The 288,358-nt window shown below is 38.0% G+C and overlaps 1 protein-coding gene across 4 annotated transcripts; it reads right to left on the minus strand.

Annotated features, from left to right (window-relative positions):
• Window positions 1-3,334: 3,334 nt before the first annotated feature.
• On the minus strand, window positions 3,335-209,228 carry UBE2E2 (ubiquitin conjugating enzyme E2 E2). Of its 4 annotated transcripts, none has more exons than XM_064673110.1 (6): window positions 208,925-209,228; window positions 204,007-204,195; window positions 196,208-196,258; window positions 40,859-40,991; window positions 26,695-26,842; window positions 3,335-4,105 (listed from the first exon to the last, which is right to left on the minus strand). In XM_064673110.1, exons 2-6 carry the CDS (start codon window positions 204,180-204,182, stop codon window positions 4,008-4,010), a joined length of 606 nt encoding a protein of 201 aa, XP_064529180.1. In that variant the 5' UTR covers window positions 204,183-204,195; window positions 208,925-209,228; the 3' UTR covers window positions 3,335-4,007. The 4 variants fall into 4 exon arrangements, with proteins under 4 accessions (XP_064529180.1, XP_064529200.1, XP_064529190.1 ...); XM_064673130.1 differs by having other exon boundaries at window positions 204,007-204,190; window positions 208,925-209,182; XM_064673120.1 differs by lacking the exon at window positions 196,208-196,258.
• Window positions 209,229-288,358: the final 79,130 nt, after the last annotated feature.

Raw genomic sequence — 288,358 nt, forward strand, 5'->3', positions numbered from 1 at the left:
AAGGGTTACTATGCTCAGGCAACTTCTGGAAGAGCCATTTGAACTGGGATCAGTGTCTTGTGTGGTCTCTCAGCTGTGAGTAATAAATCAGTCAAGAAGAAGAAAGCATATAGAGAGAAGGAATGGGTGAGAGAGGAGGAATAAGTCGGAAGTATTAAAGCACACTGTACCGTCATGCTGAAAGAGTGTTTAGAGCATGCAAAGCACCCAGAGTACATGTCAAGACAGAATTTAAAAGGTTGAGAGGGCTTTGAAGAGGAATCCAATTTTGGGGTTTATGGGTCCGCTAACTGCTCTGGTGTTCCATAGTCACATGCTATCATTGCATAGGATAGCAAGAAAGAAGGACTCTGAGCTGCTGCCCATCACTTGGGCATAGGATATGACTGTGTATCCATCTGGAGCTCACAATATGAAAACCTGAACAAAGATCTTTCAAGAGGAATTACTCCTGCCTTATTCATGGCACAGCAGCTGGTTGTAATGAAATTTAACTGTTTGGCTGCAATCACCCACAATGCATGCAATCAAAAGGGTTATGGCCCTGCTCACTCCTGGAGCAGCTGGGAAATGCTGTCTCTGAAAATACAGGATGGTTTTAGGTACCTTGATTTAAGCATTGTTGTTCTGCAATTTTCTGAAGAGGGAAATCAGCTGGTCACTTGGGCAGTGAGATGCGAAGGCCACTTCAGTAATCCATGAATGAGTGAATACAGTTTGGAGAGTTCCCTGATTTTTTGCTTCATCTGAGTTGAACTCAGAGGGTATGGGACAGTGACATTTAGCTGGGGTTACTGGAAATTAAATATTGTTTACTTGATATTGCAATTGAATTCAGAACAGATGTAAGATGTCTTTATAAAACAAACCCCAGTTTTAGCATTTGTATGTCTCTGGAAAAATACTGATTTGCTCAATTGGTGGCCTTTATATGTGGTTTTAGGACGACTGTATGCTCTTGAATGTTTTAATATGTGCCAGTCATTTGAATTATCTTTGTACCCAATTGTATGAGGGCAGCATGCGGATTTCACCAGCTAGAAGAAATTAGAAAGATGATTTATCACAAAAGAGGAAGCAGGAATCAGTTAAATTTGGAGAAGATCTGAAGAGCAAAGGGGAGCTAGACTAATGTGCACTATTTTCTAGATGCAGGAGAAAAAAAGGGAGAAAAAGAGACCATGCCAATGCATTATGGTTCACTGTGCCTCTACTGGCAAGACTGAATTGTGTTGCGGATGGATCATTTCTTCTAAGCAACAGCAGCAGGTTTCAAATAATGCTTCATATATCCCAGGTTTAGCCCATGAAGAAAAGGAATTACTTGGGAGGCAAATAGAGCAGATTTGCAAATAGAGGAGAATGTTTTATGGCCAGACTTTCAAACATTTGGTTCCTGTAGATGCCAGAAGACTCTGCATCTGCTTTAATCAGCGTAGGTTGATCCTTTCTGATTATTTCTTTGGGATCCTATGGTTATTAAGGCAGTAGTTTCATATTACCTAGGACAATGTGACTGTACAGATTCACACAGAGGGCAAATTCAAACTGCACAGCTTTTAATTGCTAAGAAAAGCAAGTGAGAGCTGATGATCCAAGAATAGATATTTATTGAGAATTCCGTGATTCCCCCTCCAAGGTATCTCAGCTATCTTTCAGTTACATCTTCTTTAGAGAAGAATATAGGCTCTTCTTTATATTTTGGCAGAAGAAAAACAATAGCAGGATAATGGAAATCAAAGATTTCTTTATCAAGTAGGCTTAAAATGTACCTGGGAAATCACTGCATTGTGCTCAGCTGAGTGTAAATAAAGGTTGCAGTATGACAGACTCTGAAAGTACTTCATAAGAAATCTGAAATTGCCCATTAATTGCTGTCTCAGGGGATACAGGTCTTTTATGGCAGGAATCTCTTCAGCAGCTGGGATAAGAGGAGAAGCAATGCCGTTACTGTAGAGGGCAGGGTGCATTTTTCTTTTTAATTCCTTTTACCCCTTTGTTGTACTTTTACAGCAGGAAGGTTCTCTTCAGATCTGGAGTATTCCACGGCAAGTTGCATGGTGGAGGCAACTCACAACTGAAGCACATATACCAGTATTGTCCTGAGAAGGTGGTTCTGGCTCAGAGAAGTCTAGGTTTTGTGTTTTATTTTTGAAATATCGTTGTTCTTTCATGTCTGTATTTAGGATCTGTTGGCCTCAAAATGTTGTACGGCTGGGCTTGTAAACAGTTGGCTTCTACAAACACCAGAAGATTCTCTGTTTGCTCTTATCAAGAGAATCTGATTATTTCTTTGACAGCCTTGTGGTTCTTGGGGTGGTAGTTATCAGACCACCTACAACAACATAAACGTTCAGCTTTTCTTCATGCAGAGGACAACTCACCAGTGGACTGAAGTTGAATGTCTGTTCAGTTTGTTAGCAAATGGCCAAGAGAAAAACAAAAGAGCCTTGAAATGCTGAGCAGTGCAGTGGTGGGTGTAGAGGCCCTACGGTGTCACCTTGACTGCTTTAGTTTTCGTGACAGTTGAACTGGGTTGGAGTATAATGGGATTGCATGTTTATACTGACCCTGTTGTAATGTATCTTTTTAAAGATAAGATCTTCTTTAAACATAAGAGGTAAGGAGAGAGGGGAGAGGGCAGGCAAGCACTGTATAAAGCATCCGTAACGTTTAATTATACGAGACAGGGATTTTCCAATATGCCTTGCAACACAAAGAACATTTAGCTATCAGCATCACAGTATATATTTTCTAAATCACAACACCCACACATTTCCTTAGCCAAGTACAAGTTTTCCTTCCATGGCTGCATATCTAAAATTAGCCTGAAGGTCAAATCTGAATAGAAATAACCCTTACTATTGAACGTGCTGGGAATGATTGGAGCAATGGGCTCAATTTTCCCATCGAAAACCTTCATTTATTTTTTTAAATAACAGTAGCTTTTACAGTCAAAGAGCTTGGAGAAAGGCAAAATGAGGCCTGCTGTATAAAATCAACATCAGTATTCTGCTTTCACTGCAAGGCTATTTTTATAGCCAACTATTTTAAATGTAACAAGATGGATAAAGTGAAGCCATAGTATAAAAGATGTAGCATGAGGCTTCTGAATAGCAAGGCTGAGCATAGGCACGTGAAAGAAAGACCTTAACATTTGGAAAATGTTTGTATGTGACAGATATACACAATGAAGAATTCTGAGTTAAGAAATGCATTGTTGAGGAGAAGTGAATAGTTCAGGTCTAAAAATAGTTGTTTAACCTGCAGTTGTATTATGTGAGGACTGCACAGCCTATACTGCACAAATGCAAAAGCACTGTCTTGCAAGAAGTGCATTTATCAGCCACAGTGTTTTATTGAGTGCTTTAATAATACAAGTGTACATCAACTGATCCACAGTCAAAAGTGGCAGGTCCCTAAGAAATTTACAAGCACTTTTTTTTTGTTGTTTTTTAAGTAAATCAAAATACATATTAATTTGTTCAACGCAATAGCCTTTTGTGTGGGAAACAGAAGGCTAGTGATAAACACAGTCTTAGTAATGCACAGTGATTCTTGATTTTAAGCTTTTATACAAAACTTGTTCCCAGTAGCATGCACCCACCATTAAAGACTTCAGTACAAAAAAATAACCCTAAACACTACATTTAAGTAGAAATGAGATATAATTCTGAATTTTTTTTTCCCCAAAACCACATGAAAGAAAAAAAAAACAATCCCACACATTAATACAAAGCTTTGTGATAAAGCTCTATACTATTACAGATCCAACATTCTTTGCACTGATAACCAAAATTCCCTGTCTACATTTGAGGGAAACAACTTTCAAGTTAACAGAACAAAAAACCCCAGAACAAATAAAAATAAAACAAAAAAAGAAAGTAAGGACAACCTTTTGTCACAAAATGGTTCAAAATTTAATAAAAAATAAGAACGAAGGGAAGGGCTATTGATGCACTTAGTGAATGTGCTTGCACAGGTCCAGCAAATCCTAGAGTAGGTTCCTATGTGGCGTATCGCTTGGTCCACTGTCTGGCCATTCTGTCGTGCTCTGCTCTGTTAGTCATGTACTGAGTGGCAATGCTTCCAACCAGGGGGTCAGCTGAAAAGGAAACACAAAGTGTGAAATACGCATCAGCCTTGAAAGGATGAAAAAGCTATTTTTAGATCCACATTCATTCAGTTCTCTTAGGTTAAACTGTAAGAACAAGGTGCCTACATATGCTAGCCTAATTTTGAAAGCGTGGAAGGAAGATGGGGAGAAGGTGGCTTGCAATTAGCTATACATTTCTGTTAAACATATAACTGAAACAATATTCTAAAATTATACTTCACAAAGAAAAGTTCTGATAATTTCATTTGAGCTAAAATTCACTTTCAGATGATGTAATTTATTTATGGTATTAGATTCCCACAAGTATATATATTCTCACCTAAGAAGAGGATGGGCTCTAATTCTATTATCAGGTTCAATTTTTTTTTAATGCTTCTAGTTTTAAAGCATAAAGAAATATAAGAAATTAAGGCATAAGTACTATTTTCAAAGTGACAGAAGTTAATTCCAAACTTTGGAATTGTTATTTAATTTAAGGGATCTTTCTGAGCATTCATATGGCCAGAATGCTGCATGATATGGTCTGAATCTCCAAATACTTCACAAATAATTAATCAAAACCAATCAGTCCCCTAAGAAAAACAAACCGAGTCAAGACATTCCCATAAGTGATTGCATTTAATCAACATTTTTCTCTTTCAGATACTTTTCTCAATTTAAAGCAGACAAAATGTATAGAGATTTTCCCTTTTTTGAGGGAAACCCATACACTTAATATTTTTGCTGCAACAGTAAATTTTCTGAGATTGTACCATGTAAGTCCAGAGGCACTGATACCACACTTTTTCCTGACTTAGGACAGAGGAATATGACTTCTTCTGAAAGCTAGGTAATAATTAGCTTTGTAGTTGACTGAAGATGGTGCCATTGATCAATATGACTCTTAGCTTCCCTGGTACAGTTGTAATCTGAGTGGGGTGCTTGTACTATTAACCACTGAAACTCCTCGGACAAGACGTCAGATGTTACTCTGCTTCTGTAAAGCAGAGTAAATCTGGGCTTTTTTTTGTTTGGTTGTTAATGATAGGAGTTTATGATAGGAGAAATATGTTGGTTTAGCCAAAAATCAATTGATTGGCATACTGCCAACATCATCAAATATTAGTAAATAATATCTAATAAAAAATCTTTTGGTTTGCATGCATACCCTGCACTTTCAGGAAGAGCATGTGATTTGAATGTCAAGTTTACACTTTCTAAATTAGTAAGGCAAGTTATCACTGTGACTGCAGTGTACTATGTCCCCGTAGTCTCAGTCCTGTGAACACTTACTGCATGTGCTTACCTTTAATATTTTAATATAACCAGGGAAGGTCACCGAGGCCTGAACTTGACTATTTTTACATTCATAAGTGTCCAAGAAGCATATCTGATCTAAGATCCATTTTAAAAGCTGTAGACTAGAAAGTATATCACATTTAACTCCTCGGCCAAGGTGGAAAAACTACGTAGGGGATTACCAGAAGGATTTTGTTCTGTGCAAATAGGAGGCTAATAGTATATGGGCATTTAAGTAGTGAAAAGTTATCCATGGCTGGAACAAGGTTTCAGAAGCACTGTAGGGTAAATAGGGAACTTGGGCCATAGGAAAGGGCAAAATTTTCTTCACAAAAAATTTAGGGAGTAGTCACAGGGAAATGTTGTCATAGTGTAACACTAGTTTGGGGATCAGCCTGACAGCACTGCTGCGAATTCCCACACCTTCCTTGGATGCAACGCCACTGTGTAAAGAAACGCTTTCGGAGACCCCTGGAGAAATGGAGCCTAAGAGATGAACTTGAAAGGAATCCTTGAAGTAAAATTTGACGAATGTCCTGGTTTTCATACTGTTGGGAAAGGTGCTGTTCGGCCTCTGAGGCATCTGGCCGTGATGGGCTGCAGGACATTATAATCTGGGAATGTGGCAAGTCCTTCTTGAGGTTTAGTGCACATTTAAAGTGCTGCGTCTAAGATCTTTACAAAGCCTTGCATGAAAAGTGATGTGCTGTGGTAAAGATTTACCCTGTTCAAATCTGAAGGTTTTTTATGTACAGGATGAATGTTTCTGCGAAAGAAGGTCTTTCACATTGAGAGGTGTAAATCAATTTCTTTGATACACTCCAAGGGTACTGAGGATCACATCATCATCCCCAGTCCTTGATGATAATTATAATTGTTTCCTAGTGTGGGTTTTCATGTATATCTCCTTTTGGGAGGAAATATTTCAACAACATACATATTTAGAAGGCTTTGGAAGGTACAGGCTCTTCCTCTCACTTCCTCACAGCATGGGAAGCTGTCTCCTCTCTTTTAGAGTGAGGGAATCAGTGAGAGGAGTTCTTGATAAGGTGTGGAAATCTGTTGAAGCCCAGTAATGTAGAGAACTGGGCTGTTTGTTTATCCATATGTTCAAGTCTTTGTCTTTGCAGTATTTTGTTTGGCAGTTGGGGAAAGAGTGGAGGTGATGGCCTGCAAGATGTCTGAGGTCTAGAAAGCTTTTATTGTAGGTGTGTAAATTCCCAGAGTGACCTGAGAATCAACTGTCATCTTGGGTAGTTCCCCCAAGCAAGTGTCTCCTTCCATTGTTGTCTGCCTGTATGAAGCAGGTCTGTGGAAGCAAACCACTTGCTTGCTGTAGCATGAGTGGGAACATCTGCACTCACAGCCAGCTGACAAGTGAATGCTACTAAAAGGTACTCCTCTCAGTAATAACAGTAAAGACATTTTTTTTTTAATTTGGTTAAAAGTTTTTTAGGTACAATATTGAATAAAAGAACAAACCTATAATTTGGCAAAGCCACTTGCTTGTTTGAGACCACAGACTGAGGGAATAGAAAAATAGTTACTGACCCTGAGGCCCTGCTATTTCATATCTCTATCAGACAGTCCGAAGGTGTGTTGTCATTACATGTAGTTACTTACGAGGATTTTAAAAGGACTCTTCAAGAGGTGTTTGAAGAGCTGGCTTATTTTAGCAGTTCCCATGAAGGCATAAAGCCATCAGGAGGCACAACTGCTTTGTTTGGGAAGTCAGGACAGATGGTGAGGAGGGAAATTTAAACTTCAGATCAGAGCCACCCAAACGGTGGCACACTGGCCAATTCCATGCAGCATGCTGCATCTGTGCCACAGCATTTAAGGACAGTATGTGAGCTCCAGAAATGCCACGGATTCTTCCTGCACCTGTGTGGGCAGTTTCAGCCAGCTGGCAGTCCTAAGGACACAGATCTCTCAACCCTTCAGGAGTCATGCGTTACTGTTGTTACACAGTTCACTGGGATGGGCCATGAAATGAAGATTACAAGATAAATTGAAGCACCTTAATTAAAACAATTAAAAGATTTAATTCTCAACATGCACGAGCCTTGGTTATAGTGTCCAAGTCCTACAAAATACCAAGTATGAGGAAGAAATCTTACAAAATATCAAGGAAAAAACAGCAGTTATCATTTACCTCCTAAACTGTGTAGCACATGGCTGAGCATCATGTGGTTCTCAGCTGGGCTGCACTGTTTGAGGGGTATTGTGAAATCTCCATTAGTAAGGTCAAATATGTATTTATAAAACAACCACTGCATAAACTATCTAATTAAGACATAAAAAGGAATACTGGATCTCAAAATTCATATGGGCATTTTTCCCATGTTTCCATTTCTCTTTACCAAAAACTATTTCTTATTTTCCATTTGTATATATCTGTGGTTTTATTCTTGATGTTAGAAATTCGTTTCTGTAACTAACAAACTGCTTGAGTTTTATCTTTTTTTTTTTTTAATAAGTAGCATGATCCATCATTGAATCAGGGTTCATTTTACAATTTGACTCCAAATGGGACTGTGTCCAACTGACAACAAAACCAGGTGATAGGAATATAAAGCTATGCCAGAAATGTGTTATCAGAACAACCTAGTGAAAGAAATTAAAATAAACCCAAAGTAAATTAACAACAATAACAGCAAAACTATGCAACTGCTGGCCTGGCAGGAGGAATGCACCAGATGCATGGTGGCTGGCTTGCGAGCCGGGATGGCACCCCCTGTGCACAACTCCTTCCCTGCCGTGTGGGCAGGTATGGGCTTCCCGGCCCTCAGGGTGCCGGTGGCTGTGGAAGCCAGGATGAGGCAGAGCGACTGTGTATGGCACTTGGCAGCACTGGAACCTGGGAGCAGGTTTGTGGGTGGCAGTGGCTGTGTAGCCACCGTAGGAAATCGTGCTGTGGCACACACTCTCAGCCCACCAGAGAAGTTGCTGCAACTCTTTGGACGTTTAAAGTTTTGTAATTTACTGTTCCTCCTAGTCCCAGACTCTAACTTCTGAAAATCTGCCCTAGAATGCCTCTATAAGCTTTAACTTGTGTAAAGAAGAATTTTTATCCCATACTCTGATTGGTTCAATGTAAAATATTAACACAGCAGGAGTTACAGCATGAAATTTCATGTTAGAGGACAGTGGATGAGTAATGGAAATATATAAAAAAAGCACCATATTATACAGGCAAAGACAGAAGCTATGGTTCAGCGATGTAGTTTACATGGAAAATGTCAATCAAAACTATGAAGAAAAGCTTCTGGATGATTTATAGGAAGACTGCAGCTGCTAAATCCCTCCTCACCTCACCATATGTAATCCTCATGTTATATCACAATTCATGAAATTGCCCTGTATTTATGTGGATTTGAAAGCTGGGTGAGCTGGAGCTTGTCCCTAGCTTGAAAAGGTTGGATGTGCTGCTCTATGCCACCTTGTCATTTTCTTTTGCAGCCACTTAGTATGACTGTATAAGGAAGAACATTTGTGTCTCATGTCTGCTGTAAGGCTAATCAAATTTACAGCCCAATTCTAGTAAGTTAATGCTATCGGGGATTTGGATGAGCCGAGGTTTGGTCATTACAAAATTTCAGCTGTGTTTAATGCTAGTTAAACTGCTTTATCATTCAGAAGACAGACTATAATTCTTCTTTAAAACTACTTTTCCCCCAAATAAATGAAAATATATTGCTATACTGTATTTTTCTCAGCTTGTATTTTTATAGCTATTTCTATGTCAGCAAATAGCAATTTCAGAGCAGAATTCATCTCCTGGGCTTTTCAATGCTCTTTTAAAAATACAGCAAACATACTCTAGTGAAATAAAAAATGGAGATGGTGTGTTTAACAGCTCGATTTCAATGTGCCTTCTCCGTCAGCCACACAATATGCAATGAAATTCCAATTGGTAATGCCAACATGGTTAAAGAGACACACATTTAGACTTAAAACATACATTATGGGTGTTTGTATGCATTTTATATACATTTTTATGAGCATTTATAAAGTAGAATCATATTTCTAGTGAAGTATTTTGCAGTCTTAATAGAGAACAGCTGATGGAGCCAGTTATTGCGCTACTACAAGTGGGTTCTCAGAAAGATTTCTGGAACACCTTAAAAACTAAAAAAAACCCCACAGCCCTACAAAAATCTCACAGTTTCTTTAGCCAAATATTTACAATGTTTTTTGTTTTTTTTGGTCCAGGTTAAGATTCAGCTCTGTATCAGGGGGAATTTAAAAGAGTTGGCCTCCAGCTGAAGAGCAGAATTAAAGTGGAAGGATTTCCAAAGGTTAGATGTAATTTAAAAGGTCTTATTCCTTCTGAACTATAAATGACTCCATCCTCATTGCTGTGAGAGGCAACTCATTGCCAGGCTCTAGGGAACTACCTGTACTGAAAAATCAGTCACCAAAAATTAAATGTTAAATTTAGAAGAGCTTTAGGAATACGTAATACTATGGAATACTACATTTTCATTCTTTATAACAGCCTCTCTTTCCAAATATTATGCTGTATTTCTTTTTCAATTAAAAAAATGTGGAGTGCTTGAGGTGTATGTCATCTACAGGATAGCAGCCTTGGAGTCATCTTTATAAAGCAGCACAGCCAGGATTGGTTACCCCAAAAACAAACCTTCCCAAAATAAAAGTTCATATTTTCAGTAACTACATTTTGTTTGGTCATTTCAGTGCAAATAGCAGCGCAGGATGTTCCCATATTGGCTTGCTGTGAAAGCCACGATTTCTGAATCCAATTTTTGTCAGTTTTAATACTGTACCAACTTTTAAGAAATAGGTCCCAAAAGGCAAATTGAAAAAAAAAAAAAAAAAAGATTGGGGCAAGAGAAGAAACTAATAATTCATTGAGACACCAATTTTCTTAACAGCAAACACTGACCACTTGCTTCACATCAAAACCACCCTTAAAATTAATTAAAAAATATTTAATATCTAATTATACTTTTTATGTTGTTTTCAGTGGTATCCAGGCTAGTGTTATAAAAAGACCAGTCAGTAAAAACTGCAAAGGCAGTGTGAGACATGCTATACCAAATACGTCACAGAACAATTTAATACTCTGAGAGGAAGGGATTAAGAGAAGATTAATTGTTTGCAAGTAATTTTATTTATAATGTCACTTTGCCTTGGGAAGTTTTCATAGTTAACCACATATCACCTGTTTTAAACTTAATGAACTCCTAGAAGACCATGTCAAGGATCCTGTCTGTCTTGACGTGGAAAATGAGATATGTGAAATGCATCATAGTGTCCTTCAGTGATCTTAGAGCAGCAGTGTTGCTCTCTTTTGCTATCATTAATAATAATGCACAGACTAAGTAATTCTTTGAAGGCAAAGACAGGTGGAGTAGCACACTGAATTACTCCACTGACCTTTCACCTTTGAAAAGAGTGCTGGAAATCAGGGCACAAGTGAAAATGAGTGCAGCGCAGCACTAATCCCTGTTTGTGCGGCAATAAAACTATCCTCGCGGTTGGGAGTCTGATCAACACACGCGTACGGATGGGAACAACAGAGTGATTCAAGGCAGAACAAAGGGCAGTAGCAGGGCTCTGAATTGCTTTACACAGCCTACAAGCTGAACTACAATTTATTTCTGACTTTTACAAAATCACAGTTCCGACTATCCATATAGAAAGTATTTAACAATCTGCGAGGCTCTTTGAAAGCGATACAGAAGAATGATAAAGTGATCAATAAACACTGTAATAAAAAAGAGAACAAATAAAATGAATTGTTTCAGTAAAGAAAAATAATTATTAGAGAGGAAAGGAGCAAATTCTGGAAAGGTCTAATGTCTACTAGGAAAAGAGTCAGTGAAGCTAATATCAACTTTTCAACAGAAATCATACAATATGGCATATAATGAAGTCTGCTTCTTATTTCATGAACTAGTTTTGCAGATTTGGTTGGTCACATCTTAACATTCAATAGAAAAATTCTAATGAATATAGAAAGTATGTTAAGTGGTCTTACAGTGGTGCTTTAGTTTTCCCATGTGTAAAGCTGGACTAATGCTTTTCAATCACCCAGGCTATTCTGAGAATAAATATTGTAAAAATTGCAAGGTATCTGTATACTTTCGTAAATGTGGCTGTATAGATGTGTAGCACAAAAAGACAACTATCCATGACTAGACTCTAAATTCTGAGCTCTGTAGAATTGTCACAAACACATCTGACTGCTATTAAGTTTGTACAATGATTGCAGTTACACAAATATTAAGGCATGCATGACTTGATTATGATGTCCAAACTGTTGTCTGGAGAAAAAATGCTGCATATCTTCAAAAATAAAAGAGCTCTGCAAATCCAGTTTAGAAAACATCCATTTACTAAAATATCCATTTTGTAAGCATGGAAGGAGAAATTCATTCCTCTCTCTCAACTTGCCTGATTGCTGTCAGGCTACCTACCACAGATCTGTGTGAAATATGAGACTGCCTAAGAAAAAGATGTTTCAGAAATAAGGAGTATTATCTGGCCCAATTTTATTAACGCAGCTCTTAAAGGAAAGTGTTGGCAGTGATTCATCTCTGTATCTTGCCAAGGGAAATCATTCTTGTTTAAAGAGAAAGATTCTTTTTCCAATTTTTAGTCAGATTTCTATAAACTTCAGTGTCTGACTGAGAGTTAGTAGAGGCAATCGTGGATCAGTGAAGCACAGTGTACTGATCTTGAAGAGTTGTCTTTAATTAAGGAAGAACATGCATCTATTAGAAGTACCAGCATGCTGGAACAATTAAAGTTCTGAAATAGCACACTTCACTTTGATGCTTGGATGAGTCTCAATATTAAAAGCAAAGATACATTAGCAATGTATCTGTTCATAATAATGAACTCAATTGAGAAACAGTCATTGCTATTGGAAAAAAAATTATAAAAAGGTGTTAGTAACTATAGAACTTGATTTGAAAGACATTACATGGCATGTGGTTTGATAAAATTTGCAGAAGTTACAGCAATATGCGTTTACCTTGTGGAAGCTGGCCGTGAGTAGATAATAAGGAAACCACAGCCCCCAGATCTCAAAATGCTAAGACTCATAATGTAACTGGCATTTATCCATAGGGTCATAAGTCTTTTTTCAGAAAAGCACTGGATGTGATTTTTTTTTTTTGTGTCTGAAGATTCATTAAAGGAGGGATAGATACTCTATAGGAATGCTAGTGTGTTTAGCATTTCTTTCATCTAAAGATAAAAGAACCAGTTTTCTTCTGGGTTTGTCTCTTATTACTTCCCACTAATCACCTACTTCAGGCAAAGGATTGACCTATGGGTTTTACACATCCTGAATGAACAGTTTAATCACAAAGCAACTATGTGTAAAGCTATTCTCTGTGACCATGCTTTGTGCAATGTTAGGCATCCCATAGCCACAAGCACCAAAGGTAGATTACTCTGCAAGAAAACCAGGAGGTCCAATAGGATTCATTTACCGTGTGGATTCCCAGAGGATAAGGAGGGGAGGAGGTGTTACTGCATGGTATGGTCTTTGATGGCATTTAGACACTGAGAGGAAAATGAGTTGTAAAGCCATCTTCACTCTTAGAAGTGTTTGAATGTGAACAAAAAATCATCAACTTAAACACATCCAGATCATTTTAGGTCAGATGCAGAAGTCATCTGAATCTTGCTTTTTTATCTATCCCTTTATACCTTTATTGCAATTAATCCTTGGAAGCCTACATATGTTATGAATGCTGCTTATTTTGGTTTAATCTGATTTTCTTCTTCTTGTCCTATAAAATCTCATTATTAATTTGTCACATTTAAATCCAAAACTGCTATTAAGAATCCCATACAAAATGTCAAAAGAATACAAGAGGCCTTTATTTACAAAGGAGTGGGTTAGTGAAGAATTTTGTCCCTACTAAAGGTCTACTAAATAGGACTCTTTCATCGCCTAGGGCCTGAAATCCCTTGGCAAATTGAACATCCCTTGGAACAGGAATAGGAACTTAAATGTGCCTTGCATGAACACACCTCTTACTGTTACCCAGTAACGACACAAAAAATAGTCAGGCCTCTCCATTCCCTATCCACCCTTTCTCCCGGGGAACATGCGGAAGGAAGTCACAGCCTGTATGTGGCTCAGACACATCTAAGTTTATATCTTCATCCAGAGGCAGTGGAAGAAAAATGCATGGAAACTAATTTATTCAGAATTTTTGTTGGTATGGCCCAAATGCTGTCTTTGATGGTGATGGCTTCTTGATTTTTCTGGACTGCAGCATGGGTCATTTGAGCCTGTTTATGTGATCCAACGTCGTGGCCTCAATGCTGCCACATCTGTGGTCCATACTGTTCTAGAGAAGGCATCCCAAAATGTTACTGCACTATAAATGCTGGGAATAAGTGCCATCTCTGCAGAGTATGAGACAGGGACTTCTGGAGTCAGTCTCACTGCTAATGTGTACACTTGACAGGTTTCTGACAGTTCAGAGTGGTGAGGTCTGATCTGTCAAGCACTGCAGATTTGCAGCAATACTGCCCTACCAAAAGAGGCATCCAAGGAAGGTGCTTGTACCAACACACACTGGCTAAAAAATTTATGAAAACCAGAGTGCCATCACTTATGGTGACACTTCTGGAGGCTGATCACAGAGGTGACATGGGACACTGCATGAAAGGAGCAGGGTGGTGCGAGCTCTGGCAATGACTGAGGAATCAGCAGGTGAGTGAAAAAATAATCCCATTTTAGTAACCAACCAGACTATCCACTTCCAAATTAACTTCAGAATGTGAATATAATTACATTTAATTATGAACAGGTTCTAATAGGACTAGAAGGAAAAACAGGTTAAACAAAATAACTATTATTCATCATGTAGGCAGGTTTTGCTCCTGGATTAGTTGCAAATGGAGTTACATGACAATGCTGAAAAAAGATTGAATTTGTGATATTTTACAGCAATAATTTCATATTTAGTAACAGGTAAAATAACTTTACTTGGAAATCCTATCTTTCCTGCCTGAGGGGTCACATTGACTCCATTGCCATGCCTGACTAAATGATAATCACTTTGCAAAATGATTCCATGCACTGGCATAAAAAGCCCTAAGACCAAGCTGTAGAAAAAAGCTATACAAGGTAGAGATGGAAAAGACATGGAAGGTCATGAAGGCATTCCTTCTGCAAGTATAATACTGTGTCTTATAGTAAATTCTAATCAATATCTTAAGACCCAAGCAACAAGGATTCCAGCTCTTGAGAATTTGCCTAAATCTAATTCATCTTGAAGTTGGAAATGCTCCGTTCCATAGAAGAGCCTTTTACTAAGCCTTATACGGATGGAAAATTCTACAAACAATTTACTAATCAGAGCTCTATTTCTGTATCCCATATGAATGTGAAATCTTACAGTACAGCCCATCCTTAAATTTGGGACAATTACACCATATATTTTGGTATTTAAGTAGCTGTCTGCAACTCCATCTAATGCACCTGAACTTAATTTGCTGTGAAAATAGGGACTCTGAAACACATGCTGCATATAATTTGTTATATTTGTTGCCTTTGATAAATCTGCAAAACTGTAAAAAACAAACAACCATTTCCTCCTCCCCTGCTGAATAATGTAGAAAATTAGCCATGCAAAATAAGAGAGACTTGTCTTGCAGCAGTGTAAATCATCTCTGAAGGTAGAATCTGAATGACTCAGGAATACTAATTTCTGAAATTTTACTCAAGAAGATGAGAGACTAAATGATTTAACAGCTAGCATACTTATATCCAGGATTCTAAATATTGCTTTTCAGGACCGACTCTATGTTCTTATGGGGAATCTGCTAGCCAAATGCAGCAGACTTCTTTTTACAAGCTTGAATAATGTGGAACAGTGTGATTTCTACAGTGAAACAGGAATAATTCTATTTTAAGAACAGGAAGAATCAGTCTTAAAAATAGTTGTGCTAATCAGGGTCCTGAAGGTGGTTTGTAGGCAGTCAGCAACGTATGGCAAGAAAACTGAAAGTCTGTCCTTGCCTTCACATTAAAAAAGGTACACAGGGAAAAAGAAAAACAGCAATCACACAAAACAAAACCCCCACTTAGTAAAATGGAACAAAGTCTAAATGAGAAATCTGGAGTACAAAAGCTCAGCAGGACTGATGCCAGTTAATTCCACCTGAGATTTGAGCTATTTGTACTAACTGGGAATAACGAATATTAGATTAAATTATTATGACATTAGAAAATTCATGTGATGTCTAAAATAATTTATTTTCTATTTTTATTTATTTTTCCCTTAAATATATACAGTTTTATTAGTGAGAAAAAGATATCCAGTAGAATTGGTTAATCCTGGAAGTGTTGTATCTACTTCATACAAAAAAAAAAAAGATTCCGATGTAATTAAGGACATGTCTGCATTGGCTACACAAAACCTGCATGAAACCAAGAAAACACATTTAAAGACTGTAAATTATTACAGGGTATTTTGAAAGTAAGAGACAGTTTAGTTGGCATCTTGGAACTCATTCAAATTAAACTGGAAGTCTGTATTTTATATATGAGAAATAACTAAGAGCTTTATTTAAATACTTCAGATTATTAAACATTTAACGTTGATGACTTATTTTGGTCTCGGTTCACACAAAGATTTATTATGTGTATGCACCAAATTACCTATCTTCTCTCTGAGGTAATGGGCATAAGAAACCTCCACTGGTACTATTTTAAATTACACATGTTTATTGGAAGGAAAATGAAATGTAACCTTTTGTATTTGTACCATCCATCACTCATGCATTTTTTCAAGTACTCTTAATTTAATGATGGTTGAGCTGAAGCTCATAGAAATTCTGTTTCTTGAGCTGAAATAAACCAACTTCAAAAAACACTGTATGTGTATTTATCATACAGCTTTTATAAGCTTCATTAAAAAAACCCCAAAAACTAAAAAACCAAAAAAGTCAGGTGCATATTTTTCCAGCTTTACTTTTGTTTTGTGATATAACTGTATTTTATATGTTCTAGAACCCCTTTTTGAGGAACAATAAAAATTAGGAACAGTTAAGGGTAGTGACAGGACTCTTTTCTCTCATGAGTGTCAATTACATCCCTTTACATTTATTTCTTGACAGAGATGTACAAAACCTCTTTACTGATTTGTATTTGAGTCAATCTCTGATTTAATCAGATGCCATTTAATAAACTGATAGTTGGATATTATTATGTCTGAAGTTCAATTTTTCCCACATCTTCTTAAATAAAAACAACACAGAAACAGAAAACATGGAAAGGACAAGAAGTCATTAGCAGCATGGTCAAACCTTTCCCACTTAAGAAATGGTTGAAATCTAAGCTTATTTATTCTAGAAGAAACAAAAAGACAAAATAAGATGTGGCAGGTAATTTGGTAAAGAAGATTATTAAAAATAAAGTGGTCTTGCTTATCTTTTCTGTAGTAAGAAAGGAACATAAACGAAATGTCAACATATTAAGCTAAAAGGAAGAAGATGGTTCGTATACCAAATAGTTAGACACATCCAGAAATATAGTGTAGGAATAATAAAAGGCAATTTTGGAAAATTAAAAAATAAATAGAAAACTTAATAGTCATGCATCACCTGAGTCACCATTGCAAAGGCTGTTACTGCTCCTGCTTCAACACATAATCTGATAGTCAGCTGTGGTTCAGAGGGAATTTCCTTTCCTGTATGTAACTGTGTGAGTAAAGTGCTTTGAGGGATTTTTACTCTTTTGTCTGAACCACTGAGCGATGAGCAGCTACAGGCAGTGTACCTGACTGAGCCAAGTAGTACTGGTTTTCTGCTACAGAATGACTGTACTCCTTCTAGAGATTATTCTTTGTAGAGCTAAAGATACATCAGATAAAAAAAAAAAAGAACAGGATAAGTGCATGGGTGACTGGCATCTAGAGCTACAGCTAATGACTGTGTCATGCCTTGGATACCACAAAATCCAGATAGCACATTTTATTTTTAAAGACTAATCTCTACCATTCGCTTTCTAAATTATATAAACCCACCAATTTTCTTTAGTAAATAGTTCCAGACACTTTTCAGGAAAAAAAATTTATTTAAACAGACTGTAGACTTCTGAAACCATAATGGGGGGGTTTAAAACTAAGTATTTCTAAACAATCTTACTCCTATAGTTGTGTTAATCTTTTTAACGATGCCTTGTGAGCTTTGAATAACCTAAATCTAAACACACTAAAACCCTCTAAGCTCACAAATAATGATCTACCCATAAGGTGTTGTCAAAGTGCAACTAAAAAGAGCAAAGATTTAGGCCGACATCAATAGTAATCCTGATCCAAGCCTCCCCCCCTTGCACACTAATTAGGAGATATTCCACGACATATTTTCCTGAGAACTACTAATGGGATGACAGTTCACAAATGTCTTTTCTGCTGTTATAATAATCCCCACAGTCACGGGTTCACGTTGAGGGAACTTAGTGAACTGATAAGAACAAAATCTTGTAACAGTTTCATCAGCTCTTCATGGCAAAGGAAATTAATTCTATTTCAATGCTTACCCATGTGCAATTTTCATAATGTGCTGCTGCATTGCTCGCATTTACATCTGTTTAATTTCATGTTTCCAGATCATGTCCACAGAGTTAAAGACATATAGGTGTATGTGTCTGCAAATATTTAAAGACCAGATGTATAGCAAGTGTCTTCCTGGCAGTGCTGAGAGGCTCCTAGTGGGACTTCAGATGTTTAAATCCCACAGGAAGTACTGAAAACCCTGCCAGCTGTCAGCCGTCATCTTTAGGTGCCTAAATGTCTTTAACATATTGGTACTGTGTGTTCAGCTTGGAATACGAGAAACTGTAAGTGATTCGAACTATAGAATAGCAGTTAGGATTGTATACATATTGGAGTACAGCTAGTACAGTGCAATATCTTTTAAAAGGAATGAAAAGAGAAAGCACTGATAAACTACCAAGAATTTGTAAATAACAGCTCTAGATTCTATGATACAATCAGTGCAAATATGTACATATTACACATGTAGCAGGTTCTGCAGAACAGGTAGGGGAACACACAGTATTTAAGCAAGCACTTTCTTGCAAAAAGAACTTGGTCTCAATTGATGGGATTGCTTTGCTTATGTGAATGAAATTGATGGTGGTGGGTTTTTCCCAAGGCAATCCCAACTTTGACTAAGTCATTCTGTACTCACTGAGAGCAGAACAAAATCCATCAGTTTTATGCTGCATTTTTCTTTCATGCTCCTTTAGGACAATTTATTAGGATGGCCTTCATGCAAAACACCCATTTGCTCTGCTCCCAGCCCAGCAGCACCAAGACAGCAGAGCAACAACGCACGACACTTTGTCTTTCCTAAGCCAAAGCCCCCGGAGTGAGCTCATTTCATTTGGAGACGATTCATGTCAGAGATGTAAAAAGGGACAGAAAGTTTACGTTGCAACTTAGAACAAACCAAAAAACACGACTACCTGGATTGATTCCTTGTTGCTCTAACTTTTGTTTACTGTCTCTTACTTGTTGCCATGCTTGAGTGACATGGCATAGAGTATTTTCCTGCTTCAGATACAGAGAAAACATTTTCCATTGTGCTGAAACAGCTTAGAAACCTGCCTGTTTCCTGACAGAGCAGAGTATAAAAACTATGAAGAAAAGGGAAAAATCAGCTCCAAGCTAAAGAATATAAATAATCTCAGACAACAGAGCAATTTCATTGTTTACAGGACCGTTTACTGCTTACAAAAAGGATATATGGCAAAATGAGATTATTTTGTTGTATGTCTGATAGTACTGTGTTGTGACATTGCACCTGTTAGCCTGTGGGTGCCAGGAAAGAATCAAAGTAGCAGGGCTCAGCCAGCCTCATAAAATTGGACCAATTAATATTGTTTTGCCAACTTTTAAGTATTTCAGTCATTTTCTAGAATATTCATAACATTTGACACATCTACTCAAATATGGATTATTACAGGATGAGTATTTCTAATTTTAATGAGTATTTTAATGAGTATTCATAATTTTACTGTCTTCAGTATTTCTTGACAAAAATATTCAAAAAGGAAACAAAATTTCTTTAGAAACCACAACAGAATATACTTGGACGCAGGAAGGACTGAGTGCTTTTTGATAGACTGAATAAAGCTATTAAAATGCTAAATGAGAAAGAAAAAATCAGATTGGATTCTGAGGCAGTTTCTGATAGTAGCAAAATGTGAAGATTATGGCTTTAAGGAAAAAACCTACAAGAATGAGGAAAATGAGAAGTGGCTCATCCCTTGAACTTGCTGTCATCCAGAGTTTCTAAATTCACTTCACAACTGGGGGTGAGGGGAAAAGAAGGAATGATAACTGGGAAGTCTAAAAAATTGCAGAAGGAACATCTGATGTGCACTGGCACTGACAGAAAGCAGCCTCTGCTATGGGGAAGCACCAGATGAGGAGGAACATTGTACATGCTTCCTGTTAGATAGACATACATAGAATAACTGAGAGAAAAAAAGATACACCCAGGCTTCTGTGTGGTGAGGGGTACGGACCTGTTCTTCATTACTGGGGGTTGGGTAGCTATTTCAAAGTTTGAACATGGAAGCCAAACAGCAGAGCTGTGACCACAAGTCAGCTGAATTCCCACTCGCAGCCAAATGCTCCACCATGGAACAGATTTTATTATTACAGCAATGTTATATTTTCCTTTATTAAGCTGCCTTAGATTTATTTTTAAACTTTTTTTTTTGGACAGGCTAGAGTTTTTAAATATCTCAGTAATACTGAAAATAGATCTTTTTTACTGGTACAGTGAACATCTATTAGTGTATTAAAATGCACACTGGTGTGGCTGAGGCTGACTGGCTGAAAAACAGGGCGATTCCTGTGGAACCTGATGGGTCAACACACACTCGCTCTGTAAGTGGCTGTGGCAATTTTGGCTCTTAGTGCCCCAGTGCCAGAGATGATGAGCCCAAAGCAGTGTCAGGAGAATGGAGTGTGTCAATGGGCATCAAGTCAAAGTCTGGCAGCCTCACTCCAACTTCCAGTGGGAGATGCATTTCCCTGAGAGGGTTCAAGTGAACCTATTGCCCTTTGGCTGGGGTGTGCAGAAGACAATTCCATGGATATAGTACTGTATGTATTCCAGGTATTCCTGTCAATATGCAAATTGGTAGAGGTTACAGAATTGCTACAAAAAAGCATTTGGATGAATTTAAATTTCCCAAATACCAACACAGATTCAAAATGTGGAGGTGCTCAAAACTTTCTAGACATCAGATCTACCCATGTTGCACTTGCAAGTATGGACCTTGCCTGGAGCAATTCCAACAGCCAGCTTTGGGGAAGGCTGCTGAAGGCAAACCTGCCAGTGGACAGGGCAGTAGGCATTGCAGCAGGATACCAACTTTCCTCCAAAAATGTATACTGCTGGCTGAAAGGGAAATGGGCTGAGAAATTGCTAATTCAGTTCTTTCACTTGCATATGTTCTGACTTAAATCTCCCCACCTACTCCTGTTTTGCAAAGGTTCTGGAAACAGCAGCAATTCCAGCAGCTTTGTAGCAGGGCAAATACTTATCAGGCTTTTAGGGCTTTTATGCTTATGTTGAAAAGTCACCCTCTAAAGTGCTATTTTAGATCCCATTGAGGATCAAAGATATGCATTAAATTACACTACTGAATCCTTTTCTGCAAAGGATGACAGAACTGGGATTTTATATCTGCAGCAGCAAGAGTACTGAACCTTGCACACCTTTAGGAAAATGAAAAGGGGGGGGAAAAAAAAGAAAAAAGAGAAAAAAAAAAGAAAGAAAAAAACCCATAATAACTGAATGCCATCTCTAAAGTTTCCTAAATACCAGCACCTTCATGCAGGTGCATGTAAGGGTGTTAATATTTTTTGGCAGAAAATTTAGGCAAACCTAAACATGCCAAACCACATGGATAACTCGTAATTGCAACAGAAAAACAACAGTATGTTATCCAAAATTGCCAGTTATACCTACTCTGTGATAAAACCAAAGAAGTTTCTGGGTAAGATAAAGGCAAAACATAAGGATGACTCATATAGAGAAAGCTTAAAAGCAGGTCTCATGTCCCTTAGTGAGACATGTAAAGATTCCCATAATCTTAGGATCTTGTTTGACTTTGCTTATCTATGCTTAGATAAATGTAAGTCATTAAAATGCACAGCCACATTACTTCATGTGGGTTAACAAAGTATGAAAACATCTAATAAATTCATGATTCATGGCAGTACTTTGAAAAACAGCACACATACTTCTAACCAAGGTACATTTTATTTGAAAACCACAATGTATGTTGCAGACTTTCTTAACATAAATAGTCTACTTTTCAGAGGTGCTGAATAACTGCAACTACTATAAAAATTAATGGGGCTCACACCAAGGTAATGTAGTGTCACTTGTCCAACTCATTTCCTCTTCTAAGTACAGTTACTGTGAAGATATGCACGCTTCAGTCTCAAACTATATTCACAGCAAACTCACAGTTTCCGGTAGGTTTAAAAGGCAACAAGAGACAAGCAGCTTTACACTGCTAATACAATATGTCACTGAAGTATCTGAGAGCAGAGTCAGAGCAACCAACTTGACTAGTGCCGACCCTGGTGAAGCGGGTACTGCAGGCAGTTGTTTGTGCATTTCCTTTGTCAGAGATTAATATCCTTTACTAGCAAAAGCCTATTCTTCCTTTTTTTCCTTTTCCTTTTTCCCCTTTCCTTTTCCTTTTTTCCTTTTCCTTTCTCCGCCATTTCATCTAAAAGCAGAAAAACAGGGAGAATGATGGGGCTAAAACAGAAATAACCTTCAGTGGGGCTGAAGTGAGATAGGGACATCCAACAGAGAGTAGTAAATATTTCCACCCGGATGACGGTGATGATGAGCGGGTTAGTCTGTCTAGCTGTGCCTCACGCCCCAGTGAACTCAACGAGTCAGGCACATTCAGGAAGGATGACTGCAGTGAGGATGAGCAGGGGAACAGAAAGCTTCTCTTACGGAAGGAGGCTAATAGACACAGGTCTGGTCAGTGTGCAGCAAATAAAGACAAAGAGGAAAGAGGATGGTTCTTCATTAGTACAACCAGGAATGAAAACCAAGAAAACGGCCACTTAAGCTACAGAACAAAAGTTGCTTAAAAACAAGCTGGTATAAAATTCTGTGAGTCAGTTCAGGTTAGGAATCAGGCAGAGGTTTCTAAAGAGCAAAGCAAGTGAGGCCCTGTAGAACGCCCCAGTAGTTACTTTGGCTACAGCTGCCAGCCAAGTGTTCAGCCTAACGTTTGTGGGGAAGCAAAATTGTGGCTGTCCCCATCTCAGTCTGCCCCTCATATCCTCTGTCACATCCCCATCGCAGGAGCTCACAGACGGGCACGGCTGTTACACAGGACAGACAGCCAGGAGCAGCACCAAAGCACTGGTTCCAGAACATCAACTGATGATCGTGGAACTTGCATGTGGGAAAAATGGTAAGGAGCCAGAGACAGAGGATGAAACCAGAAGGGAAGAGGCTGATGTGAGGGTGATGTAGCCGGCTTCATTCTGATTTCCTAATCAAGGCTTAGCAGACATGATTTGACTTTAGACTGTTCTGACATCGGGGATAATCAGGCCAGCCAAGTTCAGATCTTGAACACGTGAAGAAGGAAGCCACGCAAAGAATAGTGTTGTAATGTTTCAATTTATTTCCTCTGAAGCATTTGCAAATGACATTTTTCCTACAGTGGGAGAACCTTTGGTAGGGCTGGGGTGGCAATGACTAATGGAGAACAATAAGCATTCTAACCCAAATCAGCATCACCAGCTCTCTAACTATAAAAAACAATTAATTTGTTTAGCACTTCAAGCTCAGTAAAATACAAAACCTCAGAGGCCATCTGCACTTGAAAGCTCTTTTGGATTAAGGCAGTGCAGGAATTTACATTCCCCAGGTTCCCTTTGCATACTTAAAGTGCAGTTGATTTTTACTCCAAGAAAGACAGGTTTTTGTAACTTAATACATTTTCAAAGTGGGGAGTGTCCACACCTGGAGTTACTCTGAAATAACTAACTACCCACATAGGCAAGCCCTAGCAGTAACGCTGGAAGTATTTTCAGTGCTCAAGCACAGAGCCTGTGAGCATTCACTCACATACTCCATTTCATGTAGATGAATGTATCTATCGGGTTTCACAGGGTTGCTCATCCACATGCCAAAACATTTACAGGACTGGAGCCCTCCTTTGTAGAAAGGGATGTGTGTTGTGCCCTCGAGTACCACCTTAAAGAAAAATACTAATCCCCAGATAGGCTGCTAGTGTATCCCACCATCTCTCCCATCTCTCTGATACCATTCCATCTAGCTCTCTCACACTCCCAGATAATGCACACATGTTCACTCATACACAAACCCTACGGCACCCCTTCCCCCCATGAAAAAGTCAGCCAGCTGCTACAAAATTCAGACATTTCATTAACAGAGTTTACTGGATGATACTGCCAAGCAAAATAGAGACAATTAATAATAATCAGGACTGAAGGGTCTGAGACAGCTTATGAGTAAAGGATTGTATTAGTTGTTTAAAAAGGACAAACTCGCTCCTGCCTGGAGTGATAGGGAACAAAGGGCAGTGATGTATAACCAGGGAGGAAAGAGACTCTCTCTGTGGCTTTTGTAGATTACTGTGTGAATGACAGGAGAGGCAGGAGCAAATACCTCTTTTCATTTGCTCAGCCTGCTGGAGAAGAATAGCAGCTCTTGCCAACGAAGCTGCAGCTGTGCTCCAGCTCCGTTTAATCACTGTGTACGACTGAGGGTTAATTAGCTGCCATTCTTACTCCTATTTGTTGTTCTAATGAAGATTTGCATAAATGTAAGAGCAGGGGGTAACTGATACTTGATTCTTCCCTTCAGAGAGGCCAGGGGTGGAACACTTGCCCATCCTAAGTGTTTATGTTTGTGGGAGATTCAGTGTTGCCTTTCCATTTGACCTGATCTGCTTCTGGCTGATGAATGGTGAAAAAAGAGTTCAAAGTTGCTTATCAAATAGAGACCCCTGTTGTGTTTCTGCCTTTAGAAAGGACAGAGGGATTAGAAAATTACTCCCAGCTGACAGAGAGGAAAATACATCTATGTATGTTTCTGTACCTACATATGTACATATACATGATATATTTTAGTGATCTATCTATCAGTGATCTACCTACATATCTATCTATCTATCTATCTATCTATCTATCTATCTATCTATCTATCTATCTATCTGTCTGTCTGTCTGTCTGTCTGTCTGTCTGTCTGTCTGTCTGTCTATCTATCTATCTATCTATCTATCTATCTATCTATCTATCTATCTGTCTATCTACCTATCTATCCATCTATCCATCCACTCATTTAATGGCACATAACCAATCATTTTTAAATGATAAAATATCATAAAAAATAATGAGACAGGTAGTACAACTGTAACATATTAGGCAATAGGATGAAAAGTAAGGACCTGTAGATTTTTGCAAGCTTTCTGTTGTAAATCACTAACATTCAAAGTTCACTTTTTTAATAAAAAAAGTATCTATCATGAAAGAGGAGATCTCCAAGGAAGGCAAAAATGACTCAACAGTTCACATATACCTGCCATCAGTGCCTTGTGAGAGGGCACCACAGAACTTAAGAAATTGCATTCATTCCTCAAAAAATCAAAGGAAAATTTTAACATGAAGCAGTGACAAAATCCAAAACTACTTCATAATTAAAGAGAAGATTTGAAAATGAAAGATCATAAAATTCTTTTATTTACCATGGTCAGGACAATGCTTATGGCTGGTAACTGAAAGAAGCTAAATGGAAGAATTTACCATTTTAGTATGTTAACTTCTTGCACATACTATAATATAGTTAAGTGTTTTCAGTATTCCTCTTACACACTCGGTCTGCTAAAACTGTTGTTTAACAGCTTTGGTAAGGATTTAAGAAAAAGATTGAGAGGGCAGAAATAGTGAATTTCTAAATTTCCAATCACTGCTGGAAAACGTCCAACTTTTGAGATGACTGTATCCCTTCTAAGAGAGGTGATCACCACAGAGCACACACTTATTGCCAGTTTCTCAATCCCACCAGTTTTGCAGTGGCTCTAGCTATTCACCTGTCTCTAAGACACATGAGCAAATATTAATTTGCTTTTCTTTACACTTCTGTCATGAATCTGCCTGACTACCTACAGAGGCACCTCTGCATATTTTGGGGTAGACACTACCAGAAACCAATCTTTCAGAGATGTAAGCAAAGAAGCATTCAATACTCCTGAAATAAATATGCCTCAAATGGTAACACTATCACTCCAGCTCTTAGCTAGAAGGAGCACCATAGGTTTTAAGCTTATATACAGTTAGAAATGCACATGAAAATAAAAACAGTCAAATGTATTTCTGCACATTCTCACCTTATTTTGAGTCTTGAAATATTTCAATATTCTATTACAGCTTTTGATTCAGCCCCTGATTACACCAGAATCTCATATGCTGCCTTTTTCAAAGCAATTTTTAGCCCCTTGGGCAAATTAGAAAGAATATTGAAGTGTACAATAAAAATAAACTAGAAACAACTCTCATGACATATAAACAGATCACTTAATTTTCCTTCAATGTTTCTTTAATAATTTCTACATACTATGATTTTCCAAGGCTACAGTCAGAATTATCCATTGGTAAATAGGGTAAGAGAAAGTGGAAATTACAGATCTAGTGGTCAATGGCAAAAAACAAACAAAAGAGCTGAGGGGAGAGGTTAAGTGCTGCGCTAGTTAATAAGAATGACAGCTTGCTTTGAATACTCATACTGACTGCCCAAGATATTGAATAAACCTCATTTAAACTAATTTTCATTATTTGTAGAGTCTGTGTTAGGCATCTATCATTGTCAGTACTATTAATATTCTTTCCAGAGACCATATTATCAGCATATTTAAAGGAAAACTTTCCTTTTCAATATTTATTAACTCATTAATATTTCTTGGTAGTAATATCCTGGTAGTAATATTCAAATTAGTGCACACTAAGGTATTTTCTACTGATTAAACTTTCTGAACCAGAAGATTTTTATTCTCCAGTACTAAAAATGCACTTGAGCTCCTGGAATTTTGCTTGCTTTCTTTACTGTTTACATGAATGGTACACATGGTCTTATTTATATGAATGGGATTTAATATCTACATTTTTGTCTTTTTTCAGCAGGTTCAGTAAATCAGAGCACTGACCACATCCTAGAAGCTGATCAAATATGAACTGTGAATAAACATGAATATGAAAGTTAATTTGTCTTACCCGGGTTGCAGTCTGTGAGGAGGGAGCAGATGGAGAGGAGAACTTTAGAAATGGTTAACGCTGGACTCCAGTTGTCTTTTAAAATGTCCAGGCAGATGACGCCTTGGCTGTTAATGTTACAGTGGTAGATCCTTGTCCGAAATGTTACCTAGAAAGGACAGTGTGGTCTAAGTACAACAGTGTTCAAGTCAAAGATTACACAGTTATCAATCAATTAAAAAATCATAAGAACTAACATTTTGCTTTCCTGGTTGAAATGAGAGTATGCTGCTACTTTCAGTCAAAAACTGGGCAAGACAAAATAAAGATAATAAAGTCTGTCTGTTGCATCTCTGGCCAGCACTTGGAACTGGTTTGTGCAAGATGAGAATGGGACATATTTCCTGAGCTTCCCCTTGCCTTGGTCTCATCAATCACATTATTTTTGTATGGGGCCAGAAAAACCTGTTCCACCCCCTGATCTGGACAACATTCATAATTCAGGTCCACTGCTCCTTCATGCTTTGAAGGGAGTCAGAAGACAGATTCTTCTGCTGTCTTCATCTGTTTATCATTTGACCCAAACCTTAAGCTGGAAAAAAAGGGGGGAGGCATCACATCAATGACTCCTGAAAAAGATGAAGTGAAACATTTTTGAGAAAGGCCACTCAAATAAAATGCTTTTATTTCCAAATTTTGAGTTACAGTTGTACCAACAGAACAACTTTTAGGGTTTTTCGGTAGTTGATTTTGAGGCTTTCTGCATCCATTTTATACTGTCTCCCAGGTGATCCTATACATAACAAAGCAAAGAGATAAGCACTTCTTTTAGCCTAGAATGATGTCCTTCTGCTTCAAGTTGAAGATACAGGCCTTTTATTTTAAAAGAAGCTTAGCTAAGAAAGTTCACTTCAGAATGAATAATGGGGTTACTGGATAAGGAGGGACAATAAGAAAAAAACACCTCTTGGAGGTCATCAAGGACTAATTTATCCATCACTTCTACCCAAATGACAAGTCAAACCAGATGGTTTCAATGATGAGTTCACAGAACCTAAAATCAAGATGTACATTTTTAGGGGTCTACTCATCAGCAATAACCCTGCCAACAGAAGGGCTGATTAGACAGGAGACAACAGCAGGCAAAGCACACCCTGACTTAGGAAAGCCATGATCTTCATTAGAATTGGACAGTGCTAATAACTGGGAGTCCTTATGCAGCTATCCCTGCTCTACCACACCGATAAACCTGCATCTGGAGAGTAATGGAAACTGATGACAGGGATGCTCCTGTTCTGATTTTCTTCAGTATCAGAGATCTCAGAGGGATTGAGATCAGGCCACTTAGCAGTAAGCAGAAGAGAGAATACAAGTGAAATTATACAGTATCTGGTTTATTCCTATTAAAAAAAAATCATTCTCTAACACACTGAAAAATTCTGTCCCTTTGGATTAAATCAAGAAGCTTTGACAAAATAATGGAAAGAAAAGGTAATAGATTTATGGTATCAAAACACTGCATTCAACAAGAAATACTTCTTTTCATAAGTACTTTTCCACATAAATTTGGGAAAGCACTTTTGGATGCACTGTCATGCATCAGTTAGTGCTATACCAAGGACCCCCCAAAAAGCAAGTTCATCAGTTTTTAAACTGTGTCTAAAGGTATTGCTAATTAATAGGATAATTTCATAGTTTGCCACTCCATATCCTACATATTTATAGGTTCTTTCCTTTTTTCCCCTACACTTGTGGTTTTGCTTCTTGTCTTACAGCCTAAGTGCTTCACTTCTGGGACTTTCATGAGAATTCAAAATATTTCTGGCACAATGATCTGAATTAATCGAAATGCTCTAGCCAGATGATCTACTTTTTCCTCCTCATTAGGAGGTCAAGCACATTCAGCATTTGGTGTGGAGGAAGTCTCCTGCAAAATCAAGAAAATTATTTATTTAAATAATAATTATAATCGAGTGATAAAATGAAATGTTTGTCTACAAAGGGAAGCTATTTTGAACAACGAAGGTTGTTCACAAAAGCAGTAAACTACCTTACACACAAACTGCATGTCACAAATGTCCATAAAGGGAGCTGGTGTGGAGGAGCATCCTGTGAACTGCAGGTCAGTGCTCATAAAGTCCACAGTCAGGTTAACTCCAGGCACTCTTATACTCCAGTTAGAAGCGAATCAGGAAATGATTCCTAGCAGGATGTCCCATGACTAAGGCAAACTTCAGCATCTGCTTAATTTTAAGTATTCTATGCTTACTTTTCAGTACAGTGTTGGAATAAAGTTTTTGCTTAATTCTTTTACCTGAACAAATGTGCTTTTCCTTGATGAAAAATTTGAGGACTTTATTTAGTGGCATCTAAATACACTCAATAATAAGATATATGTGGTCTCACTGAATGTGGGGGAAACACACTGAACCCATTACACATTTTAAATTATACCCTCTGAATTATTTATAGACAGTTCGGTCTGAGTTTGTAACATGCTTAAGGGAAGGTCATCAGTGTGAGCCTGCATTTTAACATGTAACTGTTTTGCCATGAGCTGAGAGGACAGACACATTGCCACATGTTCCTGCCTCAGCTACTTTTGAAGCACTGAAGCAAGGACATTGGGAATTTGGCAGGATTCAGAGAGCCACTGAGATGAATGGACGTAGTTCATGTCTTTCATAACCTGTTCAACACTCCACTGCCATCTCAGACTACCCGGTGTATAAATGTAGATGGGACTACATCTGTTTGCAGTTGGAAGGCTACTTTTAGAAAATGCTTAGACCTGAAATGTAGTATTTTTTCACTATGAGCACATATTAAACCCGTGACATTGAGAAAGATAAGGCTTGCAGCTTACCACTGACAAAAATATCACTGATTAGCCAAACATACCAGCGCACTTCAAAATGCCTGCCTAAGACAGAGGCATTTTTAATGTTTAAATAATCAATTTATGACTTGATAATTATAATGTTATATTTTATTAATTAATTTTAATATTGAAATAATAAATTCAATTAATTAATAAAAAGAATCACAGTTTTCGGAATTTCAAAAGAAGCTGTATTAATGAGAGCCTTAATATGCTGGAAATTGTGGACTGAAGGTGGCAGGTAATGGAGTTCTTACCCCAAGGTAGTAGAGTACAACTGGAATGACACATTGCTTTCCCCATCCAGGTGTTGCCTCAAATTGCTGATAATGTGGGAAATGCTGACATGTAACCTTCTGGATGTTGTGTTTAACCATACCTACATTTTAAGGTTATGCAGGGTCACTCCTATTATACGCATAGAGAGAAACCAAGTGATAATACCATTCCAAGGGAACTGCATTTTCTTTATTATGGTCATATTTTTACCTTTGATGTCACTTAAATGTTTCCTCTAAACAGTGCAGTCTAATTCTATTTATCCCCTAATGAAAACACCTAAACAATCCCATGCAGGGGCTCAAGGGAGTGTGTGGTTGTACAGGCAGAGTTATCCTCAGACAGTTGAAGGGTAGAGGAGTAATTTGTGGGGTTTTTTTTGAACAGTAAGTGTCCTCTATGGATCTATTTTCTTTGATTCTGGAATTTAGAAGAGGGTACCTGATTTTTGTTGAATAAAAGTGTAGGTCGGAAAAATGCGAATTGCAGGAAATAGGGAAAAATTGGACTAGCTACCTTCTGAAAACTGTAAGAGTACTATACACAAGCTTTTGAAAGGTAATGATAAGGAATTTATATTCAATCAGTTTTGGAGGAAAACAATAATAAACTCATCTGTTTTTCCACTGCTGAATGCCAAACCCTTCTAAATACTGTAAATCAGAATAAAACAGATAAAACCCCCCTTTATATAGTCTCTTAGAAGAAAATGAGGTTATCTATTCAAAATGGGGAGAAAAATTATCAGAGAGAAGAAAAAGGACATGAAAAGCTATGTCTGGCTGTTCATTGAATAAGTTTTAGGACTGAAAAAGGTTGTTTATAAAGCTTGGGAAGAGGGAATTAAGATGGATTTTAGTTGAGTGATTGGAGGCAACTGGTTGAAGGCAATATAAATAATTTCTGGATATTGAACACCCATTTTCCAGTATGAGGTAGTCTTAAAATAACTTACTATCTCTCTTTTGGACTGAATGTTCCTCTGTGAGGTCTAAACCCAAGCAGCCACTGTGGTGCTGGTACTCATGTGTGTGATTTGCTTAACCTTCACTGTGAGATTCAGAGAGGCACATAGAGGCACTGCAGCTCTGCAAGGGCAGATCCCTCAAACACATCGCACACACTTCCAGACTTCACTGAATTCAGTTGCAACCTTCTTCAGAAACATATCAGAGGAAGAAATGATTCTCCGGTGTTGCTTATTAGCATGCAAGGGGTTACAGTGTGCGCTCAAGAATTGCCTTCTTCAGCCTTTTTGGGTTCAAAGCCTCACCTCCTGTTTCTCATTCCTCCCACTGGAGCCTGGTGACGGTGTAGGGAGAGATGAAAGATTCCCAGAGCCAATAGGAAAATAAACAAAACCAACCCCCTTTTGCTTGGCCAACACAGGAAGCAGAGCTGGGATCCCAGGGCTCTCAATCCCACGGTTATGGAAAGTTCCTTTCAAGTCCTTTCATTTCTTACAAGGATGGAATCCTGCATGCCTGCCTGAGATGAAACTTCTGTCTTCCTTAAATATTCCCCTGGAGTTCTGTTTTAATAAAACAGTAGTAGCACTACCTGAAGTGGAAGAAGTTGTACTGCATACAGAAAAGGTTATATATATATTAAAAAATATGATGCCATTTATGATGATGTTCATGAAGCTCAGGAGGGAGTAAATCATTCCCATCTCAGTTTGTCAGACTTTATGAGCAATAGATTTGTCTGCTCAAACAGTAAAAAACAAGATCAGGGCCACACTCTTTAGCCATATGAGAAAAATACTCTAAAACAACCTAAATGAAAAATATCTATAGTTCTGAGTGAGACAATGTTCATGCAATAACCTTTACATTAATTAGCATCCTTTAATTTCTTACAGAGTGCACTTCATTTTATCTACACCCAGCACTGAGGACACCTTTCTAAGACAGGGTGGACCATCTCTGGTTTTGTAGCATGCACATGAACAATTCTCGAGATACTTGATGGATTATCACAATAAGTGCATAATAATAAATGACTGGCCATATGATGCTCACTATTAAAGAATACAATTTAAATTCACACCCAGAAATAAAACTTCATCCAATTCTTAAAACACTTGCTTACATCTAATTTTGGTAGGTTTTCAAAAGTTATAATTTATTTTATTGAAGGACAATATTTGGCATCTGCATTAGCAGGAAATAATAAACTGTGATTACTTTTGCTTGACCTACAGAAAAGTCTGGTATGCAAAGTATGCTGTGTTTCTCTGGCAAAATGCACCAATGCATCAGTAGCCAAAAGTGATAACAATTTAAAAGGATGTAATAGCATCCACATGAGTTGACCTTTATATTACTGAAAATCAATCAGTGTGCAATATGAGTAATTATTCATTATATTCGTGGTAATTATGGAACTGAATAACTACTCGCACTGTCTCATTGAACAGACTCTTGCAGGGGAAAAAAACTGAATAAGCACAGCAACACTAAGCATCTTCATTATATAAATGCACTCCTTTTGAACACAGATTTAACAGCAGAAAAAGTAAAAAGGGACTTTGATAATCTTTGATGTATCCAAGAGCGCAAATAAAAAATTGTCCTAAACTGTACAAACTTTTCTAAAAACAAAGGAAGAGAAGAAGAGAACAAGGGAAATGTATTACTGTTTGGGTTAGGGTCAGTCAGAATAGAAACAAGATTTAAGATGCCAAGCATCAAAAGCTTTCTGCAACAAAGTCACTTTGACTTTTTATAAAATGATTTTCATATAATCAGCATAATCTTTCTTGCAATTAATAGTTCCATATGGAAAGTCAGCAAAAAAGTTCTATAGAGAGTGCATTTTTTGAAGATTTACTTGTCATTTAACTTTTATAAAATAAATCCACCCTTCTGAAGTTTAAAGCATGCAGGCTGTATTGCCCTAGATGCACACCTCTCTGAGCTCACCAGTGCTCCTTCCTGTTGCTCTTGGCATGGGTCTGCCAGTTGTAGGGCTGAGTGGGCAGGTTGTGGCAGGCACTTCAGGACCTATATTTTATTCTAAGAAACATGGGCCTTTTTTTACCTTACCCAATTTTAACAGCCTTTGAGTATTTAGGTACTCCCCACATAAGAAGTCCTAGGCAGACTGACCTCAAAATTAGTAGTTTTTTGTCCTGATCAGTTAATCTGCTTTCATTCTATTGTAATAATGTGCATAAAATCTTTCTCTCACATCTATGTATATATACCTCTGTGTGTGTAAAAGAGGACAAGAAATAACATTGACATATGATGTATTTTTAGATCACGTGGATTTTATGGAGTAAAACATGCTTGATACAGCAGAATTATGTAGCTTCTGAAACATCCAATAGACAACACAAGTTGTCTTTTGAAAATATATTTGACAAGCAGCATGAAAACCACTGCTGCAAGGCAGAAGATATTCCCCAAAAGATGCCTCTAAAGGCCTTTTTGAGAAGCTTCATGTACTGGGTATTCATAGGAAATAGGAAGAAATGGTGAACCACCTCAGTTTTGGTGAGGGAAAACAGGAAGAGTTCAGCTGGATAGAGCCAATTTAATCAAGACTAAATAAATCAGTAGAAACTAGTGATATAAATTAGTATATTAAAAACAGAGTGAATAAGAAGGCTATTCATTAGAAGAGTCATTGGCAATTCAATTTGCCAATTACTGGAAGAATTATCAGATAAATGAATTTAAAGGAAATCTCAGAGATCTACATGGCACTACCTTATCAAATGCCTTTTGCATTTATTCACAATAAAATGTAGTTATTGATTCTCTCTTCAGACTAACATATTTCTGCTTGCATCTCCATCCTCCACATTAAATCTCTGTGATTCTGTCATTCTGAGAGATATTGAAAGTTTCTTAAGCAGCCACCTGGGTTTGACCTGTCCCAAGCCCTGTAGCACTGCATGTTGCCCTATAGGTTCAGTGTTCCCTGAAGATATCGTAGACTCATAAAATGGTTTGGGTTAGAAGGGACCTTAAAGATCACCTAATTCCAATCCCCTGCCATGGGAAAGGGACACCTTCCACGAGACCAGGTTGCTCAAAGCCCTATCCAACCTGCCCTTCAACATTTCCAAGGATGGGGCATCTCAGGGATGGGACCTATGGAACAAACTGTTTCACTGCAGGTGGTGCAAGCATGTAAACCACACTCTGCAGTTCACATGCCTGGGAAGAGTAGGATTCAGGCCGATACTGCTGGCTCTAACAATGGTCTGCTGGTGGTAGGTTGTGCATTTCTCCCTCTCAAAGACGCCTGCGCATTTGATTTCTGCCTGCAAACACCCAAAGACTTCACTTGCTGGGAAAACCTGCCAACTCCATTTATTGTCATGGATGAAGGATTCATGGGCTGCTCTCAGCAAGAAGATGTAAATAGAAAGGCTGGGCAAGGAGAACAAGGGAGCGTGGAGGCACAGCAAAGGGGCCGGGGGAGGCAGTGGTGTGGGAATGCTCCAGGCGAGGGTCCTCCAGACCATCAGGAGGAGGAGGATGGGGAGGGCAGGAGGCAGTTGAAAAAAGCTGTTAGCATCACAGCATGGCACTGAGAACTAATGTGATGTGACAGAGGCTATGAGAGAGGTATGACGAGGCAAATGAATGTAAGGGATAACAGTGATAGGAGGCCACTGCATTTGAAGGTTGGTCTTATGATGGCAATATCTATCTGGGACAGGGGGCAAGAGGAGGACTGAAGCCCTGCCTGCACCAACATTGCAGAGATGCTAAAAAGGGATGATCAAATAGGCTGTACTTAAGGTTATTCTGAGTTTGAGAGCTTCAAGTGTAAATTGTATTAATAATGATATATGCAATTTAAAGTGTGTGTCCGCCTTGCAAAGTTCATTTTAACAATTCAGATTAGAAATACCAAGAAATGCTTATTTTTTTGCATCTACTCTTGTAAGCACTGCTTTTCTATTACACAGCAGATAAAAGTGTCCTTAACAGCCAATCACATAGAAAACAAGTATGAAAATGTAGAGTAGAAGCCAGGAACAAAAAGAATTACCCCTCAAACATGAGGCTGAACCTTTGAAATAGATAGAAAGTGTCTACCACAGGAGAAAGATTCCACATAATGATATTTAGTGCACAGAAATTAGTGCTATATGATAATTATGTATAAAAATTAATTATGTATAAAAAAAGAAGACCAGATTCTACACACACTATGCACTATATTTACAAAGGAAAAAGGCCCCCCTTGCAGTCCAACAGCTGATTTAAAGTAGCTAAGATTTCAAATGTTGAGAATAATTTTTCAGTCAGTCAACAGACACATGAGATTTACACAGAGGAAACAGAGTTTTCTGTTATTTTAATTTTGATTTAGAGGTGATTTAGCACATTGCAGCCTTCAAGTCCTGTGAACCATTTTTCAGTCAGCTGAGATTAAAGTCCTAGCAAGATTAATTGTAGAGTTGGGATTAAGAGATTTTATAAATCACTCAAATTCAAAAATAAAGCTTGTACTAGGATAATGATAGATATATCCATATTGTATCAGCTACAGCTAAATTGAATTGACACTGTAATAGAAAGAACGTAGTCAAATATGACAGTAGAAGTTATTAATAAAGATTATTCTTGATGAAAATGCAGACACTATTGCAGTGACAATTCCTGGGGGGAAAGTTCTCTTGAAGAGTATTCATTTTTCTACAAACATTTTTCTACAAACACCTGTGTGAAAGACCCTGGTATGGCTTCCTGATTTGTCAAGGCTTCCTGCTCCAGAGGGACAGTAGGCAGGATTATGAAATTATCGCCATTCCTTCAATAACTGTAGTGTACATAAAGAGGTGGTGTTAACTTCTAGTGATGGCTAACCTTTAAAGGATCTCAGACAAAAAGCTTGCACACTTGCAGAATTCACTGATTTCTTATGAGGACTGAGGACAGAAATTGAGTTGAAATTCTTTCTGTCAGATCAGGCTGACTAAAAGATGTGATACCTTCTACTCATATACACATGTACATATATATATACACACACACATATATGTACACCCACAGATATGCACACACATCCTCTCACAAGTGACATCTCTGCATAGCTATATATCCCATTCAATATCCCAAAGATAGAGAGCTTTCTCTGCTAAAGCCAAGAGGTGAACTGTCTGAATCCATTAAGGATAAAAGGAAGACAGCAGGAAAAAGAAATCTCAAAGGTATTTCTAAAAATCAGGTTGAAGGGCCATTAAGGCACTGAAAAAATGTAAGGTTATCTCCTTAGCAGGTCACCTAAGTATTTTTATTAATTTCTTTAAGCGGTTGCTCTGAAGAGGGCCCACCTTTCTCTATTTTTCAGCCCGCAGCACTACAAGAGAGATGCTGTATTTTGGGGCTAAAGTGAAACCTCACCTTGTGACTGAGACTTAAGCCTCAGTGGCATCTGGCCTTTAGCAGAAAGTGAGATCATGTCCACATCTATGCTTCGCTTTGCCTGTTCCACACCTTCCTCCTGTCTGGCATCTCATAAAACCAACGTGATACTGAGGATGCAGCTGAGAGGAGAACCGTGATTGTGCAGGCTGCCGCTTTCTTGCTGACTCAGCCAACGAGGTGCTCAGCTAATTTCCGCAGTGCTACAGCAGCTTCCTCACAGTGGAGGCGAGGGAATACTTTTAATTGATTAGAGCGTCCCAGAAAACCTAAGCTAATTCGTCAGTTCTTGGATGAGCTGTTCTAAAAATCATGTTTCCTGGTTGTAGAGCTAAACTGAAATTAGCCTGGGCTGGCCCTCCATCACTCCTACTCAAGCTGCATTGGTCACACATAGATAAACTTTTTGGGGAAAGGACAACTCCCTCCTCTGCATGAGTGTGCTGCAGTTGTGAGTGAGGCCAAAAGCCATTGATTTATAAGGAAAGCAGACCTGAAAGGGTCAGTGGCCCTGGCTCAAATAATCTGGAGTCCAGTTTCAAGGCATGAGACAAAGGTGAAATACTGAAATAGACTGACTTCAAAGGGGAAAAAATTAGTAGCATGAGAGCAAATTATACTCTGACCTAACACACAGTATATTCTGTGATGGTTGAGTAACTTAATTTGATAATATGCCTATGGTTTAACTTCAGAAAGACATTGACCGGTAGCGACAAACAAAAAGAAAACTATGGATCCACAGGGAAAAGACTTCATGAAGACTGGAAGAGAAACCTGATGGCAGTGATGTGTGGCTATACAAAACTCAGAATGTGAACTGCACTACACAGTATAATTAGAGGATGTAAAGAATAAAGATAGAACTTCAAAATCTTAGGAGGATGTGATGTTGAAGGCTACAAAGGTGTAAAAACTGAAGAAAAACCTAACAGTGAAAGTTTGGATAGATATGTTTTCTTTGTTAAACAAAACCTGAATGAACGGGTAATCCATATTCTTTTACAAGATAAAGACAAAGTAGAAAAGCAAGTTAATTATCTGGAAAAACAAATGAAAATTACTTTATACATTTCTTAAAAAGAAAAAAGCATAGAATTTTTTCTTCATGTGCAAATTTGCTCTTAGTTTTTAAATTTTATTTTAATTAATGTTTTCCAATGCGCAACAGGGTGCCCAGTAATCAGAATGGGCACTAAAGTGTTTATAGAAGCAATCTGGATCCTTTAGAAAATATTGAGAACTTTGTATAATACAAATCAAACAATGGTTACACCACAAATATATTTAATTATAATAATAATAAAATACTATACATTTATCCAAAACCCATTTTTAATACATTTTCTTTTTTAAAAAATTATTTTACACTCCTCAATGTCCATGTGCAACATAGATATGCATGATAACAGAGTGCACAACATCTGAGAATCGAAAAGGAAAAGGGATTGTGGAAATCTTTCTGCTGATTTTAATACACTGTAGATTAGGCCCTTTAACAGTAACTATGTTATATGACATGGGCATTTGCCTTTGGAACCTCAGGCTGGGTCAAGTAACTGAATCTGGCAAATACAGTTTCTGTTTCTTCCCAGGTCTTTTGTGGTCAGATTTTTGGAAGATCAATTTTGACAGTACTCATTTAAATATCTAGTTACTTCATAGTGAAAGAGGGATGAAAATGGCCCACAGAAATCTCAGGAGTAATGTACGAATTCAGTCGTAGCGAGAAATGTGAATTAGACCCTTTCTGCTATGTTCTTACAGGAAGGTAATCTTGCCAACATTCAGGAATACATTTTATGTCTTTCTCAGCACATTTCACAGTCTTGTACTTTAGATTTTCTAAGATGATAGAGCCGTAAGGAGTGGGACTATAATTAGAAAAAAATCTAAGATGATTTATTCCCATAACCCTAGAACCCATGATTTTGAGAACAGCACAAAATATCACAAATCTCATGGTGAAGTAGAGATGTCAACACCCAGTGACACAGATAGCACCGTACTGTGAGGCCATATGTTATGTTCCACGTACTCACTACCTTTCTTTTGCTAGAAATAAGCTTGTGGAGAACATATTTTTAACCACCCCTTCCCAACAACACTGACTGTGGGCAGCTACCTTATGATAAGCAATCGTCTTCCCATGCTGCTTTATTCAAGGGATTTCCAAGCTATTTTACTTACGAATGAGTTTTATAGGGTCTGGAAAATAGGTGTAATGAAATAGCAACAGTTTGAGAAATCCTACAGCAGGTCTGAAAATAGGGGTCATTTACAACCATGGCTGAAGTGACTAGAATAAGAATCCACGCGTACAACATATGCTTGCAACACAGTTATATCTGACATTAGTCCCTTGTGCACACACACTCATTACTTTCTTACAGATAACAATTTCCCTCATTGTAAATACTGGCCTTTTAGTAATACAATATGCCATCATCAATTCTCTCATCCTTTATCAAGCAGTACATTTTCATATGATTTATGTGCACACATTTCTTACAATGACAACTGGCATCAAGATAAAGGCAGACAAAAGATCTATTACAAAGCAGGACAAGAACCACCTCTTTGCTTGACATTTCATTAATAAGCAACGCACAGCTGCATTCCTCACGTCTCAAAACAACACAGCGCCAAACACAACTGAGTATAGATTGAAAAAGACTTTACCTTGTGGTGAAATAGCAAACTGGATCTCCAACTTCTATTTAAAAGGATGTCTATTGCATATACTGCCTCAAGACTCAAAAGATTTAACAGAGAGAATGACAAAAGATGTCCCTGCAACTTGTCTTTCTGAGCTAATTCTTTACATATTAGGTCTGGATCTCTGAGAGACCTTCGAGCTTTATTTTATAGACAATACAGCCATTTTATCCTCTAAATAACACAGTTTTAATTTGCTGGGGGCCTGAATGTAACCCTTGCATTACAGCTACTATGAACAGACTAAGCCCAGGAAAAAAGCAACCAAATAGGGCCTATTATGACAGACCTTGTACAGCAAGTGGGCTGAGCTGGACGGGAGTCAGGAATAACAGGACATCATCCCAGCTCAGTGTGACCAAAGCTTTAACTTACTGAAGGAAAAGTTATAAAGTTTCAAATTCTTACTTCACTATGTAACAACAGTTGCCTAAGTCAGAAAATGTGCAGTCAGCAAAGTGTAAAACCCCTGTTAGACCTCTCAGTGACCTCAAAGCTTCCCTGAAGTGGAACACTAGAGGTGGGAAACAAAGCTAGATCATCCCTTATCCTGCCATACTGACCCATCTTTAGGTCACTAGCTGGGAAAGTCCAATTTACAGAGTGACAAATGCTTTGAATTCACAGGTCTCTCTTTTTTTTTTTTTTTAAACTTTCCCTGATAGTATCAGTGTTAACTGCTATAAACATTACTACTGTGGCATTAAAATTCTATTTATAAGCACTTATCTTTCAATGGTCTACTCATGATAATCCAAAAGGAATCAGCTACTCTCTCTTTTAATGCAACACCCTTTTATTATGGTCCAACTGATCCTTTCATGAATGTGTCAAAAAGAAGGTAAATATTTTTCATCTAATAGCTCCTTCTGTGGAGTTCTTCCAGACACTTATTCTCTACAGTTGTAAGGTGAATAATTCACCTTTTTTCACTTTGTTTCATGAAAGACAGGCCCATCAATTTATTTGATTCTATTACCAGCCCTGTGGAGTAAATTTTCCCAGTTTCTGTTCCTGTTAGTGAACATGTGTGTTAAGACTTGCATTCAGTCTTGCAAATAAAGTCTTACAAGTGTCTTGTATATGACATTGGTAATTCCTTATCTCTGCAGGCCAGAGGATGCATCTTAAGTGTATATTTGCCTTTTTTATAGATGCATTATGCAGGTGGTTTTTAATAATCCTGCGACCACCCAATAAAGCCCCATTTTGACATCCTCCTCAGCAATTATTACTGTTGGTTATAGATGCCACAATCCATCCCATTTCTATTTTTCCAGTCTTCTTAGATTTTTCCTGTTTGACATTCCAAGTCTCCTTGATCAAGGTAATGTCACCTTCATGCTATTGATACAGTTCTACACTTGTGGTTGTGTCATTATTGACAGCATTATAAAACAAGGAATTCTGTAAATCTCTGTCTACCACTCGAGTTTCTTGACTTTGGCATCATACTCTTCCAGAAAACTGATGCAAAGCAATTCCTTATAACTTCATAACAATCGTGTATCCTGCATCTGCAGAAGTAATTTATATGGGGTGCAAAAGGTGCATATTTTTGTCAAGAGAGCCATAGAGGCCTGGTGAATTATTTGGGTCAACAGGAAAGATTAAGTACCTTCAGCTGCTTATAAAGGGTGCAACTCAAATATAAATGCTTTCACATTAGAAATATCTGTGGGAAATTATGCAATCATTTGCTAAATAAATCCATATCCATTTAGTAATACTGGCAACATGCAAGCAAATTTTAGGCAGTTATTTAAATTCTTTCCATCAAAATACCCAAGTTTAAATATTCATTATTGCTTTGAAAGTTTTATGTTTCATCCTAAAAGGATATACCAACACAGACATTAAAAATATCATAAGGAGAGGACTCCTATAAGACTTTCAGTATCCTTCTACTAACCTTAGGTGGTTTAAAAGGATAGTCCGGTGAAAAGGTAATGTCAAGGAAGAAGACTCCACCTTCATATACAGATCCTGGAGGCCCCAGTATAGTTGACCTCCATTCATAAATGTTGTCTCCTTTGGGTCCAGCACTAAAATAGAAAACAAAAATATACTAACTACATACAATCAAGAATATACTGCATCAGTTACACTTTACTAGTAGTACCACTGGCTTTGTAATAATGATAGAAGCTAAAATTGTGTATCACATTTATTAAGTTAGTCCCTGATAAAACATGTAACTGATGTCCTAAGCTCTGCCAGAGAAGTGATATATTCAGCCAGGAAAAAGTATTAAAATCACATTATAAATTATTCAAATAAGCACAGAAATATTCTCAACTGTCTTATCTCAAATATTTTAGTGGGCAGATATACACTATTTACAGTGCAAGGATATAGAGACTTTGCTGAGATGTCTTGTCACTGTCTTGCTTCACAAGCCATCCTATTTTCACCTTCCTCCTCATCCACCTACCTCATCAGTCAGAAGCAGTGTAATTACACATATTATACAGCACAAACTGTACTGAAGACTGAGCAGGGTACAAACAACCTTGCAGCTGCACTTGTTAAATTACTAACCTAAGGTCTCCAGCCAACAGCACAGAACGCTGCTTTACCCTGCAATCATTACCCTATCTTAAAAATAATATAAACAGGAAGTGGGTTAAACTCTTGGATTATGTTAATTCAAAGTCTTTGGTTAAAAACACAGTACTGAAATAATATTCAAAATGTACAAAACACAGTCCTGCATGAAACAAGAAAAATGTCTCATCCATATGGTGAATTCCTGAAAAAAAAGAAAGAAAATACTAACCAATAAAAGTTCTTGGGCATGACTCTTCCAAAAGCCAACACAGCCTCCCTTTCATACAACATAGTGCTTGTCCATACAAATACATGTTTTACTCAGGATGGACTCTTAAGGAATGTGAAGACTTCTTTACAGTTCACAGCCTGCGGATACCAGTCGCTGATACAGGAATGAATTTTAATTAGGATCAATTGGTATGGTGACCTCCAGATATCTGATTAATATTGTTCAGAGGAAGGCAGTATTGGTAGATATATCAAATAACTGATGTGGTATTGTGTTAAGGCATTTCTTGTGAAACAATTCTTGTTATGTTTGCAATAAAGATTTTCACAGCATACAGGGGTTTGTGAAATAACTCCGTGTGTAGAACAGATGAAAGCTCTTGGCTATGCTCCATGCCTCTCAATGTACCCAAGGCATACAATTATTATACGACATCATGTCATGTTCACTGCTCAACTATTCATTTTGTTCACTGAAAGTTAATAAAACCCTCTTTCACCTGAAATTCCTTGGGCTCCCTTCATTAAAACTTCTGACTGCACAATTCCCTGCATACAACTGCATGACTTAGTACTGTGCAGTGTACTTCATTAGTCATGGTACCTACATCAATTTTCTATAATAGCTGTTAATGCTTCTTTGCTTTCTAAACTACATTGCTTTCTCAACAAAAATGGGTTACACAGACTATAACATTATAGAATATTCATTTTCTATCAGCCATAATAACAAAACTAGCAATTGTTTTAAAGATAAAATATGGCTTTTTAAGTGTCACAATAGCAGAAGTGTTGCCATCCATACTTCAGTGTCTATAATACATCAGGTTGCTAGCTGCCAAACAAATTTAATTTACCTAGTCCTCAGTTTGCATTAACCTTTGAATAATAAAGCACAGCTGAGACTGCTGTAAGAAACAAACCAGAGAATGAATAATTAAAAACACCTCCACTGTCTTTAGAAAGACCAATCCTGAGTCAACAGGGAAGGTTTAATTGTGACTGAACTAGGCATTAAGGGGCTAATTGAACTCTTTATAAGCCCAAACAAATGCGGTCCTACTTCAGTGGTATGGTATATACAAGGTTCAGAGAAAATAAAACTCCTAAGGAAATAAAAAAAAGAATCAGGGAATTATTTCAAATAGAAGAGGCAAGCAGCAGGGGAAGTCTAAAACTTACACCAAAAAAACCCCATAATATGCGAAAGAAATCCCTTCCCATTTTCTGTAGAAAAATGTTCTAACACTTGAAGAAGCAATGACTCAGTTGATGCCAGCAGGTTAAAATGGAAGTCATATAAATGTCGATCCCAGAGAAATGGTTGGAAAAAGCATGTAACAAAGCTAGCCCTGTCTCTTTTAGACCTTATTTAGCCAGGAGGAGATGGCTGGGCCCTTTCTGGGCTTGAGTAAGGCTCAGTTTTTTTTGATTGGAACTCTCTCTGATAGTGGCATTTTCATACCGTATATTATTTTTATTTGTTTTGCCTATTTATTTAATTGCATTAACATTTGAAATGAGCAATCGTTAATTAGAATAGTTGGAAAATGCTCCATCTGCCAGTTGAACTGTTTCGGCACGTCCAGCTACAAGCCCCGCCTGATCACATTCTGAGGATGCTGATTAACATTAATTGAAGGTTTTCTTTGCAAATGAGAAATGAAGCTTTATTAAGTATTATTATTAATTTGAAGAATAGCTTAAATTGTATGGAGTGTGGGAAGACTGCTGTTATTGACACTGCCTGTTAGAGTGCTTGCTGGCAGCAAGGCTGTTCAGCCGATGTAAAATCCCGACCCGTGTGTGCAGGCAACAGCTGGTATTAAGGGCAACAGCATGCACAAGCATAACATTTTTTTCACTTGTGCATTAATAATACAAAAAGTTTGACAGGTGTATTATCTTTGTTTTCCTTCTTTCCTAATTGTTAAGCTTTTTATTTACCAATGTTACTGGCAACCAGAATGACGACTCATCAGGCTTCACCACAGAAAATTCCCATATGTGCAAGACCTCAGCCAGAGTCTTATTCTATAAGGTTTAAAATGCAAGAGGATTTAATTAGCCTCCTCTCTTCATGGATATCTGCCCGACACACTGAAGCCCAAATGTTTTATATTCAGTATGATTTATATTCCAGCTCTACTAAAGTTACTGGCAACCAAACCACAGATCTCAAACAAAGCAAACCAAACAGCTCAGTGCCTGAAGTTCTGTTATCTTTGGAAGGACAGATTCAGATGTGCACCCACTTGATAAAGGGCAGACTAAATCTGTCTTGAACTCAACTGACCCAGGACCAGTACAAACACGTTGCTTGTGACAAACCTACTACTACAGCCATAGGTTCTCTTCAGGGAGAAATAACGGTGGCTGTGGCAGCTACAGGTGGAAGTGGCTGAACTATAAGGATGGTTAGAGGACAAGTCTGCTGTTACACCAGCAGTTCAGTCTCCCATTGTGAGCCCTGATGCTGACACTCCAGCAACTCAGCAGGACGGGGTAATCAAGGAACCAGCAAAAAAGCTGCAGTGTGACTCTGGAGCTGGTGATCCCCAACTTTCCAGTGTTATCTCCCAGGCAGAATATGTAGCATAGGACTGAGGAGGTGCAGCTGAGCATAAAGCCCCTGGAGACTTAAAGTTATCAATGGCTTGTCATTATTCCCCTGTAGCTGATGAGACACTTCACAGAATACTGTATTTTACCCACTGGAGGGAGGCTTTGCTTACCGGAAAAGCTGGAGTGGGAGGATATGTAGCCAGTTTTCTTCCAGAATGACATCAATATGGGTGTATGAAATTCAGGACAAAAGAGTCAGCACATGTAAACTTTATTTCACTCTCCCTTGCTTCTCCTATATTTTAGTTCTGACATTGTTTCCCACATACATACTTGCAGGTGAAATGTATGGGCATCAGTTACAGTTACTAGCACAATACTTTAAATGCTACTAGAATGCAATAATTTTGCTTTAAAGTATGCTTATTGCACTGAGTATTCTCTATTCCCTCAGTATGTTTTAGGCAGGCAGCCACTTGAAAGTACTACTGCTAAAAACTGCCTGTCCAGTGCAATGCATTATAAACACCAAGATTTCCCTGCATTTAGAACATTCTAAAATATGAAAACATTAGCATCTATTAGATATACCAGATGAAAATCTATCTGGAGAAGTTATCAAAGTACAGTTGGATCTTTTAGCTGTCATTCGTATGCAAATTTACTCAATTTGCAGAGAATAACGTGAAAAAATAAAAATATAGAAGGTCAAAAAAAGAGTATCTCCCTTGTTTATTAGGTAGTCATATGGAATAGATTAGTCAAAACAATGTTATCATTTTCTAGTCTAACTCATATTTCTTGATGAGGGGTCACATGCTTTCCCAGTGTCTGTAACTGGAGGTAGCATAAACTCATAGTGTGTTTCTGGTGAGGTGGAAAACGAGGACTAGTTCAGTGCCTTCCATTCTTGGTCTCTGAATCTTGCTAGTATACTCTATTAAAGTAGATATTCTTTAACACAAGGGAAAGACAAGCCTGTAGCACAAAACAAGTAGGAAAATGAATTGTAACTTAAATTGCCTTCTAGATTTGACACATGAACAGTGCATGGGGGGGAAGTGATCAGGCCAAATAAAACAGGAAAGCAGATGGTTGGGAGGCCTTCCCACTCCTCAGGACTCAGAAAGAAATTGAAAGATTCTTCTGGAATGTGTGAGTTTAAGTTCATTTTTATCCTCCTCCTTTATAACAAGGAAGAATAAAGCAGAACCAGGATATTATACTAATGTCCATGAACTCACTTTCCATGGCACTGTCTATGGCATTTCATTCCTCTTATTGCATTATCTAATATGAATGGTCCTAGCACACAGAAACACATCAGAACCGGGCTTCCCCTGCCCTATGAGCAGTCCATGGAGAATGCAGTCCCTCTCAAGTGTCTTTGGTAAGATATGACAGCAGAAAGAAGAGGGATACAAAGCTCTTCCTCTTCCTTTTTTTACACAGAGCGTTGACTTTAATGCTTAAGAGATTTCCCTCTGAGGAAAAAGGCTTACTACAGAATGATCTCCATTTCTAAATATTACAACACAGTTTCTTGCAGTTGCATTTCTTGCACATCTAACAGTTATGCAGGAGCAGATCCTGCCTCTAGCTGCCTTCTGTGAATGCTTCTGGGAAGCCACTTACCCAGAGGGCAAAGTGGATACAAAAGTATTGAAGATTGGCAAAATAATTTAAGCGCACAGCTGGTGAGGGAAGAAGATGGATGTGACAAACCAGAAGACCGCAGATTCAGCTTTCAGTGAGACACATCTCTTGAGAAGTTCATACGAAACCTCATTAAAATAAACCCGGTATACCTTCTGCTCTCTGCTTTGAACACTGTGCCAAAACTGAAATTGGTTCTAAACAAAAGTGCTGCTTTGTCTGCACCACAGCTCCAGGCTGACCCTGTGCTTGGGGACAGCCAGGAGACTAGCAGTGGGGCAGTGCTGGGAAAGTGGTTGCTGGATAATCTCAATCTGTGAAGAGGTAAACCAGAAGCAGCTATGCTGATGCTGACATCACCAGGTGACTCAGACCCACCTGCGTATCCAGCTCAGCCCTATTCAACAAAAGGAAAAACCAGCGCCATTGAGAAGCAGTGGCATCACACCCCCATGAGCCACTGCTGTGAGTCTTTGGCTTTGGAATGGATACAGACAGTGCCAGCAGCACAGGTAATCTGCTGAATTTCTTCTGCTCCTGACCCAGTATTCTCTCTCCATTCTGGAAGCCCACCTCTCAATCTTTATTATTCCCTTGTTACTGACAATTATTCTTTGTAGAATACATATTTTCTAATTCTGCTTTAGGGCGGTTTCTCTCCAACCCTCTCTCTGTTTGGTGACAATTCATTGCTCCATCATAGTGGATCTTTCCTCACTTCAGGTACATGCAGATCCCACTCTTCCTAACATCCCCCCTCTTCTTCTCTCATCAACAGCCATCAACACATCCCGCTATTTTTCATCTTTCTTCAGAAATAAGGATGGAGTGAAAAATGGTACAGGGGGATTTCATTACAGTACAGTAATTTTGTTTCCTTCCTTCCCTGTTGCCCTTCTTCTGAGATGTAGGAAAGGAAGAGCAAGCAGAGCGACTGCTGCAGCAACAGTGGCATAGGGAAGGGAAAAGGAGTCACAGCTGCCTACCCAGATGCTACAGTGATATCAGGAGGTACTTTTGTAATTGTATGTAATAAACAGTTGCCACAGCAGCCAAAAGAATACACTTCTACAAAACAAAAACAAAGAGACAGCAGCAAGCACTGAGACTGCCTGTGCCAGTGGGCACTGTTGTATCGGTTAATAACACCTCCACCATGAATAAAATTAGCAGGCTAGTCTCCAAGCAGTAAAATAAAAGTACAATTAAAGAAACAAACCCTTTCAGAATTAGAGGTAAGTGCTTACTTTGGCTATAACATTGATGACTTAAACTCTCCTCAAGAAATAAAGCCTCCCCAAATTTCTACTTTTGGAATGCATAATCTAATCTTCATTTCATTTTTTTCCTAAAAATCTGCTGAAAACCTCCCAAAATCTTCCTTTTTTATTTTTTAAAAAAGGTATTGCCATCTCAGCTACTTCATCTAGATGGTGCAAAGTAGTGCCATTATTAAAATGCTGGAAGGTGCTCATGGTTCTTACTAGTCATAATCTAGAACAAACATAGAAATTTTTCAGCATTAAATTTGAGTAAATTAACAATATATATTTACATTTTAAAAGAGTTGTTAATTTTACTTTAACTAGACTCAATAGATGATGAAAAAGCTTGTCTTTCCATGACCTAACACTCGAATTTGGGTCTATGCTAGATCCAGTATTTTTGGTCACCCTATAACATAAATGGGAATTTACGTCTTACGCATGTTGGAATATCGACATAATTAGATGAGGTAAGCATGATTTTTGAGTAGGTATCTTTTCTTTGATTTAATTGTTCATAACAGAAACTGAGGTTGAAGTGACTGGGCCACTACTTGTCACTCAGAAAGGCTTTGGCAGAGAGAGACACATCAGACAAATCCCTTACATCACTTAGTTTCCATTACAGCGAGAGAATTCAATTGAAAAAATTGGATCAGACTTTCTTCTAGTTCCTCCCATTTTCTGATTGAGACCACTTTTCCATAGGAAACTTCTTTTAACAAAAGTACTTTTAGGCAAGCAGTAAGGGAAGGAGGATATTAAGACATTTTTCTAATTCATGCTACAATTCCTTCCAAGTGGTTATATCCTGCTCTTATTAAGTGCTTTTTATTGAAGCCAGTTACCATTTTCATCTACACTTTGTAATCAATATGTTTGTGGTATACAAGACTGGAAGAACATCTAGGAAAACTGATCCCAATGAGCTGCCAAAGGAGTAGTAATGTATTATGAGATAATGCTAGATATTGCTTCTTATGCTTATTGAGAGCACTGGAATTCAGTACATTATAGCACTTTTTAAATGCGAATTTTCTCTAGTTTTAGCAAGATATTTCTAGAGGTCCCTTTATCATCCAAAGTGATATGCTGTTTAACTTCAGGGCTTCCTGCCTCTTTCTTTCTTGAAATAAACCCTCAGCACACCAGGTCAGTGTGCCGGAAGTCTGTACGAGGCAAATCCTTTTTTATAGAGATAAACTTTCTCTGCCCTTCTGTCACTGGAACCATTAAAAATTACTGGCTGAAGCTGCTGAAGTCGTGTTGTGTTTAATAAGTTTGGGCCACAGCATTAATAACAAATAGATTGAGACTAAAGTGAGTATCAGTTGATTTTGTTATTCACTTCTAAATACTACTGCTAAAAATTATTAAAAGTATCCTAGAGCTTTAGCAGACTGGTATTATTCAAGAGTAATCTGATGCTTTTATCCTCCAAAGTCCTGTCTTCAGAGCATTCCTGAGATAGAAACCATCATGAAGAGAACTGCTTCTTAATGCACAAAATAGTTATTTATATTATAGTATCTACAGCAATTTATTCACTGCAAACACCATTACACAGTGTATGATCACAGCATGCTGAGTATTCACAATGAGATTTTAAAAATGGCAATTTTGTTAAGTATTCTCCACTTTGTTCAGCTGAACAAAATTACATAAAACCCTTCACAGAAGACTTGCCTTGCTCAGAGTAGGAAACAATTGCTTGCCTCCTATTACACATCTACAGGCTCAATTCCCTTTTGCTACATCTTTTGTTTCTTTTTCTTTTAGAGTAATAACAGTAACTGAAGTTCCAGCTCTTTTAAAACACCAGAAATGGACTGTACAGTTTAAAAAAGATAAAAATATTTTTCAGCCCGATTAGCCTCTACGGAAAATTATATCAAGCATGATTTGTAGCCCTATGTTAGCAAAAGAGAAAAACACAAGTAATGAGGAATGGAAGACACTACAGAAGAATGGACAGGTTCTGTCCTGGGACCTTCTAACATGATCTCCAACCTTGCAACTTGCCAAGTGATATTATTTCCATATTACTCCTTATTTGCTTTTTCTTGAATTTTTTTCTTTCCCAGGATTGTAATTTATTTTTCAAAATGTAACTACTTTTAATTTCACAACACTTCCCTTTACCCACAACAGCTATAATTTACCATTATCTCTTCTCTAAGTTAAATGTAATACATGACATGGAACAGTGGGATGGCACCACCAGGCACTGTGTTTTTAAATTTTAAATCTAATTTAAAGGGATAAGGTGACTAAGTGCAGACAGATAACACAAAAACCCCAGAGCAGCTAGAAGATTTAAGAGGTGTAGTAGGGAAGAAAGCATTCTTTAAAACAGCATTGACTTTTTAGTTTCTGTGGAAACCTTAGAGGCAATGCAGGACAGAGAGGTAGACAGGACTAAAGCAGACCAGCTCAAACATAATAGAAAGACATGAATGGGTGGAATATACTGAAAGCTTTGGATTTCAAATGCATTTGATATGTTGATTTGATCACTTATAAAAAAATGATAGCAAATTTTTGCTCTTTATCAGAAATGATGAAAAATGACCAAAAAGTCACACGCAATGTATTAGTGATGAATGGATCAACTGAACTTCAACTAATGTCTCTTTCACTTTGAGATGATGGACTGCTGATTTCATGTAAGAAATTTTCTTAAGTCTCATCCAAAAAAGACCTCTACAGTATGTCACTTTAAAAAATATTAGTGTAAAGATATTCTGCTGTAATCAGTCATTTCAGTAATTGATAAGGATTTATACAGGATTATTTCTAATATACACATACCCATATTTTCTGATTATTACAAATGCAGCAAGCAAGGCAATAGTTCCTCAGAAAGCTGGTTTTCTCTATAACCACTAGCCATTGAATCTTTCCCCTACTTGGAAATAATTTATCCAACGGCCTCTAAAGAAGTTTAATTTGTTCAAGACTGTAATCTTTAACAGTCCTGTCTATAGGCAATTGTCTAAATAAGAGCCTAGAAATTTTGAAACCTTAAGATAATTTTCTGGGTTTTTTTTCGGAAGGGGCCTGATTCTGAGATTTCCTTTTATGACATTCTAGAGACTTTAGTTTTTACACATTAATTTAATTTATTTATTAATTATTAATGGCCAGTCTTCGCGAGCGAAGATTTTTTGGGAAAGGTCATTAACCCTTCCAGCCTGCGCAGTGGATTTTTTAGGTGAGACACAGCGTGCGCTGAACTGAGCCCACCCTTTAGTCCTGAGGTTCATCTGCCGGGGCCGAGCAAAGCTTGGACAGTGGCAGTGAGGTCCCCAGGATGTAGGTTTGTTTAGAGTGACCTTCTCTTAGGTGGATTGCCTACCAAGGCTGACGAGCTCCACCTGCCCAGGGGGCCGGGAATCGAACCCGGGTCGCAGTGGTGAGAGTCAGGCACTCTAACCACTAGACCACTAAACTGCTTCTAAAACCGTCCCAAAATGTTAATAAGAAAAAGCAATGAGAAGCAAATTTAAAGAAGTTAGTATTTACGGTTTATCTCAAACATACAATACAGCTGTGTAACCAACAAGTCTGCTCGTGTCCATCTTGTAAACATAAGAATAGGCTTAAATACAGATCCCCCCATTTCAGTGGGAGATTCACACATGCCTACACGTGAAATGCTTGCTTACACAAGGAAATAACTCTGTATTATGGCACAGATTAACTAACATGATGTTAAACACATTATAAAACAAGTCATTTCCTCCTGAGTAAACAAGCCTATAAAGCTAACAGGCACAGAAAAAGGAAATTTGATTCTGAAATCCATATACTTCAAAAGCAGATTCCTTTTATTTAGTCAATTTAGTGAAGAGGCTGTCTTATTTCTCCAGATCTCTGGTAAACAGAAGAAAACACACTTGGAAATTGCTGGCAAATGGACACATTTTCACCACTTTTTTTCTTCATTTGAAATGAAATACGGAGACCAGCCATAGCTCCAAAGTGAAAGAAACCTTAAAATGTCTTGACTCTTGGTTGACATTGATTGCCCCACTGCAGCCCACGCTCTGACTTGTCAGAAGAAGCCACCATTTACAGGCAATTTTCTTTGCAGTGTCTGTGGATTGAACTCTTTACACCACTTGACTGACTAGTCAAAATGAATGGGGACATGGCAGATTCTTGTGGAGTGTTTATGTAAGACTGGGATCCAATAACACAGCTTCTTTCTAATTCAGCAGAATACTGTTAAGACTTTTTAATGTCTTTAATGGGATTTATCTGGATACATGACAAGGTAAAGAGAAAATAAAATATAAAGGAATTTCTTGGTTTTTTTATCAGCATAATTTTCTCCAAAGATCTTTTGGGAGAGTCTCTGAGGCTAAGGTTAGGAAGGGGCTTATGTAGGAATGAGCTTTCTGTTCCGAGGTGGCTGGAATCCTCTCAAAATCAAACCTGGAATTAACAAATGAACTTGCTACCACAGGTCCAGAAAATGGTTATGCCACAGACTTCACTATAAGAACAGGATTGTTCCAATGTGTTTTTCACCTTATTTGGGACAACTGAGGCTACATTGTTCTCGGTACACATACCCACACACCTCCACGGTGCTCCCTGGATCAGAACTTCTGATTAGAAAACTATTCCCTATAAATGGCTTTGTTTCATCCCTTCCTGTATTCAGAAGTATTAGGATTGAAAGATGAAAAGTGGTCCTGGGAAAGTTGATGGCAAAACTGGTCTAAGAAAAGGAAGCTTGTTTGCCATATAAAAGCCATAATGAAAGGGGATGGCTGGAAGGAGAAGTCCTCTGCCTTTGTTCTCAGGATACGAAGGCAAACAGCTTGTGTGCAGGTACCTGCTGGTGAAAGCAGTCTTCACCTTAGGGCTGGAGCTGAGGAACGCGAGTCTCCGTAAAACTCCTCTTAAAGTTTCAGGTAACGCTTTCACTGCTGTAGACATCACACATGATCTACTCTAGAAATGATGCCTTGTCTAATGAAGAATCAACATGTCTAATCAGCAAGAGAGAATCAGTATTCTAATCTGTAAGTCATAATCAGTGACTCTGTCATAGAGGAATTAAACTTCACATATGTAAGACTTGGGTTTTTTTTATAACCACTGCATATGTTCCCTACATAAAGATAAAATACCAACAACAGTTGAAATTGCCATTATAATTTCCTTGGCAACAACATCTTGGAATCCTTAGTCATACAGGTGTTTTTTGCATGATAAAAATTACATTTGTGTTCATTTCTTTCCCATTTTCAGTTCCATCTCATCTCTTTAGTTCACCTGCCAGTGATACCTTCTCTCATCATACTTTATTTACTCATAATATTACTGGTAGTCTGCACTAAGTGACAAACAGCTGGTCTTTGAGACAGAGCTACCACCATGAGGAGAACCCCAGAACACTACACTAGTCATGCTGAAATCCACAATGAAAAATTAACATGCAGCTTAACCTATGAACACTAGAGTTATATTACTTATCTTTATAATGCACCACTGATTATCTTTATTATCCTAATCATGCTTGCTTAAATCTTGCAAACAGCTGGAGCAAATGGCTATCAGTTACAGAGGTGTTCATCTTGTAGCCTCTGTTTCAGCCCTAGCCTAGATGGCTTCTATCCAAATTGTTCGTACTTGGAGAGTCTTTGGTGGTCTCCATCTAATAAACAGGTTTTTTACAAATCCATCTCTTACCAGACAAATGTGCAAGTTGTAAGAATATCACTGATGATTACAGCCTTGCTGGCAACGGATGAAGGAGGAAATACTCTTTGGCTGCATGTGCTAGGTCTCGGTTGAGGCCCTGAGAATGCCATGGGAGCAGGTGCCAGGCAGCTGCCTGTCTTTACTGGTTATTCACACGTTAATTAGGGTTGTATCTGTACTAATCGCTGTTAACTAGCTATCAGTTAGTACTCTTCACAAACATCATACCTGGTGTAACAGTTTTAACAGAAAAATGTCCCACTCTTTCTTTTCTAAGGCAAAGGGAAGGTGTGCTGGAGACATTTCAAGACTATTACTGTTTAAATAACTTGGATATGATCAAAGTCAGCAGTGGCTCACCTGTACTGTACCTGTGATAATATAGTAGAAACCTATCTGCCTGAGAAAGACTTAAAACTTACCACTTTATGTATTAAGAGGAAGAAGCTTTCCTCTGTCAGATCATACTGAATCACAACAGTGCGCATATGTATTCTCGTCACAGTTTCTGCACTTTTACTGGTTTTGATGCCTTCAAAATAATCTTTTTTAAAATTAATGTACTTGCCAATTGTATATTCTGGAAGGGAGAGCAGCTGTTTCCTCACAACTGTATGCATAGCCTTTTGAAGAAAATTTTGTTTATTAATAGTAATCTGTTTTTCATAGCTTCGCAATTTCTTAGATAATAGGGTAAAACACAATCTTCCTTTCATGTTCTCTGCATACTGAAGAGACAGATGCAATTGCAAGAGACTACTTATGCTGAGGGCAAAACTTAGTACTGCTTAATGTGACTTAATGACTAAAAAATGTGTATCATTTATAGATGACATCTAGTACTCAGCCAAGATATTATTACGGTCAATGAGTACTCCTCCCTGCTGGTCAGTAAAAGGATTTGGAATTAAATCTGTTTTTATTTTACTTGTTCAAGTAGACGCACTGAAAGCAACTGAGCTACCCACATGAGTAATGCAAATGGGATTTAGTCTTTATTCCCAATCTTTTTCTAAACAGAAGCTCACATATAACAATACAGATATTAACTTGAAATACAGAACTGGGAGAGAGGGAAAAAAACTCAGGACTAAAGAAAGGCTATTTTGCAGCTGTATAGACATGTAAACACCTCCAGGAACTTTGCTTATTAAAGCCAGCTACTTTCAGCTATCACTCCACCGCCTGTGACAATCTTTGAATGAAAGCATTTCTTTCTCCCCCAGGCAACACTATCAAGTAAGTGCGGTTACTTCAAAATACAAAAATGCTGTATTTAAAGCTAAATGTATAGCATATGGAGGACTGGAGCTGTGCTCCGGAGAGCACCCCTCCCCCCCACCTGAAGGCACTCAGGTACACAAACAAACATCCCTATAAAATGTGGTAAATGTGACAGGGAAAATGTCAGAATACAAAAATTTCCTGTAGATTTTAACTCATATCGAGACACACTCTTGTGTAACAGATACCACAGGGTTCACAGCTGATCTTGAATAACCTTGAGACACGATGTACACAACAAAGTAGTCGACTCAGCAGTGTTTAATACAGAAGCACTCTTTCCCTTACGGAATACGTTATTTAGCTTTTCCTAATGATACTGAATTGATTTAGATTTTTTTTACCAAACTAGGTGTATCCGACCCCAATGCAGAGAAGCTGTGGGTGACACACAACTTTCCTGGGAAACAAGGTTCAGTCCTGTGCACTCAAGAGTTGATCTGGGATTCAATGTTGCCAGGGACAAAACTCTCACTGACTTCAGTACATTGAAATGCACGAAAGAGAGCGCTTAGGAGCCACTTGTAAGCACATGAAATGCACATCCTGTTGTGCCTGCAATTTTAAAATCACCTACTTTTAGTGAGTCTTGTTAAAAAAAGTCTTGTGTGTGTAATTGACCTCCCTGAAAATGTTTTCAGTTTATCATGTTAGGAAAAATATTTTAAAACTGTAACCTTGGATGATCAAAAAACCCCCACCCCAAACCTTCAAAATCCAAAAGCAGCATATGGTGGTGTAGTCCTTGAAACCACCAAGCTTTGATCAAGGTTTTTCTGTTACAGCAATATTTCAGAATCACACAAAAATATGAACCAAACTTGTTGGTTGACTTCCACAGTTATCACTTCTGAGGGAGTCTGAGTTCGTGCAGAAAAATTTAAATACAATTTCTCTAACATTTGGAACTGAAATGTCTGTTCCTGTGTGAAATAAGAGAACACAGTAATTTGGGAAGTCTATTAACTTGCTTGACAAAACTAGATGTATTACAGTTTTGGCATATTTTCCTTCATAAGCTAGTATTTCCTATTTAAAGAATATTTCTATTTATTTGCATTTTTACACCTATTCTCAGGTAATTTTATCACTAATAGGAATTATTGTTGGTTTCAGACTCAAATGTAAAAAAGAAGTTAAAACACTTCTACATCAATGCTTTCTCTGTAGAGGTAAAAGGTCAAACTGAGTAGCATTAGACAGGAGAAAATGAATTAGTAAACTGAAGGAAAGATAATCAGTCTGCTTTCAAAATTAAGTTTCTGTTCTTTATTGTAGTGAGCTTTTTTTTTTCCTTTTTTTTAACTTCTAAGGGTATTCCAATCCCACGCTCCAGCTTGCTGCACCATCACAGTAAAAATTACACAAATAGAAAAAATGTCTAGAAGTCATACCGCCTTTCAGAAACCCACCCCTGCCCCTCAGCCTATCCCACTGAAAAAATCTGGAGCAAAGAAATACCCTTTCTGTTGAAAATCAGGAAACTAAGGTTCTGGCAAACTGACAAGTAAAGTAAATTTATCTTCTTCAAAATCACGATTGTGTGAGTAAGAGGTGTTCGCGAATGTGAGCAGCCAGCTGCCTCCCTGTAAATACTGTGTTTAAATACAGAATCATAATATTTACACACACAGCATGTCCTTCAAAATCTCTCTGCCATTGTCTAGAGGTTTTTGTGGTAAACAAACCAGCATAAACAGTGGGTAGTAAAAGTGGTTTAAAAATAATTTTATTTTTCATAAATAAAGCCGTATTAGCAACAGCTACTACTCTTATGTTGAGACTGCTGTCTTATTTCATTCCTTACTCTAACTTCATAAAACCAATAAATACATTTTACTTCATAAATTGAGAGAAACCTGCAAATATCAACTTTTTCTCACTTTGCAAGCTTTGGAGAATTTATCTAAAACATCCATACACCTTATTGTATAAATAATTTAATGTCTGATCTTTCATTTATTTAAAGAAAAATGATAGGAGAGATTTTATGTAAATTAGGTGGCTGATCTTTCATTTATTTAAAGAAAAATGACAGGAGAGATTTTATGTAAATTAGATGGCAGTGCCGCAAATACAATTTAAATTTTTGTTTATTAACTTAGGGAAATTAGGATTCTCCAATAACGTTATTTTAAATTTGTATATTGACATACCTCCAGAAAATCAGACACTTCTTTTCATCCCTTTTCATGTCTGTTTTCCTATAATAGCCTCAAGTATTTTTCACTTGTCAGCTATGAAACATTATAGTTATTCATTACATATGACATCGGCATACTTGTTATTGCTACCTAGTGTACATTTCAATACCAAAATACATTTCTCAGTTTAATACACTACTAATGAATCAAATAAAATTCAAGTGGTTTGGGGCTCCAACTGACATTTTAACTTATTACCCCTATAATCACATCATGAGCAGAAGTGGCTTAATACTTTTTACTCCATGTTCAGGCAGTTGCAGTGAAACTCACCATAATATTCTTGCTCTGTGGTTTATCATTTCTCCCAAATCTCAGAAAATGTGTTTACATGCCCACTGGTATTATTTTTTTCAGGGGAGGTCCTGTTATGCTAGCCACCACAGATGCCAAAAAGTTAGCATCCAAAAACTGCATATTCAAATACACAACCAAAATTATTTTTTTAGTATTTTAAACAAAATACTTTGTTCCATTAAAATACTTCACACCAGTCCTCCTCATCAGAGACAGACCCAGAATCAGAAACTCCTGATTGAGGAGTGGGGATGGGCAGTCATTCCCTTGCTGAATACATTTTCAAACCCTTGGACAACCCACACTTTAGACATTCTTCATTCATTCAATAACATTAATTATACAGGCATACAGAAGTAAAAAGAGAAAGGTTTGGAGGAATGCCTTGTCCTGTGCTGTGGACTTCCCACACAAGGAAGAAAACCTGGACTCAAGGTGTGAGGGAATAGTTTCATGAAGTTATTTCTCTACAGTCACACGTAGCACAGCTGGCAGTCACTACTCTACAGTATTTAAAACTTAATAACATGTTGCTGCAAATACTTTTTACCAGATGACGCCAATAAAAATATCCACAGGACTATAAAGAGGAGTCATTAATTATCTTTCAGGTCTTACCAAATGTTAGGACTTAGTACTAAAAATACATACGGAGGTGAACAACAATGTTTTGTGTGCACAAAGCTACTTAAGGACACAAGCTGCTCAGGACCCACGCTTCCAAGCAGCAACTTGACGTTTTTGACAGCAAAGTGAAAAGTTACAATCTAGGAATTGGAATGAATTTCTTTTATAGCATTATCTTTCAGCCAGTACACTACCAGCAGGCACTAATAAGGAAGGCCTCTTTACTCCTCAGTTATCCAAGGATGGAATACTTCAGAACAAGCCCTAAGAGTTTCATTTGGAATTTTCAAGGGGTATTGTTGCTTTTCGTGGTTGAGCATGCGATAAATACCCACAGCAGGCTCAGAATACAAGACTTGTTATCAACTCAGAGAAATGTTATTATCAGATTTTCATCTGTTCAGCAGAAGTTCAAAACCAGAATGTCTTGTGTTGAACATCTGCACCTGCTGCATCACATGACAGTGGGAACAGGTTTTAGAGCTTGAGGTGAAGAGATTCAACCTCCTCACTGTAACACCTTTGAGTGCTAGTGGTTGTCTGTCAGAATTGACTCTTTTTAACTACAGAAGTAGGCTCAGCCTCATTGCAATGTATCCTGCAGGGAGAGGAAAATGAGAAAACTGACTGTGGTACCTCCAATGAGTAGAACATTTTGGCATATATTCAGATTCACTGTTTATAAGGAATCTATTTATTCTAAGGTGGGCAAGTAAAATCTTTGTCAATGGGTAGAATAAGCACTATTTAGTGGAACCATTTGTAATACACTTTAATTGGCAATTTTCCCTTGATGAATAATATAACATCTAATATCTTTCATATGAGGATTCTGCTGCTCTGTGATTTTCTGTCCCTGTATTAAAAGACAGGAAAACTGATGCTCTTAAAAACAGAGCTTAGAATAATACATTCATTATCACATGGATCACACTTATCCTCTGTAACCACATGAATGTAACCAAAGCAAGAAAGAAACGTAAACCACCCACATACTTAAAATCACCACATTTGCATCAGAACAGATGGCAATATAAAACATAAATTAAGAGTAACTTCACATGAATTAGAGGAAAAGTCTTCATTTGAATAGCAGAAGATACCTGACAGTTAAAGAACCATGTTTTCACTTTTAACATTTATTCTGCATGAGGGTACGGTAGGGAGGTTCAGTCAACAAAAAAGGAATTGCATATGTTTTTTGTAGGATACACAGAGGCTTGCAAAGTAGACAGACTGACAATGCCAAAAGATAACCAAGGCTGTCTTTCAAAGGTTCTGCACAAATTTAATCTGCTCCAGGGAAAAGGTAACCTGAAATGAAGTCCAATTGACTGGGTGCATTCAGGAGTTGGAATATACTCTCACAGAAAATTGCTGTGTGTTGATAAGGTGAGTTTTGTTGGTAGCTATAATATACAGTTTAAAGTAACTGTGAAGTCACTGCTGAAGAAAGTTTTAATTCTTCATATTTTAAAAAGGCTTTTTAAACCCTGTTCTTCTTCCTTAAAATTAGACAGTACCTATCCCTCAAGGGTCTATACTGGGACCAATACTGTTTGGTATCTTCATTGATGACATAGACAGTGCAGTTGAGGGCACCCTCAGCAAGTCTGTGGATGACACCAAGCTGAGTGGTGCAGTTGATATGCTTGAGGGAAGGGATGCCATCCAGAAGGACCTTGACAGGCTCCTTGACAGACAACAGTTTTAAACTGAAAGAGGGCAGTTGTAGATTGGATATAAGGAAGAATGCTTTTTAAGGGGGCACTGACACAACAGCATAACTTGTCCAAAGAATTTCTGGATGCCCCATCTCTGAAGTGTTCAATGTCAGGTTGGATGGGACTTTGAGGAATCTCATCTGATGAAAGATGTCCCTGTCCATACCCTGAGCTGGACTAGATGATCTTTAAAGGTCCCTTCCAACTCAAACCATTCTGTGATTCTATCTCATTGTTTTATATTGAAATATACGTTGGACAATCATAATGCATTATGAGGATATACATATTTCCATGATTTAATTTTCACTAGAATAAACACCTAATTTTCTTTATGTTCCCCAGTGTGTTCTTATCAGAAAAAATACTCTTTCAAGAGTTTGTCAGTACCAAGTAGAGCTGCTTCTAGCAGAACGAAAAAAAACCCACTTCTAATACATGCATATGTAAAAGACCTCTCATAAATTCAAGTAACGGGCCAAACATTATCATGATACAATTCAGAGTTGTACTAGCTTACTTAAGGATTAAACTTGGCTCAGGAAGATCGTTAGGAAAACAAAAGGCTACGGAAATATTTTTTTTAAATCACAGAAGTTTGGATTGGGGAAGATCACAATTGAGTAAAAATGTAAATAGCTGAATAAAGATAATTACACAAAACTCAGTCCCAAGATCAGCATTGTCAGAATGTGATCTGATGTAAAGAAACACACACTACCAGAAAATAAATAAATAAATAAATAAAAATTCTCCCCGGTTCAATGCAAAAGAGGTTTTCCCCTCAGAGAAAACTGCATAAAAAACTTCCTCTCTTCAGAGAAGGCAACAGAATGGAAGGGAATGAGAAGAGGCAGGTAAAAGCTCTACATTTCCAAACATTATTCAAGGTTAGAAAGTGAAAATGTTCCATTACAAGATGAGGAAAAAGACAAAGCTGATCAAAGTCAGTCAACTCATTTATATCTCAGCAAATACCTTGGGTCTGCATTTTGTCAACCTGTAGAAAGCAAAAGATTTTTCTGACCTCATAAATTGGCAAGAAATGGCTTGTGTACTGATCTATTCAGCTCAGCAGATTCTTGGCACCATTTATCTGGGTTCTTACAGAACCAAATACACCCACCATGAGCGTGATTGCTATGGAGTTTCTCAAAGACAAGAGGAAAAAGCTTCATTCAAGCCACTGGTATGTCACAGTGGTGTCATGCTTACTCTGGTCTAATTGCCTGACATAGACAAAGATGGTGACCACTGAACTTTACTATGGTCACAGTTTTGGACACAGCAGAGCCAGAGTATAGTGAGGTAGGACTTCTAAAAAATTGTCAGCAATGTCATATTAAAATTTATGAGGAGATGACACCTTTTTTATGGCCTGGAGGTTTCATTCAGCTTGCCAGTCATTTGGTGTCCTGATATCACCACCAAAAAGTTGCAATATAGTGCTGTACTGGCACAGAAGCATCTAAAAAGAACAACATATCTAAACACACAGGACGGGCTGAGTTTGATCTGGTAGTACATATTCACATTCACCTTTATCAGGAAAAACTTAGCATGTGAATAGGAAACATGGAGTTTATTCATTAGGCTAAATGAGATTTTATAGTATCGTATTCATTCACTCTTAGCTAAGTATTCATGCTGGCAAGGTCTATGTATGGATTACATGCTTGGATTAGACTGCAGACAGAATTTACTATTTTTAAAACTATGTTAACTTCCTTAGAAACACGTATCTTGAAGAAAACTCTTCTAAAATTTTCACTCTAAGGTTTAAAACTCTGGAGTCTCTCTCCCATATTGGGAATGGGCATTTGAGAAATACAACCATACTGTCTCCTGTTTTATGTAAGACCATCATACACATCCACTGATACTGAAACAAATATGTCAGACCTGTGGCTATGGACGGAGAGCTTTTCCCACTTATTGTTTCTAAAATCAGTACAACTATTTTGTACTTTCTACATCCATTACCTCTTCAGAACACACGTAACCTCAGACTCCTTTTCAGGTAAGTTGATTTTCTGCATCATGATGTTTTTCTTTAAATAAATATCAGCATGGCCAATTAGCTCTACTACATTACTGCAACCTTGGGAGTGAGCAGGACTGGCCACTGAGCACATGCTGTGACAGCTACTCTTTTAAGCAAAAATAAAAGGCTGTAAGAGAAGATGCACCTGTTTTTTATTTAAGATTTCAAATTACTTCTTCAATGGTTTCTGCTTGCTGACAAGTAAATGCATGACCTAGGAATCAGCAGCTAGAATTACCTATTTGCTGAAAGTGTGTATTTGCTGACTTAATGTGTTTATCATTTATCACATACACAGAGGAGTTGACAAATACAATCTTCTTGTCCTTAATAATTTTGTGGAGCAAGAAATAACTCAGTTCATTCTTCTTCCTTACTTTTACTGTTCCTAACTATGGTAGTGTGCCAAAAAACAACTCACAGCCATTTCCCTTCTCTAACATACAAAGTCAAAGTAAATTTCCAGCTGGCAAATGAAATGCAATGTTGATTAGGAATGTAATATATTTGAAACATTTGACCTTTAAAGCTCAAAAATCTTGCATCTGAAATACAGTAAGTTTGTCACATATCCACAAAGCCGTATCAAATCAGGAAACACAGTTGTTAAAGCTGATTAGTGATGACTTTGCAGTTTCGTGATTTTTGTCTATATCTGTGACAGTCCTAACTTTATGAAAGGAACACTTGATTTACAAATATGTTCTACTTTCAAACCACTATCTTCTTACAGAATTATGTTATATATATTCCAATTATGTTTAACTAGGATCTCAGACTTTACCTTCAAACTGACGAAGCACATCAAAGAAAATAAGTGATAGCTTGACATTGAAATACACTCTAAATCTTGATGGTTTCATGCTATTAATAATTGCTGTGTCACAAGTCATCAAACTCTGAATTTCCTGCATATAATCTGGAAACCCATCCCCTGAAATCCAAGTTCTAGAAAGACACTAAAATTCTTTTCCCATGATGATCTAAACTGATTTGTGTGCTCAGACATTGTCTATGAGATGTTTAGCAATAAGAAGCACAAAACTCCTGAAATACTGGATATGAGAAACCTTTGGTTATGTACCATTCTATGACTTAAATTCATCTCATTTCCTCATTCTACATAATTGTGGACTCAAATTCTATCCATATGGAGGAAGGCTTATTCCAACCTTATGCTTCAGAGGTTACTGGAGCAGTTAGCTCTACCCAGGACTTCCTGCCTGGTTCTAGGGGAAAAATAAAGATGTGAAAAAGGGGAAAGAGTTCAGGTATGCACGAGTTCTTCAGCTCTTCCTCTTGTGTTACAGGATGTAGACAAAACATAGGGCTATAGTAATAAAAAATAAAGCAGGCAAATTCTTCTTACGAAGCCTATTATGCCAACAATAGGCTCTCAATATTATACTCACTGAATACAGGTAAGTTGGTAGTACAGGTTCCTGGTAAACTGTATGATATTTTTTGTCCCAATCCTGCTTTACAAAGACTGGAAAAAACTTTGTACTGATTCTAATAAAAATTAAGCTCTTCCCAAATCCAGTTTTGTATTTGTTTAGTTGAAAGCACAAAAATGCTTGCCAGTAGAGGGGGTATAGCTCAACCATTTCTCTCCTTAGAAGGGCCTGTCACAACTGAGGACAGTATGAAGAAGAGCAGGTAAACAAGAAAGCTGTGCAAATTTACACACCTTTAGAAAGAGGAGCTGCAAGGAGAGAAGGGCTTCTGGAATGCACAAGGAAAAAGCAGTAGGAAAACAAATTTCAAGTTTCTAGCAGTTTAATATAAACCAACCAAAAGACAGAAAAAATCACGAGTACCTTCAACTGATTTCAGACTGAAACCTCTTCTGCTAAGTATTTTAGCTCAACAGCGCAAATATTCTACTTATTTTGAATACAGAAATTCTGCATGTCAAGAAATTCCAGGAACAGACCCAAGCATCATGTAATTCAATAGGTTTCACCATTACAACAAAATAAGATGTTGATGTACTCTTGAGAAATCATGGGCAAAAAAACTTAATACCATTATGCGAGTCCAATCTGGTTGAACTGGAACAGTTGTATGACACTTTGCTATGTCCCCATTGGTAACAGCAAATCCTGGTGAGGAAAATTCCCTCTCAAAAAATGGAACACACCTCAAGGTCAGACAGAATACGTGTTTTTCATGCTGCAGAATTCCTGGCTGCCGTAAAACCAACAGCAACTAGCAAAAGGAAATGTTTCAGATTTCTAAAAATATGCCTGAAGAATGTTGACAAATATATGAGCTGTCATTAACAAGCAAGTTCAGGCTCAAACTACCAAACCAATCTTTCATTTACGAGGCCTGGGGTTTTGAGTAACTACATTAGACATTTTTATGTGAAGACCTCACAAATACCTCTGAGACCAAGGTGTGGTTGCCCAGCACTTCCCAAGTTAGACTTTTAGGTCATGATTCAAGAAAGCTCTTTAATAACTGCTTAATTACTAACCCAAATGCATATGTGCTATTCTGACTCCGGAAATGGCGGCACCAACGTAGGAAACCCTTTTTGAGTTTGCTTCAGCCCAGTTAGTGAAGTATGTCTTGCAGAGCGTGGCCAGAAGGATGCTTGGTCAGGTATGAATTCTGCTGAAGCTTTGAAACACTTCAGATAAATACCCATCTTTTCTCAGACTTCAACTGTAGTGTAGTTAAAGACAAAAAAGACAACCTTCTACAATGTCTTAATTAGTTAGATGCTTTTAAAAGGCTTTGTACAGACCAGAGCAATGCATGTTTAAAAAGCAAAATACCCTGATGCTATATGTTAGACTATTCCTAAACCGTAAAAGTGAAGTAAATTCCAGTATTGAATGTTACAGCCCAGGGCTTCAAATGGAGTTAGAGGGTGTAATTAGCTCTATTGTCAGGACTCAATTTGAATAACTAAAGCCAGTATTACATGGGCAACTATGCACATCCACTCTATTCACATAAATGGGGGGAGGGGGCATATACCTCAATTTTGTGTAATATAGGCAACTATCTCTTAGAGAAGCAAAGTATTCCTGTGCTACCTAGTTCACTGTATCTCTTTTAATGATATTCAAGATAATCTCAAGAGGTGGTTCTTCATACAGGCCACACATGCATGTAACGATTGTCAACATGATTCAAATATATTTAGAAATAATTTTGCCCACAGGAGGGGGTCTTTGCCCAGAATACACTGCACAGCCACTACCCACCTAAAGGCTTATAAAACTCAAGTCTACTTTATCCTCAGAGAAACCAGAGGAAAAAAAGAAAGAGAGAGAAAGAAAGAAAGAAACAGGAGAAAATACCGCAGTAAAGAAGAACAGAATTATTTATTTTCTCACACTAGGCTAAACAGACACGAGTCCTGCCTGAGTGACCCTCTTATTCTCTCCAGTTGCTTCATTTTTCCTTTAATCTTTTGTAATTGCAATACTCTCAGATAGTCCTTCTTGCCTCTAGTATACTGCACCTTGCAGCTCACATGCAACCCAGAAGGAGAGGAGGAAAGACAAAGGCAGAAGGCCCCACTTCACCCAGGAAAAGGTCACACAATTTTCTGGACGTAAAATGTATATTCATATTAAATTCTTTTCAAGTGCCAGGAGGCTAATTATATAATTAATGGAAAGTCTGACATTAAATGAGTTAATTTTGTTCTCCTCACTGTGGGTAACATCTACATTTGAAATTTCCTCTCAAATTGTTAATTAATTTTTCTAATAGAGACCGTAATTCTCCCAAGTGAGGCAAATTGAAGAGAAGCATGTTTGGAGCCCAGGAGCACCACTGCCTAACAAACAGGGTTAATGCTGAATGGAGGAACATCTATCTCTGCTGTAAATAAAGCAATAGGGAGAACCGTGGCCAGTTTGCTGCGAGAGGTTTCCATGACAGTTTCTGAAAAAAGCTGGGGGTAATCTGTTCAAAGGACGTGTTCTGGCTTTAGGGTTTGAGGTTGCATTCATACCAGTTTGTATGGAAATTTGAGAGATCTGAGTTCGGTTCCTGACTGTCATAGGCTCTTGGGTCATGAAACAGGGCAGAGGAGTCAATTAATTTCATTATGTCTCATATCCAGTTGTAACATGAAGATATAAAGCTCCTTTGGGGGGGGGGGGGGGAGGAGAGGAAGAACAATCACAAAAATATTTAAGAATGAGTAACTGAAATCCTTCCCTACTAACAAGTTAATACACTGTCAGGGAAAAACAAGTTCTTAATTCATTAAGAGAAAAAGAGAAATCAGTATATATACATATGTATTTACAGCAAAATAACCTGGTTTATAACAAAAAATATTTTGAGATAAAAAAAAAACAATTGGCAAATTTCAGCCAGTTCTGCTCACTTAGGATTACTCACAAGTTCAAGGACCTGAAAGACATAAATCTGTAATTATATTTAGACTTTGTCTCACACATGGGCTGCAGTTTCCTGCATAACTTCACCTTATTTACCGCTACTGAGAGCAGCAGTCCTGCCCTCCCTGTTGTCCATGATTGTGTGCTCCAGCTCTCTTGTTTGTGCTGGCATCAGTGCTCAGGCAGCTGTGCAGCTGGACTGAAAATTAATCTGACCACAGAAAAAAAACCCCAACCATTTTTTTTTTTCAGCTAAAGCAGCTCCCTGAACCGACAAGCCCTGTGCTGACACAGAGAGGGGAAGCAATGAATGGCTGAAGGATAAAGCAGAGTGAGGGACAAACTCTTTCAGTGACCCCAGGGATTTAAATAGGCTTAAATACATCATGAAACCACTTCCTCAGCCTTAAGCTTACTGGCCAGAGGATCCTTTTCTATCTTTGGTGGGGGAGAGCATCTTCACACAGACAGAAGGCTAAATTACTTCCCACAAATACTACCTGTACACACATACAAAATGTAAAGCTATTCAATACAATTTGTCCTGGAACAAAACAAAGGTAAATGACATTGCGTTTACCATGAGACAGACTCTGGCCATGGCCAGTCATCACCAGAGCATTTTATGTGGTTGGCTGATGTCTCTCTTGTAATATGTATTTTTATTTATCAGAAAATACATAAGTCAATATATTAAGTCCCCAAGAAATGATAGGAAAGGATTTATTTGACTCAAATTAATTAAGTAAAAGGGATCACATACCTGATTTAATGAGAAAAAATAAGAGATTTTGATCCATACAGAATAATATATCCAGGGAAACATTCTAAAAGTAACAATGTCTTTATGTGATTTAAAATCACCAACAACTGAAATGAGTCTTCTGTGTAGTCATGCTTAAATCAATTAAATATATCCAGATCTTAGGAAAGTTCTCTAATCATACTTCAATTATCACCCAAGCTTTCAAAAAATACAGAAAAAAAAAAAGCTTAAAGTTATCAGATGCCTCATCTTCCTTGTTATTACATTGAATATGCAATGTTAAAAGCCATCATATGTTAAAAGACACCAATAATGAATTCTTCATTTATGCCAAGTGAGCTGATCATTTTCTTATGATGAAAGTGTTTCTCTGAGCAGGAACACTTAAATAGAAATATTCACAATCTTCTTCTCCAGCTAATTAAAAGCACTTGGTCTGATTAAACATGAATCTGAACAATATTTTCCATCCCTATCTGTCCCTATTCCCTTATAGATCAGTGCTCTTGAGCAAGCTGAGGCTCTTGGTTTAAGTACTGTCCCTACACTAATTTTATTTTTATTATTTTAAGAGTTCTTAAAAATATTAGCTCAAGAGAAAAATGAAGGCACAAAGTCTTTGCAGAAAGGCCTAACATATGCTTGCCAGCATATTGTTTCTAACACTTTAATGAATGACCGTTTCCACTAAATGAAACAGATAACATTTTGTGCTGCTGCTGAACAGTCGCACGGGCCATTCAGTAATTGGAAGGAAATGAGCTGACTCCCTCCACAAGATTTGTGTTCTTCCTACAACTCACACGGCAACTTGTCCTACGGCTCAGGGACTTGGGGAGAGTTATAGATGCTGGTACAGACAGACAGCAAGCCTTCCACACATCACACTTCCCTTGCAGCTCCCATGACCCCTAAATCGATGGTATTCCAGTGGTGATAGCTCTGTGACAGCCACCTTGGCTGTCTGACAACTACAGTTGGATGTTAGCTGTCATCTGGTGCTTGTGACTTCCCCCCAACATAACACCACAACACGGGGTCAGACGCTAGTGGCTGGATGGGGAAGTTAGCCCCAGGCTGCTAACCAGGCAACCAGCTCAGCTTTGCCTTCTCCTCTTCTTCCTTCTTTCTTTAACTGCTGCGCTTGGCAGCAGCTGGAAGGTTTTCAGGAGCCTTTGAATGGCTTTTCTCAGATAGTCATTTCTATAAATTGGGTTGGTAACCTGGCAGACCACAACCAACTTTCCTGTTATTAAGTCTAACTGTAAGACCTGCACTATGCTCTAAAACACGGAAAATGTCAGGATATCAAAAAAAAAGACCCCCGGCTGCAACCTCCCTGCATCATGAGTACCAGAACAGGGCTGAGGTGAATGCAGTTGAATTAACATACTACCTACAGTTTTTCCCTTTTTATTAAATGAATTTACCTGGTTAACTTTCTTGGTTGTAAAAGAAAACAATCAAGCCGTGCCACAAAGACCAGTACTGCTACCTAAACTATCAATAAATGGAGCTTTAAAACCAGTTTTGTTTCAGCTAGTGTATGTAAATATGTCTGAGAACCGTAATTCATTCTCCTAACATAAAAATATTTTTAAAAATACTGTTTTAATTTTTTTTTTTTAATGTTATCACTGCAAATACTTTAAAAAGCCAGAATAAGACTATGGTGCACCTTTTAGTACTTACAATACCATTTGCTGTTATATTTATAGTGAGATGAAAGACCTTTTTGTTCAAAAGCAAAGAATTATTCATGCAGTATATTTTCAAAGGAAGCCCTAGTCCATATGAACAAAACACCAGATCACCAAATTAGCTCTCTGCAAAAATATACTATCTAAAGATTGTGGTCTGCTAATGAAATATTTTTTTAAGTTTGCCCGTGGAGCTCCCATTCACACTATGTAGCCTGAGAGATGATTGAGACACAAGAAATATGATAATTATTACTTTTCATAAAAGACAGAAAGCATGGCTCTAAGATTACCTTCTAAAATGCCTCCAGCTACCTGAATTCACAGTAGCATCTTAACAAGGGTAGAAGGTAACATCTCACAGTATCAGAGGCTGGGAAGGAAAAACAGGAGTTTGAAGGAAAACAGCAGCTCCTTTTTCTTGAATTTGCAACCTAAAAAGTTTGAGGTAACTAACAGACCATGTCTAATCTTTGAAAGAACATTTGACAGATCGAACACAGAGGCTGTAAATTACTAGTAATGTCAGCAGTCTTTACATTTAACTATCAGTGTATCAAATCACAAATTCACTGAACACAATAATAACTCGAAGATAGGAATCTAAGGAGACTCAGTCTGTATATTTATTTGGTTCCCAGGTTCATGGTTAAGCAGCAAGGGACAAATGTGTTTGGTTTTCTCAGCAATAACATGGATATAAAAAGAGGTATGTGCAGGAACTAAAACACTGAGTGCCAGAAAAATTACATTTCCCAAACATTGCAGCTACAGAGCCAGGTGCAAAAGAGCATTTTGAGCTGAACATCAACATGATGGGAACAGCTGAAGGTTATTTCGGTGCAGGTACTGGAACAAGGGGGAGCAGCCCAAAGGCTGCTCTCAGTTGTGCTCCAGCGCACTCTGCCTGGCTGATCACAACCTTGAGGAAAGAATGGGACCATGTGAAGTATGGAGGTGAGTAGCCTGGGACATCTGGATAGATCTTTGGTACTGCAGAGAACATCCCTTGGTCTATCACTGGTATAAAAACCTTAGGATATGAGCGTGGTACTTTTGAGGAAGTTTCGTGGCATCATTTGTAAGCCTGGGAGTCTGGCCTGGTCCAAACCCATGAACTGCAATGAATTTACTCACACGTGCATTATTTTGGTACCAAGACATTGGTACTAAAAGCCTTATTGACCATATAACTATAAGGCTTTATTGATAACTGTAGCAGTGTAGTTATTTCCTTTGCTAAAGCAAAAAAAGACACAAATATAAGGAACCTTTGTATCAGCTTAAGTGAACTACATGGTGGCAGCTGTTTTTAATACATGTATGGATTTAATTAAAGTGATAATATTTTATAATGTAAATAACACAAAACCCAATCAACCAGCCATAATTTATGCTGTAACAAAAATAATAAAACCAGGCAGTAAAATCATGTGCCATTTCAATTACAACTACTTCTGGTTTTTCGGACATTGAAGCATTTAATACAATTATTTCATTTTCAGTGCTCAGTGTTAGAGTCCACACAGGAGAACCAAGACCATACAGCCATCTGGTACTATTCTTCCTTTTTTTTCTTCTCTCCCATGAAGTCTCTTTGCGAAAGCAGTAGTCTCTAAAATTTTTTCCCATCAATCACAGGCCATGGTTTGCAATCTATACATCACGTCCCTTTTAAGGTTACTATTGTAACTTTGTTTAAATTTTTAACACTGCACTACACATCTACAAAGTCTACATTACTATCTAACTGAACACCATATCCATTTTTAATGGATGTGCTAACAACTCTCTTGCTTGTTTTTCTTCTTATGATAGAACAGTGCTGCATACAGCTTGGGGCCAGTTTATTACTGGGTGACTGAGGATCTTTTCTGCGGCAGCAGGAGATCATCATGTGGATCCGAATCATGGGTCATCTACCGCCACCACCTTCAACTCCTAGAACGCTTCCATCAACGCTGCCTCCATACAATCCTAAACATCCACTGGTCAGATTATGTGACCAACACATCTGTTCTAGAACAAGCAGCAGTCACAAGCATTGAGGCCATGTTACTGAGAACACAGCTGCACTGGGCAGGACACGTCTCCAGGATGAAGGACCACTGCCTCCCTAAGATCCTGCTTTATGGTGAACTTGCCACCGGTTGCCGCAAGAGAGGAGCCCCGAAGAAAAGATACAAGGACTCCCTGAAACAACATCTCAGCCTTGGCCATATTGATCAACATAACTGGTCTACTCTGGCCTCCAATCGGGAGGCCTGGAGACACACCATCTATAACGCTGCTGATGCTTTTGAGAAAGCACGCAGGATCACTCTTGAGGAGAAAAGAAAACACAGAGAGAATCGTGCCTTGCAGAATATACCACCTAAGGAGTCTTTCTGCTGTGCCTTTTGCAACCGGACTTGTCTATCTTGTATTGGCCTTTTTAGCCACCAGTGTGCTTGTAACAAACATGGGTAGAGCCCTCCCCAAATCTTCGTTCGTGAAGCCCGGCCATGATGATGGTATTATATGTGTGAAGGGATATGGGTCCAGCAATCCTAAGGGTCATTACTTATCCTAAATGCCTGGAGTCCAGACCAAGCCTCTCAGGACTGCGTTAGGTGCCTGTGGGAGAATAGGATGCCTCAGAAAGGAATTCAGAGGAGACAGTAATGCTAAACTGGGAGCTGTTGAAACTAGCCAAGAGAAACACTAAGGGAAGGGTGTGCCTCAAATTCTTCTCTTTTTGCAAGTTAGGTATCTTTTTCTTTTTTTTTTTTTTCTTTTAAAGGCCCGCAAGGCAGTGCTTATGTCAGATAGGGTTTCAAAGCCCCAAATCCACCCTAACTTGTTCAGGTCCCACACTTCCTCCTTTTGCAACCAAAACACAATAGGTGCCCACTCCTTAAGTACTGTTGGAGAGTCAGAATACAGAGAATGTGGAATTAATACCTTGTTTAATTCCTTCTCTAGCCTGCCACGGTTCAAACCTACACTTCTCACTTCCCAGCAGAATGTTCCAACCCTATTATGCTAGGGAAAACCCAGGGATGGGAGAGAGGAAGGGGTCACTGGCCCCTCTCTGCTTAAATTGTGCCAGTAGTGCAGTGAAGGCAATTTACTTAGTTACAGCAAAAGGTAAATTACAGTATTCTGTTGCTTGTTGGACTAAAATCTGAAGTCTATTGTTTTTAGATTATATTGCCCATTACTCTTCTACTCTTATTCCCTTGCTATGTAACAGTTTCTTGGGATTCTTCACACTACTATGTGAATTCCAGGGATTTACTGCTTAGCAGTAACATTCAAGTAGTTCCCCACTTAATAAATAACTGTATATAATTGAATATTTTTGCAAGTATTAAACATACAACATATTCATTGTTAAAATTTAAAATCTTTAGTTATGTGCTTGGAGCAAGAGAACGACATTGTTCACATTGAAATAAAATCAAGGGATTACAACACTGAATGCTTATGTTTAGAAATGGATCATTTGCAATTTCAGAAAATAGATAACTTACAAAGTTTTTAAAAAAATGCATGATTGCATTGTTCTAAGCATTGAGGGACTGAACAAAAGGCTTCTGCTTTCTTATCAGCATCAATTATGGCATGAGTGTGAATAATATGAATTGTGATTGAATCATTACTAACCATTTTTGCATAATTTTCCACTTTCACTTCACCAATAAAACATTTTTATAAAAGATAAAATTATAATTCTTCTAAGAGCCATAAAGAAAAACCACAGAGCTTGATCTGTGACAATTATTAAGAAGAAGATACAGATGATCTCTCTATCCCCAACAATAATAGCTAATAACACTCCTGGATTTTATTTCCTAGCCATCATCCCTCACGTGAAGGCCTTCACCTCAGTTTTGATGAAGACAGAATTGGGACAAAGTTTTTCTTCGGCAGTTTATTAAGGTAGTCCTTACGTTTTCAAGATAGTCACAATCTGGGGACCAGGTCTGCCACACAGACTAGTTGCCAGCAGGATTAATTTGCTCTTTAGAGAAGCCACAGTAGTTGCAGAAAGAGAAGCTGACTTGCTTTTGCCCTGTGTTACAGGGATATACTCAGTTAAATTGAAAATTGGATAGCATCTGGTGGGAGGGCAGAAATTGTGGTGTTATGTGTGTGTGAGACATAATCAGGCTGAGCTCTGCAGCCTATGAACGTAGGGGATGGAGAAAGAGTGATCAATCCTGAGTTAATTATGGAGCCAGCAGATCGTTCAGCACCTAATATTTCTCTTGTCTGGAAGGTGACAGCAAAAGATGATTACCATATAAACACTATACATTTCCATACTTTTCAAATATAAGCCCTAATTTGGACCAGGAAAAAGATGACATTAAAAGAAACTTGCACTTGCAGCGTATGATAATCAATGATCCAGAAAAAAATGTTTGATTATATGTATTGTGTTACTTAAGTGCTCTTTGAAGGCAGATAAGATGAAATGTATGTTTAAATATGTCAGACATGTTCAAGGAATATTTTAAACAGCTATTGTACGACATGATGTTTTAAGGGATGGGCTCATGGGACTGTAGACTTGGGCCCTCATTTCAAAGTGAAATACACTTAGAGGCTGGACTTCAGGCTGCATAAATCACTCCATGTATGTACATATGGGAACCAGGGACTCTAGAACTTGCTCAATTTTCAAGTGAAAATACTGGGTTTTTTCCAAAAAATTATTTGACACACTGAAAGAGCACACAGAATATATAAGGAAGAAATGTAATACTGTGTTTGTTAAGGATTTCACTCCATGTTTGTGCAGTTATCTCTCCAAGGTTTTCTTTAGGAGCATTTGAATTGGTAAAAAGGCTTTTAGTTTTTCTGTTTTCTGATGTTAATAACTTTTGTCATGTATCAAAGGGACTACTGATGCATATAAATCATTAAATAAAATTTAATGAAGGACAATGCAGATGTTTAACTGTGAACATCTGCTATAAATCTTTCTAGGAACCCTGGAAAGTAGGGGGCACTGAGATTTATTGGGGTCTTACTTGTAGAGGCATCTTCATTTGAATAAAACTAAGCGAAGCATAAAGGAAAGATTTGTGAGACAAAAAAACCTGTGCTATTATTACAAGAAGTAGTTTTTTCTATCACATAAAAAATGAGTGAGAGGTGTAAGCCAGGTTTCCTGCTTTACTCAAATGAAAACAAGAAGTTGCACGGTAACTTAATCGTTAAGTTAACTCTGCTAAGATGAAATCAGAGCCCTGCCCAGTAATAGCACCTGAAGAGACTGCATAGTCAATTCCAACCTACTGAAAGAGATAAATTAGCATGTTTTCCAAGGGAATTCAGTTATTTTGAAAGCTCAAATTATGGCAGATGGCTGTAGGATGTTCTCCTTTACAGACCTGTGCTGCTGAAAGTGCAGCTAAAATATAGCCTACTTATTCTACACTCTTCATTTAGGTGGATCTACCCTAGGAGTTGGATGGATTCCTCTTGAACATCCAGAGAGTGACTTATTAGCCAGACCGCCGCCTCCACATATCTGGGCTCTACAGTGTTATTCAAAATGAAACAAGCCCTTCCTAACCTTCCTCATGTTTAGTTGTTCTGCATGATGTTTGCCTCTGAGCCTTGCTTCCCTGTTGTCTTACCATACTCGTGTGATTTTATGCAGACTTGCCCATTTGCACTGCAGCCTTCTTGTAGAGCATCTTTCATAGGATGGGATGAATGGCTGTTACATAAACTGGATGGCTCTGTATGGAGGACACCCCTAAAGTGTGACACTGCTTCCCACTATTGTCTGTGCATGCTTCTGATATAGCAGCAGAACTGTGTAGTTTTGTATTCAGAAGCTACATGAGATGTAGTTGTAAGGATTCATTCCCTCCTTGAACTTGTAAGAGTATTCACTTCTTTAAAACACATTTTCTTCAAAAATTACTTAAATTGGCCATTTTAGATATTGCTGTGGCCATTATTAACCCTTTGCATGAAGATACTGGCAAACAACTTCATCCCATCACTTGTCAGGACCAATCCCACTGGCACATGCAGGTGCAATAACTACATAAAGACACCTACAATTGAAGTAGTCCATGAAAATCTCTCCTTCTTCATGGTACCAAGTATTGCTGTCACCCTCATAGGACCTGGGATGGGGAAGGAGTGTAGGCACCATGACCCTTCATCCTCCATATTTCCAAGCAGGTGGACCCAGCTTCCATGGGACTCCAGGGAGGCTCAGCAGAGTGTGAGTTCATGTGCTCACTTGGTTTGCTCAGCCTAGAGAAGAGGAGGCTGAGGGGAGACCTTGTAGCTATCTACAGATTTCTCACAAGGGGAAGTGGAGGGGGGGCACTAATCTCTTCTCTCTGGTGCCACTGACTGCACCTGACGGAATGAACAGAATGCAGCTGTGTCAGGGGAGGTTTAGGTGGGATATTAGGAAAAGGTGCTTCACACAGAGGGTGGTTGGGCACTGAAACAGGCTTCCCAGGGAAGTGGTCACAGCACCAAGCCTGACAGAGTTCAAGGCACATTTGAACAATGCTTTCAGGCACATGCTGTGATTCTTGGGGATGTCCTGTGCAGGGCCAGGAGTTGGACTCGATGATGCTTGTGGGGACTTTCCAACTCAGGATATTGTATGATTCTATGAAAATGCAAAAAAACATGCCATATATATGTAATACTTCTTTTGGAATAGTCTTTGTTAATCTTAAAAGCAAATGCCTCAAACTTCTCCATCACTGTTTTCTTTTATGGACACCAGGCCATACCAAGATGCAATTTGTTTTTTTTTTTAATATCCATTTTTCCCCATCAGTTTTTAACTGTAATGCTCAATAAATACTTAGGTGCCAGCATGAAGTGGATTATTGTTAACACGTTGCAGGAAAATTGCACAGTTCTAAAGCTTGCAATAAAAATAAGCAGAACGCCCACCCTTAATACACTGTAGTTAAGTGTATTAACTGTTTTCAAAAGCATTAACTCCCACACAAATAGCAATGCTATTTTGTCCAATATACTACTATCAGACAGTGAAAATCAGCTGGGGACTTTCTAAAGCCCTTATGCCCATATGTATTAAAACAAAATTGTTTCACAAAATTAGGAAATTGTGTGGGGACAGCGCTTAAGATTTTACCAGGTGTAAACTAATAATAATAATAATAATAATAATATGCAATGACATACAACTCATACAAATGGCTCTTCCCTTTCCCCACCTGATATTCAAAATCATTGAGAAGAAAATATTTGTTTCTCACTTTTTTATTGTATTTTCTGTCTCGTCAACTGATAAGATTTCATAAATTTTGAGCTCTTGTACTTTTCCCTTTACCAGACTAGAAAAACTAATATTGGATAATAATGATACACAAGAAGAAGCAATTGTTAATGATCCTAATGTGGCTATGGAAGCTCTTCATGAATGTACTGATTATCCTTTTGTTTCTATTTCCTGTTCAACTGTCTCAGCAGTGACATCATGAAAATAATAATAATTTGCACCCAGATTCTCAAAGTGGTTTGCAAATATTAATTAATTGCAAACCTAATTATGCCTCTGAGACAGATTTTATGTTCCTATTGTGCTCTGGAGACCTACGTGACTCTTCCCTTGAAGCATATTTTTTCTCCTTACAGGGGTATTCAAAACCCTCTGAAATTAAGGGGAGAAAAAAAATAATTGGACAGTAGAGAGAGAGGGAGAAGGGTATAGTGGGGGAGGGAGAGAGGGAAAGGCAAAGAGACATGGAACAAACCTCTTATTTTACTAGGTGCTGTACTGGGCTCTACTCAACTGAATCAGGAAAAATGCTGTGTTTTCATGGTATTTTCTGTTAGCACAAGTACTAAATATGACTATGTTTTGTCCTGAGGTACTGTTACAAGACAAAAAGCAAAAATCTTACTAAAATGGTAAAAGCTGTCAAACTGTGCCTTAATTTTACACATTCTTAGATGATGACTGTCACCTGGCATCCAGCAATCTCTGCTTCACATGTAGCTGTGGGCTTGGGCTCAGCTCCAGGGGTGCACTGTCACACAATCAGGGTGCTGTCACTGAGCTGGTGTAAACCATTTTGGTGTCAAACTCTCACAAGTTCACATAACAAGTTTTCAACAACAGCCAACAGAAAAACTCTTGAAAATGCATTTTCTAGGGAACCTACTGACAGTTTTTCTTTCTTTTTGGGAAGCATAGTTTGGTACAAAGCTAGGATGTGGCCCCCTTGGAATAACTATTACAAGAAATGCCTTTTTTATAGTGAAAATGCTTTTTACTATGGTGGTCTTTTTCTTTCCTAGGAAATTACTCATCACTCTAAGGGATCGAAATATGGAAAATACTGTAGGTTACCTTTTTCCTCACTTTAACATCATAGTTAGTCAGGTAATTATTCCCTGCAAGTACTATTCTTCTGACTTGGAAAATTAGAAAAGGATTACGTCAGTCCTAAAAAAGCTGCCATTTAAGTTTCATCCCCTTAAAATAAGAGCAAGTAGAAAAGTGGGTCAATTAGAACCAACAAAACAATTAGCTTCAAAACTCTGATTGTCGTCAAAATATCTATTTGCCTTAACAGAAATACACTTGCTTCCATAACATAGGTGGTTTACCAAAGGCAACAAAAAACCAATGCAGTCCTCCAAATTTCTTACCAAAATTAAATGTTCCTCCTGTAAACAGCACATAAGCTGGTGAAGAGTAACACAACAGCCAGAGCTCAAGCAATGTTTAGGACACTGCAGGAGTGCAGCTGGGAAGACATTTTCTTTAAAACTGAAATAAATAAAAGCGTGTGAAATCACCTGTCATGACTAGAAGAATGCAAATACAAGAATACCCTTTGAAAACCACATCTTATTTTTGATTTTCTTCATCTAACAGCCTTAAAGTGGACTGTATAGAGGTCAAAAGGATTTACAAATAGTCCATTAAATTAATTCTACCAAAAGTACACTCTATAATGAGTATCTGACTTTTAAAATGAAAGCAACATCTGTGATATTTTGGTCCAATTTAGTGCTATAGTTTACTCATTTTGTTTCCGAGAAGAGTAGTTGAACAGATGACAGTGGTTCTGTTTCTCCTAGTATTTCCACATTTGGGAACACAAAACTATGGGTGTTTTAGAGGTGAAATTCATATGAGATGAAATAGCTGAATGCATAGAAGGATTCAATACAGTAAAAAAAATAAAACTAAACAATTTGTAGCTTTTTCACCCAATCATTCCATAAATCTTCAAACCTATTTTTTAAATAAAAAACAACCTACAGGCTTATAAATCAGAGTGTAAGTCTTTAAGAAATTGAAAGCCTCAGATTTAAAGCTGCAGGACAGTTTTAGAAAGGGACTTGTAATATGCTGGCAATCATCTCTGGAGCAGCAGATGGCAGGAGAAACTCTGTCTCTTACCTTTATTTACCATATGCCATTTGACTGATTAAACTGCATTTATGTAGCAAAAGAATAATATAAACCACACATAACTATAGCTCTTTAGTGCACATCATGCCACTCATTTTTTTGGTGTTCTGGTAATCCACCTGCAAACCTCACGCATTTCTGCGCTGGCTTCCTCCTCCATGCCTGCACTTTATGTTTCTGCATCCCTGCAAAATAATGCATACCCCAAACTGTTAAAACCGTGATCTGTCTATCTGTCTGAGTAAACACAGCTGATACTAGAACAGGAGGGAGATCTATACAAAGGATTGGGGCACTTCAAAAGGTCTTGGTAATTCAAGAGGCGGTAACTTTCTCTCTCAGCAGGAATCCATACTGCTGGACAGTGCAGGAGGAATAGCATGACATCTTTCATTTGAGAATGAGTTTCTCTCCATTTGGATTGATTTTATTACCACAGGGACCAGCTAGGTGAGCATCAGATCTGCTCTCCATGCACCCTACACAACCTTACACAATGGCTTTTCCCTTTCACCAGGGCCCCACACCTCCTGCCCCAGCCACCCAGGATACCACAGTGTACATCAGAAAGACAACATCTGTCAAGAGTGAAGAGAGAGGGGAGGTGTGTTCCTGCCTTGGGTCAACACTGTTGGTGTTAATGCTCTATCTTGCCCTAATCGATGTGCAGTCACTTATTTATCCAAACTCTGCCAAGCGTGGCAGATAGTCCAGGGCATGCCTGTGGCTGCTGCTTTCGAGCTCAGTTGTGGCACGTGGACCAGGCACACTGTCCCCTGTGGAGTTCTCCCCAGGTAGGTCTTTTATTTATAAAAATGGCAATACTCTGTAAGAACACCGTGAATGGCCTGTAGATCTGAGTTGAAGTTTAATTTGCTTCACTCTGACCTGATTTTCTCATTTCCCTGAGTGAAGCAAGGATCATTCCCACCTTGCTGATGAAAGCTCTGCTGATGTCAGATAAAGCCTGTAGTCAACTGGGCCAGACTGAAGTGGCTTAGTAGTTACAAGTAACCAAAGGAAGACTGAGTAAAAACTAGAGCCCACCAGGACTAATGCAGGAGGATGGCAGTGGGCTGCAAGAAGTGTGGGAGAAAGACATCAGCTATCCATCCAGCTTATTTTATTTAAGCCAGGAAAAACCTCACTCGAATAAGAGAGCTAAGACCCCTCAGCAAAACTGAGAGAAATAGCAAACTATGAATGACTGGTTCCAATGCTTATACTGACCAAGAGCTCCTGTTTGACTTCAGCAGGGATTTACCATCTGCATCAGTTGACAATTGTAGTCCATTGTTAAAAACTGCTTCTAATAGCTTTGGGCCATTGTTCTTTGTCTTGACATCTTCCCAGACTGGGAATAATTCCTTCCTTCATCTACACAGTTATTCTGAAACTATTTATAGACAAAAACTGGGTCTCTTCCTTCCATCTACTGAGTTTTCTCTAGGCTGTAGGCCTGACTTACACTTGTCACATTATCCTATGCTTCAATCCAATTGTTACTTAAAAAAAAAGCAGTTCAGAAATAAAGACAATAAGAACCACTTCTGATGTTCCAGGATCATTTATGAACTGTTAGAAAATAAAGTCTAAAAAGAGAAAGTAACATGAAATTGCTCTTTCTCCACATTCAAAAGATTCTCTGGATGGTGTCTCTGAATATTCATTATACAGGTTGAAATTTTTGTTAGTTAACACCAGTAAAATACAAAAAAGAAAAAAATAATAAAGATTTTAATAACATTAGGCAATGAACACAGTGAAGCTTCTGTTATTAAATCAGTTAAAAAAGATTTTCTAAATTACTTAAAAACATACAACTGAAATGGTGAATCATAATATCTTGCTAAAATGTCTTCAAGGATACAGATAATTTGAGCTACACACAGATCTTATTAATTCTAATGTTATTGATTCTCCTTCCTCTATGACTAAAAGTTATGAATCAGATTCTTCTTTACATAGCTCTGGATTAAAAGTGGAGTGTGCTCCTTGAAAATGACAATGTTAAAAGATGACCTAAGATATCATGATTAAAGGATTACCAGTAGTACCATTTTGTGTGTTTTTTTAGGGAGATGGAGTCAAATAAAACTGACACCATACATAAGGCTAACAAAAATCTGAAACAGATACTTAAAAGCTGGATTAAAATTTCAAAGGTACACAGAAAGCAACACAAAGTAGCAAAGCTAATTAAATTGTCCCTGTAAAAAGTTTTTAATTTCTATTTAACAGTGCCCAATTTTCAGGCTATTCATGAACTGTTTTTACCACTCCCAAAGATGATTTCACATTGCCAACATTTTTTTGTCCTCCCCTTTCCAATAAAAGAAATTAGACCCCTTTCCATGCTGACTATCTACCAGTTTATTTGGTGATAGATTATTATTAACTACCTTCAAAAGACGAAAACACTATTTGCACACATCTGGCAAAGATATTCCTGGGTCTAGACAAATGAAACAGGAGTTAGACAAGACAGATTAGTGAACTTAGTTCTATATTTCCAAAAGGATATTAAGCTAAAACTGGAGAAAAGTGATATTTCATTACAGTTATAAAAAAAATAAAAATGCTATTAAAACATTTTATTCAAGCCTTTGGAAACTGAAATAGGGATTCTTGCGATCCATAGTGATTCAATAAAATAAAACAATTCATATCAAATTAAGCATTAAACTGAAAAAACAAACTCATTCTAGCTGAATAAATATTGAAAAATCTGAGTTGTCATAAAAACATGGAAAAAATCTCGTTATCTTTTTCTCTTAGATCTAGCACCCTGCATTAGGTTTGTTTCCTTGTGTCCATGTTGTGAGACATGAGATTATTTCAGTGAGATTTACTCTGGACAAATCGCAGACAGAGTCCCAATCCACTTAAACTACTAACTCCATGGATTACATGTGTTACGTGAAAACAAACAAACAAACAAACAAAACTGAGCCCTCCTGAAAATAAATATAATATTTTTTAAAAAAAGCCCAAGACAGTTCTATCAAGTTGGAGAAGAATTTGTCTCAGAGTAGATCAGTTTTGCATATAAAGGTCTTTATCCCATATGATGACAAAAATTAGAGTAAGGCGGTATTATTTCGTATTGTTCTAATTTCTAAAAGTTATCAACAGACTGTTTTTACACCTCTTGTAAATCTATAATGATCATACAACTATCTGACTAAGATCTTCCTCTTAGCTATCACAGTTTGCAATCTTTATCTTTTTGATCACCTGTACAACAGTTAATTGATTTCATTATTTTATATACACATATTATATGGCTTTAGCACACCATACACTATAAGCCTATTTACTTATATGATTTATTTGTGAATTCGAGAATGATTGTGCTATATTCAACACAATTATAATATAAATTGCTAATTTAATAACAATTAAATTTATATAACATCCTAACTGCACTGAAATTAAGCCATGGCTCCAGTGACACTCAAATGGTGCAAAGACTTGTCAGATGTAAATCTGTTCCCACCAGCTTCAAGTAGGTCACCTGAATAAAGCCCATTTCTTAGGATTTGCAAAGGCAACAAGGATTTTATCATAATAGTTAGAATTAAACTAATTATCTTCAGAAATCTCCCCAAATCCTTCTAGCTAGTTACATGAGACTGCTGTTACAGTGTCTTTCTACCATGGAGGACCACAATAACTTGTTTTGTTTTGGTTTTTTCCACAGTTTAGAAAAACCTACAGTGCTTCAGTTAATTTACTTTGCTTTTGTAGTTTTACATGTAACACTGCCTTGGGCTAAGGAACTTCTGTTAATGACAACACAAGGTTACAAAAATTAGTCCAGATAGTAGAAACCAGATTAAGACTGTGTTAATCTAAACACCAGACCCCAGATTTCCACCATCACACATTTCTTTATGTATTTATCTCAGTGAAAACAAACTATTATCTTTTTCAATAATCTCCATATTTCCTGGAGAACAGATGATACTCAGTGTAATCAACCCATACTTGTTATTTATACAAATCCTCTGAGAACAATGATAACCTTGTGACTTCCAAGTACAGCAGAAACAGCATTATTTATGTGTTCTGAACTGAGTTATAACCACCGGGCAAGTACAGAGAATAGTCCTGAGAAGTCTGTATCACAGCAGAGACCAGCTGTGAAGGCAGAACATGGAGCTCTAGCTTGTGTTAGGTTACTGATTAGACGTCTGCAGTCACTGAATGAGGCCAGGATACAAGTATGAGAAGGGGGAGGAAGGTGAAGGTAAAATCAAGGAGGACAGCTATGACTCTGAAAGAATCTGGCTAGGAACATCTGTGACCCGTCTGTAAGTGCTTGGTGTGAGGAAACACTGCACTTTGCATCAGTGGGAACCAAGCCTATATCCTCATCTAATGAGACACATAACACCCGCATGCACATTCCTGAAGCTTTTGGAAAATACACAATGTCTTATGGAAGCATATATGTATTTTTAATCATCTTTCAATGCATGTTAGTGGAGATCAAAGCCAGCTGCTCAGGAGTGATGATGTCCATTTGGAACATATCAAGCATTTCATAATTTACGTTCTGGGAACCTATTTTTAAATTGGGTAAATTTTTTGGACTTTGTTATTCATGACAATATTGTTAATAGAGTCTTGTAACATTACGTGTAGCAATGCACAAAACTGGAAATAAGATCTCAGTCAGCCCTTAAAAGTGATGTACCAGGAGAGACCATTTAGAGTGAGGGCTGGAATTAGTTGCTTACTGTTTCCTAACCATGGGGCATTACATTCATGAATATGAAGATTTTATCCTGTTCGGATCATATAAGGCTCAAATATATCTGGATTCAGTGATCAGCAAACAAAACAGCTGAGATAAAAAAGACAGCAGTTCATTTGTCTGTAACACAGAAGTTTCAACAGTAAGGCTCTAGACTCTTGTAACTGAAAAGTGCGTGAAATTAAATTAACATTCCTAAGCCCAAACCACTGATTTATTGTATATGTTCTACATAACTTCATATAAGATTTTTATATAAGCTTTTTATATACAGCTTTTATATACAGATCTTTTATCTACAGATCTTTTATATACAGATCTTTTATCTACAGATCTATATTAATATAGAATGACAATTCATTACTGGAAACAAAGTAATTAAAAACTGTGCCTGGAAAGTGTCTTATTTACATCATATCTTATTTTTTCCCCATCTCTTTCTGTCTTTGTTAAGCATGTTTTCCTAGCTTATATACTTATATACTTTCTCCCCAAAATATTTTAAAAATAGTCCAGGAATAAACAAACAAAAGAAAACCAGTTGGCCAAAAAAGAGTCACATTTTTAAAATTTTTGACTCATCTTCAGCTAATATCTGGGAAATTTCTAGCATTCAACACACTAAGAAGCAAGGGGCTCACTGCTCAAGTTTGGCTGAAGACTACTCTTTGCCATCAACCATCTGATCTCTTTTATCATTTCTTGTACAAACAAACAAGCTTTTCATGATTGAAATTATTTTTGCACAAAATAAAATTGTACTCAATATTTAAGTTATATTGTGTCACTTTCTTAAATAAGTCAGCTTTAGTTTCTTCAATGAAATCCTGACTTCTTGTGAGAAGATAATGTTTTTCACTTACTACCATGGACATCAGATCAAATGAAACATTCTGCTGTCTGATAAATTTCTGTCCTTAAAAGATTGCTATTTATTTGTATCTTCTATGATATCCTGCATGTTTTTCTCCTAAAAAATCTTTAAGGTCACTTAAAAAAAGAAGTAATTTAAATTTTTTGTGCTTCTTTTCATTTGTGGCACAAACTTGCAACTGTTTTAGAGGCAGCTATTTAAATTTCCTTTGTGGTTATTTCAGTGGTACTACAAAAATAAAAAGCAGCTGACTTCTGTATTATTGTAATCATATTTAATTTCTTGCAATGCCAAGTTAGCAAATCAGTTGTTGTTAGTCTGAACTATAGACACTTCTTCCTTCTGATGACTGTACTACAATTTGTCATGAAATGTTTGTATTTTTCTTTTCCTCATTCTTAATTTATATAAATGCAGAGGTAATAAATGATCATGGTATCTTCCATATGTATGTATGGAACTGGATTTTTAAGTAAATTGATTATATATTTTTGTCCTTTTATTCCCACAGCATTAAAAATACCAATGCTGATATTCAAGTACAGTATCAACTGAGGAAACAGAATCTTACTATACTTTCAGAAGAGATTGTATTATTCATTAATAAAAGGTATCTCTTTATTAGGTATGCTAATAAGTTTTACATTCACCCATCCAGTAAGCATAAGAAGTACCTGAATTTCTTTAGTGATCAAAAATCATAAAAATGTGTTGTAATGTGAAAAATGAAACATAACATTGAAGGTAAATTTCCTTAACAAAACATTAGGTTACATGAAGTTCTGTTTTTGCATGTATATGGTTTATTAACTCATGATATCAAGGTCCAAGCAATACAGCTATTGTAAAATGAAAATTTATCTTTAGACAGGTGCTAACTCTTTCATCTCGATTGTATATTGCTAAGCATATTTAAACAATTAAAGTAGCATTTGCAAAGTAATACCAAGTATTGATTTGAATATGACCAAATATCACACTTGGAGACATTAATACAGGCACTATAATATTATACAACCTTATGTTTGACTAGAAAAATTAGGATAAGCTTGCTTTTCACTAGAGCAGAGCCTACATGATCCAGCACTCAAAAAGCCTTTCTTAGTGCATGATTCAGTACTGAAGAGTGCATGGTGCTTGGGTAGGTCCCTGACTGCATCTCTGATTATCAGACATGGTCAAAGAACTCAAAAGATAACTAACAAGGCTGAATATTTAACCCATGGGAAATTATGCTAAACATATTCTAAATGTTTCCTCAAGTAGCAGTTGTGCTCTTGAAAATACTAAATGAGCATAAAGATTGAAAGATGTCAAAATAACTGACAGCTAAAATTGAAGCCTTGTTAACTTTTATTTTGTTTGCACTTAGTTGGGCAATAATTTTGAAGACTGGATTTTATTAAACATCTGGGGAAATGGTCTTTATCTTTTCTGTAATGACTAGAAGAGGATCAAGCATAGTAAAAAAATACATCTAGGAAATTTAATTTTTTTTTGTAATATCTGAGTGCAACAACTGAATTAATTCTGATGTGACAAACCAAAGGAGTGACTACTCACACAACAAAAGATAGAGCTCTAGCTACAAGTTTCTTATTGCATTTATCATTTGATTAAATGGATCAGAAATGCAGAGCTCAATATCAATTTATTCTGTTGAAAAATTATTTATTTCAGCCTCTATATATTTCCTGCTTGCTCCTGTAAACACATCATCTTCACTCTCCTGATACTCAGAAACTTCTTTACACAGTGATCCTCGTGAGTAAGCTTAAACAGTTATACTACAGATTTTCCTGCAAAAATGAGCTTTATCAAATGAAATTGCTTCAAAATATCAGTTTGCCAGAAGCTTAAACTCTGCTTTGTGAAATTTAGATGCTTTATATCCTACTGATGAAGCCAATAGCTTCCTGAAGCTTTTCGTAGTAGTTGCAATTGAAGCTGAGCCTGCAGAGCAAAGTTTTCAGGCTATGGAATCAATAGGACTCTTCAGTGTGGATTTTTAAAGATATTCAGGATTGATAGCCAAGATAATTTCAGTAACAATGTTCTATTTCCCAAAATGACACATGCAGAAATGAAAAAGATGTAAAAAATGACACAAGCCTAACCTCACTAAACATTACAAACCTTCACTGCTAAAATACTGTATAAAGAATTAGCAAGACTAAAAAAATGGCAGGATTTTTAAAACATGACAGCTTACTTCAGAGAAAGGACTACACTATCTGAACAACACAGTTCATCGTACAGCTTAAAAAATTGTGTAGCCATAAAGAACAAGAAAAACAACTCCACAAAACCAAACTCCTGAATGCATAGACATGGAAGTAAACAATTGTGTTTAAGATTTAGTACCTGTGCCTCCCCACCTTCTTGATAAATTTTTTTTATTGCTTTTTTCAATACTTCTTAATGAGCACAGCTGTTATGGAAGTCATAATTGCTATTTGGTTATGTATTTTACGGGCTCACTGTAGGCAAGCACGCAAAGCTACACAGATGGGCATCTTGGTAGTCCTTGGAGTCCTAGTTCCCCTCAGCTTCCAAAATCTGTGCTTCTGACAATGATTTCTTCTCAAGCTTCCTACTAAGTAGGCTTGACGGACACCTTTGCAATTCTATCTCTAAATATTTATATGATGTATATCCTCTTGCTAACATCAACTTATCACAGGGTAGTCAAACAGGTTTAGTACCTCATCTGTCCAGTAACTGGGACTAAAGACACTGATCTCACCAAATGCCCGAGAGCCACTTATTATTTTTCATATAGCAATGGCAAGAGATCCAAATCAAAGGCCAAGGTTCCTTTAGGTAATACAGTCATTACACTTAATGAAAACACGGTCCTAATCCATAAAGGTAACACAGTATTTTTCTAAACAAAGGAGTAGTGAATCATAGTAACCTGAATAAATCTTAATGTAAACTAATTCAAAGAAGCTGGTGTACATGTAGGCAAACACAATTTCAAAGGAAGAAAGGATTTCTTTCATTAGATCAACTCATGCAGGTGGACAGAAAAGGCATGCTTTCAGATGTACATGTTCTTTCAGCTATACAACCCACATCCCCCCACACACCCACACACCACAGGGTAAGGCAATTTCAAGCTCTCAGGGATCTCCTCTACAGGCATGGGGTGGATAGAGAGGGTGCTCTAGGTTAGTCAGCTTGGAGAGAAAGTGGGTGACCATAATACTCTTCAAAGCTCTCCTGAACAGGGCTGCCATTCACTTGTTCACAGTAGATCACGTTTTGATTACAGGAACTATATCAAATGTATTTTAAACACTATTTTACACATGTCCATTAAACTGACATGATGAAGTTACAAGATTGCTTTGACAATCTTTAAAAGATCTTATCCACTAGACACGTCATCTGTAGAGGAAACACAATGATACACATATCAAAGGGACTAGTTTTTCCTGACCATATTGTATTTCTCATAAACAGTAGTTAGTCCTGTGCCTCTAAGGCTCTCATTATGGTAATTTCTTCCCTTTGGAAAAGAGGCGACAGATCTTGGCAAATAGATGAAACATCAGACTGTTCATTTGCTACTTTAATTGAAACTATCGCTTATGATATAATTATGATTTCCTTTTCCCAATATATAGCTGAAATTCAGGATCACAGGCACAGACCTTTTTCTCAAAATTTGAAGAACTGGACTTCTTGTGGTTTCCCTTGACCACGTTGTGCAATTTGATTAGACACAAACACTTACCCCAAACTGTATTTTTATGAGGCTATGAAGCGATGAATTATTTCTCAACCTGCTTAATGAAACAACTGTTAACCAGCAAAAGAAGACAGCTGTTACAACACTGTTGTGGTTTGTAAAACTACTAAGTCAAAACAGCAATAGTTTTTCTCAGCAGTTTTACTCTCCAAATGAGTTTGCAGCAAAACCACGATCTTTTTATCACACTTTATTCATTGGTACTGCAGCATCAGCATAGGCCTGAGAGACACGGAGTGTAACTACTATCACCTCACATTTTAACAAGTAGGTGGCAACCATCCCCCAATATGTCTTTGAACTAGGCAACATGAAGGCGAGGAGAGTGCTTTTAACTCTTATTATCTTCTCTGCTACATCCCACAGAAACACTTAGGATGAAAAGAGAATCTCCACAGTAAATATAAGAATTGTTTATCAACTTACTACATTGTTTCTTAAGTAAGTAAAAGTTGGCCATTCTGGGTTTTAGAACACTGGTTTTTTACACATTTACATACACATCCTCCGTGTCCCCCCTTTCCTGCCTTTTCAAACTTTATTTTATTAGGCTATCTTCACTTGTCTTTCTCTCTCTTTTGGCCATCACTGAGACAGACTGCTACTGTAAATCTGGCAAACATTCAGGCTGCATAGGTAAGCTTTTGAAGAGGAAGTTCTATAAATAACTTTTACAATGACTGAAGTTCTATAAATAACATTGGAACATCCAACATAATGAGAAATGACAACATAAAAAATGGTAGATAAATGACACATTTATTTTTTACACAAGTATTAACTTAGAGATTTGTTTTTCAGAGATCAAGAAAGTCTAATGTGCTCACTGGCTTAAAAAAACGGATGCATAGAGAAGAAGGGAAACATGATTTATCTGATCCTCTTCTTATTCCTTTTTTCATGCATCTTTCAAAGCAAAGCACTGGCCTCCCAGTATGGCTGCTTATATGCTTCCTAAATATGCAGGACTAGATATCCAGAATAAGCGCTCTTAAATGCTTGAAATACTACTGTGATAGAAAAGGGCTCACTGAGTTTACAAATTGGAATTATTTTGACTCGGCTTTTTACTATGCGATAATATCTACAGATTAACTTGGAAATCCACCGTGGCAGATGCTGTGCACACAGAAAAGACAAATTGCTTCATCTTCCAGGGTTTATAGTTCATTTTGAAATTAATGAATGGTCGGTCTTTCTGGTTCTTATGAAAAAAGTTGCAGCTCAAATGAAATAGACATTAAAGTTTCAAGAGCTATGAAAATGAAAACATTCTTCCATAATATTTACTGTCATTGCTATATTATTTAAATACTTTTTTTATTACCTGATTGAACTTCTCAGGCTTTACTGTTTCTCCTCAGAGTTAAGAACTACACACATTTTCTCCCAACAGTTTGGGCTCAAAGCATTACATTCCACCTGTCTATATGAATATTATATATCCACATGTGATTTTCTTTCCTTCACTTCTATTTCCCTCTGTCCCTTGGGGCAGATAATTTTAAATAATTTTGGATAGAAAACTCAGAATAAATAATAATATTTCTGTTGAGTAGGGTAAGACATCCTGAAAAAAAAAAAAAGCAAAACAAACTGCCCCCCAATATTTTGTTCCTGTTGCTGTACAGTGCAATTTGGACAAGGTCACCCTGGGATTTCTCCCTCTGCAAAGTGACAGCAACAAGGAAAACATCAGTAAAGCAGCCATCCAGCTTTTTGGTTTTTAGATGATCTGCCTACCGTGACAGGATGGATCTTTCTCTTTGCTTTTCTGCAGCAGCACCAATCTAAAACAAGTATATGAGGTATACAACTGTGTATGAAAAGGGCAATTTCTGCATATAGTTGTAAAAAAAAAAAAAAAAGCCAAATACCTGTAAAAGCATCAGCTGAGCTCTATATATTTAAAGATGTTAAAACATCTGCAGTTTATAGCATCTTATGATCCAGTTCCTAAGCTACGAAATATTTAGTCTGTTAATAAGATCTCAAGGCCACAGTTATCTATTAATTAATCCATTTTAACATCTTGATTTGTAAGAAAAGGAAAAAAAAACATTGCTTGCTTGTGTCATGTGATACCATAAGCTTAATTAAAGCTCTTTAAAAATAAAATCCATAGATGCCATAAAAGTGCCAGGTGTACAAGTCATTATCGCAGGAGAGAAAAAGACACATTTCACTGACCATAAAAGCTAAATTTTTCTAATACCAGCACCAAAAAACCTTTCAGTTAAGCTGAAAATGCACAGTGCTTGTTAAAGGTAAGCACAATGAAAGTGTTGCCTAGGACAATGTTTGTTCTAATGAACAAAAATGTAAAATTAACTACAAGAGACCTCACAGCATTGATTGACAATAAACAGCTGGAGAATGTGGCTACTCCGTGAGTATATACACTCTGGACAGTCTGCTTAAATAACCCACCAGTTTCTCAGTTCTTATAGAGTAATCTTACATACTTAACAAGTATTAAGGACAAAACAGTGGTATCCCAGCCCTTTCAGTAAAAGCAGCTTGGGATAGTCAGATGGTAAGAACTCAAAGTCTGTTAGAATAGGTAATAAGTCTAAAGCAATTACTACCTGCTACGGAAACACTATTGATTTGGCCACTTAAGTTTGATAAATGGGTGTCATATAGCAGAAATCATAAGAAGGAAGAAGCTCATAATCCTGGCACTGAATCTTAATTTATTGCAAGAATGTCAAAGTCAATATGTAAAATAAAAATACTGGTATTTGTAATAATGCAGGTTGCTTTCAAATGACACCCTCTTCCCCTCAGCATGGCAAAATGTCACAGGCATTAATATTTCATTATAAACTGCTTCTTCCATCAGAGAAGTTGCAATATACACTACACAACTGTCTGCAATCTGGAATACGAGATTAATACTTGTTCTACTTATCAATTAAAATAATTTTAGAATTTTTCATATCATCTGCTTGCAACAGCCACATCCACATGCCATTAGTATTTTCACATCATCAGTTTCTTTCTCCCTCTGTGATTTATTATATAGAATTTACATGCCCAAACGACTGCACCACGAACTGATAATGAAAATGTAGTAGAATGCAGTAGAAACTTGTTCCAAACTTTAACAGCCTATTGAAATATTCTGCCTTATTTAAGTAGTTAATACCTGTAAGAATCATTTAAAAATGTATATACTCAAATTACTATTGGTTACAGTTTCATATGTTAAGAATTTCTGAAAATTCTGTGGAGAATTTTCAGGACAGCAGTATGCTAAAACAGAGTAAGTAAAGAATTCCTAAGCCTTTATGAGAAAAAGAGATTTACTCCCCCCAAAAGGCACTAGACAGTTTTTAGATCATCAGTAGACAAACCGGGGATGAAATGATGGGAAAGTGCACTGAAACAGAACATTTGAATAAACTGGCTAAAGGTACGAGTTCTACATCTGTGTAAACTTCTGATCAGCTGTCAATTTAAGTACATCCCAAAATTTCCACTGAAAGTTTTGCATTAACACAGAATGAAGAATGGCCAAGAATGAAGAATATATAAGTGTTTCCACAAATCAGTTCTAGAACCAACACTATTCAATCATTTTCATTATTGATCTGAAAGGTGATTTCTGATAAAACCACAGAATGCCATAAAGACTGGTGAAAAGTAAGAGGACATTGCAGTCAATAGGGCTTGTCCGTAAGATGTGATGACAGTAAGAGAGGAACCCAAAGCTCATGAAAACCTAAAGGGATCAGTAAGTATTCCCAGCACATTGCAGTGCGTTTTCTAGAAATACCGGAAAATCTGGAGAGCTATAAGGTAAAGAAACATAGAGTCAAGGTCTAGAAAAATACCTTATTGTGAAAGATAAACTGCTGAATATTGGACTCTAAAGAAAGCTTATTTAGCAAATCAAAGTGCAATAAGTTTGTGAAAGCTAAAGCCAGATTATTTAAAGTTTGAAATAAAACATGAATTGTTTAGTAGTGAAAAGTGATAATTCACTGAAATAAATTGCCAAAGGAAGTGGAAGACTCTTTAGATGTCTTCCAATCATGGGAAGATCTTTTTCTGGAGAACAAAGTGTGAGATCAATTCTGTGGTAAAGGTAAATGGTAGAAATGAGGGGCTGTGATAAACAGGAGGTTACCTTGGCTCTGCATCCTTTCATTTAGCAGTTACAATTTAAGGTATTGACCCCATTTTCCTCTGGAGAGAAATGGATCAATAGAACAGGCTCACAAAAAGAAAATGAAGTTTGGCTCTAAAATTGGTAACTACATCTTCTAAAAGTAACAACCTGGATTCTATGTTCTGACTGAAAATGTATTCTACAAACAATTGCAAATTTTGATAAAATGGTTTTTAGGTAACTTGAAGCAAACTCAGGGGATTTTGAGACCCATCATCAATGCAGTGAAACTATTGTGTAGAGCACTTACTTGTTAGATCAGTAAAAAGAACATCACTTCAAACTGGTCATTGAGCCAGGGAAATATTTCAGAGTGGTTGTGACATATGCACTCGACTCCCTTTACCAAATCACAGTAGTCTGGTACAGGCTCCAAAGGAGGTAAATGTCTGAGCTATAGACAGGCCAAGAACTCCTCTAGAGTTCCTCCCATAGAGGAGCAGAGTGACACAGTGAGCATTGATACATATGAGCTTGGAACACTCATTCTGTGATCAAGACATGAATAGTGTGTGGCTTTTACTAGGACTCATTTATCAAGGAACAAATACAGTTGTGAGTACAAGAAGTCTCATGCATACCTTTCCCTCTGGATGTATAAGTCAACCACTTTATTCCATAAATACAATAGCCTAAGTAAGCCCTCTTTGAGCTCTCCCTGATAGGCAGTGAGGCTGCATGGCAGTGATCTTCCCTTGATCTAAAGGTTGCTCAAGGCAGAAAGACCTTTTACCAGTGGATCACAGAATCATATAATAGTTTGGGTTGGGCTGGACCTTAAAGATCATCTAGTTCCAACCCCCTGCCATGGGCATGGACACCTTCCACTAGACCTCATCGCTCGAAGCTCCACAGATCTTTGGATGAGTCCAGTTTGAGTTCTCTGTACATTGCAACTTGACTGCATGCCAGGTGACTCTCCTCTTGAGCTGGGACACCTCTCAAGGCATGAGATTCCTTACCTGAGACTAAGATTCTTCCTTACCCAAGGCAGTGAGATCCTTCATTTATAACGGAACGTCGGTAAGTGACTAATAGCATGCTGAATTAATACTAATGGAACACATGTATCTAACTCCATTAGACATGAATCGTTGTGCAAGTCTGAGACTAAGACTGGACCTAGGCACACCCCAGCTCCATCAGGAGTTCAGAAAGTCAGGGGGCATATTCTGAACCTTGTGACTTGATGGGAGGGTCTCCCTTATCCTTTTGCATCTCTGGGCTCTGCTCAAATCATTCTACCTCAATTCTAACTTGCTTCTCCTCTGCATGTTTCCTCCATGTGGTAAGTAATAGAATGAACCTTGCCATCGAACCTTGTTAAGTCTCACTTTTACAACATCATATTAAAACCACTTTTACTAATACTTTTGATGGTGATTCTTTAGGCAATCTAAATCACTCATTCGTGACAATGGTGCATAATATTGTGAATGTTGCCTAAGAACTGGTAAACAAGTACTCAAAATGAGAGAGAGGAAGAATAGGCAGCTAGAGCAGTGAGATACTTTTTCCACTGATAGTCAGAGGTCAGTAATTACACAGAAAATCTGTAAGCAATGTCAAACAGGAGGTGAGAGAGTAAATGAACTATGATTAAGAGATCTATTTAGGCACACTGTGTGAAAGGCCTGTCTGTTTGTCACCTCAAATAAAGTTGCTGGATATCATATTATAGAAAGGTCATTTTAGAAAAATATTCTTCTGATTAATATCTAATGATTAGTCTTCCATATGCCTGTACTCAGAATATGATCATTAGAATTTCAGTCACATTAATGAGTCTTGTAAACTTGTCATCTCATGCATGTCTTTTTTGACCATCAGTTTTACTGCTGTTCTTCCACACAGCAGGATAGACAGCACTGCACAACAGACTTCAGATGCAAAGTGCCATTTTGACCAAGCCAGTGGAGGGTACTGGGCAGCCACTGCTCCATGACACCATGGGCCAGCCAGAGGAGTAAGTGGAACTCAAAGCTGTGCCCAAACAATGGTTCCATTTCTTCCCAGAAGGACATAAAACTCTGTATTGCTGCTGCTCAAACAATCATTATAATTACATACAGATTCATGGTGAATTCCACAGTGCACGTACCTTACCCTAAAGATATGTAGACTGATTTGCATATCAGAAATGCTGATGTTCTTCCAAAAGTACATTATCTGTAACTGAAGGCAGGAGATTAACATGCCAAAATTTAGATAAGACTTTTTTTATTGAAAGGGGATGAACTTTCATACTCACTTCAGGACTCAAAAAATAAATTTCACTTTTAAAAACAAAAAATCCGTAACACCTTTATGAAATTTCTGTGGATTGTTTTCTTACTAGCATAACGCTGAATAGATTCTTCCATTAAAGTGCTTTAGTAAAGTAAAAAAAAATGGACTGACTTCTGCCTAAATAGTTCATCTATATTTTCAAATGGTTTTCCTAACAAGCTGATCCAAGGCTCACTGAAGTTCATCAAATTCTTTTCTGTTCCATACAATGAGGTTTGAATCCAGCCTATGAAGTAATCGCTCAACAGGCTCAGATGCATGTCTGAGAGGAAAGACTGAAGTTTCTCTTTCAAATGACAGAAAAAGTCAATTTCTGTCCACAAGAGTGTTTAGAAAAGAGAAGCAGAACAGTTAGACTAGGAAGAGTAGTTGAACCCCCAAAAGCATGTTACCCCTCACTGTCCAAACAGCTCTGAAAAGTTACTAAAAAACTATGCCAAAAGAATATTGGAATTGCTGATTCTTTGTTTCATGTTGAGTCCAGCACTGATCAGTGATGGCCAAAATACAGCACATTAACTTTGACAATGCCGGGTACAGTTACACACCTTCTGCCACACCAATTTTTCGAGTGACAAGCGTGAGCAGGAACTTGCATTAGTTTTAGGTCAAGAAGCCTTAAAGAGAACTTTCAGGTCCTCACCTGGGTGAAAGAAACACTTCCATAGAAGAAATAAGAAGAAATTTTCATAAGTAGTCCTTAACATCAGGACCCCATTGGGATAATCAGATTTAAGAGTATACAACACGCCGCCACCACCACCACCCTGGCATAAAATATACAGAATCACAGAACAGTTTCGGTTGGAAGGGATCTTAAAGATCATGTAGTTCCAGCCCCATATAATGTTAACATTTATAAGGGGATTAATGAGATTTCTCCAAATATTTTTCATTTCCAGCCATGCAAGATGGAAGGTTAATGAAGACAGATAATATCTTCTATTAGATCAACTGAGGCAACTGGAGAAAAAAGACAAGTTTCCAGTCACTTAGCCCCCTTTTTAGTCCTGAATTAGAAGCAGCCATCTCCATAATTAAATACAAATCAGGTACAACTGTTCTAAATAGATATATTGATTACTCAGAGCACCCAAAATGAAAAGGATGCAGTATTTGGTGAGTAGATGGGGTAGTAGAGGGCAGTGCTTATTTCTATTAGAAGGAGAGAGATACATAAATTATCAGGCACATGCTTCATTCCTCACTGTTTGAAGCTTCACTATTTGGATGAATGGCCACGACCTCAAGCAAGAAATATTAAGACTGCTTTTTAGCAACATATGCCTTCTTGATGTCTATATATTCACAAAGAATGACTTTGAAGACTAATAGTTTATAACAGTTTGGAGATGCGCACAACGTAACGAACACAAGTAACAAATCTGAACTTGAATCTGCTACAGCTGGAGTGTTCTGTATATTGCTAAGCAATATACTGTGAATTTCATTTTTGCAGGGTTTTTTTTCTGTAGTCTTGGAAAAGGAATGGAATCTTTGGATGTTGAGAAATTGCACCTCACTTTCCTGGATAGTGTCTCTAGGGCATAATGTTACTGAAAAAATGTCTCTCTGTGTTTCAGGCTGAGAAGGCAGTATTTGTACCTGAAAGCAAACTCACCATTTAGCTCCTGCATCCAGGTATTAAAAGAAAACTAATTTAATCAAAAAATCTATCACTGTTTATTGGATGATTTCCTAATTCAGATGTTTTGCTTAGTATTTTTCTCCTTCTGCAGAACAAAGTAGATCAAATCCTCACAGGAATTCCTTTACTTCCATTCCATAATATGTCAGCAGCAGCTTTTAAAAATTATTTTTACATGACTGCAGCTTCTCTTTTTTTAAACATATGATTTTCACTGTCAAATGGGAAAAGTGACTGAAATAGCACAGACTTACTCTCATATCTGTTATGCTATCTTTTCATGCTTCAAGTATTGTAACGTTCAAGGGAGCAATTAAAATTGTTCCACTGTGTAGTAATAAAGAGTAAAATTCTCAATTCAAGTGTCAGCCAAGATTCATAAAATAAGAGGACACCGAATTTTTGGACGTTTTAATATTCTATATAAATATCTCCTCTGGAAATAATAAACTTTATTATAGTTTCAAAATTTTAACAAAGAAACCGAAAAAATAATTTTAACAGTGTCACCAATGCAATGGACCACTTACAAGGCAAAACATTTGACCAATTATATTCAAAATCTATAAATATAAATAAAGTTGTTTTATAACTGATAAATATTTTCTTTCAGGAATATTTTAATTTTATGTCACATACTATAAAATATATTTGGTTTCAGTGGCTTCACCAACCTCTTCAACATTGAATTCTTCTACTTAGAGAAACAAATTTAATCCTATTTCTCCTATTATATATTAATGTTTACAAAAATATTGAACCCATGAGAGTTATATTTCTAGGATTCAATTTCAGTACTTGAAACAGCTCTGATTCAAAGGCTTTTATAGACATAATATGTGAAAGCATTTCGATGAAACATAACTGCTCTAGGTTTTCCTTTCAGTCCCTTCATGACACAGTTAATGGCATTTCTCAAAGGAAAATACAGACAAAAACTAAAAATAAAGAATTTTGACAAGTATAAAAGTTAAAGCAAAGTGCAGTAACATTAACATATGGCAAATTGTATCTCTTTACTATGCACAATCCTTTTGCAAGAAACACTGTAAGAGGTTAATAAAACTTGTAACACCACATCTTCCTCTTCACCTTTTAATTACTCCCAAGCTCTCAATTTTATACAACTGCTGAGCAACACGCTCTCCAGCTTGGCCTTACAAGCACACCCGGGACCAGGTATTCCAGTTAACTACTCTGGGGAGAGCCAGCAGGACTGCAGAAGACCTCCATTCCGAACAATGGTACTTGTACACATTAAACTCAAAACCTTTTCTAAACTGCAATGTCAATGGGATGAAAGATGTCAGTGGACACAGATAACAAGGGAGCTAAGGATCCATCAAAAGCTCCAGTGCCATTAACTGAAGTACTGTGTCTAGTGGCAGTATGGCCAAGTTGCATCATATTTCTCCAGTATTTCTCCTATTTTACATATATGTTGCAACCACCTGCAAGTTATAGTTTCCTGCCCATAAAACTAGGAACATACTAAGAACATTGCTGGAGTCAGACTCAACATAATATCTAAACAGGCTACCCTGGAACCACAGAACCAAATAACTTACATAATACATTTTGCACTGAAGAAGCAGCACTGTTCAGAGTTATCACATTTAATTAAATCCTCCACCACTCTACTTTTGTCAATTTTATAGAAGTAATTCTGTTCTTTGATGTAACTGTGTCTCAGAAGGAGCAGAGTGGGCACAGAGCACACTGATAGTGGGATCCTGGATCATCTTTCTTATGGTAGATATCCCTTCAGAAAGGCACTCAACACATACCTATAGATAAATAAGCAAGTCCTCAAACATATACTGAACAACTGTAGAGCTGATCTATGCATCATGCTCAAGATACCCCCTGCCTGGAGCTGGCAGAGAGATCCAAATTTCAGGCACCTCCACAGAACTGTACATACTTGTAGTGCTCTCTCCCACTTCAATGATGGAGGAAAAAAGGGGCCAGCCCGAGGAACGGTCTGTTGTCTTTAAATTTGTGGAGCAAGAATCCCTTGCAGTGAGTGTGAGAATGGACACCGAAATATGCAAAGGGATGGAGAGGTACTACACAGTAAAGAAAACACCTTGTGGCGATTTTCTTTCTAGTATTTTAGTATTATTATGATTTGAAAAAATGTTACATAAATGAGAACTTTGAAGAAGCATCTTTCCATGTAAATAGCAAGTAGCATCCTGAAGACACTAATTACTATTGAAAGTTTAAAAAATAAAGGTATCAACAGAAGGTTGATATATCAACAGGTATCAACAGAAGGGTCTAAAGACAGCTATAGTACAGCCATACTGAGAGTACATATAAATTACTACTACAGAGTCAGCACACTGCACTGTAGCTTGGCAGAGCTCCGAATTCCTGAACTCTGGCCCAGGGAATCAAAAGGTGAAGGTCTGAACATCTGGCTGATGGTGGGAGAGAAGACAGTTGAAGTTTCCATTCTCTTCAAGCTACCTAATATGTCAAGCTGCATTTTTTAGCATGGTAATTGATCTCTTGATTAAAAGAAAGTGTTCCAGATTTCAAGGAAAAAAACTGGCAAACTCCCATATATAAAAAAAGGAGAATATTTTCAAAAAGTTTGGAATTCTCAAGGCATACAAATCTTTTATATCTAACGGAGTTCAATTTGAAAACTAAAATGAATTTTCCTATGAAGCTGAGTGTATAATTTTTTTATTTAAATATTTGAGGCAAATTTTGTAGGTATCCTTTGCTTAAAAACCATTCAAGAATTGTAAGTATTATTTTTGCATACTAATGCACTTTATTTATTGTTCATAAATGGCATAGAGCAAACTCAAAATGAATGTACACTAGGGCAATTTCACACCATCTTTTTACCAATTTTACAATGGGTCAATTTAACAGTGGGGGACCAAGTAACACCTACAATGAAAAAATCCAGTGGTAATGAAATAACCATAGTCTTTCATCTTCTCTTTTATAATATGCTTGTGTGTACACAGAAGGTGTTACTCTGTGATTTGAGAAATAACTGCAAGACAGAGGTGTCAAAATAGTCACTGCCTAAAATGAAATAATATCTAATTTTCCTTCAAGCAGAGCAAGCAAGAGCTGCATGAAATAAAACATGCTGTGGATGATGGCTAAAATGGGATGGGGAAAACTAAGCATTTAAAAATCTTTATATTGACAGATACAGTGAGAATTAAAAACAGAATAGAGTTGGCATACAAATAAAATTCGAGTGCTAGACTAATCCCTAAGAGCACAGCTGGAACAGCGAGGACATTCTTCAAAAAATAATGCTTTCCATGACTTTTTATCCAAGGATTCCATGCTTCCTGAGAGATGCCTTACCACTTTGCAGAGGGCAGCCAAAGCAATACAGTGTCCTTTGATTTCTCTAGGGTCATATAACCAACCAGTTTAAGAAAAGAAAAATCTGTCCCATATCTTTTCTTGCCTACTCCTGTGCTCTCAGGTTGTGTGCCAATCCACTCCGCCTTCCAACTCATTTCAGTTTGCTTAAACTCACCAATCAGGGCAGCTAGAGTAAACTCTTTTTGACTATGCCACTACTGAAAGTGAGCTTCATAGCAATTAAAGACAGTGTAAGTAACATAGAAAAGTGAAAACAACAAAATAAATCCTAAATAATGGTCTAGATTAGGTTCTGCTGCTGGAATGTTGAGCCTTGTTGGACTTTTTCCTCACTGGCTGTCTCAGAGTTGATGGAACTGTTCCAAAGTTTAGATTAATTTCCCACACTTACCAAAGCCAGAGAAACACAGCAATGAGAAGAAAATTATATTCTTTTTAAGACTGCAGTATTCAAATGGCATAAAAAAAGCAAGGGAATTGGCTCTACAGCACTCCTTAGGCTTACTCAGGCTGGCAGCAAGGGAAGTCTCAAACTGGGGATCAAATGGATGATTTCATCTGAGATGTGAGAAAATGCAGAGAAGGGTACACCTGCTGAAAGAAATGATTTGAGTTTGTGTGTGCTGTTCTGTTTTTTGGGGTGTCTGTTTTTGTAGTTTTATTTTTATTTTTAAGAAAGTGAAGCTCTCATTCAAAGAGATGTTTTCTTATTGAAGTATTTTTTATTAGGGATAACTGTGATAAGAGGGCTTTTCACTTTCTAGATATTACTAAGATCTCTTGGTTTGATTTATTCAGCTCCTTTATTCTAACCTTCAAATGACTCCTGCAGTCTCTTTTGCACAGTCTGAATATAAGAAATGGAAAGCTTCACAAATAAGAACAAACTGTCATAAGATGAAACTGGAAATTTTGAACTTAAATTCCTTGGACTGTAAATGGTAAGAAAACCTGGCCTTCCTTATCCTTGGAGACTCATTTGTATAGCTATAAATCATAGGAAAAATCTTTCAAGATGAAATATGAAAAATTATAACAGAAAAGAATTACTTAACACATGCATAAAGGTCTGACCTGAGCAGTAATGCTGTGATTTTATTACATTTACTACATTTTTATTACATTTACATTTACTACCTGAATAAGAGCTTGTCTTTGAGGAAAAGAGATTCTCTCAAAAGACATATCTATAATTACAACTCCTTTGAAATGAATCTTGTACAAGTCCTTAGAAAGCATTACACAGAGCTAAACAATTTCTTCAGCTAATATACAGCAGAGCCTGAAAGCCCCCTGGTATGTGTTGCATCAAAACACCAAGTTTATCTCTTCATGAATTTATCTAAAAATTTTCTGGGAATGATCCTCTCTTTACTTTGTTCTTTTTACACACATAAATAGTAGTAGAAAGAGGGAAAGGTGGGTGGATATCCTTGGAGTATGCGAACACTTGCTATCCAAAACTTTGGCAAAACTTCTGTAATAAATGACTGTAGCTATGTGAAAAAGTTTGCATCACTTTATGTTGCTTGTGCAAACACATCATGGCAACTGATCATTTACTTTGAACTGTTACACTTCTGTTATTTTTAGTTAACTCTGAGCAGGATGCCCTCAGGAACCACAAACTCCAGTCATAATTACAGCTACAGTTTTGAATATACGTCTTGATTTCTGTGCCATCAAACAAAAGGTATAAACGGAGATTTCTTATATATTTCAACACAGCCTGGTGATCTCCACAGGGAGCGAGTCCAGAGGAGGGCCATGGAAGTCATCAGAGCCTGGAGCACCTCTTCTATAAAGACAGGCTGAGAGAGCTGGAGTTGTTCAGAATGGAGAAGTGAAGGCTCTGGGGAGACCTCAGAGCAGCCTTCCTGTATCTGAAGGACTGCATAAATACAAGGGAGCTGGAGAGGGACTTTTTACAAGGGCACATGGTGGTAAGGGGTGATGGCTTTAAACTGAAAGAAGGCAGGTTCAGATTAGATATTAGGAGGAAATTCTTTACTGCAAGGGTGGTGAGGCACTGGAACACGTTGCCCAGAGAAGTTGTGGATACTTCATTCCTGGAAGTGTTCCAAGTGATGCTGGATGGGGCTTTCAGCAAACTGGTCTAGTGGAAGGTATCTCTGCACATGGCAGTGGGGTTGGAACTAGATAATCTTTAACGTCCCCTCCAACTCAAACCATTCTGTGATTCTATGAATATAATTCCATCTTTATTGTTGGTTCTACTTCAGTTTTTCTTTATTTAGTACTGTCCAGCTGCCTAGAAGATGCACATCCTCACATAATCCTTGTCAACCTTTGGGGAGTCCACAACCTCTTCTGACCTTTCGTACTGAGTACCTACCTACTCTTTCAACAGCCAGCTGCATAGCTGTTGATTCTTGGCAAATGTGGCAAAAATTTGTTTTTAAGTTATATAATGATCTAAAAATGTATCTTACTGGTTGCTTCAAGTCAGCTGGTATTTCACAAAATAAACTGTGTGGGCTATGCTGTGGGGAGTCTTGAAGAAAAGAGCAGCAGTTCCTGAGAAATGCAGACACAAGCTGCAGTACTTAAGATTTTGAAGTACTTTGTGGGATTTTCGGTCTCCTCTCCCATTATGCAATTTTTTCAGTTCTTAAAAAATGACTATGTTAAGTACATGCATTTCTATTTTACACATATATAAAATCTCTGATATATTGATATATAGGTCGTTAGCAGTGTTTTGTGGTACCCAGACTATTGCAAACACTGAGAGAAGAGTTGGTGCTTTCTGAAAAGACACTGTGGTCTAATGCAGCCAAACCCTTCTAACACTTAGTCAGCATCTGCTGCTTTTCCAGCACATGGACAGAATCTCTCACATCCTTCTTTTAGCCTGGCATGTATTTGTAAAGAAACGACACCCACTAATGAAATGCAGATAAAATGCAGAAGCACATAATAAGTATTAAATACAAAGCCATTTCAAGTCAAACATTCCCAAATCTAAAACCAATCCTACAATAGTTCCAACCTCTTTTCAGCAACTACACACACTCTACACTCTCTCTTACACCTTTCACGTGGACCATTCAGGCTATTTCAGTAAGTTCCTATCTGAACCAGGTACCTCCTCCTCTGGAGATTTGGAAAAAATCAAGCCTTGGTTACACTTTCAGAGGGAGAATTCCTCATCCTCTTCAGCCACAATTTCTGTAGTCTCCCTATCCATGCTGGCATTACCACTTGATACAGCTGTATGATGAACTGATACAGCTACAAAACAATAAGTAATAATAATGGCAATGACAACACTAAAGGCAAACTTTGTAGACAGAGGCTGGAGCTGCTGTTGAAGAAATCCCTGGGTAAGTACGATCACAGTGGGAGAACATCTGCAACAGTTAGTTGTGTAGCACCAGCCAGTGCAGATAAATCACATGCTCCAGGTGTACACAAGTATTTGCAAGACAGCTGCGAATAAAGGGACCTAATGTACTGGCCTGTAAACCCAACCATTCTGAGTATAAGCCCATTCCTAGCTCCTACGACATTGATGTATTTTCCACATTTGCCTACCACAGGATCCTAGCACGTTCTTTTAGAGGGCACAGTTGGAGACTAAGGAAAATGCCCAAGAAGCAGGACCCAACATGATTAGTTAATTCTAATTTTGTTCCAAGGTGCAGAGTGGTAATTTGATTGATTGATTTTGGGTTAAAGTCAAAATCACAAATATCTCTGACCTCTGAAATCTTACATGGGCAATTTTTGCTAAATTAGGACTCAAATCTCTATGAATTGGATACACATGTTGTGTGACAGATAGGTTCCACAATTGATGTGTTACTTAAAACACATGCAGTATAAAATATGGTTAAGTATTTCAGTAAAGCTTAAATAACAACCACAAAGCACCAGAAAAAATGCTGTAAAATACTCACAAGGGCTTGGTTCGAATAACAGAAACAAGAAATTAGGGTTGAGGCTTGGAACGATCAGAAAATCCCTTAAACTCACATGAATTTCAGGGGATTAAAAGATGTTTCGAGGCCATACTTTGCATTTGGGAGCATCTATCACTATGAAACAGGTCATTAACCATATATAAAACTAATCTTCATGTGAAGACACTGATGTTTTTAGTTGCATGGCATTATATAAACAAAAACAACCCAGGGCAAATTTGATGTTTTAATTCACGAAATGGCAACTGGAAATCCTGCTTTGCTTATGCACCTGACCTTGCTACACTCACGCTGTCTCTTTACAAAACTGCTGAATACTAATTTTTAGCACATCGTCCTTCAAGTGCTGTTTTAAGCACCCCTGCTACACGAACAGATGAAGCAAAGTGCCGACAAGCTGCAGTGCGTGTAATACACACAGTGTGGTTAACAAACAGCCTTCTGTAAAACCACAAAGCCGAACTAAGTCTCTGATTAAGTCAAACGAAATCAGTATCGTTACACCAGGATTACATTTATATCTAACTTAAGTTTTAGGCATCTCTATCTATTGAAACACAAATGTCTTGAAAAAAATTCTTACTCTCTCTATGAAAAATATTGGACAAAACTAAGTCTGGTATTGGAGAAAATTCGTAGAAGGGGAACAGAGCAGCAGTTAACCCTTAAGACTTGCACTTTCATTTTCTCCCTTCCATTTCTGACTTTGCCATTCCTTCAGTAACAGAAAGATTTCCAAAATTTCTAGTCCATTAACCAACAGCTTGTGGACACCAAGAAGAAGGTGCATTAAAATTAGGTTTTGTTCAGGAAGGAAAAAATTGAAAAGGTGACACATAAGTGTACAGAAAGAAAACCAATATCAGATCAATTTATAATCTGAAGCTTTTAAAAGTATTTAAAAGTATATACAGCTTTACAGGATTCAGGCTTTGGAGTCCTGCTGTTAACCAAGACTTCCTTCTGCAGTATTTCTGTCTTTTTACCCTGACAAGACAGAACATATTATTTTAAATGTTTGACAAATAATTTAGAATCATTCTTAATATCTCTTATATTAAAGCTAATAAAGCAAGCTGCACTGAATTTTATAATTAAAATCTTACTTTAAAACTTTACTGATTCAGTGTGGAACATGGTGTATCTATAGATACTAGATTTTACTATCAGATGCAGCAGAATAATTAATTTGTAAAAATGCTGTTCATTTTTATGGCTTTATTTAATATATTTAATTGAGCTTTCTACATTGTAAAATACATTCTTAAGGGACAACATCTTACATTTCATCAGATTAATGCTATGCCAATTTAATATGCTCCCTAAGAGCAGTAGTTTTCATAACAATCAACTAGCTCTTTGAATCCTCTTTTAGAAGTTAAAAAGACATTATTTCCATTCCTAAGATCTTTGCTATTACTCTCTCCAGACATAGCCTTGCTCATAATATTAGCTATCAGGAGATTAACATAATGTGCTGTAAGGCTAATAAAATCTTTTATATGTTTTGTATTTATTATTTGAGAATTTCTACTTTTTCTCTTTATCAACAGAGTGCTGTGACAAAGATTCGGAATGAAGTTCTATGAATTGTCATAAATTTGTAAAGAAACATTAAACAAGATCTGTATTTGGGTTATAATCTGACACCAAAGAATCTTCTCCTTGAGATCCTTGTGTGGAAATGAGAAGAAATAGAAATTCCTCTGAGGTAATAAAGTTTCTGATGTCTGATAGAGGAGAGCAGGAGAGAACAAGAACTGTTCTTCTGTCCTCCAAGCCAATTCACACAAGCACACAAAAGCAAAGATAGGCAGCCCTGAAATGTCCAAGCTCCATTTTCTGCTCCAGTCAGGGAGTGATTATTTATACACATCCAAGCAGCACCCTGAGGACACAGCAAGTCTGTACCTCCCTGGAATATGACACAGCACAGGACTTCGCCAGACTTTCCTTTCCCACAGGAAAAGGAAAGTGCAGATTCAAGCCTACTCAGACCATAAAGGAAACTGTATGAGGCTTTCCTGCATCTGCATGCACTTCTCCCTCTTACAAGATAAAATAATATCAGTTCTTCTTACTCTTTTATACATATACTCCTTAATTTTTTTATTGTCTTACAAATTCATGAGGGCAATTTTGAAAATGTTTGAAACTTTTAAAGAAAAAAATGAAAGGAAATAAAAAGAAAATGAAGGAATGAAAGGAAATAAAAAGAAAATGAAGGAATGAAAACTTTCATTCCACACTTCTCCCTCTCTGCCTTCCCAAACTCTTCTCCAACTCACATTTTTTGTTCGGGTGTGAAATTACAGATTCCCAATGAGATTTCCCACTGTATTAACTTCTGCATCAAATATTTTTGAGTGGTTGCATTCCTTGCATGTCAGATTAGAGCATAAACATTACAAGCCTCATCCCTAGATAGCTCAAAGCCATAGAGTTCAAGACTTTATTTTTCCTGACCAAATAGGTTTTTGTTCCTCATTTACAAGGAAGCTGCATCTCATGCATTTACATTTACAAAAACGTACAAGAAGTCCAACCAGTTTTCTGGTTGCTAATTCCAAAGCCCAGTGCTCTAGAGAATCCAAGTAGAGCACAAGCAGGGGCCATACACAAGCCAGGAGATTAAGTACAAAAACCCTATTACCTATAGCTGGAGATACGTTTCAACTACTAAACTAGGTTTTAGATTATTTCCTTCACAGATGTAACTGCTTAAGGATGTCTGCTTTTTCCAAGAAAAGCAGACTATTGTTCTATCAGATGCAAAGACATCCATTGCCACTGTCCCTGCCTTAAACATCAAGTCTTACAGCAGCTCTTGCATGATTAACAGAGCCATAAGCAATGGCTCTTCAGACTGCCTTAATTAACCCTGACTCTCCTTGCTGCATCTTTTCCTTTGTGATCTGCAGATCTGAGAAAGCACTTCCAATCCCCTTTCACACCTTCAGAAGTCTCTTTAAAGGGTGGCAGTTACTAGTGTCACTCTCTTCAAATTAATCTAAGTAGCTTCATGGGGAGATCCGTTGCTCGGTCTTGTGATGCCAATGGTCTCATTACTGCAGGACTGAAATTCCTACAGCAAAAATGCAATTTTAGGAGGAACCACTTTCAACCTCTGCAGCATCCTTCTGTCACAAGGATACAAGCTACCCAAGACGAAGAAAATCACCTTCACCCTCCCCAGTCTTTGTGATAGTTGCTCAAACAGGAAAAAGTTCACAGATCTCTTCCCCCTTCTCTTTATCAAAGCAGAAGAGAGCAGGACACATTTTTGCTCCTTGCACATAGTCGAACTGAGAAAAAGCATCAGCTGGATACACGCAGCTCAAACCCACTGCTGACAGCAAGAGTGTTGCTGTTTTTCTAAACATGAGACAAGCACAACCCGGCAGATTAATATTCAGACAATACTTATCCAGTGAAGCTACAAACCAAGGGGCACTTAGCTAACAACTTATGCTCTTGCATCAATAAACATTAGAGGTTATCCATCTCCAGAACAGACAGATCTTTTTTCATTAGAAGATTAATATTACTAATTTAGTCACATATTTCTTCAGCTTTTTAAATTCTATGAGGTACTTACACAGATGAATACAAATATGCCATTTATACATCAAAAAAATACTAAAGCAATTACAGAGTGGTTTTACATGTTATAGCACATACTGTATTATGTAAGTGAGGAACTTATCAATCTGACTGTTCTCCTAGTTGAAAATAAATGTAATATCTGTATAATCCAACCATTCATATCTCAGAAAAATACTGTAATTACTTACTTTGTCTATGTTGCTCTGCAAAATCTTATAGCAGGATGGTATCACTTACAACAAATGGCATGCTGTAGGCATTTATAAACCCCAGCCTTGAAATATGTACATATAGCACAGTTTGAGGAACCATTCTTAACATAAAGCACAGAATGTGTATGAGAAGATCACCTGCCAGATTACCCCAGGAGGAAAGGAGCTGTAGTACTGCATATGATTAGATATGACATACTCATCACCATTGTGGCTGTGAAGAAAATCAGTGAAAAGAAACTGTCAGAGGAGACGCTACAAAAGAACTCAGTAACATAGTATCATATATAGGCAAAAGTAAACAAAAAAAACCAAAACAAAACACCCCAGTGTTCAAAGAATCCTAATTAAGTTAAAAAATCAAGTGCTTTAAAGTGCGTGAATGTCAGGTTTATTGTTTTCTGTGCACTTTTATTTTCTACCCATTGTGTACTTGTCTTCCATACTACATAAACTACCCATCTCAACACTTTATTTACACAAACACACAGAAGAATTATCTCAAGTACTCCTTTGTTCACATTTTCAGTGTATGGCTATCTGAATTTATTCTACATTTACTACTAATTGACATGAATGTCTCACATTCACCAACTTAATGATAATCTAAGGACTTTTAGAGATAGGGGCAGGAAAGGAACAGAAGTAAAAAATACATGTACAACCCCAGAAGCATTTCTCACTTTCTATTTTCTTTTCTGTCTCAAGTGGATTGGAACTGAAGTAGAGTAAGAATTTACCAAAGACACTCACTGTTCTGCTAAGATGAATCATTTCACCTCACTCTCAAACCTAATTAGCAATATGTTAGCGGGTGGAGAGAACAGATAACAGGCATCTAATCTGCCAAATGCTGCATCCACAGAGGCCCATTTATCTAACCTGTATGGTGTTTGGTGAAAATCTGGACAGATTGCTAGGCCCTTAGAGAAGACTGTCTTTATCTCAGACGTGACCTTGCAATTTCTGAAACACCAGGTTTAAGTTTCAAGTACGGAATATTTGGGTACAGGATACTGAGCTCTGAGGTAACGCGAAAAATTGATTCACAGTGATGAATATTATTAAAAAAAAAATCACATTGGCCATTTAGGAACTATTACTACCATTACCTCATGAAGGTCATTAATCTCTTCCAAAAATACCAGATTTATTGTTTGGGATTTGTTTTATTTAATATTTTAGTTAATGAACTTAGGATGGAAATAAAGATGCACTAATACATTTTGTTGAGGATACAAAGTCAGTAAGTAGAGTCTTCCTAGAGGAGGAGGATTTGAACGCCCTGTGGGGGGAAATGCATGATCTTAAAGACCACAGAAACAGAAACTGGGTTGAAAGTAATAGTCCAAAGGGCACATGGGACTAATAATAAGAATTCCTGATATATACTGGGAGCTCATTAGTTGGAAATAGCAGCCTATTTTAGTCAGTCACAGGATGACTATGAGCCACTTAATTGAATCTGACCATGAAAAGGGCAAGGCAAGGTATTTTCATAAAGAACAGGGAGTATTCATACCATTGTATAGCCTGTACCGAGACCTCATCTGAAATACTTTGTACCATTTCAGTTATGCGTGTTCGAAAAAAAGACTTCAAATTTGAACAGGTGCTGAACAAGACTATTACAAAGATCAAACATAAACCTATCTTATAGGAGGAGACTGAAGGGGCTTGTTTTTCTCATGCTGAAAAATGCAGCCCAGGAAGAAAGACGATTGCTTCCAGCAAATGCACTGGAGACAAAAGATCTGTTAAATCTGTGAGAGAATGTTTGTGTTAGAACAAATGGATAGAATTTATTAGATGAATAAATTAAGGATGGTTTCCATTGAAGGAGGTTTGTAATCATCATTACAGGAATGTGGTCCTACAACAACCTTCCAAAAAGAGAGATTAGCAGAGGAAAATCTAGGTGGAAATAGGTGGGATAGGTGGAACCTAACCAGTCTATGAAAAAACCTGCATAACGTTGCACACCATGACCTCTAAAGTTCCTTAAAATCCAGTGTTTCTACAGGCTTAGCTGAAAGCCCCTCATGTCTCTAAAGAGCTGTCTGCAGATACAAGCACCACAGCCACCACAGCCCATACAGAGATTACATTTATTTTAAACAGCCTTTTAAATTCTGAACTATATTTATACTTCAAAACAGCCATCTGTAAAACCTTAATGAGGCACAAGTGCTCAGTCATACTTTCAGTACCCACAGCAGAATTATGGTGATGCAGTTCAAGATCACATTCAGTGTCACAAGCTAAAGTGAACAAGTTGGAAGCACTCTGCATCTACTGGGCATGTTTGGCTTTTAAATCTGATATCTTGAGTGAAGCAGCCAGACCACCTCAGGAAAAATTAGAACCATAAAAAAAAAAAAAAAAGACAACCTGTAAAAGAGATGATGCTAATAACTAGGACAATGACCTCTGGGTATTTATTCTCTATTTAATTAATTGTTTACTACATAAAGTCTCTAAATAAACCAAAAGTGAGAGAAAAAAGAAAATGAGAAAGGATGATATATGATAAACAATAATTACATATTAAATCATTATCATCAATTTACTCTTACTTATCATCAATTTACTCATCAATTACAGCAAAGGGTGTTTACAGGCTTCCATAATCCAAGCTAAGCAATCCATATATAACTAAAATTTGAATGATGATATCCAGTACTATCTTTTTGTCTCACTAATATAGGTTTTTTTGTGTGTTTCTATTTTTCTGCTATATAAAAGTTCTTCCAGATAAAATATGGTATCTCAAGATACAAATAGTTTCACGGAATTGTTAAATGGAGTAATTTTCTCAGTTACGAATTACAATATGTGAGGGAGAAAGAAGCTTCATGACCTCCTGTAATACTAGGATTTCTCAATGAGCATTTCCATGATGTTCCTGAAGCTTCTAACTATTTAAAGATGTGAAGAGTTACCATCACAATGTTTAAGGGGCATCAGTTAGTCAATGTTCAAATTCAGATACCATTAGAGAACCACCTCCTCGTGTGGAAGAAGATTCATGGCAGCCTAAGCAATTTCTCAAGAAACATGGCCCTACAAAGAGTTGTTCATACCGTTGTGCTGTCTGTACAACACTTATATGAATACAACAGAAGGAGATAAGCTCTCAATAATTTAGTGTAACAAAAATATAATTCCTTCCAAAACAGTTTGTTGGAAACACTCAGATTTTAACTCTATGGAAAGAGCTTGTCATCTCATTATTTAGGCCTGCCAGAATAAAGTAAATAATGACACAAAAGCTAGAGTTCCTAATATTAATTCAAATGTAAATTTTCAGCAAAATTAATCTCTACTCAGAGGAATTCCTCTTTGTTAGAAGAAGAGACAGCATTTTTCATACAGCACAAAACACTTTGATTCCTGTTCTAAATGTAAAGTAAAGCTATTCAGTCAAAGCCAGTCAGTACCTACAGAATGCAAAGTCACATCACAGAGCTTCAGAATATGCTTTGAAGGCAGGCACATTTGGAGCTTTACCCAGAATAGAACTGCATATACACAGCCTTCTCTTACTGGGAAGACTGATGTTTCCATTAAACATTTTAAAATATTAAATTATTAAGCAAATATTAAAAATACAGCTAAATAATATGTAATTTCTTCATGGATGAAGCCTTCAAGGACTATTTGAACCAAGGGCATATGTCTCTTAAAAAAGAAGGCATATCATATCAGCCAGTTTTTGTACACAATCCAGTGCCAAACTGAAATATTTAAAAATCTGTATTTATGATGAAGCTTCCTAATACACATAGAGATATGTAGAGAACTGTGATTCTGAAGAACTGGTTTTACTTTTACATAATGAGACCAAATTGTTGCATTGGAAAAGCTATGATTAATTTTGCTAGATTTGCTTAACTAAGGAAACTATGGGATCATGTTAAATACATGCCTGTCTACAAAGAATTAAACTGTGAACTCACAGTAGCAGAGGTTCACTCTAAACTCCAAATTACTTCGCAATTGCAAGGGTCATACTGTAGAATCATTACAGTTTTGCCAAACTGTCTTGGCAACTTACTAATAAAAACATAAAATACATTGACTTGACACAGTGATTGATGAAAATACTAACGGTATTCAGCTTACTCACAAAAAAAAAAGAAAATTATTCTGACTCTTCAGGCAAGCCTGAGTTTCTTTTATGAATCTGTGCACTCGTGAAGTTATTTTACAATTTACAATTTACATTAAAGGATCCCTTTACATTTAAAACTACCAAAACCCCAAGTTATTATGTGAACAATCAATATAAAGAAAACTTGCCTCTTCCTGGTACGTCTTATATCCTCCAAAACTGCTGCCACAACAATCCAGTGTCCTGTCAGATGTCCCCCACAACTGCTCTCTGCTTCAATGCAACACTGTCAGCATCTCCCCACTAATCTTCAATCCTCCCACCTCACACCTTTCCGCTTCTGTTCAATTTTCTTTCAAATAATTTTGGGTGTGAGTACCTGTGTATGCATAGATTGTCTAGATATTGAATGTGGGCCAAATTAACTTGATATTCTCAAGTTTATGTTGCACAGCTTCCCTAGGCAGAAGACTGGGGAGATGAGTGGGGAGAAAAGCCCATCACCAGCTCTGCTGAACAGCTGCTTTTCCCGAGACTTGTAAAACAGACTAATGAATGTACAGAGAGGCAGAAAACTAGTATACATCTCATTTAATGAGAAAAATAGACTACGCAGTTTACAATTATGCAGACCAACTCAAAGAAGCAGAATTTCTAAGAACAGTATGCTGTATTTATTTTTTCGTCTGTAGTCAAAATTACTTAACACTGATAATTTAACTTACATTTATTTCTTATCTGTGCTCATTTTTTTTCTTCTCCTACCTACGTGTTTTTTCCCCTGCTTTAATTTCGAGGCACAGCAGGGTTCCTGCCCTGTTTCTAATAGCTCTCCCTGACAAAAGAACATATGCCTATAATACAATAGTGAAAAAATTACAAGCAGAAAGCAACCAAACCAAAATAAACCAGCACCCCAATCATGCACACATATCTATCAGCTGGGGAATTCTCACAGACTTCATCTGTGGCTAGCTTTTTCTTTGGCAGCTTTCTGTTCCCCTGCAAAGCACCAAGCTTATTTAAAACCTGGCTAAGTACGTTCAGCAGTAATTCCACTTTCTGTTAAAGTGGCTAATAACAGGATGTTTCTATACAGAGGCCAAGAAACTCTGCAGTAGTCCAAGAGGCTTGATTCACTTGACGAAATGGTTCAAGAAGAGTCAAGTTCAAGTCCCTAAGACAATGGTGCTCCAAAAAAATTGAGGCAAAAGGACAGTCTCTCATTATACCATAGGCAAGCAACGTCCCTAAAAGAACTTCTAGGTCAGGTGTGCTCCAGAAGAGAGGATTTCTCCACAGAGGAACATTCTCTACCTCCTCTACTTTTAAGTCCTGCTGTTGTGTTTATGTTTACCCCAAACAAACCAGAAAACATAATCCAGGAGTGCAGCACAGACTGGGAGGGAGCAGCTCTGTGAAAAAGGCCCCTGGGGTCCTGGTGGGCAACACAAACTGAGTGAACAGTGTGCTGCTGGGGCAGAGAGCCAACAGGGTGCTGGGCTGCATCAACAAGGGCATCACCATCAGAAACAAAGTTGTTATCCCACTCCACTCAGCACTTGTCAGGCCACACCTGAAATTCTGTGTTCAGTTTTGGTACCTACTATACAAAAGCCATGTGGACAGGTTGGAAAGAGTCCAGAGAAGGGCCACAAATATAAGCAAAGGACTGGGCAGGCTGCCATATGATCAAAGGCTGAGAGAACTGAGTTTGTTCAGAACTGGTTTGCTTCTTTTGAGAAAAGAAGGCTGTGGAGAGACCTTATTACCATGTTCCACTATTTAAAGGGTGGCTACAAAGAAGATGGAGACTTCTTTTTTACAAGGAGTCAAATCGAAAAGACAAGGGGTAATGAGTACAAGTTACTCCTGGAGAGATTCCAATTAGACACAAGAGGAAAATTTTTCACAGTGAGAACAATCAGCCATTGGAATAATCTCTCCAGGGAATAAGTGGTAAATTCCCCAACATAGACACTTTTAAGATTCAGCTGGACAGAGTGCTGGGCCATCTTGTCTAGACTGTGCTTTTGCCAAGAAAGGTTAGACCATGTGATCCTTGAGGGTCCCTTTCAACCCGGTATTCTATGATTCTGTGAATATAGCTACAGTAGATCAAATAGTCTAGTTTCTATATTCTACCACTAGATTAACATATATCCACACCACACAAAGAGCTGGGAAGTTTTAATGCGGTGTTACAGGTTGATGCACAAAACACAAATATATGTTTCTAAGCGCAACGAATCTATCCTTCTAACAAATTTCACAGTGCATCGTCTATATCAGCCATTTCTCAGTCAGCCATTACAAAAGCACAGATTTTGATCAACTTGAAACACCTGTACTTGAAATTCCACGTCAACATCAAGCTGATAACATTAGAGGAAAGAAATCATTCATATTAATAAACAATGTAATGGAACTGATACAATGTGTGGCTATTGTTCTTTCAAGTTGCTTTGAGAACATCTACATAAATTAAATGTTCATTTTTTCATTATCAAATCTCTGAGGTTATGATGTGCTGTATTTTATTAGTTCAGCAGTCACATTCAAACAGTAGCTATCTAACACGATCCTTGCAATTAGTACCTTATGTACATTCTTGAACCAAATTCCTCCTCTGGGATTTAAAGAAAACTGAGGGTCTCAGGAGTCTCTCTTGTAATTCAGCTACATGCTGCACTTTTACAGCTATGCAAATTAGCTTCAAGGAAAGCTGTGATGTACAGCAAAGGAAGAGATCTGAAAATTAAAATCCTGCAGGAGAGAAAATATTTAAAATTTCCTTTACATTTTTTCTTTTGTTTGGCTAATCCCTAAAGGCATTAGGGCAGCATGTTCCATCTTGAAAGTCCCTGTAGAATCATGTACTATTGAGCATAACTACAAATGTGATGCTTTGAGCAGCCAGATAATGGTTTTTAATTGGCTCATCATTGCAGCTTCAGCCCAAAAGCACAAAAATGAATTTAGAACCAATATTAACAGGTGATAATTAAATTATGGGGTCTGCATGCTTAATATATTGGAATAAGGCAGATGAGGCAACTAAGACCATTAACTTTAATAATGAAAATCAGTATCTACCTTAAGTATTATTTTATAGCACATTAGCTATGGTTGATTAGTGTTAAATCACAAAGCAAATTTTGTTTTCTTATTGAAGCTTTTTTACGCTTCTTCTTCTCTGTACCTGTGTATTTAGCATGCACACTAAACTAAGGATGCCCAATTAAACCATTGCAAATGAGCAAAACCCACAAATAAACAAATCCATTGCAGTGACTTGAGTACTTTGTTATCCGAATAAGATATTTACTTGAATAAGCAATTTACTATCCCTTAATATTAAAGCATACATAGACTGAAAAATGAGTACAGTGGGAAACTGTTTTGAATCAACCAGTTCTAGCAAAAATATTCACCATTAGGTCATCAAGGTCCATAACCCAGACCTCCCACTCTCCCTCAGCGAAGCAGAACTACTTGGGTGCACTGTTCTTACCAGTCTAGGAAGCAATGCCATGTACAGATTAACCCTGTACTTCCCTAAAGCAGCAAAACCAAACTTTGATAATGTCTCAGCAGCACTTGAACTCTGCAAAAGAAAGTGCTGTTTTATGTTTGTTTTTTTTTCATATTTTCTTTCCCATTCCTTTAGACCTCAGAAAAGAGGCAGGTTTTGAATTTTCTTATGTTCTTTAGAAAGAAACTCCACTATATGCCTTTTTCTCCACCTCCACACTATTCTCTATTAATTTTACCTTATCTAATGCAGCACTATCTGTTCAATCTTGCAAAACTCTGTAACATCACCTATTGTTGAGTCTCCCATGACTGCTGTCTCCAAATTAAAGCTTTCATTCTGCTTTCCTTTCTGCTGCTACTTATACTCTTTTGTCTTTTCTGCAGTATATCCTATCAACTTGTTCTTTTCCCTTTACACCAGAGTGCAAGGGTTCTTTCTACTTCTGTGTCTGCCTCTTTGGCTTGAGCTCAGCAATCAGCTTCCCCTATTTCTACTCTTACTTACATAAGAGCGAGCGTGAACTATCAAGTGCTTTGGGAAACTAAGGTTTTCTGTGAGACTTCTCCTCATTTGTGAAGTCTCTCAATTCTACTTTTCTCTTCCTGCTCCAGCTTAGTTTTGATCAGTGCCTATACATTCCATGCTATTGAGGATTTTCCATGTTCAGCCTCCATCTGAAATAACCTTCTTCAAAACCTAGCCATTCATTCTCTGTTACTTCCTTTTCCTGCCTTTTAACTTTTTCTAGGAGGGACATACACGAATTCTGTTCCTCCATATAAAAAAAAAAATAAAAAAAAAAAATCCCATAACAATGGTCCATGAATCTTTAGAGTGAAGCAGCCATAAAGTTAATACAAAGTTACCCATTTCTTCCAGTGAACCCAGGAACATACATAAATTAAGGCATGGAGGAGAAATATGGAGGTGTAACCACTTGTTTATGCAGCTCTGTGAAGCTATTCAGAAGCCTGGGTACCTAACTCTTTGAATGAAAGCACATACTAAGCTTGAAGGATTGAAATTATCTGCGGACCATGAACCACAAGGTTATCACTGGCCCTCAGGGAATATATTCCATAACTCTTTTCAAAGGTGCATGGTTTATTAATACATACTTTTAATATCCTAAGTACTGAAGTCAGATTTCATGTAAAATGCAGAAGGCAGAGGTAAAAAGGTGGAAATGGCACTTCAGAATATGAAAATCAAAGCCTCGGAGAAATTACCTAGAAGTCAAATGTGATCCACACAAATTTCATATGACATCATTGCTACCCTACCGTTGTTATGTCAAATTCCAAAGGAGTGCCATTAAACAATGAAGATTGAAAAAAGATTAAATAATTGAACTAAAGAAATGATAATTCTTTAAAAAAACACACCAAAACACAAACCCACAAACTCATTTCATACCGGAAGTCAAATTTTATATCCAAACAACATGAATTTTTGCAACACCTATGATTTTCACCAAAACCAAAGTAAAATAAAATAAATGTTTAATGTGCTTGGTGCAGCTGTGGTGAAGGCTAAGGATTGAACAGATCTTTAATGACAATTAAGTTTGTCAGTTATATAAAAAATTAGATACACGTACATGATTGTAACACACCCTCATGGATCTAAATTGTTACACTTACCCAATGAATTTTAAAGCTAAGGTTTTACCATATACGAGGTCAGCATTATTGCCTTATTTTAATGTATATCATCCCAAGAGAGTGCTCATAACACCTCTGTTTTGCACCACTGTTTATCATATTTATTACACATATTTTGCAGACAATCTATTTTAGATCCGTGTTGGAGATTTACTTTTTTATTAATAATATTTCTTATATATCTACATGTAATGCCACTTGACTTTATTATAATGAGTTCAACTTTATAGGCCTTAAAGGGAGAATAAAATGATAAGGAATATATTTCAATAATCTAAGAAAATTATTAAAATTTATTCCCTATAAGTCATGGTACTACAGTTTTAACATCTAATAACTCACAACCTATCATGAATTGAAAAGAATGTCTTGCAATATCAGAAAACAGAATTTTCAGCTCTATTGATTAAGCTTTTAATGGCTCAAAAAATATTGGCTCTTAGATCACTAAGTAAGGCAAAATACAACAAAAGCATTTCAGATTTTGGTTTACAAAATGCATATGGTGCAGGGGAAAATAAATGTTTCTATTTTCCAGGGTGACACTTCCACGTAATAGTGAGTCCAAATCAAAATGAATAGAGACAAGAATGAAGGTGAGGCAGGTAAACAGGCATTGTAAATGAAATTTATCTCATGGTTCCACAATCTGTCACAGAAGTTCCACTGTCAAACATACAACATATGCACAAAACATATCTCGTGTACTGAGTATCTTTCAAAAGCATGGTAATACTCAACACTAAGATGGCATTTGTATCCCACATGCAGAGAAACACAGCAGAGAATATTAGTTCTAAAAATCTACTTATGTATCTTTCAAAATGAACTAAAAGTAAGTAAAAAAGTAAAAACTTAGAAACAATGTTCTTTGAAGAACATTCAGCTACTGCTAAAGAAATTCCTTTGAACTTCCTTTGAAATTCCTTTGAACTTCCAGTACAGTTCAACGGTCTCTCAATGAAACTATTCCACTATCATTGTGCCATTCTATACACAGAGTATCTTACATGTTACCATGGTCTTTGTGACCCAGTAAGAATTAACAGCATTATAGGGCCAGTAATACTTATGTGAAGTGACAGCAACACAGAACTCACTGAATTCTTCTGCAGTTTTCATTGATTTTGACAGCAGTGTTGTCTGTGCTACTGAGAGAGAAACATATCTAGTTGTCCCATGGCTTTTAAAATGCACCTTTATTCTGTGTAGAAGTCTTAAACACACAAAAAACGATAAACCCAACATTACCAACTACAAGCACTCAAATAAAAGTGATAAAGGAATAACATGTATTCAGAATTCTATTTACTTAACTTTATTACTAACTTTTAGGAATGTATTCTTTTGGTTTTCTCCAAAATCATAAGAATTAGACATCTCATCCTTAAACAAAGGTTGATTTTTTAACATGCATGCATATCTCCTAAAGCACTGCACATGCACGCACACACACAAGATGTATGAGTGCCAATGAAACTTAAAGACTTGTTCACATTGTATGTACCTGCATCCATCTTCTCCAAAGGGAAAATGTATAATAAAGCTAAATAGTACTAGAACTTTAAAAAAAAAAAAGTTAAAAACACAGGTTAGGAGGTGCAGCAAGCAAGATTAAATCAACAACAAATTGAGGGTCAAATATTGTGGAGTGAAATGTCACTTTTGAAGTCCAGCAAATGTGGTTCCTCTCAAATGCTGTGGCAACAGAGTCTCAGGTTGTTCATAAATTCATCTAATTGAATACATTCTTTAGGTTTGCTATTCAGAAAATACATTTTTAATTCAGAGTCAGACATGGTGAAATGTCACATTCAGAATTCCTGTTTCTTCTGTGCCTGGAGGTCACAAAAACGGAAAGAGCCCAGACAGACCTCTGTTTGCATGGAAGTACCCGTGAGCGGAGGGAACATTTGGCCACTCATGAAAACAGAATGTGGGATAATCCATTTGACTTTTCAGGGGGACAAGAGTGCTCAAAGCCCTTTACTGTTGACCTCTTTATGGCAGACTCATCTTCACAGGATCTTCCATGCAACACTGCAAGGAATCCAGAGAGATCCCAAACCTCCCGCAGAGCCCTGGGGTAGGAAATGTTGGAGCCAACAAAACCTTCGAGGGAAGACTGAGTAACTACAAGGAGGTGAAAGCAGCAAAGAAAAGAAGAGATGAAAGATATATTTAGATAAACCGTTTGCAGATGAAGCATCATAGCAGGGATTCAAGGCCATGTATCTCACTGGCTTTTGTTTAATGCATGGATCTTGCTGTACACAGCAAACTATATCCTTTGTGCAGCTTTTTTACTTCAGTTCTTAATATTCTGAACTTGAATTCCTTTTCTTTTATTACCTAATATTACTATTATTGATTTATGTAACACTGCCAGACAGAGAATTTAATAGACGGAGCTGATTTCAATAAAAGTTTTGCTTAGAATGACAGTATATAATTATAAAATAAAATAGAAGTTTTAATTTTAAAACATGAAATAAATGGAAAAGGAAGAATTCATATTTATGAAAATAAAGGAGACTGCAGTTAATACATCAAACATTTAAAAATCATTACACTTTTAAGTTTAGAAATGGAGGATCCCTGGCAGCAAAATGTGTGAAGACAGAATGTTTATTTATTAGTGTTATTTTTAAAAGGATGTTCTAAGTCAAACTCGACAGCTTGTTTACAGTAGGGTCCTGCCCAAGGGTGGCTTAAAAGATATTAAACAGGCATACAACCAGAATATCATGTTACTGTACAAGCTACAAGTTTGCCTGTGGCTTGATTTTACTGTGACTGCTTTAGTGATTTCTTATTTATTTTTCAGGGAGCACTAATCTGTTTTATCTTCCACTGCCTCTGAAAAGGAAAAGAAATGCAAGATAAAACTCTTCACATACCCAAATATATCCAAAATGTATACATACACTTATATTTCTATATAAATGAACTAGTGGGATGAGGCATAGAACCCATGCCAAGAGTTTGCTGCTGTTTCCAGATGTTGGATTTCTTCATAGAATGTAAGCTTTTTCATATCTGTAATAATTTTAATGTAAACCAAGAATTTTTGCATATTTCTCAATTTTCAAAATGGGTCTTAAAAGGATGGTGATTTCATTACAGAACAGTAAGTGTTTGGTAGTCCTTCCCACCATAAAGTTTTGGAAAGGGGACAGCTTTGAGAAGGGATGAATTTCCCATAGGCAGTACTCTTGATAACATTATATAGAGGGGAGTTATTTCAGAAATATGGCAGCTGTTTCTGAGGCTGGAAACATCAAGTTGGAAACTGAGAGTGGGCTAAAGGGAAACTTCCATGCCAAACCTGACATTTAATAATTGCTTTAATTTAGAAAAACTTGTTGTCAAGGAATATTTAAGTCACTATGTGAATATTTTCCCTGTTTTACAAATAAAAAAGTTTTCTTAGGAGCTCTAATACTAATTCTCAATAGGAAAAAGAAAAAAAATACTTTGTAGAAAACACCCATCCTGACTCCAGGATCTCCAATCTAAACTGGCCTCAACTTTAAATTGTTTTACAGCTCCAACTTCTGAGCTGTGGCTGGCTGAGCAGGGTCAGGCTGAGCAGAGTTTACTAGAGGCTGATTATTAAAATCCCACGGCATTTCCCCAGCACCATGAATGCTTCATTCCAACACCAAGCCAGGTTCTGCTTGCTGAACCTTCAGACAAGACACAGGCAAAATATTACGTGGGTAAGTTTAATATTAGTATTTTCTAATTTTTTGAGCCGTGGTTATGCAAAATCAAAATTCAGTTCATGTAGATGATGTTTCTTGTGACATATGCCAGGCAATTTTTGTATGTGCACATGGTGCATGTAGCCACAGCATTCAAAATGGGTGTCTACAGAAGAGAAAAAGTGGAAAGGAAATAATATAGCAGAACTTCTAAACTACTACACCAGAATTTCCTCTTTTACTACCTCACACGTCTGGAAATAACAGATGTGATGTGCAACATAAATTCCTACAGGACTTGAAAACACTTATAGGAAGCCATAGATGGCGTAACTATATTAAAAGATATACAACAATGAATGCTTTGTATGTAAGGACTAAACTGAAACTTTTCAGGCAAAATTGAGCCCTAAATTACTTTTTAATCAGCATCACTGACATAAACGGGAATACACAGGTATAAACCAAGGCATAATCTAGCCCCTTGTAGCTATGTTTGGCTTTTTCATTTCAAGCAGAATCTAATTTGCAATATTAAAATAGCATTATCAGTCATCTATGTAACATAACAATCAATTTATCACCTCCCCAATAATAATGTTTACCAAAGAATTAGACGATTCGAGCTTAAAAAATGTGTTTTGCATTCTAGATCAATTTGTCAAGACAGTAATTTCTGCTTTGGCAATAACAAAGAGCTTTCCTGAATTACTGTTTAATGTTGGTATTTAGATGGAGCAATCTTTTACACTGCACTGGAAGTTTACATTGAAAACATGGCCTGACATGCCTCCATTTCAATGGTATGCTGGCACTAGTTCTCATTCTTCCCTGCTTTTTTTGTTGCTGCCTCCAGTTTGCTGGTACAGGGAACTGATCTAGCTCAAAAATAACCTTTCTTTTTTTCCCTCTAACTTGGCTCAGGTCCCTGATATGGTTCACTGCATAGCTGCACAAATACTTCTACCAACAAAACCAAGGAGCTACAAGGGGTGTATAAGCCTGAACTGCAGCCAAAATCAATTACATGTCAAACTATGGTATATGTTTGAGCAGACGATTTTAATGTAGTAGATGTTGAGAGGTCTGTAAATGTTATGATTACCAGCTAGCTGATAACATTGATTTATGGTGTCTGCTGTCAGAAGAGTGTAATGGGTTAATTCAAGTGCTTTATTTAAAGGGGTTGGGCACAACAGCTTCATATGGCTCCACTGGAGAAAACAGATGTCACTGAGTTTTAAGTTTTACAACCGTAAATGTTTCATATATATGAACTTCTCACTTCTGTGTGAGTTCTAATATAGACCATGCTAGAAGAACCCCAGGAGCAAGGACTTGTACAAAGACTTTGAGAATTAATAAAATGTCTAGCCTTTTAGAGGCAATACTAGGAGGCTGATGGTGAACAGTGTAGCACTGGAGAAGCACGGGAGAGCAATGACACCTCTCCCAATACTTTTTGCCTTTTTTCCCTGATCACAGTTCCAAACTGCTCTCCTAAATATTTTGTGAGCAAGAAATCAGAGTACAAAAATAACCCTTTACTAAACTAACAGAAAAAAAAAAAAAACACCACCACCACCACCACAACAAAACCCTGAACCAAAAAGCCCATTCAAAAGCAAGCTCATCTCTTACTAGCTGGTACCAAAGAATCCACCAATAAAAGTGTTGGTAATGTCCTTCTGTCACTCGCTTCTTTGACATAAAATCACTGGGACAGAAAGAACACTGAGGAAATTACTTGCTCTTCTCCATGTTTGTTCCTCACTATTTCTTCTGGTGTGCATCTACTGTTGGGTCTAAATTGGTGTTTGGTCTAAATACGGAGGAGTTTCATTACGGTTAACTTTAGTGTATGGTCTATTTTCTTTTTCCATTAGTGGTTAAGGACATCAAGAGAAGAAGTAATTTAGGTACCTGCTCTCTAAAATTGCCTTTTAGATATATCTCTCTTTTCACTTGTTTTAGAGAAGGACCAAAGCCCAGGAAGGTTATCCACTAGTTCTACCCATTGCCATGTCACCATGTGCTCCATTGGGGAGCAAATGTAGTCAGAAGTCCCAACAGCTTAGAATCATGCCACACTTAGCTCTTAAAAATAATCTGAGGGCCCAAAATAAAGAAAGGAATCACAGGGTCTTTCCCCTTGAAATAGAGAACAGCCTCTTCTCTGCAGAGAGAACAATGTAAGGCAGCTGGTCTGCGGATCTCAGGCACGGAGCAAGTCCATGCAGGTGGCTGTGCAGTAAGCTAAGGGTGTGAAATTGCAATGCTCCTACAATGCGAGGTGTCAGGAAATTTGCAAATTCACAGCCTCAACTACTGTGCCTGGGGCCCAAAGCCCTGTGAACCTAACACGACACAGAGCCGGCGCGAGGCGTGTTGCATCTCCAACACCGCCTACTCTGGCAGCACAACACAGCACTTCAGCAGCATCTACTCGGGTCACAGCTGACGGTTTTAGAGTCTAGATATTGTTAATTGCAATTGCTCTGCTGGCTGCAAATGACAGAAACGGATCTGAACATTAGTTTTTCCCTTTTATAAATTCTATCTCTAGTATGCTTTTGAAAGATAGTATTTCCTTAATCTGAAATGATCACAGGTAGTACATCTCTGTTAGTTTCAAATGTAAGAGCCAAGATTCATGACACCGTAGTTTACTGCTGCTCTTATCAGAAACCTGCAGAGATTAGAAACTGTAAGAAAAACACTGATGGACGTTTTCAGGCTTTCTGGATTAGTTTGGCATTAACCACCGGTGGCTTGCTTTCTTTGACAACTCCTTTATAATTGGGCACAGATGGATGAAAATATACTACAAACACAGTGAGATTTTCTTTAATCATTAATTTTCACTTAATTTGCCAGATGGCTTTGGTTTCTAGTGTACACTTTATTTGCTGTTGTGTCACTTGCAGAGTAAATTTCACTTTTTTTTGGCTAGTTTTATGTCTCCTGAAACTTTTATTTTATCAGTCTTCATAAAACCTAAAGAAAATGGATTTGTGTATTTGATTATTTTACTGTTAATTTCCTGTAAGCACTTCAGTTTTTCCTCAGAAACAGAAGACTTTTACCCTACCAATAAAGTTTTAACATTGAAAGTTAAAATGTTACTTTCATAAGCTTATGTATAAAATATGAGTGCAAAAGAAGTCTGATTTTCAAAGCATACACACCTTTTCTAACTGTGCGTATGCCTTGTTTGGGAAAATGAGGCACGCTCATTCACACATTTGCATCACTTTTCCTATTACTCTTCTCTCTGCCTTGCCTCACATTGTAATTGTTGAATTCACACTCCGTTGTGAAAGTATGTGAAAGGAAAAAAAAATTCTATTTGGAAAAAACGTGTTTCTTAAACCTGCACTTATACCACAGCTAAGGGTGATTTCAGAAATCATTCATATTTTATGTAAAATAATTTCTGAGGCTATGTTTATTCTTCAGGTAAGCCAAGATGCTCCTTTGTAAACTTTTCATTAGAAGTCCTTGTCTTTAACCAGGGTGGCAAGATGCTGTTGTTCTTTTGGTTAAAAGGGGAGAGGGCTGTTTAAGTATATGGAAATTTTTTTCTGATGTTGCATTGAGTTAGGTGTATTGGAGTTTCTTAAGTTTTTTTATACCTCAGGATTTATTTTGAGTTCTGTGATACCATATTTCCCCAAGGACAATGTTCTGTGACAAAAGCATTGGACACCAGGGAGGGCAGCATACGAAGAGCTTCTCATCATAGGTAAAAACAGCAGAATCTTTTAAGTGTCAAGTCTCTGATAAGCAAAAGGATTAAAGAAAACGTTAATTTGAACCTGAGCCTTTTCCTGCCATGGGGTTCTTCTCTGTGTTTACACAACCTTGTTTTGTTCTTAGTGACTCTTCCTTCAATGAGGCACTGATGAGACTGTCTGAAGGCCTATGTTATGCTTTCTGCTGATACACTGGATGTAACATTATGCTGAACTCATGAATGAAGGCAGAAAGAAGAATGGAGAAAGTGTTAAACGGATATGAAATGGAATATTCAGTAAACAGCCTCAGGCAATCAGAACAGGGCAGGGATGAGTGAACAAAAGAACAAGGTTATCTACTCTCATATGTTAAAAATTCTCAGAGGGCTCTGTGTCAACCTTTAAAAAAACAAATCAGAACAGTGCAACAACAGAAACAAGAAAGGAAGAAAGGAAAATTTCCCCACTTCTTTCCTGTCTGGAAATGTTACTTTATCTTCTGTTACAGCAATGGATGCCTTTACAAGAACAAAAGGGAATGAACAGGAGGTATAATTAGACTTTCCAACACTTAAACAGTTACAAAACTCTTTTTTTTTCCCTGGAGAAAGATGATTCAAGTTTCTTAATACATGGCATTTAACTTAAATAATACAGGGAGCAATGCAGCTACAGCAAAGGCTGAGAGCCAAGATTCTTTTCACATAAAACTGGTAGACAAAGTAATTTTGTAGAGCAGTTTGCCTGCTTAGGGATACAGGCAGCTCTCAAAGTGAAGAAGAAATCTGAATAATATCAAAACACAGAGTGTGCATTTCCACTGAGATTCCTAAGACTTTTACTGAAATTTTCCCATTGATGTGCATTCATATTTATAATAAGAAAACAAACTCTCCTTTGATGAGTTAGAATTTCAACTGTGAATGCAAGTTTCTATTGATTTTCACACAATTCCTATTTTTCCAGTTTCTTTTTGACAAAAAAATCACACCAAGAAAACATCCTAATATAGTGATTCTAAAATTCGAGTTAAATGCTTCAAATTAATGCTTCTGTAAAATTTATACATTACAACGGAATCCAAATGGTACAGGCAGCTACATCAGTCATACTGCTAAAACCATATCCTGCAGAAAACACACTGGATCCTGGTGAAATCAATGGAAGCTCCACATGCACCACTGGTATCGGACTGCAGCTGATGGCAAATATTTACGTCATTTTAGTCACATTCAATACATTCATGGCAGATAAGGATTTCAAGGTACATATAAATCAAGAATAACGAGCACTGGGTATGACACTTCAAAGAAGGGAATTACTAGGTATAAGAAATGCACAATTGAATTTAAGTAGTTTGGCCTTTCCTTTTAATGAAGAGAGAAAATTTAAGGCTCAGCAAACTAAACAGAATTTTTATTTGATTAATATTAGCTTTAAATAGAATGTGTTGTTAGCAATGGCATTTAAGGAGAGGGAAAAAACAGAGTTAGTGAGGCTTAAAAACAGCAAGGGAGTAGAATATGTTCCACTAAGAAAGCATATGAATCACAGAGAAATGCTTTCTGTTATAGCAACAAGATCAATTAGATCTGCAACAGCTGAAAACCATTTACTGCTGTTGGCTGCTGTTAGTGTAATGGGTTTTTTTCTGCTCAGTATTCTGGTGTCAGTTTATCACTTTACTACCCAAACTGTTCTGCCTGAAGCCCTGGTAATCTTAAATATAGAATTGTTAGGAACAAAAGAAAATCTCCCAGCATACAAATTGAAGTATTAAATATTACTAACCTGTTTATAGATTAAACACAGCTTCAGCTGCCAAAATTGTTCAGTACAGTGTCAGAGATGTCTTTGTTTTATGTTTTCATTTTTTTTATTTTGTGAGAGGCAGAGATAGTTGCCTAATGTTAGTCATGTTAATTAACTTCTAGTCACCCATATAAGGGGGAAAAAAATAGGGGCAAGAAAAGCTTCCATAGAGCAGCTAGCAAGAGCACTCCTTTCCTCTCCCACTTTATGGAAAATAATTAAAATTAAGTTTGTGAGACTACTTTTCTTCTCATTGTCTTGGGGTTCCCATGCTGCCATAAAGTGTGTCCTAGTTGTCCATGAAGTTCTGTACCACTGGTGCCTGGTCTTTTCCTCTTTCAAATTAGCAACACATCACCTTCTCTAAAACCACAGCATCTTTTTATGTAGTTTATCTACAGCACAATGTATTAGTTTCTGATTTTTAGAAGAGAAAAATGGTATATCTTTTTAATGTTTTCATTTAAATATTCATCGCATAACAGTCAAAGTGACAGGCGGTCTTCTAGATGAGGTTTCTTTTCTTCTGCTCATTAATGGCTCAGCCTAAAGCAGCATTATTTCTTTAACTCTTTTTCTCAGTTCAGTGCTACTCCAATTCTTCATCATCTTGGTGGCTTTCAAATTGTTGGGTGGGAAATATCAGGAACAGCACTGCTTACCCTGGGCTAAATTAACACCTCTTGTATGAGGAGCCATGTAAACACGTGTCAGGTTTTTTGGTTTTAGGGGGGTTTTTTGTTTGTTTGTGGTTTTTTGGGGGGGTTTGTTTGTTTGATTGGTTGGTTGGTTGGTTGGTTACTTTTTTTGGTAGTGGGCAGTAGGGGAAATTAAATGCCAACAACGATTTATGTTCTCAGGGTTCAACTGAAAGATAAGCCTGTCTGCTTCAACAATGAGGTGTGGTTAAGAGATCCACAAGATAGTACCAAACCAACAAGAAATGTTTGCACAGGACATTCAGACACTAGGTTGACCTAGCTAGGGTCTGCAAACTACAACAGACCCCAGTTCTGATGAAGAGTTGATGCTAATGGGTTATGTCTTTCAGGACTTCTCACTTTAGGTTCCTAAACTGCCTGCAGTTTAAGAGTAAGTCACCACCAGTTTGCACAGACCTCTGGTGTCCAACACAGGTGACAGTCCCTGCAGAAGGGATATGCTTGACACCCCTATCCCTGTCCCAAAAACAACTATTTTATGACTCCCTCTGACTAGAGGGGCAATAAAAAGCTGTTTTCTTTATCATCCTAATCAAAATTCTCTTCACCTTATCCTTGTCCCTCAGACAGAGATTAGGATGTGATTACGTGTGGATCTGTGGTTAGGATGGAACTGAGAAGTACAATTATCTGAGGTGTGCTTTTAGTTCCTTAATACATGTGTAATTAAAGCAAGCTACCACAGCCTCTCCTCCACTGCATCATTTGGCTGCTTGGCATCATCTGAATAACTAAATACCTATAACTCAGCAGAAATTGTATGAAATGATAGCAAATCACATTACCAAGAGCCACCTGTAAACATGAACAGGAAATATCGGTAATGAAAGACTTGATCCTACCCTTTAGTGCACAAATAATGACATATAAATAATAAAAAAGAAAAATTGCAATATTTCATGATAATTTATATAGCAGCTAACCCACATTTCTTTGGTTGTCCTAACTCACATTCAAACTTAAAAAGCTATAGCTTCACACTCCAATGCCATTTAGTGTTCACCTGTCTTAGAAAGAAAAACAATTAGGGAAAGTCCCTGTGCAGCTGAGGGAATGGGGTGGAAAGGAAACAAGGTGAGACAGAGAATAATGAAACTATATCTAAAGATCAGTTAAATACCAAATACTGTTTTCACCTCAGATGTATTGCTGTGTTAAGTAGTGAATTGATCCTTGTGGGTCCTTTCCAACTCGGAATATTCTGTGATTCTGTGAAGTGTGCATTTACAATATCCAGCTGGGAGTGCGAGCAATGTTTCATTTTGTTTTTCTGCACAGGATGGATTTTTTTTATAAAAAAGAGAGAAATCTTCACAACTTTCAAGATTTATCTCCCAGAACTTGTCTTTAATGTGCAAGCCAGTCCCATAAGGAGGAACTTGTCCTTTCTCTTCCTTTCTGTTACCAGGATCAGAATGCAAGGATGAATACTGCTACGAAGATGGTAAAGGGCCTTGAGGAGAAGCCATATGAGGAGCATCTGAGAGCACTTGGTCTGTTCAGCCTGGAGAAGAGGAGACTGAGTGGCTTCCGGCCACTACAGTGTTGCCCTACCTCTATGCAAAGTTTCATAGTACTGTATACTTGGTATGGGTACAGGTTTGATTATAAAAGAAAAGGAATCACATTAAGGTCTTTGTCAGCTGCTGATGTAACAGCAAATTCTGTTAGAAACTTGTATGTGATTCCATTAAGAGAAAATGATCTTATGTTTGCCACTTGGAAAGATCTTGTATCTCCCCCCAAAGCAGACAGTTTTGACTCTGAATGATATGTCAAATATTACATTCCCATAGCAAAGAACTTACTAAGAAGGCAGTAGAATCCACTGTGCAAAACATAATAAAAAGAATTTTTAAAATGAAGGAAGGGAGAATTGGTTCATTTGATGAAAGGTAGCACTCAACTTAGGGGACACAGTACTTGAATTTATCACTCTCTGGAGATGGTAGTTTTGCCATCCTATCTAAAACAGCAGAGCAAGGGATCAACACAACAATTAAAATCTCTCTCCTTGCAACCGAAAGATTATAATGTGAAAGGAAAAAGCAACAAGCTTGTTGAGGAAGGGAGAAATTATAACTTATCAAAGAGGCAGCCCACGGCTGTCACTCAGGAACCAGACTGGAAAATGTTCTGGTATATTACCATTTTCTGCAAGGTTTATTTTTGTGAAACTGAGAGTAATCTCAATGTCTACAATACCAGGCACCAATACCAGGAAAAAAGGATTAAACAACAGTTACAATACAGCACCTAAATAAATACCATTTTCAGAAGTACATTCACCTTGTTACATTCAGCTACTTCTCTGTTTGATATCTATGCTTCAAATTTAAATGTAAATGGATTAAGCACAATGCCAAAGCCCTCCTAAGTACATATAGAAAATAAATATAATCTTGTCTTTCAGTGTGTTTTATAGGATTTGAAAAGTCACCTGCAATCATAAAAGATTTTCTAAGCCGTAATTCTGAGACAGATGTGTGAAATACCTTTATTTATAATAACAGAATTTTTATTTAAAAACCTGATGGTATGATTCGTTTTAGTATCAGACTTCATGAAGTACCTTGTGTTAAAAAACCTCTGTGGACCTCACAAAACATCACCTAGCATTTCTCTCCTGTAAAAGAAATACTATGCCACAAGTTTTCTTATGAATTCTCTCCTTTGCCTGTTAGACAGGCAGGAGGATTTCTTGCAGATAAGAGTCTGGGGCAGCCCCTCACCCCCAGTTATGAACACTGTCTTTTCTGTGAGATGAAGCTTTTTTGAAGAGAATAGTTTTGCAGACATTTTCTCTGGCTTCATGTAATTAGTCAGGGATGTTTATTTTGCATTGAGAGACTGTGTTGGTGAAGGATCTTCATCCTCACTTCTTCCATGCTTTTTCTTGGATATTGTCTGAGTAAAACTGAGTAATTTCACTGTTGATCACTTTATTAAAGCTGCCATCTGAAATAAAGTATATGCATACTTGAGAGACTACAGGTTTAAAGAGAAAAAGTTGTAAGGAGGGAAAGAAAAGCACTTCCCTGCTCTGGAGCTTACACCAGTGTCTTGGATGGGATACAGCACTTCATCAGCAAGGGAGCTGCTTTCACGCAGTCTTAACTGCAGCCCAACCAAGAGGTTTTGTCACTGGAGCTATGCCTGGTGGTGGCACAGCATTTTCCACCTTGTGACTGAAACAATCACAATGGCAGAACTTGAATGCACAAACCAGCCTGAGTCCCATGAATGAGATCAAAGCCACGTTTTCTTTTTTCCCCTCTTTCTTTTTTTTTTTTTTAATTTTTGGCTCAAAGGCTTTGTTCTGATAGTAGTAGTCAGCAGAAAAGCAGAATAGCCTGATGATTACCCTGTTTTTAACAGATGACTCATCCTTTGATGAATCTTGAGGGAAAAGAGCACTGGGTTTCTTATGTCTTTCCTGGAGTAGCTTCAGGCCTCAGTGAGTCAAGCCTCATGTGCTCAGAAACACAAGTCTACAGTGTTTACCCCTGTGTTAGTAATGAGCATGTTTGCATCAGCTAGCACACATTCTTTCTTGAGGCATATATTCAAAACATATTACTTCAGCAGACATTAGATAACTAGCGGCTCTTAATTGTAGTTTCATTTCTTACCTTTTCCTTTAAGTTCTAAAATGCTATCAGAAATAAAAGCAGTTTCAGTGCTTCAGAGTTTTTTCATATTACATTAATCCATCAAATATATCTGTCAGGAACCCAGTTAAAGTGTTTTACAATTTCCTCATTGGGCTACAAAAGGGTTAACCAGCCAAGCCAAAAAGCTTTTAATGAAAATGCTACAATAACTTTAATTTAGTTTCACAATAAACCTAGAAATTTATAAATTTTCTGTGCACTAAGAATACAAGATAAGTTGGACCAGGTAACAAGTTTGATTTGACATTACAGTTCAGCGTGTTTAGCTCTGTAACATATGTGGGCACTGAGCATACAACTTCATTGCTGCTCTCTTGACAAAGTCCACATGGGCTCAGATATGGTTATTAAGTACATGTGATTTGAAGAGGGAACAGCTTTTTACAGTGAGAAGTTGCTTGTACTAATTAAGCTCTGTTCAAGCCACTTTTGTGATTCAGTTTCGTAATATGAATGTTCCTTTTCAGATGCGTGCTACACACAAGATCACAGCAAAACAGATGCACAAGAAGAAAAGTGAGGAAACGTGGGAAAAAAGCTTTCTCGGTCATCTTAAGTTCCTACCATTGCATTCAATTTTTCAGCCCCAATACCTTCAAGATTCCCAAATCTTTTTTTCTATATTTTGCATTACACCAATCTACTAAATTATTGAAATTTAATTATATTGAGTGTATATTTCAGTTGTAATGGAATTTTTCTGCACAATTGCATACACTATTGACCATTAAAGTCTGATATACTCTTGCAGAATGTTTCTTGTAGAATATTTCAGTTGCTGTTTCTTTTGCTTGTCAACTCACTTCTTAAAGATAAAAAATTAAAAAAAAAAGAACAAAAACCCCACAACCATAAATCTGTGAGGATCTAATTGCTATCTAGGCTTTAAAAAGCAGACAGGGAAGTATTTGAAAATGGTTTTTTACATGAACTATTATTAGAAGAAAATACATTTATACGGCTTTCACTGTTCTACCATCAGTGCATATGAAAAATTTCAGGAAATTTATCTTTACGACCACCCTGCAAGATAGGAAAATTTACTATTCCCATTTTACACACAGGCAATTAAAACACACCAAAACTAAGCAACAAGCCATGGTATAAAAGACTGTGGAATTGAACTTTCGTCTTCCAAATCACACACTAGCACTCACATCACACAAGCCTAATTGCTTCTTTTTCTAGAGATTTATAGCATCCAGCCTAACTGAAGTAGTATATTAGAGGGTTCATCTGCAGAAATCACCTCACACAGATTTAACAATTCTTCACTGTGGTAGTTTTAGTCTAGGCCTTCCTTGGTGACCAGTTTGTAACCAAGGAAGTGGCCAGATTACCCGGTATTCCCTACGATTTTTACATAAGCCAGGAGTATAAAGAAGAAAGAAGGAGAGCCCTTCGTTCTTTCCTTCTGGTGGCTCTGGAGGTGCGGGTTCCCTGCTCTTGGGTCTGCCGTGTTGGGGAGTGAGGCCTGGTAAGGCCTTGTCGACCTTGGGAGATGGAGGTTGCCGGCAGTCATCCAGTGCGATTTCTGTTGTCCCAAGGAGAGTAGTAAGATATTCCTTTGCTAATTCTTTAGTTGCTAGATCTTGAGTTTTTGATTGTGTATATTTTATTTTGGTTTTGTTCCTTTCCCCTTCCCCCTTCCCTTTCCCTTCTCCTTTTGGAATTGTATATAGTATTTCATTTGTAATATACGTGAATATATTTATTTTCATATAAGTTTGGCTAGTTTGGATTTTTCGTGGGTTTTTTTTTTTCCTTAGCACTGTGCTGGAGGTATTTTGGTGTTGGGTCTGTGACTTGGTGGGAAGCCAAGTAAAACTTAGACATTCATCTATGTGTCCCCATCGACTTCACCCATCACAAACAATTACCCAAACATATCAATAAAGCCAACCAAAACTACCTCAACTATGAACCAAAGTTACAAACTGATCATACCGTAACTTGGAAAGAGGACGTTAGCCTTTCCATATAATAACTCAAAAGGAGGATGTTAGCCTTTCCAACAGATTGAATTGGGAGGTCAATTTCAGAAGATGTCCTTTGTTCGGTCCCTCAAAAATGACTCGTATGCAAATATTTCACTTGCTCACATCCACTTTATCAATTATCTATGTTGTTCTATAAGAATAACCCAAATAACCCATGTTGTTCATTACCACTCCCCTAATCACTTGTGTGAATCAAACAGTGCAAGTAATTTTATTACTATCGGCTTACTGATTAAAACATCATGCAATAAAGAGTGAAGAACTGATTCCAACAAGATCCTAATAAAAAATGTGCCTCATTTACAGGTGTATTAACCTCCCTTCATTTTCCGATTTCTAATTCAGTTAGAATGCCAGATTGATCTCGTATCATTATTTGAAAAAAAAGAAGAAGATTAGGCAGGACTATGTCATGCCTTACAGAATTCTTGTATCTCGTAGTAACAATATTAGCTTTCATCAACCAAATTTTTAATCTGATAAAGATGGATTCACAGTTAAACAAATATTGACTGGTGTATGTTACACCTTCTCTCCTTTATTTCTGTATCAATGGGGACCTGCATTAGTCTTTCCACTACTTCACCTAAAAATGATGTCAAGGACAGGCTATAATCATATCCATAATTTTTGTTAATGTTAAATACTTGCTTACAGACAAGAGTAAGATATTGAATTTCAATTAAATTAAAAAGAGGGAAAAAAGAATGAGAGCTTGCTGGACTAAAGACTTCTGAATGTCAGCTTCTAATTCTGATCTAGTTTCCATGTTTCTCCAGGAATTTATTACATGCCTCACACAAGGAAGACAGGGCAAGATTTTGGTTGTTGTTATTAAAGTAATTTCTGATGCTTTATTTGTCAAAACGGTGCAGGTAATTATCTGAAGAGGGAGGGAAGGAAGAAGAAAAAGGAGGAGTAAAGGGGAAAGAGGGAGGACAACAACTTATGTTATGCGTTGGCTGCACCCAGGACATGGAAGAGAGGACCCAGGTGCATATTTTAAAACAACTCTGTAGAATAATAAGGTAACACCTTGAAGAAATGTAAGACTGCCTTCAAATCAACCATGTATGCAAAACACAAAGTATCTAGAAACTCCTCTACACAGGAAAAATAATTACACCTAGTTGTGTTAAACAGAAGATAGAGAAAATACAAGGATATGATTATAAGGAATGTGAGCAGATTGTCCTCTTTCATTCAGAGCCTTACAATGGAAAAGAGGATATACTAGAGGCAAAGTTGTATTTGGCTAGACTTAGACTGGCTGAATGAATGTAAGCCACCATTTCAGTTTATTTAATTTAAAAAGCAGGTCAAAGTGCTGCTTTCAGCTACTTATTAATATTGAAAGGATCTTCTGGTTATTACAGTTATGCTCCACATATACTCCACAATGTCTTCAAAGCATAAATCGTATGTCTTGCTGAACAAAAAGAATGATGACTAAACAATTTAAGACTTAAGAGTGCAAAAAGATCATTAATAATACTAGACTAAAAAAGGACCAACTTATCATTGCATGATGTTTTCAGCTGAATGTATCTGAAAACACTACTTCAGACTAGTGAGAAATATTTCCATTAGAAATAAATTCTCCCTGTTCCTCTCTTTTCCCTCCTACCTTGTTTCTGAGCATCTTTTTCCTCCATACAAGTCCTAATAAAATTATTAACCAAAGAGTAAAAAGTTCTGGAAACACTATTTCAATTATGCTCTAACAAAAATAATGAGAGCATTAAATTTAATCTTACATAATTAAAAAAGACTGTTTGTTTTTTTTTTTAATTTTAGGGATCAAAGATCAAAACCAAGAACCACAAAAGTCAAATTCGAGAAAAATTATGTTTCCCATATTACACCATCTATTCTGTAATACTTTGAGCTCCTGCTACTCAATTTCACTATGTCCTTCTGCCATTCCTTCATACTTTATTTAGAGTGATGTTAAAATGGTATAAAAAGCTGGAATAGTTTCATAATAGAGGTTGATAAACACTGTTGCAAATGGTGGAAGGACAGAGTAGGTACTCTTTGCACTACAACTTAGTATTTGACCCTTGTTTTGGAAACTTGTAGACACTGTGAGAAGTGAAGAGGACTAAGCAGAGTGAGCCAAGTTAAGCAGGTCTGTAAGTTTTTGTAGGATTACAACCTTATTACTACCCTACTAAGGGTTTCCTTATTTCTAAGGACTAGAGGGTTACTACAAGCTCAGTTTCAGCTTCCTCCAGATGACATTTGCTATAATGTGATGTCCATGACGTTCCTCTTCATCACATCAAAACAGGAGATTTTTTTTTTCAGAGAGAGAGAAAAATCAGTATTATATCAGCTAATTATTATTAGCTAATCAAAACAGAAACAGACTGTTTGTAGAGAGAAAAACTGACAATCATTCAATATTCTTGTAATAATACTGTAAGTTTCTGTTTGATAACAGCAAGTCTCGTTTGTTCAATTTATGACTAATCAATAGCCATAATTTAATATTTTGAAGTAAAGAATTCTCTTAAGAAAGTGTCGTTTTGTGCAGGATGAGAAAGGCTATCTGTTCACACATTAATGCTTTGCTTCAGAATTAAACATCAAGAGATGTCCTCCAAACAAGGACAGACTTTATGCGGAGGCTGATGGGAGTACAATGTAGCCTACAAGCCTAGGCAATTTCCCTATTTGCATCACAGATGCATCCAGACCTGTCCCACCCCAAATTCTCCATGACTGAAAAAAACCCAAACCACTGAGCTAAGTGACTTGTTTGCTTTTTACAGGTGCAACAAAACCTCACAATCTCTAAGTTATGTAATTAATTCTTCTCAGACAACAGAATGGGTATCAAGCACCTTGCTGGACAGGAATAGAGTAAAACCTACCTAATTTAGTAACTATAGGGCCTCTAAATATATATTTACATTTTCATCAGACTGAAAGGACTTGGTTTGACCGTATTAGGTTGAAGTGGTAAGGTTTTGGTAGCAGGGGGGCTACTGCAGTGCTTCTGTGAGAAGCTGTTAGAAACTTCCCCGCGTCTGATAGAGCCAATGCCAGCTGGCTCCAAGATAGATCTGCCACTGGCCAAGGCCAAGCCCATCAGCCACGGTGGCAGCAGCTCCGAGATAACAGATTTAAGAAGGATTCCATCCTGGAGTAGGGGAGCACTGTGAAGAGTCCTCCCACTGAAGAGGATGGAGTAGCACAGACAACGTGTGATGAACTGAATGTAGCCTCTGTTCTCTCTCCCCCTGCACCACAGGGGGAAGGAGGTAGAGAAAATCAGGAGTGAAGTTGAGCTCAGGAAGAACAGCAGGGCGGGGGGAAGGTGTTTTTAAGATTTGGTTTTATTTCTCATTACCCAACTCTGATCTGATTGGTAATAAATTCAATTAATTTCCCCCAAGTCGAGTCTGTTTTGCTCATAATGGTAACTGGTGAGTGATCTCTCCTTGTTCTTTGTTTTCTCTCTCCTGTCCAGTTGAGGAGGGAAGAGAGAGAACAACTTGGTGGAGATCTGGCATCCAGCCAGGCCCAATCCACCACAGACTGTTTATATATTGCTGCTTATAGTGGTAATTTTCAATATATCATCACAGCATCTAAAGAACACAAACTATTTTCTTCATATATTTACACTGACAAAACACTTAAATACTTTATCTGAAGCAACTTATTACTTAAGTATTAAGCTAATGAGACAGTCAAAATACTGGAAAATTATAATCTCATCACAAATCAGATCACAATGTATCTCAGCTAATTAGCAGAAGAAAAGCAGTAATAAATTACTTGTATTTCTTGTTGGCCACTAAATTGGCTTTCAACATATTCTAAAGAGTTCTAAATATGAAATTACTGCTTCTCACTAATAAAGAGTTGTTCAAATACCAAATTTCTATTGGTTTTAAGTGTTTATTTTTGGAAAGCTCGATAGAAAATAATAAGCTTTTTCTGAAGGGGGAAGCAATGGATGTTTTAAGGACAGACAGCATTAGCAGCATTTATCTAACATACCTAAAAATATGCACTGGTATATAATGGCTAAAGGCATAAAGAACTACAGATAACACTTCCCAAGCCCAAACTCAAGTGCAGGACCCCAAGGCATCATGAACATTCACTCAAAGTTCAGGTCTAGTAGCTCTCCTTCTCCCAGAGGAGGGACGACGTTTCTCATACCTCTCCAAACTGGGGGTTCTCAAGTCAAATTATGACTATGCTTCTGCTCAGTCCCACATCTGGAGATAATCCAGGCAGTTCACTTTCACCACTTGTCCTGTGTTAAGTATTTGTATCATTGCATGGCTGCAGATTGGTGTGATGACATGATTACTTCCTTGTTATTCCATAAAACAAATTTTCAGACTTCCATTCTCATTTACTGTTTTTAATGTGATGGTACAGAAAATGAGGCAGTAATCTCTCAGGAGTTAAATAACCAGAGCAGGACTGTTGCTTTCTGTGACATTCACTCACTGAAGAAGTGCACTGCTATGGCTGAAAGCACTAAGAAATGCCTTCTGGTGAATATGGGGAAGGTGAATGAGTAACAGTTGATGTTGATACTGATGGTAGGGAAAAAAGTGTCTATGAATTTTATTCAGATTCTACAGGGTAAATAAGCAGATCGGTGACACATACTACTTACACAAAAATACCATTTGTCTGAAGACTGGAATGTTCAGAGGAAGAACGTTAGTGTTAAAAAACCTAGTGAAAGTGGTTGTGGTACAGAAAGAGCAAGACAAAAGGTTCTCACTCTGTATCATGTCACTTCTTTTTCTGTTCAGCTTCATGTTGTTTTTCACAGGAGCGCCTGCCACAGGTGTTACACTTACAAGGGAAAGTCCCCAACCCACGAATATCCCTGCATCAGGACAGACAGAGACTGGTGAAAAAGGAACAAAGATGATGACTACTACTTTTCAGCAAAGGGAATGGAAGCACTTCATGAGTTGAGTCAGAGCACTGACACACTTTCCAGTGCAGGCATGCTCCCTCCCCCACCACTTCCTACACAGACTCATCTCCACAACAATAAATAAGTCAAAAGCAAACCCAGAAAACTTCTCAGTTATCCATTCAGAGTTGCAACTGCCTCCTGAAATAAATTAAAATAGCCAGACTTGCAACCCTCATGTTTGTTAGTTCTGGGTCTCCCTCCACTGTACTACAATCTTTCCTTAATTTGCTTTCTTTTCACTTCTAGTCCAAGCAGTCCCCAAAGTCTCCAAAGTGGTTTTATCTTCCTTTTCTTCTTGGAATAGAGCTGATACACCCCAGAACACTCTATTTGCATCTGTGAAACACAAAGACCCTTCAAAAGGTCAGCAGCGGATGGGGAATGAATGGTGGTTGGGGAACTCTGAAGAGGTGAGTGGTGCTGAAAGCAGAGAAGCCACTGGAACAGATGATTCAACAGCATAGGAGAAAATACTTATTTTAGGCTTTTTAGCTGTGTTGAAAGGGTACGGTTGCCCCCTGCAAAGGAGTTCCCTGGGGAACAGCTCATTGTATTAGCAGTGGGAAACATGAAGGCAGGGGAAGTATGAGCTCAGATACAAAGACAAAGAGCACAACACTCCTTCCAGAGTGACTCATCCAGCCTCTGGGACAGAGGAAACCAATCACTCCATAAATCAGCATCTTTTGCTAACTATCCAAGTAGTGGCACTTGGCAGTGGGAAAAGCAGCTGTTCACTCCTTCTAACAGCTCATGGGATGGTGCTGGGAAGTGGCAGTTAAACAGAGGTTCTGGGGAGATGACATTTGGTGACAAGCTGAGAAATAGTACAGTAAGATACTTAAAGGAATTCATTTGACTTTGCATAAATAATAGGGAAATGGATCAAAGTAGTATTCCAATAACATTAAGGTTCTGCTAGAGCAAAGGAAATGTTTTCAAACTTGTGGGCCACTAATCATTTTTCTTGTAAGTAACAGTTAATTTTTATGTAATTTATGTGCCAGTAAAGCAGTTTCCTCATAACAAAGCTCTAATATTTAACAGAAAGGAAAGAGAGATTCTGGAAAAACATGTTTATGTGTTTGTTTTTCACAAAGTTATTAGATTTTAGATAGTAAAATTACATGCAAACTAATTGGGAAAAAAGTCCTAATATGTATTTCGCAGTGTTATTACTTTTACATTTAGCATGCTAGCACTTAAAGAGTCTGCAAGGAGGAATCCCTTTCCTGATGAACAATGGTATCCTTTCCTGCCTTGAAAAGCTAAAGAGCTTCTATTCTTATGGAAAGCGAATAACTCACCAGAACACCGAATTAAGCGATGCACCAAATATTATGTTAGTTTCACTATTAATTAATCAGGGCCAATGGTTTCAGAATAAGATATTTTACTAGATCTGGCTGCTTTCACAGTTTGTTTTATGGTCTAGTGTTCAGGAATGTATCTTCTGAGCAATGTCTCTCATCATCCTCTAGCCCCAGAAAGATTGGGGAGGGAAGAAAAAGGAAAAAATAAAAATTTATCCTATTCCAGTTGGTTTTACTTATTATCTTCTCAAAAATACCAAGGAAAGAACCTAAAGTAACATAAAATTTTTTATTTATATTAACCAAACAAATCTGATGTAGATAGCTGAGCCATCAAAGCTCACCCTGGATGATGAGAATCAGACTGGGTCCTCTCTAGCTAATCCACTACCTCCAGCTGTGTGTAGACCACTGCAACTCAGCTACATGTATAACAGTATCTGAGAAGGACCAGGACTACCAACACCTGGAGTTCATTGCTTCTACAAACATCAGAAGGACTCCCATGCCAACTGGAACTGTTTAACCCCCTATGATCTTGTTTTAAACATGGGAGCTGAAGGAAAGAACAAGTGGGTTTTGTACTACATCAAAAGTTTTGAAAATCAGAAATCCTCTCCCTCCCGGACTTTTAATAGGAAGCCATAAAAATAATAAAATAAATAAAAAAAAGACCTTCTCTCCCTTCTCCTCCCTTCTCCTCTTCTCCCCTCCCCTCAAACTGAGATAATCTACCAAAACTAGACACTGCTCCTTTAGAAACAGAAGCCTGTGGTTAACGAACACAAGTCATTTTATTTGAAATAACCATATTTACAGATAAATAAAGAAAAACTGTCTATTGATGTCCCATCTCTGAAACCAAGAGAAACACTGCTAATGTGAATACTGAGATACCTTTTTTTGTTCAGAAAAAAAATTCGTAGGACTGCCTTCTTTGAGAAAGAAAGCTCGTAAAATCATTGAGAAATCCTTCTTACAGTAGATAAAATATTTCTTCAGCTTTGACAATCTGGAAAATCTCTAGCCGTTACAGTAAGCACAGAATAAAATAAAAAAATAACCCTGAAACAAATAATCATACTTTTAGTCTTTCACACATTCTCAGTGGTTGAATTTCTCCTACCAAGAGTAGAACAGCTTTGAGAGGATGAGCAGCACTGTCTGAAACCATGGAAACTGTAGTTTGCTTATTTTTCTTAAGAGTTGGGCAATAGGCCCTGTCTGAAATCTAGTTTCCACAAGGTTTTGCAATTAGAGAAGTCAAGTATGAATGCAGCAAGCTAGGGAACAAAAATAAACAGCATTTTGTACTTCATCCTAAGAGTTTCTGAGTTATTATGATAGCCTTTTCAGAAACACTCTTTGAGACTCAAATTACGGGATCATCATCTGATTTTCTGGCCAAGAGCGTTTGCAATTCGAAGAAAAGCAGGATAATGAGCTGCACCAGTGTCACACAGGTATTTTGCAAGACAGAATTTAAATACTTTCTTTTTTTGGTATTTTCACTGTTTCCCCTTCACTCAAAATTTGTAGAGGACACAATGATAGAGGACATATCTTTATATATATTTTTATATATATATATATATATATTTTCATATACATCTTAGAGTTGCTTAATAGACCTTTTGGTCTGTTGAATATATAAGTGCAATTTAGTAAAGATGTTAAGATTCACAGTTCACTTATACTCCTTAACTGACCAGACCTTAAGTGCAAAACCTTGAAGTTTTCACTTTTACTCCACAAAAACTTACCAGACATGGTGAGGAACATGTTTGGTTTCTCTTTTCTTTCAAATAAAGAGAAAAACTGTTCACAGACTCAAAATAACAGCAAAGATCCAGGACCAACGAGAGAGACTTGCATTCAAACATTGACCTACTTCTTATTATAGCTTTCCTCATAGCTGAAGAACACACAGTGCTTCTTTAGTAAAACTGAAATGGTGTGGCATATGCTTCTGTAGACAAATAAAATGCTGACAGGCAATGCAGTAAACTGAGCCACACCACTTTTTCCTCCTGTGAAAGCCCTTTAAACATTGGTATTACATTATTCACTCCAATAACGACCAAATACCTTATAAATGGGATAGAAAGTCAATTATTCTACACAATGCATCATCGCAAGTGAAACTGTAAGATCAATGTGACTATAGCCTATTTTATAAATACTTTACAAAAAACAAACAAGAGAATTAGGTTCATAGTTTCTTAACACTTTCCAGAGCTGCTAATGTATGTACTGTAACTCACAAAGGCTATTTATAGAGGCGTGCTTCTGCACAGCATTCTTAGAAAATCGTTTTTATTAACCCTCAGATACCATGTTTGTTGAAGCCCTGAGGATGTGTTACAATTAATAATTGGTGTGAAATTTGAATTTCCACAGTGTTTTTTATTATCCAGACATAAAATGGTGGTTGACACTTTAAGATGAAACACTGAGTATCATTTGATTAGAATCAACAAAAGAGCAATAAAAGCTACCAGTCCTAAATACCCCAGTTTTAAACAGAACACATGTCCGTGCAGCAGGCATACTTGTTGAGAAATCTGAACAGCAAGGTTCTGACTTGCAAACATGCAAATTTAAAAGATCAGGGCTTATTTCAAAGCAAAGCAGTACGGGTTTAGTATTAAAAAAAATTTTTCTTCAGCAGCATGGAAATCAACACAATCACTAGCATTTATTGCCTCAATTTTTATAAATAATATGTTTGGGTTTGTTTTTTTTTTTTGGTAAAGCAGAGCATCCCTTAGTTGTGCTAGGAAAAACAGCACAAGTTCTATGGAGATCCATTTGCTGGTTTATCCTAATTATTACAGTAAAACATGTTTATTGTTTTAATGCCTATACACAACACATTAAATCTACTTACAGTTGTTAAATTTAGGATTATCCCTAGATGAGTATATTAAGCCTGAAAATGAAATGATTCTAGAATATGCTACCAAATCTCTTTAAATAAATGAAATGTATATTCATTAAATATGCTGTTCCAATGGATTACTCCTCTATTTTAAATAAATTGATTAATAAAATATATGCATAATATTTAGGGATACAACTGCTTCATCTAATTAAAGAAACCTTACCAATAGTTTCTTTCTACAAATTCACACCAGCCTTTTAAAATTAGACACAGCACAGTTAAATGCATTTAGCAAAGAAACATGCCAGAGGAGGTTTTTTGTTAACCTTCTAAAAATATTCCGTTAAAAATACTTTTGCCACATACTTAAATTTCAGTGGGAATGATTTTAAGCTATTTCCTCTCAATGCATTGTCTAAAACTACAGTATAGTACAGTAAAAATACTAGCTGATATATTTAGGAAATTTCATTGAATATTTTAACAGTTTATAAAAATCTGCAACAGCATATTCTGCTATATCGTGCTGAACTTGCACTTAGTCTTGCATATTAAAAAAAAGTTTATTGGAATAAACATCTTCGATAATTAAGGAAAGATAGGTGAAAAAATGCTTTTGAAAATAGAAAGTAATAAAAAAGACTAAAAGAATGTTGATGCAAAAAATAATTAAAATATTATTCAAACTCTTGAATATGAAAGACTTTTCAACAGCTCTGGACACAGTATATTTTCTTCAGTATGAACACTCGTGTCTAATGGTGAGGCTACACAAAAGTTTCTTTTGCAGAGGTTACCAGTAGCTATCGGAGTGGATTACTGATATATGAACTTTCTCATATGGAAGCCCAAATAGAACCCAGGTATGAAAATCTGTCAGAAGAGCACATGAAATGCCAGACTATGTTAGTGATTCTATGCTCTGATACCAATAATTAAAAGTGAGAACTTGCAGAATGTACTGCTTGATCAGCACAGGTAATGAAGTGTAATTAGAGAAGCATACTTAAAAAGCATTGGTGACAATGACTAGGTAATTTGTAGTTATACTCTCAGAGTTTAATTAATAATCTGAACCTCAACTACATCTGCTTCAGTATCTGCCAGCTGCAGCCATTATATGATAAGGTTGGGGAAGAGGAGCAGACAGTTTGCACCTGTAAATTTTAGCCCCCCTTAAGATCTTGCCAACACATGCTGGAGCGAGCCCTGTTTTGCACCAGTAGGGTTTAGCACAGAAGAAATAGCCTAAGCTTAGCTGGCTATAAACATGCAAACTGAAACCCCTAATAGGGAAGCCCAAATATGTCCTTAATGTATTTGTTGCAATATAGTGGTATTTCTAAAATCTGCACCTAGACACAGATATATATGGGAGATTGAATCTGCTTTAGAAACTCAGTGTAGCTGTATAAATCAGAAGAGAAGCAGATAATTCAGCTGTTTTTACATTAAGAAGCATTTCAGAAGGTGAAATATATAATCTGTTCAGGAAATATTTAGTTTAGTTCACTTTTAAAAACACCCATAGGGAAACTGATGATGAAAAGCAAGAACAAGTTATAACTGAATAGATGCAGATTTTACCAGAGAAATAGATTCACTATGTGCAAATATTGTAGGTGGTTGTAGATTGGTATTTAGGAAATGTGCTGGTTTAGGGCTTGGGTTCCATATGTTTTATGTGTTTTTTCCCCACTAATCAATGTATTTGCAAAATAAGTAATTCACAACTAACTTAACATCTTATTGTTCTTTACAACTAACAAACAAAAACTTTTTGGGGGAAAATGTGCACAGGCACGCCTGGTAGTATGATTCATGTGAGGACCAGAGAATAACTCAGAATCATTGGCATCTGTAACTACTCTGGTGGCCCTTGTGGGTTTGGAAAGCACTCAGGAAAATTTAAAGTTGGAGAAGTCCACTGGCATCACGCTGTAAAAGCTATAATTTCTATAACAAAATCAGTCAGAGGCCAATTCAAAGTGGAGCAATTCCAATTCAAAAGGAGTAAGGAGTCAAGTTGCTGGTGATGCAACTTGTGATGGCAAGAAGTACTGAACTTATATGTCTGAAAAGATATTTTCACACGTCATGATAGTATTATATATTCAATTTTTATAAGTATGTAACTTGGAGTTGATCCCAGTCTGAAATTAGAAGAAAAAAAAGAAATCTGTAACTATCAGTTCACTTTTGAAGGGTAGACAGTGATGATCCTACAACTTTCCTAGTCAGTTATCTGATTATAATTCTCAATGGAGTAGTCTGACCATTATTATCATTGCAAAGAAAATTTAACAACAGTAGTAGCCATGTAGAAAACCATAAATCCAGGAATAAAGTAAGAGAAACAATTCTTAGTTTTTATACATCAATTTTATTTTTATATACATGGCTTGAAATATTGTTGCCATGTTATAATCTCTGACACTCTGCCTCATGAAAGCACCTTTCTTTCTGAATTCTGATGACAGGAGATGAGACAGTGTCTAACAGAATCCAACACCACATCAGCTAAGAACTTCTACAGCTCCTAGGTTTTACGGAGCACTAGTGAAAGCTTTGTAAAAATAGGATTTAAATGTTAAGTATCAGCATCCAAAAATAAATGCTCATCTATTCAGAAACAATAACCAAAAAAAGCTTTAAGAAGAGAAAATCATTTAAGGGTTTATTTTTAAACAGTTATTTTTGAAGTGAGCAGCCTTGACATCAGAACATTCTTCTGTCATCATAAGAAAAGGGAATTTAATTTTGAGGGATCTAACTGCCTGCTTTACTTTGAGTTCCATAATTCTTCCTTTCTAAACTTAAGCTACCAGAGTGTAAATGCTCAGTAGTAATTGATTTAGACATCTAGAGAAAAATAACAATTAAAAAGGTACAAAGGGTTCCCTGCTGTACAAATACATTAAAGTAGGTAAATATGAATTCTGAATAAATGAATTTTTAATACATTCACCCTTTGAAAAGAACTCTTTTATTCTGTATACACGAGCATCACAAACTGTTTATGAAAACAACTGTTTTGAAAATTAAATAAGACACTGGCAAAGAGTGTGTTGTGTCCTACTTCTGTGGCTCATCTAATAGTCAATAATTCACTTCTGTACTTTGCGGTTTCACTCCTTCAGCTCAAGTACCACAGTGTGTGGATTGAAGGGTGACCTTCAGGGAGACATTGTATTCCAGTAACTTATTCCAATGTTCATAATATCCAAAGTGGAAATACTGATGGACAATAGCATGTGATGACATATGTCAACCATGGGAGGGAAGTTTAATAAAGCAGGACATGCCATGCCATAAGGAAATCTGGCTTCCATTTCTGGCTCTGATACAGCTTTTCTTTATGTGACGAATAATTTAATCTGCCTAAATTGCTTTTCCCACAGTTTAAACGAGATAATATTTGTTTACTTTTCCAGATACTGTGGAAGTTAATTTATTCATACTTGGGAAAGCATTTCAAATTTGTGAGATGGGAGCCTTGATCAGACTTTAGCATAAAGCTGACCCGTAGACTGGGAATACTTCTCGTCAACAGCAAGCAGTCAGGATCAGATATGTTTATAGCAATTTGAAACCCCTTTCATGCAACTTCTGCCACAACTAATAACACAGAATGTTTGTTCCTGATACACTGACATGAGCAGTCTTAATTATACCAGTCTTATACGAGAACACACAAAACCAGTAACCAAATTAAATTTACTGCACTAAATTCATGGTACCTTTGTGGTCACTAGGACAAATATAGCAGATCTTTATAACATCTAGAGAATTTTTCATTCTACCACCTATCCATACCTCATGCCCCAACATGAGGTTTAACCTCCCCCACAATGGTCTAAGCTATGACTAGTAAAATATAAAAATACACACGACATTTTTAAACTCAACAGATCAAGGCTAATGAGATTAAAGAAAAAAAATATAAAGTTTTTTTTGTGGCACATTGTGGAAACAGAACCTGAGAACTCTCCTGAATCATTGTCAGAAAAGACTGTCTCAGCACATTTACTGGGGACTGGGCAGACCACAAAGGTTACCTACATACATATCCCATCAACCAAAAGGAAGATGGATTTGCTCATTAAATCACAAATAAGTTATCAGTAACTGAGCTCATAAAAAAACACAAATTAAAATGACAACCCTTGAAACTCTGAATATGCCTAGTTTAACAGCTGCTAAAGAGTAAGAACCATACGAAAAGGCTTACTGTCATGCGAGCAAAATTGCACAATCTAACAGTGTGAATGGCCAAACCACTTCTCCTGATATCAGAGTTAGGTGCTGCTATGAGAGACAGCTTATTCCTAGATTAATTTTTATTCCAAATAATTGGAAGAAAGCTCTTGGTAACAGTCTTGTATTCCTGGCAAGAATCCAGATAGTCCCAGGTAAAGTATTTATCATCCACATAGCACTTCCACCATCTATTTAGCAGAAAGCATGACTACTTTATTCAGCTGAGGTTATATTCCTATGCCAGCAGTATTACATTCACTTAGCTTAGAAGCTGAAACTAATATAAGTTGGTATGATTTTAAAAAGAACCATATGTTCTTCTTGTAAAAATAGAATCTAAATATTTATAATTGCAGTCTTTAAAAAAACCAGCTAATTTTGTAAACAAACAAGCAAACAAATTTGTCCCCCAAACGAAATTTCATTTTTTTTTCCTCTTCAATCAGGTACTTCTAGAAAAAGTGACATAATTCAAATCAGTTTACTCATATTTCATGATCCTCAAAGGCCTTGCTTTTACCACTGATTAACATATGTGGACACATCAATTTGTGTTCCTTATTTGTTTATCTGTCTAAACTGACAAATGAAAACTAAAGAAAAGAAATAGCCACAGTTATACTGTGCATGAGTTTTCGCTAGGTTGCCATGAAATATGGTTTCAAACTGTTGCTGCAATTCACTGTTCTCCCTAAAATAGTAAATGGCAAGAATTGTCAAAAGAACATAGTGCTCACTGGTGCAAATCCAATGCTGTTACTTCGATCCAATCCAATGTTACTTCATTACTGGAGTGGCAGTAATGAAGTACAGATTGTCACCTGTTGCTGTTTTGGTCTCAAAAACTGAAAACAACAATTAATTAATTCTAAATACAAAATGGATGTTCCAGTCATTGAAGGGCTGCAAATACACATAATCACTGAAAATACAGAGAAAAACATCAGCACAAGATGGGATCCTACAAGCTGCTGCTGCTTTAGGAAAAAAATTGTGATTCTTCAGAAAGAAACAATGGCCATGAGCACAGAGGTGTCACAAGACATGGACTAACATATGCTAGTGTAACTGCTGATCAGGACTGAATGACAGAAAAAATAATTAACCCTTTCTAAGAGCCCCAACAGAGACCATAATGATGGATGTATCTATCTTTTTTTGGTCTACAATGAAGACCAACAAATCCTACACAACACTCCTTATGCTGTTAATTGGTTTGGTCAAAAAATATCTTGAATTCTGCATCATACTAATGGTGACATAACTGGTGGCATAACTTTTATATGGTGACATAACTTTAAAATTCAGACAACTGAGGAAAAAAACCTCTGTGAGATATCCTGTTCTCAAATATCACTAAATAACTCTAATATTCCCAAAATGAAAATATGATTTCCCATCTAACTAGCCTCAGAATTTTATTTCTTTATCTTATTCAGATAAGAACATTAAAATTCTGATGAAAATAAATATTTGGCTGTGTATTTATTACACTTACAGAATGTGATGAGACAACCTTTATCTAAAGGATGATGTGGGACATCCTTCACTGTTTTGTGAAGAAGCAGCAGAGTAATTCACCATGTACCTTGAATTTAACCTGCACAAACTCATTTCATTGGGAAATAAACCCAAGGGATCCATGTATAACATATAACAGTGGAGGTGGACAAGGGTCTGATCATAAAAGCTGGAGAGGATTCAGTTTAAGCAGCACACTCATTCACTCACTTCCATTATGTTTTCTATGGCTTTTCTCTACCCTCAGTCCAAGTTATTGCCAGGGAATAATAAAAACAAAGAAAGACCTGAAAATCCTGCAGCTGATGTTCTCCTGCCTTGCATTCTGAACAGAGCAAGAGATTTTCATTTTAATACATTGAAGTAGACTTTCTATAAAATAATTTAGACTTATTTGACAACATCAAATGCTTAATATGCAGCTAAAAGAAAATGCCCAAAGGACAGTATTGGTATTACAAAGAAAACGGAGTAATTTAGAGAAAGTACTAGAAGCCTGTTACACACTGGAGAAGGTTTTTAGGATGTGGCAATGCTGAGTAGCAGGGATTAATCTGAAGATTTTCCTCATTAAATCACCTGCTTTTGGAAATTTTATCATTTACAGAGCTCTGTCACCTAGTAACATCCCCACTCCCATGCCCCATCCTCCACACACACTGTAAAATCAAAAGAAACCTCAGATGATTTAGATAATTTTAATTATTTCTAAAAATTTCCAGATCCTTAGCCACTCATGAATGGATATAAGCTGTCCTTAGTTTTAAGGGCTATGCAGGCTGGTCATTTATGTTTTGTAACACTAAAGAAAAATAAGATAAATGCATTTTTTTACTTTCCTTCCTTAGAGTATACCCATCCAAAGAAGAGCATATTGATGGATTTTTCTTTGTTTCTTAATGTAAAATAAGTCAACTATTTTCTCTGAAAAAAATACTAGTACATCAGCAGCCAAACTCTCACATGCAACCTAAATGCAACAAATCCTAATACAGGCAAAGCAAAAAATCAGGGGAATATTTCAGTTTTAAGCTTGTTGATTACAACAGATGACAAACTTTTGAATCAGTACAAAAATAGTAACTGTGTCTTGGTTTATTAGAAAAACAAACTCCTAAACAATGATATGTTTTCTAAGTGCTTGAGCTAGTGATACCATCAGCTGAGAATCTGATGACTCAGAACACTGTTAATTTTGTTTGCCGACATTGTTAAGCTCAGTACCCTATGTCACAACTTCTGAGTAGTTTATCTACAGTAAGCCCAAAGAATGTGAACTTTATTATTAAAAATATGCCTAAATATTTAGGAAGAAATGTCAAGTTTCAAACACACTGGAGTGTTTCTCATCATTTAAGATCAACCCTACAGCTGTAGGCTATACAAATTCACTACCTAAAGTAGAATCACTTGCATGAAAGACACCTTATGTCATACACAAAGCAGTGGGTCTGGGCTGACCCATCCGAGCAACTACTGCCTTGTCCCAGTCACAGCTGCTCAACAGGCTCTGCTGGCTGCAGCAGAGGGATGGGAGGGAGCTCAGTGCTCCACTGCCTTCCAGAGCACAGCGTCTCTCTTTGGACCCCACTGCTCGCTTACAGCATGTGCTTCCCTGCAAGTAGTTGTTTCTTATTTCACTCATACAGCCAGCCTAGCAGAAGGCCAGTGCAGAATCTGGGAGCAAAAACACTTTGCCCCCTCCTCCTTGCTAGGCAAGCCAAAGAAGAAATTGTTCTACCTTAGGTCATCAGAAGCTATGAATAAAAATGGAGATACCCTCCTCCGGTACCCTGAGTTCCTGTCTGCCTCTGGGCTCAGCAGTCTTGGCTCTGCCCTGCTGGGATAGCTACAGTGGTTGGTGGTCTCTTCGCTGAAATTTGCATTTCTTTTACATTTTGTGCAAAAAGACAAAACATAGCACAGAAAGTATGTCAAAATACATGCTGTGGTCTCTTAACCTTTCGGTGAGAGGAGTATGTTCAACCCTCAGGCTGCAAACCATGAGCATCACTGTAATATATGCTTCACTGATACATGTGATAACATTCTCCCTATGTATCACTTTTTATTGTAGCTGGGGAAGGGAAGACGAGGAAGCTAAAGAAATGAATTTAAAACAAAAATTGCATATTTCTTTTAGCTGCTGATTTTCCTGACAATTACTAATGAAATACTTCGTGGTCCTGTTCTTTTTCTGTAAAATATACTCCCAAATACAATCTCTTTCTTTTTCAGCCTTCTTATTTATTTTATACACACAGACAATTACACACATCTTCCTGGTGCCTCACCAGTTTCTCTATCAGACCAATTTATGATGAAAAGCAAGGTTGTTGAGATAACAGAGATGGGGAAGATTGACAGACGAGTATGAATTGTATATCTACCCTTTCACACTTTCCTCCATCTGCCCACCCCAGTCTCCCTCTTCTAATCTTTGTTTCTCTTAAAAAATAAATGTCACACATTTCTCATTAAGTAATATAAAAAGAAACTTACCTTTCCACATCCACTTGTCTCTAAGAATACTCTCCTCCACAATGATAAACTGACAAATGATGAGCCTTACTTGTAAGGAATCTTCCTGCCCCTCTTATGGTACAGATTTGTGTTCTGGCTTTCATCACCTCTAGCCTTCATCAGTATAAAAAATGATTGATTGGCTGTTGAAATATTAATACCTTCATATCCTTTTCCATTTTGGTATTTCGAACTGATGTAAAACGTAGCTTCTCCATCTGGACTCAAGAACTGAAGCCCCCCTTCAGATAGAGAGGACACATTCTACAAGTCGTTTTCTAATTAATTCCTTTTGTTCTTTGCAAATTTTTGCCAGATAAAGCCACCACTAAACAAACTCAACTACCACTTCCGAAAGACCACTCAGACATCTGCCACTGTTTTAGGTACGCTGGATTCTCTTGACCAAAACATAGCCCCATCTCTCCAAACATCTGCCAGCTCACATCTAGGGATCAGTCCTACCTCCTTCCTTCAGCTTTGCAAGCACTATCCTCAACTCATCATTATACAAACTTATAGTTGAGATGATGTATTTTTATTCAGGTATCCTAGTTCTTTGCATTTCAACCATAGCTTTCACTGCCCCATGACTTGCATTTTCGAATGCTTCATAAGGTGTATTCCCATCTAGGCTCTGATTATGTCAAATTTTCTCATTGCACCTTCTATTTCTCTGACCTTTTTCCTTTTCATTTCTTTAGCAAATAACAGTTTACCCCATTCACAACTGCTCAGAGTACACCTGCAAGGATCAGTTTCCTAAGCTGTTTGAATCACCATGTAACCCTCTTTATAAGTTCCCCCTATTAACACCTGCTCCTCCATCTTATTAAATGCAAATTTCTGGCATTCCAATCGTTGTTGGCAATCATTATTGATCATTTAAATCTTTCCATTTTCTTTTGCATCATAGGTAGGTATGCTGTAATTGATTAGGTGACAGTCTGTGCTTACATGAGGACGAGTTTATTAAATCTTACTCATTCACCCACATCAGTACTGGTTATATTATGAAGGCTTTTCAACTGAAAAAAAGACAAGCTATTTTCATTTAAGAATTTGAAAGTCACATTGTAAATGCTAGCAAATATTTTAAAACACTTTTAAATCTTGCACGTAACATTCTATAACCTTCTAGAGGGTTATGCTCACAATAAGCTATTACTGTACCTGTAGTCTATTATTTTGAAATATTTTAAAAGATTTTCATAACATATTCTATTGTACTGCCTGCAGCAGTATCTCAAAGTCCCTTCTTCTTTCAATCTTGACTTTCTTCATTACAATTCCCAGTCAGACTTCCACCTTTGCATAAGGAAATGGTTACAATGATCTTTTCATTTGTTACCTCCAGCCTGGACTACTGCAATTCACACAACCAAAGGCAGCAGGAGGCTTGGCCTGCATGGAACAAGTAGCTCCTGCTAAAGCTCAAGCACAAAAAGGAAGTATATGGGAAACGGAAGGAGGGTTGAGATGATCCAGGAGAAATACAGGGACACTCTAAGCTTGCAGGGATGGAAAGCCAAAGCAACCGAGAGTTGAATCTGGTGAAGGTATGTGGAAGGCAAAAAGGGCTTCTACATAAGCAGCAAAAGGAAAGGAAGACAAAGGAAAATGTGGGCCTACTGCTAAATGGACATGGGCCCCAGTCACAGAGGATATGGAAAAGATACTCAATTTCTTCTTCTGCCTTGGTAAGGCAGGTAATACCTGCCTTCAGGAATACGAAGCTTCTGCATCCAGGAGATACTCAACCAACAGGACACAACCTGCTCTAGCTGGTTGGACTCTAGAGAAGTTGGACTAGATGATCTTCAGAGTCACAAATATGAGCACTACTTTTTCAGACCAGCTTTCTACATACTCATCCAGAACTCTGTAACTTCCATTAGATGCTACTGGGTTTCATTTGCCAAATCTTAGGCCGAGTGTCCTTACTTCCAAAGCCCTCAGTGGACCTGACACCAGCTACAAAGGTATCTCTTTCTACCAGAAGAAAACACGTGGTCTTTTCAGCAGACCTGGCTAAGAACACTGGCACAAAACATGGGACAGCAAGTGAACACAGTCACAATGGAGGGAATCGGGAACAAACTTGCAAATCAAAACAGATTAAAAATGCCTCTTTAGTTTTAAAACGTAACAGATAATTGTTCCTCGGGCTACAGCTTTCCTAACATTATGAAGAAATTACACAGAAGAATATCCTATTTAATTTTTAGTTTAAAAAAGTACATAAAAATATATCCAGCATGAAAAAAAGCACTGTTCCCTGAGAAAACCTCCTAGTATCCCAAACTACTTAAACTGCAGTATGGAAGCAGCCCAGAAGGTACCTTAGGGGATTTGATGCTGCCTGCTGCCAAACAACTATCATGGTGGAACAGAAGCTGGTAGGGGCTCCAGAGCCGGCAGTTCTGGAATTATCACCACAAGTTTCTATCTTCTTCATCAGGGCAGATTTTGCCTGACCCAGAAATCTGGGTTTGTTTGCAATTAAAGCATTAAAAAATGAGGGCAAAAATTTTAATCAAAAAACTTTAATCCCATAGCCTAAGAATACTATGTGGATTAATCATTGCTGTTCCCATGCTTTTGTTGTTTCTGTCAGGGGCAGGAGAGTTAATAACATATTTGGGCAAAATAGTGAGCACATGACAGCTGAGATGCTGTAAGAGGCAACTCATAGGTGACCTTGTTTCAGACTAAGACTTGGATCCATTTAGCTGATTTAACAGTGCTACAATAAACAACATGGATATTTTCCTGCTTTGTCTTAGGTAGGAGAAACTGGCAGCTATCTGAAGCATTATTTAGAGATTTTACAGCATTACAATTTGGGGGCATAAAAAGTGCAGCAAGTATGACTGATCTTTCCCCTTCTATAAAGCCTTAAAAATTACTGTAAGTATTTTTCAGTAAACAGATAACTAACATTATTGTTATTTAATAGACCTGTTTTCAGACACAGTTATTTTTGTTTTGTATACCTACATTCTTTCTTAGATTTAAATCAGAAGTACGAAAGAAATCATTATTGAAATCATGTAATATAATAAGCCAATGAGAACAGATACAGTGAATTTATTCTTCAACAGCGCACAAAATAACAGAGTCCATAAGAATGATTTAGCTGTCTAAATGGATGTGATGTTTCTTAAAAACAAAACAGACCCCCCAGTACCCTGATAGAAAAACCTATTAATATTTGATGCAATATTCTCCAGGCTTCTCTTTTGTTGAACTGCTAAACTTTAATAACACCAAATTAATATTTTCAGTGAAATAAAACTTAACTCCTATTTCTCTAGTAGACACTTAAAAATAGTCTAAATTAAATTGGCAACTGTGTAAAAAACCTCATTTAATTTTCACAAAATCTTTTAAGTACTGTTGCAGTGAAAAATCAATATTACTTAGCTGACATAACAGTAAAATAATTGTGTACAAAGCAAAAAAATATTAGTGCAATCAAAGAAAATGAACTGTGATCATACCAGCAGGCCTAATAAAATTAGCCTTAATCTTGAGAATATTTATCAAGTGTATGTGTAATTTTTCATGATAAAATTTCACTTATGGTTCAAGGCATACCAACAACACACTTTTTGATAGGTACACAAACCATTTTGATTTAAATTATCTCCCAAGCAAACTTACACTACAGAGCAGATGAACTTCACAACTAAACAGAATGTTTTTGTCTAAAATTTTGGTTTCCCATCTGCTTGTTAGGATTATCTCCTGACTGAATTTAATAGCATTAAGGAACTACACACATTGTATTCAGTCTCATTAATAATATCTTTTAAAATAACCCTTCAGGTATCTTGGCAGACATGGTAAAATTAGTATTTAATATTTCTCCATTGAACTAATTAGATTGCACATAAAATATGAAATACGGGATTTGTAAAAATATTTTCTTATGAAATTAGACATAATTATAGTCTTTTTCAGCTATCTGTGCCTTTTAATACAGTACTTAATCTCTCTCCTCTTCTATGAAAAATCTGAAATAATAGCAGGACCTATAAAGGTTTTCTTGTATCAATGAGCTGCAGAAAACTCATCTGTATTTAATGCAATATTCCTACTGCATTTGTCATTGTGAACACATTTATAGTACAGATGTTGCACTAGAGATTACATAAATATTTTCTATAAATTATTCACTACAGTTTACATGTGTCAGTAATTTCAAGTGCTATCAAATAATTTTGTGTCTGCTAGAATCAATTTGACCTTTTTTATTCCCTCTTTTCCCGATTTACAGCATAAATAAAAAAATAATATTAGCAAACTCCACTACCGTTATAAATAAAACACTAAATAAAACTGTTTCTTTGCTTAAGACTAGTGTTAGGCATTAATTCTCCAACAAAGTAGCATGGCTATCACAGCAATGAAAAATCATCACAAACCTGTGCATATTCTTTTGATTTTTCCACTCTTCAATCTACCCACCTGACAAGCCCGCCAGTGGAGCTTTCTAGTGGAGGGCCTATAACTCTCATGACTATAGAAAGCAAGCATTTTTTTCCTTTATAAATATTCCTACTTAAGTAAGGACTATACAAATCCTCAAGAAAACATTTGTTGAGAGCAAGAGCCACTTCAGAAAGAGATTTTGGCAGTGGAAATAGAAAATATGCTACCACATACTATAAAGAACATCACGGGAAGTAAACTGATGAGAAAAAAGAGACTAACAGACAAAAATAGGAAATATTTGGAATTTCCTTGGAAAAGGTTCTGCTTTGCTAGCAAGGTGACACACACCTTGGAATAAGTATCTACTAGTTATAAATGCCAGTAAAGAGAAAACCGAGTAATTCAGGTAGCCACAAGCAGAATATAGAATAAATGTGGGAGAAGAAAACATGGCTTTTTCTGGTTTCAGAAGTATCCGTTCTTGTGCCTGGCTCTTGGTGCCTTAAGCGGCCATGCAAAGGAAGCCCTCTGCATTCCGTGGGAGGCACGAGCCAAGGCATCTTGCGGGGAAGACGAACTGAAGCTGTCAAAAAAAAAAGGCCTTGGCCAAAGCAGTGCATATCACAGGATGGAATTAAGAGAGATTCTGGTAATTATTATTTGCTGACACTCGGTCCTGATAGTTTTTACAGACGAAACAAGGCAGTCGAGAATGCTGTCACCGTGGCAAGTCTACAACTTTCCCCATGGTATTGCTGAATTATCTTGTTTGCTTCTTCTGAAAACCAAAAATTTATATGGGATATCTCACTTCAGACAGCAACCTCTTCTCTTCATGCAAACTTCTCATACGTTTGGTGGCCTTTTCTCTGCCAAAACTGTACCATCTCCATACATGTAAATATTTTTGCCCTGACTGTGAAAATATCATATTAGCAGAGGATTCATTTAATTGGGGATATATTGTTAAAAATGTGTTTGTTCGAAAATTCTTGGTGTTCATTAAATACAGTGTTCCACCTGGACTAAATGTAAAGTGTGAAGTGGAAAGATATCTTATACGAAAAAGAAATGTTGCCCTACAGAGCAGAGGAGACAAAAACCTACTGTATATGCAGAAGGTGTTGTTCTGGCACTAATGTAATGTAATGTAACTGAAAAGCAGATAGCAGGGTGAAGGATGAAAATTCCAAACTCTCAAAAAATTTTCTCTCTTCTGATTACAGTTTCCCACTCTAATTTCAGTAAAGATTTTATTTTGAGAAGGTGCAGGTAGGGAGGAAAAGGAAGGCAAAAAAAAAAAAAGAAAAGCAACACAGCAAAAGAAGTATTTTACTTTCAAAAATTGCAAAATCATTATTTTTGCAACAGATTCTGTAAACCTAGCCAAATTCTGTGCTTAATTAAAAACAGAACAAGTAAAAATAGATGGTAGAAACCAGACAAGATACCACAAAAGTGAAGCCAAACAATGAATTCATAAAATCATGGTATATGTTTTGTGTACGATAACACTGTGGATGAACAAAGGATGATTTATCACCAAAATAAAGTCAGTCTTCCTAGAATGCATTGAATAATAGTGGTTGGTGGTACTGAGGTGGTGTAATTGAACTTCCTCAATGGTTATCTTTTGTGGTTAAGGGAAAATGTTTGCATGCCCTACCAGTAGCTCATGAAGGCTATCAAGGACCTCACTGTACTCTGATATTTCATAACAGCAGATTTTAAACTAATCCTTGTGAGTGTGCTCGATGCTAAATTTTATTACTGCTATCAACCTGAAATGAACATTGCCAAGAGGCTCTTTGAGATTTCACAAACTGCTTTGTGTTGCTAATCCAAGACATTACATTAAAGCTTTCAAATTTTAAGGCAATACATTATAATAGAAAAGAAATTCAAATGGTCAAAGTAAGCTTAAGGCATGAGCCACTTTCTGTGTTTTACTTACTCTTTCTTTTGGCTTTTTTTCTATGCTAACTTCCTTGGAGATTATTCTTTCTTTTGGCAGTAAAACTGAGCCTGCTTCTCAAAAAGGAATGAAAAGCAAACCTAGAAAGATATCGCTCTTTCGTACAAAATGTCTGGAAGCTGGCACTCTTGGTAACCACAGAAGGCCCATTCACATACGCAGTCATGAAGAGCTCTGTACAGCTCTGGGTCATTCCACTTGGATGATGCAAACCCGCCTCAGCTGCTGTGGCTGTTTGCAGGTGGTTGAGAAAGGAGTTTGCATGAATCCAGAAATACAGCTAAGAGAAGGAAACCTCCAAGGTTAAGTGCCATATGATACAGCCTGGACATGCTTCTGCATTCATATGCACATAATGCCTCCTGGTCAATTTTAGCATTTGTTGTATACTGGGGTTTAAATAGGATACTTCGTGAGCACTGTCAGGATTTTGCTCAACTCCCACTCATGTCAACAAAAGGAAAGGCTTAGGCCCAGTTAGGCAAATACTTTCTACAGCTTCTGTTTTCACTACACCACCTAAGTTAACAATTTGTTTCATGCTGAAGGACAGATTACATGCTACTGTGCAAGACAACAAAATAAAGGTTTGCCATAGTGGAAACCTCATAGGATAAACTCGTAAAAGTTTCTGTCCCCAAAATATTAATCAAAAAAATCCTAGAACTATAAGCTTGATTTCATCCACCAAAGTTAGTATTCCCTAGAAAAAAACCAAAGGCATTCAAAAATCAAACATGGCTCTCAAGTTGTAGAGGCTTCTATGGTCAGAAGCATTCTTTTTTTACCAATTCATCCACAGAACTTCCACTGGTGTTAATGTGAGCAGAGCATAATTGAATATACTCTCATCTCCAGCTGTGAGATACAGGCAGACAGCCTAGGTCAGATCTTGTTTTTGACACTGGCTTAAAGGGATGTGCACAGAAGAGATCACAGCAGGGTCACTACACAAAGTACATTTTCTAGTGCTTCCCATTCTGCAACCAAGAGACCTTCCGCAGCTAAGGCAAAAGTGGCTTCTACACGCATGGTGGATGTAGCAAGAATTTATCTTCTGGGCACTATTCCAGTCTCTCCTCAATTCCAGGGGAAGTTTTAGCACACACAGCAACTGTCAGAAAGGACTTCCCTAGCTTAAATAGGTATTCTGTGAAACCCTCCATAAATGAGTCAGCTGCTAATTTCACAAGTTGCTATGACAGCCTGTCTCTTTGAATGAATTTCATTCCAGAAGACAGAGGGTAACAGGCTCTTTCAATTCTGACCACAGTTCTGATTATGAAACCCACCTCATATGGCCCTACAAACTCATCTGTTAATATAAACCAATCATTTCACTTCTCTTGGGTCATGATCTCTGGTATGGAACTGTTAAAAATGAGTAGCACTTGCATGATTTTTTTTTCATGTGAGCTATATCCAAGACAAACTGAAATCTTGAAAACTTCTCAAAATACACAGTAAACCAGATATATTTCTCCACCTGATGAATATGAAAAACATGAAGGAAAGTTTTAAATCTGGAGGCTGACACAAAAAGAAGACTATATAGGGTTAATACTGGTGTAGACAGCAGCTAGTAGGTGAATAGTCTTGCAAAAAAATGAGAATATATCCAAACCATGAGTAATTGCATAATGGCTTCACTGTTTACCTTATTCATTTATTTATTCACTTTGCACTGAAAGCATAAATGTTGCCTAATTATTAAGAATGCAAGGAGACAAGCAGTACACAACATCAGTTGATTATATTTTATATATCCAGTTGCATTCTTTATATAAATATAAATTGCTTAATCTGCTAATTCAGTAGACCTTAATGTGCCATTGCTGCAAAGGTGATCAACAGGAACCTTCTTGGCAATTATCTGACAGAAAAACAGAACACGCTGCAGATGAAAAATTAATCAACTTCAGTTTATCCTTTTGTCCTGTCTGTGTTGGGGGAAACCACTAGGAAGTTAAATACAATGCTCTAACTTAAAACTGCCTTTCTTCAAATTAAGCTTTGAAATGTTCACATATTTTATTGTTGTCAACTCTGCATAACAGCTTCTATAAGGTTGTACTTACATATGAAGAAGAGTATATATATTCAGGAAAAATTATTAGCAAGAGTATCTTATGTATTAAAACAATCAATTTCAAATTAGGTTTTTTAAAAAACCAAAACTAATAACATTTTATGACAGCAGATGGTCTGATGACATATTGGCCTGGCTGTGGGCACCAAGCGAACAAGGGAACAAGAACTGAACATAATAGAGTGGTGATGCACTTTCCCATCAGGACAAAATGAGGAAGCCAGTTGTCCATAAAGCAGTAGTAGACTATCTGAACCATATCAATCTTTTGTTAATAATTTTACAAATTTGTTTGCTTGTTTATGACTATAGATGAAGCCACCATGCTATATTGCAGCTAATCAGGAGCAGTGAAGTGGGGAAAACGTATGCCTGAACATACATCAATGCCACGGTATGACAGCAAAATTTTTAGAGCAAATGAAATGACTGAAACTATGCAATTTACCCACTTCTTTTCTCCTGTTTGGATTAGTAACCTTCTGCCATGTTTATTGTGAACCAGAACACTTCTGTTATCTCTGAGGAATACAGATATTCTCTTTACTTGAATATATTTTCTGTTCTTGGAAAAAGTCAGTACTCCGGCAAAGGCACATATATTTCCTAACTTATATTTATTTTTCTGTAAATACAAAGTTTGGACTTTGGACTAATGATACAAAATGGCTAAATGCCAGAAAATTAGATAAGTAATTTTGTATAAATACACGTTGCCAAGTAAGTACCCGCTTCTAACAGAATACCAGAGGTAAATTCCTAGTGAAGGTATAGTTGTCTATCTTTAACAAATGAGCTTAGGTAGATTTAGTAGAAAGAGTCTGAGACAAACTCATCCACAACCCTCTGACCACCTATCAATGACAGAGGAAAACAGGGCTTGTGTCTATATACTGATCCCTGCATTTTACAGCAGAGCATCATAGTGAAAAAACCATTTTTATCGAAAGGCAGCCCTCTCCCAGGTAGAAAGTGCCAGCAGAGAGATCAGAAGCATCTGGGGATGCTAACATCTTAAGCTGTTGCACTACTATCTGACAGAACTCATTTGTCAGAGTCTAGAGGCAGCAGGAAGCTGCCGTCATCTCCCCAGATGCGGGTCAGACAAGATGTGCATAGTTCCATGAGCCTGAGGGATGCAGCATCCTTTTCAAGGCTGTTTTTCCCCCTCAACCTCTTGGCTTTCAATGTCAGCTTTAACTAAAAGCAAAAGTTAAAGATTAAGTCTCAGTAAAAGGGTTTCTCACAGCCTAGATTCCTACCCCTACCGTTAAGATAAAAAAGGAAATCTAATGCACTCCATAATAAGTCCCTCATCTCTTCCCTCAGAGCTATTTTAATTAATTTCCGTGAAGCAGAGCTGGTTTTAAGGGACCAGCTGGGAGCAGACTGCTGCCAGGCAGAAGGGCATCTCCTCCCCACTGCCAGCCCTGGGCCAGGGAAGGGGTCAAGCCCTGTAGCGCTTCTGCAGCCCAGGAGCAGGCACTGCGGCAGGCAGCCCCACCAGAGCTGTCTGAGGAACAGAGAGGGAACAGGACCAGCCAGAAAACACCTACCACCACCTTGCAACACTCCATCAAACTGTATAAAACAGCATCTTAAAGTCCCTAGATTTACGAAAATGTAGCGTAATACTGTGAGCATTTCAGAGGAACTAAAGTTAAAATCTCAATAAATGTTATATTCTTTTGATGGGTTGAATGCATTTTCTTTTAAATCAACACCTGTTAAGAATTCTCTGAGAAAAGCAGGGCAATTATAGCAGATTTGTTTTCAGAAACCAGAGGATGTCCACTTCAGATTCAAAACGATTGTCAGTCATGCTACTGGGCAAGTAGGATAGAATCGCTTTCTTATAATAAATAGAACAGTAAAGTAATGTTAGAGTACTTTAAATGAGGATTTTGTAAAACACACTTTAAATTATAAGGAGCATTCACAAGATCTGTTCTGAAGTTATACCCACATAAGCACAGATAAAAAAAAGAAAACATAAAGTATTTCCACTCTAGCTGTCTTATTTTTGAAACTATTTACCCTGTAAATCCATACTCTTAAATCACTAGAATTTTCTTCTCAGAGATTTAGCAAGTACTAGATATTTGAAAGTCTGTTTCAGTAGCAATAGGAGATACACATGCAGAGAAGCTCCCTGGCTTTGCTACACTAACTCCTTCAGGAAAAACAGGAGGAAGTAACTGAACAACTGGTCACAGGTCTGGCAAAACTACATCATCTTTAAATTACACCACTTCACATCACTGTATTTTTATTTGACAAAGGGCACCTACTGCAAAAATAGCATCTTCAGAGATGATTGTGCAGAGATGGTAACTGAACAAATACCTGACAAATAATAAGTCAGGTCGTTTGATGTAATAAATCTGCCAACTACAATTTTGTAATACAAAGCCAAATAAAACAAGCTTGCAACTTGCAACAGAGCAGATCATTATGGAGGTGAATTAGCAAAGCAGGGTTTGCAACAAACTATAGCTAATAGCTAGAGTTAACTAACATAACAACTACAGCTAATGTTTTTATTATCTATGTGCAATATAGGTAGGTAATCAGCAAATGAGCTGCTGAGATAGGTGTGTATATATGTGTCCACATATACAAATGCACACAATTAACAACAGAATGGGCCATTGAAAGGGAACTTACCATTCTTGGTTCCCTACTCCAGTGAATGACCTTAATACCACACAGAACCCATGGCATTCCCAGTGTAAAGGCTCTCTAATGCACCTGCTCAGAGCAGCAGACTGGCAGCACACAGACTGGAAGAGTGCCTTCTTTATTCTACATCTCCCTAGCCCAAAAAACATATCTGGAAACAACTCTGACCTACAAGAGGTGTCAAGCCCCTGTCCTGGCCTTCTTTTTGTACCAGGTAGGCAAAATTGGAGGTCAAAAGCATTTTAGATATATTTCCACCACAGGGACCAGGGGTTGTGGGGGCAGCTTTGTGTTCAATATGAAGTCTTTTTTCTCTAACAAGGTGAGCAGAATCTGCAACCAGCCAAAACAAGCCAGATCTTGTGTGTCAAGGCCAATAGTTTTGCTTAATTTACTAAAAAAAAAAAAAAAAAAAAAGTTGAGGAAAAAAAGTAAACATCTGCATTAGAAAATGACAAAACCAAGAAAGCTTTAGTGCAGAATTGGTAGAGCATACTTGAAGGCTTAAAGCAAAAGACCCAGTTATTTTTAATAAATTCACCACTTCTGGGATTGAAGAATGGATACAAACCCACATTTATACAGCACACTACTGCAGAATGATGCATATATATCACTATAGAAGAAATAGCTATACTGGAGTCGCCTGTACTGAGAAAGTATGCAAACATATAACACTTCATGTGAAATACTTTTTTGTTTGTCATTTTTGTTTACTACTTGAGGAGTGATTCCAGTCAGAGTTAAAATTTGGTGGATTATCTGACATTTGTGATTGATATTAGAAAAAGTAAAATCTTCATGGATTAGTTAAGCCAAAATCCAGCAGCCTGGAGTAGCAAACAGTGTCATATTGAAACTGAGGGAACACATGATTTATCAGGTGAGTCATCTCTTTCATATTTCTAATCCAATCCAAGTCCAACTTTGCTTGTGAACTACAGGTGGTTAAAAAAGCCTGCTTAATAATCTTGAGAGATGCAATAACCCAAAAAATTGCAACAAATTCAGAAGAGAGATAATTACCCAAATAGCCCTTCCAAAGAGCTAGATGGTTTCACGTGGGAGTGAGGGAGAGAGCACAGACAACTGCAACAGCAGGTTAGGTCCATGTATGGAGGCTTTCCTGGTCTGTGTTACTCCTCTGCTTGCTGCCCTTCATATAGATCAACTACTTCCATGTTTCAGTTTGGTGTTATGAAAGCTGTAGGCTCTGTAAAAAGGGCTGATAAAAGCCACCACTGCACTCAGAACTCTCTTGTGCATGGAATCTTCTTTCAGATAAGAAAGGAGAACTACTTCACAGCAGTGTTATGAAAATACCTTTTCCTAACTATTATATTACAGAATCATAAAAGGGATTGGGCTTGAAGGGACCTTAAAGATCAACTAGTTCCAACTCCCCTGCAACAGACAGGGACATCTTCCATTAGACCAGGTTGCACAAAGCCCCTTGGACACCTCCAGAGATGGGAAGTCCACAACTCTGGGCAACCTGTTCCAGTGCCTCATCACCCTCACAGTAAACAATTTCTTCCTAGTTCTAAAATAAACATACCCTCCTACAGCTTCAGGCCATTCCCCTTGTCCTTTTACTACATGCAATTGTAAAAAGTCCCTCTCCAGCTTTTTTTAGGTCTCCTTTAAGTACTGAAAGGACACTATAAGATGTCCCTGGAGCAATCAATTTCACAGGCTGAAATTCAGGCTGATATCGCCGTATCAACCAGTCTTTATAGTGTGAAAGTGTATTAACTTGTTAATATATATATTAGTTCGTATTATACACTGTCATGTAATGAAGTAGTGGAATTTTACTAAAGACTTTGGTATTGTTCATGCTAAAGTGAAATAAACTAAAAAAGAGCCTGTCCCTGTAAATAAGGACTTTGCTTCTTGGAAGCTTAGAGCTGCCCATGAAGGATAAAGGATAACCCTGGACAACCAAGATAACACTGCCTCCTCTAGCCCCTCTAACAGATCTCTGAAACCCTCCCAGCATCATCTGGTGTCACAGATAAGTAACTCTAGAAGGACTGATTCCAGGGATATCTGAATCAATAGACAAATAGCAAGAATGCTGCAGAAATAGCATTGCTTTACAAAGTGTTACTATAATTAGCAATCAGTAGTGAGAGTGCTAGTGATTAGTCAAATCATAGTGAACCACATTTGAGGTACCCCAGTTTGACTGGGATGCTTCATGTGCACGAATAAATATTTACCCTTGTAATTTTGAGCTTTGTGCCCTAGCCTCTATCCTCAGTTGGCATGGGCCAGGTGTGAATTTCTGTGACACGGGGTTTGTCCAACTCTGTCCAATTATTCAGGGATGTGGCATCTACCACCTCTAAGGGCAACCTTCTCCAGTTTTTACTATCCTGATCATAAAATTTTCTTCTTTATATGTAGTCTGAATGTACTGTCTTTTAGTTTAAAGCTACTACACCTTTAAGTACTGAAGGGCCACAACAAAATCTCCACTGAGCTTTCTCTTCTCCAGGCTAAACAACCCCAACTCTTCTCAAACTTTCCTGATTGGAGAGGTACTCTAATCCTCTGATCATCTTTGTGGTTCTCCTCTCGACCCATTCCAACAGCTCCAAGACTTTCCCATGCATAGTACTCCAAGTAGAGTCTCATGAGAACAGAGTAGAGTGGAAGAATCATCCCCCTCAACCTGCTGGCCACAATTGCTTTTCATGCAACCCACATCTATATACATTTTTCCATTTTTGTTACATTGTAGTAACATGTAGTACTACTGGGTAATTCAAAATGACATTCCCACTGGTCTGCATCAGTTCTTACCAAATAAAATCTAAGTGCTACTATAAATACATAATTATGCTGTTAATATTGTCTCAAAGTATGACAGAATCCAATTACCTAACTATGGGAGCAGGGGCTTTAGTCCTCTGCTTAGACTGGTTCTCTCAAAAGCACTAATTCTGCAACCCCTATTTGCTCAGGTAGTCATTTTTCAATCCATTCATTTAGAGAATATACATACATATAGGTTAAATTCAGGCATAAAGATTGCAACACAAAACAGCGCAATTGCTGCATCACGTATTGAAACTAATTGACATATTGACGCCATGTAACTGTATTCACAGTCTGAACAATCCTTTGCAAAACAGGCACTGTAATTTTAATGTCTACATTTGTTCCCTATACCTTATCTTATTTTTGCAATAAACTTAATTCAAGACAGTCATAACACAAATGCTATTTTACAAGGGTGCTCAAACCCCTACCTGAGACTAAGCTTAACACGAAGCAAAAAAAAGAATGGTATACTCAATAGAATAACTCCAATTATTGATTTCATGAATATAGCTTTGAAAAATGGCATGTTTAATGCATTAACCAGGATGCCATTACTGTTTTGTTATATTGAAATCCAGGTGAATCATCAGCAGTATGATTTGCACAAAGATTAAACTGAACGTTTCAGTTTTGAAACGACTGATTTTAGCATGTTTAGCATATGTAAGAAGTTCATTCAATAAGGAAGAACTTCCATCTAAAGGCACTGGTGCAGTACTAGACAAACAGATTTGTGTAGTGATGCAGCAGTTTGTTACCTTCTACTATAATGCCTATGTTTAATTATAATATGCCCAAGAAGACATCCTGGTATGATGAAAACTGCATAAAATCTTGTATGAGCTGGTGGGCAAGGCATACTTTCTTTAGCTGGAATAAATGTAAGAGATAAGCTTCTTGAACTGAGCAATTTGAGAACAATATAAACCACTGGCTCAACCACAGGTTGTAAAAACCTGACTAGAGGTGGAGCTGCACGGGCTTTTGCTGGAGGAAGAATGCCACCTTAAGCATCCAGGCATGGTTTGACATTCTCCTGGTCACAGGCAGAGAAAAATGCTGGGATGCCAAGGATACTCTGAGAAAAGTATAGATTATGTGCTTCCCGTCATCCTGATAGAACATCTTTGCTTGCAGCTGGGATGGTGTGCTCTAGCCTACAGCATTTCTGGCACGCCTTCTGCAGACACAAGCTCTATCTGAAAATACTTCAAGGAAACACAACCTTAGGTGATGGCTCCCAGATGCTTTAGCAGGCTTAGCACATTTTCCCAGAGTTTCATCCTTGTGAACACCGCATTTATAGTTCATCTCTCAAGACACGCACACAAAGAAGTCAAACAAATGGGCATTTTGAGCACTATATGGAGCCCTCTGTCTGCATTTTAAGCAGGATTGGATATGCACACTTGTACACATAACAGTGAAACACCCATTTGACCACTTCCCTGTATGTTTCACTATTTCCTAACTGAATAATTTTTAGGTTCAGAAAACAAGATCCCAGTCCATACACATTGCTTTTTCTCTCCCCCTTCTTGCTGTCAGTTTTTGTTGTGATTTGTTATGCAATTACAAGCACTCATCTGCAAAGGAAACATTCCTATCTGTTCCTTTCTTTTGTCCATGCCTTTTCTGCCTCCTGTCTCTTTCCAGATCTATTTTCGTAGCTGAGTCCCTTGACTAGCCTAACTGAGCAACCAATACTTGCTTTTGTTACTACTCCCCAAGGATGAAACTTGAAAAGTTGATTTTTACAAGATAATTTACATCCTTTTGTCCACTAATACACTGTCTGAAATGAGACCAAAGTTTTTAAACTAAACTAAAGCAACTCCACCCTCCCCCAAAGCTTAGTAACAGTGTATCCACCACAAAAAGTTATCCTGACACTGTCTTGCAGTTTTTAAATGAACAGAGAGGCAAAATGCATCAGGGGATGCAACCTGCTCTCTTAATGAATCTGTTAGCGAAAGCTGCATGCTGACCCAGAGAGACCTGGGCAACTCTCAGTACTGAGAAGAATAACAATCCTTAGGATTGTCACCGTAGCCTAGAAAGTCAAAACAGAAAAATCTTGTGGAAAAATAATTAAATAGAGAGAAACTTGCAGTTACTGAAAATGTTTTCCTCGTTTTGAGATGCTTATTTAAGATTTGTAAATGAAATGGTTTGAATCAAAGAAACATGAATTTTTCTCAAAAGGCATCTTGGCAACCCTGAATATTGCAAATGGTTTGAGTAAAAAAACCATAAAGGGTAATCATGTGATTGATAAGGGACTCTTAACATTCAAAGGCTCAAACAATACAATTTTGGTATTTAAAATGTTTAATGGAAGAAAGTACTTGAATTTGGCTAAAATGTATTTTTTAGAAACTGTAACTATTTGAAACACTTTTTAAGCATGTGTAGAGGTTACTTTTTGGTTTTATTAGCCTGTCTTTCAGTGTAAAAATAAAAAATCAAATTATTAACATTTTCAGGTGATTACTTAAATCTTTGTTTATTTTCTTCAGTATTTTAAATAACAGCATATAAAAACAGAGCACTGTATTTTTAAAAGTTAAATAGCTGCAATTAAAATTACATAATAACTGTGTTACATACAGTAGGCTGCTTACAATTGTCCATGATTGAATACGCTCATTTAACATAAATGGTTGATTAAAATATGACCCCAATAAAGAATTCTAGACTTGGAACTTCACAGAGCTGCAAGGCAGCTGAGATTTGAATTAAAAAGGGATACATAAAAGCCCCATATATTTGACTTGCTACTGAAGTTTTCATACTACTAAGTTTTAAGTTCTACTTAGTAGGACCTAAAGTCCTACTGCAGCCTTCAATCCTACTATGGTTTTCATTCTCTTACAGCACTTTATTGGCGTAAATTTGGAACAACTGACATCAGTGTGGCAATCAGTCACTCATGCCCGTCTCTCGCTGAATCCCTGTTTAGTTCCATCATTTTACATAAAAATGGTGATGGCTTGCTGGATGGACACAGTTTTTAGTATTATGAGAATGCTCAGAAAGTCCAAGATGGTTAATAAAAACATACAAAGAGAAGTCCTCAATGTCTTCCTATCTCCCTAAGCAATTGCAATCATCTCACCCACACCGCTCTCCTGTTAGCTGTTTGTTTTGCCACAGTTGCAGTCTTTCAGACGCAAAGCTCTGCACAGCACTGAGAGCAGATCAGCTAGCCTTCCTTGAGAGTCAGCTATAGCCACTGAAGGGAGGAATTAATTATTTAGCTGAGGTAAAATGCCACCAAATTCTTGATACGTTTTCCCAGGAGGGGAACAATTTAGCACTTTTTATGATAACAGAATTCCGAAGTCCTTCTTGCAAAGTTAATGGATATAGTGTGCCTTGACTGACACTGTGAGTGATTTTACCTGTTCTTTTTTTAATAAAACTTGAAGAATATAGATTTTTTTAGATCCTATGACAGAACTCTTCTAATCTGTGATGACATTTTTCTCAAGGATCAGTAAACATGTGAACAGATGCATAATCAATTTTGGTCTCCCGTACATTAATGGATTTTCAATAGTATTCTACAAAACAATTAACAGTGTCTTTAATCCAAATAAAATTTAGCATTCTAGCTTAAAGACTGCCACACTACTAAAGTAATCTCCTCCCACTCTGAAAGCAGAAACTTTTTTCACTTTTTTTCAATATCCGAACTTCAGGAACAATGTTTAACACAGTATCAATTGCTCTGTTTGGCAATTTTATGGTGGATTAAAGTATTAATAAAAGAATATTTAAATTAATAACTCTGTTACAATGATCTGACCCAAATTATTACATTCTAGTTATTTTAGTGGTATAATTCATAGCAAAAGGAAAACCTTTTCTTTTGATGCAACCCCTTAAGAAGTAGATTGTAAATGTATCTGTTTCTGTATTTGCTTCAATACTGGAGTGAAAATGTCACTTTCTTAAGAGGAATGATGATATATTCTACACATCTACCAGCATGCTGAGTTCACTATAACACATCTATTGACGCGAGCTCTCATTCTTTGTCCTTTTATATTCAGTTATTTTTTTTCCCTGGATCTTATACAAGAGATTACTGTTGCCTTCTCTGACAATTAGAAGCTTTGTCATCAGATATAAAGTTCTGCCACTTTTAAGACACTAAATAAATTGAGCCCTCCATCCTACCAGAAAGTGTATGATCTTTCATTTGGGACTACATTCCCAGGTTTTATTTGTCCTGTCTTTGAGTCCCAACTCAATTGCCTAGAACAAAATGTGACGGTCCATGGCACTAGGGCTGTAAAAACCCACTCTTCTGAACAGTAGTGACAAGTGGAAAATGGTTTATAACCCCTAACTCAATAATAGTTTTTATGAAAAATAATTATGTTTTGCAGCAAAAGTAGCTTCCTCTCTTTCTAGGGTAAAAATGCAATTTTCCAATTATGAACTTAATAACCAACTGTAAACCAGCAAGGCTGTATTCCCAAGCCTAAAGAAAATTCTATCTGGCTGCACACAGGAGCAGAATGAAAATTAACATACTTTTTTTTCTTCTCCTTGTGATTCTTTTTTTTAGCCATATGCCAAAACCAAACTAGCAGTAAGTATGTGAATCTCACTCTATCAGTGGTGGGGCTGGAAACCAAACACCAAACAAACAAACAAAAAGAAAACCCAAAAAAAACCAACCAGAGAAGCTTATCATGAGTAGTAGCAATGACTCATTGGAAAGAGATAACTCAGGATAACCCAGATAACCCTGGGGAACTGTGTGAAAGACTTTAAAAATCCCCTTTTAAAGCAACAGCAGGCAGGCTGCAAAAGAAGCAAGCGATCTAATCCTAGCATTCAGCCTCACAGGCTCCAAAATACTTTGGACAGCCTGTTCCTTTCAGCTGCTAGAGGCAAGTGGAGCTTCAAATTCATAAGATACTTTGTATTCAGATACTGATATAGCAGGCAAAAATCCTTTACAAAAATCTAAGCCGCAAAGGAAGGAAAGTCTCTAACTGTGCAGTTCCCTAAGATCTCTTATTGGTACAGGTAATACATTATCTTTCAGTAATTTTAATGAGCTGCATACATTAAGTTCTTTCTTGCAATAACTGAATTCACTGTTTTATTACTGACATGGGCTTTTTGGTGTTTTGTTTTGTTTTCTTAATTTATCCTGGTAAAGCAGTTTATTTTATTCTCTCCAGAGCAGGAGATAATCAGGGAGACACAGCGCAAAACATCTATCAACAAGCAGAGAACATGACTAATCAATCTTTGTGTCCCCTATGATACTTTATGAAGCAGTGAGTAAATCTCCATCCTTTCGAAGAATATGTTCTTTCTTCAGCCTTACCAATAACACCTGAATCCACACTAAAACACATTGGATTATTTGAACTCCTTCAATGTAGCTTCCTGTGCTAAACTGAATAGCTTTGACGTGACAGAAATACCGTACAGGTACTAATGAGGAGACCCTAAACAGTCAGGGCTACTGGATTCTATCCTGAACACGTGAAAAAAATGGAAATACATATTTAGGGATAGCAATCACATAAGACTATGCAAAACATGTCAGTAAAACGTTTTTATAAATCACTACTGTTATTTGTTTGGGGTGGGGGCTTGTTTGTGGTTTCAGGTTGCTTTTTTTTTTTTAATATGGAGACTCAGTTTGATCCAAAAACCAATTTAATTAGGCCTTAAGTAAAGCAGAGAACTAAGACATGACATGAAACAACAAATGAGAATTGTAAATAACACACTTTCACAGTGAATACTTACAAGCACACTCTATAGGGCTCCCCAAACATCAGACTGGTAACAATTTTATTATCGTAAGAGTGGCATGAAACACTTTCTGTCACATGCAAGGAAAGTAATCTCTAAAACAATGTCATCCAAAAGCAGTTTCAAAACATCTCAATGACCTGCAAGGCAGCCCCAAAGGTACTAAGATGCAAAGGATGGGTGCAAAATCGAAAAAAACCCAGAATAACAGAAGCACAACAATAATAATAATAAAAAAATGCACATTTTTATAATCTACTGCCTTTCTGGGCAATTGCTACTTAAATATACACTTTCATAAATTACATGACTGCCAGATGCCAATGTCTACTGCAATGTTAGTAACATTCTGCTAAAACATTTGCTTGTTCCTAGAAGCATTTCCTCTGTACCTGACATATTGATCAACTTACTATCTTTCCCACCTCCCTCCCCCTCAAGTATGCAGAAATAGTGGAGAACTATCAACACTTTTGATGGTTCTTACTGCATCTTACTGAAATCACAATATTTTTGAACTGCACAAATGCTAGTTTGATTTGTTTGAATATGTTATTACTGACTCTCTTTCATCTTTGCTATAGTGATCAATGCTCAACTATTTTATAGGTCTCTGACAGCACTTTCCTGGGTAATTACAAATACATTCAAAATACTTTCTCTTTTCTTGCTTACACTATATAAATGAAAATTCTCTGTCATACATAATGAAGTGTACACAGCTGTCATCACCTGAGATGCCTCCATTATCAACTCAGCAAACCAGCAGTAATATTGCAGCAGTTGCAATATAAGATCAGTAATCACCGCTACCATTTGAAGTGAGAAGTTTGGGGAAAAAATAACCTATATTTCTAGAAAGTAATTCACACATTTCATTAAAATTTTATTATTTATGAGCACTTTTAGTAATTTCCTCACCTAACTTCCAACCAATGATTTTATTCTGTTTCAGCAATGATCACAGAATCATAGAATAGTCTGGGTCAGAAGGGACCTCAAAGATCACCTAGTTCCAACTCACCTGCCATGGGCAGGGACACCTTCCACTACAGCAGGTGGTGGAAGATATAAACATGAATTTGAACATTTGTTAGATCATCAAAACGTAAACAAGGATTTGTCCAAGCTGCAGTTAACTGCATCATTCCTTCTGTAAAGCTTGCTCATGTAGAGCCTATTACCCACAGTCTGAGAAAGAAACAAAAAAACCCAGACAGGACACTAAGGACTCCACAAACTAGAGACTAACTTATTCTTCCAATTACGTATTTAGCTATGGGAAAGACTATTTACAAATAATTTTCCACAAAATTTAAAAAAATTGTTCTGATGAAAAAAACTATTCTTTAAGCACAGCCCAGTCTACTGTATCCATTATGAGATGTCAGTCATCTAAGACTCACAATTTGGAAGATGTCATACGGAGAGTAAAAAGAAAAGTTCACAACTTTTTCATTTTGCTTGCAATGTAAGAAATTCAGAAAACAAAATGGCAGGGCCTTTTGCTCAGCTGAAAAAGGAGGAGTTGAAACAGCCTCAGAGCACCCTGTAAGATCAAGTCTTGGAGTTCTGCAGTTTCACATTTATATTCATGACCTGAAGTAAACTAAATCATCACTGATAACAATTACAGTTTCAATAGAGATGGGAGAAATGGAAAACTCTGCACTGTCTAGGTAAAACAACCTGAATTTCTTGATAAGTATAAACAAATAGTAGACTTTGGAATACGAAGAAACACAAAGTCTTACATGCAAGACACAAAAATAGAGCCAGTACTTTCAGAACAACAAAATTTGATTTGGGAAGGAAGACTCAATAATGTGCCACAAAACCCAGCTGAACATAAGAACCCTAGAAAATAGCATTCAAAACCTAAAAAGCTTACTTTAGAACAGGAACACTCTAGGGAATTGAACTATTTTTCTTTCAAATAGAAAGTTCATGGAGAAACACAAAAAAAGGAAAGTAAATGAAAACCACAAAGTAGCAACAGCAGGATCAGTGTTTAACTACACTTAAAAACCCCCCCAAAACAACAACAAAAAACCCCAAAAACCTTTAAATTAATTGTAGTAGCATTTTTCTACTGCATTTTAACTGGAAGATAGAATGAAATGTAGTATCTGAAAGTTAAACTATTCCAGACTGCAATTTACCTAAGGATAACTGAGACAAATAGTAAAGGACTGCACTTGCCCCCTTCATTAATTTGTTTCAACCAAAAGTCAGTCTTTTCAAGAAGGCATGCTTAAGTTCAAACAAGAATGAACTCAGAAAGTCTTAATGTCATGCAATAGGCAGAAGGTCACACTTGATGATCACAGTTGTCCCTTCTGACCTATTGATCTATGAATGAATGTTACATTAACATCTTTGAAGCCTGCATTTTATTTATTAATACTGTGAATATTCTACATCAGATGAAACTAAAGCAATGTGTCACAATATGGCATTTGACTTGAAAACGACAAAGCAGAAAACCCAACTATTATTACTTTGTCACATATACACTTTTTAAAATATGTAGCTAGAAAATATTTTTATTATTTTTTCTGCTTAAGTCATTGAGTCTCCTTTTATGATTTCTGAATCATAAAAGAACTATCTATATTTAAGATACACTCCCCTTAACTACCAAGGGAGAATCTGCAGATCATCAGGATTTAGCACTGATGAAAACACAAAATCTGGGAAAGCACAATCCAAAAGAGATCTGAGATTGTGTGAGCAACGTGCAGGTTTCACTTCTTGCATTAGTACTAGAAATAATGATAATTTTTATGCTACATTTTTTTTAGTTTCAAGATTAATGCAGCTTATAAAAGAAGTTCAATATGACTCCCTGATGTATTGCTATTCTGCCAGTGTACAGCTGCCAACAGTAGTTAAATCTGATTAAAGCCCCCTGCTGAGTTAATCAATCTGATAATGTCAGACATTATTAAGGAAGCATACATGATACGGTCACACTGTCTATTATCAGTGGCATGTACACCAGTGCCTTTGTCTTCACAGAGCACAGAAGCTACTTAAAACAGATAAGCATAAAAAGGATAAAAAGCATTATAAACTTTCAGTCTCGAGCATTTTTATGCTAATTCCTGCTAAAATACAGCTATTTAATACAAGATACCTTCATTTATTTTAGGGGTTTGGGAATAACAAAAAAAAAATTTAGAGCAATGAAGTAAAGCTTAAGAACACTTCACATCATTTTGATCAATGCAAGCATGTTTCAATATAAGTCAGTCTTTTTGTTTTAGAATAAATTCATTTTACAGAAGCTGTGTCTCAGTTTGAGCCATATTCATGTACAAAAAACACAGGTCTTCAAAAAACTACAGACTATTTGACTTACTCGGAAGTCAGCAGAAATTACTTCAACATTATCATTACACTAATACACCCTAATGCTGAAATCATTTGTGTTTCAAAGAGTGCTGCTTCTTTTCTGTTTACATTGTATTAAAAAGCAAAGTCATATCTATTTACACTGAGCTGCATTTAGTCTTTGGATTTTAGCACTATCAGTAAAAATATCTGTCATTAGGTCTAATGCTAATCAGCTCCTCAACCGATTAAGGTGTAACACCTGACCCAGCACAGTTCCTTTGCAAAACATGTGAGAAATTGCAGATGACAGAAGGACACCCCTGTTGTTTCAGAACAGACAAAAAAATGCAGGAAGGATGTGGGGAGAAATAAGGGAAAGGGTGGCCAATGAAACACATGTTGCTACTCTAAGGAATCAGTAACTATATCTAGCATAAAAGGTAGGTTGAGACAAACTCACCTCCTAGGACTGGTGGAAAAGCAATACCTGTAGTGGCTTGCATTCCAAGAGAAATTGGAGGCTGATCCCAATTCTACCTATATATCCAGTGCTATAGTCCCAGATATATACATTAAATGAAATCTATCTGACAGTTCCTGGCTTGCTTTAGCACTGTAACATCAATTATTCCCTTTATATGGCTATCTATTTTATTGACGTCCCCTATCAATCTAATGTTCATTCTAGAATGAAATAATCAGAAAACTGCAGGACATCTGAACCTGACAATCGTAAATGTATGTGAGATTTAGATCTTCTAGTAAAGAATCAGACTGCCTAAATTGTTGTGCATTTGTTTTGGTGGTTTTTGGTTTTGCTGTGTTTTGGTTTATTTATGGCAGGAAGTGCAGGATGGATAGAAACAGACTATGAAACCACAAACTTGAAGACTGAGTATACACAGTTCGGTAAAAATTCTATACAGCATCTTCCTATGCCCCTCTAGAAGCAGAAATTCTTAAAACTGTTAAGTAATGTACATACAGTGTTATGTGGCTTTGGTAGATCCAACTTCCCTGTGCATTAAGCCAACAGCTTGTTAAAGAAAAAGTTCTCAGTTTTGATAAAGGGCAATATAGTCATTACAGACCAGCCTGAAATATATCCATATGTTTATATATAACAAGCACTTCTGATAACTGCAAATCATAATCATAGAATTTAGCTGCATAGTATTTCTTTTTCCACTGCTTTTTCTTTTACAAGGCTTTTGTGCCCCATGTCTGTTTCCTAATATTCAGCTGCAGTATTTTTAATTTTTTCCCCATTTAAGAATAAAAGATAAATAAACCAAAATGCTGCTTAACTGATCAGTTAACTCTAGTTCAAGAACTGAGATGCAACAGTTATTTCCAGTTGCAACTGTTCGAGAAAAGCTAAAGCATAAGATTTTTCAAAGACTGTAACCTATGTTTAATCAAGGACATCTAATCCTTATCATACTGTCCTTTAAAAAAAAAAAGCAGATTTAGCAAAAATTATTTCTTTAAAGAACAGTAACAATGTTTTCAAAACTTGCTACAATTTAAAAAGAAACAGAAGTGAAACAGTTTTTTAGTTTTAGGGAAAATCCTATTTTCCTCATTTTTCTCCCCTGTCCTCACAAAACAACCCAAACTGGAGATCAACTGGTAAAAATAGTAAACAAACAAGACAGTGCTAGCAAGTAACAACTTATTATGGGTTTGTGCCTCAGGACTGAGTTCCCATGGGGATTCTCTAATGCCTAATATATGTTGTATTTGCATATTAATATTCCCATAGGACAAAAGTATCTTCTTTATTAGTCATCTGATTTTCAGGAACTTCATGTGAATTTAATGTCTCCGAAACATCTTTCCTTCTGTCAACCTTGGCTGAAATTCAGCCACTGAGGGGAGGGGACTGTACTGAGAAGAAAGAAGCAGCTGGCAGGATGGACAGGCATACACAGGCAAACTAAGTTGCATTTCACAAGAACACTTCCCTAAAAGCACATCATCTAAGCAAGACCATACAAATTCACACCTCTACACAGACAAAAAGTAAGAAAACCTGAATTGAGGAACTCCTAAGTTTAACTCCAGTAAAACTGGCCCCGTCACAACAAAGAGACTAAAATAATCTGAAATTCCGATTTCCTTAATAGGCACCTTGCTGGATCTTCTTCCTTCTCTGGAATGCACCAACCACAACACAATACAAGTTTGTTTTGATCCTCTGTTCTACTTTTACATGCAGTCTATGCTAAAGTTATATAGCTGTATGACTTGTAAGGTGAATATTCATTCCATATACCTAACACCTAAACAACCAACAAATGTAGCTTTGCTCAAACATAAGGAGAGTATGTTATTAATTACAGTCAAGGTTTTTGAGAAGTATGAAAATTGTGGTGGAGGTGGCACTTTTATCTCCTTGGCTACAGCATACCAAAAGGTATGTCACTTACCTGTCGATCTAGAAAGATACTGCACAGTCTTCTTGTCAAAATAGTTAAAGAACTTACAGAGTGATCACAGCTCTGCAGGAATTAATGTATTCCCATCCTTGTTGACCAAAGAAATCATGAATCTTGCCTGAATCAGGCACTTCACTGACAGTCAACTGCTTTACCAGAAACCAGCCCCTCACAAAAGCACACATTTTCTTTACATTATTGCCTGCAAAACAACAGCACTATTATATCTCTGAAGGCTGAAGTTCAAAGGAAATTTGTAACACCAAAAGAACAGCAGTCAGCTCACTGTCCTCCCACAACACCTGGTATTTGGCAGCCTGAGACACAGAGAAAGAGAGAGAAGGTACAGTGAAAATTATCTGCTCTAGCTCTTTCCAAAACAGCAGATCCCTCAGTTTTGGAAGTACTTCCAAAACTCAGTTCCCTCTTAGTATTAAACGCATCCCTAAATAGGAACTTCTGCCTATCCAGAGGAAGTGGAGAAGCGTGTTCTGACCCTTTGTGTTGCTTCTGAGCTTATTCACTAGAGAAACTGTTGGAAGAAATTGGCTCTCTTGTTTTCCAGACGATCTGTTGAATATGTGATGAAAGGGAACATGTTGCCCCCTGGCCACTGGCACACGAAAGGAATAGCTACAAGGATTACAAGTGGGCTCTGGGCCATATGGTGTGTAGGCTTATTGTAGGAATTTAGCATTTTTTAGACTCCTACTTTCCTGTCAAATTGGTTGAAATTAGCCACTGAGCTTCCTCTCAGAAACAACACTGTGATTGTATAATCTTTTGCCATTGAAAACCAGATTAAAAAAGTACACAAAAATAACATAAAAACTATATTTCAGTTCATCATAAAGGCAAGAAGAAGGAGTAGTATGAAGAGACGCTTTCACAAACAGGGATATTTATTGGAAGCTGGAGCTTTAATAAATATAAGCTTAGCATTACAGAAATGAGCACATATTACAGCATACAAGCTTACTGCTATGAAGGTTTAAAAAAGAGTTCAGAAGCTAAGCCAGTTTAAGCCACAGAGTAGTACTCCATTATCCTTCCCAAGAATGGTACAGAGTACATATGACTGACATACAAAAACATAATCTTATTTGCTATTTAGCTATTTCTAGAAACCCAATATTATGCTAGGATGCCTGCAAATATTACAAATGCTGTTTTGTGAATGAAACAATACATCAAGTAAAATAATACAGTATTGAGGTCTATACCTGATGAAAGGCTTCTAGCCTCCAGTCATATTAGAAATGAATTTATTTTAAATTTATAATGACTACATCTATTCAATATATTCATCTGTAGAGGATATAAATTGTAAATCGGGGTTGTAGACAAAGCTGAATGAGTACAGACAGGTGGGAGGCTGTTTTAAACAGGGCACAGTTCCTTATCCACTGATGCAAACAGCACATGCTTATCATTTCATTTCAGTTCATCACACAGCAATCAACTTAACAATATTGTCTATTCATCTGTACTTGTGTTCTGAATTATTTTAATAGACCTTCAATTGCCTACCAAAATATCTGCCCATGCTGTCCACCATCAAAAGGTGAAGTTCAACTCCACAGATTTCTCTTAAATGAAATCCAAACCCTAATCCTAAAATCAAGCGTGTCTTGGCTTTAACAAGGGTTTCGCAATATGCCCTAGTACTCTGCATCCCAAATGGAGGTCATCAAGCTGATAATTCACTCAGACTACAAAAAGGTATGTACTACCTATGCACTAACCTTCTAGCCTCTACTGGAACACACAGAGGCACAACACATCTAAAGCTATGAACAAGAATAATTTCTGGAGCACACTATGGCCTTAGACAATCATTTACAACCAACTTGGCAATTGAAGATTACTCAGTTAATGTACAATGTGTAACGTGCAGCATCTATGCACCTGTTGCAGGCAGCTTATAGATGCCAGAGATAAAGAATACTCTTCTTTGAAGATAGTTTGGCCAAATGGAAAAAAACAAACAACCATGAAACAACGAAAAAAACCAAAACCCACAAACCAAACAAAGAAAAAAAAAACTACAAAGAAAACCAAACCACCCTAAAAACAAAAACACAAAAGCAGAGACATACATCAACATGAGGGATAGCACAGAGCAATTGACACCCATGATATTATTCCCTATTACTGATGCCTGGGAGATGCTCAGGAGAAATAATGTCCTCCAGTGGGAAGGAAAAGGGACATGGCGTTAACTATCAAACCACAAGTAGTTTAATTATGTCAGAGAAGATCGTACTTCCAAATTTCTAAGCACCAAAGCAGCAGACCTGACTTGGCATCTGTGTAGTATCCCAGATTGGAATCTGGGGGCAACTAGTCCCCATGGGTCCTAAGAGTATTGACAATAGAGGAAGAGCTAGGAGAGATCAGGAAGCAAGATTTATGAGTTAAGCAGAAGCTTCAGGCTCAGAGTGCAGAGCTGTATGCTCTGGAGTGTTTTTAACACTATTCCCTGGGCTACTGACAAGAGAGCATTGAAAAAACTGGTATAGGAAAGAGCTCAAATTTATTTTGAGAGGGAGAGCTCTTGGATTGAATAGCATTGATCCCTGAACAGAAGTCATGGGGGAAGGAAGGAAGAGGGGGAATCAATCCATATGCAATCCTTTGGGATGTGGAAGAAGTGAAGCTGAACACTCCATGTATTCATGCAGAGTTTCTCTGTTATTTTATGGGAAAATACCTAAAAGAATGTTAAGCTTCTACTACACTCCCCGATCAAATCAGTTCCCAAAAGTAGTAATAATATATTCTCTCTCAAAGGAGAAGTTTGTTTGACTTGGAATTATGTTATATTATCATTGACTGATCTGTTTTAATTTACGGCAAAGGCTGGTAGGGCAGAGATAATATTTACTATGGTCCAACCATAATCAAGTGCTCAGGGAATCCTGAAACAAAACTGATAAAGAAAAACAAAAATCTCCAAAGAAAAACCAATAAGAAATATGGTGGACAGAAACTGTCTATGGGTCTCCCTGTACTCATCTAAAACACACAAACAAACAAAAAAATCTAACAATATTTTGATTACTGGACATCACCATACAGAAAGGCATGTTAGGAATCAAGCACAATCAATCACAATTCCTATTCAGACTGAAGACAAATAGAGAATGGAAGAGATTCTAAGCTGATGAATCATGAACTATAACTGAGGCAAAAAAGAGAGAAAGAAAAAAACCAAACGAACCAGGTAGTTAGGCAGAGTCAGCCAAAGTTAGCCAAAGATAGTTATCCTTCTGTCAAGCACAGACAGAGAGAAGAGTAAACGTTATTATAATATCTTAATTTATTTATCATGGCATTTTACTTCAAAGCATTCATCATAATTATCAAAGTCAGATAAACACTTTCTCACCACATGAAATGATTAAATACAGTTTGACTTCGCAAGCATTAATACAAATGTAAAAATTAAAACTCAACGAAATTAAGAAATAAACAAGAGCCTCACACACTCCATGTAGTAAATAAATAAATAAATAAATAAAATCAGTAACACTAACACTGGAGCTATGCAACTAGCACTATTTACTTCAGGCACACAAAATTTAATAATTGCCTTCTGAGCATGTTTTTGGTCCACACACAGTGAGAGGACAAATGTGCTGTGGGATGGTCAACAGCTCAGACTCAATTTTTACATGTGGTAAAAAGTGACAAGATTGATAGCAATGTGCCATACATTCTCATCAGTCACGCTTAGTCCTCAGACTTCTACTATCCACAAATCCTGCTATATAATCAAAGAGAAAGAACTACTGAATTATTTATTAAAACTGACACCATCAATTATGCTCCCATATAAAAAGTCACCAAGCAGCCATTTAAAGAATTAGAGTGTATATTTTGGTACCTTGTGACCAGGTTAACCACCACTCTGGTTTGGGAGAGGGTTGGAAGCTCTTCTCAGACATTTTGTATCTGAGAAGTTGAACTTGCAAAAGCATTATTTCCTGCCACTGCAAAGTCTCGTACTTCTGGCCAACAAAGCCCAAAGTATGATACCAATACTCTCTTTTTCTTTTTTTCTTTCCCTCCCCAATATCACCTTTTGACATAATCGAAAAAGTTTACAGCGGTGTACCTAAAGCGACAGCCTTGAAATAGTGTTTCCCCTTTGCAAAGCCAGCAACAGTGGCCATCATCAATGCCAAGAGCCCCAAATAATGAAATGGTATTCCCTGGCAGCCAGCTGGACTCACACACCAAACTTCTGATCTCTTGGTACAGGCAAGGCATGTGGTTGCCTTGTTCCCTTTCAGTACAAGGGGTCCTTTTTAATTCACACATGATTTTCATGAAATTTCTATCACCTTTTAACATCAGTGTTATTAAGTTAATATTTTAGGAGACGTGAATAACCATATTATTGCTGCGCAGCAATTCCAAAATACTAACACAACATTGCATTCAGAAGAGTGGGTTACATTCCCAAAACATCCTGTCTAGACAATTATGAAAAAGCATGGCCCACCAATGTATTTCCCAGCATCACCTGGTGGCCTTTGCTCTGAGTAAACACAGCGTAATCACAGCTATGAAAGTTACTCTTTCAGCAACACCCAGCACTGAGTGGAGAAACCTGCAAATAATCTAATAGACAAATGATATATAAGCCCTCATATGTATGCCCTCAGCATGGAAAGGTGCCCAGATTTGCATAGTTTCTGTATGGGATGATGTATAAGACAAAGACTGCCTATAATAGTAAATTAAACATGCCAGGACTGTCTACTGGCACTAAGGCCAGCTGGCACAGAAAAACCTGTGTCCGTACTCCCTTACCCTTCAAAGTATACAACTGCTGAATGGAAATGTCTTTCAGCTTCCCTTCTGCCAAGGCCTGCTCAGAGTTTGTTCAGAAGAATACTGATGGGTGCTGTCCAAACCCTTGCCAGATTGTTCTAGTAAGTAAGTAATATTAACAACAACAGTCCAAAAATGCATTCTGGAGTTGTTCATTTTATCCATATAGACCCAAGTGACAAGAACAGAGGGCTCATTTCCCCTTTGTAGTAAGTAGTAGAAGAATATAAATAAAAATAGGGAGGTAACTGAAATCTCTAGGAGAAACCATGAAACACCACAAGGGATGAACATCTTGTTACCAAAAATGTTAAACAGCTGGTTTTCCAAGTACTTAGGAAGAAGAACAGAAGCTACCAGAGTAAGAAAAATGCTCTTAGTTTCAAGTACCCAATTTTTTTTTGTCTTAATGCCACTGTTATTTCAGGCAATTACCATTACAGGGAGTATTTTTCCTAAATTCTGCTGAAGACAATCCACAGGCTAAATGCAACTACAATTCAGTGGTTCATTTACATATAAATTCTTGCCATTTACGTAGAACCCAGTGAAGTCCCAATGAATACACTCAGTCTTCCCTCTAATTTCAACATTTATCCAGATTACTAGGTTAATATAGTTTCTTTTAGTTTCTGTGGTATGAAAAGGCCACTGCTGTGTCATGTGCTCTATTCCTGGCATTTTTAATGATGAACAGGTTCACCAACCACAAGGTCTAAATAAAGTTCTTACTTAAACATATGACTATTTACAATATGAATGTTTATACAAGAATAAACTGGCAGCAAAGATGCTCTTGTTAAATTTATCCTCTGGTTTGGTTACTTCAAATTGGATAGCAATTTAAAAGCTATTTTCAAAAGCTTTTTCAGTAATCTTTATTTCTTACATGAGGAACCACTGGGCTCTTTAGGAAGGAAAGTACCTCTTTTAAGTAGTATGTGGACCAACAGTAACAGGACACTCCTCTCCTACTGCTACCCTTATCTAACACAATGTTGAAGTTACTCTGCCCGCTCTCATTAAACTGTAATTAAATAATAAAATTACTGGAGCAAGTCAATGAATTGAAAATCACAAGTGTTAACTGTTAAGCCTTCAATATGAGAGCATCAAAGCTCTGCAGTAACAGGAATGGACCAAACTGTCCACAAATGAAATTCAAATGGTTTATAAAGTTAATGGACTTCAAGAAACAACTGAATTTTTTGTTTATATTTGGTTAAACTGAAAGAAGAAAAAACCAAAACCCGTCAAAATGAAGCAAAAACTGCATTCCAGATCGATCAATATACTTAGGTTTAATGTGTAGTCCTTCAAAGGGAGTCTTTAAAAGATCTGAGGTTAGGTTTTGGCTTCTTTAAACAAAAAGTGCCAAAACAGAAGAAACATTGTTTTAAGAAATACACGTTCATAAATTTTTAAACTTTATTTTTAAAAATTTGTAAACTTCTAAAGAAATTTCAACACCGATGTATATTGTATTAATACACATACACTCCTTTGACAGCCTTTCAGATTATTTTTCAAATAAAAAAAAATCATCGCATAACTACTTTTTTAATCTACTCTGTATGATGAATTAACGTCTCCTGACCTTTTAGCTACACATCCCTCAGATCATTTCTTCCTCCTCGTCTTTGGTGAAAGATCCTTCTATTTGCCATCTCAGGAATGCCACTCCTGCCTCTTAAGAATCATCTTCTGAAACCTAGTACAGTGGCATGTAATACGACTGTAACAAGCCAATACAGGTTCAGATTTTTTATTAGTGTATTCAATGCCAGTTCTTCATCTAATCTACATTGTGCTCAACGTGTCCTCAGCAAGATCTATTTTGAGGTTTGAATACCACTGTAAGGCAACTGAAGTTTTTGTTGATTTATTTACTAACTGCTTTTAGAAGCAAATGAAACGACTAGAACGTTTACTGCTCTGATATAAAAGAACATTTTGAGTAATAAGGGTGGCGTTTTTTTAAACTACTTACTACCCTTTTGGCACACCAGGGAGAGAGTGCTAGAGACCCTCCTTCATGCAGACCAGAGGCCACACCACTGATCATAACAAGGGCTTGGCGATTCTGCAGGATGACTCTGAAGTTAGTTGTTGGTTGATCTCTTCCTGCATTTGGAGTTAGATGTGTCTGAGTATGTGAAATGGGTTATATATTTAGGAGGGATTTCAGCTGCATCCATTTAGAAAGCCTTAAGGAGCTGGCTGGTTCTTTTATTCAAAAGGAAATGCAAAAAATGCAAAGGAGTCCACTAAATTTCAAGTATGTAAAAAAAAAATAAAATTGTTCAGTATAAGAAGAGTTCTTCATGACTGTTTATAAACTTCACTAAAACATGCAAGTGGAAGCACTTAACAGCATAAACCTTCACTGTTAAAAGACAACAGTCAGCTAATTTCATTTATTAGAAGTCTAAATATAAAATAGTGCAATCCAGGTGATTAAAATAGTTGCATGCTGTTCAAACAAAATAGTTTTGCAAAACATTCAATCAAAGATTTAATCCATGAATTTAAATTTCATGCCAAAATTTAACAGTCAATTCAAAAGGGCAAAAGTTGGGCACATCTATTCCATGGCTTCTCTAAGTTCAACGTTAAGTTTAAATCAATTATTGCCAAACACAAGCCACATTCTTCTCTAACAAGAAACATTGCAGCTAGTTTCTTAAGGTACAACAAAAGCAAAATTTGCAATTAACATTTCATACATTATAGAAAGGTAAACTCACAGAATGTGAGCCAACAACCACACGTCAATTTTTAAACCACATCTCACCCTCATTGTTTCAGTCCAAAAAACCTGAACCTTAGGTTCTTTTAATGACCTGTAAACTCAAAAAAAATGCTGGAAAAATCATGCTTCTCAACAAGAAAACAAATCCCAAAAGCCAAAACCAACAAACAAATTACATTATAACTATCAAAGAATTCCAGAACAGGATGAGGTTGGAAGGGGCCTCTGGAGGTCATCTTCTCCAACTCTCCTCATCAAGCAGGGCTACTTGCAGCCAGTTGCCCAGGACTGTCCAGACTGCTTTTGAATATCATCAAGGATGGAAACTCCACAACCTCCCCGGGCAACCTGTGCCAGTGCTTAGTCAACTTTATAGTGAAAAAGTGTTTTCTGATGTTCAGACTGAGCCTCCTTGTTTCAGTTTGCGCCCATTGCCTCTTGTCCTGTCAGTGGCACATTTGAAAAGGCTCCATCTTCTTTACACCCTCTTGCTATTTAAAAACTTGGGTAAGATCCCCCTGGGCTTCCTCTTCCCTAAAGAATTTCATTTTAACAGAAGCTATCCAGTAAATACCACCAAAAATGATGATCCACAACACACATTAATCTTGCCTTTAAAAATATCTTTTGTGTTAAAATAAGTTACCTATCCAATAAAATCATTGAAAACGAAATTTGTAAAGGTGAAGAAGTTAGATATGATTAGTTGACATTTCTCCAATGCACAACTTATTTCCTGGACTTTCTGGTTTTTTCTTCAGGAAGAACTAAGGAATAAAGAAGCAAATGGACATCTATCTGAAGGTTTGCCTATGTCTAAATTTTCACCGTTCAAGAAAAACACAATTTAACACTATTTTTAGCTAAAACAGTCAAAAAAACTGAAAGAACATTTAGAAACAAGGTTTACATTGATTCAGTTTAAAATCAATAGACTTAATATAACTCTAAACAAGACAGAAACCAAGGAATTAAAAAAAAAAAAATCTATCTGGACACATTTTAATTAAGTTCAAAACTAATTCAACCAATTCATCAGTTTTTGTAGCCTGCATTTTTAGAAAATGCTGATGATTCAAGCCACTGTATCAAGGGTATGGAAGAACATGGAGCAGAAGCTGGAAGAAAAGAGCATAAGGCTTGCAAGCCAAATGTTTTGCTAAAGGGTGAATGAAGTGGTGGGCAAAGTTAATCTGTAAACTCAGTGGAAATTTTAGGACTGGATGGCATTTACACTTGAAAAACAGATACTAATACACTGTCTCTCCACCTATAAGCAGCAAATTTACCTTTTTCTATTTTCTAGACAACTATTTTTTGTTTCTTTTTGGTTTTGTTTTAAAACTTGCTTCCAACGAATTCAGCAAAATAAATTGAAATGCAGTAACAGCAACTATTATGCAATTGAGTCTTCTCTCCATTACTTATCACCGTGCACTACTATTTCTAATTTCATTTCAATCGATACACAGCCAGAAAGAACGCTTATTTTGTAGCCTTTGTAATTGTTACAATATAAATGCTGAAGTTACTTATCTATATCTTTGATAGGCATCTGATAAACATTATATTGTTTAAAAATACCCATCTTCCTGCTAGATATTTTTTCTCTTTTCCTATTTGCATTAAGTAAGCTCTAATCGGTTTGGTAGTGTGCACAACACGTAGCATTCACTGCACTTATATAACACATCCATTTATCCAAGAAAAAAAAACCCTTTCATGTATTTCTTCTTAGTAACTCAGTGTAAACGGCTACTAAAATTTGACATTATCGGTGCCCATTAAGATAAGAAAAATGAAAGCAGATACTGAAGTATAGTAGATAGCTAGACAGCTTCTGTAGTTGGACAGTCCCACATCACTGTGCTACTCACTAATCATCTCTGTGTGTTTTCTCTTTGAAACATTCTTCTATTGCTGAGCTATAACAAACAAACCATGTATGGATGATTATGCCACTGCACTAACAATTACAAGTTGGCCCTTTTCCATTTTGCTTGTTAAAATCTTCATTAGTCATGTGGAAAGCTACTAAGCCATACAGAATCTACAAATGTTACAGAAATGTATGGAAACATTTAGGACTGAAAACAATCCATTTAAGCATTTATGTTTCTTAGCCACAGGACTATAATGCATATCAAATAACAGAATTAAATTAACAAGCAAGTGGTCTCTTACCAGTTAAGTAATGAACTGTCCTCCTACAAAGTACTAATATGCAAACACCTTAGCCAGGAATTTATGCATTGTCATGGCAAAAATAATTCTCTTGACATAAACCACTAAGACAAGTTTATCTACACTTCTTGAAGTCTTAAAAGTAATTATTCTATCATTTTACTGTGCTTCATGCAAATTTTTTACATATTCGTAATGTAGTCTCTATAGCAGAGTTTTAATTCAGTCCAAAAGTCCAGTTATTTAATACAAAATTTGCATCAAATTAACATCCTAAATAATAATAACAAAAACAAACCCCAAACAAACAGAACCCACTTTGCTGAAATATTAGCAACAAACAGATCACTAAACATAAGCCAGAAGTTTTCACGTGAATAAGGAAAAAGTCAGTTTGACAGTGCTGGAAAGAACCACAGTATTAGTTTAAAGATGGGTAATACTGTAGCAAAATAAATTAAAAATTCTCAAGGCTAAGAGACCCCTGCAACCAACAATTTTTAAACAGCACAGGAGGAAAAAATATCCTCTCAGGGGGTAGCAGGTGGAATAAAGTTTGTGCATTCTATTCAACTGAAGTGTTTCAAAATTCACAGTAAAATCATAATTCTGAAGACCCTAGGGTGAAAGGGGTTATGTAAATTGAATAAAGCCAGTCCCAGATTTTGGGACAGCCTCATCGCTCTCTGGGATATAGAACTGCATACAGCTGACCAGCTTCCTGAAAAAGTCATGCAGCTACCAAGAACACAAAGAGATCCAACCTGCTAACTTACAGCAATATTTACATGTTTCTGCACTGTTTCTCTGGGCACTGGGCAGCTTACAATTCCCCAAGCCCAGAGGGAAAAAAATTAAAGTTATCTTTAGAACCAACGTGAGACACGTGGGGCATGGAATAATCCTAGGAACTTGTGAGGCACAGTACAAATTGTAAACCTCTCAGATATATCAATAAGGTCAGGTCACAGTGTGTAAGGTGTCATATAAAAGGTAACAGTACAACTGCCAAAAGCAGCCACCAACACAGAAGAATTAGGATGTGTTGACAAGAGGAAATCAAGCTTAAAGTAATTCCCCTTAGCCCACACAGGGGTGTGGGGACCTACTCCTTGTAAGTTCTGTAAATACTTGGCATGTTTTTACTACTGCGTCCATTAGTGATATTTATACACAGTGATGACCTCGTTCTCTAATACAGTGAATAAACATGAGAGAAAAAAAATCAAGTATTTTGGTTGTGTATTTATCAGCATTTGGGCTCATTTAAATACTACTTGAATAACAACTATCTTTCTCAGCTGAGCAGAGCATCAGGTTGGCAGACTGTGCTTCAGTTCTTCTCAAAGTGACAATTAACCTTGATATCAGTCTGCAAAGTGCTCTGTACTGGCAGCAGAATAAAATTATCATTATCATATAAATCATAAAGATTCTACTGAAACTGAGATAGCTGTCATCCCTCAACTATTTGTATTCAGTAAGGAGCACAGCAGATTGTTGCAGAACATCTTCACCACACTGTTGGCTTTTGAGGCTGCATTTGTGGCTACCTGAAAATGTGTGACACAGGTATACCAAAAGACTCACAGTTACTATACATTATTAATTAAATATCTCTTAGAGAGGTTTGCGATGCAGGAGATCATTATACTTGAATCGTGAATTTAAATCTGATTTGCACTCCAGTAATTCCAGACACAAATGAGATTTTCAAGTTGATTATGTGATGCCTATCAGCTAGACAGTTTCCCATCCCAATGATACTTGTGATCGCTTGATCTTATTCTTCCAAGATTACTGCTTACAAACAAAAGCACAAAAAAACCCCAACAACAACAAACCCCAAAACTCCAATTTTGCTAACACTGGATCAAAATTCAAAATAGTCCTCTTACATGTATGCTTAAATCACTGTGTTGATAGACTGTTGAGGAATGTACTCAGACAACCAGGACTGCAGCAGTTCTGTCCACAACAGCCCATTGAAATGCCTATTAAGTAGATGCTTCTTCCCTTCTAGGCAGCCCGGACACACAGGGAAGGAAGAAAATTGAGTCATCTTCCCTAAAAATTTCCCACTTTTAAACACACCATGACAAGTGACTGTGAAAATGTTTACAGCCATATGACACTTCATTTTTGTAATGTGCACACTGTGTGTCAAAGTGTTTTACTGTTCTTGCTGCTACTGACAGGACATTGGTGTGAATAAGACATGGCAGTGAAGCAAGCCTTCTTTTAGAAATATTTTTATAGACTGACAGGTCTTATTTTGTCTGTAACAGAGCACAAATAAACAAACAGACAATTGTGTGGAAGGGCACATTGGGTGTTGCGTTTTTACCCCCAGCAAGAGCTGACTATTTTCTCTGAGCTAAACTACAGCAGATCTTATACAAGTACCTCAGGAAAGGGAGACTAAGAACCCAGTCTTTGTACCTGTGGCACAAACTCACTCCAGAGGATTGTTTTTGGCAGGTAATGTTGTAGATTGTATGCAGGAGATACAAGAAGCCACAGTTGTGTTTCTGACCCAGGAAGCAAAATCAGTTCTCTGAGAGGTGCGGTGTTAAAAAGTGCGCTCCCACAAAGCATTTGGAATGAGCAAGCCCAAGTGTATCCCATGATGTCCCCTGCAGAAAAATGAACTTACTTCAATACAAAATGGAGAAAGGCTAACTTCTCCAGTAATCAAAAGCCAGACACACTTCCAAAAATGGTTCAGTCAGGAACGCCCTGCTTTTCTAGCTATCCAACAAAATCTGAAATAATGGGAAAGGTCCATTTTCACACTAGAGACTCAGGCAAAATTCCTGTGCAAAACTCAAGCCCAGTTAACTTCAGCCAACAGCTTAACCTAGAACACTTAATGAATCCCATCCACAGTTAGTTCACGTTACTGCAAAAGCTACTGCTGCATTTACCATAGTGGTTCTGAAACTAATATTCTTGTGAACCTATCCTGGCTGCAAGCCCCAAATTTCAAACTTTATTTTTAATCCCTGGTTTGCAACTCTAAATGCCACAGCTATGAGCTTAGCAATCAATTACTTATATCAACAATTTTGAAATTGCATGATAGGCAGACATCTAATTTTTCAGTCATAAACTTCTCTGAAAATTAAATGAATTACATTCCGAATTACATTCCATCCATCCTCTCTTCATAGGTTATAACATACCTAATTTTATAGATAATACATATAATTATCCTATTTAGACTACCTATGATAGCAAATAATGAGACTGTACAGAATTTTAAAATTCTCTGAATCACATCTATGGAAAAAATGACCTTACAGTTGACACCATATAGTTATTTTAAGCATACTATAATTATCTTTAAAAACCCAAATCTATTTAGCTCAGAAGTACAAAGTCCTAAATACTGCCTTCTTATGTGTAAACAGACTAATCATAAATTAGTGTAATAAAACACTTAAAAATAAAAGCCATTTTAGAATTAGAACATTTTAAAATGTAAAATAAATCCAGTTTGTTACTACAGGTAACAACATTACCATTACTACAGGTAACACACATTACCCATAGAATTTTGATACATGCAGAAAATACTGCACTGGTGTCACAGAAAGAAAAAATTTCCTTTGGCAATTTTAAAGTTATAAGAAAAAGGATAAAAATCTCTATTAGATCTACAGTGTTTATATTCAGTGGTGATTACTGTCAATACCTCCCAAACAAAAGTTAAACCGAACTTCAGCTCATCTTGCAGAAATAAAAAGCCCTCCTTCCCCCAAAACCAACCTGTACTAAAAATGAGGCAATCATTTTGAAAGAATGAAATTATTCACTATTTCTCCACTGAACAATAATATTATTTTCTGATAAAGAAATTTCATTATGAAGTCACTACTGAATTTTATACAAAAAGATTGTCTACAGTCAGATAATCCAGAATAAATGCCTTCAAAAGCTTTAAAATTCTTAAATGCTATACTAAGCTCCAAATTCCATACAAGTTACAGTAAGATATAAATAATTTTAAAAAAGGATCATTAACAACAACACCCAAAACAGAAAAAACCTGGAGAAATTTTAAGTTGTCGGTTGTGTCAAGTGTTACTCAAGAGTAATTGCTGTCACTGTGTACCACTTATTCAAATAAAAATCTACTAAATTAAACACAAACCCTTACATTTCAGTTGTAGCTACAGAATTACCATCTTGATCTCCACGATATTTACAACATTAAAAGGCTGCAAGTATCACAAAAGCATACTATCACCCACCTATAGCCTCCTCTAGGCACAGTATGTATCTCAAGTTAATAAAGGCCACATAAATGTGGCTTTTGTACAGAGCAGATACTGAATTATGTATTTGATTACATATTTCTCCCTAAAAAAACCAGAATGTTAACATTAATCAGAGGAAACTTCAGATTCTGGCATAAATTTGACTATCATATAAAAGGTAATATTTAAAATACATAATGCCTTACCACACAAACACGAGTTGCCATATGTGAGGCACTGCTAAGCATGGTTTCTATTAAGCCAATACACAGTACCTGGCTTCTTTCCAAGAAACGTGGAAGTATTTAAAAAACCCTGTTTAATCCAATTCCACAGCCTTGAAACAAAAATAAATTAAAGTGTTGTAAGAACTGTTAAAATGAAAAATTAAAGGCATGTAAATAAGTGAAAAAAAAAAAGTCAGAAAAAATGAAAACAAAGATTATTTCAAGTAGATATCTTAATCGTAATTAGCAACATTTGGCATGTTTATGATATGATTCAAAGCTGCAGCCAATTAGATACCCCAAAAAGCTTGTAACAAAGCTGCAAATGTGTAACTACAGCATAAATAAGTTTTATTGCACACCAAGAAAACAGCACCCAGATCAATTTCATAGTTTGTTTCCAAAACACTGTAAAGCATGCTCTGGTACTAGTTCATGACTTTTTAGTCTTAAATAGCAGCTTTTCTGCCGGGAGATTTGGGAAAACAATTTCATTAAATTCAGACTATTAATTCTTAATCTGTATACATTCCATGTATACCAAGAATAAAAGAAAAATTACAGTGTTGCCTTAGACTGTCATGCCTATGCAAAAAAAACCCCAAAACAAAACCAGCAACAACAACAAAAAGCCAAAACAAACAAACAAACAAACAACCCCCCCAAAATAATAAAGTGCGCTAAGTTAATAGCCATTAAAAAACTGTACAATTGTGGTATTGAAACTGAGAAAGACTGATTTTTTTTTTTATTTTTTTTTTTAATTGATTTCCAAGGAGAGGGAAAAACACTATTTTTACTTTGGAAGGAATAAGAGGCACACAATAGCACTCAGGAAATGACATGAATTTGTCATATGTTTTTTCAAAGTTTTCTTAAAAAGGAAATTTTTAAATATTACAGAGAAGAGCAGAGTTCTAATTCTGCTCAAATGTGAGTGTACTGAAGACTACAGTGTTAGGCACTTCTGAGATGGTGCCATTTATTTAAGGAAACAAATATTTCATTATCAGTAATGCTGTCAGTTCCAACCGACAGACAAAATATCTTCCATTTTCTTCCATTTCCCCCATTTATTCAATAATGAGTAAATTACTAAAGGGTAATGAGTTGCTAATAAAAGCATGTTTTTTACATGATTATCATGAAATGGCAGTGACTGCTTGTTCAGTGCAACAGTCCCTACCACAGTCACACTTTCAAATAATTCCACTCTATCAAATTTCTGTAAAGAAATTGATCCTTACATAGTTTTCATACAAGGCATTAGTCTATATTTGAGGAAAAAAATAGGAAAAAAGCCCCACAGAAATAGCTAACTACATTTAAAAGCCACATGTTCAGATATTTCTCTGCGAAGTCTCCTAACAATGGTGTAAAGTCTCAGCCAAGGTAGTTTTGTTTCCCTTGATGGCAAGCAATGATTGTTTTACACACTTATTTTAGGTTTTGGTGGTGGGAAAAGGTCTTTCTGTGTGTTTTATGAGGGCTGTACTGAGGAGATTAGAAAAACATGCATATAAATATCAGTTTTATATTATAAACCAAATTCTGGCTCACAGGGGGGGAAAAAACAACCAAAAAACCCACAAAAAAACCAAACCAAAAACCCACCTTTGTTTAGCTACTTAGGAGAAGGCAAAAGAAACGTCTGTGAAAGGTGGTCTGAAAAATTCTGGAGCTGAAAGCATTGGGGATTGCTCTTGTACTTCCTAGGAGACTGACTTACAAAGACCAGCTGCAACTCAATATGAAACTGCTGGAAGAGAATTTCTCTGTTCAGAATTCCCCACACTAAAAGCATCAAAGTGTTTCATTTTACCCTTGTTACAGTTCTTCACACTACCTCCCCCAACTTACAATTTAAACTAGAGCTTTAGTTATCTTCCACACTAAGCACATTGCAAATATCAAGGAACCCTTCCATGTCCATCACAGGCTGCTTTTTGAGTACTTTTCTGCCCTTTCCCGCTTCAAGGAATGTGTGATCATCATGACCCCCCTTTATGCCCCAATCTCATTTCCCTGCTTCAACTATGCCATGGGATGTGCTCTGGCATCTCCCTGACCTTCCAAATGTGCACTCACACAGTGCTTGCTGAAGTATTCGTATTCTTCTCTAATATTAGTTTCTCTTTTCTTTTCCTCCTGGGAGAGAAGTTGTCATCATTCAAAAACTGGGAGAACTGGCAGAAATCGCATGGAGGTATTGTTATGCTGGGAGGTATTAATGGATGTTGTCAGACAGTTCTTTACTTCCTCATCATTGAGTGAAGTTGCCAGACCTGGCAAGCAGCCAGCAGCAGGTTCCCTTTACTGCCTTTTTTCTATTTCCCCTCTCATCTTCATGAAAGTTGCTAACATTTCAAGCCACCAATAGCCACAATACATCCTGAAGCTTTTGAGTGTTGCATCTAATCATCCTAAAATCATCCCACAACCGCAAGCAGAAATGCAATCAAGCAGATATTCAGAACTCAGTTTATTCAATGAAAACAAACAAACAAAAAGCTCATTGCTCTCTAATTTAATTTTTTCATATCAAACATATATTTTCAAAGATATCAGATCGCTGAAGAAACACCAGCTATATTTTAGATGGTCTTCCAAGTACACTGCATCTCGACACATGGAAGACCCATGAAAAGAAACATCTGTGCATTATTTTTTAAAGAAAGATTCTCTGTGAACACTGAAAGGTCACTTTTACAGTTAAAATAAACAGGTATTTTAAATAGATGTTTTAATACAGCTACATGCTTCAGACCTGAAAGCACAAATTACAGTCCTGCACTGCCTTAAAAGAAAATGACTAAAGGAATGAAATGATTACATATTAAAAAGTAACCTGACATTTTTCATCTGAGGTACTTCAAGGTCCCAAGGTAATAAAGCGAAAAACCCCACTAGTTATAAAAACCAGGCAAGCTAACTCAGGTGATAAAATATAATCCCAGTGCGATCGTTAACTTGCATGTTTTTGGGACATGTTTCTTGATTCTTTTGAAGCACAAAGGGACTCAAAATTTAAAAACAAAGCAGTTACAGTGAGCACTCAAATAGATTTTTCATTTATCCCTATCCTCGATTGTTAATACCTCGTGGATTTAAAACCAACAGTATCCTGCACATTAATATCAACCACTTGTATGCTTATCTTTTTGATTACATTTTGTTATTTCCCGTAAATTCTAAAGAGGGTAGGCAAAATTATATACAATGTTCTGTGTTACATTTTCTCTAGAAGGTTATAGAGAACCAACAGCCTATAAAAGTAAGCTTATACAGGCAGAAGGTAAACTCCATGAATAACAGAATGGAAATGCAGCCTGGATTCAGGCTGGAAATGTTTGTGAGAAAAAACATTCAAAGAAAGCATTTGTTACTCCAGTTTTCATCCTGCTCACACATTAGCATCACATGCATCGCAGTCACGTGTCTGTGGCAAGAGATTGATGCATCCCTAACTCAAACAATCAAAATCACTGAGCACAATTGCACAGCAAATACTTACTGTACCTGCTTCTCTAGGTCCCTAAACTTCTCTCTCTCTGCATTGTAGAGCAAGGCTCACTACCTTTTGCCGCCCAGTCTTCCCAGGATATTATGCTACCATTCGTTTTCTGCTCCTGATACTTGTGACATCTCTTTAGCTTTTAAGTAGCACTAGGTAGGAGTTTAAACAGGTGGCTCTGAGAACAATAACTGAAATTGATAGAATTCACATAGTCTCTGAGTTGTGAAGATCCAGCCTCAGCATTTCAGCAAAAACAGTCAGAGCAATATTAAACAGGAATGCTGGGCTCCATACAGTCATTAATAGCAAGAGACATCCACGAGGCACAATGAACTCTCCCTAAGCCAAATAGAATATTTTGCCACTCCACTACATCACCCCAAAAAGAAGTGTGTTTTAAGTATTTTCAGTGTGATTAGTTTTCACAAGCAAAATACTAGGATCAATTTTGGGTTCTTATCAATTTTGCAGATAGTTTAAAAAGCAAGGAATCAACGTAATGATTTCAAACTAATAGAAAAGACTACATGCAGGGTTTTAAACTGATGGTTTTGGAATGAGAACCAGTCAATTTGCCAACTAAGTTGCACAGTCCTTTACAGTATACATCTGAGCCTCAAGCACTACCTATATTGCTACAGGGAAAAAGAAATAAAACATATAAAGCATAATGGAAATTGCAGTAAATACACAGAAAATAGAAGAATGGTGAAAAATACACTAAAGAACATCAAAAGGAAACATGAAGGGGAAGACAGGTAATATCAGTGACTTAACAGGAAAAATTTGGAGCAGTTGCTCCAAGTGGTGTCCACTGAGAGCTGCTATTCACTTTGTGCTGGCTCTCCTTGTTTCCAGCTGTTAAGTTCACATTGAAAGAAGCTAAAAATACATTAAATACTTTCCAAATATTATTTTCCCACGTAAGCAATTGGTATAAGTTGCCACAGAGATGTTGTTCTCTTGCCAGTGAGAAGGGAAATAGTATACAATGCTGACAATAGAAGTTGTATTCTATGACATCTATTGTCTTGGACAAGAGGCAGTCCAAAATATGGGAAAGTTTGAAAAGGCATTATTTTAGCTACAAGATTTCCCAACTACTCCCTGCTTTCCGCAAGGCCATATATGAAAATGATACTTAAATATTAAGTTTTTATCGCCTGAGAGAAAAGGTATACTCTGCACTACTCAGAGGTATAGTATGTGCAACATTTCTTGTAATAAAGCTTTGGCATTTCAATGAGGTGGAAAAAGAAGAGTGGCCAATGTCTACAATTTAGGCCTATTGCCTCCTGACAAACTGAAATTTCACAATACTGCAAATTTAAAACACATATGTACCTCCTTTGCATTCAGGACTCTCCTTGACAGTAAATTCAGCTCAACAAAAAAGTAAAATGAGGGGAAGGATGGGACAACATATACTGAAAACTATCCAGTTCTTTCTGTTAAATGTGAAGCATAACAGGCTTTTTTATTACATGCCTTCCTCCAAAAATAGCAATGATTACACTGCTCAACTCCCACACTCCTCCTCAGCTTGGCTTCTTTATGCTTCGAACATTATACATTCTCAGTCCTGAGGAAGAAGCCAAAGTTTGTGGAGTCCAGAGGACTCTTTCCATCACCCAGTACCCAAACTACAGAATATGAATACCTAGGGAGGCAGGCAACTCTTAGTTTCTTATAACACCAAATCTTCTTTTAAAGCCAAAAGTGACAGATTTTTTTTATGAACTCTAAAACCCACAGCTTTCCACATTTTTGGAAAGATGCTGCAAGTCGCAGCAGTGATAATCTGCCAATTACAAGGCACATTTGTGAGCAAGACTTTTTTTGTCTTCCAGACAAACACAAAGATTATACAGCCTATTCTCTTCATGAGGATGAGGCAGGGGAAATGTTAAGATTGCAGCTGCTGCAGCAGTGGAAGCTGCAACTGCTTTGGAGCTTGTACCGACTGTGTAGCCAACATACCATTGAGGGATGCTGAGGATGATGTACTACAGACACTGTTCCATTTTGGTTTTTTTTCCTGAATGGGAAAAACCTGAAGCTTTGGCCTGCTGTATTTAACGGAAAGTCTTGCAAACCTACTTGCAATGTTCCACCCAAGTTCCAATACAGCTCCATATCCTGCCCATCAGAACTTCCTAAGTAACTACTTAAGATAGTATTCTTGAATAATAAAGCTTTCTTCATGCCTTCTATACATTTAGTTTGGGGATTTATCACATTCCTATTGCCCAATCTTAGTTTAGTTTATATATAAAAGTGAAGGCAAGCTGGAATCACAACCGTTTCAAGTGGCCTACATCTGTAAGGAATTTATATTTATAAAATATGGCTGGGATTTTTTAACAGAAAATATAACATCTTATAACAATGATCTAAATTTCACTAAACCCAAGAAAGAACGTATCAATACTTTAGGGTAAGATATACTGTACAATAGCTCAGCTTTCTTCATTATTATCTGAAGAATCATGTCTGGCTGATGTATTTATTTTGTAATGTTTAACTATAATAGAAAATAGATGAAGTTTAAATGAAAACACTGTTTAGACTATGTCAACAGAGCATAAAACTAAATGAAGTGATTCTGTATTGACTATAAAAACATATTTGATAATAGTAAAGTTACTAATGGTTATCTATCAAGATCACAACATGAAGTAATTCTGCATCTTCAGAACTGTGTTAAAGCAGCAGACACATGAAGTTAGATGTAATTTTGTGATTTTGCAAAACAGCATCACGCAGTGCACTTTATTGCTATTTTATCATTAGTGTAAATAATTCAACAAACCCAGGAAATCTCCAGCTCGCTTGGTTTTTTTTTAAATTGCAAGTCACCAAAGGGCTTTCCACTAAGACAGCCAATGCTCACTTTACACTTGCTAGCAAAAGAAAATCAAATATAACACTATCTTGTATACCGAAACAACTGCTTTGTTATAAAGAGAAGGCTTCAGAAAACTAGAAAAAATGACACTGCTGTAAAAACTGCAAGCCTTTTACACTCAGTTCAAAGACATGCATTCTTCTACAACAGACTGAAGTTTTATATTCATCTCAGCAATCAGTCCACTAATAGGCATCAGTCATCAACACTGAAGTAAAACCTGCCATATGAAACTGCTTTGATGTGATTGAAGACTCACACACAGTCATAAGTATGACAGAACAGCTTAGCTATTAAAATGTTTTATCTAGCAAAAAACTGTTGATCCTAATTGACTGAAATACTCCTTGAACACTATTACTGCAAGGCTACTTCACTACGTAGAGCTTCAGTATGTAGCCACTTAACTTATATATATCTTGAGATCCAGCACAACCACATCAAATCTTGTTAGACTGTCTTCTCACACATACTTTTGTCACGAGACCAAAACAATAAAGCTGACTGTCATTTTTACTACCAGTTGCTTAGTTAATTCGATACTGAAACGTACTGGGATTCATTACAAAAGCTGCATGCAATCAGCTATTTCTTTTTCCTGCACTAATAGAACGAAACCTACTAACCACATCAGTTGAAATGGGTTGGCGGGACTGGGTGGAAGCTATTTTTCTCCACCAAGCCCAACTTCCCACCACAAGAAGTGCAGGGGCAGGGGCTCCTTTAAGCAGCACTGTGCAGCCCTGGCCCAGCTCCAACACTGACCGTATGTCAAGCTGACAGATAAGAAGCCCGAGACAGCCATCTGAAAACAACTGCATACAGCCCCTGCCACCAGACAGCGAGGGTTTCTAGGTCTACCTCATCATTCACTGCAAAGCCAATTTTAAACACACCAAAAGTAAATGTACCTGACCAAGAAAAACCCACCAAAACCAAACCAAACAAACACATTGACATTATTAGAAAGTCTATATGACTAGATACTCTATTTCAGGAAGTTTCCACCCAACATCATAATCGATCACCACAAACACAGTCAGAAAATTAATCATAGTTTGTGCCTATAACATATTCTTTTCTCCTTTATATTCACAGTGTTTTAACAAATTGCAAGAAAAAGGAATCAAACATACCAAGCAACCTCCACCAAGATTACATTTTACAGAATCAAACAAAATGCTATCAATTTAATGCCTCAAATGAAGGGTCATTTGATTTTTGCCCTGTATATATCCATGCATCACAGAGTTCACCCATTTTTACCATTACTTAGGTTACTGGGAAGTATGTCATACGTTGCCTACATGTCCTTACATGTAGGCAACATATTATCTATCAGCTTTTATTCCAAAATTACTAGGTAATCAGCACAAAGGAATAGCTAAAATTTACTCCAGTCCCCTATGCAGTTTCCATAATTCCATATATTTCATTTCCATATTCCAAATTAGTAAAATCCAGGTGAACTTACCTACAGTTTGGAGGAGGGTCTAATGTAATTTCTGCAAGTTCCTTCTGAATTCTTAAGAGAAAAAAAAAATATTATCAGGACTTTTTTTGCAATCTGTTTCTTTCAACTTTATGAACATTTCTACAGCAATCAATAGGAACAAAATATAATTCTTAAAATTTCTGATGAAAAGCTGATGCTAAAAGGTTTCATGAAACTGCACAAGAACATGTGGAAGCAAACGTTAAATCTTTTCTGAAAAATGAATTTCCAATATGGGACAAATGCTATGAGCAGCCACCTAGAAAATCACACTTTTTCTATAGGTCAGGGTTCTCAAGTCCTTTGCTCACTTACACAATTACTAAATGTCTCATGCATCCTCTTTCTCTATTTCTCCTCTGCCTGTATGTCTTACAAGCTCTTGCACTCTAGAATATTTAGCTTCTTAATGTATATCGTACTAGCAGGGTAAAACCTCCCAACTTCCAAGAATAATTGTCTCTCACCCTCCCAGAATGAGCCCATGCTGGTCTTCTTCATAACCTCCTCCTAGGTACTGCAGGTCTGCTATCAGGCTCCCCCAGAGTGAGGTGCTCCAGCTCCCTGGCTAGCTTGGGGTTGTACTGCTGGACTTGCTCTGCTATGTGCCTTCTTTTTACTGGGGGATCAAAATCAGGTAAATGTTATCCCAGGTACGGTCTAATGAGAGCTGAGTAATGGGAGATAAATCTCTTCCATCTGCCTATGGACTGTTAATACATCCCAGGAGGCAGTCAGCTTTTGTTGCTGCCTCACACTGAGCTTGTTTTCTGCCAGGGTTCCCATCTCCTTCTCAGCAGAGATGGTCCCCAGCATGTATCATTACAAGGGGTGAGTCCTCATTTCATGAGTTCTCTATCAATCCTCTCCTGCAGCCTGGCGAGATCCCTCTGAGCCACAGCATTGCTCCTGCATGTACCAAGTGCTCCCCCCCAGCTTGCTGTAGTCTGAAAACTTTAGAGTGAACTCTGCCATATCCTCCAGGTCACCAATAAAGACATTACAGGCATCCTGCCAGAGTTCTTCCTGCAGGGAGAGCAACTTCGTTGTTAAGGATTTCTGGATATTCCCAGGCTGATGCTTCCAAGCCAAGTCCATGAATGCCTGATCTCTGCCACAGCTGGCAACAGGGGCTCTTTTCCCTTACACCAGCATCTGCATGAGAGCCAGTATCTTGACCTTTGAAGAAATTTAATTATACAGAGTGGGAGTCTACAGAGTTCCCAAAGGAACTTGTAGGAGTTTTCAGTTCCCAAAGTATGATGCCATAAGCAACACTGTAATGGTCACCTTACCTATAAACTATGCCCAAGGCTTTTTTTATAGGCTACTTCAATGCAAAAACACGAACATTTAGAAGCAGGAAGAAAAAGTAAAACAATTCAAGATACCCTGAGTATTTTCTTCTTGCCTTCTCCTTCACAAGATTTCATGTACAGCAGCAAATTGTTATTCCTGTTATTCCCTATGCTAAGAAAGAAAACCTGCACAATAACACCACGCAAATTCCTGAAATACATGCCGAAGCCATAAGCCAAAAGTTCAGGCCTGACTTACACATACCTTGTTAAAAATGATTGCTACCCATTTTGCATATAAATACAGGCAAAGAAAATGGCTTATCAAAATAAGCATTCAGGTATATTGGCATATATAACATAAAAACGAGCAGTTTAATTCTCTATATAACTTTAAGATCCAAACACAATCTTACATGTTAAGGAGTCTCACAGCCACTATCAAAATTCCCCTTATGCTACTATAAGTTGATTTTACAGCTACAGTGAATAAATGAACCAATGGCAGTAGAAGAATTGGCCTGAACCAGAAACTCCAGCCTTTATCTTTCATATTCTAAAATAATTAGGACATACGTGGGCAAGATTTGTAGGCAGAGGTAATAATCACTTATTAGATCAGATTATATAATCGCAAAGATAAAAACACTCTTCCAGATGCTTAGATTTTCTTCTAACTTTTATGCACCCCAACCCTACCCACACACACACAGTTACTTCAGTTGAGGGGGAGCAATTTGATCTTTTACTTGCTTTTTCTACTCATTGAAATATTTATATCTCCAGTACGTAGAATTTCCCCAATAAATATCATACCTTTCCTATAAAAATACAGGCACAGATTGCTTAATCAAGCACCAAATCATTGTAGTAACACTGAAAATACACCAAATTTTTTAATTAGTGAAGTTTAAGCACAACAAACATGTTGTTTTAAAAAACTTACTCCATTTAAACAATCCTAACAATTCACACCTTTTAGAAGGGAGATCTTATAACTGTGGGAGAGGCTTAAAATATTTCTTCTGTATATGACAAACTTCTGCCATGATTTTGAAATTACACTATCACAAATTCAAACCACAGAAAATCTAGGTAACATAGATTCTTCAATTTCACGTTCTATGGGTTGTTCTGTTTTTTCAGCCTTTTGTGAAGTTACAGAATGATGGCATTGCACTTTTATAGTCAGAGATCATTCCTTTACTTTACATATAATAGTAAGAGCAGTTAATATTTCATTGCATTACAGTGAGTCTGAGACATGTCAAGAATGGATTGACAACTTCAACAACCTCAATCCTAGATCAAAAACTTTATATTCTTCTTCCTGAAGCCTAACCCATGTTCCTTATATTCTGAAAACAAAAGAGTCTCTCATTTTTTCCATCTGTTGTAGTTCAACCTAAAATTTCTAACTTCTAATTTCACGAGTGCTAAAATGGCCCTTTATCAAGCTTTTCTGTGATTGAGCAAACAAGGACAAAACACCTTTCTGCTTCCAGCCATAAAAATTGATCAGATGGCACTGCATATTAATGTTCAAAAGTCCTAACTGCTCTTGCAAGCATTTAAGAGATGTTTCATTCATCATTATTTTTATACAAACAAGATTCAACACATTAATACAATACTGTCCATCTTTTGCTCCTCAGCAAGTTGTCCATTTTTATTCTCCTACTCTGTGGTGCCCCAAACTAATTTATACACCTTACAACCCTTTGTTGCAACCTTAATTTACCTTGCATTCATGCTGAGAGCTTATTCATAAACAGTTTCTGTAGAGCAGCTGACATGCAATATCTTGTTCACATGTCACAGCATTCAAAGTTACAATTAAATTGTCGGACAGCATCCCAGAGAGCCTTGCACTGATAGAGACCTCCAGTGTGCAAGCTGGGCTTTGTCTGCACATGCTCTGGCACTTGCTTCATATCTCCATTGAGTTGCCCTCAGAATCTGCCATAGGAGAGGATGTACCTCATTTCCTTCACTGACCACAGAGAATTTGCTGTGAGGATATGTGGCCTCTGGCAACAAAACATTTTTTTCAGAGTCCTTTCTGGTGTCTCTGTCTTCAGATTTTTTGCCTCAATAACAGTTATGTTTAACTATGTCAGAGTGAAAAAGAACTCTAAATTAAAATAATTATATCTATTCAGTTTATATTTAAACTAATGACATAATGGCTTAGGGAAGTACTGGGAAGTAGGGTCACGGCAGGGGGTGAAGCCTTGGCTAATAATCAATGCCCTGGGCTGCACACACAGGACATTTAATTTGCAGTGTCAGATCTGATATTCTTTGTTTGGTCTTAGTGAAGTCCTTTGACTTCTCTCTCTCATATATACATACATCTATACATACACACACATAAAAAAAAATATTTTTCCCCTCCATTTTACTATCAGAAGAGAACAAACATAGTTGCCTTCCAGTAAAAGTGCAACCGTTAATCTACCCATAAATTCAGAAGCATGAAAGTACATTTTGGATTTCAAATATTATTAATTCTCACAGACACATATTTACTACTGTTCCAAGACTAAGGGGACTGCAGTTGTTTCCTTCATGAAACAGTTAAAAGTTCTTTAAAGTTAAGAGAAGTGAACATCAGAGGATTTCCCAATGTGATTAACTGGAAAAGAAATAAAGGATTATATGACAATAAACTATTTTTACCACATCTACCTTTCTAAAATACATGCCTATTTACCTATAAAAGCCAGCTGATTCAATACCCTATACCAAAGAATATGATACTTAGAAAATACTTAGAAAAGCAGACACTGGTACATATTTCACTACTAAATAAACTGTGACTGAGCAGGAAATTGATCTAAAGATGGTTAGCTTCATACTGGAAGAAAAGAAATATTCTCACCCACATACTGAAAGATGGATAAATGACAAGGATATTTCTTGTAAGAAAAAGCAGTCTGTATTTTGCCATCATATTCAACATTCTAAATACCATTCCTAGATTCCTTGAAAATAGTGCTGTGATAAACCCCTCAGAGAAAAAAAAAAAGGGGGAAGGGAAGGGGAAAAAAGGCTCATTTTTACTTTGTTGAATTTTGAACAAATTTAATCTATTACTGATTTGCTACTCCTTAAGGTTGTAACTTCTTTCAATAAGGAAAAGATTACAACTAAAGTTTTACAGTTCACAATTTATTATAAGCACAGATATTTATTAAAAAATGTCAGGATTGGACACAAAGGTTGACAGATTTTCAACCAGCAACTTCAGGAGCCAAGCAAAACAATACATTTATTTGTTGAGCTACGTCAGCCAAGAATGGTTACACTTCTCTCAATCCAAAGGTCATGCTAAGATTTGCTACTTAAGAGGTAACAAGATGCCTGCTGTTTTCAAGGACAGCAATTCAATTCCGTGTCTAAACTGTAATTGTGATATGCAACGAGTTTCTCAATCTTGACATGTTAGGTAAGAAAGGTTGCTATTTAAGGTGATGCCCTCTGGGTGAGGAAAATTGAAGGACCAGTACACTGCATGACATACGCTGTAAGCTATTACACCTGTATATCAGCTACTCCTAAAAGTATTAACAGAGAAGCACAGCATGTGATGGCATTCTGCATTCTTGATGCAAGTTATAGCAATGCTAACAGAAGAAACTCCATATCTTAAACCCAAAAATCTTACTCAAATAGAAATTTGAGTGGTTTCATATAGCCTCTGTAATCAGATCACTCTGGAAAGCAGTTATGCCGCATGAACAGTATATTCATACATAAGACATGGTAGCAATTTACGATTACACAAGCAAAAGTCAGCACACTGCTAGATCTTGATTTCTATAAAACCTAATGCTACTGAAAATTCTGTAAATCTGACTACATGAAAATACAAATAAAAAGCAGAACAAAATTTTTCCAAACAGAGATGCACAAATTTTCATTCTAAACCAATATATACAATAGGTATCATAAGGCAATCCAAAACCACTGTGACTACAATTCCATATGATGAAAAAGCTTACCAAGTAAGAAAATGTGATTTCCAAACTCAGGTTAGAATCAAGTCTGTAGTCTGTGACTTTAGATCCAGTGCTACATTAACTCACTGGTGTTCTATGCTTTAAACAGGAATTAAGGAATCTTGACCAAAGCCACAATTGACTACACTCTGTTGTTTGAGTGTTTTACTGATTTTAGCAGAGTTGACTCCTTTAACTGAAAGTAACAGAGTACAGCCTTTTTAATCCTGCACTACTTTTCACTTCTAACAAACAAAATTAACAATATTACTGTGAAGATATTTTATACAGACAGTTTCTGTAATACTTATCACATATTGAGGACTCTAAGAAATTTTTCCTTCCTCCATGATACTCCACTCCTTTTTATCCTCTGCTTTAAATTCTGATTTACCTTTCTTGAGACACTACTGATTTTAATTAGAAAGCAAAGAAACAAAACCTGTAATACAAAAACCTGGCTGAATGAAGAAAGTACAATCCCAAATCTAACACAAACTACTGAATACTTAAAAACAAAAAAGAAAAAAAGATTATACTGTTAAAAAACCCTGTTACTAGAAAAACTGTGTTGTTGTGATCCTTCCAGAAAGTGCTATGACAACCAGCACTCATAAAATATATTTTTTTCAAAATATTATTTATTGTGTACATACCTAAAGAACTATTGTAGGTCATGTCAGCTTTTAACATGTATACTTAAATGTATATTTTTAAAATATATTAGTATTAGAATGCACATGAAACTGGCTTTAGAGCCTAACTAGCAAACGCACTGATGTCAGCAACTGGCATAATTAGTTTCAGCAGAACCATAAGCAGATGTGATTAAACTTTAAAAGGTTTAAGTAATTTTATCACTGTAAAATGCATGTTGATAAAAGCTCTAAGCTTTGAAGATACAAAGCTAAGATTAATAGACCAATTTCTGACATATCATTATTAATTTTTTAATAGGATAGCGTCCACAAGCTCATGTCAGAATCACGGTATCGGCATCATTACACCAGACATTGTATAAAGTTCAGAATACGTAGACTGCTTTCTAAAGACACTGAAAACTATTTTTTATGACCTTAAAAGTCATCACTAATCCAATAATTCTAATATTTAAAAAATAATAATAGCAGGAAGCAGACAAAAGAGAACAAGGTCAGAAACCGTACGGGCTGTGAGGATTAACTACGTGAGTAACACCATGGTTTGCAGTGAAAGCTGAGTGGGTGTTTTGGGTTTTTTTCCTTTTAGTCACAAAAGGAAACATGGGCAACTTTTGCTGGCCCTTCTGTAAGTGGTATGATCAGTGATATGACTCCTAATAGTGTCTTAGTAGGAATGGGAGTTAAGAAAGCATTTCTACAGAGAAGAAAAAACGAAAAAAAGATAGCTGTAAGGAAGGTTATCTATGGTAGAAAAAAAGCATGACAGTACTCCACTGGAAAGACAGAAGATACTTCAGTCCAGAAAAGTATGTAATAGAAAAGGGACATATTAAGGCAAGACAAAGACTTGAATCCTGAAGGGATGTACGCACATTTATATACTGGTGTTTATGGACTGTGACTACATGCATATGCTATAAATTATGGCAATAGGGGCTCAATGCTTCTCCTTTACCACAGCACCACAGTGGTATAATTCCAATGTTTTTTCTTGTAGTTTATACAGCCTTGGATTAGCAAAGAAACAAGATCTGGGAATTCTGCATCAGGACAGTCTGCAGAATTGGTCTCTTGTCAGATTATTTTATGAGTGCTTTTTTACTTCAATCACTACAATCCCATTTGCCTAGACTAACAACCCTGTGTGTACTAAGGAAGCTACACTAAGCTGTAAATTCCTTCTGTCTGGTCCAAGCAAGACAACCGTTATCTGAAGATGGACATGATAGCACAGAATAATTTAAATAGCTATTCTACAAACCAACCTTTCCTCTCAAGCAGAAGAGGGAAGGAAAATAAATGGGTAATGAAACAGATCAGAGTTTAGTAATGAAACCAACATGCATTTGTTGTTCACTCAGATATTTCTGACCTGACCATCTGGGAAAAGAAAACGCAGTACTTCACAACAATAGGTATTACCGTAGTCCTAACATGCTGAGTTACTGAACTGTCTGATATGTTTATGGTTAATTAACTGTAAGTTACACTGACAAGTTTCAACATCAGTCATACATACACATACAGAGATATATTTTATAAGGCTACAAAACTGTCTGAGTTTTACTAGTAATAAAAAATTGTCAGCTTTTATCATGCAAGCAACTATTAAAACCATGTGAAAGAGCCAATCTGTCAAAGAAAGGAAAAAGTATACAGGTCTCATTATTGTGACCAGTCTCAAGAGAATATTACACTAATACAGCAGTGTTATAATAAAATCATCAGAAAATTAATATACTGAGTCAATACATACATCTGATGCTCAGCTGAAAAAAGAGAAATTAAAATAAAACCCAAAAAGAACACTGTACCTTTTAGCACTAGTTGACAGTTTAGCAGCTGTTTTGCTTGATATTTTGCCCTCTTTTTTCTTGGGCTGAACTTGCTCCCTTTCTTGTTCCTGCTGAACACCTTCACGCTGATCTCCATCAGAGCTGCCTCCACTAGTGCTTGGACTATCATCCACTCTCTGCCCCTCCGTAGACATGGCAGATGCTGCACTGAACAAAAACAAACAACAGAAGTCAGCTTTTTGAGAAGAAACTGCCCAGCAGTATTTCTTACATGCCTTAAGGAAAGAACACATAATGTCTTTGTCTTAATATGTAACACTTGTGCTACAGTACTTCAGTAATCTTAGCACTGAAGAGTTTTGCCAGAAGCATCTTGACAATAATTCAGGAGCTGGTCATTTAAAACCCTATGCCAAAAAAACACAAACTCCAAACAACAACAACTACCACCTCCAAAAAAAGCCCACCTTTTATATATACATATATATATATATATATATATATATATAAGCCCACCTATATATATATATCTATATACACACACAAGTCCACCTATATATATATATATACAAGCCCACATATATATATATATATATATATATATATATATATATATATATATATATATATATATATATATATATATATATATATATGAGAAAAGCAGAAGTTATCGAAGTGGGAAACATAATCCAGCAAGTGTAATACCATTCACTGTGAATTATATTTTTCAACCACTCAGCAATAGCACTAGCTATCTCATCACTATGCCACCGGTTCAAATATAGCATAGTTTGTTAAGAACTGAGAGTTATTACTGTATTAACACTCTCTGTTATCCCATATGAAACAAATCTGTGGGCTCATTCCAAGTCTTTACTGTGGGTTTCCACATTACAAAATCTACATCTTGGCACGCTCGATGGAAACAGTCACAGAACCAAAAAGCACTAACACAGGACTGTTTATATTTACTGAAACGGTACACTTCTAGAGCGGTAAGCACACTGGTAGAGGACATAAGGAAGCTTTTTCCTGACAAATTTCATTCAGGTCAGTATGAAGCAACAAAGCTGTCAGAGAACACAAGAAGCAAGAAATCTCAGTATATTTCAGAAGTCAAGTTAACACTTTATTTGCACACTTCTGATACTAGTTAGCTATTTTAATTTCTTCCTTCATTTTAAATAGTACAACAATATGCCGACAGATGAGGAATTACAAGCCCACTGTTACAGCTGTCATGACTTCTCAAACTGTTCTAATGAAGGGCAGATGTCCATGAAAAACCCTTACTGAATTAGCATATGTGGTGGCACTGATTGATTTTTTTAAAAAACAAACAAACAAACAAACAAGCAAAAAAAGCAAAACAAAACATAAACCAAAAACCAAACTGAAACCCAGGTCTTTCCTTTAATTCCCAATCTTTAGCTTATATACCTACTTTATATATCCTCCTCTAAAGATTTTAATAAAAGAACCATCTTCAAAGCACATAGGCCCAAATGTTACTTGCTTACACCCACACAATCTCCATATATCTGGGTGGTTTTCTGATCAAATCTGTCTAAATCAAAGAATTTGTTCTTTCATACACAAAGAGTTTTAAATTGCTGTGAACTTTGACTTGCTTTTCCTCTTACCTATGTGCAGACACTATCACAATTAAGAACAAAACTATTCACCTTAACTGTTATATGTTTTAAGACTCACTCAAGGGAGAATAATGATATTTCAGGCTCAGATTCAACCTTGCTCATTCCATGGATTAAACAAAGTTCATCTCCCTGTATATATTTATGGAAAGAGACAGCAAAGTAAAAGTAAAATAACATCAATGCCAACAGGGTTATGTTGAAAGGATGCTTTTTAAAAAAGGCTGTAAGTGTTGTAGTTACAGCTGCATGTAAGAAAATAAATTTACTCCTATTCTGAAAAACCCTTACCAAGATCTAATTCTATCAAATAGTACACACCGTGGAGTGGAAGAAATAATCTCTTCAAGCATTATTGACACATGCAACTAACTTCAGGAGGAATTAGGTCTTTTTTATCTAATTTGTAAAGCTATACTGAACAAAAATTCTGGAAGTATGGCATCCCTTCAAAATGTTTATGCACCAAAAGAAATAGCAAGCAATACCAAGTGATGGATATGGGACTAAGGTTTCCCTTAATCAGCTTAAACTACATTTTGGATTTTATCATAGAAAATAATATTTTCATATATAAATTTATATAAATACACAACACTTAGCCTGCTCCTTGAAGTAACCAAAATAATGTATAGTTTTCACCCTAAAATTAAAATACAAAAACTGTTCATTCCTAGAGAACAATTTTTCCTATGGTACAGATACATTATATTTAACATAATTTGTATATTTACACAGGTTGATGTTCAGATATTTAAATCCTAGTTGGCAGATTTTAAGATAAAAGCAACAGAAGACTTAGAGGTAATAAACCACAAAAATATCATATTCTGACAAGTCAAAATATGCATTTAATAACTATAACGCAATTTTGATAGTAAGTACGCATTTTCTTTGCTTCTACATACAGTTAAAATACAACCTCATTTCTCTTAATAACACTTGTGATGGCCTTTATTTGCTCTAGATTTTAGTTCTGAACTTTGCTTAGTAAACCTCATTTTAAAAAGAAAAATTCTCTCTTCACAATGTACATAGGCTTTAACACTGCAGGCCAGAAAGTTAAAAGCATATTTAGCAATGCTTATACGCATAGGACATCTGCTGTGAATAATCTTAGCTATAAATATTACTATTATCCAAAAAACAACTCTATTCACTTCATAAGTTCAGGTTACTATCCAGCAGACAAATACTAACAGTAGCCCAGAGCATATAATTACTGTAACATGTAATGCCAGCATTTACAACAGCAAAATGCTTCAATCTGTCATTTGAAGTCTGGCTAGTTTCTTGGGGGTTTTTTGTTTTGGTTATTTTTTTATCTCTCCCTTCTCCTTCTCTCTCTGTTCCCCTTTCTGACAGTCAGGCAATTCTTTCTATGCCATCTGCTCACAATATCTGCAATTTTAGGAATTTTTGCATAGTTCAAGGGATGCTTAATATTCTGGTAAAAGTGAGCGTTAAAGGGCCTGAAGTTAGACACTTCAAATAGGGTTAAACTTAAAAGAGAGCCAAACACATGAACAAACAACTAGGGGAAAAAAAAATCAACTGAGAGGATGACACTGTGAAGAAAATATTTCACTGCCACTAACACAGACAGAAATACAAGATACTCCTTGAATCTGAACAGCCATGAGTGTGTTTGCAACTGTCACACAGAGCAAGAGGGAAGACACGCGATGTCCAGGTCCCCGGCTGCCAGGCTATTCTATATTCAGGCGAGGGTTGCTAACCTCCCTGCTGTTGTGCAGAGAAAAATGAGCAGAGGGGACAGGGAAAGGAGTGAAAAGGGACTTAAAAGTCTCTCCCTTAACGTGAGATGAATCAGCAGAGAGATAGATTACAAGTGTAACTACAACTATCAATTCGAAGTGAAGAGTCCAAAAGGTTTTGCTTTTGTCAAATATATCTATCTACTGGCACCTTCCCCTTCTTCCTCAAAACAAAACAAAACAAAACAAAAAAACCCAAAACAAACAAAACCAAACAAAAAATATATAGAGTCACAAAAACCCAACACCAACCACCATCACACTCCCCCCCACCCCCCCCAAAAAAACCCCGTAGTTAGGGACAGTAAGGTCCTGGCAACGTGCAGATCGGTCCCCAAGGGCGGCAGAGCTAGTGATGATGTCCTTTTAAAGCGGTCTTAATTTTCTTTAAGCCAAGATAAATTGAATATTTCTGCAGAGTCCACGACGAGCAGCAACGGCAGCAGCCGCCTTACTTCATCTTCATTAGAAAGCGTAAAGGGCAAAAGGACCACAACATCGCAGGAGGGGAGGCAGAAAGCGCCCAGTTTGTGGCCGGGCAGGGTCCGCCACTGAGAGAGGAACCTGGACGGAAAGGGCGAGAGGCCCCGGCTCCCACGGCCCCCAGCCGCCCGGAGGCAGAAGCGTGGCTCGCCCGTCGGGAAGACCCAGCCGTGCTGGTGGTGGGCATGGGCATCCCCAGAAACACACACACCCCGCACCCCCACAGCCGGGCGGGAGGCGGCCGGGCCAGGGTGAGAAGTAGGAGACAACCGAGAAGAGGAGGAGGAGGAGACTGCGAGAGGAAGACGTCGGGGGCACATGAGGGAAGGGAGAGGGTTGGGCTGCGGGGCTCCTCAGGGCGCTCCGGGTGGGGGCGGGGGAGGCTAGTGCCCTTCCCGAGGGGCTCCAGCCCGGGGTGCCCACCGGGTGCTGCGGCGGGGGGGTGTGGGGATGGCGCATCCTGGGAGGCTCGATCATGGAGGGCGCAGGGGGTACCCCGGCGCCGGAGCGACCCAGGGGCGCAGCGAGTGCCGCGGGGACCACGCGATCGGCGCGGAGCGGGGCCGGAGGGGCGGGGGGGAGCGGGGGTGGTCGCTGCTCCCGCCCGCAGCGGGGCGAGCAGGACAAATGGACACGGAAGAGTTGCTGAAGGGGTATGGGGGTGCTGAGAAGCAATGGAGGCTGGATGGAACCTGAAGGAGCGGGGAGCGGCGGCAGAGATGCCGAGGTGGCTGGGGGCGGAGGGGGACGGCCGGGACGGAGGCTAAGAAAGGGCACGGCTGGGGATGACAAGGAGGGAGGGGGGTACCAGGCAGTGCCGGGGGGATGCGGAGGGGGGAGGGGAGATGAAGGATAAAGGTAGAGAGCGAGGGTCGCAGATAAATGGGGGGGAGGGTGCTGTCGGGAGGGAGCGACGAGGGGGTAGGAGCCCGGCGGGGGGAGGGGAGGCAGACGGAGAGCTCAGCCGGGGCAGAGGTAGGTGTACCCCGGGAGAGACGGGGGGAAAGCCTCTGCTACCTGCAGGCGAGCGCAGATCTCTCTCTCGCTGGTGCCGGACACAGGCTGCGGGACAATCCGTCGCGGTGGCCCCGACTCCGGCCGGGCGCGGGGCTGGAAAGGGGCTGCAGCCGCTCACTGAGTCATGAGCCCGCTCCCCCGCGCTCCTCGCTCTCGGCTTCCCCTGCCCTTTCCCCTTTCTCCCGAGCAGCAGCGGCGGCCGCTGCTGCTGCTGCTTCTCCCACCGCCGCCGCCGCTCCTGCCCCCGCTGCCCGGAGAGAAGTGAAGCTGCTGCCGCGCGCGCGCGCGCGCCCCCGCCGCCCCCGCCTCCGCGCGCGCGCGCCCCCGCCCGACCGGCGCCGCGCGCGCGCGCGTCCGCCAGCCAATTATCCCGGGCGCTCGCGCCCTGCCGAGGGAGGGGTGGGTGGGCGGGGGCGCGCGCGCGGTTCCGGCGGGGGCGAGCGGGGGGAAAGCGACGGGTGGAGGGGAACGGGCGCGTGCCCGCGGGTGGTGTTGGAGGCCGCGCGCCGCCGAGCAAGGGGGAGGGGCGAGAGGCGCCGGCGGGAGCGCGCGTTAAAGGGAAGCGCTGGGGGGTGCGGGGCGGGGTCAGTGGGGCAGAGGAGGAAGGAGGCGGTGGGACAGGACGGGGGTAGCTGGGGGGAGACGGGAGCCTCGACTGTGGTTCGGGTGGGATGGAGGAGTGGGTATACGGCCTTCTTCCCCGCCGCCGCCGCCGGGCTACCACGGGCTCTCACGCCAAAGTCCTGGGGCCGGGGGGGCGGGCCGCGACGAGCGCGGCGGAGGAGGCCGGTATCAACTTTCTTGGCTCTTCTCTTCTTTTTCGGCTCCTTTGTTCCCACCGCCGGTCCTCCCCCCGCCCCCCCGGGCCCCGTCCTGCCGGCCCGCCACCCGCACCTCCCGCCGCCTTTGTCTCGGCGGAGCCGGAGGGAGCGGCCGGAGGGACGCGCGGATGCCCCGCGGGAGCGCAGCGCCGGGCGGCGGGGAGGGGCGGCGCGGGGGCCCGCGGCGGGGCAGGGCCCGGGCCCTCGGCACTTGGTGGCCACACTTTTGTGTGACCGCGGTAGTTTCGATCGCTGCGTGGCATTAGCACAGCCTGGTGCCGCAAACCGCCCCCGCGCACTGACGGCACCGGGGGACGCGCAGCATCCCAGCTGGAGACAGGCACTGTCGCCTGGTTGTGGCCAGGTAAAGGAACCTCGCCTCCCACGCAGGCGGGTATTGCCTCTGTGGCAAGCATCGCTGTCGGGAATAGGAGAGGCCAAAGCAGAGCCACACTTAAATGTTTAGTGTGAATAATATTAACCTGGAATAAAACAAACCTCCAAGAGAACTGTCTGTCAGGTAACCCCGGCTGCGTTTGCCTGGCTGAGACACTTCTGTCCCTGTGCTGACCCTGCTGCTTTAATCTTTACATAATATGCTTAGCTATGTTATGTAAACTTTTATCACTTCAAACCTTTCTTCGTCTAAGAGGGAAATATACCAGCCAAGGGTAAAGGGGTAATGGCAATTCAAAATGTTTTCCCCCTTTCAACAACTAAAGGGAATTAAAAAAATAAAATGTGGTCTCACCATTCCACATGTACGAGGAAAAGTTTCTCCCTGCTTGAGCTGTGAAGTATTGTACTTTTTCTGAGTTGTGATTCAGGTGTAGGTGGAGTCTGTGCAACCAAACATACAGAAATTCAGAACTTGAAGCAGTGCTGAGATATTTAAGGATTAGAAACATTATTGCCACCTGCTCCCATGTTATATTCAGACAACAGAAGTGCTTTTTGCAGTTTCCCTGTACATAAAATTAATCTTTGTTAAGATGTTGTTTTTAAATAACTTGGGTTTTTGCCCCTTCCTATTTCTTTGCTAAATAATCCTGGTGACATTTTCACCTAAATTTGAAAATACCACAGTCAGCTGGTTCTTCCCATTCCATGTGCGTTTACAAGATATTTTCCTGCTTCTGATGGAGAACAGCACCTAATGTCAGCTAGGTGGGTTTCTGTCTGGTAACTTGCATTAATTTCTCAGAAGGATTAATAATGAAGTAATTAACAGAATATGATGTGTAAAAGTCCTTCAAAAAATGCAAACCTCCTCCAAGTAATGCTTCTCATCACATTCAAAGGTGCATTGCACACTCTTGACATCATGGTCCCCTTTTTCTAAAATAACTTAAATCATACTTTCAGTCATTCCAGAACAGACCCCCTGAAAACCATCCAGGAAGCGATAAAATTCTCTTCTAAATGAGTCTTCTAACCGTATTTCCTTAATGTTGCTTTGACTGCTTAAATGTGCCTTAAAGGAGGCACACATTTTCCCGCTTGAATACCCTATGTTAATTCCTCAGCCCATCTCAGGACTTCACTTTGGTGACAGTTCATGGTGCTTCATTACAGATCTCCTTTTCTGCTAGGATTTTAAGGAAGCACAGAGAGAGAAGCTGAGTGAATAGCCTAATTGAGACAGGGGCAGGATGGGGCCATACAGTGTCCCAGAATCTGGGTCATAAATTTCCAGTGCCAAAATAATCAAGGGAGCACTGAAGTGTTTCAGCACCGAGTGAAGGGTTTGAGTCATCGCTAGTCAGGCCCTGATTTTTCTTCTGGTGTGTAACCTCTGGCCCAGAGCCCTAAATGGTAGGGCTTAAATTAAGTACAACTAAACTAGGCAGAAGGTTTGTACTGCCTTATGAATAGAACATACACACTGAGGTGTGCCCTGTGATTTTAAAAACATGAGCCCTACCTATGCAGTGTAAAGGGAGTAGGGTAGGGTTCTCAGCTGCTCCCAGTTTTATCCTTTTGACCTTTCAAAATAACGCGTTTGGCCCTTGGATGTTAAAAGTCACATATTTTACTCAAAACCCTTTGGAAGACTTTTGTAAGTTTGGATCATATAGGTTGCAATTCTGGCCCTTTTGAACAGAGTGGCAATACTCCAGTGTTAGATTTCACCCATGCAGGAGTGCTGACACACAGGTTACACAATTTTTTTCTTTTTTTCTTTTTTTTTTTTTTCCTCTGTGCTTAGTTTTATGTGGTTTCTAAAAGCTGACAGTATTTACAACACCAGACACATCTAAGGCAATACGAGTTCTTTGCACCCACAGAAGCTTGGAGCTTCCTTGCAGGAACACACAAGAGTTCATCCCACCTGGCACAGACAGTCACACTTTAAGACTGTTATAGTTAAGGACACTTCTGTTAAGGGCTCTTGATTGAAAGTGTCTGTTATAAGGACAGATATGTCAATCAAAATCCATGAAGTTGGAGAAACATGAGCAAAGTTTCCATTTATGAGTGTTTAATTTCAAGAAGTAATAGATCAATTTAGATTTTTTTTTTACTTATTTGTCTGTTCTGAGAGCTGTACTAATTTATGACAAGTTTTATCAATTTCTATTTAGTTAAAAAACAGGGAAGTTTTTTTACATGTCAAAGTAAGAAATAGGAAATGCAACTTTGAGATTTTTTTCTGAATTTCTATGTATGCATTACTGTTCATTCCCATTTAAAACAACATATTTTAATATCACTATTATAAATGAACACTGTTGTTAAGTTATAACTGATAAAAAGGGTTTGGGTTTATGAGGTAAAGATAAATTATCTCAACTATGATACAGCTGAAAACATAGCTATCTCTCTTGTGATAACATATCTCTCAAAACTTGAATATTTTATATTAAAAAGTGAGATGGTAATATTCATTTGTCCATGGTGCACCCTGTTTATTAATCTCTTCCAACCAAATCCTAATGAACCAGTTCATCCATCTGAACTATTATCAGCAGAAGATTGGAGGAATGGTGACAAAGGTGCCTTTATTCATTCTTTACCTGATTCCACTTCTCAGCTCCACAGGAGCTGTCATAGACTGTGTTGTTCCCCCCATTTCTTCCCTGCTGGGTCTTGGGCCCTGTGGGGCTGTTTGGAGAGTGGACAGCAGACAGCTCTCAGCAGCAGGCCTACTCTTTCCCAGTCTTGTTCTCCATCCTGAACTGAGGCAGGGGCACAGAATGGCATGCATTTCTGCAGTAGCTTTATGCTGTTACAGAGTTCTTCTCCCATAGCTGTCTTTCCTTATGCTACTATGATGGCACAAAGCCATAAAGACCGTCCAGAGTCCTGTTCTCTGTTCTTTTTCCCTCTCTGATAATTCTCCTATTTGTAGATAGTTTATTGTCACACTGCATCTAATTTTTTTTTTTTCCTACAATCTTGCTTTGCTTTTGTTGCCACTTGGATAAATCCTACTCTGTATATTGGCAAATGTAAACTGAAATTCACAGGTACCTTGATCTCTGAAGTGCCAGCTGTGTCTGAAAATGCAGCATTTGAGTGATTCAGAGATCAGGATTGTTCATTTTGTTTTTCTGCTATCAGCATGTAGGATGAAGTGGTATAGCGAGAAAGGTGTTTGCAGCAGAAATTTAATTAGAGTTTTCAGTTAATTGTGTATGTCCTCATCGCTTACAAAATGACATCCTATATCAAGGAAAACCCTGACTGAATCCTGAACACTAGGTAAGCCTATTATTCAAACAATGGCTTGACAGAAACCTCTTTAAAGTATTTTCATGGCATTCTGAAGTAAAATGATTTTGTGAACATGGAGGCATATTACTAACCTGACTTTTTTATTTGCTCTACAATAGTGCAAACCCCCAAATCATTAGAATTTATTCAGTCTAATATTTTCAAGCCAGTAAATACAAAAAGAGTTGTAAGTTGTGAGGCAAACAGCTTTTAAGGTCTCTTTCACTCTAGCCTGAAAAACTAAGAATTTGCAGCTCCTCCTCCCCTTTGCTCAGAAGCAGAACAGCTCCTACTATCATTCAGCTGGAACCAGAAGAAAAAACTAGGACAATAACCATGTGGCATTAGAGATCCTGGTGGCTCTCAGCCACTTTGCTATCCAGGATTGTAAAGAATAAAGATAAAACATATTAGGAATGGGTGAGAGGGAGGTAATAACTTGCTTCCGTGTCCTTAATGAAAGCCTGTTTTTTTGTTTAAGACAAGGAATAAATTACTGCTTAGTGTCTGAAATAGAGTTTTGTTCTATGTGCTGGTTTAGAGCCTAACTTAGAGCCTAACTACAAGATAACTGCACAGGATAGTTCTCTGATAGTTTCTAGACAGAAATTGTTGACAACTGAATCCCAGACTAAACCACTGCTTTAAAAATCTCATTTTGTATGTACTGAAGGGAAAAATCTTTATTTCCAGAGCTATTGTAATGCAGTGACCTGTAACTGGAAGAATTCCCTGCATTGCCTGTCTCAATTCATCACCATATGTGGGAGAGAATGTTTAAAAGTGAAGATAGGTTAGAAAATTGGGGTGTTTTAGGTGTTATTTCCGCACGCTCTTCAGCACATCCACATTCCTATTGGTTTCATAACATCTTAATTCACAGGATCAGACCTTGGCTTTCTTAAAGATGGTTAAAATTCTGAGGATCTCTTGTGGTTCTGTTGGGAAAGTTGCATCTTTACACAGAAGGAGAAGCCGTGGGCACTCATGTTCCCTTTTAATAAAGTTAAGGTTCCAGAAGAATGTGGGCTAATGTTCCCTATGCTTAATGCATGATTAATGCATGCCTAAGGAGTAGGCTAGTGCATCCACCCCAGCAAACCAAACCCCATACATCAGGCTTGTTCGGTCCTTTCAACATGAATCACCAAATATATTGAAGGAACCCAAGGGACCACAATCAGTCTCAAGCAGATTGTCTGCCTCATACTCAGTGGAAAATACCTGCATGTTGTCTGCAGGGAATTCCCCCAGTGAAATGGAAGTCCCCTGCAGCAATAAGTCAGACTAGCCATATTTTACACTTTTTTCCTGAAGATCCTGGCAAAAGGGCTTGATTTGGGCTGTACTTAGGAGGGGTGAAGGGGAATGTCTGCAGTTTGATAAACCTAAATTATCCCTTCTGCTTTATGGAACCTTGTACACAACTAGTGCCAACACAGCAGCTGCCAGTGGCTAAGTCCAAGGACAAACAAAGGAAGGAAAAAATCAAACGTCTTTTGTCTTATCCTTGGTGGTAACTATTCATGGAATAAATGGAATCTTCTGCCTATAGGTCTAGGCAGAATCTGGCAAACTTCTCTTTGCTCTTTGCTAAGCTACTTCTGCAGAACCACAGGGAGCAGGAATCAAAACAGGTCCATCTTCCTCAGCTACCCGAAATGAAGCAGGCGAGCTGTGGACGCAAGAACTTCAGGGAAGGGACACCGCCTCTAAATCACACTACAACTGTTTCTGAGGTTGCAAAGTCATGGAAGGGCAGTGGGGAGGGCACACTTTATTTAAAAAAGCTGGAAGGCACAACACAGGAACACGTCTACTTCCTTAGTACGCAGACTTTTTTCCTGAGTATCCTCCCCACAGTTCAGAGCCCTGAGCAGAACAAAAGTGGGGTCTTGGACATCTGATTGTTTTCATAATGGGTGTTTTAAGGAATTTTGCTTAACCTTATAACTAAGTTGAAAGCCTCCCTAGCTGTACTTATTACTGTATTTTAATCCAAGTGGACCTTTATTTTGACCAGCTTTACATATTACACCGACATTTCTACCTCTGCAAAGAGGTAGATGGATGCTTCATTTACAGCTAATTTGGAAAAGTGGAAAGTAATTAGAGAATCTGGCACACAGTTTCTCTTTGAAATGTTTCTTTGTCTCAATTTCCTGTGTTCAGCAGATTTCTTGGAGCTGGAACCCATGGCATAATTGAGGACTAAGCCCACAAAGGCCATGGTGTCTCTGTTGCAATTTCTAGCTATTGATGCTGCAAGGGCTAGTGAAGTACACAATTCTTAGGGAAGGCCATACATTTCAAGCGAAATACATTAGCAGAGCTAGATATTTAGTCAGTGGAAGTCCACAAATATTTGGCTGAGTAGTGATCCTCTTAACCTAGTCATTAGGAAGTGGCAAGGAGAGAGATGACATTGGCACGGAGTCTTCCACAGATATAGGCACACATCTCTGACTGGGGCTTCTAGTTACAAGGCTCCTAGATTCATCTTCTGGATCTAGCAGAAGACCCTTGCCTCTTCAATCTTCTGGTGACAGAGGCATCTCTGATAATGTGGGAAATGGAAATTTAATTCTGTCTGCTCACTGAAAGGGCAAAACCCCGCAGTTTATAACTCTCAGTAGTGTCCTAAACACTACAGAATTTTGGTGCTTGGCTTATTTGTTCTCTCTCATCGCGTCTCTTCCTCTTTCTAAAAAATACCTATATCTACAATGGGTTGGAACTGAAAACGTGAGATGCCTAACAAACAGGCTAAAAGTCATTCTCTATCTTTTGATCTTTCACTCTTTTAATATTTAATGATCCCATTCAAGATGGAACAGCATTAGCAAGAGAGATTAGGAAGTGCCCTGTCCCTTTCCCACACCATCGTCTGTTTTCAAGGCAGCAACCTGAGACAATATGTCCCTCATATATGTGAAAGCGGGTGGCTTGTGCCCATGTCTCTGTCATCCTCAGTCAGAGGACTAACTGCTTCAAGTTTCGAAGAAGTGCCTCTGCCTGTGCTTTGGTGAGAGTGGGAGTGCTTGCTATGCTAGGACAACATCCGCAGGCAAGATAGCAGGATCCTTAGCTTGTGAATCATCATTGTCAGGATCACAAATAGGTGTTAAATTCCTTGGTGACATCAAGACTTTGGGTTTCTACTCCTGAGATCAAAGACATGACTTCCTTAAACAGAAAACAGCAGAATCCACCATTACCTGGAAAAATACATTAAAGTGACAAAATGTGTGTTACTGATTCAAACATGCTGTGCTACTGTGTGCCAGTGCAGGAGTGAGGTTTTCAAGCATCCACTTCAGACCAGGTGGGACTAACAGTCCCACATGGTGGGGACTGTGTACTGTGAACTGCCCTGGGCATTGGGAACCTCCCAGGGAATAGAGCTGACAATCCTGGGGGGCTGACATGGGGCTCTGGGCCCTGGGCAGAGTGGAGAAATGCCCAGGGAAGCCTGGACAAGGAGAGTTGGGTTGGCAAGTGCCCTCAGGTCCCTGACTCTATGCCAGTGAAACCGCTTTGAACAGCCATGTATTTTTGCTAAAGAGCATTTTATTTTGACTACGAACACACAAGGAGTATAATTCTGAATATAACACTTCTAAATTTCTTAACTTATGTATAGAGAAAATCTGTTTTTCAGAGAAGAACTATTATCTTGGAAAAAAAAAGTACTGTTGGGGAAAAGGAGAAATCAGTCACTCCCAGGAATGCCCACTAATTCAGCTAGATTATTATTATATTCCACAATCAGCCAGCCAGGGTTTATTATTCCTTTGAGACAATGGAAGATATAATTTGGTTTTGGAAGAGTTTCAACAAAAGCTTTTCACTCCTGTGCTCTGGCAGCTTGGATTGCACTGTGTTACCAGACCAGAGATCCCGTTTGCAGGGGATGCCAGCTAAATGGCTTGCTATACTACATCTCCCTTGAGGTGAAATGCCGTGGAAGCTGTGAGCTGCACAGCTGCCTCGGCATCTGCTCTCACAGCCCACAGATCTGAAACAATGGACAGAAATTGGATGGCAATTTAAATGTAATGGTCTGGCCATTACTGGTAATTAAAAATCCATTGGTAAGAGCCTGGAAGGTAAGGGAGGCATGTGAAACAGACACAGAATTCCTCTCACCTGGGTGGACTAGGATAGACTTAGAGAAACCAGTGTACTTCTTTTTTCATACGGACCTATTGCAAACTCCTTTGAAATAAATGGAAACATTCCCATTGGCATTAATGGACTTTGGATCAAGTCCTAATTACCACTATAAAACCTTTTTAGTGTTGCCATACATTATTTGCCATGTATATATTTTAATAAAACAGTCCTGAATGTACCGTAGGGAATGTGCTCTTTAAAATGGGTCTCTATTTTGAAACTATAGCAAGGGTAAGTCCTCTGACAGGAGACGTTTGTTTTACTTTATTTATGAAGGAAGGCTTAAAGCATTTTTTAATTTTGAAGGGAAAATAGAGAACAGTGCAAAAGTCTGTGGGTTTCTTTAGAGAGAACCTCATATAAGTGTTTTCTTATTGTGACTGATAACAGTTCATTGCCTCAACTGTGGCTTTGGTCTGGAACTCAAAATGCAAACCAAAACTGACTTAGAAGCATCAAAGCTTGGGTGATCTGGTTTCATGTACTTTACATAGTTTGGTCACAAAACCAGTCTATAGGCAAGATTGCTCAAAACAGTATCTAGGTTAATTCAAAAGTTATTGGATCTCATAGTAAGGCTTTTTCTAAAAATGAGTAAAGTTTTGAACTTTCACCAAAACTCTAAACTGATGTAGTTTTATGTGACATCAGATTTTGTTATGAAGAATATAAAGTAAGAAGAGCTAAGATGACTTGCGTGACTACACAAACTGAGTAACTTTTGCTCACTTCCCCTTTCACAAAATATACATAATAGTGTATTTTGACATGGATGTCAAAAACTCAGGGCCCCTGATATTTGTATGGATTTATGAGTCCTTCAAGTCGAGATGAGAAATATTAATAGAACTCTTGAGAGCATCAGTGAATGCTGCAAGAACTTTAATTTTCCATAGCATAGGTATAAAGGTGAATTGTGATACCATTTTTCACTCCAGCAATAGAAGGAAATGTATATCCGAGATCTCGAGTTGCAGCTGTATTCTTGGTAGCAACAATAATGTACAATTTTAAGAATGATATGGGAAGACAGAGTTCCTAAACAAGCTACAAATGATTATTATCAGAGTTTCAGACTAAGCTGTAACTTTCTTTTTGATTGTTTGTTTTGTGATCTTCTCTACAGGAAACATCTTATAAACATATTGGTACACAGACAATAGCAGGTGAAAATGCAGTGGCTGAAGCAATTAATACTCCCAGCCCTGCTGTCTTCCAGAGGCATCTATCCTGTAGGAGGGGTGACTGAATGGCTTGTGAATTGGCTTCTGAACCTTACACTTTAGCATAAACCAAAATCAATGTTGGTTTACCTTAATAGGCCAAGCTGTAGTCTGTGGTGGTTTAGAGCTGATTCATGAGCTGTTCGGCTCCCCTCTGTTAGGAGCTGGCAACCTCTGGGAGATGTCTGGCAACCTCTGTAAAGATTCCTGGGAGAAGAACAGCCAATGCTTCAACCCCTTCAGTTTAGTTTGCCACCATTTAGTGCAAGCTGTAGATTTATAGATTTCATATTTTTTTAGGTGAGTTCAAGATTAGGACCTTTGTTACCCACTACTTGTAGCAAAGATTTATGGCTGTGTACCTCAATGTGCTATCCCAAGGGATTTCAGTTTAGATCCACATCTAATATGGATCTCAATCCACATCTCTTATATCTCAGAGACAAAGACAGAAGAAACCAACTCACCAACTTTGCTATTTACTAATGAAAAATTGTTATTGAAAAGATTTACTTCAAAACAATAATCATTAAATAAGAGTTTCATTGCCAGATATTTCTCTTCTGCATGCATACCTGGCAGCTCCCATATACAGGTCTGTCACCTTTGTCAATAGTGGATACATAAGTTTTTCAGATGAAGCCTATTTATGTTTTCTTTTTATTACCAGTTTTTCATATCAATACAGTAGTCATTGAAACCTTTTTGTATCCAAAACTCACTTCTGTCACAGTTTATGTTCTAAAACCATGTACTATTGCAGAGCCTCATGGTACCAAAAACACCCTGGGAGGGTACGTGCCTCAGCAAAACCTTCCCTTTCTTTTGCTTACAGTCTTTTCAGATTTTCCATGTACACAATGTGCCAAGTAGCCTGCTCTCTGCTTCAGAGTACTTTTTGCATAGCTTTCCCAGTAGGAAAGCCACAGCCCATCTCACTCCCCTATGCTTTCTTGTGATGCTTCACACTTCATTGTTTGAAGACAGGGATTACTTTCATAGCTGACCTTCAGCAGCCACTGTGACTGTTACAACAACCCTGTATAAGGCCTGCTTTCCACATGATGTTGCCTTAAAGGTTGTGATCCAAGGCAAAATGTGTCTTTCCACAAATAAACTGCTTTATCCCTTCTATCCCTTCAGTGAACAAATGATAACGTATTATAAATTTGACTTATCTGTCAGCTTAGGGCCTTATTCGTTAATTTATTTAGTAGCAAATGGGTTTTGGCATCTGGAATGAAGTCCTCTTTCATTAACTACCTTGAGAAAACTGGTGGAGCTGAGTATTTGAAGCTTTAAAAACCCACAAAACCAAAGTGAAAAAAAAAAAGGCCCCTACAGCAAGTGGAGGAGAGTTGAACTAGGGAGAAGAAAAACAACTATGATGATTAATAAGAGCATCTCACATTTACTCAAACATTACTGCTTGAGTAGGCCTTCCATTGTCCTTTCTCTACCTTTGTGTTTGCTTTTGTTTTGCCTTTTTTGTCACTTACTTTTACTTTCTACTTTTCCCCTGTTTTTCTTTGAATAAGGCTTTTGTACCTGAATGGTTTGTTATTTTCTCCCTCCCTTCTTCCCTTTTCTTTTTCAGCCACTCTCTTTTTCCCTGTTATCTCTTTACCCACCTTCTTTTTCTTGACTTTGTCCCTGGGTGATCTTTCCTCCTCCAATCCAATCTATTGTGCATTTTTTCCTTCCAGATGTGTAAGTGCCTGGGTCCCTCACTTCACAAACTGTAACTCACAGAACACTGATAGATAACAAACTGGGAGGCTGTTAATCAGAGAGCTGTTCTCTTCCGATATTGAGTATCTGAGCTGTCTTCAAAGCCAAAGCATGTCAGATATCTATCTGGTATTATTTCCTGCATAGCTGTAGATGTTGTTATAACATCATGAGGGTACAGGTCTATGCGGTTGTGAGTAAAAGCAGCTATTTATGCTTCCTACATGAACTCTGCTAAGATGCCATCCACAGAAAAAGTCAGAGTTGCTAAAAATCTGAGGAAATCATTGAAATTGCATCCCTCTCTCGCTCTCTCTCTAGATATATATCTACATATAATAATCTGGTAATGTAGTGCCCCCTAACCTCTCAAAAAATGACATTTATTACTAGGTGGTCTTCCTTTTTAGTTTGAAGACCTCATGGTGGCCTTGTTTCATACTGGAAAACTCTAGATGGGATTTGAATGTGCAGTAGTAGCAGTCTCATTAATGACTGATTTCAGAAGTGGAAAACATTTCCAGATTAGCAGCAACTCCCAAAGGTATTAGAAGTATTGTAAGGGGGAGAGTTTGATTAAAATAAGAATAGTACTGTAAGAAGAGGATCTTCTGTAACTAATTATAATATTATGGGTTTATAGGGGTAATGGGCCAGGCGTAAACTATACATTTAGGTCTGAACTCTGTGGATTTGAAGGGCCATAACAAAAGCAACTGCCTTATCTTTTCACTACTTTCTTGGGCACTGCCCAAGACAAGAAGAGACTCAACTTATAGGAGACTCTCTACTCCCTTCAATGTAGTGCTCAGCAAACTGGACAGGTCATCAGTATTAGAGCAATGAAAATAACAAGGACACTTGTCTCTCTGAGTCTCTTCTTCTGAGCAAAACCTGTACGCTCTGCTATGACCCAGGCTGTAATTTTGCAGTTTACAATGCTTTGGTCCAAGGCACTAAGTGCCAAAATGGAATGCTTTGATAAGTCAGTATGGAGGGAGACACTGTGAAATACTGAGAAAGATTTTCCTTTAACTTTGAGTCATATTAAAATTAGTTTTTAAAGTTAGTTTGCATGCAGAACAAAACCAATCTGATTAAACACAAAATGACATCCCTATTTCCAGAATCAGTATTTTGGAATTTTTTTTATTACATTTCAATGACACTCACCAAATAAGCATAAATCAAGAGGAGAATTGTTTGAAGAAGCTAGCCTCAAGTATCTTATTGCTAAGTCATTTATCACATCTTCCACACACTTTCAAGGAGGAATTCTCTCTGTTCTGTAAAAGAAATATTTTTAGGTTTAGAAATGAGATATACAAACAAAGGGCACATAACTCATTTCAAGCTGAAATAGACCAGTTTTGGAAATGTGCTATTATAGCAAGACTTACCCATGCTTGAATCAGCTGGGTACTATGCCATTCCATGGGGAATACTTCAAAGAATGACACAGAGCAGCAGCAACTGGGAGAATACAGACAATTCACACAGACTGCATGCTTTCACACCCTTGTCTCAGATCAGCAATCCCAGATGGTGATCACCCAGAAGAGTCTCAATCTTTTTATATTCAATACTCTGCAGTCACAAAGTGGTTTAGCACATAAACTCAGTAAACTCAGATGGGATTCACATTACCTTCAGTAGGCTGAACGCTCTTCTACATCCACTTACTGAAGGAAATTAGCATGATCACTTCAGGGACAGCTCATACCTCTGTAATTAACCATAGTATGAAGTGGCTACAAGGACATATTTTTAAAAAGTGTTGAGGGAGGAATCTGGGCCTAGGAAAGTAATACACATCTGGAAGGCTAGTATATATAACGATTACACCAGTGTAAATCCGTGAGGTACATATTGTCATAGGTTTTCTTTACTCTCAGTAAAGAAAATAGCAGAATGATTTTGACATCTGCTCTGCTAGAGTGAAGCACTCAGTTTTGCTTCCAAGTGGACATCAGTTACCAATATTTATTCCTTCATGTGGGTTTCCCCTTAGCTTTTTTGCCCCTTTCTTATCTCAGATTTCTTGAGAACATATTACGACAGAGAAGTAGATGCACACTAGTGCCTAGTCTGACTATTTTGTGAGGTTAGTTATGGATGCAGTAAGAGTAGAAAGGGTATGGAAAAGAAGAAGGTAATAATTTTTATTTTTTTATCCCTTTTGTGCAAACAAAAAATTCAACAACTTTTTACTCTACCAGTTCAACCTGGCCATTGTGAATTTGCTTATCTATATTAATGTCTGATTATTTTCTACCCTAGTAGAAAATTCGTTTGTCCATTTCTTATAGTGGGTAATGTTTGTCTGGCATGGGTGATCCCATTGTTGTATAGACTGTCTCCAAGCTAAACCTGTCCTTGGCAGAAATTGCTATTCACAGTACCATGATAATATGAATCTGTTCCTCCCAGCTGTGGAAATGGTGACGCTTCCTCTACCTTAAACATCTTTACACCACCCTCCACTGTGTCTTTACTTCCACTGAGAGGTCTCTGAAGCACAATAACTACTGATAATGGAATGCAAATGTTAAACAGACTATTAATTAAAACAAAATCTCATTATCAAAGAAGACTATTACTAAAGCACTAGCTTTTTCATATGAAAACAATGGAATTCCTCTGTCACTCGTGGTCCTTCTAGAATGACTCTGCATCCCGTATCCTCTCATTTAAAAATAATTTTACAGTGAAAATACATTTTCTCTAATAACTTGTAACCTTTTTATAAACTGATTCAATTTAAAATTCTATTTTAATCATTTTTTCACAGCAAAGAGGAGATATTAAACCACGTAATTCGTATTCATGACAGCAGGCATCATTGCATCCAGACAATGCTGGGAAAATTTTGTAAGACAGAGATAGGCAAATTAATTATAATGAAAGTTTTGTTTTCTGGATTCTTCTTGTTGGATTTTAATGTCTGGACATATAACATGCATGTATAACCTATTCTGGAGTAATTTAAAATTATTCGTGAGACTCATAAAAAAATAAATTAGACTGACATTTGCACTTTTGGGATTAGATTAAGCTGTCTGCTCTGCCCCCCTTGTGAAGTGCAAGATGGAAGATTTTGGCTAGGAATAACAGTGTCTACAGAAAGCCAGCATGGAAGAGTTGTGGACATATCTACTTTGAAATTTTAATAAATGTCATAAGTATTCTTTTATTCAGACTCTGAGATGCTTTGGAGCAAAAAAATATTACAAGCAGTAGAAAAAGCAGCAAAGAAATCAGAAGTCATTTCCAACTTTCCATAAGGCAGTTATTATTGTGGCTCCTTGATATTACATTATTTATACCTTCCTTCTCCACCTGGGTTCATTGGATTTATTTCATTCGACTCATGCAAATAGTGTTGAGATCATCAGAGCTCATACTTCTGTACTGTAAACATTAATTGTGCAGTTTAAAATAAAGATCTTCAATCAGCCAGAACAGGTATAGTTATAGCAGGGAATCCTGAACTGCTTATTTAAGCAGATTTAATTTTTTTATATTATAAAACTGTACTCACTTGTATGTTCTGGGAGGAAAGAGAGTTAAAGGCATGAATGTGAAAGATACTGGGTCAAATCAGATATCTTTACTAACTCAACATTTGGACAAACACACTTTGCCAGTAGTAAAGATTTGAAGATCTGGTCCATAACAATCCTTACAATAGTAGACTGTATTTTGTTCTTGGCAGAGCACCAAATCTAATTTGCTCTGAATTTACAGGAGAAAAAAAATAAAACCATGCTCTGCCTCCCATTTGTTACAGCAGCATATTCAGCAGTGAACTGTCCTTCTGAACGGCAGCAAAAGAACCAAAAGAGGAACGCTCATCTCTGCCCGTGCTGGTGCCGGTGACGTCAGGAAATCAGTCTCCTGAGGACAAACAGCCAGCACAGCAACCGGCCTTTGTTCTACCCTTTTTTTCCCCTCCTCTTCTGGCACATTAGCTTTAGCAGACAGATTTAAATGTTAACAAAACACTAGTGTTTACATGTGTTTTCCACTTCGTCTTCAGAACTAAACAACAATAACCGGGAGCCCGTTGCTGCTTGCTTGTGCGCCAAGGACGGCAGAGTCATGTCACAAGTGGCTTCATATTAAAAGTGCCTGTAGATGCCATGTGGCGGGAGAGAGGGCTGTGATGTGATACCATGTGACAACAACGGTTCCTTGTACCTAGGGCTCACAGCCAGGGAAGGAGGGCTCCTTGGTCACTGCAGAAATGCAAGAAGCCAAAGCCAAAGGCAGCATAATGCCACCAAAAATCTGCCCAAGTCTCCATGGGGAGGTTCAGGAAGCCACTGCTTTTCCAAGCAGTAATAATTTGCATGTAGCAGTCTATGCATCTAGATATCTCTCAGGACCGGGGGATCAGTGGCTGAATGCTGGCATAAAACTCATGGAACTGGTATGAGAGTTCAGGCACCATAAATATGCAGATGTCCAATGCTTGAAGAGAGTGATATGCCTTAACTTCTTTCCTTTATTTTGAAGAACCCTGAAGTGCCATTTTCAAAGGCAGATGTCTGGCTTCTGAAAGACTGCCTGCAGGAAGTCAGCCTGGAGACAGGGTGCAGCTGATCAGCTGCTCCCAAAAAGGCAATGGCTTAAGTTCCTGCTAAATTTCTGCAGGAAGTGCAGAGCAGCCTGGTTTGACAGACTGACCGTGTAAGTCCAGCACCCTCTCCCTACTGAAGCACCATCCCTTCACTTTAATTTCTCTAAAAATAAAATAGAATATAGAATTCAGTCATTTTTTTCTAGTTTTATGTTAGCATCATCAATTCCAAAGTCTGGCACACCACCCTTTCACTGTTATGCTTTTTATGACGATTGGGCACATGTATTTTTAAGATGAGGCTCTCTATTGTCTGTCTCCCTTCTGATTTCCAATATTGGCTAGCATAAATCTTCTTGTGTGTCCAGCTACTCACCCTAAAGGATAAATTACCATGGAAGCAAAAAATGTTGGAGGAATGCACATCCCAAATCAACTTGAGGAGACAGAGTTTAAAAAGAAAGTAATGGAGAAGAAGTTTCTTCGCAGACAAAACCAATGAGGTGATGAAGGGTCTCATCATCTGGGACTACTCCTGTAGGAGCTTTCTTCAATTCCTCTCCAGAAATATCAATATCTTAAAAAAAAGAAACACTTCTATCCTGGCCCACTGTGTTCAAGTCAAGTTACCTCAGCTGTGGTTTGGAGATCTGTGAATTTCTTTGCCACTGGTATGGGATATAAAATTTTTTAGCCCAGGATAGAGACATCTAACAGATTTATTTGAGCACCTGTTAAACCATAACAGATTTGCAATTCCCTTCTGTAGATCTCCATTTTCCTTTTCGGCCTTGTACTATATAATTTTGTCTGTGCAGATTTTTAAGTCTGTATTTGCCATCAAAAAGACTGCAGTTTCCACCGAAGCATCTCTGACTCTGCGTTCAGAATCTTTATGTCCGGTGACAGACTGGAAGCTATTGGTGGCCTTTGAAGCACCATTACCAGCTGGTTTTGAGAGCGGAGGGGAGTGGTTTTCGGTTTGGTTTGGTATTGGGTTTTGGGTGTTTGTTTGTTTGTGGGTTTTGTTTGTTTGTTGGTTTGGGTTTTTTGCTAAACGTTGTGGGAAACTGATTAGGGCCAGCCCTGCTTAATATCTTTATTGATTATTTGGATGAGGGGATCAAGTGCACCTTCAGTAAGTTCACAGATGACACTAAATTGGGCAGTAGTGTTATCTCCTGGAAGGTAGGAAGGGTCTACAGAGGGATTTGGACAGGCTGGATTGATGGGCTGAGGCCAGCTGTATGAGGTTCAACAAGGCCAAGTGCTGAATCCCACACTTGAGTCACAACAACCCCATACGGTGCTACAGTCTGGGAGCAGAGCTGTTGGAAAGCGACCCAGAAGACAAGGACCCGAGGGTGCAGTTTGACAGCTGGCTGAACATGAGCCAGCAGTGTGCCCAGGTGGCCAAGAAGGCCAATGGTATCCTGGCCTGAATCAAAAATAGCATGGCCAGCAGGACCAGGGCAGTGTTGTACCCCTAGACTCAACACTGGTGAGGCTGCACCTCGAGTACTGTGTTGAGTTTTGGGCTACTGATGATAAGAAAGACATTGTGGTGGTGAAGTGTGTCCAGAGAAGGGCAACAAAGCTGGTGAAGGGTCTAGAGAGAAAGCTCTACGGGGAGTGGCTGAGGGAGCTGGGGTTGTTTAGCCTGGAGAAAAGGACGCTCAGGGACGACCTTATTGCTCTCTACAATTTCCTGAAAGGAGGATGTAGACAGGTTGGGATTGCCCTCTTCTCCCAGACAACCACAGGCAGTATCTTTGCATTTTGAAGTCTTCAGATGAAATAGAAAAAAAGACATTCACTCATTTTATTAGCACCGTAATCAGATTTTCAGAGTTTCACAATAATAGGAGAAGCTTGAAAAGTAATTAAGAGATTCTCAACACAGCAGGAGTTTTTGTTAAAGGAGAAAACTAATTCAGACTGCAGTTTGAAGATACAAGAGAAGTTAGGGCTTGAGTCCAAGAGACTCCTAATCTTCAAGAAAATAGCTGCTCTGAAAGCCGTGGGGAGGGAGAGGTCATTCATATACTTTCTCTTTCCTTTCAAGGAAAGCAAACTATTAGGAGCTTATCCAACAATTAAAACATCTGCTTCACAAAGGAAAGCACATGTCAGCTTGCATTGCCTTGATGGAAAGGATGCATTTTATTATATAAGAATTTGGATATATAAAAAGTAATACATAAATTTGTGTTTGTAAGGAACACAGTCAATTTCCAAAGATGAATAACAGACTGTACATATGCCTTTAAGAAAGCACCCAACCACGTAACAATGGTTTCCTAATGCGTGCTTATTTGGATTTAACCAGCTCCCATATGCCCCGGTGTAGCAATATGTGTGCAAGTCACACTGGAGATTTTGATGTTCAGTTTTGATATTATCATAACTGACCTTTTCAAAACTGTGAATCTTCTAAATTTCATTTTTTCCCTGATGAAGATATAGATGATAGTGAATGGCAACAAGTAACTCATGTGTAAATCTCCTACTGTTTCGTGCCTCCCTTGTTACTACTTTTCCTATCTCATGTGCCCTTTTCTGTGGTTAGCTGCCACCTCTCCTACTGCTTGGACTCTGCTATATGGACACAGGTTTCATTAATGCTTTTCAGCAGCTGCGCTTGGCTTTAAGATTTTATTTTCTGGGTTAGTTTAGGGCATAATACAGAGATTTGTTTTCTTATGGGCTTCTCTTACATGGAAGGAGATTCACCTGTTCTGTGGAAGACACTGTGCTCAGCAGTTTGTCTAGGTCTCCTAGTCCACAGCGGAATCCCTCTGCACAAAAACTGTGCCTTGGCTCTTACTTTCTCACTGCTCTCTTGGACTGGAGGGAAGGAGAAATATATGGAAAGAAGCAGAAAATGAAAATATAACATAGGAGTTAAGTGGGAAACCAGTGAGTACCCGTTGCTTTGTTCCCTCCTGTCTCTCTAATTTCAGAGAAAACTTCTGTTCAGGAACGTGGCATTTCCTACAGGAGTGAGTGTGGTTGAGCCAACATCACTGCAGTTTTATGGACTGAAATATCTAGGTTTAAAGCAGTTTCTCACGCTGACCAAGTGCTCTATCGTTTTTAACCTGCAATAGCCAAGAAATCTGTATGGAGGAAGTGCATTTCAAAATACTAATAGGAACTGAGGAACAGGCAATGATTTTGTTGGAAACTTTTATTTTAAAAGCAGAACAAATCAGACAGTGGAAGTCACCAAATATCTTTCAGGAGATGCTGCAGATGCTGAACAACGGTAGGAATCAGTCGTGAGGACTAGGACAGAGAATATGGCCAAATTTGATTCAGCACATAAGCATTGCATTTGCGCATATCTTAAATTCCATTTTAGTTACCAGTGTAAAAGTATACATGGCTCATCTTTATTTCTCCTGCCTCAGCCTTCTAGTCACCATAGTCTAATGATGTCCATTTGGGATGTAAGTCAGAAAAGAAATATTGTTACCACCTAAATTTTACAGGGCACTAAATTTAGCCGTATTTGACACATTGAAGCTTTTCAAATGAGAACCATGAATTGATGCAAAATGCACAAAAGGAGGACATGGCGTAACCATCCTTTGTCACACAGGCAATTAAGTGATGTGTGCACTTTGCTAGGAGGTGCTAAGAGGAGCTCCAGCTCTCATCACTTCTTCTTTTCCTCTCCTGCCTGCCATGCTGCTCTGCTGCTGAACCAAGTTCCTTGCAGCCCCTAAAGATTTGTGCTGGTAGCACTGCAGAGCCAACCTGGCAGTCTTAATACTTGTAGTGATGTGGAGTGCTTTCCCGAAGTCATTAGCTCCAGATGTTCTGAGACCACGGGGAAAATTGTATAAACCATGAAGAAACTTTTTAAAAAATGAATCCTGTAGTTTCAAAATCCTTAGTAAAAGCACTCACACCTCAGTGTCAGGCTTTTCAAGCCAAAGCAGTGATTTTTACGTCACCATTTGTGAATGCTGGAGGGCAGAAAGTTGTGTCACTACTGCTGCTGCCATAGGCCTGTTTAGGAGGACATGGGTTTAAGGTTAAATCAGAGTTTGTAGGCAAAACCCTTTTTCTTCTTTTGCAGTGTCTTTCACTCAGCTCTGGTTTGCATCTGTTGAGTTAACCCCTAATTGCAGAGGTGATTTAGGGTGAATCCTCACTAAAGGCTGTTTTACATGACAGAGAGAAGTGGAAAGAGGCCAGGGTTTCATTGCCATAATCCTATCTTAGGGCTTGCAAAAATTTACCTTTGCTAGAGTTCAGTCAGTATCCATGGCTTTGATATGAGAAGGCAGTTATTTCAACACAATGATTCACAAAAAAATCTTATGAAAATTTGGAACTCGTTCCAGGGGTCACTGTAGATTTTATGCTGGCTGGTTCAGAGGTTTTCACTTTCCCTACCTTCAAATGTCTACTCTTTCTTCCAGAAAGACCTAGAAGTTTTGAAATAATGCTTCTTCCATGCTCTTGAAAATGACATAGTAAGCTGAGGAACTGTGATATGTTTATTCCAATTGTTTTTAAAATGTACATATTTCTCATACAAAACAGGTAGAGTCATGCAAAAGATTACTTTCAGTTGAGTGGTTTTTATCTCCTTCCAATAAATTTATGGCATAGCTCAGAGCTGACATAAGTCAGTAGCTGGTAACGTAGACTAGGGAAAGGGACCAGGTAGGGAATAACCCCATGCTACTATTCTGTCTGGAACAAAACTATGTTGTGGAGAAATGACTAGTGCATGTGAGGGACATGAGTCTTTGAGTAAAGCTGTCTGTATTCCTGCATCCTACAAGTGATGGTTTGTGGAAACAGAGTAGTGGTCTTTAAAATTTCCTGTTAATTTGTTGTGCTCTCTGTAATTGGCAGAACATTTGGTGTATAGTGAAGTTATACCGGAATTTAGATCAGCAAATCTTCCTATTCTCTGCTGTTTCTTTTTTTTTATCCTGCAATTGGTTTATATAGTGTTGCCATCATCTGCTGTTCTACCCTTTCGTCTCCAGGGGCACATTTGTAACTGGTGTATGAGGAACAAGGGATGAGGAATGGCACTGTAGTCTTCCTGCTGGTGATAAGGGCAAGAAGCACTTCACACAAACTTCTCATGATGGCATCTGGATGGTAGCGCACTTCGGAAAAATGCATATAAGTCTAGGTTTAGATCAGATATTAGGAAGAAACTCTTTACTGTAAGGGTGGTGAGGCACTGGAACAGGTTGCCCAGAGAAGTTGTGGATGCCCCAGTCCTGGAAGTGTTCAAGGCCAGGCTGGATGGGGCTTCAAGCAACCTGGTCTAGTGGAAGGTGTCACTGTCCATGGCGGGGGGTTGGAACTAGATGATCTTTAAGGTCCCTTCCAACCCAAAGCATTCTGTGAGTCTATGATTCTATGATTTTTTTATCTGAAGCTTGGTCCTCTATTTTTTTGGTATAAAATATAATAAATACTTACAACAAATAAGTGTTCATATCCATTAAAAAATAAGATTTTCCCCTATTGCTTCCACACTTTAATGTTAAACATTATCATATGCATAACAGCATGGTACATATTAAACAAAGAAGTTCATACTGAGTCAAATAATTTGCATAATTATTAGCAGGTCTCTTTGCTAGTTGTACAATCTTTAAAAAACCCCCCAAAATACACTGAAGAGTGTAATCTTCTTTTTAAATGCTGCAGAGGCCATTTTATATTTCTGAGAGATTTGGGAAATCCCGCTGTCTCTTTATGAGATATATCTAGGGATAATCTAAAACTGGAGTTAATTAGTGCAGTGTTTATTATTCTGATGTTAATATTATTTTTCCACTCAGAGCTCTTGTTTGGATAAATCTATTAAAGTGTTATGTGTTACTACACATCAATTTAGGCCTAATCCACCATGTTCATATGTATCCTTTCACTTTCTGTGTGGGAGTAGCTTCCTTGGTTTAAATAGGAGTAGGTTTAATTAAGTGTTTAAGTGTTTACAGAGTATAATGAATATATAATACAATAATACTGCTTTTGCTAAAATGTACCTCTAACATTGTTCCTTTTCCCCAGCTGTCAACCGCATACTTGATTTTCCTATCACTTCGTATCAAGTTAAGTGTAGCTGTTCCGAATATATTACAGTTCATATGTAAATAAAAACATGCTTTAAATAACCTTCTTAAATTGTTGAGAAAACAGATAACTAAATGGAGAATAATAAATAAATGCAAAAGAAAAACAATCAAACACACTTATACAAAACTCAGCCAATGAACCGAACCTCCAGCACAGATAAAAAGTGTAGGGGTGAATTGAGGAGGAGGGTAGTGAAGGACTCTGTCCCTGTCTTTGTGCTTTTGAGGGCAGTTTTACCGTAGTGCACCTCCGAGTATGTTTCAGTGGGCACTGAGGAAGGATGTACACACTGATTTCTCGCTAACCCCAGAAGCCAGGCAGAGATCTTTGGGTAAATGAAAGATCTTTTGCCCCATTCCCCCAGATCTTGGTTTAAAATAACTTTTATTTACAAGGTTATATTAGCTCCTGGTCAGTCCGTGGTCTGATTTACCATACAGCCAGACAGACCTTTGCATCAACCCAACTGGAACATTGCTACAGGAACAAAAAGCAGGAAATACCTGCCAAAAGAAGTGGGCTTCAGTTACAAAATAATACATTGGACATCCATACCACAGCGTTGCTCCAAACTGTCATGCCAGTGGCAAGGGGTAGCCTCTTCACTTTTGTGGGGCAGAAGTACCAAGAGGCTACTTTCACAGCTCTTTGCTGTAGCAGCAGCCTTTTCCCTGGAGGAAAGCACCTGGAAGGAGGGGAAGTTGTAGATAAGCCTTCCAGTCCCTACCCTCTCTAGAGGGACTGACTGGAACCTGCCACAGTGCTTGTCACATACATACTCCTGCCTAGGGGCTGTTGACAGGATCCTGAGAGCACTTTGTTCACACACTATTGAGATTCATGGTACACTTCACGTTTCCCAAAGCTAATGATCTGGACTGTTTGCAGATGCAGGCAGACATCACTGCTCAGACCTGTGGTGATGATGAGCTAGTTACAAATAATCATGTTTTATCTGAAGTGACTAAATACATGTAAGTTTTATGAAAATTGACCTTTCTTGTTGGATAAGTTTCAGGAAACAGTTTTTCACTTAATGAATGGTTTGAATCCAGGCCAAATTGGTAAGTCTGGACTAAGCAAGTAATTTTGAACAAATTATTTATTCAGTGAAGATAGCTGCTTTTCCTCACTAGTACATAGTTCATGGACAGACTGTGAAACTCTTTAACTTACTTGTAATTCAAAGTTATTCATACATTTCCTCACATAATAATTCTCGGTCTAAAACTATTTATGAAAAGATTATCACTGCCTGCCATGAAGAGACATGAAGGAATGGAAATTATGTCTGGTTCAGAATCAGCTTGAAAATGTAGATGGATATGCTTTAACATGAAGAAACTCTTCAGCGTTCAGCGAATGTGGCTGGTTTTCCTCAAATCATTTATTTGACAGACCAGTTTTTCTGGCATTTGACCAGCTCCATAATTCATAGAGAATTTCCCTCCCCCCTGCCCATCATTTTCCCAGCTCTGCTGAAAGCCTTGCAGCCAGACAGCTGTTCTAAATGAAGTGTGTATATGGTCTCATATTGGTTCCTTGTAAATAGGTACACTGGTGATGAAACCACATGTACTACCTTAGGGCCATCTTTGCGAAGAGGACAAAAGGACATGGACACTTGCCTGCCTGCTTTGTAATAGAATTGGCCCCTCTGGTACGAGCTGCAGTTAAGAGGCATTAGTCAAGCAGCATGAACTTTCTGGTGTGAAGGGCAACACCTGTACCTGCTGTGCTGTCAGAACAAAACTAGCATGTAGTACCTTTTAGTATCCCTTACCTGCTCACAAAAAGAAAAGTGGGGAGGGAGAGCCACTCTTTCCATTCCTAATTCTCTCCTGCATCTGGGCAGAGCTCATTTGAGCATTGCTCACTGAATCCTTCAATTCTTTTGCAGAGAAGATGGCACTGCCTGGGGTTTCTGCTTGACATCCCAGTCCAGGACATTTATTTAAACCTTCAACTCCCTTTCCTATGGTGCTAACATAATTCCTTTAGTTAATCCTCTGGTTAACCTCAAACTGAAGACTCTGAATCCTTTCAACTCCATCATCTTTCCTGCCTTCCCTCTCCACTATTCCCCTGCTGCAGCCCTCATCTTGTTCTTTTACCTGCTTCACTTTCTTCTTTTTTTGTTTTTGTGATTCATATCCTTTCTCTTTAGCCTTTACTATTTCAAGGAGGAAGATGCCTCTCCTGGCCCCAGTAAGTGTTCTTTCAAGGTCTGGCTTATTCTTTATAAGGTATCCCATTTTTTTTTCTTTATTTTGTATTACAATGGAGCCTCCAGCTGGTATTGATAATCATTGAAAAGAGAGTTCCTACCCGAAAAATTTAGAATGAATTAAGTTCACAGGTTAAACAGACCAATCCTTGTATGTATCTACAGTGTTCAAAGACAGTAATTAAAATCGTAAAAAATCTAATTTGTTTGTGTCAGGATTAAAAATACTAATATAAATGCTCATTTAGGGAATTGGCCATTTTAAAGATTGTTACTTGTCTGTAGATTATTTTTATTCTGGCCTTGCAAGATTTTTAACCTATCTTCAGTGTTGCAGAGCAGTAATAAAGTCAGCTATCCTGGATCTTATCTTTATTTTAAAATATCTTATTCTTTCCTACTCAGTTCCGCTTTCTTGGTTCTGGTAGCCCTCTGCAAAATAGAATAAGTTTTTCATTCACTTGTGCAGGTGGTAAAAGACATAAAACATTAGAATGGATTCTTTAAAACAGCTGTAAACTAAAATGATGCTTGTAAACTGAAATACTGCAGTTTTGTTCACCCTCAATTTTAAAATAGTTTCATGAGGTAATTGAGCCTTAAAGGATCTGGATTTTTTTAACTCTATTATGTTATTATGCAGTTGCCACAGGGGGAGCATATGCTTGCTGCCAAAAATCTAAAACTGGAATCTTGGATGTTAAACAGATAAGATTAAGTCATAGACTTCAGCTGTACTAGAAGCAAGCATAACATTCATCTGAAGCATGTGACATCTATGTCCTGGAAAACTGTTTCTAGACAGACATTACATAGACTGAAATAGGCCATTCACGTTCATTTAGTCTACTGAGTGTTAAGCACCTCTACAGAACTATTTAGTTGAATATTTTTCCGATTTTCCTGAAGTGTGGCATTGCTTGTTTAAGGAGACTTGTAAATGAAGCCTTTCACCTGGGATGGCTACACTCATGGATTTCTGCTGTTCTTATTGGTCACTAAACACACACTGTGACATTTGGGGTTTAAGACTTTTTCTTAATTATATGGATGGTTTTGAGTCTACACTGGATAATAGGTATCAGTTTGTACACATTCTGTATTACATTTTGTTGTGCCCTAAAACATGACAGGCATTGCACTGAACAAAAGAAAGATATAATCACTTCCCTGAAGAATTTACTATCTAATTTTAGATTAGAAAGAGAGTAATAAACAGCAGGAGGAGATGGAGTGAGGAACTACCTCACACATCACAGCAGTAAGATCAAGCTGTTAAGCTGTTGGGACTTGTAAACACCTCGACTGCTTAACTAAATGGTTTATTTAAAATAATTATGATCAGTGAGCCACTAATTGTAGGCACCACCAAAATGAACTCAAAAGGAGGGATCTGAATGAAAAGTTCAAATTCAGTGAACCAGAATAAGCATTGCATCTCACAAACTGAGCAGAATGACACGGAAAAGCTTGCAGGAGAGGTAGGTAAGTGGGACATAAAGACTGATGTCAATGGTAAGTGGAGAGAACAAACCTGTATGCACAGAAAGTGAGCAGTTATGTGGGGCACTGGAGGTGAGAGCAGATAGTTCACATCTAATGTGGTGGATAAAAGAGATTTAAAATGGACTTAAATGCCTGAAGTGCTTCAGCTGAATTAGCGAGGTTGGGACCAGTGTGTAAGGAAAACTGTGGACCCATTGCCAGGTGGAGTAGACTGACAGGAGGCATATGGATTTCAGGGATAGAGCCTGGAATGAGTGCTTATCCACTGGAGCAGAATAAAAGTCTGGAAGAAGATTAGTCCATAAGCACTACAGAAGGCTTCTTACGTAGTCCCCAGTCACCTATCTGTCTTCATTACAGTAGCCCACCTTTCTTCCTATCATGGCTCCATATTAATAACCTCTCTGATTTCCCTTCCTACAGTGTCTATCCTGAAATATCTATTGGAGTGGTATCCAAGTGCTGTCTTCTAGGTTATATATAGTTTGGTGGCACTAGTTCAGTTTGTCCCAGGTAAGTGAGCATTGCAGCAAGTGCCATGTTTGCTCAACCCTGAGGTCAAAGACTGCCCAAAAAGATGGCTTAAAATTATCTTCACATAAAGATAAGGCTCGTGACAGAACTGTACTAGGACACGTTTGACATTGCTGTTCACAGTCTGCTATGACACTAATATGCAAAATCAAGCAGCACTAAAGTGCAAACATGCAGTTGCCCGGTCTAAATAAAACACACTTCAAACCACTTGTTTAACTATTGTTAAAGAATAAACTTGGATATCCTAGATGACCCAGTTTTTTGCAAATCTCCAAATTTCTATACTTCCCTCTTTGATGGTCTCAAATGGTTAACATCTAGACTTTATTATGTTGCTGAATCTTGTATGTTGTCAGGCAGCACCATGTCGATTAAATCACACTCAAGAGAGAGTTAACCACAAAGCTGTAAGCATTCTTGACAGGTCATTCTCGCTTGAGCCTGGTTTCTTGTGTATAAAGATTAAAAATCTTGTCACAGATGTGAAGAATGAAGTACATGCAAAACAATGAGCATCAATACATGAGCATCAATAACTCATAAAAAGCACTTAACAGAAGTGGCAGAATTTGAATGAGATGCCACATACATTAAACAAAATAAGACTAGTAGTAATGTTGAAAATAGAGTACTGTAAAATAATTTCTTTAAATATTGAATGCAAGTAGTAATTGACAGTGATTGTTCATTTCAGTGATGAATGAATGTAAGAATTTTATTTTTATTCAGCACTGTACCAAACTCAGGCAAATAATTCCTTTGCATTTTGCATCATTTGTTTTCCCAAATATTTCACATTAATAATATTTGAAATTAACTGGTTCTTATTCTCTGCAGATACAGCCATTGGCACCTAGTAGATTCTTGAGTTCCATGGTGGCAGTTACTTTATTCCTTTATCTTTGCTACTGATGTAGGAATTTTGGCTTTGGAAAAAAGAATATGACCAATACGCCTTTGTATTAGGGTTTGTTTCTACCTGCTGACCTGCTGTAGGCAGCTGATATAAACTGTAACTGCATTCTCAAGCATTGAGGAAGCCAATTGGCAGAGTTATGACACATTCAGAGTTCCAGCCTGGTTGCCAGGTAAACCTAGGTAAAGAGACTAGAAGCAGCCCAATGTTTTTTACCTACCTTCTGTCTCTCCAGGTTTCCATCAGGTGAACAGAAGCCTTGAATAGGGGAGCCATTGAGATCTGGGTTTTTCCTCCTTCTAGCGCTTTTGATTCTGAACTCTCAGAAAAGGTAAGCAGTTCTGATGGTTGAAAGGCAGTCTACGATGGAGATCTACTTTGAGAAATAAATAGCAGTGGTTTAATTTAACCTAACAATGTTATCCTATCTCATAACACACACAAATAGGGCAAAGAACCCAGATTTTATTGACTGCTCTTGAAGTTTATGTTTTCAAAACATAGTCTTCAGCAACTGGATTTGAATCAGATGCCAAGATTGAAAAGAAGGCTGACAATCACAAGTGGCTTAGAATGGTGATTTTTGGGGGTAACTTTCAGTCCATAAACACCTTTGTTTTTACGGAATGCTAGGAGATCTATGAAGCTGACTGAGCAAGCCTTATGTCTTTAGGCTTTCATTCATTACACAGAGCTGTACACTTTTACAAAAAAAAAGATGGAGCCACAAAATTGAAAATCGTTGGCCTACAGCTTCTCTATGTGAGAGGCAGAGCTCTCCCAAGATATGTAGAAGAATTGTTACAAATACAGAAAGTGTTCTTTCAGTAAGTGAATAATCTAAATGACTACTATGGCTTCCCTGTGGATTTCCTATCCAAATACCAACTCAACTTGTTCATGATTACCCTGTGAGAACCAATGAGTTCACAACCTGCAGTGGGAAGACTGCAGACCGTGGTAAAAAGGAGCCTAGAAAAGCAGAGACTGCTTTACCACATTATTATTATTATTATTTTATACATTATTAAATTACTGCAGTCTGAGTGAAGGTACTCATAAGGTTATGCTTTCCCTGATCTTTTTAAATTGTGAAAGGATTCAAGTCACTTAAAAAAAATTGGGTAGAACAAAGTGTGCTACAGAAGATTTACCACAAACACTTAGGCAGTCTTACTGTACTTAAGACAGGCCACCCCCCAGGCAAATTTGTGTAATCTTCACAACACGTAATTTCCATAGGTGTGAAGACTTGCAGGGCAGGATTAAGATGAAGAAGATTTACACTGCTGGAGAGCAGTCAGTCTGCTACTTCTAGGGACAGATTCTGGAGTTGTTTGGTGTACTCAGTATTTTTGGAGGACAGAGTAGCAGTGTTAAACTGTGCTTAGCCTAAAGCTTAGAGTAACAGGGGATGAAAACCAGTCCCAGGTGGTCTCAGCTTTTTGTTGCTGCAGGCAGCCTGTAGTCTCAGGGAATGCTTGTGGGCTGATGCAGGAATACAGTTTGTGAAGGGGCATGAAGCGTTCAAGTCCCTCTGAGTTTGCAAGCCAGGGAAGGAAGGAGAAGTGTCACAGGCCCTTCAGAGGGATTTGCAAAACCTCCCTTGTAGAATGTTTTATTTTTGTCTCATCCTTGGCAGAAGAGCACACAAACCCATACTATCACCTGATCTGCTTGAGGTTGCTATTCTGCTGCTGCTAACTCTCCCTGCTCTGCACCTCTGGCATTTATAACTGCAGCAGCATCATCTAAGGAGCACAGGCAGTAGGGTTTTAGACAAAAAGAGCAGCTACTGCTTCTGTGGATAAGGCTGAACAGTGAACAGGATGAGCAGGCAAGGTGCTGCCACTGCCTGCCCTTTCTCAGACTGCAGCAGGTCCCTCATCCCTGCTACCAGCCCAGCACGCAGAGCAATGATGCCTGCCCCAGCCCCAGCACAATGGGAACAACCTGTGTGCTAGATGTGGCCCAGCTAGACCAGACATGGCTTGCTTAGCATAAATAGTGCTGGTTTGAAGCTTTAATTAAAACAAAATGGGGATAATAAACTTCTGAAACCATAGAGGGGAATCAAAACTTCAAACGAACCATTTCAATAACAGGTAAAATTTAACTTTTGCTTTTGTCCAAGCTTTTAGAAGGTGTTTCTTAGGTCAAGATAGCTATTATGACCTAGTATTATGCCTTAAAATCCCCATTCAGATAAATCCTTGGTGAATTTTAAGGTCAGGAAAGAATTTGTAACTGTGAAGGAGTAGATCTACTCCAGCTCCTGTTTCAAAGAAATGCTTTGAAGCCAGAAAAGCAGTGAGTTTCTGCCCCTTAAAGAAAAAATGGTTATGTTTGATATATTATCCTGGGATGACTATTTGGGACAGGCATCTCTGACCCTAAGGTGGATGTGAAGAGAGGACTTGCAAACACAACTGAATCACGTGTTGGGTGTTTGCATTGTGCTAACTAACAAAGAAACCAAAGCTATCCTGTCTGTAGCTCTTTCTGCTCCCTTATGACTGGTGTGCTTGTATCTCTGGTATTTTAGCAAGTGATAGGATGCAGAAGGGTTGACTGCATAGGTTTGAGCAGGTGCTAGAAAAAAGTGGGCCAACACTGTAGTCTGGTTCATGTCTGCGTTGATATGCAAATAAAGCACAGCAAGTAATGAAATGTATGTGTTGTTTCCAACTGAGCCAGGTAAATCCAGTTTGAAAAAAAAAAAGGAGCCTGTTGACATGTTAGATTGCTTATAGGAATAAAGTATCTACTTTGTACTTTCATTTTCACACTGGTAATTAGCATTAAATTCTTATTTTGGAACACAGTTGGGTTCTGCTGAGGGTTTTTTTGGAAGCAAAATTAAAAGTTTCTGTGCTCCTGAGTGCTGACTTCCTTATTCTGTTCTTTATATAGGATAACTGTTGAAAGCTTTCTGCTTCATGCTGAATTTGACTCAGGTTTAAATATGTTTTGCATATTTCCTTATCCTGTAACTGTAATTGCTTTCAGTGAGCCTTGATTACTGTCATCTACTGTCATGCCCTACTGCATCTGACCAGTTACAATTGCACAGTAAAATAGCACTTTGTGTGATTTTTATCTGTGTCTACAATTTTTATGTTGCAGTTGTATAATATCCTGATTGTACCACTGATATTTTAATGCTTACTCCCTTAAGTGGGTCTTGAAAAGATCCACTGAAGTCCAGTTCCCTAGTAAATTACCTGGAACGGATAAGCAAGTAAAGCACACTTACAGACCCTCTTTTGTTTTCCTGCTTATGCTAAATCCACTTCTCTTTTTTTCTTGGCCAGCTGTCTGAGACATAATTATCCAGAACTGTAAAATCAGACTTAGATGAAGCTTTTATGTGGAGATCAAATGCCTTATATTTCATAGGAAAGCTTACACTACAGCACAGAAGAGCTCAGTGAGGAGCTTTGGGTTACATCTCTGCTCCTTTGAGGGGGGGGTGGTGATGCTGTCCCAGCTGCAGAGGGACCTCCTAGGGCTGTACCTTCACTGTTTTTCAAACAGTTTTGTTGTTATGGTTACCGGTCACCAAAGACTCATTCTCAACACAGCTCCTGTCTCAATCACAACTTCGAACTGTTTTCTCTCTCCTCCTGTGCCTGTTTCCGGATCTGTTTTGCTTCCTGTTTGGTGGTTCGGTACCATTCCTTTCCCTCCACTATCTCTACTAGGACAGCTTCGGATCCTACACACACCATAATTTTCTCCTCCTCCTCTTCCTGACCTCCAGAGACACCTGTACCTGACACTGCCAGCATCCCTAACACCATCCATTCTCCTTCTTTCTCTTGTGGCCTCTCTAATGCCTAAAGTTTCTAAAATGTTTGCAGCCTTCCATCCTCTCCTCACATCTCAACATCTGAGCCTCTGGTCCCTTTTTATATGACATACATATATATTTATATAAATGCTTTCAACATGGTGGTTGGTCCCTTGAGGGTTCCTTGCTACCTTTGCCCTATCTAGCTTAATTCCTAAGGGCAATAAAATGAAATAAGACACATAATGGGGTAGGTCATGTAGCTAAATCAAACCTGGAGCTGCAGGCACAAGTATGGGAGGGTTTAGGTAGGAGGCCTGTTAATTAACAATTTTTGTGTGGAGGTTCAAAGGAGCAGAAGGGCTCTGTGAGCTGTTATGCCCAAATGAATTCTTCTTTACCGCCAGGTAAATGATTTAATGATTTAAGGCTGGAATGTGAAGGCTAATCCTATTAGCAGAGGCTCAACCAGAGAATCCTACAAAACCTGCACTCAATGCTGCTTGGCTTCACATGGAATATTTGTCTCTCTCTAAGGCATGTCTCCTCCTTGATGTTTCTTCTTATTTTTCACTGTCATTTGTTTTGTCCCTCAAATTTAAAAGAACACATCATTGTGAAGTGGTAGCTACCTGTCCTTACACGTGTCTGTTTCTAAATGAATTACATGATTTAATTAGCAATTGTTTCATAAATAATTTAACTGAGTCATACATAAATTTCAGTCTAAGGTGCTATTCAGCTTGATGGTAATTAATATGACTAATAAAATAGATAAGAAGACATGAATAATGAAGTCAATCTCTCTACCACATCATCCACAACACTTTTGTGGCCTTGGTTATTGGGAGATGTAAGATGAAAAGCTGTTTTTCTCAGCCAAAGGAATCTCTGGCTATGTTTTCCCTGGATCCACATTTTAAGCCATCCAGGACACACTGATCCACAGATGCATTGAGCTAGTGAGAGAAATTAGTTTCACTTAGTTTTCCCTTTATTTGAGAGAAGCTAGATTATAACTATGTGTTTTTTTAATGAACTTTTAAACACTATTTCAATCAAGCTTGTATAAGAAAGAGACATTTATTTTGGGTTATTTTTTTTAATGTGAGAAAGTTTCTGAAAGTTTTTTATATGTTTCGTATCAACTTCTAAAATTCTGCTTGTTTAAAAGGGACTGCTAAATGCTGGAAAGCTTGCTCGTTGTTGCTTTCTGGTTATCTTGGCATAATACCAGGTGTAAGTCTCAAATGCTGATTAAATCTCAAAGAGAACGGAGATCCAGAATTAGTTGCTTGCAGGATGTCATACCTTATAAACACCAGGGGAGAAATAAATTACATCTCAAGATGGATTATGGTAAAGGTCTAGAATACATAAATAATTGTTTAATGACATGACATCTACATTTCCTGTATTAAACTGTATTAGCTGAATCATTAATACCATAATTAGCTGAACCAATACAGATAATAAGAAGTTGTTGACCTAGTGAGGCAGGAACAAAGTATAGAGAAGTAGGTCAGGCAACAGGACAAAATTTAAAGATCCCTTTGCTTTCCAGTGGTAAGCCTTGAAAGATCTGTAAAAGAAACATTGAGCCTGCTTTCAAAACAAACCAACCATTTCACTATTCCAAATGCCATCTCTTCGATAGAGGTCATGGTGTCTGTGGGAAGACTTTCTCATGGTCAATATTCCTCATGGAGCAGCTCAAGGCTCCTGACTGGTCTGATCTTCTGGCTGTGTTTAGGGTAACCAGCACTTAAAGGAAGAGCTAGAGCTTCATGACTTGGTTATTAAAATAAAAGACTTCATGAACATGATCAAAGGCATTAGAAGTCCCTCTGTTGGGTGTCCCCAGTATTCCTCGAACCTCTCCCACAACAGCATTTCATTTTAAACAGCTCTGAATCCTGGCCAAAGGGGCAATAGGCCATTGTATCTTGCTAGGTTAGCCTTCAGACTAGTTAAAGGGTTGTGTGCTGAGCCACTTTACCTGGAACTTCAGCAGTTCACTTGCCTCTTCAGACGAAACCACAAAAGAAAAGCTAGACACCAAAACACCTACATTGTTTGTAGCTGCCATCCTTGCTCAGCAGGTTTCCAGTGTTTCAGGCCTGGTATAAGTCCATAGCTGGCTTTGGAAACAATCCTGGGAAGACCTTTTCCAGACATACTTCTGGAATGAGTACAACAAATACTTTTATCAGTCAACCCCAAAGCCTCTGAACTCTTCTGATTCCTGGCTGAAGAAAAGCAGCCACCAGGTTCTTCTCTGAATAGTTTCTAGAGCTCCTTCTTGTTCCTGAGGGCCTCCATTCTTCCAGAGCAAAGTCCTGCTGTTTTCTTCACAATTTGATGAATCTGAAGAGGTTATGGAGTTGGAGACGTTTAGGTTGGCATTATTATAACAGTGATTAAGGTAGATAGCCGTGTTACTCTTCAAGATGCAGAAGAGCGAGAAACAGCAAATTAAAAGCAGCAGAGACTTTAGTCAGGTCGAGAGCTCTCTGCTTGCTTTTCTCAGTGGTACCAACCAGCTGCAGCAGCAGGGGAAGGGGGAAAGAAGAGCTGTCACAAAGCACTGGCTCCTACAGCAAGCTATGCTTGCTTGGCATCACTCCTGGCTCTGAGTCAGCTGATAGCTGGGTAAAATTAGGTCACCTGCCAACATGTTCTCGAGTCAACATGCTCTTGGCTTTTAATGTAAAGTTTGAGGTTAGGTAAATAGATTAGTGAGAGAAAGCTGTCTCTGAGAACAGTGCTTGATGGAAGAATGCGTGGGTGCCTTAATTTGGTTTTGTATCAGCCCTAATGGTCCTGAGGAAGTCCTGGCTATGATCACAGCTGCACATTCAGTCCTTTTGCTGTGAAAGAGGCCCCCATAGAATTGCTGTTGACTGGAAGCTGACACCTCAGAAAGAGAGGGGGCAGATTTGCTGCATCCAAAGTGGGTAATTGGCAGGGCTGGGTGTTTCAGTGTTTCAGTTGGCCCGGCCACGCAAGGGGATGGTCTGCAAGGAGTGATGTTTTCCTGCTCCCACAGCTCCCTGAGACCTCCTCAACAGCCAGAGACAGAGGGTGCTTGGGGAGCCCGGTGGGTGGGTGTCCCTCCTCTCCCAACCCAGAGTTGATGGTACAGCTGTTTTATCAAAAATCAACATTTTCCAAATAGACACTAGCTGCTGTGTGAGGAACACGGAGGTGAGCTTTTAAGTAGGAAGTAGGATTTTAATTCAGAACAAATGCAGAAGACCACAATATGTGTGGTATGTTCACTGCAGCTTTGAGGCTTTGCTGTCTTGTTTTTAATTACATCCTAATATGATAGCATGCCACATTATTCATGTTCTTAAAAATGGCTGCTACAGTTTAAGGAGATGCAAATAGGGAGACCCTGGGGATATATAAAGCTCAGACATTTTAAAACTAGTAAGATTCAACTACTTCAAATGTTTGTTTATTTTTAAGTGGTATGTCTTTTTCTGCACCAAACTCAGCACCTTGTGGTCCAGGCCAAGTGGGATTTCAGTGGGACTGCAGGATTCTTAGCTCAAAATCAGGGAACAATCACTGACTTGTTCAATGTAGGCTGCGACAAGATGTATTACAAAATGTTTCTTGATCATCGTTAAGCAGGAAACTTGTTTGAGTATTACTCCCTATGAATAAAAATGATTTTCCCTAGCAGGTTTGATATGATTACTTTACATATCAACTGAGGGACTGACAGTCACATTTATGTGAGAAAAATATCTGGTGTTGGAACACAATGCTCTTAATGGCATTTGCTGAGGAAAGTTTTCCCTGTAAACAGGTTTTTTTTTTCTTTCTGAAAATTAATTAATTTTTTTTTAAAAAACACCCTTATTTAATTTCACTGTTTACATGAATGAACTCCTGGAGCCCTAGCTTTCTATCACCAAGCTGCATGAACAGGGCCTGTTCTGTGATGCTGTAGGATGGGGATAGTCTTGAGTAATAGCATGGAAATTAACCTGAAAAAAAGACTGTATTGTGATAGGACTTAGAAAAAAAAGAGCAGATGAGAAAGGACTGGATTGGAAAAAAAGTCATGAAACAATTACCTGATCTAAATGATACAGAAGGAAATGTTCAAAAGGAGGTGGAGATAACTGGATGAAGAAAATCTATGCCAGTGGGAGAGGACATCCAGTAAATTGGAAAAAGAAAGGGAGAAGGTCAAGGGAGAATGCTGTTAGTGTGTACATCCAGTGATAGCAAAATGACACATTTTCATACCTCGCTGCTCTGTCTGAGCTCTTTTTAGTGACTGCATACAAAAGCCTTACCCTGTTGAGATAAGCACAATCCAGGATCAATATTGTACTTAAGGACCAAATCCTGTTTCTCTTGCTTTCCTGAATAGTGACATCGTTTAAGTAAAATTTAGATGTAATATGTTAGTTAATTTTATATATCTATAATTCCTTTTGAGCAAGGAGACTAAATGCCAAGGAAAGAGGAGTGGGAGAATCTCAGTGGGAATTAGAAAATAATTAACAGCTTGAGCTCCTGTATGGTATGGCTCAGTTTTTCAGACCCACCTGAAACCATAAATCCTGTCCCTATAGGGATTATCAGTGATATCTGTTTCTTCAGCCAGTTTGGAGAAAAGTGTCAGGTATCTGCTTAATAATGGCAGATACAGACTGGGATAGCAGTGTGTATCATCTAGATCTAAATTTAAAAGGAAATTATTTTTGTTATGATTGGCATCTTAGCATAATTTCACTTTCCCAAAAATCACAAGAAATGACCCTAGTCAAAGTGTAGAATTGGGGTTTACACAAATTTTCTTTACAGAAAACAGTTTTAAAATAATAACTTACATCAAAACTTGTATCTAGTAACAGTTCACTGTTTTTTCCCAAGTCTGGATGTTAGTCTCGACGTTAGTTTGGCTTCCGGGAAAGAGATCTTACAAAATACCTTGACAGCTGATACCAGTTGTCTGTAATTATTTCTCCCTTTTAATTTAAACACTGAAGTACTTGACTGTACCTATGAAGAACCTACACCTGCAATGACCTAATTTTGTAGGGATGACTTGCATTGACTTTTTTTATTTTTATTTTTTGCATAAAGGATGCAAATGAAAATAAGCCTGTGCTTTAACATTTTGTCTGAAATAGTGTACAAGTTATTTCATCTGCTAGTAATGGAAAATATTACAATGCCATGATAGTTGCCCATGAAGTATCAACCCTGTGGATTGGTGTGGTGCTTACAAAAGACACAAATTCTTTCTAGCCCCTTGCAATAGGTCCTGGAAGATTGGAAGGGCATATCTCTTCCAGTTGGTCTCAGCTTAAAATCCAAGATATGACAAATTGGGAATGAATCACAGTTTGTTATAAATATGATCCTGATAATGACTCAACTGGAAAATTTCAGAGCCATTTTATGCTGAATGAAGAATGAGTATTGCTGAGTAGACCACTTGTACATCTGCTTAGTCAGTTTACAGAAGAGTTGTGGTGTGATCATGGTCTTGGCTTAAGACAGGCAGAGTGTCCAGTATTATGAAAATGGATCCATTTTGCAAGATAGGAGAATCTAATCCCCTAGCATTGTCTTTTGGAAGCTGATCCAGCTTATTATTCTGCAGATATGTGGTGTTTTTTCCTCCTTGACTTTTAAGGAAAATAGGATTGGTTCTTTGGCATGTGATGGGGACAAATATCTGCATTTCTGGACGTACCTGTGATTGAAGTAAGGTGAGGTGCTCAAAAATAGGGCTTTTTTTTTGGTTCTATTTTGGTCTAAGAAAGCCTCTGTGATTTTATTAGAGGAGGTGGAGTTGCAGAAATGAAAATGTATGCAGGCTAAAGGGGAACTGAGGGGAAAAACATCTTTGATTCAAGTGCAATTTAACAATTATTATTGCTAAAATGTCAGACGTTTATATTATGCAACACCTCTATAATATTTTAGTAAATAGCATTTCATGTGAAGACAGGGAATGCCCTCTCCCTGCTAAGTTTGCAGCCCTAACTGAATGATTAATCAGAGTCTGGGTATTTAACTATGTATAAAAATGATAATGTGCCACCTTGGGTCTTGGGATAATGGAGGTAGACCAGTCCTGACAGTCATCCAAAGGGATTTAGTTTCCCAGACGTTTAATCCAAGCTGTTTTGTGCTCTGGTCTGCGCAACATTATATTTCGATGCGACATTATATAGCAAAGACATTAACGTCTTAGCAGGTACATCATATGTGGTAAGTTTTTCATCCAGGAGAGTCATAGGACAGCGCCAAAACACCATGTTGTAGAGTTTGGCTGTCATGATCAATTTGTAGAATGAAATAAGTATCTACTTTATTTCTTGTAAATCAGAATCAGCAGTGAAAACTATTTATTGCCATAGGGACCACGTTTAAAATTCCAGAAGCTGCTTAGTTGATTAATTTGATCTGGGAAGTTTACAGACTGCTTGAATAGAAAATATCGTTTTAGCTAAAAAAAAAAAAAAATAAAAAAAATACAACTTTGGTAAGGATATGTGATATAAAAGCCTCCAACAAATCATGTTTCTGAGAGATGATCAAAATCACATCGGTGAAGATGAATGAAATGAAGATCTTACACTGAAAATAACAGTACTATCTATAGCTCCTCATGTGTCTGTCTACCTAGCTAAGGACTCTAAATAGCACGTAATTATAATGTATAAGTGTTTCTCTAAGTTATTATTCTCTATAGCATTTGAAAGATAATGTATTCACCCATTTTTACACCACATTCCTGTATTCAGGGGAGGCTTCAGAAGCATGAGGAGGCACTCATAGTCTCCATACAAATTGACCAGGATATTAACTCATTTTTTTCTAACTTAATATAAAAAGTACTGTACTTTTATTTTAAAATATGTTTTCTGATAAAGCAGCTCAATAATGTGTAATTTCATTCTAGTATAGTTTTACAAGAATAGATATTTTCTGGTTTAAATTATATTGCTCAGGGTAGCTGGCTGAAGCTTCCAGTAGAAGGCTACCAGATCAGCAAAGCTATGGAGAAGGCCAACAGCAGCATATTTAGGAACTATAGCCCAGTCCAAAATAGAAGTGATTTTACCAAAGCATCAAAGCTCAGGCTTCTATTATTCATGTTTTGCTTACTTCTCTTTTCTCCCATTGGGAAAGACACACATCCAAAATCCTTTCATTTGTGTGGCTTTTACCTTTTTCTTTATGTCTCAGTGAGATTTGAAAGACAGGAAGGAGACCCTAACTTCCAATTCCTAAAACAATACACCTCTTTCCCTTCCAAATATCTACCACAGCTCTGGTGGCTGGACCTTCTCTGGCTGGCAGATACTCCCCAAGGTCACTTTATGACTCCCCCTCCTCAATTGGACAGGGGAGAGAAAATATAATGAAAGGTTCATGAGTTGAGATAAGGACAGGGAGAGATCACTCATTGATTACTCTCACAGGCAAAACAGACTGAACTTGGGGATATCAATTAAATTTATTACTATCAAAACCAGAACAGGATAATGAGAAGTAAAATAAATCTTAAAAACACCTTCCCTCCACCCTCCCCTCCTTCCCCAGGGGTGCCTCTGCCACCCAGTGACAGTTCATCACACATTGTTCCTGCCACTGCTCAGGGAGAGGAGACCTTCCCCTGCCTCCAGTGTGGGGTCCCTCCCACAGGAGACAGTCCTCCACAAACTTCTTCAGCGTGAGTCCATCCCACAGGTAACAGTTCTCCATGAACTGCTGCAACGAGGGTCACTTTTCCACAGGGTGCAGTGCTTCAGGCACAGCCTACTCCAGCATGGGTCCCCCCCAGGGTCACAAGTCCTACCAGCAAACCTGCTCCAGTATGGGCTGCTCTCTCCACAGGTCTGCAGGGCTCACAACTTCTTTTCAGGCAGCCACCCACTCCAGCTCCTTCACAGGCTGCAGGTGGATCTCTGCACTCCCATTGACCTCAATGGGCTGCAGGGGCACAGCTGCTTCACCATGGTCTGCACCACAGGCTGTGGAGGAATGCCAGCTCTGGCGCCTGGAGCACCTCCTCCGCCTCCTTCTGCACTGACCTTGGTGTCTGTAGAGCTGTTCTTCTCACATATTCTCACTCCTCTCATCTCTGAGGGCAATTAAATTCGCACAGTAACATTTTCCCCTTCTTAAATATGTTATCACAGAGGTGTTACTATCATTCTTGATTGGCTCAGCCTTGGACAGCATCAGGTCCATCCTGGAGCTGGCTGGCATTGGCTCTGTAGGACATGGGGGAATCTTCTGGCAACTTCTCACAGAAACCATTTTTGTAGCCCATTCCCCCACCCCCAGCCCCGCTACCAAAACCTGGCCATGCAAACCAAATACAGCCAGGGAGAAAAATATATGTCAAAAGACTTGTGGGTTGAGGTAAGTACAGGGAGAGAACACTCAGCAATTATTGTCATGGACAAAACCAGACTCAACTTGGGGAAAATAAATAAATTTATTACCAATCAAATCAGGATAGGGCTCAATTTCATTCTCAGTTTTTCTACCTCCTGCCTGCTGAGGGAGGAGGACAGAGGGTGCAGTGGGCACTACCACCATCACTGGTGGGCTCAGCCTTGAAGTGGCATGTTTATCTTGGAGCCAGCTGGTACTGACTCCACTGGATGTAAGGGGAGCTTCTAGCAGCTTCTCACAGAAGCTATCCTTGTAGCTAACAACCCCCAACTACCAAAACCTTGCCCTGATAACCCAATACAGCAGCTCATTTCTTCCTGAGTTGAGAAGCTTGAGTCTAAGGCAACTCTTTCTTGCACAAGTTGCATGTATGAGGGCGAAAAAAGCCAGAACTATATCAGCTTTCCCTTGAAAAGAAAAGGAAAATGAAAACCCCAAGGGCTTTCATAGCTAATTCTTGCCCCCCCCTTTGGTGGGTAACTGAGTTTGGTTTCACCCTCCCCTTTTCTGACTGAAGGTGGGATGAAGGCTAGTGGGCTGGTCTCTTCCCTGTGCTACAACAATAGAACCTCTCAGGAGTGAGAGCATCACAGACTCATCTGTATAGAATCATAGTAACTCATGTCTGAGGACAACAGTAAGGCAAGTGGCTGGCACAGGCTCAATTTTCTTTGCAGTGGCTAGTATGGGGCTATGTCTTGCATTTGTGCTGAAAACAGTGTTGACAATACAGGAATATTTTTGATATTTCTGAGCAGGACTTACCCAGAGCCAAAGCCTTTTCTCTTTCTCATACTGCCATGCAAGCAACAGGGTTGGGGTCACACAGGGATTTGTGAGGGGACACAGTCAGGATAGCTGACCCCAACTGATTGAAGGGATATTCCATGCCATATGGTGTCATGCTCAGCCTATAAAGCTGGGGAAAGAAGAAAGGGCTGGGGAGGAGGATGTGTTTGTACGGACAGTGTTTGTCTTTCCAAGTAACAGCTATGTGTGATGTTGCCCTGCTTACCTGGAGATGGCTGAACATCTTCCTGCCCAGGGAAAGTGGTGAATAAATTCCTTGTTTTGCTTAGTTTGTGTGCGTGGCTTTTGCTTTACTTTTTAAAGTGTCTTTGTCTCAATCCATGAGTTTTTTTACTTTCTGGTTCTCTCCCTCATCCCACTGGGAGTGAATGGTTGGCTGTGTGGGACTTAGTTGCCAGCTGGCATTAAACCATGGCAGCAAGGTAGAAAAATTATGATTAGTTTGTATTGAAGGAGTACTCTGTCTTACATGTCCTATGCTTTTTTGAGAATTTGGCCTTCTGTGTAAACTGAAATTATTTTAATATTTTTTCATGGAGGTTAATTGAAGGTACAAATAAATAATAATATTGGCCTTTCCTGGCTTTATTTGTATATTAGTCTTTATGTGTGTGTATACAAGTGTGTTTTAAGCCAAGAGAAAACCTCAGGCTACTGGTGAGTTTTATTAATTTATTTATATACAGCCTCATTCCATTACTTGCCCCAGCAATATGTTGCTAGCCACTAAAGCAGCATTTTTGGCTCTTGTCATGTAGTGAGGGCCTGTAGCCACCACTAACACTGTGTTTAGAGCTCTCCATGCCGGAGTGGCTCAGGTACCCCTTTGCACCTTGGCATGGCAGCAAGTACAGGCAGAACAGGAGTGATAGGTCTCAACATATTTAAAAGTAACAACCCTGTCAAATATTGGTTTGTAACGCGGAATAAAGGTGTTATTAGTGTTTAAATGTTGCAATTTTGTCTTCTGCGTATCAGGCCTATGAATTTCAGGGTACTTACAGTCTGTAGGGATGGGTGCCATTTTGCGAATATAAATTTGATACTCTATGTTATGAAGGCAACACAGAATGATTTAGTTTTTCCTGACTAATCTTTTCCCCCTTTGTCCAAAATAAGCCACTCAGGATGCAAGGATAAATTTGCAATTTGCATACAGAAGCCTGTGTGTGCACTGTGATGTTATTAGTAAAGCACTCGGCAGCCCAAGCCAAGAAATGTGATAATTGACGGGTGTGACATAGTAACCTGCATTGGTGGGAAATGGCCCAGAACCAGTTCAGCTGCTGGCTGAAGTGAAATCTCAGACCTGGTAGAAATAGATACTGTTACTATCAGAAGAAAGAGAAAACCCCCTGTTGCTATTTACAAAAGGGTTAGAAAAAAACGTCGGTGACTTGGTTCATTCTCTTCTCCAGCTGGAAGGAAGGAACACAGGTAGTTTTTCAAGAAATTTAAGTCTTATTTCTAATATTTCTTGCTAGAATTGCTGGGTGGAGCTAAGGCCAGCAATTAGCCTTTGTTCATTTTCCCCTTTACATCAAGTCTCTGCTTTATCATTTCTGTGAGTTCCCAAACACTTGTCACATTTTGTAGAGTCAAGTTATGTCTATTCTTATGGTGAAAATATATAAACTATTAACCTCCCCCCAACCGTTTAATGTACTAAGAAGATATTCCAATTAATAAGTACAAACAGAATATTCTGTAAGGCATCTTGATAACTTCCCAGATTATTATTATTATTATTATTATTATTATTATTATTATCATTATTATTATTATTATTATTATTATTATTATGACTTCATTGATGTACAATGGTTTTGGAAGGAGTCTAGGTAAAGAGATAAATACGGCAGTTCCCCATGTGGCTATGTGTCCCACAGTGTGCTATATCCATGTCCAGTAGGAGAATTCATCTGTCATCCAAATGATTACTTATCTGTGTTTATTGCAATATATTTAGTTAAGCAAATTTTACTCTAAAAATCAGAACATCCAGAAAGCTTTAAGTTAGAGGGGGGAAATCAGAATTAATCAGATGATGATGGAGAAATTAGTGATTTGTGTGCCTTAGCTCTTATATGTCTTCTAACTCATCATGAAAATATAGTCTAAAGAAGATTTTGAATATCTGAAATCTGACAAAACTGAGATTGAGATAAAAAATAATTGATTTTGTAAGCTTTTTCTTCCTCCTGTATATTATCTAACTTTAGGTTAGGGTGGTTTTTGGTTTGTTGGTTTGGTTTTGGGGTTTTGTTTTTTTGTTTGTTTGGGGTTTTTTTTGGGTTTGTTTGTTTGTTTGGTTGGTTTGGTTTTTTGGGACACCTTGCAGACAATGTAGTTTCCTTTGCCTAGGTTGAAATAGAGCAACTAATTACAGCTATCATGTTGATTTTCATGCAGGTTTCAAACACCTTGGAACAGGTTTAAAACCAAAAGGCTGCTTTACCTACTTAGGTTAATCAAGCAGCCACAGCCTGCAATAAATTTCAGTAGCTATAATGTGGGATTTGAACTAACAACTTAATGATGTCATTGCTTATCATTACTGAACTCTCAGCTACTCAGCCTTTCCTTCTGTTAGCAAAATTACAGAATGCCTGAATTAAGATGTTTTTACAAGTAGTTTTTTTTTCTCCACTAAATCTAATTTTCTTCTTTAAGCAAACTAAATCATGGATCTGGTTTGCTTTTGTTCAGGGGTTCATTATATTCCAGACTGTGAAAAAACTTCAGCAAATATGGCAAAAATATGACCTAAAAATTAATTGCAAGGTAATTCTATTTATTGTGGTGTTACAGGTTTTTTTTCCCTGAGGTATTTATATGCAATGGTTGTCAAATTCTAGGTATTGTGAACAAACAATGGGCTGAAAACTGTTATCTGGAAATATATAGTGAATCTGTGATTGAGAGGCATTACTGAGAGTGAAGATTGACTAGAGAGATATTTACTAAGAGGTAAGAAGATAATCTATGTACAGAGTGTAATATTTAGCTGAACCATCCTACAATACTGAATCTAATCTAATTTTTCTCCGTTCGGTTTCTGAGTTCTGGCTACTTGCATTTCTGAAGAGAAGTAAATAAGTTAGTGATTTTATTCTTTTCTTTGTTATGAGGCAAGAAAGGATCAGTTTTTGATAAACAAAATTATAGAAAATTTCAGACTTGAAACTTCATCTCTGTTACAAAGTCTGTAAACCTTAGTCATGTAATTTTTAAAATATTGCTACACTCTCCAGTGCAGATTTCCTGACAGTAATTAGAGTAATTTCATTTTACATATGTGAAATTGGCAATAGTCAAAACTGAGTAAGGCTTCCCACCTTATTTTTTATTCTGAAAACCGAAGTACTATGTATGATAAAGAGTTTTTAAAGGTGGAGCTCCTGGTTTAGGATCAGTCATCCCCTTTAATGTCTACAGTCCACTTATCAAGTGAAATGACAGAGTAAAAATAAACTCGTGGTTCTTAAAGCATTGGTGGCTGCAGAAAGACTTCTAGCCCTTTAAATTACAGGTTGCAGAAACATTACTCTGAATCATTTGATCCTTAAATTGCTTTCTAAATTCTGGATGTCTTGCATTGAACTATCCAGCTACAAAGAGATCTTGATGTAAAGCATGATGGCTAGCTAATTACAACTGAATTTGGTATGAAATAATAGAAAAGCTTTCCATTGAGAGAGCAGGACGAAAACCTGACTGTAAGAAATCAAGTGTGAATTATCTATTCTACTGTAATTAGCAGTTTAGCTTTTTTCTACTTTGTATGTTGTTTTGCTGAATCTCCTACTTTGTACAGGAAGTGTCAGGTCTGGTACTCCCATCTATCAGCACATTTAATAAATATAATTCACATTTATATATAATTTCCTGAAGCCTCACTTACTCCATAATATATGGCGTGCTTTGTGGTGCAACAAATCTAGGGGTTACAGTAGTCAGCTGTGCCCTGAGTGGACCAGATCAGTGTTTTGGGTGGGGAAACCTCCTTATATCCAGTCAGAAGCATTAGAATACCTTAGGAGCTGGGGATATGTCATATGAATGAACTCAAGCAGCTCTACTATCTGTTATGCTCACAGTTTCCTTCTCTTCTGAGGGGCTCATTGGGTCTAGGAATTAGTACAGCCCTAGGGCTTCTCTATTTGGTTAACCAGATTTGTTAAACGCCCAGACATGCTGCAAAGTCCTTTTTCCTTCCTGGAAGCTTTTGAGTAAGGATTCAAAGGTGAAAGGGTTGGAGGTTAAAGTTCTGACCCTCCTCTCCTCTAAACCCCTTCCCTGCAAGAAGTAAACAATACAAATCACTTAAGCATGTGCCTATCTAACTCAACACTGCCATGTCTCATCTGTTTTGTGTTGATCTTAAGGCTTTCGTTGTGGCAACCAAGATTCAAATGCTTAGCTTTAAATTTAAACCCAGTTTGGTAGGCCTTGCAGTTCCAGAATGTTTGAAAATGAGCCCAAGGAAAAGTAATATCTTAAAGAAAATACCGGCCTATTACTTTGGCACATAGTGCTTGACTCAAGACTTCTGAATACCAACACTTGGCAATATTGCTAACTGAAAACATGGGATTACTTCCAACAAAATAGATGGGATTTAACATGTGTGTTATAAACTTTACTGAGTTGTGGGCTGAGAATGACTTATGAAGAATTTTACAAAAATATGACAAACTACTTACAGTACGGTTTACTAACTGGAAAAACTAAATGCATTTTTGTATTGTGAGCATAATCCTTTCAACTATGTTCTGCTGTCAGGGGTCTGTGATTATTTGGAGACTTCACTACACAGAAGATCAGATTTCTCATTGCCTTCATGAAACTGCTGAGTGATGGAGTGTCCTGTGGTCAGTGGTGGTCAGAGGGAATGTGTCACATGTTTGTTAGCTGGGAACAATGTAATTTGCAAAAGTGTTACATAGCTACCTATTTAGGGAAAGAAGCCCTTGGATGATGATTCATACTTATGCTGTGGATTTTAATATTCCTCCTAGGATTCTTCTCTCTCCTCTGCCTATGAGGAGGAGGTAGGGAATTGAACAAGGTGGAGTAATGGATGAGTGGAGTACTTTGTACTTGGCAGGTTTTACAGTCTGGGGCTGTATTTTTCCTTTCTACAGCATACCCCCTAGGGAAGATGCCTGTATGCACAGTGTTCAATTATCTAAGCTGTCAGAAACATGCGTATTGTCAAAATGTAGGCTTGCAACAGATTCCTGGCGATCTTTACAGATGGCCCAGGTCTCATACCCTCAGCTTAAGCACTGGATTAATCATTTCAATCATTCACTCTAAATGAGAGGAGTTTTGAGTGTATGTAAGAGATAAATTACACAAGGAAAGAGCCAAACCATGGGGGAGGTAGGGTTGCTTTTTTTGGGTTTGGTTTCTTTGGATTTTGTCTGCCAGCTAATTAGGTACACTACAGCAAATGAATGTAGAAGATTGCTTATCTCATTCCAAAAGGTGCCAGAGACGTTAAGGATATAAATGTTGTCTTCAGAAAGAGATAAATCAAAATATTGTGAATGAAAGAGCAAGAAGTGACTTAGATATGTGGCTGAAGGAATCTTATAGGAAATCTCCTGTGACCAGAAAAATGACCATGTGCTCAGCTTGAGTTCTCACTGTCAGGTTGAGAAAAAGATGAACCGAGATATTCTGTAGCTTCGGTAGGAGGTCACAGTCAGGCTTTGAGAAAATATGTGATTTGAATTAGATAGCTGTGAGTTTGCTCAGCAGGAGTTCTGGCTCACAGAAACTAGGTTACTTAGTGGTCCACTGTATTTTAGCATGAATAAAAATAAGAAGTGTAAGTAATGGGACTACCTTTGGGGAGAAGAGTGGAGATTTGCTATACTCCCTACTTGTTTCCATACAGAAGTTCCTATTATCAGCCTCTACTATTCCTTGGAGGAAAGCACTGAAAGAGATGGGCAGCGCAGAGAGCAATTTGTTCTAAGCTTTCAGGAAAATTGGCAACACTCAAACTGCATCAGCATTAAAAACAGTGGAGATGGGGATGACCTCTGTCTGAGAACAGAGTTCATAGATAAAATCAAAATCTGGCCCCTTTCAGGTAGCTAATACAGTGAAGAGTGAACTTTGTGGAACAATTGTGTATCTGTGTGGCAGGTTTCACTGTCCCCCATTAGACGTTGAATGAGACAGCAAATTCTTACTTTACACCTTGACTTGGCAAAACAGGTTATGTTGCATTGTTTTCAATTACTCCTAAACTGGAAGTCAATCTCTTGCTTAAGTGCTTTGTAGACTTGAACCTGAGTATTTTTTAGAGATTTCATTGTAACTTTCTTGTAATATTTTGTAAGCCATCCATCAGCTGTACAGATAAAAACCTTAGCTGCACAACCCATGTGCAAGGAAGAGAATTCCACACAGTTTTTACACTTGTGAGCTTGGTTCCCCTGACAGAGCAAGTTTTTTTTTTTCTGTCCCTGTGTACAGCTCCACCTATGACATGCCTTTTTCTCTTTTCTTACCAGAAACAGTATAAGGTGAAAGCCGGGACTGAGAGCCCTGTCAGGAACTCAGAGGCTTTTGACTTGTTAATAACTCCTTTTATCAGTAATATGAAGGTATGCTAGCTAAAAATGTAGTCATCTTCCCCATCTTTCACAATGATTTTGGAGCCTGTTAAGTATTTGATTACATTTGGAAAACATTTTGACATTCTTTGCAGAAGGACACCATAGAGAAGCAAAGTATCCATATTATTGCTTTATAAAGGACCCTTTAAACTAATGAGGCATTAATGAATAGACTGGTATGCTGAATCTTTCTCATGTAGGAAGGGCACATAAATTTCACATAAATTGCAGCCCACTATTATAAATAGTTTGGCATGGGTTTCCCTGGAGGTGGAACTTCGAGCCAAATATACAACAGCAGCTGTGGTGACACGTTGTGTAGAAACTGTTCCAGGCATTGTGCTGAAGGAGTTGGTGTTGCAGGATAACAGCATAGCAGCATATATTTAGAGTCATTTTACAGCAGCAATTCTGGTTTATACTGAAAGTATAAAAAATGTCTGCATGTGTCTGAGCTGAGCAATGTGAGTCTTCTTCCCTCTCATAGTTTACCCCAACTTAACCGACTACAGTCACTGTATGTAAGATTTTCATAATCAAGGAGTCTCCCTGAATTATACTTTCTCATTTTAATTGTTGTAAATTTTTGCTGTAGTACTCCCAGAAATATGACTTTCCTCTCCTACACTGGATATTCAAGGTCTGTGCTGAACTGGAAGCAATACCAGGTATTGTCCAATAACTGGTGTCCAAATTGACCCCCAAGGCATATAATTATATTTAGGTCCCTAGAAACTTTTGAGGAGACTTTTCCTCTCATTTCAGATGAATTTTAGGAAGGCTACACAAATTTCTACAAAATCAGGGAAGAAGGACAGTCATTTCTTTGTGTGTTTGCAGCAACCATTTATGCTTACATGGCTTAAAGCTTCCTACTCCACTTTACCAGCCAGCCAATAAATTTCCAGCCTTTGTCTGGCACCTTGACAAATCCCTAGAAATCAGTCTGCCATAGATTTGCCTGGCTTCTACAGGATGGTGAGTTTTCCATCCTTTTTATATTCCTACTGACTTTATCCCTGAGACCAGTTCTGCTGAGCCTTGGTACTCTGCTTGTTCTCAGCAGGAATCCACAGTGAAAATTGATTTGAGTACCTTCAAACATTGGTGATTGGGAATGGTGCCAACCAAACCTGGTCCTGGGCCTCACCTGCCACTGACAAGCCTGCAGGTACATGTTCCTCAAAGCAGAGGTTTTTTTCTTCCCTCGTTTCTGCAACTGAATCCCGCAATGTACACGTGTGTATAGTGTGCATGTGGGTGCAGTGTTGTAGGCTCAGGAGAGCAGTAGTCAAGGTGGAGACTGTGCATCTTGTAAAGGTGAAAAGGGATACTTTCTTTTGTTATATTTTTAGCCTAATATTAAATGGAATTGGATACTCATGGATCAGGAGTCCTATTCCTCTCCCTCTCCTCTCTTCAGGAAGAAACTGTTTCTCCTTTCCTTCATTAACCTCCCCAGACTTGTGTGTGTGTTGGGTGTGCTTACAGGTGTTATTTCACAAGCAGTATTGGGACAGACAGTAGGGATAATAATTACTTTTTCTTCTGACTCTCTAGTTTCTGAGAATGTGTCTGTTGGTATCTGACTGAAAACATTTGGGTTTTTTTTCCTGAAACTTGAAATTTAATATTGCCCTTTCTCACACCAAAACTGGTTCTGTGATTTTTGTCTAAGAATTGCTTAGAGCATTTTTGCGTTGTTTTTTAATGCCTGCCACAGGCTTCCAATAGTAACAGAGGCATAGTAGTCATGTGCAATAGCACTTGATGGTAAAGGGCACAACATCTGATTTCCAATTAATCTTAGTTTGGGTTTATTTGCAGCCCATAATTTGGTACTTTCAACAAACATAAAAAATACATGCAATTTGTGGGCTCTTTTTGAGTCTTGTGGTCTTGGGACTGAATTTAGCTCTCAGATGCTTCCTTGCAACTTTTCAAAAATCCAGTGAAACTTTTGTATTTGGAGATGAGTAGAGAATTTAGTCATCAGTCACTATTAGTTATTTTTCTTAACTCTCTTTAGAAGATTCACCTCTTTAAATCTGTTGCTTGACTAACATCTTGGGTCTTATTTGGTGGAATGCCATTGCCTGTCATTACTGGATGTAAAGGTTACCTTTTTTGTTTAATCATTTTATATATATATATATATATAATATATATAATCATTTTATATAGGTTTTAATGTAAATAGTCCCATATCCCCAACATGATGAGCAACTAACTACTGGCTCTGCAAGAGGGGTTTATTTGCTGCTTTTAGCAGGCCACTGCCAAGACTGTCCCGTGTCAGGGCTCTGAGGCCACCAGCAGCCTGAATGTCCCTGGCGAGTTCTTTGTCTCCTTTACCCACATGTTTTTTCATGTAGGGGTAATTTCACTGCTGATTGAGGGTATTGCACCAGCACTACCACAGGTTAACTAAAATTTGATGTCAGTGAGTCTGGCATGTACAACCGGTTACATGTAACGCTGCTTGTTTTTCCAGGGAAGGACTTTTTTTTCTGGAGGGATGGCTCAGCAGCTTGTTGATGAATAAGTCCTAGTGATGAAGCCTAAGGGGTGTTCCCACTAATTATCTGGGGATTTTTTTCTCCTCTGTTTTCTATTTTCTCCTCAGCTTTCTGTCTTTCCAGTGATGCTAAAGTGGTTTTAAAAGTAACGGGGTGATATAATTATCTGGAAATGTGATTGAAAATAGTTTACTTGGAGTATCTTCAATCATTTATGAAGATTTGTCATGATTTTGAGGAAAGGAGGGGAGAGCTTGTGGCTTTTGACAACTTGGAATTGATCAAATGTGTAGTTGATGCAGACCTCGTCCTCATAACTGTTGAATAAATTGTTATTTCATTTCTTCTCACTTGTATGGAAAGATATTTTATAGATAGTATTTGGTTTAGAGGTTGGGAATGATTTTGTCTGGTGTTGCTCTCTGTCTGCTCTTTTTATTCTTGGTATTTGTAGAACTTTGAACACAAGTGACAAAGTGTATCACAAGTTGAGGAGGGATTCCCAAGCCACCGGAATGCCCAGATTGAAATACTTAGCAGGAATTCCTCCCTTCTTCTGTCTTTTCTTTTAAATGCAAAATCCTACTGTTCCTCATTGCAGATATGAAAGCATGCCCTAGAAAAATCCTGATGGTATTTGTACCAGCTTCTGTGATGCTTTGGGTTTGAGTTGCAAAGCAAGGGTTACACGTTGTACACCATTACAGAGGACAAGCTACTGGACTGCACCTCCTGTCTGTAACCTGTTTGTACCTGTAAACAGAGCAGTAGAAGGAGGAGGCTGGATTTTTTTTAATTTTATTTTTTAATTTTTTAAGTACCACTCTCTGGCATTCCTGGGCTGTTTAATGCAGCTTTGGGCGTGCTTATGGTGAATTTGGCTCTGCTGACCACCGTTTCCATTGAGGTGTCTGAGAGGGCTTTCAGCCGTACAGCTGCACCAGCAGAAAGACCATTTGGGGCTTGAAAAGCAATGGCATAATTATGTGGGAGGAGATTTGTGGGGGACGAATGTCTGTGACTGATGGGTATGCTGTGCACTCTTTGGGGTGGCCCTGGGTGCCGTGTGAGGTGGCCCCCAGCAGCAGTGTGTCCCAGCCCCATGGCCTTCCATGCTGGCGTGTGTGGGACAGACTCAGAGGGCTGGACAGGAGATTAGGGTCAAAAATGAATGCATAGCCCTGAGGAGACTGCAAGGAGTCCAGTGGAACTGAGGCTGTGCTAGGGAGAAAGGCAACTTGGAGCTGCCATGAGGTGTGGTAGGGACAGGGTGCAAGCATTAGCCCTACATCCAGCTTCCTTCTTGTTGAACAGTCCCTGTTACCCCACAGCTCTGTTTGGTGAGCTACACGTTCTTGCTTGTGTGAAATAGCTTTCTTCCTTTGGCCTTGCTGCAGTTATAAGCCTCAAGATAACATTCAAAACAGAAGTTGCCATTGCAAACTATTTGGTGAGGAAGATTCATCTCTTGCCTGCCACCCTGGACACAATTTTGTGTTGTGTTGTTGATGGGCTCTAAGAGTGAGTAAAAAATGCCCTAAATTAATAACAAAATACTCACTTTGACATTCTGAAGGCAGGGAAGAAAAGGGAATATGAGTGTTTTGGAAAGTCCCCCTTCTGCTAGCATTGCATCTTGTGGGAAGAGGGGTTTTAGTCGCTAGTCAAGAGAGGGGTGAGAAGGGTGGGCAGTGAGCTGCCTTTCTGTGCTGTGCTCAGTGGGAGGGAGCCAGGAGGCATCCTCTGAGGCACCAGCTCAGCTGGAAGGCTGGGGAACAGGGCTGGGAACAAAGGAGCATCAGCCTGTGCAGACAGGGAGACAGCCAGCCCATCAGTGAAGGGATTGATTTTTCCCACCAAAAGGTCTTCTTTGTTTTTCTCTTTGCAATAAAAAAACCAAACAAAAAACCCCCACACCAAACCGAACAAAAAGCAAACCCCCAAAATCCCCACTTATTTAAACATTATCTGTTTATTTTTTTCTTATCCCGCTGAAAATGTTTCATTTGTATTTTCAGGAAAAATATAGACCGTTTCAGAGAAAATATTTTCTTTACATGCTTTCATTTTGCTAAGACCATTTTCTGTAAGAAAGTATGTTTCTGTGTGTGGTGTGTGCACTTTTATGCATGTCAGAGAGCTTCATCTGCCTATTAAGTACGAGGGACTGAGTGCTGTTCAGCTGGATTCTCTGTCCTTCTGCAAAGCAGGTAGAAATCATCAATAAAAGGCAGGCTGGCCAGTACTGCTCTGGGATGACACATGTATGCAATATTTACTCGAGTTGCATCGTTCTGACCCTAAGACAAATTTGCTCCTATCATTGGTTTTTTCAGGGTGTCATTTGTGCTCCAGGTTTTTTGTGTTGTGGGTCTTTCTTCCCGTTTCTTCCTTTCTTTCTCTCTTTCTCTCTCTCTTTCTTCCTTCCTTGGAATTGCCTCAAACACCCTATATTTCTAATATATTGTAATAAACAGACTTGTCAAGACTTGTCACAGAATGCTGACCACCTTTACTTTCTTGAAGTCAAGTGCAAAGGTGTTCAGGATCTGCTGGAAATTGTTTCCTGTCACAAAAGGAATTCCTTTTGCCTCAAATGGAGCTGTGGCATTTTGCTTCACTGATAACAATGAAGGGTAATAAAGATGCAACTGCAACCTTCAAGAAAGAGATCAGTAAAATATCATTGCTTTGAAGAAACTGTTACTTGATGGATTGTACTGAAAGACTGCAAAGCCTTCTCATTTTAGTTCCCTACACAAAAAAAATATCTTTTTGATCTCAAAATTTCTAAATTACTAGAGAAAAAACTACTTACCTGGTCTTTATTTTCTATTTCAAGAATTTGTGCCACTAAAACAACCAACCAAACAAACAAAAAATCAACCGAATTACAAGTACTTCTACTCTTCCCTTTGACATGCTTCAGAAGCCCCCAAAGACTGGCTAAGATGTAAATACATTTTGAGCAAAGATAAGGGTAAAAATAGAAGGGAGTCAAGAAATTAACTACTGTTGCTCAGAAACAATTGGACTAATTAATTGCAAATAAGGTGCCAAGGCAGTACCTTGGTACATGCAATGAGGGGCAGCCATGGACCACCCCTACGTGGGACTTGTAGCAGAACGACTGAGACATGACTTGGCCAGTTCCTATGACACCTGGCCTGTGAGGAGGGAGCTTGGTGCCCCTAAAATAAGGGACAAGATGAGTAGCTGCCTGAAGCCATAGCAACCAGTAGGCGAGAGACTTGGGTGGAATCTGGAACTGTCATTTAGCCTTCTTGCGGATCAGTCCCCCATCTGTAAAAAGGTGCAATTTGAGCTCTTCATAACTAGAGTTTCCTTCTCTGCTCTGCATGTCAGGCTGATGCCACGTACAAAAAGGTCCTGATCTTGTTTGGTGCCTCTCATATTACTATAATATAAAAAAATAAAAATGAAAGTGAGATTACAACCTCAAGGTCAGCTTCTGCTGTATTGCTCTCAACCTTTCCCACTGAAGCCTGCCAGGGTGTTACTGAACACAGAATTTGGCCTTTTAGGGTTTGGTGTACAATATGCACATGTTGTGCTGCGATTAAATATGAATATGTTTAAAAGTCTGCTTTCAATCCAAATTTTGAGGGCTTGCCAAAGTAGCAGAGATTGAGATAGGATCTTTTGTACTATTAATTGAAGGCTATGCCTTTATTTCCTTTAAATTTTTTTTAAAGCCTCCCTTCTGTGGTGGAAGATATCTTGCTGCTGCTTGGATTGATTCCAAATACTGTTTTCCCCTTTAGCTACAGCTGCAGAATGTAGTCGTTTTGATTCCTTGCTAAGTATCTTTTGTTAAATACTGGCAACTCAGAGTTGTAGTTACCTTAAGGTGAAAGGGAAACCAGATCAAGATGCTATTAGCTGCCACTAGAAAGAAAACATGCCATAATGTCATATGAGTTAATAACTCTAAGTAGCCTGTAAGATGCTGCTGTGGAATTAAATGCTTAACAATAATTCAAAAACGGCTTACAGAAATTTAAGAATGTGGATCATTTAGTATAGCTGAAATTATGCTCCTGGCGTATATGTATGACACATGAGAGCACTTACCTGGAAATTTATTACCCAGCTCTGAGCAAACAAAGCATGACCTACATTTGACTAAAGTCAGCTGTCTCTGGCTAATCCTATGGGCTTCTTTTTATTAATGTCACAATTGCTAATGTGGTATAACATTGTCATTACTGAATAGCACAGCGGGATAAGCTGCAGCTGTTATTTCTCTTTCTATACCTACTAACTCATTAAATTTGAGTTTTGGGGAATACAAATTGTAAAGATTATTCAAATTCTGATTGAGAAATAGGACTACTGGGAAATTGGTGGCATATAAAGTAAAACTTTGATTCAAGGATTTTGGTGCATTTTTTATTTATTAGGAAGATTGGAATGTTTGCAATTGATTTTTTTTCCTACTTCCTCGGCAGTAGGCTCCAAATTAAACCAGAGATAGAACATCAAGAAAAGTCATAGAAATAGGGAAATTATGGCACAGTGGGTACTATTCTTTCTGATAGAAAGGTAAAGTGCAAAGCCTGTATAGTGAGAACATGGAATGAGTGAGTTTTGTACCAGGAGATCAGTAATATGCTAAGTATCTCATTGTTATTTTAAATAGCATAATTTCCTCATTTAAAATACATAAAAAGTACATTTTTTTAAACAAATGTTTACAGGATTATGTAGCATACATAGAGGCAGGTCTTTGAACTTTGGTCTTTCCACAAAAACACACGGCAGCACAAACTGACTTCTTCAAGAGGGAAAGGGAAGGTTTCCAAATTGTCTGCTTTAGGACTGAGACATTGGTGTTCCTTCTTCCTTTTATTATGGTAGGCTTTTCCTGGGAGCCTTACCTCATGCTTACTCTCCTCATCCTAATGTCTGGTTGAAAACATATTAAAAAAAAGAAATAAAATTTTTATTTTTGTGGAATCAGAAGGAAGCTCCTTTTTCCCTAAAATTTATTTTTTTAGCTTCTGTCCCAAATTGTGACTGCTTATACAACTGTGGACAGGAAAGTGTTTCCAAAGAAAGATCTTCCAGGCTGGCTGCATCACAGTGATGTGTCTGTCTAGGAGGAACACCCCAGGTCCCAGGGCCTCCAGGCGGGCAGGCAGCCAGGCTTGCATCCCTTGCAAGGGCTCTGCAGGAGCCCGGACAGGGTAGGAGGAGGCATGTCTGGGGCTTTCCCACACCCCAGCTATTTCCTGCTTGCCGCAAAGCCCATGGAAACTGTGTCAGCCAGCGCAAAGTTAGGTCAGTGCTCAGGGGTCAGGCCGCAGGGTGGATTTTAATGGAGCCAAGCTGATGGTTGCAGCTGAGGATGTGGCCATTAATTTCCATGCTATTGTTACACTGAATAGGTTTACAAGCTAAATTCATTGCATGATCTATTGCTATGTTTCAAGGGGTGTAAATCCCTTGACTTTCATAGATGAACCTGGAGAAAGGCAATGGTTTTTAAGGATTGAAAAAAAAGGGTGAGGGTGAGAGGAAGTGGTGCTGGACTATGCAAATATGGGTGTATGATCTTGTAGTGAGAAATACACAGTAGTTGGACTAATCTGAAAGCCTGGGTGAATCTGAATTCCTCAAATTAAGATTAAAACCTCCTGCGTTCTTTAGATAAATTGGAAAAGAAATGATCTCTTATGCATTCATGCACCTAATTACATTCCCTCCTCCTCTGCCAACAGAAAAAAATAACTGGTAACTTCTACATTCATGTTTAAAGGGTGATATCAGCTTCAAGACTGTTGCTGACTACTCCTGGGGATTGATGGTTACACCTACCGTGGATCTTTCCACTCAGTATGATAAGGAGATAGGTGCTCTGTGATGTTAATGAACTTAAAATATTGGGAAGCAGTATAGAGAGGAGGGAATCGAACTGGGATGTTGTAGCTACAGAGGTGAGATAACGCATTGAGCAATCTTTGCAGGTGATGGATACATTTTGTTCATGGGAATTCTCTGAAGTTATGTCTCTAATTTCTGTGATCATTGTAAGTACTGTTCTTTACCCTCCTAAACTTTCCCTTTCAGCAATAGTGTTCCTTCTTGTTTTGCTCCTATGTTTTGATTGAATTGTTTTTGGATTTCCCCAAAGTGAAATCTTTCCCCCTACCTTTTTACTTGTACAAACTTGGTCTCATATGAACCCACCCTCTCATTTTCAGAAAACTTTCAGTTGCCTTCTTAATCTGCCTGTTAAATTTCACAAGTGGTAACTGCTACTCTAATACACTAACTCTTAAAAACTGAACTTGATGAGGGAGCCTGCAGACAACAGAGGATAGTGTGGACCTTAAGGGAGAAGATGCTGAGGTATCTCGAAGAACAAAGTTGGCCCAGAGTGTGTAGAATGGTGTATGTGTCTCTGTGTGTATGTGTGATAGGAGGAGAGGCTGCGCAGAATGATTCATGTGGGAAATATGCCATGACCACACTGAAAACAAAACAACATCAGCTCAATTTCTGGTAGGGTTTGTAGTGAGAAGAAATGCTTTTTCCTTTTTATGAAGTGGTTTGTGGTCTATGTGAGTAGACTTGAGGCTTCAGCTTGATGCTTTGTGAGCTGGTGCCTGCCACAGGCATTGTCATCCTGCAGGAGAAGGACTTTGTGAGCTGAGAGTCCCTCCAGGGTATGACTTGGGAATAGGATGGCATGTGGGAGTTCTCATTGCTCTGCTTGCTATGTAGAAAATGAGGATTTCAGGAACATAAACGTAGGATTTCTAATGCATAATACAAATAAATATAGCCAAAATTTGAGTTAAATATACTTAAAAGAAAAGTTAATTATTGGAAGCTTTATAAACAGTAAATGCCACAGAATATATGTTAGTTCGCCACATGGCTGTATGTGAGAATTAGTTTAAATGATGAAAGAAAGAAAGAAACAATCTCCTCAGGATACATGAATGCTCCATTCCTTTTATTTTTTTCCCCTGTTATTTTAACTCTCCCTGCTTCTCCCATTTCCTGCCTCACATTTTTGTTGAAAACGGAGCAAAAGCATTCCTATGCATCAAACAAAAGCGATTGACTGATTGTGTTTGAACATGGAAAGACACTCTGCCTCTCGACTTTCAGGTGTGTCTTAGGCTCAAGAAAATAGCCTGTACAAATCAGTCATGAAATAAGCAGGTCTGATACCATTCTTTTCCCACCCGTGCTGAAGGACTATTCCTCTTAGAGGAATTTGTTCTCCAAAGGAGCCCTTTCCCTTCCCTATGATTATCAGTTTGCTCCCTCTGTCTGTGACAGTTGATAAAGCAAGGGCAGCTGCAGAGCCAACTTGAAAGCACTATTTATCCTTAGATGTGGCTTTAGGGGAATGTGTGATTGCTCATGAGTTTCAGATAGTTAAGATTAAAGTTACTAAGAACAGAAATCTCTGTGAGCTTTTCTTCATCTTCCTGAGAGCCAAAGCACTGAATGATCAACTTATTTCTAGTTTGTGTCATTTCAGACTTGGAAAACTTTGTGGGTAACCAGACAATTGTCTGACAAAGAAATGAAGATCAAAAAGCTAAAAGCTTTTAGGAAGAGCACATTCCTTTTGAATAAACAAAGAGCGAGATTTTTTTTTTCATAAGATTTTCTAAGTTCTTACTTTTTAGGGGGAGGAGGTGAAGTTAGTCTGGTTCCTCTTCCTTGCTGTCTGCTATACACTGTGTTTGACTCTCACAAAGTCTATGTGCCAAATGAGGAACTAATGGGCCAAATGAGGAACTTTGAAAATGGGTTATCCATGCAACCCTGGGAAAGATGCTGAAGTCAGATAACTTTGCCTAGTTGCCTCCTGAATTATGGTTCTTTTTCTTGCAGGTTCCACGCAGGTGTTTCAGGGAAGATCACATTATTTTCTGCCACCTCCCCATCCTTTCCTATGGTCTAGTTGCCACTGAAGCAGCTCGGATGTGTGTCCTCTCCTTGCTGTTTTTTCTCATGATAGTGTGGGAAAAAAAATCCATCAGTTTTCTAACAAGCAAACAAAACCATGCAGAAATTAGGATTTCCATTAAGAAAAAGAAACTTCTTCAAAACAAGATCTCGGCTCTACCCATAATCAACCAAAATATTTATTGAGTATACACATAAAAGAACTCAATTTATGACATGAGTGTGTCAAAAAAACAAGTGAACTGAAAAGTGAGCAGTTTCATCAGTGCTTCTTACAGTGTCAATGGAAAATCAAGTGTGTGAGCTTGTTAATTCATGTGTGAGTAAACTGGCGTTACCATGTAGGCATATGGGAATAGGAGGGACACTGGCCTTCAGCACAGAATTAAACCTGACTGAACAATATTCTATGGCATGCGAAACAACTTGAAGTGTTAAATGGTTGGGAAAAATAAATGACCTTTATAGCTTTCTTGTACTGATGTACTTGGAATCATAAGCCTATTTCTTTTAAACAAATGCCATCTTTAATTTCCAGACACTCTTTGAAAGAGGCAGATAGATTCTCCCTTGGCTGCAGTTAAATATAAAAACTATAAAAACCTCTTTATCAATTTTTTTCTAGGAATAAACCTGTACTATGTCTTATTATTTCTAGCTTGACAGAGCTAGAAGTTGTAAATCTTCAACCTAATAAAATCCATTTTGCTAGATATTTCACCATGGGAAGGGCACTGCTTTAATCAAGAGGCTATTTGAATTCTTGTGTGATTTTGTCCAAAGCTGTTTAAAACAGCTGATCTATATCTGAACTTAGAACAGTTTTTTTGGTGAACATGCAAATTAACTACATTGTGTTATGAAAGTACCCATTTGTGACTAATAGAAATTATCAGAGTAATTCTGCCTTTGTTCTCCTTTCATTATCCTCCTGTCCCATAGTGTAATATTGTATCTTTGGTAATATTTAATTTTCTGTAAGAAGAATAATGAGAAGAAAAGTGCTGCGAAGAATAAGAAAGCTCTTTGTTACACACGAGAAAAATCAAGACTGCTGCTTGCCACATGGAGGAGCTCAAGTATCATGCTAGGAATCACCACGAGCCTGGAGAGCTAATTCCGCGGCTAAGCTGGTGTGGAAAAATAACTCCTGGGACTACCCTGGCCTCGCGTCTACCGCTGGGCGTATGGATGAGGTTACTGTAACTATGTAGCAGTAATGCATAAGAATGTAATTTGTTCTATAGTAGTCTTAATACTCTTTCCAAGTGGTATGCCATATAGATCACAAAATCCTCAAACCTACTTAAACTGGTGCAAACCCCAGCTATTGCTTTTCTGCGGTTTTCTGTATCTGGTTCCACAACTCCTCCTGCTACAACATGTAGGACTGATTAAGAGAAAAGAAAAAAAAAAACAAAACCCTGAGGTAAAAGTCATTCCTACCTTCCTGTGCCATACTGCATTGTAGATATAGATAATGTAGATTCAGCTCCCAGATCTCTCTGTACCAACATAAAAGGTCATTGACCTGTAGCTATTTTTCAGCCTCTTTTTGACATACAAAGAGATTTTTTTACTCCAGGACTTTTCCAGTTGAGCAGTTTATATGAAAATTCCTTAGTTAGCATTAGGAAAATCTGTCTTCACTAGGTAAAATAACTGACATCAGTTCTGTGGCAGGTAGAGCCCCTGGGCTGTCAATGGTGAGCAGGGCAATTCTGATGGACCTGGGAGTGGGGACTGTGGGCTGTGCTTTTCTTGGTCTGACCAGTTGGACCATTTTAATATGGTCCATCTTGATATTGGCTGGGTAAGGGCTTCCTGTTTTCTGCTCGCCATGGTCATCCTGTTTTATATAGACTAGAAATTGCAAATATAAAAACATCAGCTCTGATGAAATAGAAAAGTAAGAGAAATAAGATGTGTTATGAATCCTGTAGGAGGGAGTGGAAGAGAGGCTGGAGGCTCCCATGCATCTCATTTCTTAAAATCAGGTTTTCACAGCCTGCTGGCTCAGTAAACATGTTAACCCTCAGTTTAAGGTACCAGTTTTAGCTAATCCACGTGAGTCTACCTGAGGTGCATAACAGAGGGCCTGTGGGAGCACCTCACCTGGCAGCTCTTGGGGGAAACAGCTGGCCACAGCGAGCTGCTGAGTCGGAGGCAGGGATGGGACTGGGGAGAGAATAGCGATCTGAGGACGTCATCTTCTGAAACTGCTGTCTTGCACTGAGTATTGCTGGTTGAAAACAGGCTTTTCCCTCCTTTCACAGTAATACATACAGTCATGACTCAAGTCCTCTTTTCAGATGAATTCTTTTTGTTATAAGACTTCTCTTTACCAATGAATTATTGTCAGATTATTACTACTCCTCTCCTTCCCAGAAAGTATAACCATATATTCTCATCCTGCTTGCTACCTGTTGATGAGGTTTGATGTGCAACTGGCTCAGCAGTAGCACATGTGCTGTGTTGTAGGCACACGTAAGCTTTCGGAAAAAGGAGAAACCACCTCAGAGTCTGTGGTGCAACTGAACTTCTGCATTTTTTCTTTTATTATTCCCTTTGGTGGTCTCAGTTGGGGCACTGTGTGATGCCGTAGCAGAAACCTGAAGAGCTTTGGGGTTCTCCAGCCACTATTGCTTCCTGCAGCTAGCTCCTGAGAGAAACAGCAGCCTGTATGTTTTGCAGGTGGTTTAAAGTAGCCATTGCTGCTGCCTAACAGTTGCTTTTAAGTCACTGGGCAAGTTTTGCTGCATGATGCACTAAAACTACAAATCTCAGTCTTCTGAAGTTGATGATTAATGTATGTTCTATATGGGATTTATTTTCCTCCCAGGCCAGATCAATGAAAAAATATCTAGGTTATAACTTTTTAAATAACTCTGGAAGATTTTGTGTTCTTATAAATCTTTGATTGGAAGGGTTAAGGTAAATGATATTAGTTGCAACCAGCCTTATTTATACAAATAATTTAATTTTTACATTTACCTTTGAGGAATGTTAATTTTTTCAATTTGTTTTACAAAGATGTCTTGCCTTATTTCCTGAGATTTAAGGAAAAAAATAGAAAAAAAGAGCTCATAACATTACCATCTGAAACAGTTCAGAAATGTGACACTCATGATGGCTGCAAGGATAGCTGCTGCTGCTGCAAGTTCAGCTGGAAGAGTGGCAGTAGGAATCACTTATAGAAATCCAAAATTTTTTCTTGAGCTAATACACCTTTTTGTCCATGTGTGTGAGTAAGCAAGATTCAGTTCTAATAAACTAAATATGATTCAAGCATCTAGATTGGAACTAGGGTTTGGAATGTGATTCCTAAAAAAATCTGTGTTTGTACTGTTCCCTTGGTTTTTTTTTATCTGCTACAATATTAGCAAATACATTGAGTAAGTTAATTTGCTTAAAGGTGTGGTAAGTGCAGCAACATAGCACAGAACTTGTTCTAAATTAGCAGTTATGGGTGATAAATTATCTGTTTTTGAATTACTGGGACAAAACATAGAATGTGCATACCAGGGATTTTAAACTGCTGTATGCTTTAAAAATAAATTATATGCAAAATTTATTACTGGATTCCAATGAAACAATAAAAACTGTCGAAAAAGTACACCTTCTTTTAATTAAAAACACACTCTTTGTATTAAGATGCAGCAATACACAGAGTAACATGCTGTTGAAGAGATGTCCTAATTCCATAGATTTGGGATGATAGAAACCTTAGTTTAGGTTTGAGGGTCCCCTTACAGAAACCTGAAGTAATTAAAGTGTGCAGCTGAGCAAATAGAGGGCTCCACTTCACTTGGTAGGAACTTGCTTTGGTGGAGTTGTATGGGGAATCAGAGAGAGGAGATTCTGGCCAGGAAAGTGCCTTTTGCCTCTGCTTCTTGGCAGTTTAATCTAATTAAAAGAAAGAAAGCTTTCCCAATATAACTCTCCTGTAAAAATGTAAGAACTTCATAAACCCCTTCTCTCTTTGCTTCAATCATTTAAGCAGCCCATAATGACGCTCAGGGTAAAGAATCAATCTTCAGTTCCATGCTGAAAGTCTTTAACTGTGATAATTCTTGAGGGATCTTTCAAAGAGCAGAGTTGTGCCGACCCTCTTGAGCAAGTCATTAATGAAACAGCTTTGTGATAAATAGTAGTGTGCTAATGACCTGCAGAGGGGTTTTATAGAGAAAGACACTGATCTCTTGGGGTCAGTATAGCTGGTATTGCATTTTTAGGAGGAATAGGGGTGTTAATACTTCAGTGCCAGACACAATCCATCTCAACAGTTTAAATCTCTGCTGAAATCCCTACTACAGGGTCAACAACTTCTTTACACTTGACTTACGCCTTCTTTCTGTGTGCTCTATAGACCTACTGCTGTATGCAACAGCCACTGAACTTACGGCTATTAAAGCCATCCTTCTGCTTCTGGAAGGATTTGCAAAGGCTTTCTCTTTTTGTTTTGAATTTATGTCTGTAAGGCTTTTTGTGATTCTCGGAGAGGAGTCTGAATGCAAGGCTTTCTATTCTTGTTGTGCCAAATCTGGAGTTTTCTCTCGGGCCTCCATTCTTTGGGAGTCAAGTAATGCTGAAGAAGGGCTGTGGTCCAGCTGGAGAGCCTGGCACACCTGCCACTGCACTGTGCCTGCTGCTAATCTTGAACTCCAGCAGTTTCAGTGCCTTTGAGAGGATTTCAGTGAAAATTCCTACCACCAGGTGCTGTGTTGCCATGATGCTGTTTTCTAGGTGTGTGCTTATGGTTGTTACCTTGTAGAGCAAAAACCTGTATTTGACCTTGGAAATACAGCAGAAAAGAAGAAATCATATCTCTTTGTTCCCTTGAACAGATAATAGATCTTGGCTTTTTTTTTTTTTTCAGTTTCTCTTTTACACCACTTGTTCACATTCTAAAAATTAGTTATTCCCTTCCTTTCAGTCTTGAAAACCTGGATGATTGTAAATTTATACAGTCACTCTTCAAGGGTAAAATCTATATTTTTTCCACCTAAATTTCCTTTTCAGCCTTTCTGTTATTCTTCAGAATGTTGGCTGTAGAAACTGAAGAGCTATAAGTAAGCGTAATTAGGACTTGCCTCTTTTTTCATTTCACCTAGCAATATGTCCCCTTCTACTCATCCCGAGTCTAGAACAACCCCTAGTGAAGCAAAACATGGGAAAGATTGCTGTTTTAGCTATTTCAAGGGTAAAAGTACATCACCCTGCCCAAAGGAAAGAAATACTGGGGACTGGAGTCTCTGAAGGCAGTACTTTCTACTTCTATGGCACGGCAATGCTTTGGGCAGAAGTTATTGCAAAGCTGAAATGGCTGTGAACTTGATGTCTCTTTTAGTGAAAAATTATTTCATCTCTGTAGCTGAATTCTCCTCCTTTTGCTGTAATCCATGCCTACATCTGATGTGAGGGAAAGACAATATTGGAGGATTTTGAAGAGAACTATGTTTATCCATATAACCACATGAAACAGAAGGAGTGGTCTCTTTATAAGGTGGAAAAGGGCATGACCAAAACTTTTGAAAATTTAAGTCTCTAAATATGGATCTTAAATAACCGATCTGACTCTCTTTAGAAGTGATCGGTGGTCTCTAGATCCTGTGGGAGGGAATGTTAAAGACCTTTTCAAATAAATGTGGGTTTTTTTCTGATGTCCTAATCTTCAAATTCATGTGCCTGAGGATAGAGACATTTATACAGAAGTTTTAACTGTGCATTCCCTAACAGACTTCTATAAAGTGTACAATAAAAGAATGGGGAGAACAAGGTTTCCATATCTGTAAAGCACCAGAAATATGTTTGAGGAGTTACCTTGATATCTCCTAGGCTAGATGATATAATGCCAGATTAGAGTATTTATGATCACTGATGAGAAGTAGGAATAATAATATTCACTAGCTGCCATATTCTTTAACTTCCCTGCAGGCTGAAATGCCTATTAAAATAGTTGTAGCATGTGGAGTGCTAATACAATACGTAAGGATCATTGTGGGGAGAAAAGGTTTTAAAATAACTTTTCAGTCTGCAATTTTTCTCTTTGTCTGGGAACAAGATCTTGCTTTGCTCCCAGATGTAAATCCTGCTTTAATGAAGTGCCTTAGGAAGGGTGTCTTTCAAAGTAGTGTCCTCTGTCTCCTTCTAGTGTTAATATGTACTTAGAAAACCTTCTGAAAAGTAATGCAGAGGATTTTTTAAACATTAAGAAGATACCTTTTTTTCTTTACTAATTGCTGAATGGCTTTGCATTAAACCTGTACTTTTTCACTTCAAATCCATGCAGCCTTTCTTTGAGTTGAGTGAAGGTATTTGCGCTTTTCTAGCATGTGGTCAAGTTTCAACTGCTCCTTTGAAGTGCTGTTTAAGGTCATAATCCTCCAAGCAGTCTAGCACAAAGCTCAGCTGGAACTGCACCAGGACGATTTGCAGGGTGGAAGTCACTGTAACACTTCGGTTCGATCTAGTGGAGAAATCAGAAAAGCCCCACAGATCCAGCCGAGAGCTTAAAAAATGGGAAAGTTTTCAGTTTCCCTACCTCCTTCCAGCCATATCAAACACCTGCTTTGTGAGGAGGTGTCTTTGGCTAAGACTTTTTTTCAAAACCTTGTCTCAGCATCTTTTTTGGAATAAGAGTTTTCAAGAAAAACATTGTGTAGGTGGGGGGACATACCAAAATTAGGAGATAACAAAGGTGTATTATGGCTATTATGGCTGTACTCTTCAAGTACTTCCAGTAAAATCTTGCTCAGTCAGCTTTAGTCTTCGTGTGACTCCTGTTTCCAGAAATCCAGCTTTGTATTCCTTTGATACTCTGTCAAAATCTCCCCCTCTCCTGCCTTTTCTACATGCTGCCACTGAAGGTTTAGTCCTCTAGGATGTTGAATGTGCTGGATATAATTAGAGTCATGAAAAATTCTTGTGTGCATTGATCGTTGCTCACACCAACTATTTATCATATGCCAGGCACTTCACAGGCACATAAAGTAGAGATGCCATTCCAGGTGTCTCTCCACATACTTTAACAGTATATATGTCAGTAGTACTCTCTTCATTCCCAAAATTACACACAACTTTTCTCCACTGGGACTGAAATGCTCATCAGTGTGCAGAATCACAGTCTTGAAGATATATGTGGTGTGAAGTTTGCTGTGTCTACCCAGAAAACACTTTGTATGCTGATTATACAAAATAGTAAGCAAGCCAAGCATGTTCACAGTGGAGCAAGTGACTGCAGACAGGCCTATGGCTGCAAGCTGTGCTGCAGCTCCCAGTTCCTGCCCTCGGCAAATTACCCCAACATTGAAAGGCAGAGTTCTGTGGAAAGGAAAAGAACTTGACTCTTACTAGGGAAGGAGGCTTTTGCTGGTATCATAAGCAACTATTTTTCTGAGGAAGAAACAGATACGACAGAACCAATGCTTGGTAAATATGACAGATGAACAGACTTTTACAGAGCAACAATATGTTGTGCTGTTTGATTGCTCACTGTTTGGCAGACCTGTTCCAGGGAGCTAGATGATTGCATGTGAGCTTTAACTTACTGGTTCAAAATGACAGTAATGCTCTCCTTTAATATATGGAATACCTTTGTTATATGCTGCTTCCTCAGATTTCCAATAGAAAAAAATTTTTAGTATTTCTGTGTCTACAACTTTTATAACAAGTGGACCATAAATCCCCTCTCTAATACTGTGTGCTCTGTAGTACTGGTGGTTTATCACAGGGTAATTTTATAACTTGTGTCACATGGGGACTCAGGTTGTAAACTGTATGTTGGTTCTAATTCTACAGCAGTTTGTTCTGATCCAGCTCACTGCTGCACTTCTAATTCCCTTCTGAATATGGTTTTGAGTAAGTTGTGCAATAGAATTTTTATACTTGCCTTTACTGATATCCCACTGAAAAAAATGTAGAGAAATATTATGCTATGCTTTTATAATTTTGCTTTTGATGAGAATTTTATTCTTAATCAATGTTTCTACTCATTGACACATCATCATCGTCATGGCTGGGCTTCGCGAACGAAGATTTGGGAAGGGCTCTACCCACGTTTGTTGCAAGCACGTTGGTGGCTGAAAAGGCCAATACGAGACAGGCATGTCCGGTTGCAAAAGGCACAGCAGAAAGACTCCTTAGGTGGTATATTCTGCAAGGCACGATTCTTTCTGCGTTGTCTTTTCTCCTCAAGGGTGATCCTGTGTGCTTTCTCAAAAGAGTCAGCAGCGTTATAGATGGTGTGTCTCCAGGCCTCCCGACTGGAGACCAGAGTAGACCAGTTATGTTGATCAATATGGCCAAGGCTGAGATGTTGTTTCAGGGAGTCCTTGTATTTTTTCTTCGGGGCTCCTCTCTTGTGGCAGCCGGTGGCAAGTTCACCATAAAGCAAGACCTTAGGGAGGCGGTGGTCCTTTATTCTGATACCAGCTCACAGTGCAGTTGCAAAAGCAAAAAAAAAAAAAAAAATTATTAAATAGAGTACTTGGGTTTGCAGCATAAATATATACAAATTCTTGATAAGCAAACCTCAGTGTTTTAATCAAAATCATTGACACAACTAATTTTTTTTTGCTTTTGCAACTGCACTGTGAGCTGGTATCAGAAAAAATGATTTATGAAGAAAGAAAGCTTATAATTTCACAGTTTCAAGGATAGGAAATACTTAATTTTTCATAATGCATAAATTTTTTATAATGCATTAATGCATTAATTTTTATAATGCATAAAACCTTGACATAATGTAGGTTAGCTAAGGTGTAGTATATGTGTCAAGGAATGCACATTTATGGCTAGTCCAGTGGATGTGGAGGTCTTTTCTGTCTCTCTTGACACCATCCAAGCATAAAACAGTTCCCTGTTTGCATCACATTACATTACATTAGTACAAAGTGTAAACTTTAAGTACAGATTTGTGTCCTTTCTGATAACTAAAAGAGAAGATAACTTTTCTTTCAAAGCACTTTGTATCTCTATACCAGTCAATTGTAAAGCTTCTCCAGGGACATCTCTTTTGTAGTCTTAATGCACTGCTTACACATCCCAGACTCTTGACACATAATCTTTTAAACTGCACAAAGAGCTCTGCTCTGTGATACTAAGTCTTCTACAAAGATGAGTCGTGTTTATTGCATTGGGTGCGTTTAAACTACTTATCTTATATATCTGTTTAAACTGATGTAGGTAAAATAGGCAGTTACTGCAGACAGCCTTGTAAATCTGGCATTCTTTCAAGGCCTGGAGCAATCAGCTATTTCCAGTGCAGAGTCATAGAATGAATTTTAAAGGAATCAGTTTGTGCTAAGTCTTAGTGTACTTGCAGGTTTAGTGGCAACAGGAAAGAAAAAGATAGCGATAGCTCATCTAGGAGTGATTCTATTTTGTAGAATAATCTGAAATTATACAGAAAAACATGCTGTGAGCAAGAGAGGTCTCTGGAGGTTTGTTGCATTTTTTAAATCTTGAAAGGCACAACTTTCTTGTCGCTAACAAGGCTTTATGTAAGACAGTTGATTCAAAAAAGTGTGGCATTTATCTTAATTTTGCTCTTTTCAACTTCAGTGACACCATTTTGCCACTGAGTGGAAGTAAGGTTATAATAGTGCTGAACGCCTTTGACAGATTTTCTTAAGGTGGTAGTTTTCTGGATTTGTAAAGAACTCTACCCAGTTGGTGCATATAAATCATACAGTTTAGACTAAATTATGGATATTGAATGCAGCCATACAAAATTTCAGAAATATTGGAGAAAAATCTCTACATGTGTTTCTCTTCTCCAGTTGTAATGAATAAAAATATTTTTTCTATATATGCATGTGTGTATGCTCTTTTGGATACATATATTCAGAGATAGAGCTTAGCTGAGGTTATGGTGTGTTGAAAATTTTTGAGTATCAGTTTGTTGTTTTTTCTTGGCTGAAGTCATATGTAGAAATTTAGTCCAGACCAGTGATCTAAGAACTGTTGCTTCCTTTACATATAAAAAAATCTAAACCCATTCATTTAAAGAGAACATCACTAGGAAGACTTTTAAAAATATTTTTTCAGTAAAGCTGTCTACATCCCAGCTTATGATTTAGAGGCAAGATTGTCTTTTGACACTGGAGTACTTAGTGAGCCATCACAGGTCACAGTGTATTGGTTTTAGTTGTCCTTTTCCTTGGTGCAGCCATTTCTCTCCTTCCTTTCTGCCCTTTAATTGAGACCCACAGGCTATTCAGCAGGATTGGGTCTAGATAAACATTTCTGTCAGTCTGGAAGTCATGTGATCTGGTACTGTTTCCTTCACTGGGTCCGACAGTCATTTCTGGTGTCTCCTGTTAGCCTTGCACAGGGCCCGGGGCTTCTTCTCAGTGCTACCTCTGATGCTGTTTGGTAAGTTCTAAGAGAAATTGATGTAACTGGAATGGTTTTTAGTTGTTTAACTTGGTCAGGATGAGTTGCTAAGATCATGTATATGGTAAGATCATGCCTTCTCAGTGGTTTCAAGTCCCTAAGCCTTGCGGGGTTGAACCGTAAGACAAGCAGCAAGCCCTGATCCCTGAGTGATGCTCTCCTTTGGGCTGCACTGATCAGTCCTTATGTTTCTGCAGCTTTGCAAAAAAAAAAAAAAAAGGAAACAAGATTTCTCTGAGCACAAATCCCTTCTCAACCATCTGAAAATAGAACTGGGGAGAGTAGTGGGGGTTTGCTTCTAGCCTCTCTTAAGGAAGGTTTTTGAAATAGGTTTTCAAGGATACAATGTTGGAAGCTTGAGGGACTGTCTATTGCTACCTCTAAGAAAAGACCTGTAAAAGCAAGTCAGGGAACTGGGGCAGACACTTTTCCAATAGGAACCTACTCTCACTTTAATAGGGCTCTGTGCCCAAGAAACAGGATTTCCACCTTACATTCTCCTCAGAAGACCTGACCCTACAATCAATTTGTTTCTTTGCTAGATCTTGCACTTCTGTAAAAGGTTTAATGTGACTGTAGACTTATTAAAATCCTAAATACTCCCAGAGAGGCATAACAGTTTTAGGAATTAGGTTCTTTAGGCAATAACTCCAAAGCCATCTAAACTTGTAATACTGTTTGTATCTAACTTCCTTTCTGCTCACTAGAAGATCATTTAAAAAAACCAAAACTAAAAAATTCACCCAAACAAACAAACCCAAACCAAAACCCCAAACAAACAAAAAATCAAACCCCACAAATTCAGAGATTGATTTTGCTGAGATAAAAAAAGATTGATGTGAAAGAAAGGAGGGAATTCAAACTGTATTAAAGAATTTTTTTAAGAATTCTGAAACTAGAAAGTTTCCTGTAAGAGTAGCAGCTGCTATAGCATATAACCCCTCCCCCATTTTTAATGGAATGTGAAACTGTTGGACATTCTCATTTGAAGGAGATAGACACAAGAGTATAGATCTTTGTTTCAGGGGATTTGAGAATGTGTCAGACATCTCCGTGTATAAGAGGTCTTTGAAGTATACTGCTGAACTTTGTACTTCAAGGAATTAAGAGATGTTGTACAGCTTTGTGTGAAAGAGAACTTCAAAGCACACTGAGAAGCAGTGGAAGATCTGCAGTTACTAAATTTACAGTAAAGAACCCCAGTAAGTCTTCCTTTTTATGTTTAATAGCAACACGATATTTATGGAGAAGGCCTGTAAGATGGTAACTGAATGGATCAGTCAATGGGATATACAGAATTCTTTATCACTTAGGTGTTTGAAATGCAGCAAATAGTGATGAAACAGCCATGGTTATTCAAGGTGCTGAGTTAAGTGGGTTGCTGTGGCCTTTAGCTTTAAATGGTTTCTTCTCTTTAAAATATCTGTGTATTTCGTTGAGCCTTGATTTTCTGTGATGACAGCTGTGTTTTCATGTTAAGCCATTAGGAGTCTTTTGGATTTCTGGGCTGTAGCAACCAAAAGGCTGTAGCTTCTAAGCTGTAGCCTACACTAAGGATGTTGATGCTAGTGTTAAGGATATTCTTGTAATATTTCAAGAAAATTTCTGGAGGTGTAGGATGAGAGAGAGATTTATGTGTTTTAGGAGGAAGCTGAGAGGCGTAAAAGGACTCAGCACCTTAGGGTATAAGTTAAAACCCTTAAATCTTCTAAATTTGGCAAAGATTGTCAGTCACGTGCTTACTGCCAGTAACATACAATAGTTGAAGTTTTTTAGCTTTTTCTTATTTTTTTTCCTGCTTAGGACCTGCGTGGGGATGCATATAAGGATGTTGCTTGAAGGGAACTAAGGGTTATCTTCAGCTGAGAGGAGCGTGAATCCCTGGAGACAAGAGCCAGTGAGATGGTGACATTTGATTTGCTTTGGCTGAATTTGGATTTTGAAGGCTGTGTCTGATAGGTAGACTGGAACAAAATAAACTAGAGTGTGAATTTATAGTGTACTAGCTACTACATGCTATGTGCTTTTTTACACATTTTGGTATGTTTGAGGGAAGGGACGTCTTCCAGAGCAACATCGACAGGCTCGAGAAGTTGGCCAATGTGAACCTCATGAAGTCAACAAAGACAAGTGCAAGGTCCTGCACATAGGCTTGGGCAATCCCCAATATCAGTACAGTCTGGGGAGGTGAATGGATTGGGAGCAGCCCTGAGGAGAAGGACTTGGGGACAATGGTGGGTTCACAAACTCACACTGGATATGAGGTGACAATGTGTGTTTGCAGCCCAGAATGCCAATCACAAGCAATGTGACCAGCAGGTAGAGAGAGGTGAGGTGATTGTCCCCTTCTGCTCTGCTCTTATGAGACCCCATCTGGAGTACTGTGTCCAGCTTTGGGGCCCCTGACAGAAGAAGGACATGGACCTCTTGGAGTGAGTGCAGAGGAGGGTCATGAAGTTGATAAGAGGACTGGAGCACCTCTCCTGTGAAGACAGGCTGAGAAAGTTGGTGTTGTTCACCCTGGAGAAGAGAAGGCTCAAGGGACATCTTATTGTGGCCTTTCAATACTTAAAGGGGGCTTATAGGAGAGATGGAGAGAGACATTGGGACAGGTTGCCCAGAGAAACTGTGGATGCCCCATCCCTGGAAGTGTTCAGGTTCCATTGGGCTTTGGGCAACCTGGTCTAGTGGAAGGTGTCCCTGCCCATGGCAGGGGGTTTGGACAAGGCAATCTTCAAAGATCCCTTTCAAGCCAAAATATTCCATGATTCTATATTCATAGTACACATTAGGTGTGTCAGTACCTTCATTTTCTTTAGCAGCAGGATATTCCAGTTGCACAAAAGCATTTTTTGTTTCCAAGTAGCAAGTAAGGCGTGTTTAGTATCACTCTCTGTATCCATGGCTTTTCAGCTTATCCTACGAAAGATGTTACTTGGAAATATTTGGCAGGAGTGAGTGTAACCAGGAGGAGATAGCTGGTGCAAGAACTGGATTAGGGAGTGAGCCAGGCAGGACTAGCACAGCTGCAGCTGGTAGAAGACACGGAAACAATAAGGATCAGTGACCAGGAGCAGAGGAAGGCCATGACTTGTGGGAGCTCTCAGCTAACCCAGGGACAGAAATTTGCTACACCAACTTGCTATGCATAACTTCACAATTTAAAGAAGCCTGAAATGACTGAATGAAAACCATGTACCCAGAGAAACTGTTTAGAGCATTATTCTTCCAGATTATAAATTGGGTGATCTAGTTTTATAATCTAGATTTTTGAAAAACCAAAAGAAATTAAACCACCCCCATTTTTGCTGCTTCTCCAAGTGACAGCAGTATGTCATCAACTAAATCAATGTAAATGAGTGCTGACTCCAGTTTTTTTCTCAATTAGCTATGGAAAATATTGAATGTTTCTTTGGTGATGTTTTATTCAAATTTACCAGCTGGAAAGGGAAGAAGCTGTGGCTCCAGAGATTCGCTGTCAGCTGTGCCATACATCTCCAGAGACTGCTAGATCTTGCGTTGGGGTCTTTGTCCTATACAAAGCTACTGAGGGCTGCCTTCATTTCCATTATTGGTCTTGATCCTATTGTGGGTTCACAAGACGAATGAATGACTAAGGTCAGATTGGACTCAGTGACTTTTCTTCTGCGAAAACTTGGCAGAAGGTCACATTTCCTTCCTTTTTGGAAGATGACATAATCCAGCAGTGCCAATGTCTGTTTAAATATAGGAAGAAAGATGAAGAGTCTGTAAGATCTTATATTGTTTCCTCTTCCTGATATCTTACAATAAATACCATACAAAAATCATTAAGTGAGGCACAGCTGAAATTCTAATACATTTTTACAGAGCAAGTACTTTCAAAAGTATCCATTGGAGGACACTAGAACACTACAAATCACAGGAAGTATGATGATTCTACTTTAAAAAAATCCACATTTCTCTTCGAAAGAAGAAAAATGAAAGTAGAACATTTTTTGTTTACATAACTGTCTGAAAATCCATTATTACTTGACAGTTTTTCTCTGTCTGTCACACCTTCTATAGCTCCATTACTGCTTTGTTTTTGTTTTTGGGGATTGTGCCATGTGCTTACTCTCAGCTGCTTGTATAATCATTTATTCTAATTTTAAATAATATGCACATGGGCTTGAGCATTTCTGTTCATTTTTTATTTTTATTTTTTCCCTTTTCTTCTTTTAATCACTTGCAAGTGTTACATTAGCTTTTGTATCTCATTTATATTTAAAATTATTACTATTCTTGCATCTCCTTGCTTATCTCACAGAAAAAGTTTAATGAGTGGCCAATCACTAGTAACATAACTGAGACATAACTCAGATAAAGCCGTGCTGGATTGAAGAATGCTTTTGACTCAACACGGTTCTCTGTGAATGGAAGAAAAAATACTTTAGGTTTTGATTCAGTCTAACACAAAAAAACTCTCATTTGCCCTCTCAGTGACAGCACCATACTCCTTTCTGCTCGTTTCCAGTGCATTCAAAATTGTGGCTGCTGAAATTATTGTTCTCCTCTGCCATTCGGAGGGTGGAGGTAGAAGATAACTGTGTTCTATTTAAGGTTTTTTGGTTGATTTTGTTTTTTTTTTCCCCTGTCCTTAGTCCTAAAGTCCCTCACAGCTTTGAACTTTTCTATTAGTTTTACTCATACCTGTGGTATTAAACTCAATTTTCTTCCCAACTTCCATACCAGTCCATCCTCTCCATTTGAAGAAGTTTTTCCTTTCCACTTGTAATCCAATGGTAGTAGGATGCGGTGTGCCACCTTGAAATGATCTCTTGGAACTGATGCTTAAACATGAAACTTTTATTTATATTTTTCATAATATCTGACTTCCACGTGAGAATACTTGGAAGACTAATTAATGAATAAAAGTTCACTGGGTGCAGTGAAAGGAAGAGGGAGGAAGAGTGATGAGAGTTGGGGATAGGATATGTGCTTTCTGGTCCTGCTACTCTGGTAACTTAGTGATTCCTTCGCTGTCACATTTTTATGTTTCATTGTTCCTATGTGTAAAATAGGTTGTATTGTCATTTTTACATTAATTTCATGAAACTATGCATAAAATATTTATAAAGTGGTGTAGTAATTTCCAAAGAGAAAAATATTATATTAAATACTTCTTATAAATAATTCAGTTGAATTTGGCTTTTCACTCCTTATTTTTGTGTAGGGTCAAGCTCTAGAGTGGTAAGTTTCTTTACTCTTCAGTGACCTTTATACAACTGCAGCTTCAATTCCTAGTTTAGTTTAAAGGACAAACTAATGCTTTGCAAAGTTCAGTAATCAGTGTATGTACACACATAGAGAAACCATGATCACACATGACATTTCCATTTTATTGCACACAAATTTAACTGTGGATCATGAGCTTGAGCTAGTATTTTGTGCTTCCTTTTCCCTGTTATAATGCATGTGGTATTGTCTCTCTGCTTATGCTTTTGTGCAAAGCCTGTCCATTGTACTTTATTTTTTTAAATTGTAACCTAAGTGTGAGAAAGAGGTACTTATGAGGGATTTGCTATTTAGAAGGTGGCTTCACAGTGATATGTCTGATTAATTTATTCCTATCCCCTACTGTTTTCCTACTCCAATGATTTCCTGATGCCTACTCCAGGCATCAAAGCATGTAATAATAGACAGGGTCAGATAATAAGTCAGATTCTGCTATTATTTAGTAAAAGGCACCATCTCTACTTAATTCTGTACAGTATGGTGCCACACTATTTTCTGCAACCTTACAGGGACAGCCTGCTAGGAAAGTTATTTGTTACAGACTACTCTTTCCCATAATGTTTGTTGTGCAAAGGAGAAGGATGAATGGATAGCCTTTGGGCTATTAAACCCCTCTCTGTGTAAGCAAAGCAGGGAAATCCCCAAGATTTAACCTACAGTTCTACCTATAATGGACCAGGTTGCTCCCGCTACTCACATCATTAGTTGTCTTTCTTGTCTGATTGCCTTGCTGGTTTCCCTGACTCTAAGCAATGTTTAGCACTGTTCAGGTATCCCAGCCTGGCCCAGCACTTGCAGTAAAGATGATGTTTCACCTTTAGGAAGAAATATGAATTGAATAATATCACATTGAAGCTCAAAAATTCTAAATGAATTATGTTTGAAGTGGTCAGAAGTCCCTAAAACACTCTCATAATGTGATATTTGAATTTTAAACAATTACCATTTTTCCAAGTTTATGGGATTGCTTCCTCTGAGGATTTATTTGAACTCTACCTATGATGATTATATTTATTATCCAAATTGCATAATACTCTAAAATTGCTGCAGCTTCCAGAGGCCTTTAACCTCTATTATGGCAGCTCCAGTTCCTGCATATCTGCAATTCATCAGGTACATCAAGTCTTATGTGCATTGAAGCTCACAGATGGAATTGAATTTTGCTTTTATGCTGATGATAAATTGCTAACGAATCCAATATAAGCAGCCTGAAGAGAGATGGTGGCTGTCTCCGACTTGCCACTTCTAGCCATGAACATTAATATTCAATACGACCAAGGCCTTTAGTTAAAAATAAAGGCTATTTGATTCTAAGGCATGTCAGGAGCTTTTCTCTACATTTGTGGTCAATGTTGTCATTGGTTTGAGTCTTTTCCGAGTGACACTATCTACTGCGCCCAAATTTCTCTTGCTTTTGTATCATGGGTTCATGATATGGATTTTTTTAAACCAGCTGTCATTAAATTGATATGAAGAGGCATACTGTCATTTGAAAAAGATCAGGTGGGTACCCAGAGCTAAACTGAATTTATCTACAGGACAGTATTTTGGAGGTTATTTGGCAAGAACCTGCTTACATAAGATGGGAGGTTTATTTCACTGGAACTTTTTAAAAAATACAGCAGCCACAAATTACAGAGTATCCTTGGAAAGCTAGAGTGCTCTTTTCTCCTTACCTTTCTTTGTCCACCTGTAAAATAGTGAGTGATGCACTTTATCTAACAGTCTCCTGTTTCAAAGTACACCACTATAGCCTGAGATGACCAACAAATATGGAAAGGGGACTTTGAATTGCCCAGAGGATAAAAAACTTCTTGATTTTCATTAAAGCAATGGAAGATTAGAAAAGATTTTTTCGATTCTTGAATGAAACTCCTGCTCCTCTAACAGTGCTGTCATCCGATCAGAATGAGATTGAGTCTTGTGTGCCCTTTATCTAGGAGGTAAGACATTGTGCTGCCTAAAAATCCACCTTCTAACTTTCACTCCAAATTTAATTGTGGCTAGTTTCATGCTTACTTGTTCTTGATGCACTTTGAACTTGAATTTGAACATGTTTTCTCCTCTAGGGGTTTCTCTCCCATTATACTTACAGATAGCAATGCGCTTCTTCAGTCTTTGATTTACCAGGTGTATTGTCTCAGAAAAAGAAAGATTGCTACTGCTCTCTGTGTGCCCCATCTGAGGAATGAGTGTGCACAGCAGAATCCCTGTTGTGCATCCTGTGATGGATCAGAATGCCCTCTTCTCAGCTGTTACCTCTGGAGCTCAGCTCTGTAGTGTTGGTTCTCAGAAGCAGCATTCTGCTGGGGAATAGGACATGGTGCTGGAACAAACTTCAGTATTGTTGAGGAGTGAACTTATGGAAATTTGTAAACTGAAGAGTCATGACAAATTTCTGCTGCAGACTTTGTACTGATTTTTAGATATGATGAACCACCATGTAAGTGTTTGAGGGTGACTAAATTAAGTGTGTGGAATTTGAAGCAGGCTCCACAAACACTAAATCTAATGGAGTGTACAAAGTTGCCTGTCAGATACGAGAGAAGAGGAACCCAGAATTCCAGAAAGGGGACAGAAAAAGTACTGGGTGATTGGATTAATTAATGAAATGCTTATTGTAAGAGTTATATGTAGTTAGATTAATGCTATCCTAAATAAATTTTAAAAAATGATCATGGTAATTCCTGAAGGAGCAATTTTGCCACTTGTTCCTGCTTTCTTTGAGTTGTAGTTAAACTATACAACCTTGTCTGCATTATAGAGCTAATTCAGAGGAAGGGAGGGATTGAATTCAGAGTTCTGTCTGGACTTCTAGGTAACTCCAGGCATGGACTTCTCAGTTTTATTCCAAAATGAATGTCTGTGATCTGAGTGGTCTTGGAAGTAAATATTCTGGATTCCTTTATGACTTCCTTCTGTGTAAGCAACTCGGATGCTTTTTGCATCTGGAATATTTGTATCTGGAAATCAATAATTCAGAGTATTTTATAATTTACAGTAATAGTTCATTAATTAGAACCAAATCCTATTCTTTCATGCAGTGTGGATGAAGATGGCTTTATGGTAGTGAAGTTGTACTATTTCTGGCCTTAAAAGACTGGACAGTGGAAGAGTGGAGACAGAAAGGGAGCAAGTGAACATGTGTTTTTGTTATTATCTCCAAAAAGCATACTCTGATACAAAACGACAGTGAGGAAAATATATTTATTGTTACTTGCTACGTACCACAAAATCTTACTAGCTGTGCTTTTGGTGGGTCAGAGCTAGATTTCATCATTTTCTCTGCTTTCTACAGTTGTCCCTGCTCTCCCTTCTCCTGCCTGGAGAGCTGCTCCTTTCCCTCTGCTCTTCTGTTCTTTCTGCAGGAGCCAGGGGCATGTGGAAACTGATGATTTTCTGTCCTGCTCTGCTACAGCAAGTGAGGCTGAACTTCCCTTTTGTGACAGGCTGAGTATTAATTGTCATAGGTACTTGCAATAAGAGTTTGTTGTCTAGAGAGTTTTTTGGCTTAGCTGAGGCACGAGGAAAGCCATTCTTTGGACAGGTATAACAAATCCTGCTTCAGAGGTAAATTATTGCTAGCAAGGGACTGCACCTCAAGCCATTCCATTGCCACCACCACTATCCCTGGGCTGAACTCTTTTGCTGTTAAAACTTATTGCTCAACATCTCTAACCAAAGATCAGTGCCTAATCAACAACGTGACAAAGTTCTAAATGGTAATAGTAAATCTCAACTCCTCCGTAATTTTAGTTTTTATTCAAATATTGTGCTTCTTGCTAATGTTGTATTTGTGAATGACTGGCAGGAGCTGACACTATAAAGTCATGGTCTAACTTTGTGGATTTCCATCTTGACTCAAGAAATTTCAATTTAACTTTCAGGCTGAATTCTCCTTCATTAGGCTGGAGTCTCTTGTTAACTTACAGATACTTTCCTCCATTCCACTTCCTTAGATTTAATTAAACTTGATTCTACTATATGAACAAGAATAGATTTTGATTTATGGGAAGCTTTGTTCAACGAGGAGTTAATGCTCCCGTTGTCCTTTCCTACCACTAGCAGTCCCAGTGTATGTGACTGATTGGTACGTGAAGATGATAACCTGGAGGCATTATGCTGGTAGGGTATGGCTTAAAGTTGCTTTAAAATTATGCAAGATAGACTATAAAATTTGCAGAGTTATTCTAATGCATTTAATTAGTATTAAAAACAAGATCTACATTTGCATGCTTTCCTTTGGTATGCAAGTGTGCATACCATCTGATAAGCTAGAATTGTGGAAGGTCATCTAGAGGAAGAATAGAATAAAATTTTCCCTGTCTGTGAAAACATCTGCAGATCTAAAATAAAAAAAGTGGGAGGAGGGGGGAAGAGAGTGGAATGAACCAGAAATTCTAACAGAGACATGGGTTGCTTACAAATAAGTATAAACTTTCTCTGTAAGATGGACAGTCTGGTAATGCAGAACAGGGCAACTGGATAGCTGGAGCTGGTGATCACTGATTCGGGATGGATCAGTCTAGGGATGTCAATATCTACTCTTAATTGGAGCGAGAATACAAGATATCATTGTGCACTTCTTTCAGATCTTGTGACTGTACTGGAGCCCATTTTTTTAGTTGGGTATGGTTGTGGTGGGGGATAAGTTTCAAACCTATTAGTTTTGAGGCTGAGCATTGTAGGGCCAACTTGGATCTTAGAGGGACTGCCAGTTCATCTTTGATGATTTCAGTGGGGAATACTCTGACCCTACTGTTCATGCTGCCTGTGCCAGTGCAGCCTAGGAATGATGGTGCTGTAGAAAATGGGCCAGAGTTTGAGGCACCTTATCTGTGCTTGGTTTAGACGAGGTGCTGGATAAAAAATGTCCTTACTGTAAGGCCTCTTCTCCTTCATTTTGCTGCATGGGACCTCCAAAGTCTGTTACTTTAACCGATGATTCACCATGAAGCCTTGCTTGGCCATAACACCACCAAAAATGTGTAGGAGACACCCTCACATTAATTCCAAATGCAGCACAACTGAAAGTCTGAGACAGGAAATTTCCACAAGTATTCTTGTGTAAGCCAATAAGGCAAATCCAAAACCTGTTAAATTTTCTGAAGCCCAGAAAAACACCAGAAAAAGTAATCCTGGTCACTGAAGGCCCAGCAGAGACCTATGCTGAGCATCTGCTGTTCCTTTGAGTGCAAGTGTCATCATCTCTCAGAAACACAGGCTGAGCTCCTGCCCTTGTTGTTATTTTTCTCAGGTTTATTTTTCATTCTTGTAATTAGGACCTTCTGATCCCTTTGAGAGTGCATAACTGAAAGCGTGTTAGCAGAGTGTTTCTGATGGACATGTATTTTGGCCAGCTTCCTGGATTTCTTTTTTCTTCTCATACCAGAAAGAGATAATATACAGCTGTTTACTGTCACTGCATAGTGCCCTTGTTTTCCTGTATTTTCTGGTTTATGTGAAGATCAGAGATCAATATAAATCCAGTGTAAACCTCTAAATATATTTAATGTAAGTAAACTGATAATATTTGGTTGACTAATTTGAATCAAGCAAATATAAGTTCCTCTATTAAAATCTCTCACATAGATTTACTATCGTCACTTTGCACTCAGTTTTTGTTTTCAGTTCACTATAACTGGATTGCATGGATTAGTTTCCTCTAAATTTTACCAAGCTAAATGCTAGATTATGTTATGGGCTTGTACTTCGCTTTCTGTAAATAGCTTGTAAATCCTTTTGGAATAGTAGCATTACGGTAACATTAAAACCAAAAATGTAGATCAGCCAATTTCATATAGACAGTTCTATTTATCTAATAAGAAATACATCATAGTCATAAGTCACCTATATTCCTGCTTTCATGTGGAAATAAAAACAGTATTTCAGTATTTACCTCTGAAACAGCATCTGTAGCATAAGAAGGGAAGCAAAGCTGACGTGCATTTGCTAACACAATGTTTTATATTGATGTCCTAATTCTGTTATTGACACCAGGTATCAAAAGCAGAAGCTCTGTCAAAGTGACAATTTTAAATGTATGTAAAGAGGCTA

The sequence above is a fragment of the Pseudopipra pipra genome, chromosome 1 (assembly GCF_036250125.1).
Source record: "Pseudopipra pipra isolate bDixPip1 chromosome 1, bDixPip1.hap1, whole genome shotgun sequence".
Classification (NCBI taxonomy): domain Eukaryota; kingdom Metazoa; phylum Chordata; class Aves; order Passeriformes; family Pipridae; genus Pseudopipra; species Pseudopipra pipra.

Bases quoted from the DNA above. Each gene is read 5' to 3' on its own strand.
- UBE2E2 (XM_064673110.1), bottom strand. From the start codon at position 204,182: ATGTCTACGGAGGGGCAGAGAGTGGATGATAGTCCAAGCACTAGTGGA. The intron at 26,843-40,858 runs GTTAGTAGAAGG...TGTCCTTTCTAG, and splicing joins ATCCTTTTAAACCACCTAAG to GTAACATTTCGGACAAGGAT. The intron at 4,106-26,694 runs GTAAGACAAATT...TTTCCTTTTCAG, and splicing joins CCTCACAGACTGCAACCCGG to CTGACCCCCTGGTTGGAAGC.